Source organism: Lichenostomus cassidix, chromosome 26 (genome assembly GCF_008360975.1).
Source record: "Lichenostomus cassidix isolate B80296 chromosome 26, HeHo_3.0, whole genome shotgun sequence".
NCBI lineage: Eukaryota > Metazoa > Chordata > Aves > Passeriformes > Meliphagidae > Lichenostomus > Lichenostomus cassidix.
In genome coordinates, this window is record NC_139506.1 from 2282163 (window position 1) to 2561133 (window position 278971).

The window sequence follows — 278971 nt, forward strand, 5'->3', positions numbered from 1 at the left end:
ATTCCAGAAAAAAACCTGTAGTTGTTATCTCTTCAAACAACTCAGGCCATATCTGTGCTGAGTCTGGAGCAGAATGTGAAGTTTGTCTCAGAGCTCTGTCTATATGTCACTGCCACTACAATTATATTCTGTCTGTAACAGCACTTAAACCATCACCAGACCTTTTGCTTTTAGTCAGCTCAGGCTTTTGAGATGTTTTCATTCAGAGTCAAAGGGTTTCTTTCTCCTGTGCACTAGAGAACCAAGCAGAAGAGAAAGAAAGGATTAGTGCAAATCACTTCAGCAATGCAGCCCAAATGAGAGGTTGTCTCCCTGCTCGGTTTGGATTGCAGGCTATTGGGATTGCATTGTGTCCTGATCGATTTTCCGTCGCGCCCAAGCCGCATTCCCCATGTGCTATCGACTCAGCTGTGAAACCATGAGGCAGAGACAGTTAAGAAAATATTTACAGGAGACTGAGCCCTACAGTAAATCACTAATGAACTTGTTTGTCTGACCCATTTATTCATGACCCATAAGTGAGCTGCTGCTTTTTTCTGGAAATGTCTGCTCCCCCCAGAACACCAACAGTGATGCTGCACAAACTGACAAAGGCAAAACAGACTCTGAAATCCTCTGTCAACTTTTTCGCTTTCTGTTATGAACACAAGAAGAGAATTTGCATTGTGATCATTCCTTCCAACCTCTTGATTAACTTCTACTTAGCCAAACGTGGGTGAGCTTCCTCCAGCTCAGTTGTAGAAGTTTAATATCCCCTCTGGAGCCAGGCTGGGAGAGCTGGGGGTGTTCACCTGGAGAAGAGAAGCTCCAGGGAGAACTTAGAGCCCTTCCAGTGCCTGAAGGGGCTCCAGAAGAGCTGGAGAGGGACTTGGGACAAGGGATGGAGGGACAGGACACAGCGAATGGCTTCTCATTGCCAGAGGGCAGGGAGAGATGGGATATTGGGAAGGCATTGTTCCCTGTGAGGGTGGGGAGGGGCTGGGATGGAATTCCCAGGGAAGCTTTGGCTGTCCCTGGATCCCTGGAAGTGTCCAAGGCCAGGCTGGACAGGGCTTGGAGCAACCTGGGACAGGGAAGGTGTCCCTGCTTGTGGGGAGGGTGGGACTGGATGAGCTTTAAGGTCCTTCCCACTCAAAGCAGTCTGGGATTCTGTGATCTCTTTCCATTCACTTCAGCCCTGGGAACAGCTCTCAGGCAAGTTTACACAAGTTAACGACGTTCTGCTTCCTGCAAATTTAAAACTGTAAAAGATAAATATTCTTTTAGGTAAAACAGACACCGTCTTCCACTTGGAGTGTTTAATTTGAGGTACTTGAAACTCTTCCTCACACTCACATCAAAGCACCCCCAGGACAGGCAGGAGAAGAGGGTTATTTGTGATACATCTTTTTTTCGTGTAAAGACTTAGCATTACAAGGAAGTATTGAATGTAATGCACACACACATGTAAATAAGTGCCTCTGAAGAAAATAAAACTTGTTAAGCTCATCCCATCCCTTTGTACTTTTACAGGATCTCTGAAAATTGTTTGATGCTCTGTGGGTCCCTTTCTCAGTGACCTGACACCTCTCTGAAGTGCCAAGATTTTATGAACAGCAGCTGTACTCTCCCATGTTGCTTCCAAACCCACAAAGATTTCAGAAATAAATGAGGATTCATCAAAAGCAACATTTTTCCTCGAAGGCTGTTGCTTCTAAACAAAAAAAAAGCCCACACACTTCTTCCTGAATGCCTTCTCGACACTTTTAGTAGCACAAACACACACTGACTGCAGGAGTAATCCATAGAATCCTGGAACATTTTGGGTTGGAAGGGACCTTAAAGTTCATCCAGTCCTGGGCAGGGACACCTTCCACTATCCCAGGTTGCTCCAAGCTCTGTCCAGCCTGGCCTTGGACACTTCCAGGGATCCAGGGGCAGCCACAGCTTCTCGTAGAAGGAGCTCATCCAGGGATTGTGGGAGACTTCAAATTGTAGTAGAAGCAGAGAAATAATTGGATGCAGCTCAGCAGAGATCCAGGATTCATTCATTCTGTGCTCCCAGACTGTTGATCCAGCTGCCTTTCTGATTCCAGAGCACATCTTTTCCTTACTCAGCCAAACATTCCAATCCCTCACCTTGCACCACTGACCTGCCAAAGCACCCTTAGCTCAGGGAGGGGAAAAGTTAAGTGAGGCTTTTCTCTTTAAATCTGTGGCTCCAACCACTGCTGAAGGAGAAGGATTCACCTCTGAGCACAGAGCACCTGGGATCAGACATTCCTCCCTGCACTCCTGCCACACCTTCTGCAAAAGCTGAATTGGTGTTTGTTTGGGTGACATGGGAACGTCAGAAAAGGCAGACAAGCTCCTGCTTCTTCCCAGGGATCCCAGCTGTGCTGTTTGCTACCCTCAGCCTGCTGGGGTGAGCTCAGGAGGGAGGAGAATATGGGCCAGGAGGAGGATTTCTTCAAGAGAGAAATTAGTGCTGGTGATCCAGATTAAGTACCAACACAATATATTGTTGATTACTGTGTCCAAATGAGATTTCGTGACACAGTTTTAAGAAAAAACAGGCAGCTCTTGCCAAGAAATCAACTTAGAGATGCTCAACACAAGCATGGACTAACTTTTAAGTAAACAAAAGAAGAATCCTGTCATTTTAGAGCTCTCATCTGATGCTGTTTGCTGCAGTCACAATAGGCTCTAAGGCTCTTTCCAATTTTCCAGCACAAAGTCCTAATCTGAGGATATTCTAATGAAGTGAGACAAATGCTCAGCACAAGCACAGCCTGGCAGTTCTGCCATGGAACTGGAGGCTCCAGCCAAATCCTGAGGTCAAGGTTTGCAGGCAACATTGGAAGAAACTCTCTCTGTGTAAATGAAGACACACTTTGGCCTGTGACTGCCATCATGAGCAGATGCATTTTTCTTGGAGGAAAACAAAGCAATCTGCATAATCCTGGCAAATTGGGAAGGCAATTTCAGCACTCACATCCAGCGCTTTGTGCTGCAATTTCCTAAAGGATATTCCAGGCAATTTTAAACACATGTCACCTCCAAGAATCAATCTAGCTCTGAAGCCCCTTTGGCACTGTGGGGAAGAAATTTAAGGTTTGTCTACTGGTGCTAATAAAACATGAAGTGCCTAATAAAACATGGGTGCTCCAGGTTCAGAAAGGGGCAAAGACCACGATTATCTCAAAGCTTCTTTGCCTCCTTGCTCTTCGCCTTTCCTAGTGCCTTCCACACACCCTTCCCTTTCCCAAAGGATTTAAGGACCAGTCTCTCCAGCTGGCTGCCCTCTCCTGGATGGAATCAAAAAGTGTTTGATTAGTTCCACTTAGATAAAATGCAGTGATCTGCTTTTAATTTTTTTGCCTTGGGTCTGTATAATCACAAAGGTTCCACTATGCCAGAATGAGAACTAGGAAATTCTAAGGGGCTGCTTCATAATCCTCGACAGAGCTGCCAACTTTTTTGAGAGCAGAATTTTTAGCCAAATTGCCCTTTTTTATATGCATATTACAAAGTTTTTTCATTTTTATACTTCTTTCCTATATTTATCAGTGCCTAAATCCCACTGTTGTTCCCTTGTAAATGACTTAATCCTTCTGCTCAGAACACACTGGCAAACATTTCCATATCTCTTTGTTGCTTAAGGTAAGCGTGTTAAACACAGACTATTTCGGCTGGAAAGGTTCTTATATAATCTTTTCCTCTGCCTCAAGTCAGGGTCAAATATTTCTTTGCTACTCTCGAGCAGTGCTTGGCTGACCCCAGTTAAAGCCAGCTGATAATGGGGATTGCAGCTTTTGCAGGGAACTCACTTCACTCCTTCCCCAGTTAACCATTGGTGTTCCTACAGGTTTGTTTACAGCCTCCCGGGATGAGCAAAGGGCTCTGGAGATGATTTTCTAAAGGGCCCATTCAGCAGGGAGCCGGCAGTTCCATTCTGGGAGCCCTCATCTTTAAATTGAGGGCAAGGATTAGGATGCAGAGTGGAAAGGCTGAGGACAAAACATCCCTCACAGAGGGTTTCAGTCGCTGCCAGCGGCACCGGGGAGCCGGAGGCTGCTCTGCGCCTTCTGTGAGCGCACTCAGACGACCAACCACGCTTTGAAACTTTCACTGCACATCTGTGCATCCCTGCCTGGGCTCGGCAGCGAGCCAAGGGCTGAATTCCTGCGAGTCCGTGCAGCTCCCACACGTCCCCAGCGCTAGGACCCAGAGGGAGCTGGATCGCAGTGAGTCAGAGCGGCGCGGAGCGCTGCGAGCGCTGAATGAGGCTGCACCGGCAGAGGGGATGTGAATGGCTCTCGGCGCTGGGCACAGGGGACACGATCGGGGTGCCACGGAGTGCACAGCAGCCTGGACACCCCTCGGCAAGCGCGGAGCCCCCGGCGAGCAGCGCTGCGGCTCTGAGGTGAGTGAGCCGCCCGGCAACTCCGGCATCTCCCCGGGGCCAAGGTGAGGGTGCTGCGGCTGCTTTGGGCTCTCCGGACGAGGCACAGGTTGGATGTCTGCCGAAAACAGCCTTTGCGAGCACAGAGTGCTCTGGGGGAGCCGAAAATCGCATCTGCTGAGGCAGGTTTGGCTGCACGCACATCTGGAAGGTGTTCGTAGGGCAGCTGTGGATAAGCTTAAGGCTTGGAAAACATCTTTAGTAAGAGCGGCTTAATCTTAGGGAAATGCAAGTGGTCTTATTCTTTTTATCCAGGTATATGGGAACTTAGTTTTATTTGCATTCTGCAGCAGTTACACCTATATGAAAATTCTTTAGTGGCTTTGTTCTGAATATTGAGGCTTTCTTATTTCCCTTTTTTTTCCCCCAGTGATAATTCTGCTCCAGATAAAAACTCCTTTCTTTCTTTACTAATATAAATAAATAGGAATTCTGCTAAATCCAAGCGTGACTGACCCAAGGCAGAATCCTTTCAGCTGCAGACAGAGCAGGACTTCACCAGAGACCGTGTATCCTCTGGGATGTCCACTTGAAAAAGCTCACGACCTCCCTGCAGCCTGTGTGTAGTGACAGGATGGAGCTGACAATGTTTATTGATTTATAGCTGGTGATAACACGGTTTGAGCTGAGACATTGCTCACAGATAAAAACGGGGACCCCAGGCAGGGAGACAGAAGGAATTTGTGTGCTGAGAACAAAAAGTGTTTGTGCTTCGGTTCTTTCTTCACTTTAAATTCTCCTTATATGCTCAAGAAGTTTTAGAAAAACACCAAAAGTGAGCGTGCTTGTCAGGCTGGTTTTCCAAGTTGTCACAACTTGGAAGTTGCATTGTAACTGTTAGACAGATAATTTATGGATGTTTTCATGCATTAGAGTATCACAATAAAGTTTTTGGGGCACTTTTTTTGCTAAGCCAAACGAAAATGTGACAATTAGCTGCAATAAGACTGAGAGGGAGGTGACTTGTCTGTATGTTTCTGCTCTTGGCACTTCGAGCTGGTTCAGATATTGTGGAAAACAAGCTTTTAAAATCCCTCTGCCAACTGCCATTTCAGGCAGTTTTGTCTGAAATTCAGAGGGTTACAATATTTTCTGCATTTCCCCAAGAGATTACAGGGATGGAATGAAGAATCAAACATACTGGAGAGTTCTCAAGTATGATAAGAAAGACTTGGCCTTTAAATTTGTTAATAATCATAGATATGAATCATTTTTAAACAAATCTCAGCAGGGTCTGGAGAGGAGCCCCCCGACACATCTGTGCAGTAACAGTGATTTCACAGCTTGATCAGTCCCAGCCACTCACCCTGGAGGGATCTCTCCCTCACAAGGTGGCAAAGAAAGTAACTGTGGCTGTGTTTTTCTCATCCTCGTGGCTGAGCAGTGCTCCTTTTCCCCATCAAAATCTGAAATTATTTTTTTAGACATCCTCATTTAAGTTCAGTGGAGAGTTACGATGGCCACAAACAGCACTTCAACCTATATGCTAAATATACAATTATTTCATAGGATAACTGAGCAGTCTATGAAATAACTACATGATATTAGTTTTAAAAATCAGGTTAGAAAAATACCTCAAATATTTTATTCAGATTGGCATTTTCAAGTGTAAAATGTTTTTTCTTTAATGGGATGTCCAGAACAAGGGTCAAATAGAACACATTAAAAACTAGAGTGTTTCAATCAGTAGAATGAATCCCAAAACTCCCCTACTGCTCCATGGCTTTGGCCATATGAATGTTCCTTTAAGCACAAATTCTAATAATTGCTTTTCTGTTTTCTTAAAAAATGCTTTCAGGACTCACAGAATATTGAATACGTACTAATTAGCATTATTGAATTAAATTAAATGCACGTGGAAAAAATACTGCTAATTTCAAGAAGTTAACAGAAATCTGTGATTTTTTTTATCAGCATTTTACGAACAAACTGCTGATTAAAAAAAAAAAAAAAAAGATAAAGGGTTACTAAAATCCATGGTTTCATTCCAAAGGATTCAATGCTCTAACAGCAACAGTCAGCGCTGGATTGGTGGGGTTAGAAATATTTGTCAATCCCAAAAGTGAGGCCAATAAAAGCCAGGGAAACTCAACCCCTTCCAGCCCAGCTACAGCAACGGTGACCTCTGCCGGCAGCGCCCGGGGAGCCTTGGGCAAAGGATTTATTTATTAAACCAAAGTATTTATTCAATCTCACTGTATTCCCAGAGAAAGGGGCAACACCTCTTCCCACCGAATTTATCTCGTGGAAAGAGAGAAACTTCTCTCAGGGCAAGGGAGCTGGGAAGGGGCTGGAGCACCAGGAGGGAGCTGGGAAAGGAGCTCAGCCTGGAGCAAAGGGGATCAGGGGGACCTTGTGGCTCTGCACAGCTCCTGACAGGAGGGGACAGGCAGGGGGGTCAGACTGTGCTCCAGGGAACAGGGACAGGAGGAGAGGGAACAGCCTCAGGCTGGCCAGGGGAGGCTCAGGTTGGATATTGTGGAAAATTTCTTCACTGAAAGGGTTGCCAGTTTTGGGACAGGCTGGCCAGGGCAGTGGTGGAGTCACCATCCCAAAATGCTCAGAAATGCCCAGTGTGGCTCTTGGGGCTGTGGGTTTGGGGTGAACACAGGGGTGCTGTGCTAACCTGTGTCTTTTTCAACCTTAATGATTCCATGATCTTATGGAAGCAAAAAGCACATGTGCCAAAGCTCCTACAACTGCATTCCTTCCCTGGCCAGAAGGAATTCTCCCTGTGCTGCCTCTGCCCTGAGCAGGGTCACAGAGGCCAAAGCATTTAAGAACATTTCTCCAGCCAAAGCTCGGGCACAGATGTCCTGTGGGATGTGTTGTGGCTTTTTCTTCCCCCACAATGCCCTTTGTGCAGCCCCACAGAATTCATTAAATATTTCTGTGCGTGTGTATGTGAATTTATACCAAAAATTACGTGGTCAAGCAAAACAAGATCATTTTTGCTCTTGCCAAGAGATCACAGTATCAATTACTGTGAGTTATGTGCACTCTTGTCTGCCCAGTGCCACTAATACTAAAGCCATGGAGTTTGGGGGAAAGAAAATCTCAGACCCTCAGTATAAACCTCCCCTGTCCCCAAATCCTGGGTGCTGCTTGTAGTTCTGGTCACCAGTCACATGGATAAAAGGAAAAAGTAATACTAGAAAAGGTGCAGGATGGTGAAAGCCTGGAACATTTTCTGTATTTAGAGAAACTCCAGAGATTATGATTTCTAAGTCTGGAAAAGAGATGGCAGAGCAGGGGTGTGAGGGAGATATTTATAGGCACAGTTGTCCTTAAGATGTTGAAAGGAAATGGCTGTTGTCAAAAATCAAGGGGCAAGAAATCAAACTGGCAGGTGGTGATGTCAAGGCAAACAAACCAAGGTGGTATAATGGAGCTGTGGAATTCCTTCCCACAGGACACTGCAGGTCTCAGGGTCAGGAAGCAATCAGACACTGAAAGCAAAGATGCTGCCTGTTGTTCCATGAATCTGGGGTTCCAGAGTGACCTCTGAGTGGGAGAGCAGCCCAAGGAGATGATCCCCACATGGTTGCTCTGTCTCTACCCCACTCCCCAGCCACCCCCAGCTGCTGCAGGAAGCAGAATTACTGACCTGGATGCCCTTCTGCTCTAGTTCCTTCTCCTTGCTGCTCCAGCTGTCAAATACTTGACCGACCCCACCCAAAAAAAGGTGACTGTGTAATATTTACTGTGGGCTGTCAGTGAGAGAATGGCAATTCAGGCAAAATGAAGAGGTAAAATATCATCCCTCGTTTTGATTTTTTCCCAAAAATTAGGTGTAGATCAGTGTTCATGGGAGTTCCCACTACAGAAAGACATTAGTGATGAGATTTACAGCTCCTCAGGCAAATCAGTGCCTGAACAGATTATGACTGAGATAGTGGAGAAAGGCCTGTGGATCCTGGGGCATCTTGTGCAATTCACTGAAATGGGGAAATACCATAAATACCATTTTATCTTATCTCTTTGTGGTCTTTCTATGGTGCTGACATCTTATTTGAAACTCATTACTGAACTCAGGTCTTTTCTAACAGCTTCCACTAAAAATATTATACACAAATAAATCTCGAGTAAAAGGTAGCAGGGAAATGCCCAACTAATTCCACTGACAATAACCTTTCACTCTGAGAACTGCATCACCCTGCAAAATGCAGCAGAGAATGGCAATGCCAGCAGGGAAACCTGGATGCCAAGAACCTGGGGGTGTTGACAGAGAGCTGGGGAGTCACCAAGGCCATGCAGAGCTGGCTGCAGCACCCAGAGGCAGCACAGCTCCTGGGAGAGCCACTTGGATCACACCAGGACTGGAGCAGGAGAAAAGGAGCAAAGTGCTGCTCAGGTTTTGAGCTTGCACACAGCTGGAAGTGCTCAGAGCATGCAGAAATCAGGCCCTAAATGCACACAAGGGCTTTGGTATATTATCTAAATTCAGATGACTGCAGGAGGTAGTTTGAGATAATATTTGATGAATTTTCTACCACATTTCTGTCCATCCTTTGAGTTGCCCCAGGCCACTGTTCACTGAATGAAACACCTCTGACTTTCCCTTATCTTGGAGGCAGAGGTTATTTCCTTTCCTCTTTTTTCCCTGAGGCTCCTGCATTTACAATGCTTTGAGGTTTTATGGCACAGTAGTTGACACCATCGGGTGACCCAAATCGAGATGTATCAATCACACATTGGCTGTGGCTGGGATTGGTTTTATCACATAAAATCTCAGGATTGTTTGGGTGAGAAGGGAACTCATCCTTGCCATGGCAGGGACACCTTCCACTGTCCCAGGTTGCTCCAAACCCTGTCCAACCTGGCCTTGGACACTGCCAGGGATCCAGGAGTAGCCACAGCTTCTCTGGGAAATCCATTCCAGCCCCTCACCACTCTCACAGGGAGAAATTCCTCCCCAATATCCATCTAGCTCCCTCTCAGCTTAAAGCCATTCCTCCTGTCCTATCCCATGGACATGACTTCCACATTTCATAGTGATATTTCCTGGAAGAAACTGAGAGATGGTGACAATGCACAGGATAAATCCTGAGGAGTTGCCTGGCCTGGACTTTCCAGCCAAACTCTAACAGAGTATCCCCTCAGTGTGACAGAAATCAAACCTGACCAGACCACTTGAGGTAGTTCAAGACTTCTTTTCTTCAGGGGTTTTCTAAAACTGAACATCAACACACACCATAAACTGGTTCCAAAAATTCTTTCCCTCATTTATGTTCCTGGCTCCAAAATCCGATTTCCCTTCCCCATAGGGTCCATAACAATGTGCTAATAAAAGATCAGATTCTGCTCACATTGATTTGTTAGGAATCAAAATCCCCACTGATTTCAGTGGGAAAAGATTCAAGCACAAAGATGGAAAAAATCAACCAGAAGGTAAAACAAGTTCTTTGACTGTATTGGGCCTCAGTTTACGGATTATTGACAAAATCATAGAATCATGGAATCATTAGGGTTGGAAAAGACCTCCAAGGTCATCAAGTCCAATTTTGACTGCACACCACGATGACCACTAAACCATAATGCCCATTTATGTTATGGAAATTCTCCTTCCAAGAATAAAATCAATGAACTGAATGACTAATTGATCACATGAATCTGGTTCTTAACCCAAGGCTGGTAATTTCTTTTGAACTGCCATATTTCTGGAAAATGTTGCTACCTTAAAGAGGATGCAGCAAAAATTGCCTTAGCTCCATTACTTGTTAACTGCCCAGGAAATTTATAAAGATTACCCTGATTCTGACAGTTCTGACCTACAATCAGTAAATTAGCCCAGTGTAAATACAGCTGGGAAGCAGATTATGTGTTTGATAGCTTTCTATTTGCCAAGTATGGCTTTGCTAGGTGAAAAATCACTATTTTGATTTTTTTTTCTGTTCTTAATCACTTTGTACTTCCCCCTGTTGTATAGGTAGAAAGGTGACACAGATTTTTTTAGTGGTCTGGTTCACTGCTTTACTTTGACTGTTTTATTTCATTCCTGACACAACCATATATGATCCAGGCTGTTAAAAAAACCAAAACAAAACAGAGTTCTTCAGAAATTTTTGTGATGGGGATTTGCCAGGCACCTCATTGCTACGTAATACTTTGATTATGATCCATTTAAGAGCTCTGGCTCACAGAATCTGTGTTTTTCTATTTTGAAACATAGCTTTTCTTCGTCTTCTTTGACGACTTTATGTGCTGGATGAGTCAGGTATGAGAAAAGACCTGTGCTTGTTCATAAAGAGCTTTGCCCTGTGGTGGATGACACAGCCTGCATTTTCCAAATGCATCATTTCCTGCCCATTATTCCATGATCCTTTTGGGATACTCTAGGTCTCAGCACCAGACCAGCAAGGTGTTTGGGGTGGGTGAATTCCCACAGCCATGCAAACTGTTCATTTGAATTATTTGCACCATGATATGTTTACCTTGCTCTTAGAATCTTCTCTTTGCCCCTGTCAGACACAAGGAGTCCTTCACCTGCTCATTCTCATGTATTGAGAGGGTGTTAAAGGGGTTTTCTTTAAAGGGCAGTAAGTTGATTATTCTTTTATCTGCCCAGTGCAGCAATTTTATCTATTTCCTTCAGCAAAACTGATCGCAGTAACTGCACTTCTTACCTGGGAGGAGAAAGTACATGAATTTTGTCAAGAGAAGTAGATAAGCACAGAATGAGCCACAGAAGTGAGGTTTGGGTTCATTTTCCACGTCAAGAACCTTTTCCATCCCTCCCCTGGTCTCTGGAAGGTGTCCCTGCCATGGCAGGGCTGGAATGAAATGGGATTTAAGGTCTCTTCCAGCCCAAACCAGCCTGGGATTCTGTGATTGGTGTTATCAGTGCTCTGAATACTCAACATCCATGTTTTTGTTCTGCCTAGATCCAAACCCTCCCTGCCCCAGTCCCTCCTGCCAAACCTTCCTCTCATCATTTTCTCAGGCACAAGCTGTAAAGAGTGGAGTGCAAAGGGTCACTGCTCAGCCTCGCATTCCAGGACACTTTATCTATGCCAAAAGTGTGAGTTTCTGGTTTTGGCAAAGCATCCAGAATCCAAAGCATCAGAGGGAGTTTGATCCCTGAGCTCTCCCTGGCTGCACGTTCCTGCTGCTGGGAAGGGCTGTTCTAGAGACCTTTTCTTTTTTCTGTGCGTTCTGAGAGAGAAAAGCATGTGGTCCTTTCCTTCCCATTGCTTCCCTCCTATTGAAAGCAAGAAAATCAGAAAACTATTTAAGGAACTGCAGAATTTCTCCCCTTGGTTCAATATTTCAAATTTTAAAAAGAATTCAAGCTATTTGAATTCAGTCTTCAGCTCTTGCTTGTGCCATCACTTGAAAGCAAAAGGAAATACTTTCTATGAAAATAACACATTTCCAATGCCACAGGAAAACTGATGCAAAGTTTAAAGTTCAGATTTAAAGTTCATCCCTCTCCCTTTGAATTTGCAAAAGCTCATTTTCAAGTGACATGTATTTAAACTCTGGCCTCGTGCACAGAGTGAAGTACACACCTAATCATCAAAACTCCCCTCTGGTTTTCATTTTAAGCAGGCAAAAAAAATGATCTTGTAAGGCTTAGACCTTGATTATCTGCTTTGAACCTAATACTAATGCAAAGAAACCCCAGAGAAAAGTTGAAAGATGCAAAATTGAATAACAATAGGCCTCTTTAAAAAGATGGTTCAGCTAGAAATCTGCTAGACATATGTTTTTTTAAAAAATAGAATAAAAAGCCAATTTTTTTTGTGTTAGACAATGTAAAATTGTCATGTATTCATCATCTGATGAAAATTGCTGCAAAAACAGGCAAATTGCAAAGAAAAATCTATTCCTATTGCCACAATTATGTCAGTAATCTGTGGAGTCACACTTTTCAACAGCATTTAATATTTTCATACTCCAAACCACATCTGGCTACAAATGTCATCTTCTGTCTCCTTCCACTGCATCCTCATCCATATTCTCTTCCTTGCAGTTCACAAAAAAACTGCTTTCTTGTAACCACGAGGATTCTTCCTGACAACTGATTCACCACACAAAAGCACTAACAAATAACCCTGTAATAAATACAAGGTGCACATCAAATATCCTGACAAGGCAAATACATGGTTACATATGGGGTTAAGAGTTATAATGACAACTAATTTCAGATATATCAGGTTATTAGACTAATTAATGTTGGCACACTGGAAAATTGTGGACACAGTGGAAATTCAGATTTGAAATGGGAGTTTTCTGAAGAGTTTTTGTGGAGCTACAGAAGGTGTGAAGCCCAGCCATGTGTTCATGCCCTGCTGCAGAAGAGGGATGGACTTAAGTGAAATACAAAGGAGAGTCACAATTACATGGGGAAAAGATGATGGAATTTATTATAGAATCATTAAAGTTGGAAAAGACCTCCAAGATGATCAAATCCCACCTTGGATTGAACACCACCACACCCATTAAATCATTTTGCACCCCTGCTGTGATTAATGCTCAACAAGAAAGGCCAAACCCACAACCAAGAGCTCCTGGATCCCAGCAGGGGTTTCCCAGAGGATCACAAGTTGTAGGTGCAATTGAGAAGCTTTGGACCAAGAGTTCCCATATTCTTTAGGAAACCCAACCACTTCCCTTCGCAGGCTGAACAGAAAGGTGAAAAGTTGAGATGGGATATTGGGAAGGAATTGCTCCCTGGGAGGGTGGGGAGGGGCTGGGATGGATTTCCCAGAGAAGCTGTGGCTGTCCCTGGATCCCTGGCAGTGTCCAAGGCCAGGCTGGACAGGGCTTGGAGCAACCTGGGACAGTGGAAGGTGTTGGGGTTGGAGCTGGATAAGCTTTAAGGTCCATTCCAACCCAAACCATTCCAGGATTCCACATTGATTCTTTCTCACACTGGGCCTTACCTGATGCCCTCCCACCTGCTCTGCACATTCAGCCAGAGGAGAAAATGTTCACTCCAGATGCAGGAGCTGAGCCAGATGTCCATGCTGTAACTTTAATCTTGCCATCAGTGGTGACTACAGAAGATTGTCCCAGCCTGTGTCCTGCTGCCCTGGGTCACAGGAGGACTGTGGGCTCATTAGCTGTGACATCCCATTCCGTTGTCAAGTGTGCTTGGAATTTCCGATATTACAAACGGGATGGGATAGCTTCACATGACAAATATCAAATATTCATCAAAGCAAGCAGTCAATAAAATTGTGCAACCATGTGCGTGCAGGGAAAAAGATGATTCATTTACAGATGTGCTGCTGATAAATTTTTCATCGCTGCACACAACCTGGGGCACATCAGGAACCAGACAAATGTTTAAACACCACCGTTATTTTCCACTAGACAAACTCTTGCAAGAAGTCTGACATTTCAGCTCCTCTTTCCAATGATTTCTGCTGGATGTAAGAAATAAAACCCATAGAAATATCCTTTTGGGATTAATTCTCTAAACATAATGGCTAAAAAGCCTACTGGCTTTACTCTAAAACACTGCAATTTTTACTGCTAGTACTAATATCTGCAAGAGGCTGGTATTATTTATCTTTCTGAAAGCTTCTACAAAGTTGTTTTAACTCCTGGAGGCTGCAAATTTTCTGTCCCAGGGACAAGGCAGCACTGCAGCATCATTCAGAAGGAAGAATGTGAGAGAGAGCAGGTGCCTTGTTCCAGTCTGTTAAATCTGTACATTACAGTGTAACCTGCTGTAACCCCAGAAAATGGAAATAAAAGGGAGCACTGGTGAAAGTCTTCAAATTATGGCAAAGAACAAGTTTTCAGGAAGCAATTAACTGCCTGACTGGGAATATCCCTGCTTTTCATTTGATCTCAAACTCATGGGTGGTATTTTGAAACATTTGATTGAGCTCAGTCAATTAGCCTTGATTATGGTTTGGCTTTTCCCTCGCAATAGGCTGATCCATAGGGAATGCCACTCATACCAACACTGAGGCAGAGCAGGATGACTCAGCTGATTAATCAGCTTTCTTTTTCTTATTAAGAAGCAAGTCTTTGGCTTCCCCAGCTGCTGCAGTGATCACTATCGAGCTGGTGTTGTAACTCACACAGCTTTGGTCACCCCTGACTCACATTCTGGGAGAATGAAAGTCATCTGCAACAAAGATCTGTGATAGAATCATGGAATTATAGAATCCCAGACTGGTTTGAGCTGGAAGAGACCTTAAAGCTCATCTCATTGCACCCCTGCCATGGGCAGGGACACTTCTCACTGGACCAGGTTGCTCCAAGGCTTCCCTCTGTGACTGAGGGACACATAGAGCAAGGCTACACCCAGTGGTTTCTGCTCACCATAAAGTCCTTGGCATTTGCAGCAGAAATGTTCCCATCCCTGTTGCTTCCTGATCAAGATTTGCCCCTAATTTGGAATCAACCATAATCCCCATGTTTATGGGGTCTGACAAATCCTTCCAGAAAAGTAGGTACTGAACCCTCGCCTGTATTTTGCTAAATAAACCTGATCACTTCCTTAGAACACAGAATCTGCAGATGAGCCATTTTTTCCAATCCAAAAATGTGATGAATTTATTAACTAAATTAGTGGAAGGAAAAAAAAACCAGCTACTTGTAAAAATCTTAAGTAAACACAGAGCTTTTCCCCCTTTCTTTAATAGGTAAATCTCACAAAACACAGCCAGAGTACAGGCACAGTGTGTCATCATGATCATGCAATGCCTACAATGTAAATGGACTTAATGGCAAAATTAAACAAATCTCAATTAACAGCACAATGATTCCAGACAGGCAAAACCCATCGCTCTCCCAACTTCCCACTAAGTAGATCTCCAAGCGTGGAAAGGTTGCCAGCTATGGGGAACAGTTTAAAGTTAATGACAGTAAAAATGGGATTCACTGGAGACTGTAATCCTGACTCGGTAAGCATTGCCAGAGGCCTGACATGAAGGAACAAGTACTATTTCAAGCAAACTGCAAAGCCAAGGCAAAGATTAACATCTGTCAGAATCAGCTACAGATGAGATTCTTATTGATCCTTGAATGTCACGAGAATTTAGAAGGGCTAAAAGGAACTTTAAAGAGAATAATCAAGTATCTGCGGATTCTGTTTGTAAATCTGAAGTACTTTTCCCACATTTCAGCTATTTTTTTCAAACAGCTGTGTGTGATGCAGCTCAGTGCTACAAGGCAGGAGAGCTATTTCTTCCAACTTAGTCACTGTCAAGCTTAGTCTTGTAGGAAAAGCAGTGACAGGGAGCAGTTCTGGTGCTTTTTCCAACCTCCAAGACACTGACTTTCGTGTTTGGACTATGTTGCTGTGGATTTTGTTTCTGCCTTATCCGTATCTATCCCTACTAACAAGATTAAGGCTTTGCTCACATTCTTCTAATTAAAATGCTGTAATTCTGGGAAGAGATTCCACGTCTCCTTTTAGCAGGGTAATCAGTGCATCTGTGAGTTCAAGTTACTATTTTTTAACATCAAAGCTTGCACAAAGATAGCTCTCTTCCATGCAGGCCATAACTTTATCCATGCTGGTTTGAATCATAGGCTCCATTTTGTAGCAGTGGGATCAATATCATCTCCTGCAAGGAAAGGCTGGGAGAGCTGGGAATGCTTAGCCTGGAGAAGGCTCCAGGATGGGCCAGAGGAAGATTGGCTATTAGTGAAAATTTCTTCATTGAAAGGCATTGCCACAGGCTGCCCAGGGCAGTGGTGGAGTGGAACACTTGGAGGTGTTCAAAAACCATGTAGATGTGGTGTTTGGAGACATGGTTTAGTGATGGACATGGCTGTGCTGTGTTAATGATCTTAAAGGGTTTTTCCAGCCTTAATGACCCTGTGAACCTCAAGCTGTACTTCACCTACCAGCTGCAGCCTTAACATTTTATTTACAAGTTTTTAGTTGGGTAGCTTCTCCTTGCTTTATAAAGTACCACTGCACAGCCTTCAAAGGTACCTTCTGCCCTCACTCCTTCCCCCTTTTTTATATATATTGTTGTGGCACAGCACTAAGAGGAGGTTTTGTTTAATCAGCTTCTGCAAGGTTGTTTAGGTGAATGTAGGTTGAGGAAACTCATTACAGCAGTTTAGTCTTCCCAGTCCAAGAGTTCCCACATTCAATCTATTGACTGTTCTTACTATGGAAATGGAAAAAAAAAGGTTCATATCTAATGTAATTAAAGATAGCAAGGAAAATAATATGCTGGTAAACACAGTTACAGTAATCTTCTAATCCTGGCCCACTTGTAGAAGAATTCCCACATTTCCAAGTCCACATACCAGGGAAGTCAGTGAACCCCACAGAAAGCTGAAGTGTGAACAGTGCAAAGATGTCCAATGCCATCACTGATAGCATTCATGGTTTCAGAGCTAATCAGACCCAGAACAGAGCCAAAGAGAGTTCTAGAAAATGTTGTAGAAACACTCAAGGGCACAGTTTAAAGGAAAAAGAGGCATCTTTCCCATTGTAATTTGTGCTGTAGCTGAAAATGCTTTCAACAACTAGATGATGCCAGAAAATGTTAAGACCCTTCAAATGCTCCTCACACAAGCGAGTTGCCAAACACAGATTTATCAGAGCTGCTGAGACTGCCAGGCCAGTCCAACTCCCTGTTTCCTGTTCTTAAGCAAAGGTTGCTGAACTTCATTTAAACTGCTTTGCGCTCTGCTCTCTGCTTGAAGGATTCCCACAGCACGAGAAAGACTCCAATCTCTCCTTTACAGACACTCTTCTGTTGAGCTGTACTTTTGCACAGAGTAACTGTGTGGCCAGGAGAATTGTTTAAAAGCATTTATTCCAGAGACAGCTGCAGGCTCCCAGCAAGGGAGGACATCCTGCACTCTGCAGCATCATCACTTCTCTGCATATTACACCAACCATCCTTCAAGCTGTGTGTGAGGTGAGGATATTCCAGAGCTGTCAGGCTCCAGAGGTTGAGGATTCAGGCAAACAAACCCCTTCACACATTGAAATGTCACCTTAAATTTCATTTCACCTTAAATGGCTGAGTGGGGAATAAAAACCTCCTATCTTAAAACATCCACAGCAGCTGCCTCCCCTCAAACTCTGACATAATACAAAGATGGAAAACTCCTACTCCCCACTGCTCGCTGGGTCTGAGCCCAGCAGCCCACAATGTACAGCTGAAATATGGCCTCAGTTCAAACTGTCTCTGCTCTTGGGAGCACCAGCAGATTTGTTGTGCAGCAGCTGCCTGACACACTCGGCGTGCTGAGAGTGCTGAAGTTTGGGTTGTGTCCCCCTGGCCTAGCAGGTTTGGTGTCAGGGTGGCAACTGAAGCAGAGCTGAGATTCTCAGAGCATAGGAATGAAGTAACTCCTAAATCAATCTCTGCACTGATTCAGTGCAAGGAAACGCAGCTTGGATTAGTTTTGCTGAATATATATTTTGTTGCTAATGTGAAGAATCCATTACATTTTGTTACCACCCCTCTTTAGGGAGTCCAGCAGTTGGCTGGCATTCTGAGTTAATACAGGAACGAGTTAAAACTATCATCCTGCAAGGAGTAAATATCTTCCACAGCAGATGAAAGCCAAGATGCTGAAGAGGTCCCACGTGTGCTGCAGAGAAGATTGTGTGGGGCAGCAGCTCTGAGGCAGCTGGACTCAGTGTGTGAAAGGAGAAGGCAGGAGCTGTGCAGATAAAGCAGTCAGAAAGCACGTGGAGCAGCACTTGGAGCTGGAGAGGAAACAAAACAGAAGATGTCAAGACATAGGCATGAGCAGGGGCAGGAGTGAGAGCCAGAGAATAGATTTTTAGGGATGGCTGTCTCACTCTCCTGCTGCTTTTTAATCTGTTCACTCCATAAAGAAAGGTGCAGAAAATGGTTTTGGTAGAGGGAGAAGGAGCTGCAACTCACATGGATTACAAACACTGGCAAAACCACTCTTGTTTTTCTACCACTGGAGGCACGCACACACTAAAATACAATGAACAAATAAGGACAATAAGGCAAATAAAAGCATGTGAAGAAACAGGATTGGTTTCCCAAACATCCTGAACACTTGTGCTTTGCAATGGTTTACTCTGCTGCCAAGTAATCAAGACGATCTCCCAGGCTGAACTCAGGAAAACATACAGGGGGGGAAATGTAGGTATGGAGCATTTTGCACAGTGTCAACACACACAGAAAGCAGGCTTTAATCCTTGTAAGTGCTGAGTACAAACACATGAAAGCCTAAGGGGTAAAAATTCCAGCAGCACCACAGTTTACAAACCAGCTCTGTGTCTTCACAGAAAACGATGCAGCACTGGTGCTTCTGTAGTGCTGCAACTCCAAGGTGAAACCCCATTTGCTTGTTTCCTTTTTCTGATCATGTTAAAAGGACCCACAGCATTAGAAGGAATATCTTAAATGTCTAAGCAATAATAAGAACCTGGTGTTTTTCTTGGTAAACTACCCTAGATGTCAGGAGATTCCTATTTCTCCTGCAAGAACTACTTGTGCTTGCAGAGAACATTATGAGATGACACTGCAATCTGATAACTCAGTGTTTCTGTGGTTTACTTTGCTTTATTTGGTGGTGTTTCCAGATTTTTTGTGGACAGCTCTACTACAGACCCTGTTTCTTAGGAGGTTTTACCCTCTCATTTCAAAACTACACCACATCTAAGAGGTTCCTGCTGTGCAGGGAAACAAAACCCTTTATTCCACCCCTTTGGTAACTAAATTTTTAAGCCACCAGCAAGTGGTAAAAAAACTTCAAAGCTGAAAGCTTTTCTTGCACCCAACTAAGGTATTTGCTTAGTTTAGATTTAACACTAAGATTATTACTTAATATATTACTACATTACTATTTATTTAGATCTGCTTTGTTTAAAACCCACCATATTTCACATCTCTGTAGTGGAGTGCTTAGGAATTCTAAAGGAATTGTTTTGAACTCCATTTAAATGGGAAATGCAGGTGGAGTACAAGGGTTTGAGAATTGCTGCATCTTCACAACCTGCAGAACAAACTCAGGCTTTGCAACGAGGAGATGTACAAATATCTGCCCAAACCTTGAATGTCACCTCATGCACAGCAGGACACAAAATGTATGTCCAGTTGTCTAGAAATTATGGAAATAAACTTCTCAAATGTACAGGATATGTCAAAGAATATAGAATACAAACAGCCAATGAGTAACAGCCAAATTACTTAGCTTTTTGTACAAACAATTCACCTTGGGGTATGATGGTTTAAGGAAAAATATTAACATTTTTATATAATTAAAAGTACTATCCCCGTGCCTTGTGAGTTAAAATAAGGAGAGCACAGAATGACTGTAGCTGCTGTGGGGTCAATATAATTTCCAACTGCAATGAAAATAAGGAATTACACTTCTAAATGTGTCATTTGAGGTTTTTTCATCATTAATTCCCTATAATAGTGCAAAGTAAATCATGAGGGAAGGAATTCAATCCCTAAGAAGGTAACTGAATTCTGTAGTTCTGTAGGACTCATGAAGGTAAAATAGATTTAGAAATAGGAAAGAATATATTAGAAATTAAAAAAAATAATAAAAGGAGGTGGGTAATGGAGAAGAGGAACATTGCTACTGCTTGGCAAGAATCCTGTGTTATTCTTTGGGTTCTTCACATGCTACAGAAGTAAATTCTACAGACCATAAGCGAGTGGGGAGGATCATTTTATTAAGTGTTTGTAAAACCACTCGACATTTCTGGATGGAAAAATCCTACATAGGCAAAGCAATATTCCATTCCAGTATCGACTGTTTCTTCCCTATCTCAGCACTCTCTGAAGGAACACAAGAGCACCTCCATGTCATAAGGTTTTGTTTTGTAGATTTTTGTCTATATCCTTAAGGGGGTTTTTTAATGGAAAAAAAAATCCAACACTTCAGTTTGAACTGCTCCAGCTACAGAACTTTTTATCAGGTGCAGCCAGACCCTCAGATCTATAGAAGAGAGGTTTTAAGGTTCTCTCAGCTCTCTCCTTTGCTGCATCCTTCTGTACTCTGACTCGCCAAGCACAGACACCCTTCAGCTTCTCTCTGGAATTTCTCGGAATTCCTGCCCCATTAAAATATCATTGCGTCATTTAAAATAGTTATAAACGCACTGGAAGATTTGTAGGAGATAAAATTCCTTTTGGATGTAAATAATTAATACAATGGGAAAGTCTGAAAAGTCATGGCCGTAATTTATGGCTGCTCCTTGTCCTTACATAATGTTCTTTTCCAATTTTATGATCCAGAGGAACACTGAGGATGATGGATTCTACCTTTGGGAATCTGATCATGACATCCCAGCTCATTTTTGTTTTCTACCTCATTTTTGGAGTCCCTACATTGATGCCTTACTACAACATGTGCAAATGCTAAAAATCGCCTTTGTTTCAAATTCATTTGTGCAGTTGTAGAAAAGTGAAAAAGGAGAATATAAATGAAAATTATGAGCTTGAATAAAAACTAGCACTGCTGCTGGGATTCAGATGTTTCTTATTAATCAGGGTTTGGAAAAGAATCAGGATTTATATTCCCTTCTGAATAGCTGGAATAAGATCACTAGTTGGAAAAGTTTACTGGCCCTGAAGATATTGTATTTTTCTGCCTTAACTACTCTTGGCTGTAAGAAGGGATGTAACATCACAGTCTGACTGCCCTCATACTTTCTGTTCCCAGCTGAATTCCAGTTTGATTTTGGTAGTTTTGTGAAGTCTGAAATTCCAGTTCTTTCATTCCTGGTAATTTTGTATTGGAAACCTCAGGGCCAAGTCTAGCAAGCCAGCTCTTCCCAAGTTTAAATCCATTTGGGAAAGGTGCAGAGGGGAGAAGGACAGGCCGTGCTGCAGCCTCAGGAAGGTCTTTGGGCTCACTGTTTTAAGCAGCAATAGGGAAAGAGTTCTCCTGTGTTTGGACAGGAATTGGGGGGAGCAGCAATCTTGGGCTGGCTGACAGCTGGGTAGGATGGAGGAATCCAACTTTATATGGATGGATTTATCCCATTTATCCTGCAGTAGTTTCTCTGTCAGTTAGTGCCTGAGATCTTTAGTCACTCCTTGGTGCCTGTGAATTAAGATATATGAAACCCTGGGGTCCTATAAAATATATCTCCAGCTCCAGGGCTGTTTGGAAAGTTCCAAAGTAATCATCACATGCCAATCATTGATTTTAGGATTGGCTTTCTGGACAATAATCTAGGGATGATATACAGCTGTGGTATGCTCTGATAACTTACTCCTAGCCAGGGTTTTTCTTTCTAGCTCATTTAATTTACCAGCTTTGTGCCATTGAGGTCATTGATTTCAGGAGAATCAGATTCACATTCTCCTCCAAACGCTGTTTTCTGTCATTTATTTTCGAAGATTTGTGACCAGTTTTGTAAGTGATGGGTTTTCCTTCACTGTATTTAAAGAGATTTTCATCTTGACAGGGACAATTTCTTTATCTTTTCTTTAATAACTGTCAGATTGGTTTTGTTATCTGAGGCAGGATAAACCTTTCTGCTGTGTCAGGGTGGCTCTGTGAATGTTCAACACTCACTAACAGCCAATCTGTCACTGCAAGAGCTGCATCCTGTCCCAAGCCTTTACTGGCATGGCCATCCTGACCTGGAGATCAGGATCCAAGACCTTTGGGCTTTTCCCAAAGGAAGCACATTTCAGATGGCTGTTGATGCCTCTAAACTCCCACGAGCATGTTGTACAAGTGAGAGGATCATGATGCCAAACACTGTAAAACAAATCTGAGAGGCAAAACAAATGGTCACATTCTTAGAAGTTTCAGTTTTGTTTTACCACTCAGGAGTTTTAAATGGAGTCTTCTAAAGGTGAGCTCTGCCTGGTCCCATGTCACCAGACCTGTCACCTGCTGTAGGAAGCCCCCAGCTGTGGCTCCAGGCTGGACCTTGTCCCAGCAGGTAGTTTCACTCAGAGCCAAGAGCTCTGAGGGAATGGGGTGTCAGTGAAGGTGATGTGAAATACACTTCTTTTCCTCTCCTTGAACTTCTCCACAGAGACACCAGCAAGTGAATATTGATGTACTGGTTCAGGAGGATAGCAGGGATAAAATTAGCCCCTTGCAAATAGGCCATTTCTATTACTTACGCCCCAATAAATACAAAATAAACCTTAAGAAGTGTTTTCCAAAGTGTCACAGACTTTGAAATTGGTGAATCCCCACCCTGCAGAATCCTAGAATGGTTTGGGTTGGAAAGGACCTCAAGGACCATCTGATTGCCCCCCCTGCCATGGGCAGGAAATATTCCACTATTGCTCCAAACCTGTCCAGCCTGGCCTTGAGCACTTGTAGGGATGGGTCGAGACTCATTAAGTACCCCAAATTAACAGAAGCTTAATGGCTGATGAAGCACCCCTGTTATTATCTTTACCTGGGCCAAAGGTGACTCAGAGCTCTGCAGGCAGCCCTGGGTGCACATCCTGTGATGACGAGGAGCAGCACAGTGCCATGATGATGCTCATGCTGCAGGGCAGCATTTTTCTCAGTCTACTGCTCTCCCTAGAAATCCTCAAAGGAACGTTTCAGTGCTGGAGGCATTTGGGGAAAATAAAAAAAAAAAAAAGGAAGTGTATGAGACACAGGTAGCTTCCAGCTGGCTCTCCAGCACCCATAAACCTCTTATTTACGGGCTGAGTCACGGCAGATATAATGGAGGAATGAATTGTTGAGTCCATTAGAAATTCCCATTTCCTTGCTCATCAGCTAAGATCAAGGGAAAGCTGTGCCTCTGACACTGCTCTTAGTCATAGTGGCTTCAGGATTCCCTTCAAGGCCTCCCAGGGCTCAGAAATCTTTTCCGTGAATTGCTCCTGCTAAGTTTTAATTCATATAACTCCTATACCTGTTAAACTGTTTCCGTGAGAGATGTGCCAGGGACACCTTCTCTTCAGCAGCAACTTCAGCAACAACTGCCTCCCTCATTTCTGTCTCACTACCAGAAGCAGTGAAACAAAATTAATTCACTGCTTGTTACTTATTTTGGTGACCTCCATGATCCCACTTGCTGCACTGACAGCCAAGCAGTTCTGTTTATTTTTTGCACATCCCTAAAACACGCCAACAACTTCAAGAATGACAGAAAACAACATTCCAACTTGTATCGTGCCTTAGATTACAACATTCTATGCTTATGTTTATTGCCTATGTTTATTTTTATTTAGAAAATAATTTACTTGCCCTTTTTGACAGAGCCAAATGAGCATTAATTTATCTTTTCTCTGTGTAGGAGCTACTTTAATTGGATGAGGTCAATGTGCAGTGAGAAGGCTGCACTGACTGCTGTTCTCATTGGAAGCGATTAATTTAGTAAATTTATTAAATTTTCATTCCTAATAATTTTCCAGGCAACATTCCCTGTTTGTCCGTTTTTCCTCAGATTCTGTGGGTAACTTTAATAAAAAGGGAATTCCCTCAACTTGTTTTGTTTGGCACTTGCTGCACTTACAGGTCCTGCAAGCAAAGAGCTTTACAAGACACAGAACCACTCACTTTCTGATGTGATCCATTCCTCCACTCTCCAGAATCATGGAATCCCAGAATGGTTTGGGTTGCAAAGAGACTTTAAAGCTCATCCAGTGCCACCCCTGCCATGGGCAGGGACACCTTTCACTGCCTCAGGTTGCTCCAACCTGGCTTTGGACACTTCCAGGGACCCAGGGGCAGCCACAGCTTCTCTGGGTCTCCTATGCCCAAACCAGTCTGGGATTTTATAATTTTACTCTACATGTGTTGAGATCAAGAAATAAGATTGAAGTGAGATTTTCTTACCCACGCGTCTATCATACTGTATGCGTGTAAATCCTGAAGAAAGACTCATTTCAGTAGGACATTTTATGAATGTCTGGGAGTGGTAGAACAGAGGAATAGTCTATGGATGCTGAATAACACGGCATCATTTACTGGATTCCACCACAGCCAGGAATCCGGGAAAAAGACAGTAAAAGAACTTTAAAAAAAAAAAAAAGAAAAAAGTCCTGCTGAAAATAAACGCTTTTGTGGTTAAAAACCAGCCAGTTGGAACTGCAACAGTGTTTTCTTAGGGTGGCAGAACAGTTGGAAAAGTTGTTGGATTATTTTTGGCAGTGGCCAGCACATTATAGCTCTATCATTACTGGTACTCAACTCTCCAGAGTTCACTGAAAGGGTTATTACTTCACTAGCACATTCCTGCAAAAATACAGCATACTCCATCTGTAGCATGAAGCTTTGGATTCTGGCACTCTGAGTGACCTTTCTGACACACTGAGTGGAACCAGCTCAGCCCCTAAACACTGCAACACCCAGGGGGAACCTGAGCCACAGCCCCAGACACAGCCGGGGTGGCCAAACCGCTGCGCAAGTGTTGCACAACGAGCACGTAACAGGGTGACTCCTGTGCCCTGCTCCGATGGAAACAGGCTGGGAAGGTTTCAGTTGGAGGTTTAGACATCAAGTAACTTGTGCTGGGGTGTTGCTGAGAGCCAAACCCAGTGGCTGCTGTTGCTGGCAGGCAGTGCTGCTGAGGACAGACACTCTGCAGGTGGAAAGTGAGTCCAGTGCATGCTTTGGCATTAGCAGCATGTTCTCCTCAGAGAGGGAGAACATCTCCCCAGTGCTCTTCAGCCTGAATGCAGCAGGATTTTTGCAGTACAGGAGTACCTTATACAACCCCCATTCACCTTATACAGCCCCCATTTACCTTATGAAATGGAACAGATAAGCTATTGAATAGTAAGATTAATAAAATACTATTTCTATCCCTTTCAGTGCTGTGAGTTTACAATCAGAAATGCATTTTGCTGAAAGTTACACATCCATCAGTGTGCTGGATTTAATTGGTGAAAAAAATAGTGGGGTCTACAGGACCCTTCACAGTGTAGTAATTAAGACTGGAGTAACTGCTGACCTGACAGTAGCAGCACAACTAACATCTAAAGATGTGCTTTTATGTGCCTGCAAGTTTGGTTCTTCAATTCTTCTCAAATATCAGCCACAGTCCAATCAGCCATTTATTGGTCTGCCAATAAATGGTAATCTGTGCTTCACCTCCTGAATTTAATGGTAACCAGAATTGCTTCCCAGAACAGATGTTGGGGCTGTGAGCCCTGCTTTGTCCCTGGCTGCTGTGCAGTGCCATCAGGTATTGCTGCCCCACAGAGCATCAGCCCTGGGTTTGGTGAGCCTGGAAGGTGCCTGAGAGGGGTGGGAAGCAGTGGATTGATAACCAAAGTCTGGTAGAGGTGCTGAGTAAAGGCAGCCCTGTCTTACAAAAGTGCTGCTGGGCAAAGTCTGGAACTGCTTTAGACAAGACAGGGGAAAGGCCCAGCTCAGAGAGCTGAGGGGGGAATGGTGCTGAAAACCCTGCTGTGCTGGCTAACGATTGACCCCAACCCTTCTGCTCCTAGTGACCCACGGCACACGCAGCTGGCAGGCTCAGCAGGGCCCCATGGCAAGGTGCAGCCCAGCCCGGCTCAGCTCTGGATGAAATAAGGAATTGCTGGGGGAGCAGTTCTTTGTGCAGTCTGCTCAGAGGTAAGCACAGCTCTCACTGCCCCTGGGGCTCACACCACAGGAAAGGCTTAAACAACATTTGACCAGCACAGAATTGGGGTTTAGTCCAGGTGGTGTGATTTTGGCATTAACTTTTGTGGCCAGTGTTCCCATCAGAACCACCAGCACTGGAGCAGGCAGTTGCAAGGTCAGGTGGCTGCATGTGGCATCCCCTGTGAACACCTCTAGAAAGCACCGGAAAGGTCTGATTACTAATTATGTGACAAAGCTCAGATAATCACAGAATCCCAAAATGGTTTGGGTTGGAAGGGATCTTAAAGCTCATCTTCTTCCAAAGCCCTGTCATGGGCAGGGCCACCCCAAACTCCCCAAAATAGCCTGTAAAATACCTCTATGTGCCAGCAAAAGAGTTCACAACCCTCACAGCGCAAGGCATATCTATTCTTTAAATGTTAACTTCTCTTGCTTGTGTTGCCCTCATTCACTTTTTTAATGTGCCAGTTTCTATTCTCCACTAACTCAATAATTGATAAACAGATTCAATTTTGAATCTTCAGAAAAGTTACCACATGTCCCAAATACATTCTGTCTGTGTTTGGGCCACACTCCACAGACTGATTTACCTCAAGGAGAGGAACCACAAGGCAATCAAAGAGAAAAGGCAAGCAGGGAAGGTCTTTCTGCTTTTGTGTTAATGGCCTTAAAGCAAAAATCTCAGCACGTGCAACACAAGAAACCCAGAAAAGGGTTTACTTTTACCTAAATGTAGCAGCATTTTACAGCAGCAAATCTTGCACAGCACAAAACCAGAACCAATTCTTTGCTGACATTGCAGCATCTTTTTCCTATAGAAGGAAATAATAAAAAAAGGGGTTTATGCATAAACACAATAGGTTGAGGCTGCATTGGCATGGCTAAATTGTGCCTGGATTTTGCTCTGCAAACCTTTTCCATTAACATTTCTGTCGGGAAAGCTAACTCTTGAGAGATGTAATGAACCATCTGACTTTAATTTGGTTGTAGAACAAGGGGTTACTCTCTGGATGCTGCACAGCCAAGCTCTGAGCTACACCCAGCTCTGTTTCCTTATACAGAGCATGACGAGTGCTCCAGCACAAGCAGCACGTGGGAAAGCAGCAACCCTCAGCCTTGCTCTAAGCAAATTAAAGTGGCTTTGGAACAGTAAGGATTTGCTCTGTGACAAAGATTTGACTCTCCTCATCATTTTGTCCCCAGCTCCTCCAGCCCAACTGTTGCACAGACAAGTGCTCACATGGCCTTTCTCTTTGTTCCTCCCCTCCATGCAGATTCTGCTGCTCCACCCTCCCCAGTCACTACCTTCATTTGGCATCTCCAGCTGTTCCTAAATGTTTGCTCAGCCCTGCACAAACCCTGCTGTTTATGTCATTTCAGCTCCTGTCTGAGATAACACACACGAGATCCTATGGGACATCTTAGGCTTGTTCTGCATTTTCCACAGGATTATGCTCTGGCAGAGCACCCTGGTTGAGTCCTTTAGTGCTGCTCAGGATTCTAGTCTGAGAAAACTCCACAGAGAGGGGGAACTGCAACCATAATTGACCCACACCCAGAAAAAATATTAAGACATGCTGGGAAATCACAGTGGAACTGCAGAGGCTGATTCCTGTGCTACAAAACCCTGTTTGTCCAGTGGCTTTGGGGCTCCCTGCCTGCTGGCCAGCCACAGCAGAGCTCAGGGCCAGCTGAGACATGTCAGGAAAACAAGGCAAAGAGACGGGGAGGAGCCTCAACTGGGCTTTTCTGTTTATACCCTGTCTCTGCTTATTAAGTCTTTACAGAGGAAATACAATGTCTGCCCTTCACTGCAGTTCCTGAGCGTTTTTGAATGTCTCTCATTCCCAACATGTGGCTGAATTAGTCAGCACATGGTAGTTGCCCAACGAGGTATTATTGCTGCTCCTCTTCCAGCATGCAATGGGTCTTAACAAAGGTTTAGACATTTGGCTTGTACTTTTTCATGCCCAAACAGACATCCTCTGCATCAAAGGAGGACCAGCACTGGCACTGCATCTGCTCTGCAGGGACTTTTGGGGAGCTCTTGCTTGTGGCATTCTGGAAAAACCCAGGTGTTTCCCTGTCCAGAATTCCCAGTACTTTGGCCACGATGGCTTTAGCTTTGCTGTATGTAAAGATGCCAATACAGAGGTACCTCAGCACCCACAGTGCTCCGACATTTGCCCTTGAATGTGAAAAAATCCCACCTGCCCTTGTGACACAGACACCTCTTTGAGGAAGGAGCCTGGGCTTCATCTGCCCTGGGTCAGTGATGTGGTGTGTCCTGAAAGGGCAGCTGGGATAACTGCTGGAGGTTGCTGAGCCAGCCAGGTGGGGCCTGGCCATGTGGCAGGTGAGTGACAATGGCATGAGGTGCTGGCTTGGTGGCCCTGCCATGGCCACAAGGACACCTCTGCAGACCCATTCAGGGAACGGACAACTGTTTTAGCCAAGGGATTGCTCCTACTTTCGCTCCTCTGCAGCCAAGAGACCAGGCCTGGCCAAAAAGGTTGCTGCAAAACTCACTAGAGATCTGACTCCTGGGAACATGCTGTCGCCATATGGTCTCCACATTAATAACACCAAACAAGTGCTTCATAAACAGTGCTCTAACAACAAATACCAGAGGAATTAATAATAATCTTGCTATTATTTTCTAATGTTCTCGCTTTATTAAGAACATTTATGCTGTCTGAATGAGCTCTTCCGGAAGAACAACATCTGGCAGCCACATGAGTACCTGATGAAATCCCTATGATCCTGGTATCTGATAAATTTATGGCCAGAACGGCAGCGGTTCGTGCCCGCCTGGCTCGCAGTAACAGTGCCTTTCTCTCTCGTTCTAGGTCATAACGTAATGCCCATGCTGTTCTACACTCTGACTGTAGCTTTTTTGATCGGCACACAGGCAGCTCCCAAGGCAGAGGACGATGCTCCACTGGAGTATCCTGCAGAACACTCCCTGCTCAATACCCAGAGCCACCGACCCCAGCTTGCCCAGGCAGCTCCGCAGACATCCCACGGCCACGCCGCGTGGAGCCTCGGCAGGAGAGAAGCCGTAAACATCACCCTGGACCCCAAAATTTTTAGGAAGCGGCGATTCCGGTCGCCCCGGGTGCTGTTCAGCACGCAGCCCCCGCCGGTGGCCGGGCAGGGGCGGAATTTGGGATTTCTCAGCGGCACGGGGGCTCTCAACAGGACTGCCAGGAGCAGGAGGAGCACTCACCCCGTGCTGCACCGCGGGGAGTTCTCGGTGTGCGACAGCGTCAGCATGTGGGTCGGGGACAAAACCACGGCCACCGACATCAAGGGCAAGGAGGTGACGGTGCTGGGCGAGGTCAACATCAACAACAACGTCTTCAAGCAGTACTTTTTCGAGACCAAGTGCAGGGACCCCAAGCCGGTGTCGGGTGGGTGCCGCGGCATCGACGCCAAGCACTGGAACTCGTACTGCACCACCACCCACACCTTCGTCAAGGCCCTGACCATGGAGGGCAAGCAGGCGGCCTGGAGGTTCATCCGCATCGACACCGCCTGTGTCTGCGTGCTCAGCAGGAAGGCGGCGCGGCCCTGAGCCTGCCTGGCACCCTCCGACCCCCCTACCTCAGCCTGTAAATTATTTTAAGTTATAAAGGACTGCATGGTATATTTATAGTTTATACAGTACAGAAAGAACCTCATTATTTATTAAACTCTTTTGGAAACCTTTGGTGTTTTGTAAGTTATTTAATGGCAGGGCTCTTGAAAATATGTGTTTGGTTTAGTCTCATTCACCTCTGCAGCTCTGAAGTGTTCACAGGGCCATTGAACAAGCTTTGTGCAAAGAGAAAATATTTTCCACACAGTTTTCACACATATTCCTCTCTTCCACAACAAAATTTACCTCAGAAAACCTGCCAGTTTATTGTAGGTTTATTTTAAACTGAAATTTTTTGGCCCAAATTTCTTTGTCCAACCAAGAGACCAAAAAAAATTTTCTAAACTTGCTCCCAGTGTTACTAATTATCCATTCAGATATTAATAATATATAATTAATCATCTTAGTCCTGAAGTCCTGGTAGAAACACTAGTTCCTCATTGCTGCCAGATCAATTTCTAAGCAAGACCTTTAGTCCGTATTTTGAAATTGCCAAACTATTTTCATTGCAATAACAATCCATTCTGAATTATTTTGGAACGTTTGTCTGCACAAGAGTAGAATCCCAAAGTGTGTATTTTTGTGTTAAAATGGTATTTTACAGCTCATTACTTCAGAGCTGTATTAAAGTGATGGTATTACAAATGTCAATATAGTAATATAAAATAAAAAAGTTCACATGCCTTAGAACCCAAATTTGATCATTTTCTCAAGCCAGTATTCTGGTAATGGGGACCTGCCATAAGAGCAAGTCTTTTCGTGCACGACAGAATAAAATCAAAAAATAAATATTAAAAAAAAAATTAAAAGAAACCACTGAGGCTATATTTTAGCAAGGACCCAAAATAACCCTGTGCTCAAAATTTCTGCGTGTTGGGGACATCGACCTCCCAAAATCGAAATACCCAGCGGAGCCCCAGGCCTGTGCTGGGCGTTTCACTGCACACTCCAAAAGCTGCAGATCCTCTCGTTGTTTCCCTTGGAAGAGCAGCTGTTCTCCATTGCAGAAACTGTTTCAAAACAAATACCATCAAGGTTTTGCAGCGTGGTCCCTTCCAAATCCTCGAGGGCACAGCCACCCTCGCCTTCCCTCCTGCACGGCTCTCGCTTTAATGCAAAAAGCAGAGCTGACGTTTGCTTTCTCCACGTAAGCAGCACAGCAGGACAGCAAATCTCCAGAGAAAACGTGCTGGGGTAGAGCAGTGCTAGTGGGATTGACCCAGCCCAGGCAGGAGGTGCTTCCTGGTGGGGCAGTGCCAGTCTGGGTGACATGGAAGGCACAGACACCAGTCCTGACCATCACTGCTGTGCTGCTTTTAACCCCTCTCTGGTAAGTTTTTATGGTATGGGGCAGCAATGGCCCAGTGGGAATGTTTGGCTCTCTCCAGAACAATGTACTTGCAATATTTTTGTGAATAATCACTTATCTGAAAGGTTGAGGAGAAGGCAGACTCCTGACTGTCCTGATCCTCCAAATAACGACTTGTTCTGGAGCAGGGGCAGACAAGGAAGGCTCAGGGTGCTTTGAGTGCAATCACAGAGGGTCCAGATGCCCTGACAGCAGCAGAACCCAGGAGCAGGGACAGCCACCTCCCTATCATCCTCACAGGAGGGATGGAGGGACATCAGGGACACACCATGTTCGGAGGCAAAGGGAAAAATATGGAATTGGAGCAGGGTGTGCTCCAATTCCATATTTAAAGCCATGGAGCACAGTAACAAATTGCTGTAGAACTGTTTTCCAGACCTGACACAATGGGACTGCAGAAAAATGGAGCTGCTGCTCATTCAGGACTCCCAGGTTTATGGACACTGACGTTATTTTACCACTGACATAAGAGAATTGCAATTGAAAGTGTCTTCTGAAGGCCTTTGGTAATTCCAAACATGTGTAAGACTTGGCATTTCTTCAAAAGCCCTGAGAGTGATGCCTTTCTTCCTCAGGAAAGCTGGAGAAGGACTTTTGATAAGGACACTTGGTGATAGGACAAGGAGGAATGGCTTTAAACTGAAGGGAGGTAGATTCAAATGGAATATTGGGAAGGAATTCCTCCCTGTGAGGATGGTAAAGCTCTGGCACAGGGTGCCCAGAGAAGCTGTGGCTGCCCCTGGATCCCTGGAAGTGTCCCAGGCCAGGTTGGACAGAGCTTGGAGCAACCTGGGACAGTGGGAGGTGTCCCTGTCATGGCAGGGGGTGGAACAAAATGATCCTAAAGGTTCCTTCCATCCCAAACCAGTCTGGGATTCCATGATAATTAAGGAATCTTGGGAGCTGCCATTCCTTCCACAGACTGATGCCAATTACAGATCACACCAAGAGGTCACACAGCAGAGCAGAGGGGGAAATCTGTTTGTTGGTGTGACTTTAAAAGAAGAAGAAAACCATTTCAGGATTCAGCTGCTCTGCAAGAACTTGCTGGGTTCTGAGCAAGATCTCAGGTGCTCAAACCTCACCCACTACTGCCAGAGAAAGGGTGAGGGACTGAAGGGCCAGGCGATCACAGCTCAACTCATGCTGCCAAAATGCTGCCAGCACCAAAATCAGCTTCTTCTGCTTTGGTTCTCCTGTAGCCAAGGAGTGACAGGACCATCCATCCTGGGATAAGTTACTTCATTTGTGATAGCTGCGTTAGAATCTGTATGATGAGGTAAGACTGGAGTTTAGCATGGAGAATGGACCTGTTGCCCTGTTCAGCTTTTTGTGGAAGGTGACAAGAAGTGACAAACCTGTGAAGAAGGATCTCTACAGACCAACTTTGTTCAACATTAACTGCTCACTCACAGCACTCTGCATTTCCCAAGAGTGCCTCTGGTACCCACAGCTTTTCCACTGCTTTGGAAACAAATGCTACTCACTATGTGCTGAATTCTCTTCTAACTATTTAAGAAGTCTACCAGTTTTAATTATATATATAAGCATGATAACCAACTGCTTCCCTAAAGATGAAGTGCCTGCATTTCTTCTTAAAGCCCTACTTCTAAATATAAGGACTGAACACAATCATGGGTAAGAAAAAGGAAAGCTACTTCATCTAAAATAAGATCAACTCAAGTAACTGCTATGAAGCAGTTTTACTGGAAGAATTGCACAGTCACTATTACAAGAATTTGAAATTCTCTTTAGACTCCAAGGAAAGAAAAGCAAGGGCCTTATATTTCAAAAGTAAATCAGATCAATTTGGTTTCACCTTTGGCCTAATGCCACACGCCTGACACCCACAATTTCACTCCTGCTCAGCGGGTCTGACTCAGGAGTGAAGGTTAACTTTCGCCTGGAGGAAAACAGATCAATCTCTAGAGAGATGGATCATAATCAGCTTCCATCCCCCAGCATGGAACTCATCCTCTCATCACTGCTGTTATTAGTTTGGTGGGGCTTTTTGTTGAGGGGGGTGCGGGAGGTGGCAACAACACGTCTGAAAGCTCCCAGGTTGCTCAGTCATTGCTGCTGCCGAGTGGATGCCAAGAGCCTGGAATGCCACAAAGCCATTCCAACGCCTACACCTGCAACCAGGCTGCACCGCGTCGGGCCTGGGTGATTATTTGCACTTCAGCTGCAATACAGACAGGAGATGTTGACATTGACAGAGAAGAGATGGTTTACATAACAGTCGTGCTTTCTCCCAGTTCCTTTCATCCCTAACATGACACTGCTGCTCCACTCTAATCCCTTGTTCAAACACGATTAAAGAGCAGCCACACCCTTGCCAGCTCTTCCTTAGTAAGCAACACCTTTCATGAGAGCAATTACAACCACTCGGAGAATTTACTTGCAGGGTTTGGAATCACTGTGTGTTGCGTTTTCACTTTTCTCAGTCGGTTTTCCTGAGGAATTCTCTGCTCTGGAGAAGTTGTGTCTCTGTGCCTACAATGTTCTGAAATGGCATCTCCAGCCTGATACAAATCATTGGACCTGACAGGCAACCCTGAATCCCTTGGTCAGTAAAACCATCAAGGATTGCACATTGACACTTCAGTATCATCCTTCAACCAAGCTGCTTTAGGACGTGAAAAGGAATTAGCAAAATCTGAGGAACACTGAATGTAGCCCAAAGCAGAACAAAATATGGAATAACCACTATACAGCAGTTTAATACATAAACGGTCCAGCAGAACTTCTGGGCACAGGGCTGAAATTAAGAAAACACAAGACAGAACTATCCAGCTTCTAATCTGACCAGGAGACAGCATCTATTGGTTTTAGACAGCAGAAGGGAATCGTGACAGAACCAATATCTCATTAAAAAAATGGATGTTCTTTGGTTTGGTTGGTGTTAAAGAGGAACAGAGAATCTCCTCTTTGCTATGTGCCCAATTTTACAGCAGATTCCAGGCACTGGCCTCAAATTACCAGACAAAATATTTAGTCCTTATCCTCCCAGTGATAACTGAGCCTGCAATGACTGGTTTTACTTCAACAGTCTGACAAATAAAGTGGCTGGGATGGAGTAAGAGGTTCTTCTGTTGTGTTTCTGACCAACTGTTCTGGAGGCCAAATTTTTCTCGCTTTACACCAAAAGAAAAAAAAGCAACAACTCGAAATTGCTCCTGTTTAAATCAGTAAAACGGATTTCTGCTTTAAATGCAAATGGCTTTTTCTTTTGAAGCATTGCTTAGGCACACATGGCTTTTAAATAGAATATTGCCAGCCAGTTCCAGCACAAACCGCAGCAGTGGTGCTCAGCTTGGGTGCCTGCGTGGAGCTCCTTCTGCCTGGAAAAGGCAAGCCTGTACTGAGTGCACTGACTCATGGACTGCCTCTTTTTTTTATCGTTGCCTCTATTTCCATAATCCAGCGCACACAGTGGTCCCTGTCAGGCATTTAGCAAGATCTTGCCCTCGGGGTTGTGATCTGACCGTGATCGGTGCGGGGTGACTCACCCAGCTGGGAGCTCTGCAATAACCTCAGCCCAGGTAACACCTTTAGCCTCAGATGAACACAGATTGCTCGTGGCACCTCTGTGCAAAACACATCTGCTGTTGTTACTGATCAGATGTATCCTCTGGGGATTTTGTTCCGTTTCCCTTTTTCCTCTTGAATCATTGGATTTGGTTACATTCCAATTCTACTGCAAGGAGTTCCAACTCTGAGAACAAGTTTAGCTGTGGCAGGAAGGAAGGAGTGTGCACAACCCCAGCTCCCCGGTGACAGCTCTATTAAGCAATAAATAACAAGCCTTTTATTACAGGTTCTAATTAGAACAGGGCTTGTCTGATTTAGGAGCTAAACTGAGCATTCATTCCAGAATTCAGTTTGATCTGTTGCAGTAACATTCAAGCTCTGTTTGTTTTCTTTTTGGATTGATGATGCACAGTAAGGAAAGGGAAGGGAAAAGTGTTCATGTCACCAGCTGCAAAGGACTGCTTTGGTTCTAGGCTGTTCACAGAGACTGGAACCCAAATTTCTGAAAACATGAGCATTCCAAGCCTTTAGACACCCTGAGATGACATTTTTATTGGGGTGGAATATGCTGGACATAGGAAGGAGCTGCTCAACAGTGAAATAACAGAAGAGTGTGTTCAGTTTGCCAGACAATGTCCACTATATCAAACCTATAAATGCAAACAATGAGTTTTTATTCTGTTTTCACACACAAGGTTCAGAATACTTTTCAGAAAGCCATGAAGAACATTCTCCTGTTAAGGTAGTAAAAAACAAAGTAGACAGATTTTGCACCAATTTTTCAAGAGCTTTTACATCACTGACAACAATTGTAAGAAATTTTTAGCCACAAATATTGTTTAGCAAACAGCAAAACTGGAGGCTTTGTTAAAAATATTCTGAATTGGAACAGCTGTAATGAGCTAAAATGAAGAAGTGAAGGTGACCAGCATGCAAATTGTGTGAAAAGTTCCTTGTCCTCCATTAACTTCCTAAGACTATAAATCAGAATAGACAAGGAGACAGATTTTGGAATCATATCTATAAATTTGGATAATTAGTAGCACAGGAAAAGTAGTATCTAATGGGAAAGTGCTGTTCTAAACTGGGACTGTTTACTGGGCAATGATGGAAGCCCAGTTCTCTCGTTCTAGAAAGTCAAGAGTTCTTGAAGTTCCCTTTCAAAGTGCACTCCCAAAGCAGATCCCTGAAGCCAAAGACAACAAACTCGGCCAGGGTTATTGTTAGGCTGAAGCAAACAACTTGTGAGCTGTGTGACTGCAGTGAGCTGTGAGCCCAGAGCAGCCAGAGCAGCCAGGCAGCAGCAGCAGCCACCAGCAGGCAGATCCTGCAGTCCTCTGCCAGCTACAGGGTTAGCATTGCCACACAACTGTGTCACTGAGCTGCAGGAAAACCTTTTGCCACAGGGCCATGAGCTGATGCAGAACAGCCACGTATGACAGACAACATCTTCTTGCTCCACCCTGGCCACGTCAGTGCAGTGACCTCCACAGAATGCAGCTCATTATGCATTGATGGGATTGATACAATTAGTGACTAATTGCTGACATAGGAAAGAGAAAAAATAATAAACATTTGGTTTACTTGCTCTCGACAACCTTCTGTTGGAGTTTTCATGCAGCTGCAGTAAGAGAACACTCAGAGCCAGGAGAACTGTGGCAATAAAGCTCTGGGGAAAGTTAAAGGCTTTTTGCTGGTCCTGAGTGGAATCAGTTAGTCTGATTGTAATTTCCACAGCCAGCACAGGCAGGAGAGTGGAACTGGGAAAATTAAGGCCACATATTCCAGGAGGTGCAGATTCTGTATCAGCTCAGCACTGCTGACAAATGCTCCATTTTCATACAGTCACAGAACCATGGAATGGTTTGGGTTGGAAGGACCTTAAGGCTCATCCTATTCCACCCCCTGCCATGGCAGGAACACCTTCCACTATCCCAGGTTGCTCCTAGCCTGTCCAGCCTGGCCTTGGACACTTCCAGGGATCCAGGGGCAGCCACAGCTTCTCTGGAAAATCCATTCCAGCCCCTCACCACCCTCACAGGGAAGAATTTCTCCCTAGCATCTGATCTAAACCTACTCTTTGTCAGATTAAAACCATCCAATTAAGTTACATCATGAGATTTTTCTTTCTGAAATTGGAAGATGTGGTCCCCAGCAGCTCAAATATAACCAACTTAAAAACTCCCTTCAAATTTGAACTTGAAATACTGAATTGCTTCTATTTCACCAATGTATTGAAGATACTACAGGTCCTAATTTTCTGATTTGTTTAAAAATAACCAGACATTTATTTGGAGAAGTTAAGATACAGATTATCTTATCTACAATGGATTTGGGGCAAATTGAAAAAATAAAATTATTTATCTCATCTTCCCCAAACTCAGATCACCTTCAGTTTTATCAAACTGCTTAGACATTGTCTAATGTGAGTGAACAGATGATTCATTTGGTGATTAATAACTCCCAATACAGCTGTCATCTGCAGCAAGGCTTAAACACCAACCTCGGAACATCAAAGCCATGCGAGGGCAAACAGGGAGAATCAAATTAATGATGAGATTTTTGCAAACTGGATCTGCTCTGGCTCCTTCAGCACTGGGCTGAATAATGATGTTGATGGTAATAGTTTATTCCTAATGTTCATAACAACCCATCATTCTTCAGACAGAGTATACAGCACTTATCTTCCCATCCATCAGCCAGCCCTGGGTTTGTGTTAACCAGTTGTAACAGGATCTCGTGTTTGAGCATCAGGGGTGATTCAACAAACATTTCACACTGTCACTTTCTCAGCATTGCCCAGTTTCTGTTTTGATTTAGCCAATTATCTCCATCCCATTCTTATTTCTCTTTTACTTTCACAGACTATTTTTTTTGTGCTCAGGATCTCGCTTATTAATATTATTTTTAAAATGCTCCTCCACAGCAGCATCTCTAATTCTATTTTTCCTGCTTTTCACAATACTTGCCTGCTTTGCATCTCATGCCATACTCATTCATTTCCCATTTTGCTGCCTGTTTGTTTCTCAAATTGTCACCCAGAAGACGCTGTGACTTCCCCCCCAAGCAGATGACCATGCACAGGGTGGGTGTTCCATCAGTCTGAACCTTCAAACCTATTTTTATTCCTTCCCCAGAGGATCTTCTCTGTCAATAGCCTGAAGTGAAATGGCAGCTGGAGGCAGGAGCACCCTGGCCAGTTTTAGTTGATTCTGATGGGGGAACAAACACATTTTACCCTGCAGAGCTCCTGCACAACAGGCTGCAACAGCCCCAGTGCTCCTGCCAGGATGCTTCTCTCTTCCCTGCCATCCAGCTGCCTCAGCTCTTTCCCTCAGGTGTGTATTAAATGCTCTGTTTTTCAACTCAAGCATCAGTTAGAGCTGGAGATAAACCTGACCTGCAGAGGGTTCAGAGCAACCCATGGAAATATTCAATTTCTTGGCCATTGGCCCCGGATGTGTGAGAGCTCTGCAATCCCTCCACTGCAAAATGGCTAAAGAGACCTCTCTGCAAGGCTGGGCCTTTCCAGACACCTTGGAGATGTGAGGAAGTTCCTATAGAGGAACTGAACAATGTTTTATTTATTCAGTTATTTATTTATCTGAGGCAGGACTGAAAATGAGCAAACTCACATGCACTTATGGCATTTATTTTATGTTTCACATTTCCCTGGCAGTCTCCAGGTAGGTATCACGTCTCAAACATCACTATAAAGCGCTGAAATTCTCTTTCAAAGTAAAAGTACATTTTTGAAAAGGTTTTTTCCTTGGTTTATTGAGGGGTTTTGTTTGTTTGTTTGATTAAATAAAGCAGCTACAAGGATAAAAAATGTTTCTGGGCTGACTCCAGTTGCTTTCCTGGCTTTTTTCCAGTGATGTTCAAATCAGAGGTTGTTCAAACTAGGAAACAGTAGTTTTGCCATTTACTCATACAAAAACTTGGGAGCTCTGGTATTTTTTTAGTACTCATTACTAACAGGGTTCAAGAGTACCCTCTCCTCCGTCATGTGGCTCTGGCTGTGCATAAACATTGCTTTGACCAATAGGGGCAAAATTAGATACTTCCCAGAATGATTTGCTGCATTCTCACGACAGTTGAGATCCCAGACTGGATTAGATCCAGTGGGAAAATGTTTAGACAAAGTCCTGCACCAGAGAACACTTCTGAGAGATGTGTCTGTGGTTTGCCTAGGACAGAAGGCAAGGTTACAGCCAGGCCTGGAGAAATGGCCTGCTGTGGGTGAGCCTTGGAGGGTTTTGTCTGTTCACAGGGAGGAAAAAAAATGGAGCATCCAGCAGATGTGCAGCCACGTTCATCTTCCTCTCTGTGAGGATTGTGAGGCCCTGGATTGGATTTCCCAGAGAAGCTGTGACTGCCCCTGGATCCCTGGAAGTGTCCAAGGCCGGGTTGGAGCAACCTGGGATAGTGGAAGGTGTTGGGGTTGGAGCTGGATGAGCTTTAAGGTCCCTCTCAACCCGAACCACTGTGATTTCTAACACCAACCATTTGGTTCAGCTCTGTACTTCTCAACTGTCACGAAATGGAAACCAGAAAAAGGAAGGAGGTCCACAGGGAGATCAGAAAAGGAAGGTATTACTCAACCCTCTCTTCAAACACTCTCTCCTGACCCATTAGATTTCAGGAAGTCTTTAGGAAATATTTAGCTAAAGACTACTCCCCATTCAGTGATCTAGCAGGAGAGATAAGCACATCAGGACTGAGAGCTGCAAAGTGCAAATGCAGCATGAAATTGGAAGCAGGAAAATGGTCTTAGCACCTCCACTGTGCTGCAGCAGGCAGAGCTTAACCAGCCTCTGAGGCCTTAAAAACTTAAGCCCCTACTCATTTCTTCTCATTAAGTCATTTGGAGCAACATTTCCTAACAGGTGCTTGGGGTTTTTTTTTCCTCCTTCCTACTGGTTTCTCCTTTCTTCTTCTATGAGAGTTGTTTGGACTCGTTCAGCTTGCAGATTCCACTCCAGGCAGTGGAGTTGTAATGATTCTCATTCAAAACATTTCTCCTCTCAAAGGCATTTCTGCCTTTGCCTTCCCTTTGAATGAAGATTGTGCAACCTGCATAGCTTTGCCTTTTTAGCCCCTTTGAGTGAGTTTTATCAATTTTTGTTCCTCACTGCTCCAGCAGATTGCTCTGAGTTAGCAGTTATCATGTGCACACATCCACACAACACAGAAATGGTGAATTATGTCTGTAAATCTGACACACACATTGTTAGAAGTTCATTTAACCTGCATTCCTGCAGTCATATTGTGACAGCATGCTTAGGAATAGATTTCCTGACTCAGGTGACACCGTTATTCAGCTTTTCTTACCCTCTTTGATTGCTGGAATATTACCTAAAGCTGTTTAGAAGACAGAAGATGTGTGAAATTGAAATCATCTGGAGACAGCTTCTTGTCTGCCACTGATGACAGGTAACATTACAATAACTAATTTGTTGTTATTCTTAATTTCCTGTTACTTTCATTCACATCTTTGCTGTGAAGGCACAGAAGATCCTTTGTCAAGCAGAGTCCAATCAACAGCAAAAGATAAACAGAATATGCAGGAATGACTGAGTAGTACTTCAACTGTATGTCCTTCACTTTGTGTTTATTCTTAGTGCTTAAATTGCCTTCCTTTCTAAGCCAGAGGTCATAGTGAAATTTCTTTTATTTATTTTCCCAGTGTGATGAAGCAGCAGAAGACGATGGTGCTTCTCTGTTAATTGGCACTGCAGAGAGGCTCAGGCTCCAGCTGAGGGGTGGTTTGGAGCAGTAAGAGAGCAAAGCTGAGCTCACTGCTCTCAACCTGGGACTCTGGGAATTGGGGTGCCTTTGGGACAGTCTGGTCCACGAAAGAGGGGGAAAACTTCAAGGTTCTTGGTTCATTTTATCAGAGTGGGAAAAGAAAATAGGAAAAAAGCAGAGATAAGAAATAGAGGACCTCTGAGCCAACAGCAGCAAACCCTCAAACTTTCTGAACCTTGTCAAAAGCAGCTCCTTTTAGGACCTCAACAGAATTTTGATATTACTGTAAAAGTATCTGTACCTCTATTTAGCTTCTTCCTTTACAAATGTAAGACACTGAGGGAGCTGGGAATGAGCAAGGATTCAAACAAACATTTCAGCCTCCTGTAACCTCACCACCCAAACTGTCAGCCCTGCAAGGAACTTGAGGACACACCAGAGTTACCAGGAGTCTGGGAAACCCTAGCTGGGAAAGACAAATGCACTGCAGTGGTGGAAAGAGGTCAGCACTTCAGTCCCATCTGAATTTTGCAGGACACAGCAATGTACATTCAAACAAAGCTGCTGTGGCAGGAGGCAAAGCGCTACAGAAGGTAAAGGACAGACTACTCATCTCCATCCTCCCTGCCATGGCAGGAATATACAGAATTTATCGTTGTACTCATCCCTCATCATGGGCTGCATGTACCATTATCAGCATATTCCATAGGCCTTGCATCCCTCTTTCCCCTCCCTTAACTTTTCACCATCTTTTCATCTATAAATAACATTTAAGTTCATATTTCAAAAGCACACAGGCTCTTGGCCTCTCTAAAATCTCTAAGAAATCACCTTTACTTCCCACAATGTAGATCCAGAGCATCCAAAGTCTGTTTGCTTGTTATATTAATAGAATTCAGAAAATTGCTCTACAACATTCCTAAAAAAGAGAATCAGCCAAAGTTAGACTTGGCATCTGCACAAGTCTCAGTTATTTTTTGGAATACTTTGACAACACCCTTATGTTATTGTCTCTGGGTTCATTTTTCTGCTCATGTATTCCCCAAAGAAGGAAAGAATGGTATTCCTGTTCTCTGAATAAGGACACATCTTGCTTGTCAGAGTGATTTCATTATTTTCCCTTCTTCTTGAACTGTTGGATCTTCAGATCAGGAGGTTTCAGGTCTTTCTAACTCTTGCTCTTCACAGAGTCATCCTACTGCCTCCAATTAAGAAATGAGAACAGAATTTTACCTGCAGAGCAGACACCTTCAATTATTGTCCTTTCAGCTCGATCCTGCAGGGAGAACTTTTGGAGATCACAGAAAACCCATTAGGTTCCTAAATCTGATTTAGTAACACAGAAAACCTGAGCTATTCAGTGCTGGCACTGTGGCAAAGCCCCAGCTCCACAGGCTCCACTTGGCTTCCCCTGGGTGCACCTAGGGACAAAAAAAAGGTGTAGCATGAATGAGGTGACTCCTCCAAAGCTGCTTCTGAAGGAACCCTGCAGTCAATTGAGAACATTTTCATTTTCTTTCTTCCATTTGATCTTCTCTGCAACATATTTTTCATATTATTCCTCACATTTTACTTCCATCTGGTTTCAGCTTTTGATTAGAAACTTGGAAGCTCAGCTTTAACAGCTCAGTGCAGAGACCTGAGCTGCTTCCAGCCATATTCCTCCTTGGAGGAGCTTAATTCAGCCGTATGGTTCTTTTTACTGGGGCTGTATCCTCAGTAAATAGTTTGCAACTCTTGGAAAGAGCAAAAACTCTTGCAAACAGAGGAGGGGTTTGTTATCCTGGAAGAAACAAAAGCTGCAAGACAGATGATAGTGATTGAACAATATTTGCTATGCAAAGTGGCATTTATAGGGAAGCTGCAAAGTGCCAGGTTTAGCAGACAGGACTCAATACACATTTGATGCTGGTGAACATCTCACCAGTAACACAGGAACAAGAGCACCATGATGTCTGAACTCAGCCCAGAATTCACTGCAGCCACCAAAAACTGACGCTGAAGTTACTGCTCAGAAAAAAAAAATTCAAATGTTGTTATTGTTTTGATGGGGTTGTAAATTGTAGAACCACTGAATAGTTTTGGTTGGAAGAGACCTTAAAGCTTATCCAGTTCCACCCCCTGCTCTGGCAGGGACACCTTCCACTATCCCAGGCTGCTCCAAGCCCTGTCCAGTCTGTCCTTGGACACTTCCAGGGATCCAGGGGCAGCCACAGCTTCTCTGGGCACTCTGTGCCAGGGCATCCCTACCCTCACAGGGAAGGATCTTTCTAACATCTGATCTATCCATGTCCCTGGGCATGATCAAGAGAAACTGGCAGTCCTCAGGTTGGTGGATGGTTCCATTTTCACCGTTAAAAGAATCATCTTTACCTTAGAAGCTTTAAAACATCCTGAGGCAGAATAAATCTGTGTTCTCTCCAAGTGTTTGCAACAGGGCATGACTGGGACACACAACAGGCACAGACACCCAGCAGAGATGTGGGTGGGAAGACAAACTGGGGATTTGGGAATGGTGATCCTCCCACAGCACCTCAATTCCAGAAGTGCTTCATTCTCAAGGACCTGTGAAAGTCACCAAACAAAGCCACATATAGGCCAACATCAGAGGCACCCAAAATGCTGTGATTTCCACCATCTTTGGAACAGCAGCAGGAATTTGCCAAGGCATCCTGAATCACCACCTTCCACAAGCATCCATGAGAAGTTACCTACCTGGCCCGCAGGCATTCAACTACTAAGAATCAGGGAAATGGCTTTGGATTTCCCACATTTCTGAGCAATCAATCAGGACAGCTAAAGAAAGGCAGAAAGCAGGATTCTAATCACAAAGCTGTGAAGGAGCAAGTTTCCAGATTCATCCAGCTTTTGTCACTTGGATTTTTTTCCTGCATTCTAAGCTTTTTTTCCTCCATTCTGATACCACCTCATCTGGGCTGTGCTTTTATAATATTCTTTGCTGTATCTGCAGAGTTCACAGTAAAGACTTGAGCCATATGTAGGACATATGCAGGAGATATCCTGGAATGATCTCATGTTTACAGCTCAGAGGAGGATCAGAGAGCTGAAAGTTGGTCTGGGTTGTCCCCTAGTGGTCCCCACCTTTCCTGGGGAGAGCCCAGAGGGGCTGTGAGTGCTGACTGTGGTTGTCATCCACAAACTGTGAATTGTCCCCACTAACCAGGGGTTGCCTCCTTCCCTGCAGCATTTTCTGCTCAGCTCGCAGCATTTCCCAGCTTCCTCACTGCAGACCTTACCTGCCGTTTGCTCCCAAAGCTGCCCCTGTGATGATGATTATTTCTACACAAATCCATGATATGATTATCAGCTACTCTTTTAGAGGTTCTTCCCAATCTGTCATTTATAATTCCAGTTCTGTCCTCCCCCATTCTGGCAGTATTTTACAGTTTTGTTGTCATTTATAAATTCCTGACAGAGTTCCCATTACATTATCCAGGTTATGTAAAAGAAAATATTTGCCATCACATTAGTTGTCATTTATCCCACAGCTTCACCTCATGAGTTTTAGGAACTGGTGCAGATTATTTTACCAAAAACACCCAAGGAAAAATACAGATTTCCCAGAAACTTCTCACAGATCTTTGCTCACATTTCTCTTGTTTTCTTCAGCAATGCAGTTTAGAGAAACAACTCCACATCTAAAATCTGAAATGCTGCTTTTTCACTAACAGGTCAAAATTTTGAGTCCAGATCTTCTGCCAACTCTGCCCATGCACAATTTTTTTAATTTACCTCTTGTCCAGTCAAGTCATATGACATCACATAGGCTTTCCTCCTGCATGTTTTTCCACATTCAGAGCACTGTTTTGTAATTTAATTGGAAAGTTGATAGTTCCAGACATCCTAAATCTCTACACAGTCATCTCCTCCATGTTTGACCTCAGCAACTGGAGGTTTTACCAAGAGCTTTAAACCCAGGGGAGAAGCTTTTGCTCTAATTCCTTCCTTTCTGCCCAAATCAACCCCCAGCTCCATGTGCATCCCAGCAGTTTGGGTCAGACTCACAGTCATTGTCCATTGTTCTGTTCTTCTTCCTCACTTCTCTTTCCCTTTCCATATTCTGAGCCTCTCTGATGCAATCTCAGCTGTTTTGCTAAGAAAGCTCCTGTCAGGCCACACATGCAGCACAGGAAGCCCAGAAGAAACTGTGGTATTAAGTGGTTTAAGTGCAATTAACTGAAGGATTGTCATGGGAACAATCTAATTTAAGATAAAGAACAAAATCATTAGCCCCAGAAGTTCACTGAACTTTCACTTGTGTTCTCTCTTCCACCCAAAAACACTAAGGAAGGAGGGAGTTCACCAAAAACTTCAAGTCATGGTATTTGCTTAAAAAACCTCAACATAAAATTAATTAAAAGACCCACAACAAAATATATTTGCAAAAAACCTCCATTCAGCAGAAGGAAAGGAATTTCTTCTTATTCCAGGCACAGAAAACTCTCCCTAGAGAGGTAAAATCTACTCAGTTTTAAAGGATTTTCTCCTTTTAGAGAGACATTTATTCTCCTTTTGGTGTTCCCCTGTACACAGCACTGGAATCATCCAGGAGGGTACTACAGTAGAACTCCTTTTATTATCCATGTGCTCTAAATTCTGATTATAACTCAACTGCAAAAAATCCCCTTCAAGATACTTCAAAGAGGAGCTTTACAAAAGTGATAAAAATGGAAGGATTTGGGTGCTCAGTGTTTCTAGTGGTGCTCTTATGCCATGGATATCCAGGATATCCATGGAAAGTATGGCAAGATTAGATCAACATGTCAGTAGTAAAAAACAGATCTGTGTTTCCATCCACTCTAACCCACTCAGGTTTTGCACTGATCTCATTAACAGGTTCCGAGCATAACCCAATAATACTCCAAAAAGCAAACCCAGCATCTGCCACGGGACATTGAGACATTGTCCCCTTCTCCTCACCCATGGGAACATGGATGGAATTGCTCCTGCTTCACTCCTTGCTTCCCTGCTGCTGGAGCCAGATCAAAAGAGCACACCTGGCATGTGAATGGAATGCAGGGAGGTCTGAGGTGGCTCCTGGATCCTGTGAGGGCTTGTCCAGCAGCCCTCAGCCAGCTCTCACAAGGGTTTTTCCTCTCCACACAGCTTGTCCTTGCTGCAAGGACGTGCTGCACGTGTCAGCCTGTCAACAAACGTGTCCCACCTCACTGCTGGCAGCAGGAAAACCCCCAGATGCCTGGGTGTTCATGAGGAAACTCATTCTGAAAGCCACAAGTGGTAGGTCAGCAATTCAACTTAGTTTCTGAAGAGTTGCTGCAGGTGAGGTCTCAGGAAAGGAAAAGATGAGAGGCTGAGGAACAGCAAACTCAGACAGAAAGGTCACAAAACTAACCAGCAATTCCCTGTGACTGGGGGAGTGCAATCCACAAAAAATGGGTCTTCCACAGGACACACAAAGAATCCAGTTCTTCACCTGACTTAACAGAAAGTGTGTAAATTGCCCAGAAATTTAATTGCAGCTCATAGCTTCGTTTCAGTGATGACTGAGTGAAGCTGCTGTGAGTTGGAGTTTGGTTGTGGCTGTCAGGGCAAAAGGAGAATTGATTCAAACTCAGCCACTCAAGTGTGTCCTTCTTCAGAGACAACCAGTTCTTGAGCAGAGTTTGTTTTACAAACACATTATGGTCACCTGCAGGAAATGAATGGTCAGTGGTGCTGTGCAGCAGCACCTGAGCCTGCCAGGCTCTGCACAGGCAGAGAAGGTGCCCAGGAGCTCCTCTGCCAGGGCTGGGCTCCAGGACCTTGAAACGTGGGGCCAGCAGCAAAGGTAGGGAGGCCTTGATCCCTGAGAGATCAGAGAATCATTTATTCAGTTGGAAAAGCCTTTTAAGATTATCAAGTCCAACCATTCTCCCAGCACTGCCATGTTCACCACAAGCCCACATCCCCAAGTGCCACATCCACATGACTTCTGAACACTTCCAGGGATGGTGATTCCACCACTGCCCTGGGCAGCTGTCTAGTGTCTGATCACTATTTCAGTGAAGAAATTTTCCCCAATATCCAATGTAAACTTCCCCTGGCACAGCTTGAGGCCTCTTCCCCTGCTGAGCCTCCTTTTCTCCAGCTAAACACACTCAAACTTCTGTGTGTATTTTCCACACTGGGAACCAGATCTGCATTTTAATTTTTTTAACCAAACCTCTAAAAGCAGTGAGGCCTGCACTATCCTTCTAATGTTCAGTATTTATTAAGGACACTTTACAGAAAGGCTGTCAAGTGCTGTTGGTTCCATTCCCACAAAATCAATCATTTTAGGGCACCACATCCCAAATGGGGAGAGAACAGAACTGGAGCAACATCAGTAGAGTGGGAGCAAACTCCAAAGAGCAGCTCAGCTCTCCAGACATTTGTTCTGCTTCAGACTGGATTTTCTTTGGAACTCCCAAAATATCCCACATTTCTGTGGCTGATCCATGTACAAAGGCAAAACACTATTGCAATCAATCAACAATTTTTTGTTCAATCAATCAACACCATTTCCTCCTAATCACTCACAGTACCTACAAAGCAAAATTTAGACTGGAAATTCACACCTACTGCCCTACATTAGGCTGTTAGGGGAAATCACTGATTGTTCTGCCAACCTGATCCTGATAAATCCTGATAATTCCCATTTTCAGTTCAGCACTTGCTGCTCCTGGATAACCATCCTCCTACCCTGACCTTTACCTACTGGGGAGAAGCAGCTCAAGTGCCCTCTAGTGTGGTTTCAGGACATCCAGCCCATGCTTTTCCCAAGTTTTTGGTGTGAAATGAGAGGGTTTGTCTTTGGTTTGAAGCATTTCTATAGGTCCATAGAACTTCGTATATATTTCTTTCATGGCTTAAGCCACTGTGAAAAACAGGTTGACTGCAAAATTGATGGTGATTGTGATTTTTTTATGAAATTGCTGAATGATAGTTATGGCTACTTTCACTTTACCCCCAAAACAGCAAAATATACTCAACATATCTGGAATTTTCATGACCATTATATCTGCTTGTGGAATGTTGCTGTTGTTGGATTGTTTCTCTTGATATAAAAGGGTTTAGAGCATCACCATTCTAGAAAAAAAAATGGTACTTCTATTTACATTCCCAGTTTCTTATAAGCCCAAACTTTTAATATATATTTATCAAAGTTGATTTTATTTTTCTTCCTCCAACAAACATATTTAGTGGCTCCAACAAACATTTCCTGAACCGCTCAAGCCATTCTGCCTTCTCCATTTGATTTACTTTCCTAGCTGATTCAACCCGAAGAAATTTGGCCCTTTTAAAGCTATTCACAGCCTGAATAATGAACGTGCTGAGATCATCTCAGAGCACATGTTTCTGGAAGCTTTCCTGGCTGGGCTGCACAGGCTTTGAAATAAGCTTCCTGTTTTAGCTAATTCTGATTTAGCTCCAGTCGTGTGCACACCATGTGAGTGAACAGACTCAGGCACCAAATGGGTTTGTTTTTTCCAGACTGGAGGTGGAAATGGGAAGAGCACAGCCTGGGGACTGATATTGTTTCAGTTCCCAGAGGAGTGAAATTCTCTGAGCTGACTTGAAAGAAATGCCAGAGAAATAAATAAGTGTTCTGGTAGTACCAATGTGGTACTTGGTAGTACCAATTTAGCATTTATTGGCAGCTGCCAGAAATGCTAAAGGAAACAGCTTGGGAATGGAAGGGTAGCGATAGGAGGAGCACATTCCTAGTATTGGCCTGCTGGAATCCAGTGATGTTTGTTTTAAGAAGAACAGAAGAAAGAAAATTTAGAGTAATAATAATGGAAATAAGGACAGGCTGAGCTGTGGGATGATTTCAAAGGAAGAGTCCTGTCCTTTGGCTCATGTTCCACAGACTGGAGCACTGGAAATGAGTCTCTCCAATTCCCCTCTGCACTTCACAGCTAGGCATGAAAACTCCAATACCTTTCCCCCAATTTTCCCTAAACACTTAATCCAACTCCACTCTTAACAGCCTTTTCTATTACTCCTTAGACCTGGGAAAATGTAGGAGGCTATTTAAAACACTGGCAACTTCCCAAGCAGCAGCAGCAGCTGTGCTCAGATCAGCTCTCCCCGATGGAAATTTTCTCTTCTTGTACCCAAACACTATCACACCACCATCACATCAATATATTTCCTTCAAATGTTCCAGCCAGAAGCAGAAAAGCAGCACTTGTGAATGGGAGAGAAAATGAGATTCTATCATGATTAGAATAGGGATCCCTGTGAAACAGGAATTGTGTCCTGGTACTGTCATGATTTTCCTTTCCACACTTGCAAATATTCTTCCACACTGCAGATATTTTAACAGTCCTGATGAGTGTTTCTTACAGGGGTTAATAGGAATTGGGGAAGGGGAGGAGGGTTATAAAACTCAGAGGAGTTTTATGTAGTTAAGATACAATAAATCATGATTTTAGACACGGGCTGATTTGACTTAGCATGAAAATAGACATTTTGGTCTTAGTGGCAGGTTCTTGAGATAAACATCAGTCACTATTAGTATCTGATTTCAGTCTTAAAATCAAAAGTACTTGACTCTTCTACCCTGATCCATGAACAGTTAAACACCTTTATGAGCTGCCAAATATGTCTGAATTAGTCTGAGTACATTTGCTCTGGAAGGACATTTTGTACCTCTCTAACATGCAGTTACAGATGAAAAGGCTTTGTATAAATAGCACAAGAATAGCTTTGGATACATAATTTTTAAAAGTTCCTCTTCTCCTGAGTTCCTCTGCTTTCTAGCAAATTTCCATGGAAGATGAAAAACTCAGCAGAGTTTCTATTTATTTGAGAAGGAACCATTCACACAGCAAAGTTCATTTTGAATCTTCCCCTTCTATTTTGTCCTTGCAAAGGAGTAACTCAGGGTAAAATTCAGAAAAACTCTTTGGACTCCTCAGTGATTGACTGAGATTCTGTCCTGAGCAACAGCTCATCCTGCAGGGATATTTTTACATTTAAACAATGCCAAGACTCTGGACCCCAAAATTCCCCCAGCACTAAGGAAGCTGAGTTAAAACTATTAAATGCAGTGTGCAGCCCAGCAAAGTAATTTACTCCTGGAGTGAGGAGGAGGTGGAGGAGGAAAGCTCTGCTGCTGCCAGTCTAACTTGAGTGGAGCTCTTGCAATCCTGTAGCCTGCAGGACAGATTAAATAGCAGAGAAATCTTCCCAAAAAATTAACAAAATCATTTATTGTAAACATGTTGGACTGATGATTTCTTTGAACAGAACCCAAAACTTCTCTCAGATAACTAAATGCTGTGTCCAAATATTCTTCTGATACAACACAGGCAGAGTTTTCCTGTGCCAAGAGAAAACCACATTTCATAGTAAGGGTAGAGCAGGCAGAGTGGTGGTGCCCCAAATATAACAATAACCAAATGTTAATAATGCTGAAGCTTTTTAACTCCAAAATATTATTTGTCTCTTTGTTTTAAAAGCTGCCTTTCTTGATGGAAAGGAGAAAAAATAGGCTTACTAGGCTTCTTCAGTTCCCTTGTTTTCTTCTGTTTAACCAAACAAACAAATTTATATCCTTAAAGGCCATAAACATATCCAGATTTCCCTTTGCCTTAGGTTTCAGGGAGTATTTCTCTGTGATACTGAGCACCTGCTACAGCTCATACATCATCTGCTGCTGCTGTCCTTGTACTGAAACTTGAAAAAATGCCTAAACCTCCATCAACTCCCAGCTCAAAGCAGTTTTGTGAAAGCAGCCACTCCTCTTTAAGGATTTCTGCTGTCTGCTGGCTACCCCTCCACCATCACAACAAGATGCAAACCCTTCGAGTGCCACTCAGCCCCTGCTGTCAGTGAAATCTCCATCTCCTGCCAGCTGGAGGCAGCTCTGAACTGCAGCCAGGCTCTGCCGGAGGGAGCACACCCAGCACTGCATCCTCCCTCCCCAGCAGCTGACCTGACTGCCAGACCTCACTGGCGGAACTGGTATTTCTCCTGGTGTTACAAATCACCCCTGTCCCCTTGTCAGTCAAGGGAGAGGCACAGGGGACGTGGCACGTTTCAGCACTCACTTCTCTGATTTCACATTCCAGCCGGGATGCATTTTTGAAGGACCACAGAAATGCGCAGTTTAAAACCTGTCTAGTAAACTTCCTTGATCCTGAGGCATAAGCTTTGAATTTGAGCAACTTTCTTTTTTTCCACTGCCCTTTGGAGCAGTTTCCTTTTCCCATTTGGCTCAAACAAATTTCAAGTCAAGGCAGCAGCAGCAGCAGCAGCAACAACAGCATGTTCCCTCCTGTGCTGCAGATTGTGAGTCAGGGCCTTTGGGACCTCCGTGCTGACTGCACGAAATTCCATGTGCCCAGGGGGTTGCCCCAGGGGTACTCCTGGGATGGCTGGAGAGGTTTGGAGTCTGTATATCACCCTGGGTTTCTGCTGTTGCTACTTTCCGGGCTAAGGGCAGAGCTGCACAGCCTCCCCTAGCTCATAGAATGGTTAAGGTTGGAAAAGATGATGGAATACAGCTCAGAGATTAGCAGAGCTTTTTAATAGGCTTTCTGCAATAAACAGTCCCAGAGCACTATGAAATAAGTCACTCTTAGACCCTTTTATATGTATTAGATTTTAATTCCCTAAAGAGAACAAAGATTATATGGGAGTAAACCACAGGGCTGAGCTAGGACAAGACTCAAGAACTTACAGTTCTGGGATCTCTCCAGTGGCCCAATCTCTAGAGAAAATCTCCACTCCACACTGGTTGTGTGATGCACCCTGGATCTGAGGAAGCCTCCTGAGCCCAGAGGCAATGAACACACAAAGCTTCTGGGAAAACAGCCTTTTCCTCTCTCACTGGGCATTGAGAGCAGGGAGCACTGGCAGTACCTTGAGGTGTTCAGTCTGTGAGAATGAGGGTTAGAATGTCAGCCCTTCTCACTGGGAAGGCTATAAACACAGGAGAAAAGTCCACGTGCAAGAGGGACCTCGTTCTCCTGGGAGCTGCTCCCGCTGTAATCCACAGCGGAGACTCTTTGGCCTGGGCCAAATGAATAAATCCCTGTCCAGCTGTCCCAGACCCCCTGTGACTCATCATGGAATCAGTTCCATTCCTCATTTTCCATGCTGACCCAAACAGCCAGATTAGCTCAAAAAGACCTCAGCCATCACACATAGCAGAAGAATTCCTTCTAATTAAACTTGAGCAAGAGTTTTGATAACCTGTTTTTCCTTAGTGTTTTTTGCAGTTTGACAGATCATGTTATTATCTTCTAGGCCAGGTTTCCTGGGAAACAAAGCATCTCCTTACTTTTCTAATCCTTCCAGGGAAATGAAGCCAAATTAAAACATTTCATGAGCATTCATTACATTTTATCAGAGATGGTTCATGGATATATCAACGTCAACTGCCCAGAATGTGCTACTGCTTAACAGGGAGCAGAAACAACTAAAGTTGCTTTTTCAAAGTCTACTTCATGTCCAGGGGCAACATGAACCAGGGATAAAGGTTCCTCTCTGGCAGTTCTGAGTTTTGGTCAAGGAAACTCCACTGCTGAGAACTGGATATTGCTATGGGTAAAAGAGGCTCTTCCCATGGACACCAACTCCAGCTCCTGCTACACAGCACAGAATCCCAGAATGGTTTGGGTGGGAAAGGACCTTAAAGATCATCCTGTTCCACCCCTGCCATGGACAGGGACACCTTCCACTATCCCAGGTTGCTCCAAGCCCTGTCCAGCCTGGTCTTGGACACTTCCAGGGATCCAGGGGCAGCCACAGCTTCTCTGAGCACCCTGTGCCAGGGCCTGCCCACCCTCACAGGGTTTCTTCCCAATATCCTATCTATCCCTGCCCTCTGGCAGTAGAAAGCCATTCCCCCTTGTCTGTCCCTCCAGGACCTTGTCTTTCTCCATCTTCCTTGTCCAGCTCTTCAGTCCTGGAAAGCCACAATTAGATCACCCTGAAGCTTCTCTTTCCCAGTCTGAACAACCCCAATTCTCTCAGCCTTTTCTCCCAGCAGAGCTGCTCCATCCCTCTGATCATCCTGGTGGCCTCTGGACTTGCTCCAGCAGCTCCATGTCCTTCCTGTGCTGGAGGCAGCTCTGCAGGTGGGGCAGAAGTATGATATGGAAGCTTCTTTCCCTTGACAAGGGAAGATTTTGAGGGAATTTTCCCCTGGAACACTCACATCTGAGAGGCTGTGCATGCTGTGGCTATTAGAAGAGCCTGCAAAGCAGATCATCCTCTGTTCCTGCCCACCAAAATAACACACAGGATGAGCATCTGGAGAACTACCAAGGACCTCTCACCTGCACCTTGCAGAGGAACTCAGCAGGAAGAGCTGCTGAATCCAAGTGAGATTGTGCAGCTCACATCTACCTGAGTAGAGAGAAACAAGGACCAAGAGAAGAAGGAATCTGCAGAGAGGATATAACTGGGAATTGGATGAATCCCCCTTATTTGTTTGGTGGAGAGCTGGGAGGGGACTCCAAATGCCAAACTGGGACTGGGAATGGCTTGTTGGGACACAACAGCAGAGAAAACTCAATGTTCTTCTCTCTTCCTTTCCATTTAGGCCTTCAAGGGGTAATCCTAGAAATAATATCTGGATGGTGCTTGCTGTAGAAATCAAGTAGTTTACAGAATTCTGGGATTTTACACCCTTGCAATGCATTCTCTGAGAAGCAGCTTTCAGAGACTGGCTGGGATTTGAAGCACAGTAAATTCTGAACACTCTTGAAAAAAGAAAACCAGGCCAGTGCAGTTGTCAGGGCATCCAACCAGTTCTCAACAGCTCCATATGAGCTTTACAGACTGAGCCAGCATGCAAGTGCCTGATGCAAAGCAAGTAAATATACTGAAAAAAAATCTAAAAGCATAGAAGGAAACAAAGGAGCAGACGATTTGCCCAGACAGTTGGAGAAGCACAGTCCCTTCTGACCTCCTTTGTATTCCAGGGAGCAATTCCTGAGCTGAATTCAGAGACAGAGACAGTGTTGCCAGGCCCAGAATTCCAGCAATTACTCATTGGAAATGGAAACAGCAACACAGATGCCAAAGGTATGATGCAAGTTTCATTGTCCCTGGAAGAATGGGAGTCCAGTTTGGGTTTTGGGCTGTTTGCTTGGAATTTAAAATCAGTTGTAGTTCCACGTAAATTAAATATTTAAAGTCAGTGAATAAGATTATTTTTGTCAAGAAAGTTCCTCCTCATTCTCTGGCTGATGTTTCTCTAAAGTCCTATTTTGGACCTTGAACAGGGAATCTGAGCTTATCATGCAGAGAAACAGCTGAGAAACAGGAAGCAGATAGGACAGGGGAGAATGGCTTTAAACTGCCAGAGGGCAGGGTTAGATGGGATATTGGGAAGGAATTCCTCCCTGTCAGGGTGGGGAAGCCCTGGCACAGGTTGTTCAGAGAAGCTGTGACTGCCCCTGGATCCCTGGCAGTGTCCAAGGCCAGGCTGGACAGGGCTTGGAGCAACCTGGGACAGTGGAAGGTGTCCCTGCCCATGGCAGGGGGTGGAACTGGATGATCTTTAAGGTCCCACCCAACAAAAACTATTCTATAATTTTATTCTATAATTCTATGAAATCTGAACAATCCTCTGCAGTGCTAAGAAACACTCATAGGAGTGTTGCTGTTCAAAAAGCATAAAACTGGAATTATAAACCACTTAAGAAACAGCCAAACACTGGAAAGAAAAAACAATATTGTGTTCTCCTGATATCTCAAAGGTCAATGGGTTACCAGAGAACCATTTGGAAGATTGAAAAACAGAGGAAGGGTAGGTCAGACCTGGAAGGAGAATGGCAAAATTCACGCCTGTACAAACACATTTTTAAATATTTTAATTCTCACGTCAGTTTAAGGATTATATTTATAGCAATAATAACTGAGGCTTTCTTCTAGCAATTGAAATTAAACAGCACTTGCTCAAGCAAGGACAGTTTCTTATCCATCTGTCACTACAAGCAAAAATAATTCCATGTGTTTAGCAGTATCTGAACACCTAGAGCTACAGCTGGATAACACCTCCCTGAAAAGTTTCCTAGTATGATCTGCAATCAGAAAATAGCCAAAACCAAATAGTTTTTGCCCCAGGATCTGCATAATTGTAAATCTAACTGAAAATGAATTGCCAGACTTGAAGTCTGTTACAAATATCCACATGCTTGTGTCATCTAAGCACCTCAGGCGGAGAGGACACTTAGATTACAGAAGGGTCTTTAATATAAAAAGCAATAAAATCCTTGGATTTTGAAACTGGACATGTTCAAGATGGAAATCTCACTTTTCCCAGCAAACAGGACTAACTAGAGCAGCTCAAGGAATAATGCTTTGAATTGTCTACCAAGAAAATGCCTCCTTCACAACCTAATAATCCTACTGACAAAAATATTATTCCTCTCTTCTTTCCTCAACGATATTGATATTTGTTCCACTTACAGTCTATGAAATAAAAACATTGATCACCTTTGTGCTTTTCCCCATAAACCCCTTGATCAATCGCAAACCGGGAAATCACAAATATTACTCTGGGGAGCCGCAGGGCTGTAGCGCCGTTGATTCTGAGGGAGGAGCAGAGCAAAGAGAACGAGAGCGCTCGGTGCTTGCGAGCGATGAAACCAACCCGCGCCGGGCGCAGTGCGCTGCCGCCGCCAGCAGAGGGCGCTGCAGCCCGCGGAACGGAGCAGAACTGCGGAATCCTCCTGGAATTTGGGAATCCCCGGAGCGGGAGGAGAACCGCAGAGATCAACAGACACCCAATGATCCCACCCTGCGCATCCCTGGGAGTGCTGTCCAAGCTCTTCTGGAGCTCTGGCAGCCTCGGGGCTGTGCCCATTCCCTGGGGAGCCTGGGCAGTGCCCAGCAACCTCTGCGGGAAGAACCTTTCCCTGATACCACCCTAAACCCCCTGGGACAGCTCCAGCCCTTCCCTCAGCTCCTGTCCCTGTCACAGACAGCACAGACCGGAGCTGTCCCCCTGCTGCCCCTCGAGAGGAGCTGCAGCCCACGACGAGCTCTGACCTCAGGCTCGTTCAGGCTGAACAAACAAAGTGCACTCAGCTGCTCCTCGCATAGCCCCTCAAGACCCTTCACCATCCTTGTGTCCCTCCTTTGGACACTCTCCAACAACCTGATATCCTTTCATACTGTGGCACACAAAACTGTCCCCAGGACTGGAGGTGAGGCTGCCCCAATGCAGAGCAGAGCAGGACAATCCTCTCCCTGGCTAGCAGTGTTAGGCCTGGTGTCCCCAGGATGTCCCTCCTGGCTCCAGGGCACTGCTGACTCACATTCAACTTGCCATGGACAGGAGCTCCAGGTGCCTTTCCACAGCACTGCTCTCCAGTGTCTCATTCCCCAGTCTGTCTGTACATCCAGATGTTCTGCAGCTCATCAGGTGCAGAATTCAGCACTGGCCTTTGTTAAACTCCACATGGTTGGTGGTTGCCCAGCTCTCGTATTTATCAAGATCTCTCTGCTTCTGAGGGAGTCAACAGCTCCTCTCAGTTTAGTGTTGTCAACAAAATCACTCAGTATCCCTTTGAGTCCTGATCCAAGCTGTTTTTGAAGACACTGAAGTGCACTGGCCTGAAAACTGAGCCCTGCAGAGCCCAACTAGTGCCTTTTTGCCAGCCTGGTGTATCCCGTGTGCCCCCAGGCACCCAAACCTGCCTGAACCCCCCCAGGGCACCCAAACCTGCCTGAACCCCCCCAGGGCACCCAAATGTGTGTGACCTCCCCAGGCAGAGCAGGAGGAAGCTGAGATGCCTCCTGGAGATGCCAAGAACCAAGTGCTGAAAAGCAGCACCTTGGGATTCATTCGCTGCCAGAATTATGTGGGAAGGAGACCTACTACTTATGAAGGCTGAATGCTCCATCCCTACATGTTTAGAGAAAATCAGCATGCAAATTACTAGAGAAATAGAGAAGCCTAATAAAAGACTTTTAAAAAAAACTATTTATGTTGCCATCATAATCTAAGGAAAAATTGCTCCCTCTTTTTTTGTTGGATAATGAAGTCTTTTGCTACTGTTTGATGCATCTCATTGTCATGAAGTTATTTTGCCTGTTTGAATGCATTTATGTTTTTGTTATTTCAGAAGGAGTACATTGGACCTGGTAGGTTGACACCATCTAGCACAGCATCACAGGCAAAAAATGGAAATTGTGGGGTTTTACTCTGAGTCATAAGGTAGATTCAAAGTTTCTTTAACAAAAAACCAACCCAACTAACTAATAACGTGTATTTCATTGCAAATGGAATAAGACATTCTTAATTAAACTGTGTCATTGTAATTCAAATAACCTGTTTGGGATGTTTTTTCCAAAATGTGGCCAGGTTTTAGCACAACTGAAAGTAAAGAGCAAAGTGAGTGAAAAGGGAAATCACCGCCAACATCCTTTGGTATTACTGCGTCATTAGCTGAGTGTAATTCAAAATAACGACACCAAACATATTTTCCTATGCATTTTTGCATGGTTTCCATACACACCTGAGGGAAAATTGATTCAAAGCATGAAGATAATCACGTCAAAATAAATCCTATTCATACAGTTATGAATAGAGTGCAAACCAGGAAATGAGTGCTTTATTAGAAAACCTTTTCCAGAGACACAACCTTACCTCGTGCTCCCCTGTCAAAGCCCCACAGGCAACTTTAGACTCAGAGTTCCAGGACACCTCGAAGGAGCAGCTGAAAAAAATCACAAGAGGAGAAAGCTGTAAGATTTTGACAGCAGAGTGAGCATTTTGAGTCAAATCTAGAGAACAAAGTAAAAATATTAGTGATTGGACAATTAATTTTAGGGGCTCTTAATTATGGATATGAACGAAGACAATATTAACAACATCACATTTTTGATCCAGTCTCTCATTTTCTGGACAGCATATGCGAGATCTGAGCGTCGTTTCGAGACACACGGGACGCCGAGAAGGATTTCACGGAGTGCCCGGGGACAAGGGGGTGCCGAGCCCCGCGGAGTGCCCCACCGTGTGCCCCACCGTGTGTCCCGCCGAGTGCCCCACCGTGTGTCCCGCCGAGTGCCCCGCCGAGTGCCCCACCAGGGCAGCTGCCACCGCAGGAAGCCCCGGGCACGGCGCCGGGCACAAAGTCCGCCCCGGGGCGGGCCCAGGTCGGCGGATCCGCCCGGGCAGCGCCGGCCCCGCCCGGCCCCGCACCTGCCCCCGGTGCCGCCCCGCCGGAGTCGGGCCGAGCCGCCTCGGGAGCTGCTGCCGGAGCCGGCGCCCGCCATGGGCGCGGGGCGCGGGGGGATGCGCTGCATCAAAATCCTGCTCTTCATCTTCAACCTGACCTTCTGGGTGAGCGGGGCCGGGCGGGGCAGGGGCACCTGCTGCGGGCGCTCCGGGGCTGGGGGGTGCTGGGGCTGCCGGGGGTCGGGCGGGGGACACGGGCGCGGCTCCCTCCGGGCAGCCTGCGGGACCGGCTGTCCGAGCTGAGGCTGCGGCAGCGCCCGGCCAGCGCTCCCGGCTTCTGCTCGCTGCTCTGGAGATGCAGCTCTGCCTGGGAAAGCCGCGGCTTGGTGTAAGATGACATTGCTGGGCAGAGACAGCATCTGTCTGAAGTGATCATTTGAAGTAGCGAGCATTTCCCCGGCAACCACGCGGCTGCAGGAGGAGGCTGTGAGAGGTTCCCCCAGTGCAGTGCGTTGAGCAGAACATTTCAGAGCATCACGGTGCTTTTTACTAATGCAATTTCAAATAAGGAGCCAACAGCTGCTCAGAGTTCATCCTAAGACAAAGTCCTCGCATCACCCTCAAGAGATTTAGGGAATGCTGTGTCCATTCTCCCCTCATTGCACCTTTTCAATAGTCTCACAGTTCCACAGCACAGCTGAATTCATGCTTTCTTTCTCTTTCTCACTTTCCCTCAAGCTCTGTTCTCCCTTCAGCTTTCCAGAAAACAATCAGCAACGTTATCTTCTTAAATGTCTTTTTCTTTCCTTCTGATTCACTGGGGTCTTTTTAAAAGAAGTCACAAAGTCATCCTGTTCAGCCTCTCTGGACCAAGCAGTTTTGGGCTTTTGTCTCCTTTATGCTTGCAGAACAGTTAAACCAAAGGCTGTTCCCTCGTGGTGACAGCGCTGCGCGCTCCGGGGACACAGTGCTGCTGTGAGGAGCTGGAGGGGCAGAGTGATGCTGCCCAGCTGCAGCTGCAAGGCAGCAGAAGGACAAAGCTTTGTGTTATTTGTTTCTCAAAAGTGACAAGTACTGTGTTTTGTTATCTGCCTTTTCTCTGGGATGGAAGGAACCATCTCCTCAGCTGGCTGGGACATTCATCCCCAACTGCCAGGGGCATTCCACAGCCTGGAGAGGCCCTGGCAGCCCAAGGCTGCCAGCAGGGAGGTCCCCATGCTGTGACAGGGTGGTAGAGGACCCTCACCCCCTGCTGGGACACTTCTGTGAGGAGAGCCACGATCCCGAGCTCTCCAGCTGTACAATCGCCTGCTCTCTTGGCTTGTGGAGCTGTGCCAGTGGATCAAGTGCCAGGAATGCAGGACAGGTTAGAGGAGCACCGTGCCAGGCTGCCATGGACATGGGAAGCAGCAGGTGTTTGTGAGCCTTGTCCAGCTTGTGCAGGTGCCACAGACTGAGGCTCTGGGCCTGGCTAGAGCAGGACATACAGCTCTGGTCCTGTGGGATGCTGGAGCTCTCTGCCAGGACACACAGCTCTGGTCCTGTGCGATGCTGGAGCTGCCTGCAGGACACACAGCACTGCCTGGCAGGCTGATAATCTGTCTAGCATGTGGTGAGGCTGAGACCTCTGACTGTAGATCTTGCCCCTCAAACAAAGTGCTGTGACACTCCTTTGTGACCTAGTCTTGTTTGCATTAAAGGGATTTTTTTCCTTGTATTTGACAGCATCTATCACTGGTTTGATATTTCTGTGATCCAAGATATCTACCCTGTAACAATTCTTCTATCTCCTAGTTTTGGTGGGGGTCCTCTGCCCTTCTCCATTTCCCATGGCAATTCAGGCCAAGTTTTGATGATTAAATGAGTTACAAGGTTTGAGAGTCAATAGTAAGTTCAGAAGCACCACTACACTGAAGAGCTGAAAGAAAAAAGTGAATTGCTCTGTAATGGGAATTTATTATTATCAGACCCTGGCAAGTGCTGCATGAATTTTCTAACAGTGCAATTCTGAGCTGTGGGGTTTCAAGAAAGCACTAAGTGCCAAGACACCTTTGTGATGTTCTCCAGCCGTTTGTCACTGCAGCCCTGACTGCTCTGTTTGTGTTGCAGCTGGCGGGACTGGTTGTCATTGCCTTCGGGCTGTGGCTGCGGTTTGGTGGACCTATGGCAGAGTTTGCTACAGACAAAAAGTCCCCGGAGTATTTCTTCATGGGTAAGTTACAGTGCTGGGAGCACAGCAGCATCCAGCCTTGCTTTCACCCTGGGGCAGGTGACACACCTTAGGCTTTGAATTGTAGGAAGGTCAACAATTCCTGGGCTGACCTGCACAAAACTGGACATTCTGGTGCTGTGTGCCATGTGTGTGATGGCTTTTGACCTTTCTCTGCTTGCCATCCACTTCCTTAGGCCCAACTAATCTCTTCTCCTGGACTTGATCCAGACCCCACAATATGCTAAGTGAATTGTGCTAATACTCTCAGAATAGAAGGTGAGACAGGTCAGAGGCTGGTGGGGCTCACCAATATATCCCTCCAGAGTTTGCTGTGCAGCTGCCAGCCAAGAAAACAAGTGTCCCTTCGGAATGTTCCAAATACCAGGACAGCAGCAAAATTCTGCTCACCAGAATTCTGTGGAGGCCTCAGTGGGACTGAAGTGTCAGAGCAAATCCTTCCACAGCTGGAAAGTGAAATTACCTGGTGTTCAGTCATCTCAGGAACTGTTTGTCCAACCTGGGCAGGAATCAGCTAGTTCCCGTGCCCACAGAATTGGGATTAGTCACGTCTAATTTTAGCATTTAAGATAACTTTTTTCCCCTAGGATTTCCAGGCGGGTTTTCTGGAAATGCCACCTGTGTTTCATATCTATAGACACTCTTAAATAGCAGCTGTCTGGGACTGCCAGCAACTGCAGTTCTCTGCCACTGGCAGCTGTAACATACCTGTACACCAGAAAAGTCAGATGTTTTTCTGTTTAATACATCACCCCTGAAAGATGGACTCAATAAATTCCCATTGGTGCAAATATTTTTGCCATCTACAAATGCCAAGTGTGAGTGAATACCCAGTCCTGCCCTGTCCATCAAGCCATTCTGACAGGGTAGAAGGACTGGGAGTTGACCCAAGGTGTCCTACAGCAGTTACCCATCACTCCAAGACCATACAGCTACTTTAAATACCCTAATTCTCTCAGTGGAGACTTTGACTCAGATCCACCACAGCCCCAGGCCCAGGTTTCTTTAACATCTGCAGCCAGGCTAGAAGCACAGAACTGGCTGTGCAGCCATGGGAATAGATGGGGAGAATGTTATGTCCAGCAGTGTTACTGTGGAATTTTGTGAGGCTGAATATTTCAGATTAAAACATTGTTTGGGACCTGAGGGTTATTGTCAAATACCCTGTAGCACCTCCACTGACACAGAGAGCCAGGAAGTGTGATTTACTTTTTCTCTTACATCTGAGCTGCTATGACAGCAGCATATTAGATCACCAACTTCATTTCCAGATCCAGTTTATACCTTCTGAATTCCCTGTGCTGTAGATTGGAATGCTTCCCTGCCTCATCCACTTATGTTTGTCCCAGGAGAGCAAACAAGACAGAAGGATGTTCTGGCCTTCAAAATCAAGTGCTGCTGGTTTGTTGGAAGCCAGAAAGTGCTACATCCTGTACTGGGAATAAGCACCACAGCTTCACAGCACAGACTGGAAACAAGATATTCTTTGTGCAAGATACATCTTGTGTAAACAAGATATTCTTTGGTGCATGTGTATTTAAATCTCCAAGAGATTTCATCTGCTTCTGCTCTGAATAGAAATTACAAAAGTTGTGAATTTTGGGAAGTCCTGGGGGACGTTCTTGTAAAAGTTTCATCAGAGACCATTCTGCTCCTGGACTGCCACATATATTTATAGAGCTGCCTGCTGAAATATGTAACTGTGAGAGGAAGTGCTCAGGAACAGGGCACAGAGATACTCAGAATTCTTTTAAACTTGCAATTTGGACTGAATTTTAAAGCAAAGTTTTTGCCCTTTTTTGTAATAGGCACTGAACAGAGCATTCCTGTGAAAGAAAACCAAAGAGTTCTGTGCTGCCCTCCCTCCCTCATTACAAATCCTGCTCGTTGTGAAGCAAATGCTGTTGTGACTCCTGAGCATCTGATGGCACAGCCGTGCTGAGGCTGTCAGCAGTCTGGGCCCAAGGCAGTGGTAAAAGGACAGTGAGAAGTTCAGTTACAGTGGAGTTTGCAGCAGACAAAGCTGCATTTGAAGGTCATGCTGAAGAGCTTTCCCTCTCTAGGAGATTTCAGCTCGGAGTCCCCCTTGGCAGTTGTGTATTGAGCCTTTCTCAAAGTCTCTGGGACTGTTGTTTATTTGGCTCTGCGTGTTTGCTCTCTAACATGCTTGCTGGGTGACAGCCAGGGTTTTGCATAGGAATTCTTAATATGGAACACTGTGCAGCACACCAGGAGCAGCTGCCCTGAGGGCTGAAAGAGAAAGCAGATCAGCAGTGACTTAAAATATAAGCATATAGCTATACATCCCAAAATAATTTTTTATCTCTGTTCTACTGATGGCTATTGTGGCTCCCTGTGATAAGCCAAGGCCCTGTGATCACATCAGCTTTGTGTGTGCTTGGAACAACAGTACAGGTGGGTTTGGAATTTGCTTTAAAGGCTGAAACACTCCAGAATCACCATCTTCTGAAAAACAGTAAATTTTCTTTCTTCTTTGAGCAGCAAATTCTGCTCTTTCTGTACCTGGATTGAGCTGCCAGCCGAATCTAACCAGCTTCTCTCTTCTGCTTCCTTGTGATGGTTTTTTTCCTGGATCTGAAATGTTGGGTTAGTGTAAAATAATTGATAATTCTATCCTTGCATTTTCCATTAGGCCAGAGTGAGTCCCCTTAAATAGCCCTGTTCTTTACCAGCAGTCCAGCTGTCTTTTCTGCCCCTGGAATAGTTCGGGCCATGACTTGGCAACCAGGCCTGTTCATCTTTTCCAGCCACTGAGATGTTTTTGTTGGTTGGAGAACAGCTTACAGGCAGCAGTGCTGTGGGCAAGCACATACGTGTTCTTCGCTTTCTGTTGCTTGTGGTTTTGTGTTTGGTGATCCATATTCCCCACTGCAATGAAAATCCTACAACAGAAGAGGTTGTAATTGGAACTTTTTGACCCACGCAGTCTCTGACCATTTTACCAGACATATCTTACACTGGAGCAGACTCCTTAAAGTGGACATCCTCTCCCTGTAGCTCCCCAGCTTTTGGAGTTCCCACTATAGTGGGACAATATTTTTATGTTACTCCATCTCACAGTACAGTTTTTGTGCCTGTGCTTCAAGTGGTGAAACAAAAGTGCAGCTTCCACATTCAGCTGCAGTTCAGCCCTGGTAGAGTTCACAGATTCCTCTCTTAGCTGTACTTGAGAGAGAAAAAAAGATAATTTCAGCAAAGGCCAGTAGCTGGCAGGTACCTTTTTATCTGAATTGTCTGTGACATTGCACTGATCAAATGGAGAAAAGATCTGTAGAATTAAGGGAATTCCCTCACATTGCTCATCCTTCTGGAGACTCCTGTACCAAGACTGGCAAATTTTTTACCAGGCAGGAAAGTCTGCAACGGTCAGAGGGAAATAAGATGCTTGTGGGAAGCCAAGGTGTCAACATCGCTGTCTCACAATTAATTGGTCCTTGATTAATTCCTTGCAGTAGTGCTGTTCCTAATTTTAACAATACCTAAAGCACAGTAGTACAGACCAAGTGCTGCTGAGTGCAAGTGGAGCATTTGTGAAGTAAAAACTGACATGGGGACTTTTTAAGGATCAGTTCCAGACCCCCATTCTTCCATCTCTGCTTTTGGTGGACCAAGGAGGACAAACTCTCTGTATTCCTAAGAAATTAAGTGCAGAGGGTCCCATCCCTGCCTGTAACAATAAAAGTGAAGTGTATGTACTCCACAAGGCCCCTCAGGAATGGTAACAAAACCTGATGAATGCAAACAAATCTATCTGGGTGGCTCTTTCTCAGCCCTGAAACATTGCTTCTCCTGCAAAGCCAGAGCTCACAGCAGTTCTGCTCTCTTCTGTTCTCTTTGTTTCAGTCCCATGATCCAATCTGTGGTCCAGGCATTCATCAGGGCCAAACCAGCTATGGACAAAAGTTTTAGGGTGATTGTGGCTTTTTCTTGGGGTCTGTGAGAGCAGGAGTGATGCTGCTGGCTTTGAAAGGTACAGTTAGATGGAGCGTGCCTTAGGATATGAAGTCATGTCTGGAGCTGAAGGATATTAGTAGTTTTTCTCCATAGTAGTGGATGCCCATACAAACAGGAGTTGGCCAGAGTTAAATCCATGTGAACAGCAGTTGCTCCTGTGCCTCACTTTGTTCTAGTTCTATTCATGCATTTTGGAGACAAGCGCTATATCCTTAGTCAACAGGATTTTCTCTCCTAAATCCACAACCTCTCAAACCTCTACCAGTCTTTAAAATGAGAGCTGTTGGCAAAGCAGCTCCTGTGTAGAGATGTGATACCACAAGAAGAGCATTAAATGGCCCTGCCCTCATGTACTGGAGAGGCTTTTAGTCTGTACTTAAGACTTAAGCAATGAATTTGTCTTTCTTCCTATCATCTTGTGTGCAGCTCTATTTTTCTGCCACTCAGGAAGAGTGGTTTACAAAAGGCTGATACTGGCCCTGAGTGGAAAACGGAAGCTGCTGCACTGGAAATTGGCTTTAAAAATATGACACCACCACTACCACCCCCTGAAAAAACCATATTCAAAATGAAAGTTGTTCTAAAGTCCTCAGTCTCTGTTCTGGATCATAAAACCTTGCAGCAGTTCCTAAGAGTCAGTATTCCCCCTGACAGAACAAAGGCAAGAATAAAGGCAATTCTGACCAAACAAGCTAATTTAGCCTAATGGAACAATCTGCCCATCTGCCTCAGGTTGATTGTTTCATATTTGCAAGATGCTGAGGTTCAGGAGGCTTTTTTTTCTTGAATCATTTAAGCATGATAATGCACTTTATGCTTTTTACCCATTAACTTGTCCTCCTGGGTAACTTCTCCCACCCTCCTCTCCCTGCTGTCGCTGTGTAAAAGCCAGCCAGTCCCACCCCACAGCAGCAGCTGAACCCACAGTTACACCATTTCCTTCTCCACCCTGGTTCCTGCTCACTGCTGCACTGCTGTGACTGCTGAGCCCTGACAGCACCGAGTGCCTGGGGTCCCCTGGGGTCCCCTCGGGGAGCACCCAGGTTCCAGGTGTCCCTGGTTCTGCTCAGCTGCCCATGGCCAGGCCAGAGCTCACCACATCAACACCTGGAGCTCTCTGCAAAGAGCCACCTGCAGGAGGTGATGGGATAAACCTGCCACTGGTCCTATGGGAAGTAAAAAACATCAAGGTGTTTCCCATCCCTGGATGCCCCAGGATGTGGCTGCACCATCCATGGGAGTGTCCAAGGCCAGGCTGGATGGGGCTTGGAGCAACCTGGGATAGTGGAAGGTGTCCCATGACAGGGGGCTGGAAATAAATCATCTTTAAGGTCCCTTCCAACCAAAACCAGTCCATGATTCGTCTTGCTGGAGCAGCACAGCACACTCCAGGGTTGCTCAGGCTCCTTTTTCATACATAGTCTCTTTACAAGATCTTCATGCTCTGAAGGAGCTTCTACATAACAACCAAACTAGCATAACCCATTGTATCTCCCATAAGGGAAATGTCCTGTGCTGTGTTTCACTCTGACAGAGCTGTAAGTACATTTGGACTGTCCACTCTGAAGCCATTAAGAAGAGAATCTTTTGACTGCTGGAAAAAACAAACCAGCAACCAAAAAGCCCTCAGGCTCCTTTTTGGGATGTGTTAGTTTAAAAACATCTGCAGGAGGGTTTGCATTGAGCTGGCTCATGCACACACAGGATTATCCAGAGTGTCCTAAACAAGAGAGGATTGCAGAGAATCACAAGAGGATTTCAGGATACCAAATGACTGAGTATTACAAAGGCAGAAGAAATACAGTATCAACAAAGTGATGCAAGTGGTAACAGATAATGTAGGCTGTATAAACACTGACAGACTTTACATTAGCTAAAACTACACATGAACATGACCTTAGACTCACTATCAGTTGCTCTTGACAATAAAGTGCTTTGCTTACTGCAGTCAAACAGGCATATAAATGTCAGGAATTATGAAGAAAGGAAATGAGAATCCAATTGAAAAATGTTAATGTCATTGTGTACATTTCCAGTGCACTCAGTGTCCTGAATGCTCTGTGGCTCTGGTCAAAAAGGATGCAACAGAACTAGAAAAAGTACCAAGACATTTGACATGGCTGTGATCATAACTCTGAACAGGTCCTATATGAGGAAGTTTTTCACACTCTTCACATCATTAAATTGTAGAATTCATTGCCGCAGGGTTCTGTGAAGTTCAGCCAGGACAGAACAGCTCCAGCTGGTACAGGTGTGTTGGTGACACCCAAGTTCTGAGCAGTTTGTGGGGGGTTACAGACACTGACAGAGCCTTTGGGAACAGCTTTGGGAACACGCTTTGGCTTGAGTGAATTTGGGTTGTAATTATTTAGGGTTCTGGGATGCATGTGAGGAGGATATGTAACATGGGCTGGAACTGGACTGGGATGTTGCATTACAGTGAGGCTGCTTTTAAATTGAACTTCAGGATTTGTGCATCAGCAGAGCCTCCAAACTGGCTGGTGCCTGTAATGCTTTTGTGGTTCCAGGAAGATTAACCACAAAATCCCCACTGAATTCACACAAGACATTTAATCAGATAGGTCCATTATGCTCAAATTAAGGGTATGTTCCACTTCTCCAGAAATTCATGTTACTTTAGAGGCCTCTGCAGCTTTTCTCCAGTTCTGTACGTGTATTTTATAAATAAATATACAATGGAAATTTCTAGTAACAAGCCTGTTTCAGGAACTGAGTTTGGTGCCACACACACAACTGTCCTGTCTGGCCGTTTTTTTCCAACTCCTACGTGTGTTTCTCATATTTTCCAAGAGTGTGGCAGTGCTAGGGGTTCCTTGGTGCTGTCCTGAGGGCTGGAGAGCCTCAGTCCTTCTGTGGAGGAGGACATCTGCCTCCTGGGCTGCAAGGAACACACGACTCCAGGAAAATCCCTTCAAGCCCTGTCTGATTCCCAGGCTCTGCTGTCACTGCCGCTGGGTCCCTCACCCCAAGAACAGAGCTGCTTGTTCTCTCTGTGGAGTTGGAACAGTTGGGGGTTTGTTCAGCGTTATTTACTCAGCCCAAAAGAGAGAGAAAAAAAAGAGGAGAATTATTTCAAATGGAAAGTGCCCATAGCAGCCAGGTAAACAAGAAAGCCATGTGAAATAAAGCCAGCCAGAGACAGGGTGTGTTTGTCTGCTGCTGCTCTTTGCAGGACGCTCCTGGCAGGGATTTGTGCCTCAAACCTTCAGTAAGACTTGGGGAAAAACAAACAAACAAACAAACAAACAAACAAACAGCAGCTCTGGGAGTGGGTTCTCTTCCAGACTCTGAAATTAGACCTCTTGGAGCCCAGGCTGATCCTTCCCTCACTCTTGATACACATAAAGATCTATTGCAGCCAGCAGCTATAAAATTCCATTCTTCTTTTCTGTCTCGTCTAAAGTGATGGAATTCTGTATCACTGCTAATCGCAGAGGTTTTGTTCCCTCAGAAATAACACACAGAATCCCTTGATCCTTTTTAAGGTGGTTTTTCACACTTACAAATCCAAGAAGGGAAATATGCTTATATCCAGACGAAACAGTATCTTCGGGAAGAATTCTGTGCCATGAGCACTGAGGCTTATCCAGAGATTGCTGAGTTATGGATTTGCCATTCTTCACTACTGGGAGCCACAGGATGCTCTGAGATTGCCAGATAACGTTTTAATTCCCCTTGTAATTGCAAAGCAGAGTCTGCTAGAAAATGGGAATCCCTCCTGTTGGAATTTTCACAGGGAATACCCCCATTTGACAATTTCCTTTCAGGAAATGATGGTTTTCCCCATGGGATGAATCAAAAAATCAAATATACAGAAAAGCTGCTGCTTTATGGCTTTCCAAAATAAAACAATGATAGAAGAAGGGGCTTCCCCTCTTTCACTCACTACGTTACAACCAGAAGGGAAATCAATTTGTTATCAGGTGTTCTCTCACTTGACTCATTGCAGAAAGGAGAAGTCTTCATTTCTCTCACACCTATAAAAAACTCTGTGTATGGGGGGGTGTGTCAGCACACCAAAACAAACAAACCAAAACCACCCCAAAACCTCAATATTTCCTCACAAAAAAAAAGAAGAGAATAGGCTCTGTCCAAAAATCCCCAGTCCTGTGACACGTTGTTTTTCATCCTCTTGTGGTTACAAAGAAGCCCCTATTTCCTCCAGAACCCCCTCAGTAATCAGTGCACTGGTTGTGTCTGCCTAAATCAACCACGTTTCTGTCAGATTTGCACATGGATTTTAATATTTGGAATGTGCCTCTTCATCCCTTTGCATTCTGGGGCTGAGAGTCTGTGGGTCCTGCATGCAGGTGCAATAAATATTCCAAGTGTGGGCAGTCACAGATGGAAAACCTCTGTCACTAGGGCCAGTTTTGCCCTCCTCAGTGCCACAGCAGTGTTCCTGCTCTCTGCATTCCCTGCTCTCAACTTAGGTGTCAAACTTTCTCTTCATTAGCACACACAGATCAAAGTGCCAAAATTACAGGAAATGATCAGAGGCACCAAGAGGTGAGAGGAAAAATTTTACAAAGGCCACAAACCTTTGCTTCCTTTCTACCTTGTACTTTTTTTTCCCTTCTGCTACACAAAAAGCTGCAGCTGGACAGTCTTTTCATCATTTTCCATTCACCAAAACAAGCTCTCTACCCTGACCTGACTCACCCACTTCTTTTTGCCATGTTGAGCTTTGTGGTGAATTTTTTGTGTCAGTCTGTAGCTCTCAAACCTGTTCCATTTTATGGCTATAAACTGTCTTTATTTTGTTTCCCTGCTGTGCTGTAAATGCCAAGTTGGAGGCCACGCCAAGGCTTTGTATTTTACAATGGAAGTGCTGATGAATAGAAGCTGGTTAAAGCTTTCCATCCTGCTTTTGGGGAAGGAATGGGTTTTAGTGAAGCTGAGGTACTTCTGACACTATTGCAAGGCAAGGTGTGACATTAATACCGCAAATGTCTGGATTTGCACTGAAAGCTCTCAGTGCCTGATGGCTTTAGGGAAGGCTGGTATTCCAAGGGCTGTGTGCCAGGCATTGCCACCCTTTGCTTTTTGGTTTTTTTGTCTAGAGAGTCTCACTTAAGAGTTTAGGTCTATTCTTATTAAGAATTTAGGTGATCATGCCTCCTGTGTACAGCCCAGTAGGAAAAGAAATACCAGATCCATGTCTTACATACTTACACCATCCAGGATGTTTCTGCATTTACTGCTTTGATATCCTTCCTGGGAGTCATTTTACACTGAGCATCCCTGGATATGGGTGCTGGGAAACCTCTCAGTGCAAGCTGAGAAGTAACTTGGTCCCTTTGAATTTTTTTCAAGCTACTCTTCATGTGTCTCATGGAATATTCTGAGTTGGAAGGGATCCACAAGGATCATCAAGGCCAAGTCCTGGCCTCAGGACAACCCCAAAATCACAAGTTTCAATCCTGTGTGAAAGATTACATGTGTGTATATATAGTAGAAAAGTAAATATATCTTTATTTTGGTGGAAATTTTAAGTGACAACATTATTTTCCATCTAGAAATAGCTGGGTATCAGCAAGTGGTAGTCCCAGGCTGAGAAAGGACAAAGTGGGATGAACTTTACTAAGCAGAAGATGGAAGAAGGAGGATTTAAACTCCTGGCTGGCTCAGCTGTGGGGCTCAGCTTTGTTTAGTGAGTAGTGTGAGCTCTTCCTGTAACACGCCTTAAAAGGGAAGTTCTGATTGAGGTAGTGGTTTAGCTCTGAGTCATGCGAGTGAAATGCTCAGGCTGTTTCTCTGACAAATGCAAATCCAAATTCCTGAAAGTGGTCTCACCCCCGAGGCTCACCGAGCTTTGTCTTTCCTAGCTGCAAATAACAAAAGAAATGGGAAAACTCCTTTCCTGTCTTCTTACTCAAATTTATCTTTGCTAAGTGGCCTGATAAGTAATTACAGGGACGGGAGCAGGGAGTGACACACAGAAAACGTCCAGGAAACATCTTTGTAATTACACTGCATTTGTTACCATGGAGATCCCAGGAAATGGCAGTGTTGGTGTTTGGTTGTGGAGCACCAGGTTCTGCACCTGAGAGAGGGGTTTTTGTCTTTTGCAATTCATCTTCCGCGAGGGCTGGCTGACCTTTCTCTCCTGAGCCATAAATATCTTTGTACATCAGTAAAAACCAGTGCTGTATGTGTACAAGGATCAGCCTGCAGAATGCTCAGTCCTAGTAAGTCACAGGTGGCTGAGTATTAAAAATCCAGAAAACATGGAATAAGAACTGCCAACGCAGTCAGCAAGCAGCACCCCAGCAGCACCACAGATAGTACAATTAGTAGGGCAAAGCCATATTACTCATAATTGTCTTATTGCTATTTAGTAGAATGTATTTCTCAGCAGGAACTGGGGCAGAAGGAAGGAGAGGAGGAGAAGGGGCACAATAACTGGGATAGATACAGAGACCGGAGAGTGATGTGGCAGTGAATGGGCAGCAGGCAGGAGTTTGCCTTCCCCGAGGAGGCTGCACCAGTGAGGCAGAGTAGCTGGATGGATGCTCTGCACTCAAACATTGACTGGTTTTACATTTTCCTAGCAATTGCAAACTGCCATCTGTGGGGTTTCCTAGTCTAGGTTACACAAGGTCTGCTAAAGGCAAATTCCAGCAGCTCTGCTAACCTTGGGTCGGATTTTATAATAATGTTTACACTGGTAACTGAGCACACTAAAGGTTCTCATTGGAAGCTTGGGCAGTTCAGGCTGGGAGCAAAGCTCACTGTGCCCTCTAGTGCACTCTGCCTGCAGCTCCACTGTCTCCTCACCACGGAGGACACGAGCAGAAGGGAAATGAAGCTCTGTTCCCCAGCAGTGGCTTGGCACGGCAGATTTCTGCATGTCCTGCACAGGACAAGGACTAGAATTACACCAACATGGTACCAGAGCCAAGGCACAGCCCCAGTGGTTGTGGTCTGGTGCTGTTCGTGACCCCCAGAGGAACCTGGGTGTTGCCTAAGCACAGGTCAAAAATGTACATTCACAAGTGAGGAAAGAAAAACTTTGTGCTCTGATTTTCTTTTGTCCTAGATAAAGCCCATACAAAAAAAAATAAAAACAAAACCAAAAAAACTGTTGAATATGAGTATTTCTAGCAGTTTTATAGGTGTCAGGTTATAGCTGGGGTCCCAGATCTGTGTGGGGCTATGCTGCCATCTCCCATGATCCTTTAAGTTCCACCCCTGCAGAACAGTACAGCACATTTCCAGCCCCAGGTTCCCAGAAATAAGCCCTCTGGCAATGTTGGGGTATTTTTGCCTTACATTGCTAATTGCAGAGGTGTAAGGGTGTTCTGGATGGTGTGGGGTTTGTTCTTCCTGCACTGAGCTGTCCCTGGGACAGGAAAGTTGGAAGGTTCTTATCACAGAACATTCTGAGTTGGAAGGGACCCACAAGGATTGTCAGGTCCAACTCTTAAGAGAATGGCTCACCCAGGAATCAAACCTGCAAAGCTGGTGTTTTCAGCACCATGCTCTAACCAACTGAGCTAATCTCAAATTGTCTTACTTAACTCTCCCAGAAGTCTGAAGAAAGCATTGCTCTCCTCCTGTGGTCAGAGAACCCGTTCTGTGCAAAACCTCTTCAGCTTTGTGAGAGCCAGAGACCTTGTTGCCTGCAAATGGGTGGGATTGATGAAATAGGCTTTGGGGAGAGAAGCCTTCTCAGATTGTTGCCTGGCTCTGATTCTCCACAGGACTCTATGTACTGGTGGGAGCAGGGGCCATCATGTCAGCAGTTGGATTTTTCGGGTGCTGTGGAGCAGCGCGGGAGTCCCAGTGCTTAATCGGAGCAGTGAGTAAAACAGGTTTCCAGGGCCTGGGCTGTGCAGGAAAATCATCTAAAGCATTCAATGCTTGGTGTCATTAATGGAAAGATCTTTACAGTCCAACACCTGACAGCTGTTATGTCCCTTTATTGGTTAATGCAGTTTCTCTGGATTCAGTAGCCACCATGCTACTGCAGAGCTGCCATACATGCAGAGGTGCCCTTGCTTGTCCCTTGTGATGTATTCCCTGGAATTACCCTCTGATTTCCCTGAAGCTCCCTGAGCCACATTTTGTCATTTCCCCTTTGTTTGAGCATGACAAGAAATCTGCCGTGGCAGCCCTGTGCAGAGCCTCCTCAGCAGCTTTGGTTCAGGGTGGGGTGTTGAGGCCTGGGCTGGCAGCCCCTGTGAACAAGATATACTCATGTGAGATTCTCTCCTTCCTCCACAGTTCTTTGCCTGCCTGTTGGTGATATTTGCAGCTGAGATCACTGCTGGAGTATTTGCCTTCATAGGCAAGGATGTGGTAAGTAGGAAACAGCCTTTTATGTAATAATGGAGTAGTTATGGATTCCAGTGCCCACTAACCTGGCTCCTCCAAAGGAAGGCTTTCCAGGAGACTTTTCCCAGGAAGACTCTGATATTCTTCTCTGGCGTCAATGAGAGCGTGTGTTATCACATGTCTAGAATGGGATGCAGTTTTTGCCCCCTCTGTTAAAGAAAATCTGTAGGTGTGGTTCAACCTTCCATCCCCAAGGAATATCAAAGGGGAACTGTATGAAGGGCATATTGCCTGGGAGAAAGGCAAACAAATTCAGGCACTGAACTTCCCCAACTTAGAGTATTTAACCAAAGCACAGAACACAGCCTTTGTGACCCTCTGAATGTCACCAGGCCACAAACCCTCCTGTCTTTCTAGTCACAATGCCTGTTTACCAGGCACAGTTTTGTGCTCTGGAGGAGATGACACAAGGTGGAAGTCTTGGACTGGGGGTAAGACTGATTTGCAACTCACTTGGAAAGTCTGATTTCTGCAGGCAATACAGGAAGCCCAGAAAATCTATCAAGATGCTTATGAGGACTACATGAAAAACCCAGTGGGGAAGGTCAACAGTACCATCTATCGCTTCCATGTGGCTGTGAGTACTCCTCAACCTTAACACCTCACTCCACTGCTCAACTGTCACATTACCCATTAGAATCCAGAATTGCTCCCTCTGAGGTATGGAAAAATAGAACTGAAGGTACTTAAAATCGAGTCAGAGGCTCACAACCCAGAGAGTTTCCTGAGGGCTCTGTTGGAACTCTGGTTTTTGGAACTTTACATTTGAAAGCACAATTAGCCAGGCTTTGAAATTTCTGATGCTTCTGGTCTTTGTGTGCAAAAGAAATGACTATTCAGGCCCTTTTGGATATTGAAATCCACAGATAAAAACTCACAAATGCAGAGAGAGGGAGAAATGTCTGCATCCCTCTGCATCTGTCAGAGAAAACGTGACCTGTGTCTCAGGACCTACAGTGTGGCAGATACTGTCAGTGGCTGAACCAAGTCGGTGAAAGACCAAAAGCACATGTGTGACACAGTTCAGGCCACCCAAAAAGTGAGTGTCTGAATCAGAGTTACAACCTGTGACTTCTTGAATCCTATCTGTGTCCATCCTGTATCTACGCTGCCTCCCACAGAGATCAAGCCCAAGCTTTGTTGCTCCTTACAGCAATTCCCACGTTCTTTAGAACAAACATTTCACAACCTCAGACCCTTTTGTCCTTCTCCCATAGCTGTTATTTCTGACCCAAAGAAGAATTCCAAGCATTTTGTGGGAGATAGGCAAACAGGAAAAACAAACCCTCTGAAACTGTGATTTATTGCTGTCTCCAAACCCAGCACGATGTTGTGTCAGAAATAAAATTCCAGCATTCTCTGCTGTAGCTTTTGTACATTGCCCATAATTCTGTATGCGATATTTGAACTTTTTGCATTCTCCCTTTAACAACTCCTGTTTCCCTGTAAGCCAGGGATCTGCTTTTCCCAAATCCACTTGTTTGCTTTGTTATGAAATACTGTAATAAAAAGTCCTTCTGGACATTGTTGTTAATACAAATGTGCCTGTTTGCTGTGGCCTCAGACAACTGAAACTCATTTTTGAGAATTTTGTCCCACGCAGTTGGAACTCTACCAGAAGCAACAGTTTAAATATAGAGAATAAGGTTATTACTTGATCTGTACAGATTCTTTCTTTTTTAGTTATTTATTGTCTCACTTTCAGTATGAAAGTAATAACTGACTTTCAGTATTAAAGTCTGTGGTTTCCCCCTCTTTGATCCTTCATGTCTCTCTCTCATTCAGCTCCAGTGCTGTGGTAGAAGTGATGTGGAACAACCAACGGGATTACCCTGTCCAGAGAACATCCAGTTGCCAAAGGCAAGTATCCTCTGTCCTGCTTGTTCTAATCACTTTTTCATGTCAATTCTTTAGTAAAATTGGAGACATTCTGTAGGTAAAAGAAAGGAAGAAATTCCTTTTTACCTTGCAAATACCAGCATGAAATTCCTTATGGAGTGGAGCAGAGTGGAAGCAGAATTAAGCTGGAGGTCACATTGCCCTCGGTTGTGTGGCATCCCACGGTAGCTGAGACAGCATCACATCATCTGAAAGGAAAAGGGAGAAGGAGGTAACAGAACAGGACCCCAAATTCCCCATGGAGGCCAAATTCTGGCAAGTGCCCACCTTAGTCATGCATGGAGGCTCCTGACAAGAAATTTTGTTGGTGTTAAGAAAGATATTTCTGTAATTGAAAGTAATTTCTGTCTTTTCTGGAATCTGCTTGTGAGTACAATGTCAAAATGAAGCACCAAACCTCCTGATTTAGCAGGGCCTGTTATATAAAGGAGTTTAACTTTAGGGAAAACTGAGTGCAAGAAAATTACTTGTATGTGTCAGCCTCTCCAGGCAAGAGGACAGATGCCTCACTAGAAAAGGGAAGATGCTGTGAAAATTATCCAACAAAACCCAAGGTTTAGATGCAGAATTAGGACAGTGACAGCACTAATATTTTTGTTTTTTTCTGTTGTTCAGTAGGAACAGATGATAGAGTTGATTGATATACAGATTTTGAGGGTAAAAAAAATATTTTCATTTTGTTTTTAACAGAACTGCCTGGTTGAAATCCGGAATGTAATTGATACTAATCTACACTTAGTTGGAATTGTTGGAATTGCAATTGCTGGCATCACAGTGAGTAAATCCATGTTCTCAAATCTCTACTTGAGCCCAGTACCCTGTCTCTTATTCAAAGCTTTGTGGAAGGTGTTTTGCAGCAACTGGTGTGATTCCTCAACTCTTACCACTTCCAGTGTGTCCTCTGTCTGGAAAGTGCCCCAATGAATATAAGCAGAGCTGTGTGACAAGTTTTATTTTGTGTTCTTAGACAGGGTCCAAAGCAATGATAACTGTATTTTGTTGTAATAGTAGAAAAGCAAGTGCACATGAACCTGAAAAGCAAAAGGCTGTAGCAGCATTTAATGTATTCCAATACAACTGCAGACTGAAGCTTTAAACTCTGTAGGATACATTCCTTAGTTTTCACAAGGAATAGAGTACCCACTGGAGCTGTGGCCAATAGATGTCACCCTGTCCCAAGGACACGGCAGGATGGGCAGACTGCAGTTCTCCAGGCTTTAGCACCAAGTGTTTTCCAGCACCTCTGTGCCATGACTTCCTTCAGACTCAGACACCAGCAGCTCGAGGAGCCACAATACTAGTAAAGAAACACTCTAGCTGCTGGGAAGAGCAGGATGTTCACAGATTTACATGGACACTGAAAAACAGCTGAAGGTTTCTGCAGGTAACAGAAACCATGGTGTGGGGATCAAACAATCCTGGGGTTTGTATGGAACACGAAGGGACTCAAAAAGACAGCAAAGCAACGGGGGAGGGACAGAGTTCAATAACAGCAAGGACACACCAGAACCAGGATCCTCTCCCCTTGGATCCCCACCTCAGACACAGAGGTCCTGAAGTGGCCACAACCTCTTCAGTAGCAGCAAAGTTGTGCTTGCCTGGACATTTAGAACAAAGAACAGTGAAACCAGCATGAGCAGATAAAATCTTGGCTTTGAGGATCAGTGAAATCTCTTTCATGTTTACTGTGTGATGTTTTGGGGTTTGTAGATGGAAGCAGTCATTGCTCTACCATATGGACCTTCAGATTGTTCTGATATGCAGATTGTTTTATAACTGTTTTGTAAGTGGATCCCTAAATCACATCCCTTCTCTTCTAGATCTTTGGCATGATATTCAGCATGGTTCTGTGCTGTGCGATCCGTAACACGAGGGACATGATCTAAAACTGTCACTGCACAACTATGTCCCAGGAGTTCCAGACTAAGCTTACAAGAAGTGCTCTTCTACCCAATTTAATAATTGTAATGCATTTTAATCAGTGTTTTAACATACTGAGAGGAAAATATCCCATTAGGTGATCAGGTGAATTGTATTAGTTACAGTAAAACTGAAGTGAACAAAAAAAGGGGTTTAAAATGTCCTTTTTAATGGAAAAAAAGCAAAGGTGCATATAAGACTAATTTGATTTTTAATGTTTGTATATGTGCAATTAAGAGTTTACACATGTCTAGACTTTGTGTAAGCACATGCATCTCTCCTTACAAATACAAATGGGTGTGAGCATGTCCCTGGATGTGCAGTACCTTGTCTGGGTAAGTATGTGCAAATGGAACATGTTGTGTGTGCATCCAGACTGTCCCTGTGCAGGATGTGCTCATCCCACAGGGACACAGGGCTTGGAACCCTCTCACACTGAGCCCCTGTTTGCCAAGAACTAGCAGAGGAACAAATGCCATTGTAAAAAGTAAGACCTATGAACCATTTTGTAACTTTTCTTTCCAAAGCCCAAACAGAATAGAATTAATAAAATTGGACTTCATAAAAAAAACAAACAAACAAATAAAACAACAAACTTGCCTAAGGGCCTGCTCCAGCAAACTTTAATTCATGTGAGTAGACCCACTGACTTCACTGTCATGCAGAGACTGGATATTTATTTTTTGTAGGACTGGACCCTTCATGCAAATGCAGAAAGTTCTGGGGGAGAAAACATGTCCAAGGAGATCCAGGCTAGAGGAAGAGAGGGAAAGAGGTGGGAAGCTGGCAAGACCAGGCAGTCATTTGGGACCAACTGCACTGCAAAGTGTGCTTAAGCTTCCCAAGCTAGGCTGAGATACATCAAAAAACCCAACTATGAGTTCAAGGGGCCACTAAAATCCAAATTCAGCAGCCCCTTTGTCCCAAAAGCCTTGCTGTGGCTATAAACTAGTGCAGGAGTGGAGCCCAGATCCAGAAATGCAACCCCTTTGTCAGATCTCTGGAGAATCTAACTGGCCTGTGGAAGCCAAACATAGAGTGAAAGTGGTCAGAAAAAGACACCCAGCACTTTAATATCCTCAGTTTCTGCTTCTGTGACTATCACAGCTTCCACAGGGCTCTTACCTCAACCTCTCACCCTTTCCTGGGGGCAGAAGGCAGGAAAGAAAGATGGGACATTTTTACAGAGCTATGAAGTAAGTTTTCTTACTGGCACCTTTAGATTGCATGTCAGGTATAAAACTTACACTGTGTGCTTGAAATACCTCAGGGCTTGCGTTTACATAGTTTGTTTCTATATTTTTATTTTTCTATTTGTCATATTTATTCATAAGAGAATGTTCCTTTTGAACCAGCCTAGAAGGGAGAAAGGTTGTCCCCAGAAGGGAAAAACAAATTACATCAAAGGCTTAGGATCTCTTAATTTTTGGCTTACTTGAGAAAATTCACCATTTCAGAGAACAGCTTTTTGCTAACTGTACCCCCATAGCAGTTCAGATTCCTGATGCAATTGTTCCATACACAGAGAAGTTCAGTTAAACTATCCAGTGAAATAGTCAAATGTCTATGAGGCCTTGGCATTTACAAGTCTTTGTTCCAGCTAAACACAGTGGAACAAAATGGGATTTCAGTAAATACGTGTATTCTAGTACACGTTTGTGTGGGATATACCACCCTTTATCTATTATTATTTATCTCTTATTCCCAAAAGAAACTCAAACTCCCATCAGTTTTCTGTCACTTCAGGATCTGGGGTGGTGCTGCTGCTCCAAATATCTGCTTTAACTGGCACACCTTGCTGTCTTTTAGGAGGATTTCTCCTTTCCAATTGCCCAACCACAAGCTGTGGCACTGCACTGAGAGCTGGGCGTGGCAGGCACTGCTAACTGAGCTGTGTCCAGGCTGAGCTTTAGGCTGGCAGGACATCAGACCACACACCAGAAAAGAGTCAGGCTCGTGTCACTCTGTCACAGCTGATTAGCAAAGGATGTCAATTAAAAACGGCCTGGGACCTCATTGTGCAAGAAACAGACCAGGAAACAGGGCCCTGATCTGCTGCTTGCTCCTAAGAAAGGCTCAGCTGGCAGAGTGGCACTGGCAGCAAATCCATGAGGGTCTCAAGCTGAAACTTAGAAATTAGTTTAACACAGCAGCCAGCAAAGCAATTTCCTGGCTCCCAGGTGTACCTGAGACTGTCCCTACAAAGGTTCTGCTCTGAAGAGATGATGGGGTAGTGCCCAGCTTGGACATGTTCTCCCAAGATAGTACTGGCAGAAAGAAGAAACTCTTGTAGAGTGTAATTTTTGCCACTCAGGGCAAGACAGTTTTCCAGGAAAATCAGTAAAAATAGCACCACAGCCAGTGGTTCAGGTTCCAAGATTGTTGCCCTACAGGGATAGAAACTGACTGCAAATAAAGTGATTTCCTTCTGTTACACTCCCCCTCATTATGACAGTATTCTATTAATTTTAAAGTCATCTACATGCAATTGGGTTTTGTTCTTCAAATCTGTAGCACCAGAATGTAATGACAGGACCAGAGTTTATCTCTTTATTTGTTATTTCTTAAGTTGGAAGACGCCCACTCCTGCTCTGAGATGCACTGAATGCCAAGGCAGCTTGCAGAACCTGCTGTTGCTTCCCCAGCCCTCCTCTCCCCCAGAAGTACAAAACCACCCCAGTGCCTTAGGAAAACAGGGAAAAGTGGTACAAAAATCACTGCTATAAATTCAGAGTTGAACCACCAAACTTTCTGCTGAAGTGTTTTGGGTTTGTGATTTGGGTTTTTTTTCTTCCTCTAAACAGGGCATTTTTTTTCTGAGCATTCCTGCATAAGCTCAAGGGTTACTGTTATTTAGGTCTAGGGGATACTTGCACTGCATACCAGGAACAGAATAATACCTGTTACTGGTTTAGTTCTCTAAGTTATTGGTATAAATTAAGCTGGAAATCAACATGTTATTCATATACTAGTGCCTTTAACAGAATCCAGGGATAAAGGTCTTTTGTAGTTTCCTGCTGCTGTGAGATGCTTACTGTAATTGCAGTTATCTCTCCATCTTAGTAACTGCAGGTATTTTTTAAGTCATTGAGAGAATTACTGCCACATAAGGCAGCAAAAATACCCATTTATCCTGTCCCTTGCACCTGTGTCAGAGGAAAGTGACAAAAGATCAGATCCCTCCAGGTGATAATTCTGAAAGCACATCACACATGTTTTCTTGTTCTCCTGTCAAACACTTTGTTCTAAAGCATAAACATGTAAGTTGTTGATACCCTTATTGTGTCTCTAAACATCCTTATTCACATTTCTCTCATCTAATTTTTCTAAGTAACTGATTTCAGTGGGAGCTTCCTCTGTCACAGGGAAACCTCAGCCAGTTTTGGTATCTCCCAGAGATCACATAGGAGCTGATGAAGCTCAGCCCTGTGACATCCCTGCAGTGAAGAGTTGTATTTCACTTGTCTTCATACTGATAGTTTTATAACAAAATGCATTTCATGTGTCTTGAAAAAGAAATTGAGTTGTCTTAAGCCCTCAAATGCTGTATTGTACAGCCTTTGCAGGCTACAGATTAACAGCATTGGATGCTGTTCGTAGAGTATGTACATAAATAATGCTTTTCAATCTTTTTCCTCTTTATTGGTGCTCCAGCCACGAGGTTCTCCAAAACACCACTTCCAGAATAAGGTGTATGGTACAGCATAAATTCTGATTTTGGACAGAACTGGCGTTTCAGTTCATGCTGCCAAGTCTGTGGCAGGATTACCTCTTGCTTTGAGAGAAAACAAACTTAACTCTGTGGCTGAAACTAGCTTTCACTTCCCTATGGTATGTTCCGAAGTGGCGTTTTATCGGCTTTGTGTCTTGAATTTGAAACAACTTCCTAATAAAAATAACCTGGAATAAACGACTCCCGGAGAGAACTCGATCCGCGCGGCCAGAGCCCCTCAGGCCCTGAGGGCAACCGGGGCTGCTCCGCCTCACCTGCTGCATCCAGGACACCGGCTGGGCTCCGGAGCAGCCCTCGGCCAGCGAGGCAGGCAGGGCCCGGGGCTGGGGACCGGGACAGGGATGGGAATGCGGATGGGGATGGGGATCCGTCAGGGTCTCAACCCGGCATTTTCCCTCATGGAAACCTCCCTCAGGCAGCCGCGTGCCGGGAGGCCCCGCCCACTGGGGGGGTGGGACAGTGAGCGGTGCTCGCTCCCCATTGGCTGCTGGCGCTGCGGGCGGGGCGGGGCCACAATGCCAGGGTGGTTTGGGCGGGAAGGATCCTGAAGCTCATCCAGTGCCAACCCTGCCGTGGCAGGGACACTTTTCGCTATGGCAGGCTGCTCCAAACACTGTCCAGCCTGGCCTTGGACACTTCCAGGGATGGGGCAGCCACAGCTTCTCTGGGCACTCTGTGCCAGGGCCTCACAACCCTCAAAGTGGAACAATTTCTTCCTAATATCCAATCTAAACCTACTGTCTCTGTGATGCCATTCCTCCTTGTCCTCTCTTTCTTGTAGTCTCCCTTCAGGTACTGGAAGGCCACAGTTAGGTCATCGCTAAAGTTCTCTTCACCAGGCTGGAAAATCCCAATTTCCCAGCCTTTCCTCCCAACAGAGCTGTTCCATCCCTCTGATCATCCTGGTGCCTCCTCTGGACTTCCACAACACTTCCACATCCTTCCTGTACTGTAACCCTAGGGCTGGAGGCAGCTCTGCCGGTGGGGTCTCACCTGAGCGGGGCAGAGGTGCAGAATCCCCTACTCAAATGCTGCCCACAGTGCTTGAGGTAACAAACACGTCTGTAACCTTAACAGGGATTTATCACTGGACCTGGGGGTCTTAAGGTTGAACATGAAAACTGCATAAAGGTCAGAGAGACACATTGGGCATGGAAATGTACAGTTAAACAGATGTGTTAGCAAACGCACACATCTCAATTTGGGTTTTTCTGAAGTGGAAAAGAAGGCACATTAGTTATTTTTCTCTCAGTGATTTTGCATAGGCATTAGCCATAAAAGCAGACTTGGGTTTTGTTTGTACTGGAGACAAATCTGTCAGGCCATAAAGGACATTACAATAACTTTGCAGTACCGCTGATACTGTAGATAGGCCAAGTAGCCGGGTTTTGTTTTGCCAAGTACCAGTGCTGCATAACAGTAAACAGAATTAAGTTTTCCTGTGCTAAATAACATTTTTAACAGCCCAACACCTTGAGAAAGCTCTGCCTGATCTTAAAGCTGAACACTTTCTTTCTTTGGCATTTACCAGATACCATAAGAGCTGCTTGGTTCAATAATACTTATTTCCCTTTTTTTTTCTACCATTCCTGTGATCTTCACCAACTAGAGAGCAACAGTTCATGTTGCAGCTCTTTCCTGAGAGCTTGAGAAGACCACAGCTCCTCTGTGTGATACACAGAAGGGGCTGGGAATACGAGACTTACCACCACCAGAAAGTATTTGTAACTTAGTTGTAACTAACCTCTCCAGCTCCAACAGTTTTAGAAATAGTCTTGTACAAATTAACCATAGCTGGATTGTTTAAACTATAGGTGTAAAGCATCAGTTTTACAGAAGTAGGTCTCCCACTGCTCCTGCGAAGCATCTGGATTTTCTGTAAATTTCAAACGTAGTTTTGGAGAATTTAAATTTTCAAATCTTGCCTGTGAAGGCATTTCTTTATCCCCACATTATGCAAATGACAATTGCAGTTCATACCTTGTGTAGAATCTGTGACACATATTCAAATTATTGTGGATCTGTTGAGGCTGGACGGACCCTCTAGAGCTCATCTGGTCCAAACTCCTGCTCCAAGGGGCACCAGCAGGTTCCCTTGAGCTTTATCACAGCTGTTGCTGCAGGTGAAATGTAATTAAATGAAGGTGTTTGGAATAGAGAATCAGATTCCAGGAACATTCATGACAATTGCAATCCTGAAAGCAAGATTTCTCTAAGAACATTAAATTTCATATTTGTATCCTGTGAATTCCTTTATTTACTATTTCGAGCAAAGTGTGAATGGAATATCTAATTTCTTGGGAGCTACAGTTTCACTGGAAAGGAAACAGTTGTCAGTTTACATTCATTACATACATTATATTTCTGCATTCCTGGCTCTGCACTGCTCACCTGTGCATGTTCAGTACACAGGCTGGGCTCAGCTCTCCTTCCACTCCCAGGGGACCAGCTGACCTGTGGGGAAAAAGGGGATTTTCTGAGTTTTGCTTTCAGTTTGATGACACCAAACTCCCCTTGGGGCAAACAGAGCAGCAAGGTTTGAAGCTTCAGTGATTTCCTCGGTGCTCCCAGAGACAGGTGTATTTCAAACTGTATTTCAGCAGGGAAGGGGAAGTTATGCCACTCACATAGAGAAGCATTCCCAAAAAACATAGGCCTGGAGAACAGCGGGAAGGACATAGATCTAAATTAATATTATATAGATGGAAAATACTGTTTCTAATTTGAAGGCTGTTAGGTATGTGTCCAAATGTATTAAAAAAGTTCAATACTGAGAGTATGTGTTGCCTCTTTTTTAACTCTGAAATATATCAAGTGAAATATGTGAACTCTGAAATAAATCATTATCAAATTCTGAAATATGTCAATATACTGAATTTTTTGAGCATCTCTTCACAAAATATCTGAGATTTATAAGCAAAGGATGATACATCCACACAGTCATGTCTCCTTCTTCCCCCAAAATAAATTCATGTGGTTTTTATATACAAACATGCACCCTTTATGATTCTTTTCTGCCTGTCTCAGAAAACCCAATTAATGATACACCTTCAGAATAACTCTTTGTGCACACCAGTTTGCAAACTGAATATGAAAGACACTTTTATTTCTGTTCAGGTGTGAGCAGAGCAGTACATTTCACCCGCTTTCCACTGAAAGCTTCACACGTTACAGAGCTTCTGTGGCTTAGTGCAATAGTTTGTCCTGACCCTGTCACGGACACAGTCACTGTAGTCAGTGTTACACTTGCCACACTTGCAGCTCACAGCCACGGGGTAGGAGTAGTAGGGGATGGTGTGGTGGGGGCAGCCTGGGATCAGTGCTGTCCGGTACAGCATCTCTTTGTATGTGCACACATTCTGGGACAGGGCACTCTTGAGGAGCAGCTTCTTGCCGTTGCTGTCCTACAAAGAGAAGAGAAATCTGTTGTTTCACTGAAGCTCGATTCGTCAGGATCTTCCTGTGAAGTGCAGAGACCAAAACTCGCATACTGAGCCCGGCTCTGGCACTACCCAGTTTAGAGCTGTAAGTGTGCCAGGGCACCCTCCCCACACAGATGCATTCACCTTGTTTTTGTGGTTTAACTAATCCACTTGGCTCAGAGTGTTTCCAGTGCCTTGTGATCTCTGCCTAAGCTGGAGCTCAAAGGGCTGTGCTGAACAGCGAAGTTGTGTGCAGTGGTGTGGCTGCTGCAGAGCTGTCCCCACAGCCAGCTGGGATAGCAGCAGAAGTTACCTAAGTTATTTACATAATTTAAGAGTGACCCAATATAATCTGCTCCTCACATGTTCCATCCTGCCCTCACAAACTGCCCACAGAGGCCCTGCAGTGGCAGCAGCAGTCAGGTCTCTGCTGTGCCACTGGTGTTATCAACTTCATAGTTCCAGAGGCTTGGTATTTTTCATCCATACCTTTGCAAAAAGCTACCTTGAAAACATGATGATGGTGGTTTTTCTGTCTGTGACAAACTCCATTAGAGTTAAATAATTTTCACACTATTTTCTGGGAGAACAGGCCCTTGGTTTGCAGTGGTTACACAAACATCTGCCGAGAGCAGAGCAGCCCCTCCTACCCGAGTCATGCAGAATCCAGCGCAGATGGTGGTGTTGATGGCCAGGCAATAGGCACATTCCCGTTTCTCCACGTGGATTGTGTACTCGGAAGGAGCACAAAGTGAAGCTGCTTGTCCGAAAGTCAGGCCAAAGAGGAGAGACATCACAAAGAAGGGACTCATGCTGGGTGGGGAAGAACAAAGAAACAGAGCAAACCACAAGTAAAATGGGATGTGCCTTCCAGCCTTGTCCTCTGCATTCAACAGGAGCAGCCAGGACAGTCACAGGCTAGGAGTAATCTTAATGTTTCTAGCTACAGTCTAACAACTTTCCAATCTTAGACCTTTAATTGAAATAATACTGACCATTTAACAGAGAACAAGGGTAAAGAGACTATTAATAACATAGCACAAATTCACTTTCCCTCCATTAAAGCAAATTACATGGAACTTCTCACCAATGAATGATAAAATGCTGACACAGAACAAATAACAGAAGCTGAAAGATTTGAAAGTGTGACAAGAGAACATGAGCTCTAGAATTAACCAGAGATATTAAAATAATCTCACTGTTAAAAAATAATTTTCTAAAGGAAGCACCTTATAAAATGTTAAAGAGAGAAAAAGACAAGGCTGTGCACATCAGGCATAAAACTGGATTTTTCAATTTCAAGTGGCTTAGAGGCATGATGAAATGGGAACACTGCCAAGAATTAAATAATAGATTCAAGCAAATTACAATAAAGAACATCAGCAAAGGGTTCAACTCAATGAATCCTGCTTTATCTGTCTGTTGTGCTGACCTCGTTTCTCAGACCTGCAGGGGAATCCCAAGAACAAAGCCTTGATTAGCTCCAAGACAATTTCAGTAACTATTCTAGAGCCTCTAAACTACAAACTTGAAATGACTATGTCTACCAACGTCTGGACATCACTCTCTAGTCTCTTCCAGCTGCCAGTTTCCCATAGAAAAGCCATCCACTACACAGGCTGGTTTACCCTGTAGCTGCAACAACACCAGTCTGGAAAAACCAACCTCTTGTCAGCTGAATTCTTCCCTAATACAGGAACCTGATTCTGCCTTGAGCTGGGAGAGACAGTGACCCAGCACAAGATCTGTGTGTGCTTTATACTCTCCAGCCTAATTCCTGGCTGATCTTACTGTTTATATAATTGCATCTGAATTGCTGCTTTCTTATCACAAAGTCATCTATTGAAAATTCATACTGAACCACAAAGCAAATGTGATAGGAACAAACGTGTCCATAATATCCTAACCTGGAAACTGGAGCTGGAAATCTAATTATTTTAACAGTCATTCTCTCCTCAGGCTTTTAAACTAACCAGTGTTTTTAAAAAGTTGTTATTATTGATTAATTTAATCGCTCCATAGGACAGCAAGACCATGGCAGGAAGGCTGGCATGGATATGGAGTCCTACAGAATCACAGATGATAAATTTTACACCTGTGTTTTGCTAAGGTTTAATGAGCTCTGGTTCACTCTGTTTGCTCCTTACCAGGCAGGAACAGCTGGAAGATGTTGGCACAGGTTGCCCAAAGGAGCTGTGGCTGCCCTGTCCCTGGAAGTGTTCCAGGCTGGAGCAACATGGTCTAGTGAAAGGTGTCTCCATGGCAGGAGGTGGGATGGGATGACCTTGAAGGTTCCTTCCAACCCAAACCATTCTGGGACTCTCCAAGTCTGTGCAGTGCCCATGAAGCAGCAAATCTGAAATCAAACCAACTGTTCTGCAGCATCCTCAGGCACAGCCTGACTTACCTGCTCAAGCAAAACACACTCAGAAATTGTCTGGCTGGAACTCAGACGATGTTGAAGTAACAAGCAGTTCACTCAATACAAATTGATAGGGAAAAAAACTTCTACTAAACCACTCCTCACAGCACAATGAGAAGCAAAATTTTGAATCAACAGCAATGAAACAGATGTCCCCAGCTGGTGGAAAATACTCACTTTTGGGGGAGCAAGAGTGAGAAGGGGTCAACAAAGCCACTATTCCGTCAGCCTCTCCTTGAGCTCCCTGCCTGCAGCTCTAGGAACATGTGCCCTTCCAGGCAATCACCTAACTCCCATTCCGAATTTGATCTATGTCTTATGCAGGTCAGCCACACACCCATAAGATGAAAAAGTAAGTTTGAGGTGGTAAATGTGGTCCCTTTGAGCTTTTGGAGGAGTGATCCAGTCAGTCTCAATTGGTGTTTAGCTAATTCCTGAATAAGTGTTCTGTTCCTGTGGGTTTGGGCTGTTGTGCACAGGTCTGTCTCCTGGGCTAATTTTTCAGGGTTTTTTGGATAACATAATAGAGGTTTTGTTCTATTAAGACTAGCCAAATGTTTTCTGTTTTCATGGAATCATTAAATCAGGGTTAGTTTCTACCATATATTTTCTCAGGAATTAAATATAAGTTAATTAGATTTAAACCTCTTTCTGGCTTAGGGGCATGAGCAGAGTATTAATTGTACTCTCTGTAACATCTGTCCATCTCACTTAGCAACAGGAGTGTAACACTCACTTTGCTACTACTCCAGTATCTTATTCAGCTCTATATTTTTCTGACACATTTGAAATACAAAGACTCAGGTTCTCTCAGTATACACTACACAACCCATACACAGATAATGCATATGTGTATATATACACACTGTACATACACAAACACACTACATATATGTGTATGGGCTTGGTTGTTTAAAGCTTTAATCACAGAAAGGAGTGTTTGTTCTTGGGAAATATGAAAAGCATTTCAAAGGACACAAAGAACCTGAAAGGAAAAGAATGTAATTCATAAATCTAAAACCTGGAGAGGACAAAAAGCACTCCAAGTAAGAATTAAAACCCAGCATTCTTAAAGTAAAATTATCACATGTGACCCTTGCATGCACAGCTGATTGTTTCCTCTAAAGAATTCACAGCTTTAGGCAGCTGGAGCTGGATTTTTGTACCCTGGAGACCTCACAGTTGGATTTAAAGTGTCTCAACACACCCTACAAGAATAAAATCAGAGTGTGACATGTACTCTTTGCTGCCTCAAAGTGCCAATTTCTCTGAGTTGAAAAAAATGGGTGTAAGGAGAGGGTATTGAGATTAGGGTAAAAAAAAGGTTTAAGAATTTGCTTTAACAAGATTTAGGGAAATGTCTGCAAACACCAGTAGCAAATTATAACAAGGCTTGAAAGTCATAATGAAGATGAAAAAGAGAGTGCAACAATAAAAACTATACCAATAAAAAAAGGAAAACACATGTAAATAACTGTTAGAAGTGAGAAAATGCAGAAAACTTTTACAGGAAGCTGAAGAGTAGGAAATAAACTTTTGCCAGGCCAGAGGCCAATAATAAAGTCAGGGAACATTACAAGATGAAGACAAGCTGTTGATGCAGAGTAAGTGCAAAGGCTTCAGCAAGTACATGTGCATTTGAAAACATAGTGACTAAACAACCACTCACAGATTTGCAAAAAAAAATAAATCATATAAGGAATAAATATTTTAAACTCAACATGATTAGCAAGCTAATGCTCATTTCAACAAGTCTGGAATACTGAGGAGATTTCAAATAATTTTTAAAAAGTGCTAATACTATGACAATATTTAAGGAGAGAGTGTTGACCCAGGTAATTCTCCACCAGCCAGGTAAAATAACAGAAAATTGATACAGGATTTAAGCAATAAAGAATTAATGGAAGAAAACATAATTACTGATGTTACATAAATAGGTCATGCCACACAAACCCAATTTCATTGTTTGCAGTGATTACAAATTTGGTTGTTAAGGCAATTGCCCAGATGCAATGTCTTTGGTTCCATCTGTCCAGAGCCCCCTGTCAGGAAGGTTTAGAGCTGCCGGGCAAACCCAGTGTGGTGGATGCTGAATGCTGGGAATTATCAACCCCAGGAGCAGGCAGTATAATCTTAGCCGTGCCTTTATTCACCACAATGTTTTTACCCAGCCTCTGAACACCCTGCAGTGCACTACAGAAATACCTGACCAGCTATTGAGAATGAAAATTCATTTATCTGGAAGGGCAATAAATTAGCCTGAGTGGAGCTTGGGACTAATGTGACTGCTGCTTATCAGCTCAGCCCCATGCTGATATGGTCACAGAACCTCTTGGCTGCTGCCTTTCCCTTGCTGGCACCATTATCCTGCCCATCTAAAGAGCACCAGGGTGATATTCACATATCTTCAGTAATTTACACAAACCATCAAGCTGGTTAAAAACCTCCTGGATTGTCCTTCTGGCTATGACCACGGAGCTCATTCTCTACCGACCTCCCTGAGCACTTGATGGGAGTGAGATCCCACTCACTCTTGGATCCCATTCACTCCTGGAGTGAGAGCTCCAGGGAGCGGAAAGACAAAAGACTGGCAGGACAGCCAAGTCCAGCATCACAATCTGTAAGTGCCTGAGGCTTCTTCCCTAAAATCCTGATGCTTCTGGATCCATTTCTTTGTTTGCCCTCTTGCTGACCTGCAGAGACTCAGTGATAGAAATTTTAATGTTCTTTTATAGCCCAGCTTTGCAGCCCTGTTGTGGAAAAACCAGTTACACTGTTAATTATTTATCTTTAACCTTTCTGTTAACTACACCAATCCATTCCCTGACATCAGTGATTTTACACTTTCATTAAATGAAAGATGATGTGCTGATGTTCTACAGGAAGTGTTTCAAGTGATATCCGTAAACAGAATTTAGTAATTATAGAAATCTTGGGTTCATTCCCCAGGAGTCTCTGTCATGGGCCACAGAAAGGCAGTGCATACCAGAAGCTTATATGTAACAGTAATTTAATAGGATTCTCTGTCACTGACCAATGTCTAAAACAAAAGTAGGAACAATGAGAAGTTATCAGACATTATTCCCACTCACTGTGTCCCTGGTAGTGATACAACATGATGAAAACTGCGATCTCATGAGCAGGTTACTTACAGAGCAGGGCCACTCTTATTTCCATGAAATACAGAACTGTAGATAGCAAAGTAAAAACATGTCCACACTTGCAAACAACTGAGAATTGGAAGCTCTGCTGATGAAAAACAGACAAAACCAATCAGATTCTGAAAGATGAGTATTCTGGTGGAGGAATTATTTCCAACCCCATCCTGTTGCAGCCCTCCACTGATAAAAGGAAATAAGATCCTGATATGCTGCCATAGAAACAAGTGTTTTTGCCAGGTTTTGCATTTAAACAGCCTGTGGCTGCTGAATTTTCAAAGCTAATCTGCCTATTGCCAGTCTCTGTAACAGCCAGAAACACAGCTCTCATGTCTGAAATTTATAGATTCACAGTCTGCTCTTCTCTTTCTTTCCTAGGATTAGCTGGAGCATTTCCTATCAACCACAGATTAAAACAGCAAATCTCTTTGTTGCATATCATATGCCAGCAATCTCCATTTATGGTCTGAAAATACTTCATAATCCTATTTGCTGTTTGGCTCAGACGATAGAGCCCTTTGGATTTGGTTTCATTTCTTTGGAAAGTGCTAGATATTTCTGTTAGTCTGAGATACACAATCACTGTGCTGAGGGCAAAGTTAAAAAAATAAAACAACAACCAAACAACAAACCATCACCACCAGCAGCAAAGACAATCCAGGAGTCTTCTGCAATATTATCAAGGATGAATGAAGATATCAATGCAGGATCATAATGTGGCCTCCCAACAGGGAAGCCACTCTCAGATACCAACTGAAAATTAAAATGGCTGTAGGGAAGAAAAAGGGAAAGCTGGTTTTCCTCAGGAACTCTTCCTCTGCAAGATACTCCTGGTAGAAGCAAGGCACACTGCATTGAACTTGTCACTCCTGGGTGAGTCCTCACAGTGAGATTTCTTCAGATTTGTTCTTATTTTCCACATTTTATTTTGCACACTCTGCTCTTGCAGCTTTATACAACACAAATCTGTAAACACCACTGGAAAATGACTCTCAGTAGTGTCAAGTGACAATTACATGTCCCTGGAAGTGCCTGTACGTGCTTTCCCCATGCTGGAGTTTTAAATTCTGGCAGTGGTTCCATTCTTCTTGTTCAACTAAGATACAAAATGTGAGTTTTCTCAAGCTGTCAAAATAAGCCTGAGGTCTGGGTGGAAATACTTGTAATATTTGCATCAAGTTTTGTCACTGTTCTAGAACTGCATTCATGACAGAGTAGGTCCCAACCCACACTGTCACTACAAGGTGTTGTGCATTTAACACCAAACAAAACAGACCAAAGAGAGATTTTGGGATCCCTTGCTGGGGAAAGGCCTCTCTTTACACAGGACCACCACAAAGTATGAGACTCTTGCTGAATGTCTCAGTATTATGCATTATAGTTGTAAGTTAACTATAAGTTCTGGGTAACAACAGGAATTGAAACATTCATTTAAAAAGTTCACCTTCTGAGTAAACCCCTAACACCGTGTAGTAATGAAATAAAAGGCTGATAATTTTTAAACTTCTTGTGCTTAATAAAACCACAATGGACAAATTATACCAATTTGTCGTTTGAATATTTTATGAGAGCACCAAGACAAGCATTAGAATATTAAAACTTGACCATATTAAAAAATTTTAAAGAATGTGCAAGTTAAATTTTTATTTTAATTTTACCTGTATCAGTGATTTTGCCTCTGTACAGGGACAGAATGGCAAATTAAAATCATCATCTGGGCATTTGTTAAACCCCTGCACAAACTTAAAAGATAGTTTCTTATGGGTAGATTTGTAAAGAAGGATTGTAAAATCCAGAAGAAAAAGAAAAAGTACAGCTAATGTGAAAATAGGATTTTTCATTAATAAATTGACTGCCTGCAATTTTCAAAATTACCAAAGTTGGTAATGGCTTTGGAACTCTCTTGCTTGCTTTGTACTTCACAGTGGCTTTTCAAACCACTGGTGTTTTGTAGTTTGGTTTATAGACTGTGGCCAGAGTGGGAGGTTTTGATGGTGAGAACTCATCAGCTGCTGCCTGTCTGTGCACAGGTGCATGGTAAAGGATTCAGGAAGCAAAAGGTTTCTGTAAAGTCCAGTAGTTGATATTTATTTTTTGCTTTACTCCCATGGGTAGTTCTAAACCACATCTGATTACGTTTTAACATCAAAATGCCATTTTACAAGGTTTCCAAGTCACAGAAAATAGCATAAATAGCGTAACTCATCTCCTGTCAGTATTTCACATTTGAATCTAAACAAATTCAATAAGGAACCTCAACATGAAAAAATAACTTGTTGAATTCATATAACTCAGTGCGGTGACAGAACATTTTCACTGCACATTTGGTCTGGTGTAAGCAGGACTTCAAAGCTACTGCAAGCATCCAACTGGGGCACTGCTCACTGCTGAGCTACCCACATCAAATGTGGATTTATCACCAGTGATGTTCAATTACAACACAGAGCAGATGATCGAGAAGATTATTCCCTTCAGTCTTGACAGAGAATAAGAGCGGAAGTCTTTGAAATTAAAGTGGAAGGCGTTCCCTCCAGCACCAATCTTGGCAGCCTGCAGAGAATGAGTTCAGCGAATTGCACACAGACACAGAGCCATGGGGTGGGGTGGGTTGGAAGGGACCTTGAAGCTGATCCAGTTGCACCTCCTGCCGTGGTCAGGGTTACCTTCCACTATCCCAGTTTGCTCCGAGTAGGGTCCAACCTGGCCTTGGACACTCCCCGGGACGGGGCAGGATGTGTGTGCTCGGGTCGGGACTCTGCCCGGGGGCTCCCAGCAGTGTCCCCTGTCCCTGCACGGGCTGTCCCATGGCTCGCAGCCCAGCCCGGGGGCGGCGGTGGCACCATTGACCTGACAGAGCCCCGCGGCCCGAGCTCTCGCCGGGCTTTGGCCGCGGGCCCTGCCGGAGCTCAGGCGCGGCGGCACAAGCGGTTTAAACGGGTTTTCTTTCTCCGTGAGCCCGCAAAGCGGTGGCAGCGACACCGACACCTGGCACCGGTACTGGTACCGACACCGACACCAGCAGCGACAATCGGCACCGGCACCGATATCGACACCAGCACTGACACCGGCACCGAGAGTGGCACCCAAACCGATATCAGCAGCGGCACTGACCCTGGTACCGACACCAACACATGTACCGACACCGCCATCGCCTCCAGCACCGTCACCGACACCGGCACCTCACGGCGGCCTCTGAGGGAGAGCGAAAAGGGCGGGAAACGACGGCGCGCGCCCGAGGCGGGAAGGGGCGCGCGGGCCGGCGGCGTTGGCGCCGCCTAGTGGAGGTCCCAGAGGTCTCGCAGCGGCGCGGCCAGGCGAGGGTCCCGCGCGCGCAGCGCCCCCGCGTGGGCATGGCGCAGCGAGCGCAGCTCCGTGAGGCGCCCCAGCAGCCGCGCGAAGCGCTGCGGGTCCCGCGGGTGCTGCAGCTTCGAGTGCTTGTACAGGATCCCCAGCAGCGGCTCCTGCAGCTCCTCCACGTGGCGCTTGTCCCTCAGCAGCGGGCGGTCTGCGGGAGAGCGGCGGCGCGGACAGCGCGGTCACCGGGAGGCTCAGGCGCCGCCGCCCCTCAGGGTTCGGTCGGCGCCGCCGGCCCTGAGGGGACAAGTAGGAGCTCCCCCGGGGCAAGTGACAGCTCGTTGTCACCTTGCCAGCTTACCTGAAAAGAACACGGTTGTAGCTACGAGCAGAGCGTATTCGGTCTCAGTCACCTTGAGTTCCCCCATGGTTCTGTAGAAGTAGAACAGGGCGGTGATGAACTCCTCGGTTATGCCTTGAAATGGAAAAAACCAACATTTTTTGTTTAAAAAAAAACCGAAAAACAAAAACGTGCAGAGTAATGGGGATGTTATTTCAGTACAGAAACAGTCGCAAATCATCTTTGCCTGAAGGGTGGTAGGAGACCCTCCCTGGAGCAGCTGCAAGGAGGCTGAGGAGGTCATGAGGGCACTGGGGCATCTTCTCTCATGAGGAAATGGTGAATGGTTGGACTCCGTGATCTCAGAGGTCTTTTCCAGGCTAAGTGATTCCATGGTTCTGTGAAAGATTGAGGGAGCTGGGGCTGTTCAGCCTCTAAAGAGATGCTGAGAGGGGCCCTCATCCCTGTCTGTGTCTGTCTGTGCCTGTCTGTCCCTGTCTGTCCCTGTCTGTCCCTGTCTGTCCCTGTCTCCAGGGAGGGCTCCGAGGAGGGCCCAGCACAAGAGGAATGAGCATTGCATGAAATAGTTAACAAACTTAGTGAAAACAATGCTAATTTCTAAAATAATAACAAAAGTTGTATTACAGTTATACTGTGGAATTTTGCAGATGGATTGATAGAACTCAAGGCTTTATTTTGGGATATATGCAAACATGAACGCCACCTTTTCCTGCCATGAGGATGTAATGTCAGCATATACCAGAGCAGCTCAAGGGAGAGGAGAGGAGAGGGAAAGAGAAGAGAGGGGAAGAGAAGAGAGGGGAAGAGAAGAGAAGAGAAGAGAAGAGAAGAGAAGAGAGGAGAGAGAGGAGGAAATTAGCTGGAGTGGTGGCCATAGGGACAGTGTAGTTCGGGGTAATTAAAATTAGGGCCAGTAAAGCAAAAGATTCACAGTATTTTGATTCTGAGGCCTTCGTTACCTGTGGTAGTAGTAGAAGTTGGACTCTCTTCACTATGACACATTTCCATGGAATAAATGTTGGTTTTATCAAGGTTTTGAACGTGACAACACATCCCATGATTAGAAAGTCTTACATGACCTGGAACAAGACAGATGACAGTTCCCAGTCAAGCTTATAGTGATCTTAAATATTTGTCTATATCCCTGCTGAAAATGTGTGAATTTTTCCCAGACCCACGCAGGTATAAAATCCTTTTTGGCATCTGGCACCAAATTCTTTGGTTGCATTATTGTTGATCTCTTGTGTTAAACTTGACACAAAATGTAATTCATAATTAATATAGTTGATATTATCCACCCACCCCACAATGGTGTAAGTCAAGTATTTCAAACCTACTTTCTCTGGTTGATGGCTGGCACTCGCTCATTCTTTGGTTGTAAATTTGGGCTGATCTCAAGAACATCGCCTCCACTGTGGACCCTTTCAGCAGAGCAATCTGGTCCTCACTGGCTAAACTCTCAAATCCTGCAGAGAAAGATGCATGTTCAGAATCAAGGAAGGCTGGGGCTGCCTTTGAGCCCCCAACATGAGGTGAAAAAATGATATTTTTTTCAATAAATGCCTTTACTGGAAAAGAGGAGTCATAGTTAAGTGAGGTATGTGCCAAAGACTTGGGATCTTTCTTGCTAGTTCACAGGTTAGACAATAAAATAGGAAAAAAAGAAAAGAGAGGGGGCAGTTTTCAGTGTTTAAAGATTCACAGAAGATAAAAGTAAAAATTTTGGGACTAAGCAAGATTTTATCAAAACCTTCCTAATATCTGATAAATATCACATGGCCAAACACCTGATAAATTTTCTATATTGCTTAGTGACTGTGGATATTCCCCTTATCCATCATTACATTACTTTCTTTTTAGAAATTGTGTTCATCTTTTGACAGCTACTTGTCTGCACTTGTAATTCAAGAGCAAAGGAACTTGAGTGATTTTTTCTTAACCCTGATCAAAGCAGGATGTGTAACACAAGAAAACAAACAGCTCAGCCCTTCCTTCAGCCCTGTCACACAGTGGTGCTAAATCACATCAAATACCTGGTGATTGACCTTTGTCAGTGAGTTTTACAATGAAAAAATTATCACCCTTCCCTGTCAAATGTTACTTTGTCGACTTTACACTGAAATGCAGTGAGTTTAATTGCATGTTCCCTTGTTCTTTATGACAGCAAAATATGAATAAGAGCAGCTGGTTAGTCCCTTCTGTGTTGCCTTTTCCTTTGAAGGAACATCTGTTTTTTCCTTTGATGATTATGATAAATTGCAAACTGCACTGGACTTCAGAGAATGTGATGAAATAGTAATTCCTTCAAGGTGGTATTTTGATGTCCACCTGCTTCCAGAAACTGTGGCTACTCCACGTAAGAAATGGAGAAGAAATCTAATCATAACAAGGTTTTGAAGTGAAAAGTTTTGAAGGGAAAGCTTCAAAAGGTTGTCCTTTTGACAAGTAAATGGCAAGTTAGAAGTAAAAATAATCAGTTGAAAGGCTTTTCTGAAAGCTTGTATTTTCCTCAGGTTCATGCCACCAGTATGGTTTGGTCCCTCTAATATTCACCAGAGGAAGAAACTTACCTGGCAGTCTTTTTGTGAAATCCACCAACACTTGGACATGGACAACAGCTGTCTCAGAGAGACGGAGAAAACTTTCCTCAGGACTTGCAGTTTCCTGTAGCTGCAGGACAGAGCATTTGGACATTGGATATAGCCAAGATACAGGAGAATAATAATTTAGCAATGGATGCTGGGTGTGCTGGATACCTACAAACTTCTTGGCTTCCTCAAGGGGAATTGTGTATTTTTGGTGTGCTGCTACAATGTGGTCAAGGAGCTGATGTTCCCCTGGAGTAAGTTCCATCTTCTCTGGGATCTGTTAAAAAAATAAACCGATCAAGTGACAGTGACTTGGGGTAAGAATAAACGATAAAAAGAGATATTTTAAATAGAAAAATATCCCACTTTTCCAGATCTTGTTGTAGATGATACTTGCTTACTATTCAGTCCCTCATCTTCCAGCTTTATGTTGCAAAGGAAACTGCTCTTCTGCTTGAAATTCTTCCTGAGTCGCTTTGACTTGCACTGGACTTCAGTCAGCAAACCTGTGAGGTGTGGAAGTGGCCATCAATGTGTGTATCCTCAGCTAACTGCAGTTTGAAATCATCACTTTTATTACAGATAACTCCAGCCTTGCATCACAGAAGTCATCACCTATAAGGAACTATGTTTCCTAGAGAATGTGGCCATGTGTCACTGATCAGCTGAGCTGATGTTCAGTAGCCACCAAAGGCCTGATGGTCTCCAGTCATCTTTGTACTTGTGGCTCTGTGACACACAGGCATCAGAATTTTTTATTTAATTTTTCCCCCCAAACTCCAAAGCCCATCTGATCTGCTCAGTGCTGTCCTGACAAGGTTTGGGATATTTAGCTTCTCTTGTTAGTGCTTTATTCTTGTAATGTCTTTCAACAACAATTGTGTTAAGGTGAGGAGATATTTCCCAAGCATTGCTGCCTTCTGCATGTGAAGATGCTACAGATGCTACAGTCTCCAAAGTTAGTTTTCCTACAGCCAGATGAAGTTTAGACCAGGATCACTGGGAAGGAATTGACTTTAGAAAAGGTTTTATCAGAGTGGATTAATAAAGGAGCACTTACATTCTGCCAGCATTCCCACAGCTTTGCACTTCTTGAGGCGACACTCCTGGCACTTCCTCCTCATGTACATGTCCATCTCACAGTGCCCCCCACTCTTGCAGCGATACACAGCGTTCTTGGTGATGCTGCGCCGGAAAAACCCTGGGAACAGCACCAGGTTATGGTTGGAGAGATCTAAGGAGCTTCATCTCAGAGTGACTTAAAAGTGTCTTTCAGGTTTGTTTGGTTGGGGTTTTGGAAATGGAAGCATTACTTTGATTTTAAATTTGCTTTTAAAAAACATCATTATATCCGGTTCTTTCTGACTAATATTAATTGCTGTTTTCCTTATATAGAATGATAAAATCAGAGAACATCCTGAGCTGGAGGGGCCCCACAGAGATCATCAAGTCCAACCTTTGGCCCTGCACAGACAATGTCACCCTGTGCATCCCTGGCAGTGCTGTCCAAACACTCCTGGAGCTCTGGCAGCCTCAGGCTGTGCCCATTCCCTGGGCAGTGCCCAGCACCCTCTGGGGGAAGAACATTTTCCTGATATCCAACCTAACCCTCCCCTGACAGCTCCAGCCCTTCCCTCTGGTCCTGTCACTGCTCACAGTGCAGAGATTGGTGCCTGTCCATCATGAAACAGCTCCCATATAAACAAGTTAATATATAATTAGCAATTGTTTTTATTCAATTTTTATAACAAGTAAAATTTATAGCACTAAAATAAATCTCTAATAAATGTTCATGAGAAAACCAGCACCTGCTTCCACTGACACTATTCCAGTGTGTCATCAATGCAAAACTGAGGTGCTTGAAGTGCTCATATTAAATACAGACTGTGAAGGCTTTTCTTCAAAAAATGTTATACAAATCTGGAGTAAGGATGTTAGATAAGGAATAAATTAAAAGCTTCTGTAGAAACACCAGCTGAAAACCCAACCAAATCTGTTTGGCTCAATCAGAGCAGTGGAAGGTTGCTCTGAGGCCCTCTCCATGCTCACCTTTGCATCCCTCGCAGGTCAGTGCGTTGTAGTGATACCCTGAAGCTTTGTCCCCACACACCACACACAGCTCCTCCTGCCCCTTCAGCCTCACCGAGTGGTTCAGCCTGGGCCTCTTGAAGCCCTGGTAGCCTCCATCCTCCACGTGGGGAGCCAGGAAGGGACCTTTGCTGAGCTCACAGCTGCTGCCAACACAGGGCCCTTCGCTGTATGGGGGATCCAGGCTGTAGGAGCCGTACGGGGATGGAGCAGGCTGGGACTGCAGAGCTGGAACTGGGACTGCTGAGTACTGGCAGTAAGGGGCAGCCTGGAAATCTGGGTCCTGCAGCTGGTAGTTGATGTGCTCTGGTAAAACATCTGAGACGGGGAAAATCGAAAGGGGAATAAAAGCCTGGACAATAGCCCGACATCAGCTGCTCCAAACTTTGAAAATATTTTAGAGGAACACATTTTCAAAGGGGCAGCCTGACACATTCTATTTAAATGTGTTACCTGTAATGTTCTTAAGTAAAATCTTAAATGTAGCAAAAATGGCTCAGTAATTTTTTGAGCAATATCATGTGGGTGCCACTGGATTAGTGTTAGTAGATAACTGAACATCACTTGCCAGCTGATGGCACAGCAGCCTTTAGATCTTTCACTTAAAGGTTGTTTTTACCTGTCAAATATATTCCCTAAATTATTTTTTAATGAATGAAGTGTTTGTTACTGATACCTCTCTCAGACATCATTTTGAAAATCTTGCACAAGGGTCTGAGGAAAATGGTGTAGAAATTAGAGAGTACTAAAAATTACTGTGACAGGAGTCTTGAACTGCAGAGGAGTGAAAAGCAGACTTGTTTTATTTAGTATTTTCTCACACACGTGTCTTTATTGTTATGAAATTTTGGTTTAGTAAAATGTAGGTACAGAATTACAAAGAGAGTCTCTTCCTGCCTTTCTGTCTGTTGAGTTTTAATTTTATCCAGCCTCCCTTAAATACACACAGCTATACCAAAGAAAGCCTGTGCAACGTGCATCATGTTTCATTCTTCCTTTGGGATTATTAAGACCTCTATAAAAACAAATTGGAAATAATTTTTAAAACAGTTTGGTGGTTTTTTCCTTTTAGCAGGCTTTGGGTCCTGCCATTAGTCTTCCAGAATCAAATTAGTTATTGGAATTATAGCTACATAAGATACAGAATAGGCATTTTCTATTTATAATGTATCTGGAATATTGTAACAAAACCTGTGTCTTCTCCATACAAGTCAAAGGGAGAGAGCACTGGGAATGTTGCTATGGAATGCTCAGTCAGAATAATCACATCATGCACGAAAGTCTGTATGAGCTAAAAGATTTTAATACGCTTTCAGTACGAGCTTGGTAAGAGCTTTCAAGTGCTTTAAAGATAAACTAAATGGAAGAAAAAAAATAGAAATTCCCACTGGTGTTCATCTCCCCGTATTTCCAGAGGATAAAACTTGCTTTACTCACCGTAGTACTGGATGGGCTCGGGAAGGCCATACCCATCGGGGACAGTGACAAACGTGTTGGCCATGTTCTGCTCCCAGCTGCACTGCTTCATTCACCCTGCTGGGGATCAGCCTTTAAATGGCAACCTGGAGAAAGGGGACATGTAGAGGAAAATCCCATGGGAAAGAACTGCTTGGAAGGTTTAGACACAGAGCTAAAAACCAGAAAACTCCAGAATATGGGAGAGTTTTTGGATCATAAGAAAATCAGATGTCTCTGCAAAGTCACATAGTGCCCTCAGCAAGGTTACAAAATGTTTGAGTGTCTTAATATTACAGATTCAGGGTAAAATCCTTTCCTAAATTTCCGAGTTATAGTTAGAAATTTTATTGCTCTGAGTTTTACGCAAAACTGTGGGTTGGAATTGGACTAATCACTGGTAAATTCTCGAGTTCAGGAAAATTAAAAGGAGCTTCACTGCACAGAAGAAACTTGCTTTGGGCATGAGTTAGAGCATTTGCTCTGGTGTGGGTGTGGGGCTGTCCTGTTTGTGAGGAAAAAAAAAAAGGGCTTTTAATGAGTTCATTCACTTTTTATGCAGATTTGAAGCAAGGAAAATAACATCAAACGGCCAGCATGGAATATATGTTCTTCCCCATGTAAGTACACATTTATGCAGTAAAATCAACTTTGATTTGTTTAAACACTGCCTGAATTAAATTTAAGACCCTGTGTTCCTTTAACAGTGTAAAGTATGCAGTGAAGACCAAAATATTGATTTCCTACAGGATGCGTTGCTTCTAAAGAGCTTTCCACTGTCCCCTGGTCGTTGAGGGGGCCTGGCTGGATTCATTGACATTCCCAATAAAACAGCGACACAGTGAGAAGATCTGCTGTGCTTGGAGTTCAAAACTAACCTAATTTTTCAGTAATTTGAATTATAAATTCAAATCTAGAGGGAAGTTCTGAAAAACTGTGCTCTAAAAACTTTTTTAAAAGTTTTAGGGGAAAAAAAAGTCCATATGGACAGTGGCATGAGCTCAGCTTGTGTTTATATACATAGAGAAAACCTCTGGTATTGCTTAGAATTGAGAGGCAACAGAGTAGCCAGAGTTAGAGGAGTGAGTAGGAATATTTTCCTTGCCTCCTTGTCCCTCTGCATGTCTGGGATATGGCACAGGTTAAATCTTTACTGAGCCTGATGCCCACTGAGCAAGGGCTGTATGAGACAATTTGCCCATGAACCACTCACAGGCTTTCCCTGAGCAGACAAAGGATAGAAAAGATGAAAAAGGCATGGAAGTATTTGGAAAATACAGCAAATCAAACTCCTACTCTGCAATGGGATTCTCTGCAGAATTTACAGCAAGTTGGGTTTAAAGACCTTTCCTGAAGGACTCCCATGGTGGGGTTTGTGCTATACCTGCACCTTGCTGAGACAATGAATGGACTATTCCAGGGAATCTGAAGTCCTGACTGGAAAACACACACATCCCTTCTCCCAGACTGGACAGAGCTTTGGGGCTGACCACTTTCGCTTCGTGTTGTCAGCAGAAGGTGAAAGGATGCAGTGAGGCTGGAATGCTGGGGGTTTGTTATCTCTGCTAGTAAATATTTGTTGGAGAGCAAAATGAGTCACTGAATCATGAGCTCTTATCAGTTAGATCAATTTGGCCTGGGCAAAGTCTACATTTTTTCCCAAAAATGTGTGTTTGCTAAAGAAATGCGTTTCTGAATTCCACTGGTTTATTTAAATAAAAGGCATAATTGAATAGTAGATTAAAAAAATTACACTGATCCAGCTTAATAAAGTCAGGGAGCATGAAGCACCAGATGTAAGGTGGTCACTTGCTTAAATGTTCAAAATCTTGGAAGCAGATTTTCCTTAGGCAAAGTTTCCTCAGCTTAGGTGTTGTATGAGAACGGATTTATCTCTTCTTACTGACTTTTGTGGCTTATAACAGTGACCAGTTGCAACCAAAAAATTTCCAGTTTAGACTGAGACTTTGTAAACAGAAGATCTTAATTTAAGAGGATGTTAGAACAGCAGTAAATCCAGTTTCCATTGAGGAATGCTCTACTGTCTTAGAATAAGACTTATGCACGAACATTAAGAGTTTCATTTTCTGACGTTTGAGAATTTAGTGTTGACAAGCTTGTTCTTTTGATAAAACAAAGCATTGGGCTTTTTAAAGCAAAAAAAGAGGAAAAAAGAAAAAAGAAGAAAGAACAGAATAAGAGAATAAGATATGCAAGGAAGGAACTTCATTTCCTAGGTCAGGCAAGTTTTGATTATTTACGAGTGACTGTGAGAGTCGCATGTTCCAACCTTTGCTTCACCCCGGTGAGTGAGGCAGCAGCAGGGAGTCCTCCTCCAAACTGCAGCAATCCCTGGGACTCTGTGATCCATGTACTGCTCTCCCCGAGGTTCTGTAGCCATCCCAAAGCCCTCACACCTCATGGGAGTGAGCCATGACCTGCAGGACATTCCCCAGCCCACACAGACACAAACTAACCCTCTGCCAGGCAGGGCAATTCTGCACGTGAAGCTGCTGACAGAACGTACCACACATGCCCAGGTGGAATGTCCAAAACAACAACTGGGACAAAGTTGAAATAAGTTTGGAGCAACAGGTTCAGATGTTTGGGGCAGTTGCAGTCATGCCATTCCCAAAACAAAATGTTTTGTGCTCGTTTTTCTCTTTTCTGTGTATTCCACAGGATATAACCAAGCGTTTGTGCCTGAGTGCTTTAAAAGGAAGCAAAAATCCAAATACATTCCCAGAGATGATACATAAAGGTCTTTAGCCTAAAAAGTGGCAATAACTGAAAACAAAAGATGAACTTTTTGATGACTTATTTTGAGAATCTCAAGCAGTACACACATAGGGTGGAAGTCTTCATTCCTCAGTCACACACGCTGAGCTGACACAAAATGTCATCTGCGTAAAGCGCACAATGTTCCTGGTTTTCCTTCTTTTCCTGGACATTTGCACGTGTGAAATCCTGACCAGGTGGGGGTAATGGTGTTTTTTGGAAGAGGTGACCTACACTCAAGGTGACTTAAGCACATTTGAAAATGTGCTTTTACAGGCTTGGTTTTGCCAGTGCTCATCTTCTCAACTACAAACGTTCACTACAAACCTGAACTTGTTGATTCAAGGGGTTGATTATCACCTAATGCAGAAATTTAGTTCTTAGTCCCAACTGAAAGATTTGACAATTTATCAGAAATGGAATTCTCTAAGGAAAAAAAAGCCATTGATTGATAAAAGTAGAGTAGAACCATAAATAGAATGTACACATTCAGACTAGAATCTGAACGGTACATCTATTTATTGCTATTTATGGTGAAAAATGTGGGGTTTATCATTTTTATTACTATAAAACTCCGTATCGCAAAGCAACATATCATCAACTTATCAAATTTATTGAGATACAAAACATCCTTCATGGAGCAGAGGCACAGGGAGCCCTTTCAGAGGTCAATACTGACAGTGCTTTAGCTGCTATCGTAAATATTTTGACAGTTGAGTCATGGGGAAATTTCTTGTTTACAGGGAATTTTAGGAACTCGAGCTGAAGGTCTTCACCATGTATGTAGCACACCTTGGGGCACGTTAGTGGTCACGTAGTGGAACTCAGAGCACATTTCAGGCTCGGGTTTAATCACTGTACTTTGCGTGCTGCTGGAAGGCAAAGCTTATTTTTTTTTTACTTTGGGAAAATTTAAACCAAAAATGGAAAATAAAATGTAACTGAGCATAATCAGTGCCAAGTAGGTGTGATGCCAGCTGATCTATTCAATTTCATTCAAGCAATTCAGTAATCCCTGCTTAATTAAAGAATGATTTTGCAGGGGAAATTGTAGGATCACTTGATTGATCCTGTATGCAGCTTAAATGCATTATTAAGGGTTTTTCTGTTTCTCATGGTTTTAATGTGCCAAATAGTTTCCCAAAGCTACTCTTTGAAGAAACTCCACTTTTCTTCTCATTAAATGCGTTCCTTTCTGGTCATATAATAACCATAATAGCAACTGGCTTATTTCATCAATTGGTTCAATTATCTTGACATTTTCCTTTGGAATTGTTACTCCATGAATAATTATTTCAAAGGCATAATTTTTATACATTGTAAAATGAGAGGTTAGAGGTTGTTTGAAACTCACAGTTTTCCAGGGACTTTTGGGAAGGGAAACAAATAATTGAATTTAAAAGTTGTTTTTCTTCACTCTGTGTGTCAATGAAGTACTGTTGGAACAAATCCTTGGCAGCAGAATACGAAATTTAAAAGTGCATGTTTTCTGTTCTCATTTAGTCAGATATTTAAAAATAAAGAAAAAATAAAAGGAGGTAAAGAAGCAAAAAGCCCAGTGCCTGGAATATTTTCACATGGCAAATTGATGTATGTCTTGAGCACCAATTTCTAACAGCAGAGTATGCAGAGAAGGAAATGAAATACTCACGGTGGCTGCAGGGAGCTGCTCTGTCCCAGCGCAGAGTCCGTGGGGCTGCAGCGCCGACCCAGCTCTGCTGCAGCTGGAGCAAGCAGGCCTTTCCCTATTTATCAGTTTGTGTGCACAGCCAGGCTCCAGACACTCGGCAGAGCAACGCTTCGGCTCCGAGACACGAACTTCCCACACAGCTCCTCTGGGGTCGGAGCAAGGGCAGCTGCGAGCCCACATAAATCAAATCACAACTGGGTCATCAGGGACAGAGGCCATGGGGACCCTCACGTCACTGCTTCCCAGAGTCCTCCCTGGCCCAGGACAAATATTCTGCTTTCTCGCTAGAATTAAAGTTCTCCCGTTTTGATTGCTTCACGTTGACACGTCAGGGTGGTGATGGACAATGTTCAATTCCCAAGCGGGGAAAATATTGCAGTAGTATTATTTGGAGATATTTACATGATGTAATAATTTAATTTGGAAAGGCTGGATTGGGCCAGGATCTCTGAACACCAAACTCACCTTTGTGTGTTTGTCCTGATGTTCTGATCCAGACATCCCCGTGGTGATGCAGCACATTAAGTTCATTGGTAACTTCAGTGAACTTAAGTTCATGTTACAGTTAATTCAGCAAAATTTCATTCTTAAAAGCCCAAGTATTTCCATTATTAATAACTTCTTCTAATTTCACGTTTTCATTGTTTCCTAGGTAGATGTGACCTGTTGGAGAGGGAATTTTCTTGTTAGGTATCTTGCTGCTCCAGTGCTCCCAGCAGGCTGCAAGTCTCCTCACTCCAAGAGGAGCTCACCTGCCTTCTGTGTAAGGGCAGCTCTCCATTCACCTCAGGAAAAACTGGTTCTGTTTAATACTGTGTGGAATTAAATGGCAAAAGGAAAAAAATCCTGTTGGATATCTCAGAGCAAATCCCCTTAAAACAGTCTTTGGGACAGAAGGTTTTCATGGATACACAGCAAACTGACATTGCCCTTCAAAGGAGGGACATATTGATACTCCATGGGCTCCAGAGAAGAGCAGTCCTAAGGCTGCTTATTTCCATGTGCCATGGCACCATTTAGGAATCTGTCCTTGGACTGGAATGGTTGAGTCTTTCAAGAACAAACAGCATTGACTGACAGATGTTACTTGAGCGTATTATGGGGTTTTCTATGTTTTTAGATATCCTGAATTGATCATGTGTGGTGATGGGAGGCTGAAATGCAGAGATAATGCAGTAGAGACAAAGACAATGATCTTGTAAGCTTAATTATGGTCAGCACTTGTCTTTCTGGTAAAAGCAGCCTCATACAGAAACTTGTGAAGTTGTCAAAAAACTTCAATAATAAAGCTGAAGGTTTTACAATTGATAAAACAAATATTTTTTTCATAGCAGTCTCTCTTTCACAATATCCCATTGGCTTCTTCATCCAGCCTTTCTCATGAAAGTTGGAAAAACAAGCAGAAGTTTGTGAAATATTGTGGTTAGCTTTTAAATGCTACTGACTTTTATTTTTAGCATTTTTCCTGATAGAAGCCACCTTACTGATAAACTGTTCAAATTAGCTGTGGGATGTGGCTATTTAGAGCCTGTTTATTCCAGGGAACTTAAGCCTGAAGCCCAGGTTTTTAAAAGCTATCAAAAGTCCATTCTGCTCAGTTTATAAAGCCTCATGGATTCAGGGTAAATTCAGTTTCTAAAATCAGTTTATAAATAAGTATATAAAACTTAGTTGTAGTAGAAATGAACTGCAGTAATTATTAGCCCATGGTTAATAACTCTAACTGCCATGCTGTAGTAATGAAACTATTTTGCATAGTCATGCAGTGATTCAGACCAGGTGACTGGCTAAATACATATATTTATGTAAATACAGATATTTACATTATTTTAACAAATCACTCTTCCTTTTCAAATTACGAATTTTGTTCCTATTCAAAGCTTAGCATGACAAAAATGGGAGACTTGAGGGCACACTTGAGTCACCTAAAATATTGCTGCAAAGAAGAGGAAAATAAACTTTTTTCCATGCTTGTAAATAATCAAAACCCAGAAAGGTTTTTTAGGAGTAATGGAGATTTAAATTACAAACTAGAGAAAGCAATTACTGTGGTAAAAATAGCCTTGCAGTGAGTCCCTTGTACAATCTTCCCCACTGAATGTTTTGATGATCAGTTTGGGCAACCAGATAGAACTTAAGAATTGTTTTTTCTGAGTTATTTTGGTTTGTAAACGAGGACTTTTTGTAAAGGACTTTTAAGCTCTCTTCCAGCTCTGTTTTCTGTTATTTTTCTATACATACATCAATTTTGTTAAACACTGATGAAATCTCTGATCAGTAACATGCCCAGAGCCACTTCAGTGACAAAGGAAATAATTCCAGACTCCAAGCTTGCTTTACTAGTGGTAAGTAAACAAAGTGTCACTCACAGATACAGCCTGAAAATAGGAGCTGAACAAGTTCATGCCATGAGCCAACATCCAGAAGTGGCACTGAAGTGGGGAATAAGGGACACATGTGTTTTCCATAGCAAACCAGCAGATTTGGGGACAGCAGCCTGACCTGGACACTGCTGCAGCACTTGTAGCCTCATTGCCACCAGTGCAAACTGGGAGCTCTGGGCAGTCAGATCTCCAAGGAATGTCTCCCTTTGGGCAGCTGGCTCCAAGGGTTTGGTGGGTGAGGAAGCTGGAGATGAAGGAAGGGCTTCCCTGGATCAGTACCTGCAGAGAGAATCCATTTTCAAGCTTAGCACAATTCTTTGTCCATCTGGACTGGAGATTCCAGATCTCTGTGACTGGTTTGGTATCTGAACAGTTAAAGGAAATCGTATCTACTCCAGCTGGATCTTCTCTACATAAATGACTCTTTTGGCTTGATCTGGTATTGGATTGTTTACGTAACTTCAGTAATTAACCACTATCAGCCTCATTAATGAAACATAAACCACCTCTTCTGCTCATTTATAAAGCATTTGTCAAACAAAACTCAAACAAAGGGCAGAATCTCAGCAAAGTAACAGCCCTCCAAGAGCTACTGAGCCCTGACTGCAAGGCACAGCAATCACTTTGTTGTTGTTTTTCAGCAGAACTGAAACAGAAGTGATGGCATTGTCTATTGCTCTTGGCTAACTTCTCCCCAAGCCATCTGAGATCTGTCACATGAGGGCAAGGATGCCTGGACAACTATTTTGGCCATTTCAGTAAAAAATACTGATGTTCCAGCTCATTACTGTAAATCATTAAATGATGAAAGCAAGAGTCAAATACTAAACGATTGGAAGCCCTTGGAAAAATAATTGCTAATTACAGTAATTGTTGTTCTATGTGAGTTAAAGGTTATATTGAAATATAGATTATTTCATTACAGAATTAAATCTCTCCCATTGGTAAACTGTTCTGAGCAATATTAAAGAAAGCTGAGTATTAACAATACAGGTCATGTATCAAAATAGTCTAACTTAATCTTTACATATTTTTGTGTAAGAGAAATAAAATGGTTTAGAGGCATAAAAGGCACTGGCAGACACATCCATGACAAATGTTTTGTGTTCCAAGAGCTTGGATTTCCTTTCCAATTTGTTGTGGAACTCATGAAAAAACTGCAAGTTTTCTGTTCCCTCTCTCTTCTGGATTATTTGTGGATCTTCCAAAGGTTCAGCAATGCTGTCACAGTTTGGGTGTTCTGTGTGGGTGTGGGTGAACCTCAGTCCTGGGTGAGAAATAACACAGTCTTGTGGTACCAATTTTGCCTGTCAGTGTTACCTTGCAGAGTGAACAGCTTAGCACTGCAGAGAGCTGTTCATAAGTGTGAGATAATAGAAATACTCTTTGTTTTGCATCAAATGTTTCAGACAAATCCTCATGGTCAAATTGGACAAGAAAAAGCTTGGAAGATGGAAGCTCTTGTTAAGTTCTTAAATGCTTTCATGGGATTAAATGATGAAGTATCAGACCAGAGAGGAAAAACAATTTTGGTCTTTGTAAGGCTGCCTTTTTTCTTAATCATGAAGTTGTTGGATATTTTCACCATGCATTTTCTTAGAGGCTTGTAAGGCAAACCTTGAAGAACACTTGATTTATGATGAATTTCAATGCAAGAGCCAAACTGCTTAAAACTCACCTGAAAATCTCAGGACAGTCCACAAAGTGTTGCTGTTTCTTCTGTTCCTTCTCTTAAGCTTCATCTGCAGTGCCTGAAGGCAGAGTAGGCACAATAAGCCCATCCATTCAACACTCACAAAGTTCCTGGGTACCCTGACACCTCCTCCTTTCAGTACCCTCTGCCAAATCTGCTTCCCCTTGGCTGGAACACTAAGACTTGTTAATGAAATGCTCCAGCAAGGCACAAGGTGGAAGAAAGCAAAGCTATCAATTAAGCTTGATTACAATCTCTAGAGTTGGTAGTTCGTAGAGAATGCTTGTCACTTTAGGCACTGGAGTGACTGTAATTTTTAGGTACAGCAAAGGGAAGTCAACTCTTGGACCTGATTTCCATAAAGCAGAAGATCTTGAAACTCTGTATTAAGCATTACAAAATAATTATTGTGGAATCCCTTGCTCAGCATTTTATCAGCAGAGGTTTTGCTGCTGAGAGACCTAACTAACTGGATGTATCCATTTATCAATGATAATGCTTTTCCTTTTTTCCAGCCTGGATTCCATCTTGAGGACATTTGTTTTAATTGCAGAAAGAATATTAGACTCATAAATGTGAGTGCAGTGGGTGACTCCTCGAGATTTATCAAAGCAGGGTAATTGGGATGAACAATAAGACTGAGTTTCTTGGTAATAACTTTTGTCACAGGACAGCTCTGCTTTATGCCATGTTAATCTACCTTGAAGTATGGGCTGGGAAGTGCAAGAGGAGGACTCAGCTGGGCTCCTGGTCTGTGAGTCTCTATGCTACACTTTTGTTGAGGGCGATACCAGGGAAATTGTGACAGTAGCTGGTGGTGCTGTTAACACCATTACTTGATTCTAAAAGCAAGCAGTCAGGAAGTGTTGGGGTGTGTGGTGTGAGAGGAGGCTGGTTTGCTTTTTAAACAGCTGTAGCTGCTGAAATAGTTGGGTCTTGAAGGAAGGACTTGTAATGGAAATGAGAAATGTCACACTGCACTTTTTAAAAACTGGTGCCTGCTGCACCACTGGGGGATATGGTGCTTTCAGAGACTTAGCCACAGTGTTTCTAACTGTGCTGAACACACTTACAATTGATATGATTTTTCTCAAACCGCAACAAGTATCCTAGAAATTTGCCCTTCATTCTTTTCTCTACTTCCAATATCGAAATGTCACTCAATCTATCACAGAGGTTGCCATTTGAGATGGGTCCATTTATAGAATCCCAGAATGGTTTGGATCTGAAGGGAACATGAAATCCCATCTCATTCCAACCCTGCCATGGGCAGGGACACCTTCCACTGTCCCAGGTTGCTCCCAGCCCTGTCCGACCCGGCCTTGGACTCTTCCAAGGATGGGGCAGCCACAGCTTCTCTGGGCAGCCTGTGCCAGGGCCTCCCCACCCTCACAGGGAACAATTTCTTCCATATATATAACCTAAATTTCCACTCCTTCAGCTTGAAGCCACCCTCCTCGTCCTGTCACTCCAGTTCCTAACGAAGGTTCCCTCTCTGGCTTCCTTGTCATTCCCTTCAGATCCTTGAGGGTGCTGTGAGGTCTCCACACAACCTCCTCTTCTCCAGGCTGAGCAGCTCGAACTCCCTCATCCCGTCCCCATAGGGAAGGTGCACCAGTCTCCTAAGCAACTGTGTTCACTTTTGGTCCATCTAGATTTCTTTAAGATTTTCCTACTTTGAGCAAGAAGCTCCTCAGCTGTACCCAGAACTGTTATGTATTTATCCCACCACAGAAATATTATTTCTGATTTTCCAAAGATGGCCTGGAAGCACTTTGGGCTCTGCAGCAGCGCTGCTGTCCTGAGTATCCCAGTACTCTGCTATCCAGCCTTCACCTCTGCTGCTACAACAAGCCCATGTTCTGTTTGACAAAATACAGCCATGTGGTTAAGAGTTATTAAAAGCATTAAAGCATTAACCTCTGGTAACCTCATTTTTTACTTTGTACACACACATAAGTGTTTAATCGAATTGAAGTTAAACACTAAAAAGTTTGAGAGGCCAAATTTATACATTCTCTTTAGTTTACACAGAATTGATGTGATAAGCCAAAGGAATTAGAAGGCACCACTACTCAGAAATGCTCATCTGTTGATTTGTTTAAGCTCTATTGCTACCCACTTGAAGTTTTGGTGACAAGCATTCCCAGCATTTAAACCAAGGAGCTTTGTCCTGCTGGGATCAGCTCCATGTCCTGGCGCCACAGGAACTCACTCTGCTGTCCCTTGGAGCTGAACAAATGATTCCGTGTCAGATCTGCTGGAGAGGGCTGAGCCTCAGCCCCAAGGGGGAGCACAGACTGAGTGGTGTTGTAGATTCCCATCTCCCTCATTCTGGAATTTTATTCCAAGAAGCCAGAATGCCACAGAGAGAATAAACTGATCCAGAAATGACACTCTGGCACAGCAGTGCTGGCCCTCGCCTACCCCTGCTTGTCACCGCTGGCATGGAAGGCCAGGGTGGCACCTCTGTCACCAGGGAGAAGTGAGTGTTAAATCAGAATTATAAACACAACAACAGAGCAGGTCAGAGGTTCAGACTCACATCCTGGTGCAGCTGCTGCAGAGGTCAAATGATCCTTCACACTGCCCAGCCTGGGGGTCCCTTCAGCTGACTTCCCATGGATGTGAACTGGAATTCCCAGTGCTGTGTCTCTCAATGGCTCCTGAGTGCTTGAATTAAGTGGAATTAAGGCATTGCAAGTTTGATTTTACAGAAATCCCTGTGTTGAATGAAGTGAAAAAGGGGAAGATGGCACTGGCACACAGATCATTCCATGGAGCTGTGTTGGGCCTGCTCTGTGAGCCTGCCCAGAGGTTCTGTGTAAATGGATGTTCTGGGAGAGGCTTTGGAGGGAGGCAGGGAGCTGGGAATGGGAGCAGAGGGAAGCAGCAGTGGGTGCTGAATCCTCATGTGAGGATGTAGGGGTGACATGGGGGAAACGAGCACTGGCTACAGCTTAGGGATGATGTGTCCATTTTGGGCCAGGGCAATCTTTACCCAACTTGTTCCATAACCAGGATGGTCCACTTTTCCAAGTGGCTCCATGACTCTCCCATTAGGAAAAAGGAATTTTGGTAAGTTGTCTTAACTTTCCAGTATTCTCTAATAAAGTGAAAAATAGGGAAGGATCAGAAGGTGAAACATGCTATAGGCATGGTCTGGATGTTTAGTTCCACACAAGTGGAAAGATTACATTTCTCAAATACGCAGAATAGCTCTCATTCTTTACTAATTAATCTGATTCTGATGAAATATTCCAACTGCAGCTGCTTACTCTGTTCTTCTGCATTGTGCACACGTTTTGAGATTGTTGCTTATACAAAATTATCTCGTTCAGCACTTCTGCACCAGGCTTGATTATCTTTGGGATCATAAAGAACCTTCATCTGATAAAGCATCCTGGAGTTTTCTCATATGTCGGTATGAATGGAGATTTAAACTCGAAAGACGATTCAAGTCAAAGGGAGTCCTGCTAAAATATGATTGTTGAAAACATTGTCAATGAAGTCGGTGCTATTGAACAAAGCGTTGTGGCACGAAGCCTCAAGGACACCCCGGATCACCAACAGTAGCTTCAGTTAGCAAATAAGAATCAAAGCAGCGAGTCAGCATTGCACAGCTTGTTATTTTGAGTGGCGGATGTTTACTGTTGGAAGGGACAAACAGCAGCATCAGATAAGACGGGAGCCCCGCGGATGGCAGCCGGGATTGATCACGCTGTGAGGGAGCAGCCGCAGAGATAAGCGGGACCCGGGGTCAGGGCCGCCGGCCCTCCGCAAACAGGCAGTGCCGAGCAGCGCCCGCTCGGAGCCGGCCTTGTCCCGGGCTCCCCCGGGCTTCTGGGGCCGAGCCGCTGCGGCCGAGCCCGAGCTCTCGGTGCAGGGCGCTCGGACACGCGGGACCGCGCCGTGGGAGACGCGGACACCCACCGGGAGCAGCCGGCAGCGGAACGCCGTGTGCCGGGGGAGGGCGGTGTCCCCCCGCCCCAAACCACCCCAAAATACCCCAAAACAGCGCAAAGCCAACGGGACCCCAGAGCTTCGCGCTTCCCATGGGAACGGCCGGGCACCGCCGCGCCCCTTGGCCCCGCCCACCAGGGTTGGCTCCGCCCACAGACCACCCATATCTGCCTTAGCCCCGTCCCGCTCTGGCCCCGCCCCCCGCGCTGGCTGTGGCGCTCTGGCGCCGCCAGGCGGTCACTTGTCAGAGCGGCGCTCACCCTCCGGCCCGCGCCTGCGCACTGGCGGCGCTGTGGCCGCGGGCGGAAACGGCGTCCCGGCCCCGCGGGTTCGGTCCGCCCGCGCCCGGCGGCGGGGCCGGAGCGGGGCCAGAGCGGCCGGGAGCGGCTGAGAGGGGACGGCGGCGGCGGGGCCGCCGGGGACATGGGCCCGCCGCGGGGCTGAGCAGCGCCGCCCGCCATGAGCTGCACCATCGATAAGATCCTGACGGACGCGCGGACGCTGCTGGAGCGGCTGAAGGAGCACGACACGGCGGCCGAGTCGCTCATCGACCAGTCGGCCGTGCTGCACCGGCGCGTGGCCGCCATGCGCGAGGCGGGCGCGGGCTGCGCCGACCAGGTGAGCTCGGCGGGGCGGGCCGGGCGACCCCCGGGGCTCGGTAGGCCCGAGGCGGCCGGACCGACCCCCTGTGTCCTCGGCAGGGCCCGGCCGCCGCGGCGGAGCGACCCGACCCGTCCCGGCTGCGGCCGCACGTGGTGCTAGCGCAGGAGAACACGCAGATCCGCGACCTGCAGCAGGAGAACCGGGGTGAGCGGGCCGGGGCGGTGCTGGGGCAGCGGGGGCGGATCCTGGCGGGGATGTGCAGAGGGACCCCCGGGCGTGTTGGGCGATGCGCTCGGCTGTGCTCCCGGTGGTCCTGGCGAGGGCTCTTGTCGCGGGGAGCGGAGGTGCGGCGGTGTTGCCTGTGGCAGAGCGGCTGATGCCCCGGGAGATCCCGGGTCAGGGGGGCTCCTCGGCCGAGGGGCTCTGGGCAGCCCCACCGCCGGGCCAGCGGCAGGGAGCGATGGGCCAGCGCCAGTCCCGCCCGCAGCTGGTACCCAGCGCCTCGGGGCTCCTGCTGTCGCTGCCGGTCGTGACAGTGACATGCCGTGTTCTGCAGAGCTGTGGGTCTCGCTGGAGGAGCACCAGGATGCGCTAGAGCTCATCATGAGCAAGTACAGGAAGCAGATGTTACAGCTTCTGGAGGGGAGGAAAGCTGAAGATGCAGAACCAGTCTTGAAAGTCCATCAGGCGAATTCTGGGGTAAGGTGGGATGGGGACAGGAGAGTGCTCACGACCCCTGTGCCCTGTCACCTGCATGCTGTCATGCAACCTTTGTTTCCATTCCTGCAATGTCTCTGCTCCAAAATCCGTTTTATCGAACTCTTGTTTCTCTTTGCTGGTGTTTTTCCCCCTGTTCCATTCAGAGCACACGGGTTGTAACAGCTGTCACAGAGGACAGTGAAAGACACAGCCCCTTCATAGCTCAGGTGGAAACTTTTTCTTTTAACCAGATGGTGACTTCCCTGGGTTAAGCTTAATGTGCCTGATCCTCTACAGTAAAATCAGAGATATTCAAGTTGTTATAATTCCTGTTCAGTAACTGTAATAAAGGGGGGAAAAGCCTCCTAAATCTCCATCAGCTACAAATGTTTGGTTTGTAAGAGACTTCACTCCCAAGTGTTTTTAAATCGAGGTACTTTGTGCAGTGGCCTAAAAGTGTCCCTTTGACCACACTGGGCTCAGTGACTTCAGAACTCTGAGATATGAGTGCTGATAACTGCTGCCTGTTTCATATTTATGTATCTAATAACAATGGAATAACATTAAATTTCCATTTAAAACTTAGGAATTGTGTTAGGCATTTTTTGAAGTGCATTTTTATGTGATTAGAGAACAGCAGGTTGGTTCAACCCAGTGACATGTCATACCCTGTGGGCTTTGAATGGAACTGGAGCCAGCCTAACTCTTCTCATCAGTATCTTTGCGCTGCTGTGTGGCAACTCACTGGGGTTTTTTTGTGAGTTGCTTAACTCCTCTGAAGGCAAGTGGTATAGCAATGTATGGTTTCCAGTGCCTGCCTGAGTGCACAAATTGCTGTTTATCAAGGCTTTACATTTGAACAAAACTTGCAAATGCAAAGTTAAAAAGGCTCTGAATGAACCTTTGAAGGGATATCCCTTGACTCTCAATACCTTGGCAAAGGTTTCTGTACTTCAGATTCAGTCCATGAGTTTTTTCCTCCCCACCATTTGGAGGACAGTAATAAACATCTAATGTCTTTAAAAGAACTATATTCTTGTTATAACCGTCTTCCTGTTTAGAAAAATAATAATCTTTTTTCCTAGAAGTCTTTCTTGTTCTCCAGCTCTCTTCTGGGTGTTCCAATTTGTTTACATACTTTCTGACTAATGGAGTTCAAAACTGAATTCTCTGCTGTCTGACACATTTATCTTCCAGAGACAGTAGAAGAATTATGGGCACTCAAAGAAACTCCACCCTGTCACATTGCCTGATGTATTGCTCTTCAAACGGGAGCTGTTTCTGCATTCCCTATTGGAATTCGTCAGTGGTTGTTCCATGTGCATTTCTGAGCTTCAGCAAAATGCATCTTCTAAAGGATTATTGCTGTATCTGGACAGATTCTGTAAAATCTGCCTCAGGAGGCTCTGGTCTTGCTTGCTTTAGTTTTATTGCTTGATGTCCTGAGATAAGGCTATTTACTCCACACTTGAAATCTTCTTTGCTTTTATTTTTGGTGTCTATAAATTCAGTCAGGCTTTTTCTAATAAAGCAATATAAAATTTGCTGCCTACTAATCATATTCACATGAACCTGAACCTGCTGTCTCAGGCCTTGTCACACTTGAAATTATTTCCATTTAAGTCAAGGTGCCTTATCTGGCACCTTATCTGGCTGGCTGCTGTGTCTCTATTCACTGTTTTCACTGATGACTCCTGATAAAGCATAATAAAGTACAAGTTCTTATCCTTAAGTATACAAAGTAGAGAAGTTTGCAAGTGCTTGGGAGGAAAGCATTAAAATTCAAAACAGAAAGAGAATCCAAAATCAGGAAAATGGAAGTGATTTAGGAGGGATAAATTATGACTGTTGCTTTTGCCTGGACTTAGTGAATGTATTACTGTTATGTCCTTCAGGAAATTGAAAGTCAAATAGACCGGATATGTGAGATGGGAGAGGTGATGAGAAAAGCTGTTCAAGTGGACGATGAGCAGTTCTTTAAAATTCAGGAGAAACTGGCTCAGTTGGAGGTAAGAGCAGAGACAGTTGCTGAAGATAGATCAAACTCAATCTGTAGACTTTCTCTGGATTTTCTATGATTGTGATAAAGACTTACAGCACTCAGAATTTGGGGATGGCGTCAGGAAATGCAGAACATGATTGTTTATTTTCAAGTTCTTAATGTTTGTATTATATACAGATATATATATAAAAGTAAAGCCAGAAGCAAAAGATAAGCTTTAAATTATGTGGTTGCTCTTGTGGCAGCACTGTGTTAATGCTTGCATTACAGACTGTGTGTTCTATGCATCTGTGAAGGAGCGGGACTGTTCAAAGACTAGCATCTTTTAATTATGAAGTAGCACCTTTCTGTGATAGTCCTTTAGTTGGGAATTAGCTCATTTCTATTTCAGCAAAAATGTTGATTTTGCAGCTTGAAAACAAAGAGCTGCGTGAGCTGCTGTCGATCAGCAAAGAGTCCTTCGAGGTGGGGAGAGGAGATCTGCCGGACTGTGAAGCTTAGGCCACAAAAACCTCATCTCCAAGCCTTCAGAGACTATTATGAAAATACCTGACAAGGATTTATTGTTTCAGGTGTTTCCTTGTATATTTGTTTTATCTTTAAAGTGTGTGGGCTGTTTTCTCTGCATTTTTCGGAAGTGTTGATGGCAGAAGCTTGCACCCTGCTCTGTCTTAGTACCTGCAGCACTCGGATGCTTAACACTGAAGTGTTTGATGTGTCCTCCCTTGTGATGGTTCATTTCTTCTCCCTTTCTTATTTTTTATGAGCTTTAGTTAATAATCTCAGCTGTGCAGATGGCTCTTAAATCCACCTTGTCTGTAGCTAGAGAGCATAGTGCAGGTTGTGATTATTGTGCTTGGTAGAAGGAATAAGAGATGACTGGGAACGCACAGAGTGAATGGCAGGGATGTGGTTAGCTCTGGCTGTGCAGGGCAGTTCAGCTCTACAGACTGAGCAGCAGATACCAGCAGAGCACTTGGAGGGGTCACTCCTATTCAGAGCAAACTTTACCTTGTTTGAGGGATGAAGATTTGAGTTAACAATCCTTCCCCACATACACATTTTTGAAGGATTAATCTTTTTTATTAGATAGACCTGTCCCAGCCTTACCAGTGCTTCCAGTTACCAGGCAGCCCTGCTGTGTTGTGTGCTCAGACCCTGCCAGAGCGCACGGCACCTGCAGATCTAAGCTCTTTGACCTCTCACCACTTTGGGTTCACACAGAGTGAGCTCAGGTCTGCCTCAAAACTAAACCAAACCACTCCCATACACAGATTTCTAATGTCACATCACAGGTGAGTGTGGTGACAGGTGTTCCATAGTTACTGCAGGTCCTGTAGTGAGTGAAATTAGAGGCGCAGTGTCATAGAGTTTCTCAATAGGGTGGTATTTTTAATGACACTTTTATATAAAGATTTCTGTCCTACCTGTGATCAAATAATCTTCCAAGAACAGTAAACATCTCGTTTCCACTATTAGCTTAAATTTTTAATGCCACTTTTTCCCAAGTGAGACTTTTGATAGATGCAGAAGGTGACTCATTCCTGTGCTTACTGAGAGACAGTGAACTTTGGAGACACTGTAAACATTTGGAGTATCCAGCATGACTGGTAGATATATGGGATTTCTGTACAGGAGTGCTCTTGTATACAGTCCTTTTCTATTCGAAATTGTTCAGGAGGGAATAAAAAACCCAATGGAAAATATTTTCTCAAGTGTTTTTGTTTTGTGAGTGCTGAAGGAATTCCATGTATTCTGCATGTCCCAAGCCTTTTGCACCCTGAGTGAAACATGCCAGTGACCAAAATGTTGAATTTTATTCATTTTACATTAACATAATCCAGAATGCCTGTGATGCATTTTTATCTTCACTATCCCAGTGCAGGGTCCTTGCTGTGCAGCCAGAATAAAACAGAAACTAAATGGCAGTAGCTTTAATTGAGTTTATTGTTGATTAGTAGCAGGTGAGAATTGGCAGTAAGTCCAAATATGTTCACAGAATCACAGGATATCTCTGGTTGGAAGGGATCCACAAGGATCATTGAGTCCAACTCCTGGCCCTGCACAGACACCCCAAAATCCCACTCTGGACCTGGGAGTGGTGTTCAAACTCTCCTGCAGCTCTGGCAGCCTCAGGCTGTGCCCATTCCCTGGGCAGTGCCAGCACCCTCTGGGGGAAGAACCTTTCCCTGGTATCAATCCTAACCCTCTGTTATACAGCTCCATGTTCCATTAGCTCCTGTCCCATTCTGGACCCGTGACTGTAAATGGCCAGTTGTACACTGCCTGAGGGCTGCTGGGCATTTTCAGGACTTGCTCCACTCATGTCGGAAACTGGGCTGGAGCTGCATGACTGGAAATGCTCTGCCTTGTCCTCAGAGCCCAGACACAAAGTGTCACTCCCTGATCTTTCAGCTCAGTGGGAGCTTCAGCAAGCGCAAGGCTCATGTCCCTCCCTCGAGCTCTGCCTGCCCAGCCCCAAGGTGTCCCCACAGGGCGCACATTCCTGAGGGGCTGGAGCTCTCACTCCCCTCAGCCGGGGTTCTGTCTCCTCTCAGCCGGGGTTTTCTCTCCCTCTCAGTCGGGGGTTTGTTCTCTTCCCTCAGCCGGGGCTCTCCCTCTCTCCCCGGGGTTTTCTCCCTCTCCCCTCAGCCGGGGTTTTCCCTCCCGCGGTTTTCTCTCCCCTCAGCCGTTTCTCCCTCCCCCGGCCGCAAGGGGGCGCTGCCCCTCGGGCGCGCGCCGCTCCCTCACAGCCCCCCCGCCACGGCCTGTGGCGCGTGCCCGCGAGCACCACCCGCCGGGCTCCGTGCGCGCACGCGCGGCCCCGCCCCTTCCCCCCCCGTCCGCGGGCGGCTCTCGCGAGAGCGCCGTGATTTCTCTCCTACGTGCCGTGCCGTGCTGCTCATGGCGGCGCTGGAGCGGGGGCGCTGAGCTGTTGGGGTGAGTGCGGGCCGGGCGCCGCCGCCACCCCCGCCCGCCCCGGCGGGCTCCGGGCGCCGCGGGACCCGCGCCCGCGCATCTCTGCCCGCACCGGGGCAGCGCGCCGGGAGCCCCGCCGGGGTTGCGGGCGGGGTTGGGGGGGTGGTTGGGGGGTGCGGCCTACTAGGCCGGCGGTGCGGGGATGGAGCGGCGGCCGCGGGGCGCGGGGTGCGCGCTCTGCTCCGCGGGGCTCCGGGGGCCGCGGCGCCGAGGCCGCGCCGGGACCGGCAGTCCCGGGGGCTGCCGGGGCTCGGGGGCCGCGCCGGGAGGGGGCGGCGCCGCGGGGGCTCCGGGCCCGGCGGGCGGCGGGGCCGTGCGGGCGGAGGGGCGGCGGCGGCTCCCGGCGTGCCGCGCGCGGCCCCGCCCGGCGCAGCGCGGCCGCGGCCCTTTGTGTGCGGGGAGCGGCCGCCATCGCCCCGCTTTGTGTGCGGGGCGGGCGCTCCCCCCGGCCCGGCCTGCCCGCACGGCCCTGGCTCTGTCACCGGCCGGAGCCGCCCGCCCCCGCGCACGGCGGCCCCGCTGGCGGCGGCCCCAGCGCCGCCCCTCGGCGCGGCCGCCCCTCGCTCCGCCGCCTCCATCTTGGTGCAGCGCAGCGAGCGGGGCCGCGGGAGGGACCGGGCCTGGGCGGCTCCGCCGGTCCGGGGCCGCTGCTTCGCTGTCCGCGCCGATACCCAGCGCGGGGCTCGTCCCCGAGCCACACACCCCTTCAAAAACCCGGATTTTTTGTTTTAAGGACTTTCTTGGGCTTTTTCTCCACACAGTCTTTACAGATGTCCTTGGCAGTTCTTTAATTCATTTTTGCCCCATATATACATTTTTTTCTGGCATGAAAAGGACTTCACTACTCTGATGCTGGCTTGTCTTGTGGCTGTCACGTACTGGCTGGGGTGCTCAGTGTTCAGTGCTGCTTTCCAACATCCATCTGAAAAGAGATGGAGGAGCCTGATCTCCACGGATCTGTGTTGTGTGTGCACACCGAAAAGACAAAGTTCTGTCTTTATTAAATTGTATCTTGGTCACGTAAGAGAGGGCCCTTTCTGGAAGCACGTGCTCTGATCCCCGGAATGCAGATCCTTGCAGTTGCCTGTTTTTGTGAAGAAAATGGGAAGCAGAACAATGCTGTCATCGGGCAGCTTCCATGTGGGGCTCCATAGGTGCTTTCTGGCTGTGAACAGCTTCATGTGACCTGCTGTCATTTAGCAGGATCTGCACATGAAAGACCTCAAGACCAGGGCCCAGCTCCTCCCTTTCTTTGCATTAAACCTTTCAGCTGTAAATACACAAATGCAGAAGGCAGTGAGACTTGGGGGCTGGGCAGCTGCTCAGGGTGTTTACCATTTGGAGGAGTATTTATAGTAGCTGAATTAAAAAGTAAAGAATTTGAGGCAGATGAGCACAGTGAGATTTCTTTTTATTTTTGCTTGAGTTATGCTTGCTTGATAAGCTTTTTTTTTTTTAATAACTTAAGTGTAGTAAGCCTATCTTCTTATCTAATCAGACTGAGTTTTAATGGAAAGGTTTATGCCTTTACTCCATGACTGATAAATTATCTTTAGTAATATTTACTATTTTTTGATTATTAAATGAAAATGTGATATATTTTATGGCCAGAAAAATGGTAAATGTAATATGATACAGTTACATCTCTAGGAGAGCACTAATAATATCATTCTCATTAATTGAGAGAAAAGTAGATGAGTAAGAAGATTCTAAATGTGTCTGTGCAGTTCCTGGGATGCAGCATGCTCATTTGAGAGCTGAAATGCTGCCCGAAAATGACAGTGTCCTGAAAAAAATTGTGGTAACAGTTGCCCCAATGTAATGCTGAGGTGAGGGAAACGTAGTGATACTGTTATCTTTGCAATAGCTTTGTGTCTTCTGATTTATAATGTTTCCTAACTGAATCTTTCACTGCAAACCTTTCACGCCTGCACCCTGCACCCAGTTTATTTAATCTATTTCATGTGTGTCTAATGGTCTGACAGGAAAACTCATTTCAGCTGGAAGTTCCCAGAGTGGTGGCTTAAGGAAATGCTTCAGCTAGGGGAGATCACTGAAATACAAACTTCTGTAAAAGTGGTGATGAGGTTGCACATTTGGGGTTTGGGGTTCAATAGCTGCCTTCACTCAGCATTTTCACTGGGGCTGAGGGTGAGAGTTTGAAGTGTCTTTGCATTCAGGTTTCAGTCACTTTAGCTGACTCTTTCAACTCACCAGAGGGAATGCAAAGCTCAGTATAAGGTGGGAAATTCACTTTCCTGCTGCACTGGAGAAATAGGCTTTATCCATACTTTTTCTCTTCTGGTGTGGGACTTGTGGAATGATTTGGGGAAGAGTTGTGCTCTGAGGCTTCATACTTTGGGATTACTGCAGAGCCTGCCAGTGTATCTGTGGGGTCAGAGCTGTGTTGCTTCTCAGCAGCTTTTGTCCACCAAAATATCCTCCCTTTTTTTTATCTATCTACTGAGTAAGCAACAAATTCAAAACTTGTTTTTTTCTCAAGAAAGGCTTCTATTTCTGTAAGGTTTTGTTTAGTGTGGTAGGTGGCAGTTTGCTGAAACTGCGTTTCTCAAGAAAATACAAAGTGGCCCTGGAAAACTTTAGGAGTGAATTAATTGGTAACTAGTTACTGATTCATAAAGGCTTCTTCTCCCTGGTGTTCGCAGCAAAATATCATCAACATTTTACAACTGGTTTAGAAGGCTAGAGAATGGCTCTGCATTATTTTACATGCAGTGTCTGTACATGTAATTGAGAAACTTGTTAATTTTGATACAATTTTAAATGTACTTCAGGTATTACTCATCCTTAACTTACCCTTGGTATAGAAATAATCAGGAAATTCTAATTCCCATATATATGTACATCTTACTGCTACTCTGAGGATCTGTGCAAGCATTTATTAAATGATAGTTGAATTAATAAGCAGCCATATGAAGTTATTGATAGGAGGACTAAGGCATGCTAATGGGTCAAATACTAATTATAAAAATGAAGTTGTCATTTTGATTGTACAAACTGGGACCTTTCATGAGGTGTCTGAAAAGTTTGAAATTGGAAATCCCATCTCACTGGTTTGGAGGTAGTCTTTTGGAAGACAGAATTGGAGATGGGAATGCCACATATGTCTGTAAAGCAGCTTTTCCTAACATTGATTAAACCTACTGTATTAAGGTAGAGGAAGAGCACCTGTTGGTAGTAACAACTAGGGCTGATGTATAAGGGGGTTTGGAACTAGGTGGTCTTTAAGGTCTGTTGCAAACCAACCCATTCTGTGATTTGATGAGAATCTACTTTAAAGTGATCCTTACTGTGTGTCTTCTTTCTTTCTCCAGTATGAAGTGGAACAGAACAGAACTTACCACCTGAAACTGCTGCTTCAAGTTCAGATCAGGAAAAGAGTATAAATTACCACATTGTAACAACAACTCAAGACCAAAGAAGAGGCAACTTACACTGAAGAAGATACAAGGCTTGATCTGAAACAAGAAGTTTGTGCCTACTCAACAGCTTCAAAAGAGCACGTCCCAACGCTGCTATAGTAGTCTTTGTTTTCTCCAGTGCTGTAGTGAATCTGCCCAGGGCAGCAGCACTTGTATTCTCTAGAGCTTGATAGATCACCTTCTTTTGCTATCTTTTTCTTTCTCTTTTTGTCTCTCTTCCTTTTGTTCCCTTTTTTAAAGAATAGCAGTCTTCATCCTTAGAAACTTGTGCTGAAACAGAAGAATCGGCAAATACTACTGAAAGTGCAATATTTGAATATCACTGCGAGGTTGGTGCACATGGTGTGGAAAGAGTTATAGATGGATTTTTTAAACTTGGTTCTTATTAAGCTTTTAGCAGAAGGTGGTGGGTTTGGTTAGTTTTGTAATGGTTTTCAATAATTAATTTAATTGAGAGGCCCTGGCACAGGTTGCCCAGAGCAGCTGTGGTTGCTCCTGGATCCCTGGAAATGTCCAAGGCCAGGTTGGATGGGACAGTGGGAGGTTTCCCTGCCATGGCACTGGGCTGGGACTGGATGATCTTTAAGGCCCCTTCCAGCCCAAACCATTCTGTGGTTCCATGGTTCTTTGCTGTTATGTTGATTTAGTAGTAGTGTGATGAATTCATAGCACCTGCAGTATGGTTCTATTTAACAATACTTACAACCCTCGAGAGCTGGTTATTGGTGTTTCTCTCTTCTAGTAACAATAGGCTTGTGGTTCCAATCCCTTTTTTCAAATAACCTCTGTTCAGTCTTTTAATCTTGCTGCACAGGTTTGGGTTTTTTTTTTTTTTCCTCTGAGTATTTCTCTTGGTGGGGTTCATAGTTCATATTCCTGTTACAAGATGTAGGAATTTGACAATTATCAGGAAAAGCTGCTGATACTATAAAGTATTTTTCTTTGTACAGCAAATTTTAGTGCCACCTGAGGAATCTTATCTTTGTTTGAACTCAAGTTGTCAGGCTTTAGAGGATTGATTTTTTTGTGCTGTGCTGCTAATGCTCCTTTAAACTCAAACTGTTCACATGGTGTTGTGCAGTGGTAGTCTGAGCAGGAGGTGAAGCACTGTGGCTTTCTAGGAGAGGCTATTCTGAGCTAAATTTTAAGTTAGATTTTTGGCATTTCTCTCTCTGATGTACTTTTAGCTCATGTTTGAGGCAGGGTGTCTTCCCTTGTATCGGAGGTGAAGTGGCCATTTGGTGACTCACAGAAGCCTTTGGCAGGCTCATTGCAGCTTCCAGAATGGGTTCATGCTCTGGCCTGTAATTCTCCTGGGAGAAGGTATAATAACATATCATTTTCCCTTCCCCCAGCCACTCTACTTGCAGGACCAGTTTATTTTTGAAAAGTATTTCAAACTCTAGGATGCCTTAAAACACTTCAGCTGTTGTGTTTCCCCAAGGGCATTTTCTTGTGTGGAATGTCCTGGGGTTGCCTTCCTCAAAAGATGAGGGTTCTTATCTTGGAATGATGCTGACAGGAACTAGTCAGTAAATCTTAGCAGCTTTATCAAGTGCTTTTTGTTACATACTCAGAGAAAATGTGTCCTTTAAACATAATCCAGTGCATAAAAAAGATGTCACTGCTGTGGCTTTTGTCCCTTGAGCAGTTTAGGCTGAACAGGAGGGGAGAGAGGTCTTTGCTGGGGCAAGAGTTACCCCAGAAAGGTGGTGGAAACTCTCTCCTTCGAGGTCTGCAAGACTCAGCCAGAGCTTTTGTTGGCAAGAGGCCTTTGTAGGGGAGGAAGAGGAGGAGAAGGATGGGCTGGAATTCGCCCTGGGTCTACTGGGAGTCATGTTCCTGATTCATTATTTTCTGGCATGTCAGTATCTCATGACTTGAACATGTTAAGGGTATTGATTTGTGCCACTTTCTGCAGGTTGGTAGGGTAAGAATAAGAGGGCAGCATTGATTAAGAGATTGTTACTGATTTTTAATGGAAAGAAAAGTGTTATGTAGAGCAAGGAATAAGCAGTGCATATTATAGAAATGATATCACAGCAGATTTAGCAGTTCACTGAATTCTCAAAGAGCCTTGGGTGGTAACACTGCACTGAGTAAGTGCTGACCAGTGCTGTGGGATGGAGACCATTACAGTGTCCTGGGATCCTCATATCACTCCCCCACCTTCTATTATTTGTGTTTTTCTTCATCTACATCTACCATACAAGGGTCTGAGCCAGAAGGAGGGAGAAGACCTCCTCCTCTTGGAGGCCAAAACTCTGTCAATCTTTACTTTGTGTGGTTGTTTCAAATTTATTTTTTTTAATGTCAGTCTCAAAGACCAAAGATTTCTGCCCAAAAACTTCACTGCAGGTGTTTTTTGGTGCTCTTTGATCACTTTAAAACTGATTTCTAAATGGCAGAATAAGAATGCTGTGCCTTCTAATACATTGAGTAACTCACTGGCTGTGTTAGAGTGAGAAATATGACCCTTTTACAAGTTGCTCAGGTGTTTTTTATCTCCACTAAACACACTGCTAAGTAATTTTTAATCTCTCTGCTTGTTGCAGCAATAAAGCAGAGAATAGATATGGTCTCAGTCTGGTACCAAATTAAACACTCTGGCAAATAACAAATAATTCTGTATATTTTGAGATGCATATTGAGTGTTTGGAGGGAGGAGGGTTGCTCCAGTTGTCTCTCTTGACTTGCACTGTTTAGGGAGGTGTAACACACTTCATCTGATTTAATTGCTAACCTGTAAGTCTAAGTGCCCTGCTTTAAAAATGAGACTTGTACATCAAAAAGCTAATGAATTGGTAAAGAGGTTGAGAATGTTTCAAGGGTGAATCTGTGCCTTGAAAAGAAAATACACCCCATAAGAGAAAATGTTTTCATAGATTTATGTTAATTTAGCAGTTCATTGCACATTTAACTTTAGTTTGTTGCTATTTTCAAAATGTCTGTGTCTTTCACTTGAGCTCCTATGCCATAGGAATGTTAGTTTAATTCTGGCTATTAATTCCATAACTGTGCAAAACTGTCTAATTACTTAATACCATTTTTTAGTATGAAAGACTGAACACACAAGCTAGGGAGAAACTATGCAGGGATTTGAACCTAATTGTGTTGATTCAGAACTGTTGCATTTTCCTAATCACCTATTTAATTTGGAAGAGCAGATACTTCAGATATTTTCAGGCTCTGGTGTGAAACAGAGAATGTGGGAGTACTTTGAGGTGTAATACTTGAAAAATGCCAGGAGTCTGTTTTCTTCTAAGCAAGCTTTGTTTTGGTGTTAAAGTTCTGGCTCGTTTTATAAATATGTTGCCTGTGTAAATTCTAAGGATTACTGCATTAAAAAAGCTTGATTGTTTCGGTGGCTTTGCTCTGTTTTAAGAACAGAATAAAACTTCACACACATTTTAAGAATAACTTGGACAAACTCTTTGTGTTACTGTGCAATAAGGATGTGGAGGAAAGAAACTGCTGTTAAGTATTATTTTTTTCCCTGGGTTTTTTTTTTTTCCTGTGACCCAGATGAGCTTTGATCCAAACCTGCTCCACAACAATGGACACAACGGGTACCCCAACGGTACTTCGGCAGCACTGCGCGAGACCGGGGTTATCGAGAAGCTGCTGACCTCCTACGGCTTCATCCAGTGCTCCGAGCGGCAGGCCAGGCTCTTCTTCCACTGCTCCCAGTACAACGGCAACCTGCAGGAGCTCAAAGTGGGAGGTAACTGATGCTCTGCCTCAGCACCAGGCTCTGCCACTTGTCATGATATAGCCTTTTATCGTGGGTTAAACCGTTTATTGCTAAACCGGCAGTGAATAATCCACCAGTCCTTCCCAGCACTTCAGCTTTGTGCAGCTTGTGGTACAAACAGTTGTGGAAAAGGAAAAGTTACAGTGCTAAATCAAACTTGTCTAGCTGAGATTGGATGCAAGTGCTCAGACTGTGGGAGAATTTACTTCTTGTACTTCCTATTTCTTTGTTTAGGGTTAGTTTGAGGATGGCCAAGTGTTTTTCAGCATGAGGAGGCTGCAACTTCATGCTGATAATTACCGTGAGAGTGAAGTTTCTAAACTGGTTAATGGTCTATGTTGTGTTGTCTGAACTTCAGTGTGGAGTCTGCTGTACAGTGAGCAGTACAGGGGGAGGGAATTACTGTGGAATTACAGCAGAAAAGTTTGTTAACAACAGGAGATAATAAGCAGAATAACCAGAAAATATTTGCGAATCATGTGTCCTTCCTTGGTAACAAAAACACTCGAGTTCTAGTTTTTGTTTGGCTATAAGCAGTGGATTGTTAAACACAGCTGTTAAGTGATTTTTGTAAAAAACCCCAATCCCAAACAGAACTCTGACACCATTGCAATGTTGGGTTGCCTTGCAGACGATGTTGAGTTTGAAGTGTCTTCTGATCGCCGAACTGGAAAACCCATTGCTATTAAATTGGTGAAGATAAAGCCAGAAATATTACCTGAAGAACGAATAAATGGACAAGTTAGTGCCTATTTTCTATACCTACATCATTTCCATCCCTTACTCCTGTACAGAAAGCTGGGTTCATTTAGCATGGATATTAACTACCTACAGTATAGATACACTGAAGTATGTTTCAGTGTGCTCTGGTAAAAATTCAGAGGTTCAGTTTGAGCTCTTTCTTGGCTCCAAACACGTCTTAGAACCAAGAGGTGTTCTGTGAATTAAGAAGCTGCAGTGTGGCATTCCCTGCTAAATGTATAGTAGAGGATACTGAGATTCATTTTGTGTTCAGCAATGCCAGTCCTGACATGACTAGCAATGGATTTTTTTTTTTTTTTTGACTGGTAGGTTGTGTGTGCTGTTCCTCACAATTTAGAGAGTAAATCTCCAGCTGCCCCGGGTCAAAGTCCAACAGGGAGTGTTTGCTACGAACGTAATGGGGTAAAAATTGCGTATTTTACTTGAACTCTTCACTGATCCATCACTCTGGTCTATGAGAAAAAAAACAACAAAAAAAAGCAATTTATTATAGACAATTGAGATTGCACTGAACCGTGCAGTTTTTGGCCAAAAAAAAAAAAGCATGCTTTGGTAATTACTACAAAAAATAATGTTATTTAGACAGTTTGCTTGCTTACATCTGTGGAGAACTTCCTAGAGCCAAATAGTTGTTCTCTTTTAAACTTGATGAAGTTCATGTATCATTATCTTGAACTTCTAAAATTTAGGAATTGGCCTTTAAATATGGCCACATACAAATCTCAACTTAAGTTGCTTGTTACAGACTCAACAAAACAGCACGATGGAAAAAGAATGTTTTGCATGCCGTGTTTGATAATTGCTGATTTTCTCACTAAATTAAGCAGATACTGTTATTAAAATTGAGTTGATCTTTTTTTGAAACAACTATTCTGCAAACAGAGTAACTTTTATGTTAATTTACAGGAAGTATTTTACCTGACTTACACCCCAGAGGATGTTGAAGGAAATGTACAGCTGGAAACAGGAGATAAAATAAACTTTATAATTGATACAAATAAACAGTAAGTTGGTCTTGCATTTCTGGCTTCCTATTTCGTTTTATAAGTCAGGCAGAATTCGTACCTGTTCAAGAATTGCAATGACATGAAATATAATCTTAATTTTTGTTTCAGTTTTGAGTTACTTACAGTTTGCTCTCTGGTTTTCTTTTCCTCTCTAGTACTGGTGCTGTAAGTGCTCGAAACATAATGCTATTAAAAAAGAAACAAGCCCGCTGTCAAGGAGTAGTCTGTGCCATGAAAGTAAGTGATTTGAAGTTTCATTTGAAAATGAAATGCTACTTTGAAAAGTGCTGTTCAAAGTAATATGTTTAAGTTGTTAAGTTGAGCTGTGGGTGTAAATTGCATGAAAAGGTTTAAATAGCTCATCTTTGGTACTGATGCTCTTCTTAACAAAGGACAGTGTTTATTTATGGTTATTTATTTCTTGTGGCAGCCTTAGCTATGTGCAGTTCTAAGTGCTCTACTGGGATTCAGAGTCTATTTTATGTTTGATAGAACCTGTTAAAATGATTTCTTGGTATGTTACAATAATGGACAATTAAACACTCTTTTCTATGTTCACAGGAAGCCTTTGGATTTATTGAGAGAGGTGATGTTGTGAAGGAGATATTCTTTCACTATAGTGAATTTAAAGGTGACCTAGAAACCTTACAGCCTGGTGATGATGTGGAGTTTACAATCAAAGACAGAAATGTAAGACGAAATCCAGTAAAACGGAAGCCAAGGTCCTGGGGAATAACTGCACAGCTCTGCTTTCTCCAGCTTTTAGCAGAAGGGGGGAGGAGGTTCAGTGGGAAATATCTGTTACTTTCTCTCTTCTCTTTGGGTTTTTGACTGATTTTGTGCTCTTAGGGTAAAGAAGTTGCAACAGATGTTAGACTGCTTCCTCAAGGAACTGTCATTTTTGAAGATATCAGCATTGAACATTTTGAAGGAACTGTAACCAAAGTAATTCCAAAAGTACCCAGCAAAAACCAGGTGAATTTCTGTAATAACTTATATTTGTGAAATGCTGGTTTGATTGTATTGAATTCCAGTCAAACAGTTGTTCCCATTTCCTGATACCTGCTTTCTGCATAAGCATCATGTCAGAGTAAAGGATTTTTTTTTTTTTTAATTTTAAATCCAAAGAGCAAGAGTTATGGTAGTGGTGGGAGAGGAAAGAAAACACATGTGGGCGAGTGTGTTTTCTTTAACGTTTCAAATACTTTCTGTAAAATTTTGTGGGTTTAGGACACAGCCTTCAAACAAAAGAGTAGGAAAAAGGGGAAAAACATTTGCTGGGATAAGCCAGATCTATGGATTCCTGTGAGCATTAACAGTTAATGAGGCTTTTGGGCTGTAAGGTTTGTTCATGAGCACTTCCACCGAGGTTTTAGGTGAGTCTGTGTTGGTGTAGGAAGATTTGGGGTGTTTTGAACACTTAATAAGAAAGAACCTGCCTTTTAGCAGTGTTGTGAGTCTAGTTATAAACTTAATTCTCAAAACAGTGTCTGAATTCCTTCAGCAGGAAGGAATTAAGTTGGTGCTTTAAGGAAAGTTGGTGCTTTAAAAACCTTCAAACCAACCAACAGCAACAAAACCCACCTTGCATTTGGCAAGTTACAAATGAGGAATGGTAGAAATGGAGCAGAGCTTGAGTCCAGCAGGCATTTTGCAGAAATCCTTGTTCAGTTTTGCACTGAGCCTTGCAGGTAACTCACCTTTCCTGCTGTCCCCTCTGTGTCCCCAGAGCGACCCGTTACCCGGCCGCATCAAAGTGGACTTTGTGATTCCTAAGGAGCTTCCCTTTGGGGACAAGGACACGAAATCCAAGGTGACCCTGCTGGAGAGTGACCACGTGCGGTTCAACATTTCCACGGACAGGCGCGACAAACTGGAACGAGCCACCAACATTGAGGTTCTCCCCAACACCTTCCAGTTTACTAATGAAACCAGAGAAATGGTGAGTATCTTGTCTTTGAAAATTTCTAATTCTTGAAGGGAATTAAAAGTAAAATATGGTGGGGTTGCTTTCTACAAGAAATGTAAAAAATCATGCCTGTCTTCCATTGCCTTCTCTGAAATTCAACCCTCAGATCTGCAGTGCAAACAAAGTGGAAAATACAGAATTAATGCTCTGCATCTTTGCCTTAATAGAATAAAAGCATATCATTTAAATGTTATAAAATAGTTATTATATTATGAAATTAGATCTTAACAGGCCCTTTTGGAGGGGATTGCTGGCTGGTTAAAGCAGACAGAAATAATGCAATCTTTTAACTGATGTGAAGTTTAAAATTCACTTACTTGAGCCTAAATAGGTAAATGCTGATGTTCGTTAGGAAAACTGGAAGGCCCTGGGTCTACCCTGGTTCAGGTAGTGAAAAGTGTAAATAATTGGAGGAGGGATTGTGAGCATCTTTCGGGTTTCAAGTATTTGGCCAATCTCTGTCTGAGGGTCAAGCAGAAGGATGGCAGAGAGCAGAGTTCCCTCAATACAAGAAACTGTCTGTGGATTACAGGGACTGAGATGGATGTGCTAATGAATGTTACAGAATATCTTTCATTCCTGTAACTTGGAATGTTGGCTCTGTTCCAACCAGACTGTAACTTTGTTTTCCTTTGCAATTTGGAGTTCACTTACAGTGTTGTCACATCAGTGTGCTGTGAATTAGGGACCCTTGGCTTTAAAGAGCCCTGAGTTTTGACTTCAACCTTTGAGTTTTTGGGTTTCTCTCCTGAAATAGATAGGAATAGACTTCTTGTATTTCTACTCTATGTACATCTGCCTGCCTGAGTTGAGCTGTCATTGGGGAGGCAGCTATTGGCAGCTTTTAGGAAGGTTGGCTGGTTTGCTGGAGTTTGTAAAAGCTAAGAGAAAAATGTTCCTAAAGGTGGGAAGTACCTTTGCACTGTCATTAGATCCTCTAAGCTTGCCCTGCTAAACTCTGTAGTAACTGAGTTGAAGGGAATGTGTTAATTAATTGTATCTCTCTCAATTCTGGCAGGATTAAGTACTAAGGCTTGGAGTTTTTTGTCAGTTTATTCTGTTTACAGTTGAGCATTCAATTTCTAGTGGTTATCAGGAAGGCCACTTAACTCCTGTGTCACATATTTACCATAACACACACCCATGGGTATGGGAGTCTTGTTTAAAACTTCTTTATAACTCCTTCATTTGGGTCTGGAAATCTGATGGGCTTTCTCTTAAGCTTCCCTCTGAGCACTGATTTTATTTCCTGTTTTTATAGGTAGTTGTATGTTCAGTGGGTTGTTTGTATGTTTTATATACTCCTATAGAAGATACAGTGTTTGAAGAGCTGCCCTACTGTGTTCTCTATGTGGTGAGAAGGTTCTTGAAGTCAGTCCTTGTTAGTGGCTTAAATTAATATTCTCCACCTAACTCTGCATCGCAAATTAACTTGAGGAATGAGGTGGGAAGAACTTGACTGCTTTTCAGGTTGACCACAGCCGTGAGCTCCAGGGTTTGCAAGGAAGGACATTCCTTAAAGCAAGTGTTTTCCCAGGATTCAGGCCTTCCTGCCAGCTGCAGACAGATGCCACATTCCAGGGATAAAACTGTAATTGTTGGTTTGGCTGTTCCAGGGCGTGATTGCAGCAATGAGGGATGGCTTTGGCTTCATTAAGTGTGTGGACAGGGATGCTAGGATGTTCTTCCACTTCAGTGAGATCATGGATGGAAATCAACTCCATATTTCTGATGAAGTAGAGTTCACCGTCGTTCCTGTAAGTGGGATTATACTCCTATACAATCCCAGCATTTAAAGAAATTATGCACAGTTTATCTATAACCTGATGGATTTATTTTCCAGGACATGCTGTCTGCCCAAAGGAACCATGCCATAAGGATTAAAAAGCTTCCCAAGGGCACGGTTTCTTTCCACACCCAGTCAGAACATCGTTTTGTGGGCACTATAGACAAAGAAGCCACTCCAGCCAAAGCCACTAGCCCAAATAAAGGCAAAGAGAAGGTAATGCTGCTCTTTTACTTGTAAATATCTGTTCTTCATTCCTGCTGTTAGAGACTGAGGCTGCTTCCTTGAAATCTCTAAATCAACTGGTTTTGAAGCACCATTTATTCTCTGTAAATGTGAACTATGGCTGATGACAGCAGTCAGTAAAAACCAACTTCTCTGAACAAGATAATAAAAGTATTGTTAATGATTGTTAACGATTATATTGTTGAGGATAATTTCTAGGAAATTGATGGGGACTTTCTACCTCCAACTACATAAGACTCTAGATAGAATTATTTAAAATTAAGTTTCTAGGGGAGAACCCCTTACTGTTTTGTCATGCTATTGTAAACAATACTGCCAGAATACTGCCAGAATACTGCCAATAAATACTTCCTGGAACTGGTGGTAATACTTAATTTCCTTTTAAAATACTGTCTGGCATCATTTAAAACTTCTTACTCAGAGTTTGGTTGTGGTTTTGAGCAGTTATTGTGAAACCACTGAGACTCCAATGAGCAGTGCTTGAGCTGTGTGGAGGAAACTGTTTGTAAAGAAACCCTGATTGCTGAATTCTGACCTCTTGTTTTCAGGAAGCTGAGGATGGAATAATTGTGTATGATGACTGTGGAGTAAAACTGACCATTCCTTACCAGGCCAAGGATGTGGAAGGATCTACTAATCCCCAAATAGGAGATAAGGCAAGATAATTAAGTGTACTGTTGGGAAATACTGTTCTGGACATTGTGGGGTGTGAGCTTCTCTTTGCCTTTACCTCTGGATTTGTTCTCCCTCTTGGAACAAATGGAGGACAAGTCATCTGTGTAATAATACCTGGAATATTGTGTTTAAAGGGCTTAGTGTTCTGTATAAGTAAAAAGTACCCTCCAGTCTGGTGATATATAGGTGAAAACAGTGTATTGCTGTGAAATTGATGCTTTTTAAACAAGGAGTTTTTATCACTGTGTGGACTCTGTTTGTCAAGAGGAAATTAATTAACATAGAGACTGAGATGGATATTGAAGAGGGAGAATATTCCCTCATGAGCGTATTTGCCTGAGATACAATGGAAAGGAAAAAGCTTGGAAATCTGGAAGAGCAACAAAACTGTCAGGAACCATTCTAGTTACTGGTTACTGTTTCTGAAAACTGAAACAAGGAGGGAAGTGAGGCACATCCCAGTCTGGGCCACTGCTGAGCAGATCCCTGTGGATAGAAAGATTGTCCTGTTTAAGGGGTGGAAGGCTGAGTGCTGGAGGTTGGATTACCTTGCAGGTATCCCAGGTGTGATGCTGCTATCTGGAAAGTAAGAAATGTCAATGTCTGAGAGACCTGGAGAGCCCAGGTACTGCTGCAGAGCTACACAGCTTCAGAATTAGTCAGTTTGGGTTTTTTTTTCTGCTCATGGTCATGGTTAGGATTTTTCTGTGTGGTATTGATTCCCATCACCTCCCCAGGTTGAGTTCTGTGTGTGTGAAGTGAAGAGAACTGGGCTGCAAACAGCTGTTTCTGTCAGGATGCTGGGACGCAACTACAGCTCCAAGAGGCTCTTGGGATATGTGGCAGCCCTGAAAGATAATTTTGGGTTCATTGAAACAGCCAATCATGATAAGGAGATCTTCTTCCACTACAGGTGAATGACAGTTTTTTAGTTATTATTACTGTTATTTATATTGTTATTATTATTGTTATTCTTATTTGATTATGTGTCTGTTTAAGGGGAGTGGGAGGGTGTGGAGTTTTGTTGGGTTGAGTTTTAAACCTGTTTGCACTTCACACACACACATAATAGATATATTTTATATATATAAAATACATTTTATATATATAATATATATTATATATTTTTATATATTTAATACACACACATATATATATGCTTAGATACTTACAGTTTCATGTATAATCTCTGCTGGACTGCTGCAGGCTTTTCTGTTAGTCAGCAGTCCTGGTGTTCTGTTCCTCTGAATCCCAGACCAGGAAATCCAGTTGTGTTATATATTTGAAACGCTTCGCTTTCCTGAAAGAGGATTCCTTGTGAAGTGCTGAGGGATTTAAATAATTTCTAATAACTGATGTGGATATTGGGTGAGCAGCACTGTTGTCATGTAACTAAAGGAAAACTGTTTATCATCCTTTTCCTGTAGTGAATATTGTGGTGATATTGATAGCCTGGAACTTGGAGACACTGTGGAATACAGTTTGTCAAAAGGCAAAGGAAACAAAGTTAGTGCAGAGAAGGTGAACAAAACACATGCAGGTAAGGCTGTTCCTGGTGTTTTCTGCCTGCAGGGCTCTTGGCCTGTGCTGGTGGGTTGTTTGTTAATGATCCATTTACAGCTGGAGCTCAGAGCAGGATGTTCACTGTGGGGTGGTCACTGGTTTCCTGCAAGCTGCTGCCTGTGTTCCCACAGAGCAGACAAGCACATGCCAACAGTTCTGTGCACAGGAGCCATTCTTAGCACCTTTAATGTCCTCTGCCCTCTTGACTTGGGGGTTATAAGAAGAGCCTGAGTGGCAGAACTGGCCAGATCAGTACCTGCACTGCCTTGTGCTGTGCTTCACAGAGGAAGGGTTGCAGGAGGAGGGCAGGTGGGAAGACTTGGTGGTGAGGGGAGTGCATACTTACAGATTATTGGATGATTAAAGGGAGTAAGGAATGCAGTGGAAGAGAAGTGAAACACTTCGATTTGCTTTTCAAGCTTCATGGCCTTAAGTGTCTTGAGAAACTTCTCCTTCCATGTATGAAATGTGATTTTGATTTGGTGTCATGCAGTGCAAACTGCTGACTTCTGGCCAGTTTGAATCACTTATTTAAATTAGTTTCTAAATAAACTATGATTAAAACATTCTGTTCTTCTACTCTCTGTTTCTTTCCAGTGAATGGTATCACTGAAGAAGCTGATCCAACTGTTTACTCTGGTAAAGTAATTCGTCCCTTGAGGAGTGTAGATCCCACACAGACAGAGTACCAGGGCATGATTGAAGTCATGGAGGATGGTAAGATTGGCTTCTTTCAGTTAAATATTCCTTTCACAAGTGCACAAGGTGAATGCACTGTAAATATTGAGGATTTTATTCACACTTCAAACTATATCCACACTGCTAAGCTGACTGTAAAAGCAGCACTTGTAATATTGGAAAGCTGAAATGAGGTGGGAAAGGCCTCACAGTTCCATCTCATACTTTCCCCCCTAGGTGAGATGAAAGGAGAGGTGTATCCCTTTGGAATTGTTGGCATGGCAAACAAAGGTGACTGTCTGCAGAAGGGGGAGACAGTAAAGTTCCAGCTGTGTGTCCTGGGCCAGAATGGGCAGACGATGGCTGTGAACATCACCCCGTTCCGCAGGGCCACCGTGGAGTGTGTCAAGGACCAGGTGAGTGACTCTGAGCACCAGGGCCATGGGGGAGGAAATTACTGCTCCAGCTGGCACAGAGCAGCTGGGAAGTATTCAGCACTGGAATTTAGGGAGTTGTGCTCAAATGGATCCAGCTCTGGGGAAGCAGGTGGGTGTAACTTTGGTGCTGCCTGAAGATTTTAGGTTTGAGATGTCCTAGAAATTGTTCTATCTGGTTTCTGCTGAACGGGGTTTTAAAAAAGTATTCAGAAAAACTAACAAAACTGCACATGCTCTGGAAGGAGCTTCTTCCCAGCATTAAGCAGTCAGTGATTACAGCCCACCTGAAATGCAAAGATTGATCTTTGCCCTCGTTGCATCTGAGAATGATCAAAAAGTTAAATACTGTGAATGATTTCTGTTTTTATAGTTACTGTGCAGCATTAATATCCAGTTGTTTATGGAGAGGTCGGATGAGTATTCCTTCATACATATATATACTTCATACATGAGTAGAATGGAAAATAGAAATAAATGGCTTCTTAGCCCAATGACAGACCAAAAAATGGAGTGGTTGTTGCTGTGTAATTTCAGGGTGGAGTCTCAGAGCTTGAGGCACTGCTCTTTTCTGTTAAATACAGCTGCTAGGACTTGGGGCAGTTTTCAGAACTTGTTCTATAGACTTGGGATTTAAATGTGACTTTACAAAGCCAGGAAGAATGTCTGGATTTCGAGAAGTGTTATTTCCAGACAGAATGTTCTGATCACTGTAGAAATTTCATTTCCACTGCCGTTAGGCACCACAGTTTTGGAGTTTTATTTAAAAGCAGTTTAACTGCAGTGATGAGTAAGTTACTGCATCTATCTGGATGCAGAGCAAATCAATAACCTTGTGATGTCTTGCTTTTCAGTTTGGTTTCATTAACTACGAAGTTGGTGACAGCAAAAAGCTCTTCTTCCATGTCAAAGAAGTCCAGGATGGTGTGGAGCTCCAGGCTGGGGATGAAGTGGAATTCTCCGTAATCCTGAACCAGCGCACAGGAAAATGCAGTGCCTGTAACGTGTGGCGTGTCTGGTGAGGCTTTGGGATTGAAGGGCTTGGAGCTGGCACAGGTTCTGCATCCCAGCAGAGCCCTGCAGGCTGTGTCTGCCTGAGCTGCCTGGCCCTGAACAGCAGCTCTGCATTCCAGCTGGCTCCAGGGAGAGCTGAACCTGGGAGCTCCCAGCTTGTCGAGGGGATCCAGTGCAGGCAGCAGCAGCAGTCCCAGCTCTTCCTGATTACAAATGCCTTGTTCTCTCTTTATTCTTACACTCCCCCTGTAGCAGGAATTTGGATACAGCCTTGCCAGTAGAAGTTAATGATAAGGAAACTGATGGTTTGCCTGTGTGGATGCTGGCCTCTGGCCAAGACATTGCGCAGTGCTGCCACCTGTTTCTTGAAGAGCAACTTTCATTTTTAAATAGAAAAACCATGGTTTTAGGGACTCTTTTCTCTTTGGCATGGCATTTTTTAGAGTGATGGGATTGGTTTTTTTATTTTTAAATTGGTTTTAAAATTTTAATTATTTTAAAAAAAAATATTTTTAACTTTTATACTGCACAGCTTGGATTGGCTTAAGCTTGAGATAGCATTTCTGCAATGACAGAAAGTGAATGTTTAATTTTTGTCTCCAAATTCTCTGTTCCTATCATCTTCAGAGATGTTACAGTTCTGCCATGATATACTGGCAACTTGCAAGTCTTTATTGTTGCAGTTAAATCACAGAATCACAGAATGGGTTGGGTTGGAAGGGAACTTAAAAAACCCTCTCATTCCATTATCCCAGGCTGCTCCAAGCCCCATCCACCCTGGCCTTGGACACTTCAGGGATCCAGGGGCAGCCACAGCTTCTCTGGGCCAGAGAAACGTAGGAAACACTGGTTAGGTGTGCATGAGAGTAAATTCAACACCTCTGCTCCCTAAAGAACACCCTCTGGAGAGCACTGAGCTGCTGTTGCAGTTCTGCATGGAAAGTAAGGCTTGGGGCAGTCAGCCAGGCCTGCTGTGACACAGGAACAGCTCTGCAGTCTGTAACTGCTATAGATGACTGTAGTCCAGGACTGTGCAAGCCTGGAGTCCCTCACAGCAGCTCAGGAGGTGACAGTGCCCTGTGTTGTGCTCTCTTGCAGCGAAGGCGCCAAGGCCGTGGCTGCTCCGCGTCCCGATAGACTCGTGAACCGTTTAAAGAGCATCAACCTGGACGACGCCAACGCCCCGCGGCTCACGGTGCTCCGCCAGCCCCGGGGCCCTGACAACTCAAAGGTACACAGCATCACTGCAGGGGCTGCTGGGCTGGGCTGACACTGCACTGCTGCCTCTTGGGCCCTGAGCTGTCGCTGGAGCCTTTGTGGCTTGGTTTGCTTTTCGTTTATAACCTCAGAGGTAGCAAGTGAAATCCATTTACCCAGGCATGGCTATCACACAACACTCTGCCACCACTGGATAAGCAGAAATGTCTAGAATCTGTGAAGTGTTTTGGACTATAAGGGGCACCCCACAGAACCTGTTTTGTTACTTTCTCTGGTCCTGAAGTCAAACATGACTAATTAGAAAGGTGCTACTTGGGTGGAACAGACCAGGCTTTTCCTCAAAGCTCAGTGGAGGTGCTGGGTTCACAGTTGAACTTGATCTTAAAGCCCTTTTCCAGTCTAAGTGATTTCGTGTGATACTGGAGCTAAAAGTCTGTTCTGTTTTCCTTGCAGGGATTTGGTGCAGAGAGAAAGATCCGCCAGGCTGGTGTTATAGACTGATCCCAACCCCACGGCGACGTTGGGCCGCGCGGTGGGGCTGGCGAAGGGTACTGAATATCTCCCTGTTCATCCCTTCCTCCAAATTCTCAGAAGCTATTCCACCAGTTTTAACACCTTCTCATGTTATGTTTAAAATTAAATTTACGAAACCATTTTAAATTTCTGCACAGTTGCATTCTGGAGAACTTTAAGGTGGCGCCTTATAGTATCACATTTTAGAAGCTTGTTTTGAATGGTGCATTTAACGCAACTGGTAACTGCAATCTCCATTGCCTCTGTGAGTAAACATAGACAGCTCTGCTCGGGCAGACCTTGTGGAATTCTGCACTACAGTTATTATGCTTTATCCTTGTTTTTGGCCAAGGTTTATTATGCCTTAGTGCTCAGTTGCATTATCTTCCCTCCCGAGTGGAGGGCAAGACTCACTTCAGCTCACTCTGCTCAAATTCTGAGGACCATGTGAGGGTGGAATAAGTTCAGTTTATAACAGATCTCCACAGACATTCAGATACCTTGAGTTGATGGCCAAATGTTACAGTGTTTTCCTAGTTCATTTAACTTGACTCCTTTAGCCAGTCAGAGCTCAGTGCAAGTCTCTCCCAGGGTCGGTGGATTTTGTAGTGTTCTGGAACAGACAGTGCAGAATTTCATAAGGCTGAGGTGTGCCATCAGTGTGGTAATTTAAATATATTTAAAACAATGCACAAATCTGCTGCTGCTTAGAACACTGCAGCTTCTAAACCCAGTTTCTTTTACTGATTTAAATTTAAAAAAGAAAGAAGTTGTGCCTGAAGTGAATACATTTTTTTTGTTCTTTTTGCAGCCGGCACCCAGTGTACTGTAAGAGAATAAATACTTAGGCTTTCCATAGCTGTATTGAGACTTTCATCAAGGTGAATAGTTGATGTCTGTGTGCTTTTTTTTGTTTTGTTTTATTTTTTTGTTTTGGTTTTTTTTTATTTTTTTGTTGTTTTTTTTTTCTCCCCTGCCCCCTTCCCTCCATTTCCCCAGTCACACTTTATCAAGCAAGAAAACAGAATGATTGGTCTAAGTATTACTTTAACCAAAAAGATCAGGAGTTACTTTTTGGAATAGAGGGCAGTACTGTGGTTTGGTTTTTGTTTTGTTTTATTTTTTTTTTTTGTTGGTTTTCTTTTTTTTTTCCTCTTTTTTTTTTCTTTTTTCTTTTTTTTTTTTTTTTTTTTTTGGTCATGTTACCTCTATTCTCAATTTAGGGTTTTCTTCTCTGGGAGATGCATTATCTTTGTAAAACAAAACATTGCTTTCTCCAATTTTTTTTCTGTTAATGGCAAAGAATGGAAATAGAATAAAGTTTTACTGATTTTGAAAAAAGCCTTGTTGTGCTCAGCCTTTTCTTTCCACACTGGGGGCTGCAATTCTCACACCACCCTGAGGGATTTCTGTGTTTTATTCCAGTTGGCACAAAGCAGGGAGCTGGGTGGCTTCCCAAAATGCTCCCATCATCAAAACTTTGTACTATTTATATACATTATATACATTTTTTATATACATTATATACATTTATATACATTATAACAAGCAAATCATCATTCACTGGTTACAAATTACATAAATTAGTGTCCAACCCCCTAATTAGGCTTTCCCTCTCTCCCTTCCTGTGCTAATTAGTCCTGAGCAGCAGTTCTGTCTGTCTGAGGCTGGGCTGTGTTAGGAGAAGGTGCTCAGGGCTTGCTGGTTGTGATTCCCAGTGCTGGAATTGCCTTTCCCGCAGTTCCTGCTGCTCCAGGGGCTCAGACAGCTCCTTCCTCCCGGGATTGTCCTCTATCCGTAAAACAAAGTATCAGCCAAGTGCACAATCGTTACCTACCCAGACCTGCCCAGCTGCAGCTACTGAGTAACAACTTGAAAGTATAAAGTGTTACTTAAAGCCCTTTTCAGATCCGGCCGAGCTCCTTGTGATTCCCACTTTAAAAAGGAAAGGGTCAGTGCCGTTCCCCAGCTCAAGCCCCGGGGTTGGGGTCAGAGCTGTTCCCCTTGAGAGCCCCGTGACTCTGAATCGCTGTCGCTCCCCCTTTGAAGCTCCGGGATGCGGGCTCGGTGCCGTTCCCCGTTTAAAGCCCCGTGGTTCGGGCTCGGCGCCGTTCCCGGTGCCGCCGTGTCCTGTCCGTGTTCCCGCCGTGTCTCCCCGTGTCTCCCGTGTCGCGCCCGTGTCGTGTGCGGAAGCGGCGCGGTCGGTGACGCGCGGGCGGCAGGCGGAAGCGGCGCGGGGCGATCGCGGGGCGGCGGCGGGCCGTGCCGGGCCCGGCGAGGCCGCGGGGCCATGACCGAGTACAAGCTGGTGGTGGTGGGCGCGGGCGGCGTGGGCAAGAGCGCGCTGACCATCCAGCTCATCCAGAACCACTTCGTGGACGAGTACGACCCCACGATCGAGGTGCGCGGGGCGCGGCCGGCTGCGGGGTGGGGAACGCGGGGAGAGCGGGGAGAGCTCTCTGTGCCGAAATCCTGCCCGGGGCGGGCTGGGAAGGGATGTGGATGTGGATATGGATACGGATACGGATATGGATATGGATATGGATATGGATATGGATATGGATATCCTGCGAGGCCCCTGCAGCCCAGCCTGCCCGCGGCTCTGCGAGCTCTTCCTCCCCCGTTGTGCCTTAGGTTTCCTAAAGCAGCAACCAAAGAGGCCACCGCGGGTCTGTGCAGGGCGGAGGTTCTGCTCACAGTGATGGTATTTAGGATATTCTTTTTTTTTTTTTCTCCTATTGAGGGATTTCTTTAAAGCAACAGGACTGATGTGTTTTGTAACAAAGGTTGAGAGGGCTTAGAGTATCATTTAAAACGTGCTAGTTTGAGTAATACTTAAAATATGGTAGGTTGAGTAATATTTAAAATATGGTCGTTTGAGATACTGGTAGTTTGTCATCAGAGATGGACAAGAATCACAAAATCCAGCCTGGTTTGGGTTAAAGCTCATCCAGTTCCACCCCAGCCATGGCAGGGACACCTCCCACTGTCCCAGGTTGCTCCAAGCCCTGTCCAGCCTGGCCTTGGACACTTGCAGGGATCCAGGGGCAGCCACAGCTTCTCTGGAGCAGCTGGAAAAGCTCTTCTCTCACTCCCACCCGTGCTTTTATTGTTTTTCTTTTTCCCCCATGTTCCCTGGGGTGGCCAGCAGCAGCTCAGTGCCCAACCCCAGGTCCCCGTGTGTATTTGCAGGACTCCTACCGGAAGCAGGTGGTGATCGATGGCGAGACGTGCCTGCTGGACATCCTGGACACAGCTGGGCAGGAGGAGTACAGTGCCATGAGGGACCAGTACATGAGGACAGGGGAAGGCTTCCTCTGCGTGTTTGCCATCAACAACAGCAAATCCTTCGCTGACATCAACCTCTACAGGTACAGCTGGGCTGCCCATGGGCAGGGAGCACAGGGACAGCAGCAGGGACATTGGCAGAAGGGAAGCAATGAAGTGACTCAGTGAAGGCTCAATAACAGCCAAATGTTAAATCTCCCACTTCTTTCAGAAAGTTTTGTCACTGTTCTGTGCCAATACATAAGGGAAGGGACCTTAAAACCCACCCAGTGCCACCCCTGCCATGGCAGGGACACCTTCCACTGTCCCAGGGTGCTCCAAGTCCTGCCCAGCCTGGCCTTGGACACTCCCAGGGATCCAGGGGCAGCCACAGCTTCTCTGGGCACCCTGTGCCAGGGCCTCAGCATCATCTTTAGTCAGTTAAAACTAGGACAGTTTTTAAGGTTGTTGTGTTAATCATTAATCAGATTAATCATCAATCAATACTGATATCTCCAGGGTGGGTCAGAGGATGGTGTCAGGCTCTTTTCAGTAGGACAAGGAGCAATGGCCATAAACTCAAACACAAGTTCCACCTCAACATGAGGAAGAGTTTCTTTCTCTGGAGGGTGGGAGAGCACTGGAACAGCTGCCCAGGGAGTTGTGGACACATTCCCTCTCTGGACACATCCCAAAGCCACCAGGATGTGTTCCTGAGTCACCTGCTCCAGGTGACCCCACCTTGGCAGGGAGTTGGCCTGGATGTTCCCTTTCATCCCCAGTTTTTCTGTGAATCAGATGCCATTTACAGCTACAGAATGTCAACTCTGAAAAAATGGGTGAGAAATCCAGACTGGAGTTATCCATGGACAGAAAATGAAGTGAAGAGTTATCCATGGACACAAAGTGATTGTCCATTCTGCTGTTGAACCCCTGAGGTCCTGCTCAGCTTTCATATATTTTTGAAGCACAAGATTGTTTGAATACTGAACAAAACCACTTTTTATATGTAGAAAATAGTTCCTAACTTTTTTTTTTTTTTAATTTGTCTTCCTAAAGAGAGCAGATCAAGAGAGTGAAGGACTCAGATGATGTGCCCATGGTGCTGGTGGGGAACAAGTGTGATTTGCCCACAAGAACAGTGGACACAAAACAGGCCCAAGAATTGGCAAAAAGCTACGGAATCCCCTTCATAGAGACCTCTGCAAAAACGAGACAGGTGAGGTGCTCCACCCTGCTCTGACTCCTTCCTGGGAAATGCAGGAATGACATTTTCCCACCTGCTTTTGTCTGATTTACAGGAGAAGCATTTTTCAGTCTCTTTACAGATTTTAGCTTTTATTTCCCCACTCGCTCTTAGCTTGAAAGAGGTCTGGGCTGGGCAGGAATAATTTCAGACTCATCCTGACTTCCTTTCATGTGGGTCATTTTGATAAATAATGTAGAGAATAAAAGAATTTCAACTCCCCTGAAGTTGCTAAATTAAACTTAAAAGCTAACAACAGCACATGCCCAAAAAGGAATTCAAAAACCACCACCTTTAATATTGAAACATTTAATAAATACAACTCCAAAACCCCCTCTTAATAAACCTCTAAAACCATAAAAAACACCCAAAAAGAAACAAATGCATGCAAAATAATTTTAAAAAATTATATTGATGTATTAGATGAAAGCCACATTTTAATTGTAATAAATACCTTATTATGAAGTCTCACAAAACACACAGGATAAAAAAGAAACCCACCTACCTTCTAATGCTTCAAATTATGTTAAGAAATTGATTCCAACCAATTCCAGCATCATTCAGTGTTGGCAAGAGGAGCAGCAGTTTCAGCTGCTCTCCTTGGGAAGTGTCAGGGGCTGAACTCCCTCACCCCAGACCTGCTTGGTTCTCTTGGCTCCTTAATGAAGCCAATTAGGAGATTAATTTTACAGACAGAATTCCCCAGACTGGACTAATGGGTTTCTGCAAAGCCTCCTTGGCCACGTGGCTGTGCCCAGCCAGCTGTGCTCTGCCTGCCCAGGGGAATGGAGCAGGGAAGGTGCAATGCCTGAGCAGCAGCCAGAAAATTCTAAAGAGTTGAATTCCAAGAATCCTAAAATGGAGCTAATTAGGCAAGGAGTTGCTTGTTTCCTTCATAAAACCTCCCTGGAGTTATGATATTCCATGTTTATTTCAATGGCTGTTGCTCCAGAAGGAGTCAGGAGTGTAAGGAGAGGGTTTGGGGCATCAGAGTGAGTTTCTTCCTCTTATGAGCCACAGGAGCAGTTGGGTGCTGCCCTTCCTGTGGAATTGTGGCCTTCAAATGCATTAAGGGGTTCTGGGATGGACAGATCAGTGATTTCAAAAGCTTCAGGAGAGAACACACCTGAGCTTGTGTTTGCATTCAGGGTGTGGAAGATGCTTTTTACACCCTGGTGAGAGAGATCCGGCAGTACCGGATGAAGAAGCTCAACAGCAGTGAGGATGGAAACCAGGGCTGCATGGGATTGTCCTGCCTTGTCATGTGAAAAGGTGAGCTGCAATCCCAGTTTTCTCCTTCCTTCCTGCCTTCCTTCCTGCCTGCCTGCCTGCCTGCCTTCCTGTCTCCCTCCCTCCCTTCCAGTGGTTGGGAAGCAGTTGATGGTTTAGTGATGCTGGTTGCTCTAGGTGAGGTTTTTCCCTATTATACAACCCAGGGATTTGGATCCTCCAATTTATTAATTCTCAAAAAAAGAAAAAAAATTCCCCTCTAAGTTGATGACATAGCTTAAGAAAAGGGACTTTCACTCACATCACACTTTTGGCTGATGGGTGGATGGAACAAGATCCTTAAGGTCACTTCCAACCCAAAACATTCCACGATTTCCACTGATTTCAATGGTGTGGTTTTCTGTATCATTCCTTTCTGCCTCATTCCTTTGCCTCCTTCCTTGTGATTGCTTGGAGAATGTGTAATTTCTGAAGAAACACCTTGCAGGAGGGATGTGCACAGCTGTGCTGTCACCATGTGCTGCTGAGGGATTGACTTCCCTCGAGCTGTGTTCCTCTGGGATGAGCTCATTCCAGGATTAACCCAATCAAATGGTGCAAAGAACGAAATCTGAGTTCCCAGCCGAGTGAAACTGCTTTCAGCAGTTCCCCAAAATCTGTTGCTTATCGCTGTGAGGACAGACAGACCAGCTCAGGACTTGCACTGCTGCACTGCACATCCACCCCAGAGCGGGACAGAGCTAATTAGTGCTAATTGGAGGTGCCTCTCTGTTCCAGATGCCAAGAAAATGTGGTTCAGGTGCAGCTGCTGGACGAGCCTCGATCTCCTGGGCTGCCTCTCCTGCTGATGCCCTGCAGTGTTTCGGTGCCAGTGAGAGACTCTGGGCACCAGAGTTAATTAGCACAAGGTCCTTTTCCGTGCTCCATCTGAAGAGAAGAACATCCATGGCATCTACCTCCCTGCTCAGCTCACGGAGCAGCAGCATCTCTGGATGTGCTGGGATTCTTTTCTCACTGTGTTACCCGGGTTTGTTCAAGAGGAAAACCAGTCACAAAAGTGAACTATAGAGACTAAATGCTGTGAAAAAGATGACACTTTACCTCTAGAGTAAAAGCTAGAAGTGCTGTGTGTCCCCTGTCTGTTGGATTCCGTGCAGTGCTGTCAGAGGAGTGGCACAGAGGGATGTCACACGGGGTGGTGCCACCAGGAGTGCCCCTGTCCCCTCTCAGATGGGTGTCTGCTCTCTGGGCACCTGTACAGCAAAGTGCAACATCTCCAGTGCCAGGAGTGCCACCTACCTGATCCTCCATTTCTGTAATAAAAAGGAAAAGCTTTCCTAATTAAGTGCCTGTTTGCTAAGAAGATTTGAAGTTGTCCCTTGGGTTGAGGAAAACCCCAAGGACTGGAATTTCTTGGGAGCTCATTGTCTTAAGCAGGCAAGTGTGGTGTGGGTGATCTGTGCCTGCCAGGATCCTCCAGCAAGAATTGGTGGGCTGGAAGGTCCAGCAGGCACTTGTGAGACTCTTGGACGAGGGAGGGGACACACTGCATCTGTGTTTTACTCTCTTTGTGGGTGGAGCAGTTTATATTCTGTATTGTTTCCCTGCAGCATTCAGATCTCTTCCAAGTTGGACCAAACCTGTCAGCTGTTCATTTTTAACATGAACTGCCAACATTTCTGGGCAGCTTCTCACTAATTAATCTGGTAACTGGAGATTGCTTTGGACAGCTGCTGTTCAGCTCTCTCTCTCTGTAACTTGCAAATTGTTTTATTCTGAATTATTTTCTTACCACAGACTGTAAAGGGTCTCTTCAAAATGTCTCTAGACTGTAAAATGTAGTTGGAGTTTCCTTGCCAGGGGAGGAGTGGGGGGGTTGGGGTTGACTCTGTCAGGGGTGCAGAAAGTTGCTGCTCCATCCCTGGAAGTGTCCAAGGCCAGGCTGGACAGGGCTTGGAGCAACCTGGGCTAGTGGAAGGTGTCCCTGCCATGGCAGGGGTGGAACAGGATGAGTTTTAAGGTCCTTTCCAACCCAAACCATTCTGTGATTCTGTGATGGAGGGGAGAAGGTGAAGAGCAGCCCCAGAGAGCTGAGCCAGCTTCTGATTGCAGCATCCTTGCAAAATGAGGAAGGGAGTGAGTTCAGTGGTGGCTTCACAGAAGGTGTGGGACAGACTGATGGGAATTCTGAGCTCTCTAACAGCCCCAGCTGAGGGAATTGTGAGCTGAGGAGTTCTTCCCAGAACAAAACCTGCTCCCCTCATTCCCAAATGGTCACTGCTGCCAGCCCTGCCAGTGCTCCTTGGGGTGTCCTGGCCTTCCCTGCTCCTTGTGCTGCTGGAATTGGGTGCTGCTCTGTGTGCTCAGGCAGGAAAGCTGCATTCCCAGCCCTCGGGAGGAGGAGGAAGGAGCCTTCAGCCAACAGAGGGAGCGTTCGGGCAGTGCCAGAGCAGGGGAATTGCTGGTGGCTCAGTTGCAGTTTGTTGGTGGCAGTCACACATCTTAATTTGGAGTTCTCAGTTTCAAACGGACATTAGAAACCAGTAAACAGAGAGAGAGGAATTTTTCTCCTGTTGATATTGCTTCCTTCACTACTTACATTCTCAGTTCTCTTCTGGGAATGAAGAGGATCGATCTGCATCACATTTTCTTTATCTGTGATAATCCTTATAAATACTTTTTCCAATTTATTTTAACTTTGACTGACATGACACTGATAAGAATTAAACCCATTTAAAATTTTAACATAAAATGCTGTTTTCCAGCAACATACAGTGGGCAGTGGTGGGCAGAACTGTGGGTACCATTGGGTTCAGTTTGTTTGATGTTGCCCAGGAAAGCTGTGGCTGCCCCTGGATCCCTGGAAGTGTCCAAGGCCAGGTTGGAGCAACCTGGGACAGTGCAAGGTGTCCCTGCCCATGGCTGGGTGGCACTGGATGAGCTTTAAGGTCCCTTCCAGCCCAAACCATCCCATGGCTGATCTCATGCTGCAGGTTAAACATGACAGAACTGCCACACTGCACTGCCAGGGCTGGGAAAGCTTTGTCAGGAAGAGTTTTCCCTGACATCATTCCCTGTGGCAGGAGATGAGTGTCTGCTCCTGAAGAGACCTGTGACACATTGGTGTCCAGCTAATGAAATTACCCCAAAAAGGTTTTGGGATGCACAGCTGGTGCCCAGAGCCAGCAGGAAGGAGCAGTGTGGAGTTTGCAGGAAGGCTGAACGGTGACATTCTGTCATCCAGGTCTGTGGATGGGCTTTGGTCACTGGGAAATGCAGGAGTTTGTTTCCTGGCAGGCAGGATTGCCCACAGCACAGCTGCCTGTGGCCCTGGGAAGCCTCTGGTGTTTGATATTTGAAGGCTGTGTGGTCAGTCTGGGGAATTATTTGTTTGGAGGCTCATTGGAGCAATGCTCCACAATGCACAGCATGCTCTGGTTGTCATTAAAGTATACCAGCTGCAGCTCCAAAAGCTGGGAGTTCTCACAAATGTGTGGGAACTGACTGGAAAATGCATCTGCTTTCTCTGCTGTTCCCTTTTACTTGGGCTTTGTAAAACCTGCAAAGGGAAAAAGCCCTGCTGAAGGTAGGGCTGTATTTATGTCACCTTTGGAACCTTTAGAAGGGTTTTTAGTGTTTTTTATGTTTTTAGGATGCTGCAGAGCTGACCTGCATGGGTGATACTCCCATCTCCACTGGTGTAGTTCCAAATCCAGCAAACAATACAAAACCAGGGTGTTGCACTGGTCAGGAGTGGGAAGTGAATGGCTGTGATTTGTTTCCAGCTGTCTATAAGGAACCCTGGGTTTGGTGGCAGCCAAGAACTGGAAGGACAAAACCCTGTGGACTTTTGGGAAAATTATTTTGCAGATAAGCACAGAAGGTTTTGCACAAGACAGGTCCCTGGAAAAGGTGGTTTGGTAGATTTGGTCCAAATGTTGTTATTTAGAACAACAGAACTGTGCACTGGTGCCAAGCTGATCTCACTGTCCTGACTGGGCAGAACAGGCACAAACAACTTTGAGGTAAAAGATTCAAAAAGGGTAAAGTATTCAAAAAGGGTGAAGCTCTTGTTCAACACTTCCAAGTGCCAATAACTGTAATAAATGTTCCTGTTGCTGGAGCTGAGAATAGCTCTCCAAAGAGCCAATGTACCTCTGTGGTTGTTCCTCTCTGTGCCCTCACTCCCTGCTCTTGTTCAAACTGCTCACACTCTGTCCTTGTCCTTGGAAGAACTTTGGATTTTAACCACGATGTTTAAGCTGTCATAATTTCTGGTGCAGCTCACACTTAGAATTGGATTTCAAGCAGCCTCAGGCCTGGGGGGGAAGGAGAGTAGTGGAAGTTTGAATCACATTCTGAGCTGTCTGTGCTCCTCAAAAACCCCAAACCTTGAGTGTCTGCCTGTGTATAACCCCCAGGGTGGTTGGGAAATGTTGGGATCTGGATTTTTAACCCAAGGGCTAATTTGTTGTTACTTTGTTTAATTATTTGCTTTCAATAATGCATCTCTTTTGGTTTGAATTGAAGTAAATTATTTTGCTTCTTAAATAACTTTTTTAAAGAATAAACTTGGAATTCTTTGGTTGTTTTCTTTGTGATCTGGGCATGGGATCCTCAAGTGGGTTACAGAAAATTGATCACAGTGCTCTCTGCTTTGTCTGTGGGTGAGATTGACTGCAGTTGTCACTTCTGTCACAGGGCATGGTCACCTCTGTCCCAGATGTGCCCTAGAGCATCCATGAGAAGTGAGAGTGGCCTTGAGAGCTGCCACAGACTTGGTCCAGAGTCCAGTTTTAATGACTTCCCCAGTCTGTGCATTTTGCTGCTGCTCAAGCTCTGTTTGCAGTGGGATCCCTCTTAATATTTTTCCTGACTGTACCAGAAAATGAAGAGAGAAACTTCTTTACTTGATATTCCAATGGCAAAACCAGTTATTAAGTTATTGCTGTGCCCAAATCATGCTCTGTGAGGCTTTTTAATTGCTTAATTCAGTCTTCTAAAATACCTCCCTGCTGGCTTTCCTCCTGCAATAAAGCAGATTGTGTCACACCACACAGTAAGTAAATGTGCTTCAGGTGTATCTCTCCTCAGATGTTGTGTCAGGCACCTGAACCTGGAGCCCAAGCTGGGTTTTGTGCCAGGAATTTCAAACCAGACCCCCTGGAGCAGAGGCACACAGCTCCTGGCACTGTAACTGCAGCAGTCACCACTAAATCCCAAAGGATTCACAGCCTGAGCTCAGGTGGGTGCTGAAAACCCCAAGGCTTTCTTGGCCAATTGGGAAAGTTTCCCTCCAGTTTTAGCTCCCTGTTCCTACAAAGATCTCCCTCTGAGGAGCTGATTTTGGTGTGCTGAGCTCAGAGCCCTGGAGGATCCATGCAGGGCATGACTGAGAGCAAGGTGGGGAGAAAACCTGCTGAGTTTCCCCAATGCTGGGTGAGTTGATCAGCCCAGCCAGGCCTGCCCTGGTGAGATCCACATTATCCTCTCTGTTCATCCTCTTCAGGAATTTAAACCATTTCCTAGCAAAGCTGGCCCCATGGCCTCTGTGCTGTGGATGCAAAGCCAGGCAAGCTGGAGGCTCATCCTGCTCAGTTCCCCAAGCTGCCATATTTTCTGGCACATCCAACCATTTGCCTGTGGCTGGACCTGGGCAGAACGAGGGCAGCTCAGAGGTGAAAGTGTTGGGGTTTTGAGCCCCTCTGAGGCCTCTGGCCATGGAACCACTCATTTTCCAGCTGAAAAAGAGTGGGAAGAGGGGTTGTTTGTGTCAATCCTCGAGTTTGCAGAGGCCCTGGATCTAACTTTAGCACTGCACACTCTGGCTTTTCTCAGATTTCCACCCTGAGCCCACCCAAGCTGACCCTGTGATTAAAAAAGCTGAGGCATCAAGAGACGATCAAGATTCTTCTCTTGAGGAAGATGACCTCTGCATCCTAAAGGTTATTTTTGGTTTCAGATGTGAATCTGAAGAACTTGATGTGTCCAGGGAGGTTAAGGGCAGATACAGACCTTGTGGGAGAGCAAACAAGCACGAGCCAGTTTTTATGGCCCTTGAGTGAAGTGGTTAAACAATAAAGTGGGGTGGGGGCTCTCAAACAGGAACAAGAAGAATTCAGAACCTGAAGACTTTGTCAGCATGAGAGGGAGACCAAGGCTGTAACAGCATCCCAGCTTTGCCCTGGGGCTGCACCTCTGCAGGTTGGAGGAAAGGAAATTTATATTCTTGGGGAATAACTGGGAAGTGAGGACAAAATTCCCTGAATTCTGGAGAATTTCTCAGTTGTTACGCAGCACATTTTGAAGTTATGCCCATCAAATCGTAGGCACATGTCTTCCAGAGAGTTTCTGGATGCTCTGGAAATTCCCTCAGCTGGAGATGCCGCACCAGGTCTCAGCTCACCTCACTTCACTGGCTGTGCCACAAGATTCCTATGGACAAAATCCATGGCTTGTTATTCCAGCTCTGTATTTCATGCAGGTGATTCTGTCACCTATCCCAGCCTTCTTCTTGGACAAGGCCTTTCCATAGCTGTTCCTGCAAAATCCAGCACAGGAATCCCTTGGATGTGCATGTAATTCCAAATAATGTTGTCTTTTCCAGGTGGTTTTTGTGTGTGACCAAAGCCACCCTGTAAACCAAAGCCCAACTGTGTCCAAATGCTTTGTCCTATTCCAGGACAGTTCTTCAATGCCATCAAGAATTGAAATATAAAAAAACAGGGAAAGACTCTGTTTCACATCAAATCTATTTTATCCTCCTGACCTGTTGAGCTTCACCACTTCCCACCACGAACCTGAGCCAGAAGCTCAGAGTCACCCTGGCAACACATAGAGCACAAAAATTTCTGGCCTTTCTCTTCCCACAGGAGCTATTTTCCAGCTGCAGGTGAGACCTGGAGAAGGTTTGAGCATACAGCCCTCAATGCCAAAATGCTGAAACAATCTGCTGAAATGGAGCCAGGAGGTGCTTCCCAACCTGAGAGCTGCTCTGCCAGGTCTAGGCTATGAGTGCAGCTTAAAGCAGGAATTCCTTGAGCCACCTTGGGCTGGACTGAGAGTTTGTCTCTGTCAGACACACCTTGGTTGTGGCTCACCACACACAGAACTGATTATCACATCTGCAGCAGGACACAAAGCTTGATAAAGGCAGTTTCTGAAAAGCTCAGGGACAAAACGTGACTCCTGGCACCTTCCTTTGATTTGTTGGATTCAGCTGGGAAGAAGTGAGGACATCTGGGCAACCCTGTTGGTGAAATCCAGGCTTTCAAACAGACCCCTCCCTCAGGAATAATCTTGGGACAGCTCAGGTGAGAGCACATGGTTTGTACCTATCCACAGCCTCTGTTCTGATTGAAAACTCCCTTTAAACCTTTGCTTTAGCACAGAAAGCATCAGGTTTAGTCTCTCTGAAAAGACTGGCTTCTACAGACCTCAGTAGAAAGGTGCAGCTACTCTGGAAAGCAGAAATCTGGCCAGACACCAGGTGATCGTAAAATACAAGCCTGATCTAAAGAAAAAAATTAATTAAATTTGAGCCCTGCTTTCACCTGTTTCAGTGCAAGTGTTTTTGGCTGCACTTTAAATAGTCCCACAGTTGATCTCCACTCTCCTTTTAGAGTGGGAGAGTCTGATTACAGGGAAGGGAAAGCAGTAAAATTAGTGTTGGGCTGCCAGGCAGTCACTCGGCCCCTTGTGGACAGTGGGGTGTTATTGAGGCTCTGCAAACGCTGCTGCAATGTCCCGGGTGAGAATTCCAGGTAGGTCTGAACGCCAAGTGTGAGCCAAGGAGCTACAGGGCAGGTTCCTTAGCCCACAGCCTCGGAGATTTGGATGTGTTCTGTCCAGAGGACCTTGCTGGGGCCTTCGGGCATTTTTCTTCCTGCTTGGAGATGTTTTTGGGATAGTGCAGCAAAGAAATTGTGTTAGTGTTTAAATCTTGCTCTGCTCGTACTGAAGGAAAATATCTCTCCAGCAGTGTAATGTGTCCTGTAGTGACACCATTAAATCCCTGGGGAAGGGGTCAGAGGGATTTCAGGCGTCTCTGGCCAACCTGGTGAAGCTCAGAAGATGTGGGGAGCTGCAGCCCCGAGGGGATTGGAGCTGGGCAGCAGGAGCAGGGCCAGCCAGGCTCTCAGAGCAGTGCAGAGGGACATGTGATGTGTGACTGTGAGCCCTGAGTGATAACAGCAGTAAACAGCCCCGATAGGAGCGTGTTTGGGATTGCAGGGCTGTGGTGTGACAGACACTGTCCCACTCCATAAAGCTGGTGTTAAAGCCTGGCCCTGCACCACCAGTGGGAGGCTGGGAACGTCCCTGAGTGTAATTTTCATCCACTAAAGAGGTGAAAGGTCAAACGAAGCATTTCTGGGATTTGCAAATGAATCCGTGCAGTTCCGGAGGCTGGGCTTTGGGAAGCCAGCAGCTTGGGAGCTGTGATGCCAGAGCTGAACTGCTGGGTCAGATGGAAAGGGCAGAGCTGCACCTCCAGAGTGCTGCTGCCACCCTGGAGTGAGGATCTGTGGCAGGGCAGTGTCTCAGCTGTCTGATCTGTTAGGGAGTAAGTGGAGATGTGAGCACAGGGGGGTGGAACTCGGCATCCCTGCAATGACCATCCATCCTGAGGGCCACAATGAGGGCGAGTCATGGGCAGAAAATAGCAAAGCCTGGTGCTCTGAGCCACTGAAATATCTGCTGCCTTGGTCAGCAGGACAAGGCTGTCCTGCCCTCGCTGTGCTCACAGGGTAGGGAGAGACCTTCCAGGCCAGCCCAGTCTGAGCACAGGACTAGTACCTGTCAGGCTCTGGTGGTGTTGAGTGAGGTGATCTGGCTTCTTGGAAATGCTGCACCTTGGGCACTGCAGGGACAGCAGACTGTGTCAGGCAGAAGCTGTGCCAGAGCCAAGGTGGGATGGGATGTCCCTGCAGTGGGGTTTGGCTCCATGCTGAGGCACCACTGAGGCTCTGTCATGGCACAGGCAACACAGAACTTCCACCTTTGCGTTCCTCAAAGTGACAACTTCTGCTCTGCCTTTCTTCTTCTCTTCCAGTACCTAAAGGGGCTACAAGAAGGCTGGAGGGACTTCTCACAAGGGCATGGGGTGACAGGACAAGGGGGGAGGGTTTTAAGCCAAAGGAGGGTGGGTTTAGAGGAGATTTGGGAAGGAATTCCCCCCTGTGAGGGTGGGGAGGCCCTGGCACAGGGTGCCCAGAGAGGCTGTGGCCGTCCCTGGATCCCTGGAAGTGTCCAAGGCCAGGCTGGATGGGGCTTGCAGCAGCCTGGGATAGTGGAAGGTGATCTGCCTATCAGATGAGCTTTCAGGTCCCTTCCAATCCAAACCATTCTGGGATTCTTTTACAAGTGGAAGGTGTGGAAGGCTTTGGCTAAGCTTGTACTTTGCTCATCCCCTTTTAATGACTGATGAGATGATAAGGTAAAAAGGCTCAGATTTTGAGGGGCTGATAACCACAGCTTTTATTTTGTCTCTGTTTTATCTCAAACAGCAGAACACAAACGTGAGTATTGCTGGGTTTCTCTATGCTCTGTTATGTGTTACTGCCCAGACATGATCACTGGAACCAAGCAGCAGTTACATGATCATGGTGATCCTTCAGCAGCTGGAGAAATGCTTTTTCCTGGCAGTGCCAGCTCTGCCCCTCGGTGTTACACAGAATGGTCCCACCTTTTGGTCCTTTGACACAGCACCAAAATATGAATGTTAAATATTGTCCTGGCACCCTGAGTGCTGGTGAGAACCCTCTGTCTGTTCTGCTTTGGTCCTCACTTGTGACCATGTCCTGTGTGACACTCGACGGTGAGGTCCATCCTTGGGCACTGAACCTCTCCCTGCTTCGTGCTGAGATGCCAAAACCTGCTGTCAGTGCCCCTGGGCTGCCATGCAAACATCTGCTTCTGGGAGATGCTGCCAGCAGAGCCCTTGGGCTCTTGTTTGATGGTGTTTGGTTGGCAGTAGAAGGACTTTTAACCTTCCTTGTCCTCCATAAAGCTCCAGCTAGTCAGTGGTGACTCTGGAACCTTTGCAGCACAGTGCACGTGGTGGGCTGAGGGTGCCAAGCTGGGGCTCCCCAGCTGCACTGAGATGGTGGGAGTTGAGTGTTTGGGCTGCCAGCTCTGCCCCATCCATCCCTCCATCCATCCCTCTGTCTTCCTCCTGACTGCTGCAGCAAGTGGGTTTCAGACTCCCTGGAGCTGTAAGGGCTTTGCCAGTTTTCCCTTTTCCACCCCGTGCATGCTCTTCCCAAGGACCTGCTTCTCCTGGGCCTTTTGGCAGCACTCTTGGACTGTATTTACTTTCCCTGCTGTGCTGGGGGTATCAAGGCATGCCTCCAGCCCACCAGGTGTGGCCCAGCCTCGGTGCAAACTTGGGAGGAGGCTCAGAGTCTTCTCTGGGGCGTGGGGGCCATGAGGAAATGGCAGCTGAGCACGGAGCTGCCTGCAAGGGACACTGCCAGTTCCAGTGGCTGGGAATCACCTGTGGGACACTGATCTCCTGCTCCTTGCAGACATGGACGAATCCATGCGCTCCTTTGCCGAGAAGGTCTTTGCCTCCGAGGTGAAGGATGAGGAGGTCAGGGAAGAAATCTCTCCTTTTGATGTGGAAGAGATCTGCCCCATCTCCCGCACGGAAATGACACTGCACATGATGCGTCGGGAGAGCATTGCCATGGTGGAAAAGCGGTGAGTTCCTGGGAGCCTGGGCTAGGAGAGGAGCACAGCCTCCACCTCCTGGGCAGAGCAAGCAGCAGGGATGTAAATCAAGGCCCTTGGGAACAGCTCCCCACACCTGTGGAATAAATCCTTGATAATCCCCAGGCATCTGTCAGGTACTCCAGGATTTCATCTCCAACTCTTCCCACTGTTGGACAGAAAGACACCCTTGGCCTGTTCCCTGGCTGTCAGCACAGCAGTGGCCACAGAGCTGTTGGGGAGGGAGACTTGGAGACTCTGGGAAGATGCAACTTCCAAAGTCTGTGGCTACTTTGTGTTCTGGGGCTTGTGCTTTTGGCAGTGCCTGTGTAAGGTGCTCAGAAATCACCAGTGAGCTGATCCTTGTCGTGCTCAGCTGGAATATGGCTGTGGGAAGAGCCCCTGGCTCTGCACCTGTGTGTGACCATGGCATGGGGCTGTTTGCCTGAGCCTTTCCTCCCTAACAGGAAGAAGATGATCCGCCTGAAGACGATTGCAATGGCACTGCCCGTGGCTCCGAGGTCTGTACCCAGCCAGGCTGTCACTGATAAGGACAACTCCACCTACCCCCAGCACCAGAATGTGCCCGACTTCCAGCGGGTGCAGATCACTGGGGATTATGCCTCTGGGGTAGGTACTTCCATGGCTGTTCCCTTCCAATGCTGGTCACTCCCTTTGGTCCCTGCCTGTCCCTCAGCAGTGCCCAGTGACACAGGAGTCTGCACCAGCTGCAGTGGGGATGGTGTCTCCCAGCTCAGTCTGTGCCTCACAAGTATCTGGAGGTGCCCTGCTGCATCCCTGGAGGGTCCAGAGCTGAATTCTTTAGCAGGAGCCTGTGGGGTGTTGTGTGCTTCCCATGGGACTCTCCAGGGAGAGCATGGCAGGGCAGGCTGTGCTCACCCTGTCACATCCTCTCTGCCTGCACACAGCTATATCTGTGCCAGCTCTGAGCATATCCAAGAATCCCAGAAGGGCTGAGGGAGGTCACCAAGCTCCTGGAAAAGGCAGGGTCACCTAGAGCCAGTTGACCAGGGCTGTTATCACATCCTGTGCTAATCCTGCCTACCTCTCCTCCTCAGCCTGCTATCACATTTGTGCTGCTTCTAAGAACATGCTGGAGAGTAGCTCAGCCTGGAGCTGCATAGCAGAGGGGATCTGGAAATGCCTCCCTGCTCAGGCATGGAGCACATTCCCCCTGCCATGACTATCCTAGCAGGGAGTGCTGGTTTCCCAGCACTACTCCACTCCAGCCTCTTCTGCTTGCCCAAAACACATGTGTGTGCAGTAAATCAAAAATCGTCGACACACTGGCTCAGTGTATGTTGTTGTTCCTGCTTCAGTTTCAGCCCAGGCTCCAAAAATAGCTTTAATGTTTTGCCCAGGCCTAGCTTCCATTTCAGGGGAAAATTACTGATTGCAGTGAGGAGTCTAAGAGGGACTGACATCAGAATTCACTGGTCCTGGCACCAAGAGCTCCCCTTTGCCATGCCTGGGTCTCTGCATATCATCCCTTCCTTGCCCTGCTCAGGTAGAGCAGTGGGAGATTGATATGATATGATACATGGTAAGAAATTTATATGATATAGGATATGACAAGAAATTTGGAGAAGGACTGTTTACAAGAATATGTAGTGACAGAACAAGGGGTTATGGCTTTCTACTGCCAGAGGGCAGAGTTAGATGGGATACTGGGAAGAAATCCTTCCCTGTGTGGGTGGGGAGGTCCGGGCACAGGTTGACCAGAAAAGCTGAGGCTGCCCCATCCCTGGAAGTGTCCAAGGCCAAGCTGGATGGGGCTTGGAGCACCTGAGATAGCGGAAGCTTATGGCAGGGGCTGGACCAAGATGAGAATTAAGATCCCTTCCAGCCCAAACCATTCTATGATTTTTTGATATTTATCCTGCCGTGACCAAATTCTCCCTCCCCGTGGGTGCACCAGGGCATCTCTTGGATACCTGTGCTCCAGCTCTGTGGTTGCCTTCAGCAACAACCCTCTTGCAGGTGACAGTGGAAGATTTTGAAGTGGTGTGCAAAGGGCTGTACCGGGCGCTGTGCATCCGGGAGAAGTACATGCAGCAGTCTCTGCAGAGGTTCCCCAACACACCCTCACAGTACCTGCGCACCATCGAGGGAGAGCCCTGGAAACCAAGTGACGTTGGCCCAGGTACACCCAGGCAACCCAGGGCCTTCCTGTGGCTTCAGCACTGGGCAGGGCTCAGGAAAGGGTTGGGGAACACACTTGCCCAGGCCTCCTCCTTGGTATGACAGTGGTGGGGTGCCTGCTGTGTGGGGTGGGGGGGCACAGCAGGCTTGGGAGGTTTGGGCTGGCAGCCTGTGCTTTACAGAATTCTCCTTTTGGTGCAGTGTTCACCCCACCAGTGAAGGATGGACAGGACCCCTTTGACACTGGGAGTCTCCCTGAGGACCTGGGATACCATGTGCAGATGAAGGATGGGATAGTTTATGTCTATGCAGACAAGGCAGCAGCTGAGAGAAATGAGCCAAAGGATCTGCCCTACCCCTGCCTCGAGCACTTCGTGGATGACATGAGCTTCCTCTTGGTCCTGATTGCAAAGGGGCCTGTGTAAGTGCACAACCCACCAGGTCCTGCCTCAGTGGGCAGAGGGAGGTTAGGGCAGCACCCTCCCCTTCCTGGAAGGAGGGAGGGACCTGTCCTTGGTCCTTGTCAGCCCTCATAACTTGGGTCTTAATCAAAGCAGCACTCAAGGACTGGAGACATGACCTGCAGGTAGGCTCCCAGCTGGCCAGCCTTCCTTCAGAGCTCGTAATAGAGACAGGAGAGGCACCTTAGGGAAGCAGGGCTGGCCAGCACGAGATCCTCCACCCCAGGTGGAATGTGTGTCCCCATGCCCCGGGGTAAGGAGCCCAGTAACTGTTCTGCCCTTTGCTCTCACCAGTAAGACCTACGCTCACCGGCGCCTCAGGTTCCTCTCATCCAAGTTCCAAGTGCATGAAATGCTCAATGAGATGGAGGAGATGAAGGAGCTGAAGAACAACCCCCACCGTGACTTCTACAACTGCAGGAAGGTAAAGGGCAAGGCTTAGAGCCCCAGTGAGCCTGGAGAGAGCTGTCCTGGTGCTTTCCCTCCTTGGGAGCTGGATGGCAGAGTCCATGTCTATAGCAGCAGCATTGTTTCTGTGAATGGGAATATGCTGCCTGCAATGCTCTTGGCAAAGCTGTGCCAGCTGGTTGTGTTCACCTGCTGAGCTGAGCCCTGCTCCCCACACCACGTGCTCACCTGAGGGGTTTGTTTACCTCCTTGGGATGGTACCTGAGCACCCCAGCTTGAAGCTGTCCCTGTTTCCCCAGGTGGACACACACATCCATGCTGCAGCCTGCATGAACCAGAAGCACCTTCTGCGTTTCATCAAGAAATCCTACCGGGTGGATGCTGACCGCATGGTCTATGACACCAATGGCAAACAGCTCAGCCTGAAACAGCTTTTCCAGCAGCTCAATCTGCACCCCTACGACCTGACAGTGGATTCCCTGGATGTCCATGCTGTAAGTGGTAGGACATTTACTGTAAGATCACTCTTGGGCCACACTTGCCCCAATGGCTTTTCCCTTCCCTCTGCACTCACACATTGCGTGCATTAATATTTGTGTCAGGGTGCAGCAGCTCCTGGTTTTCCCATCTTGAGTGGTTTGGCTCAGTCCCTGCTCCCTGCCAAGCTCTAAGGGTAATATTTGACCTCCCTGCTCTCCCTGCCCCAGGGCCGGCAGACATTCCAGCGCTTTGACAAGTTCAATGACAAGTACAACCCCGTGGGGGCCAGTGAGCTGCGCGACCTCTACCTCAAGACGGAGAATGCCATCAACGGCGAGTATTTTGCTACCATCATCAAGGTATGGAGAGAGGGGAGGAGAGCAGGGTGAAGCTGTGGAGCTGCTGTGGGTCCCAATGCCAGTCTGCTCTGGTTTGCAGGAAGTTGGCTCTGACCTGGAGGATGCCAAGTACCAGCACACAGAGCCCCGGCTCTCCATCTATGGGCGGTCGCCTGACGAGTGGGCCAAGCTGGCCAAGTGGTTCAACACCCACCGGGTCTATTCCCCCAACATGAAGTGGATGATCCAAGTCCCCAGGATTTAGTACGTGCTGTGGGGCTGAGGGGGCACCGTGCCTTGCAGATCCCTTATCATCCCTGAAAGGGTTATGGGGACAGCGGGCTGTGTGGCAGCTAATCCCTTGTCTCTGTCCACAGTGATGTGTTCAGGTCTAAGAATTTCCTCCCCCACTTTGGGAAAATGCTGGAAAACATCTTTGTTCCTGTGTTTGAGGCAACTGTCAACCCCAAAGCCCACAAAGAGCTGAGTGTCTTTCTACGCCATGTGAGTGACAAGAGCACAAGAAATGGGTGCTGGCCCTGACATGGAAAAGGCCATCAGTGGGCTCATGGTCCTTCTGCCACATTCTGGGAATGGCCAGAATTCTGTGTGTGGCCAGAATTGTGGGGAAGGGTCAGAGTCCCTGAGCTAGCTGTGCTGGGGCTGTGAATCACTGCCCACTCAGCTCCTGGGGAAGATGTGAGCTTTATTCCTAGTCCTGGACAGTGCTTGGTGGAGTTGTGAGGAGAGAGGTCTGCAGCCTTGCCTGACCCTGCTCTTGGGGGGCACAGGGGTACAGCCAGGCTCTGGTGATCTGTGGTGGGGCAGGGTGAGCTCACCTGGGCACAATGAGGTGGGGAGTGTGAGATACATCTTTTTTGTTCCCTTGCCAAGCAGATCACGGGCTTTGACAGCGTGGATGATGAATCCAAGCACAGCGGACACATGTTCAGCACTAAAAGCCCTAAGCCAGAGGAGTGGACTTCTCAGAAGAACCCATCCTACACCTACTACATCTACTACATGTATGCCAACATCCTGGTGCTGAACAACCTGCGCAGGTGAGGCCTGGGATCTGCCAAGGGGCTGCCTTGTGACTTACCTCAACTCTTTGATTGTCAGTGTGGAAGCAGCGGGGCTCTCCCTGCTCTGCATTTGGAGCATTACGTCCCAGAGCAATCCAGACACCCCTCGGTAGAAGTGTGATGGACTGGGGTGAAAGCCTAGGGATTTTGGAGATGCATCTATTGCGTGCCCAGAGGAGAAAAGAGAATGAGCAATGTGCTCCTAGGTCAAGCTGGATTCTTGGGGACTCATGGCAGGAGCAGAGCTGGGCCTGAAGTCAGGTCATTGCCTGCTCTGAGTGCTCTTTCCCTGTGCCCAGGCAGCGTGGGATGAACACGTTCCTGTTCCGCCCGCACTGCGGCGAGGCTGGGGCTGTCACACACCTGCTGGCAGCCTTCATGACAGCAGATAACATCTCCCACGGGCTCAACCTCAAGAAGGTACGTGGAGAACTCTGCCAGGAGCAGCCCAGGCACAGCAGAGCAGAAATGTTCATGGCTGCCTCCATGCAGCTGGCAGTTACCTTCGCCTCTGCTTTACACTGGCACAATCTGGCTTTGGGCAGATGCTAAATTGTTCTCTGGGTTTCTCCAGGCATATTTGGGGATGTGGCTGAGAAATGCATTAGATTTTGGGGGCTTAGCCTTACAGACCTATTGTAAAATACGTTTGGTATCATTGGAGCCAGCTGACTCCTGATATCAGACAGGTTTGAGCTCCTTGGCCTCTCATGCTCCCTGAAGGATTGATTGCTGGCTTGCCTGTCTTTCCTTGCACACAATTCTCTGGCCTGATCTGAGGAATAACCCCAGAGAGGTGGAAAGTCCAGCAACTTTATACCTAACCTGCTACCTCTGCTCATCTTTGCAGAGTCCAGTGTTGCAGTATCTGTACTTCCTTGCCCAAATTCCCATTGCCATGTCCCCACTGAGCAACAACAGCCTCTTCCTGGAGTACGCCAAGAATCCCTTGCTTGACTTCCACCAGAAAGGGCTCATGGTGTCCCTTTCAACAGATGACCCCATGCAGTTTCACTACACCAAGGTACAGTGTGAGCTGAGTACTGGGGCTGGGACTGTGGGGCTGGGACCATGAGGGCCTCAGATTTTTGGAAGCCAGTGGCTCCTGCAGTGAGTCCAGCATGTGCTGGTCCATCTCCCCCTCCACCAACAGATGTTCAGGTAGGATATTAGGAAAAATTCTTCAGTGAAACAGTGCTCAAGCATCAAAACAGACTGCCCAGGGCAGTGGTGGAGTCAGCATCCCTGGAAGTTTTCAAAAAATGAGAACACGTAGCACTTTGTGATATGGTTTAAAGCGCCTGGGGGTGTTGGTTGAAAGTTGTACTCCAGTGGTTGAGCGAGCTCTGGGACAGAGCTCTGTGCAGTGCAGACTGTGCTGGCAGAGGCTGCTGACCCCTCACCCTGTGCTGCAGGAGCCCCTCATGGAGGAGTACGCCATCGCCGCCCAGGTGTTCAAGCTCAGCACCTGTGACATGTGTGAGATCGCCAGGAACAGCGTCCTGCAGTGCGGCCTGTCCCACGAGGTGGGTGTCCTGTCCCATGAGGGATGTCCTGTCCCACGAGGGGTGTGTTGTCCCACGAGGGGTGTGTTGTCCCACGAGGTGGGTGTCCTGTCCCACGAGGGTCTACTGTCCCATGAGGTGTGTGTCCTGCAGTGTTTCCTGCCCCACGAGCTGCCTGTCCTGCAGTGTGTCCTGTCTGTCCCACGATGTGTGTGTGCCCCGAGCTGGTCCTGCCCACGGCCTGAGAATGGCGACCAGCTCCGCCCATGGGCTCAGGGTTTCTCCACCAGCGCGTCCCTCGGGCGCTGCCAGCGGGGGTTCTGAAGTCCGTACTGCTGTCTTTGCCTCTGGCAGGAGAAAGTGAAGTTCCTGGGTGAAAAGTACCGGGAAGATGGGCCCGAAGGCAATGACATCCGGAAGACGAACGTGGCCCAGATCCGCGTGGCCTATCGCTACGAGACCTGGTGCTACGAGCTCAACCTCATCGCCGAGGGGCTGAAGAACGAATAGGCGGGGGGCCGGAGCGCGGGGCCGGGCAGCGCCGGGGCCGTGCCGGACTCTGAGGGCGCCGGGCAGCGCAGTAAAACCCGTCAGTGAAGCGGCTCCGAGAGCCCTGAGGGGAAAGGGGCGGGGGCATCACCTGAGTGACAGCCGTGCCAGCCAATGGGCCGTGGCTGTGCGCGCTCTGGGGCGGGGTAAGGGTGGGATCTCGACTTGAGTGACGGCCACAGCAGCCAATGGGCGACGGCTCCGTGAGCGCCGGGAGCGTCCTGCGGGAGCGGGCCGAGGCGGCGGGGAGACGGGACGGGGAGAGGGGGCGGGGCCTCCTCATGAGTGACGGCCACATCAACCAACGAGAAACAGCTACAGGCGCTCTGGGGCGGGGAGGAGGCGGTACCACCGCTTGAGTGATGGCTGCAGCAGCCAATGGGAGGCGGTTCCGTGCGCGCCGGGAGCGTCCTGCGGGAGCGGGGCCGGGAGCGGGCCGGGGCCGCGGTGAGACGGGGCGGGGGGCGGTGGACCCGGGCAGGGGCTACACCGGGAGGACGGGCGGGTGGCCCGGGGGCTTTGGGGCTTCCCGCAGTCGCGGTCGGGCTCGGGGCTGCCGGCCCCGAGGGGTTCCCTAGTCCCGGCTCCGGGCAGGCGGGCAGCGGCGCATCTTCCCCGTGTGGGAAGGGCCGGGGGAAGCAGGTGCCCGCTGGAGGAGACCCAGCGGGGAAGGGGAGCCGGGGCTGTGGTGGGCTCATCCCCACTCGTCCAGGGGGCTGCAGGGAGGGGGCCGGACGGAGCCGGCCGGGGGTCCCTTGGCGTCGGGGAGCGCTTGTCCCGCTGAGGGCGATGGAGCGCGGGCTGCCCGGGGCGCTGCGAGCCTCTCCCCTCAGCGATCTGCACAAGCCGGCGTGCTGTCGGTGCCCATGGCTGAGCAGAGAGAGTTACACCACCAGAGGGTCTCTCCCACCTCCACCCCTCAGTGATTCTGTACAGTGTCTTCGGGGCGAATTGCGCACTGCTGAGTGGCTGAGGTGTCACTGGGTGTCTGTGCTTTGTCGCACTGAGGTGTGTGGGTCTGAGTGGTTACAGAGCTCCTCGGGCGCACTGCACCCCAGGTCACTGCATGAACACCCTCTGTGCCTGTGACTGGCTGAACAGCCCTGGCTGAGAGGGCGCCTGGCTGGGATAGAGCCCAGGCAGTGGTGGAGCAATTCCTCCTGTCAGCTGGATTGGCATCAGCGAGTGATGGAAGGGAAGTAGAACAGCAGTTGCAGGAAAACCAACCCCTGGAAAAGTGTGCTTGGGCAGTGGTGGCTGGAGGATCTGACCTGGATGTGCCCTGGATCTGACCTTGAGTCCTAGTGCTGTCCATTGCTGCTTGGCAAAGTTTTTATCTCAGTCTTCCAGTTGTAATAATGTAATGCAATATGGATGTGACTCAGTGTGCAGCTCTGGAACACGTTATCTGTATGATGTCTGAGAGGTTTTCTGGTGCTGCCTTGGTCTGCACCCTTTGAACCTCCTGGGGCAGCTGCCTTGTTTCTGCTGAGACTTTCCCAAAGGAATGAGTGGTTGATTGTGGCCCCACACAGCCTGTCTGGGGTGGCCCATGTAAAGCCACAGAGGCTTGGTGACTTTACTTTGGAATCTCACCTCTGATGGTGGCACCAAGGACTTGCTCCACGATAGGATGTGTTTGATTTTTAACTTTGTGCTTAGCTTGGGTCTCAGTCCTTGTGTGCAGCTGCAGTGTTCCTGGGGCTGGCAGCCAGCCTGGGGTGTAGGGGCTGAGTCAACTGCTTTGTCAGTATTGCTACCCTGGGCATTCAGATACTGTGAGTCAGGTTAAAACCCCACAACTTTAAAAATAGTACATTGTGGGTTCTGTCCATGTGCACTCTGCTGTAGAAGGCTTCAGGGCTTACATGTTGGAAGTGTTCTGGTTTGGGGATTTTTATATCTTGAGTAAAAACTTACTTTCAAGAAGTTGAATTTCATCACTTTAGAAAAAGGCAGTCTGTACAAAAGGCTTAGGACCCATGGCAGAGGCTAGACTTAACCTCCTTTTGCTGTGTAATTTGGATTAGCAGCACATTTTCTGTGTCCAGGGGCTGTGGCCATGGATCTAATGAGGCAGAACTGTTCCTCAGCAGGAGATGCAGCAGCGCAGAAGGAGTTAATACCTGGTGGTTAGAGTAGCTTTGTATCGAGATGGAAATGACTAAGCACCCTGCATTCCTGAAGAGTTACTTATTTTGATATAAAATCTGCTTGTTTGGTACTGCCCATGTCTTTGAGGCATCAGCATGGCAGAGTTGTTCAGAGGAGCTTCAGGGTTGTTCCAGAGAGGCACAGAATGGGAGTAGCTCAGAGCTCTGGGAAAGGTCCTTTCCCTCCAGGAGTGAGCTGCCAGCTTCCCTAGGCTGCAGAAGACCAGAAGCTGCTTTTTATTTGGCTACTGACACAGGAGGCTTGGCGACAAGGGCTCTGGGCTGGTTTAGGACTGCACAGCTCTCATCAAAGCAGTGAGATTGCCTCAGAGCTGCACAGGCTGGTCCAGTCGGTGTTTGTGTTCCCAGGAGCAGGACAAGGTAAGGTGCTGTGGCAGTGCCTTTGTTCTCACTGTGCCTCTGCTGCAGGGTGGGCAGGGGGCTCAGGGGTGCCAGTAGCACGTGTGGTGTGTGGCTTGACCTCAGTACTAGACAGGATTTTATTCTGGAGCAGTACTGGCAGCTTTCTCTCCCTGGGAATGTGGTTTCAGGAAGCGGAATCGTCTTGAGGCTTTGCATGGAAAATGTGTAGTGTGCTCTCTGGCTTTCAGGGCTGGAAAAAGAGTCAGGGCTACCTGTCATGTGCTGTGAACGTGCCTCATTCTTCCCAAAGCTTTGGGAGCTTTCAAACGGTGTGGATTGGAGAGGCAGCCTTTTGGCAGAAATGTGTGATGTTTTGTCTAGAAATTATGTAATTTTTCCCCCAAACTGCTGCTTCCAGTGAAATAATTCAATATTCTTGACTACACCGATCTCCTCTAAGTCCTAATGTGGTAAGGATGATAAATTTGGCTTCTCTGGAAATACTGGGAAGCACACTGGGGCCACTGAAGGAGTTTGGCAGGGGAGGTCAGGATGGAAGCAATCACAAGTCTGGTTATTCTGTGACAGGAATGATGTGTGTAGTGCCTGATATGAGTGCTGGCTGCCTGACCCAGGTGGTCTCTGCCAGCTCTGTGTCCCTGAACTGTGTTTTAGCCTGTCTTGGACTGCATATAAGGGTTACTTAACTTGGATCACACCACCCCAGTGTTCTCTTTCTTCACCAGACATAAGTCTCTGCCCTTGCCTGGGCTCACGTGATGAGCTGAGATTAAACACCTGGTTCTTGATAGCAAGCCTGGGCAGGTGAAAAGCTGCATTCCTCTCCTCCTTGGATGGATATTTTGGAAGAGACAGTCCAGGGAGCAGCACTGGGCAGGGGAGAAGCTTTAAGCTTGTGCTTGACTGTCTGTGGATCCCATTCCTGCATGGCCAAGGCCAGGCTGGACAGAGCTTGGAAATCTGGGATGGTGGAAGGTGTCCCTGCCCATGGCAGGGGGTGGAACTGGATGAGCTTTAAGGTCCCTTCCAACCCAAACCACTCTGGGATTCTGGGATTCCATGTGCTGGCCAGGGCTGAGCTTCTCCTTCACATTTCTCAGCTCCTGATTGTGCCTTACTGTGGGAGCATGGATGTGGGCAGTGGGAGAGGGCAGGAGGATTAGGACTTGGCTGGGGCCATGGCTTGGTGAGAAGAAGCAGAAATGTGTCTGTGTGGCTGAGGAAGCTGCAGCACAGGCAGTTTTTGTTGCAGCCTTCCCAGCGTGAGTGGTGACAGGAAGGACATGGGCTGGGCTGGCAGCCAGCAGAGCTGCCCAGCAGGGCACAGCAAGGAAGGACCCACCTGGAAAGCTGTGCAGGGCTACTCAGCCTCCTCTGGGCAGTGACTTGGCCTCATGGTTGTTGGATATCAGGAAAATGCTTCTTCCCCCAGAGGGTGCTGGGCACTGCCCAGGCTCTCCAGGGAATGGGCACAGCCTGAGGCTGCCAGAGCTCCAGGAGAGTTTGGACAATGCTCCCAGGGATGCACAGGGTGGGATTGTTGGGGTGTCTGTGCAGGGCCAGGAGTTGGTCTGGATGATCCTTGTGGGTTCCTTCCAAGCCTATTCTGTTATCCTCTGCTCCCACAGGAGCTCCCAGCTGCAGTATTTGGAGGAGAAAGCAGCCAGTGCTGCTGGGAATCCAAGGAGATGCACATTCTCCATGAGTGCTTGTGCTGCACTTGGTTAGTGCTGTGGATAAAACCTTGCTCCACACTGCAGTGTGGGTCTTTTGGCTTCCTCTCCCTGTGCCAGTCCTGCATCCAGCAATGCCATGTTTGAAGACATGGCAGGCACTGGAGGAGCCTGGTGTGAAGCTGGAGTGGTTGGGAGTGACCTCTCTCCTCCCCTGGCTGTCCCCAGCAGAGCCTGTCCTTTGCCAGCCTCTTCCTCGGGAGCACCCTGGAGCGCTGGTGCTGCAGAGCAGCTCAGTGGCACAGCAGAGGGGGGAGAGAGCTGCTTTCCTGTCTGCTGCTAATCAGGGCTGTGCAGACACGGGCTGAGGAAGGATGGCTCTGCTCTGGCTCAGGATGTTTTGGCAATAATGCCTATTTATAGGAGAGGGCAGGGGCCCTCGCTGGTGTGGGAAGAGGGTCTCCAGCAGCCACGGAAGCATTGAGGACAAGCTGGAATGCTGATGAGGGGCAGAGGGCTGATGATGGAGCAAATATCCCCAGCTCGGTGCTTACCCAGATTGTCCAAGTTTATCCTGTTCGCTGCTGAGTGGGAGAGTGACCAGCAGCTGTCTGGGACAATGGGCTGAGCAATTCCAGCCTGCAGGAACCCTGTGGAGAGAGGGAGCTGCTTCCCACAGCGCCAGTGCTGCTCTAGCAGAGGGGGAGAGCACAGCACGGAGCCAGGGCTTGGTGCCACGAGTGCCCAAACCATCCCTGAACTGCCTGGGGAGCCCTGGGCTGTCCTTGACCAGTGAGCTTTCTCACTAGTGCTATCAAGTAGATCTGCCAAGGCCAGCACTTTGCTTTTAATTGCACCACAGATGCCTCTGCCAAGCAGATCAGTAGCTCCAGGGATAGCCTCAAGCCCTGGAATTTGAGGTGTGCTACCAGCAGTGGGAAGGATGCAGGTCTGCTCTGGTGGGAGCTCTCCACACCCAGCCTGGAGAGTGGAGCATGACCCTTTGCCAGGCAGGTTTAAGCTCCTCTGTCTCCCAGCTGGGTTTGCCCATCCCTGGCTCTGCCCACTCTGCCAGGCTCAGGTGACTCAGTGCTGGCCGGGTGTGGTGGCAGTGGCAGTGGAGGACACGTGCCCAGGGTGGCAGTGGGAGCTGCCTGGCTCTGTCAGCTGGAGCCTGAGCACAGGCTTGGTGTGGCTCTGGCCCCTGAGCCCAGCTGGAGCAAGACTGGCTCCTTCTGCAGGGATGCTCTGCTTTTGTGCATGTGTGGAATGCCTTGTTTCCCTGCCTTTGGCAGGAGGACCTCTTGGTGCCAAGGGGATGTCACCAAAGCCAGCATGGCCCCTGGCCTGAGCTGAGCACTTGTCTCCTGATACAAATGGAGGTTGTTAAATACAGCTGGAGGGTTGGAACTTCTGAAATAGGATAATTGCCCAGAGAAAGGGAGGAACAGAGCTTGTTAGAGCCTATGGGTTGCTGTCTTCTGTCCAGGATGAGTTTTCACCTGTGCTGCATATATGGGAATATTGGGGATGCCTTGTGGGCTGCAGGTAGAGCCAAAGGCCTCCAAGGCTGAGGGTTCCACAGATACAAAGTCTGTACCGAGGCCATGCTGACCTGCAGGTCCCTACAGCCACCCCAGTTCTCCCTGCTGGTTTCACCTGCTTTCCTTGCTGGACTGTCTGCAGGATGTGTGCTCTCTCCTCTGGCCTACACGTGTGGGAAGTCTCAAAGAGCACAGCTCCTGTTTGTGCAGGCTCTGCTTGGCTTGGAGAAGCCAGAATGTTTCTTTAGCATTCCTTCTCTGCTGATCTAAACACAGGGTGATTTTTCTCTTGAGGATGAGAACTCACCTGTTCCTTCTGCCTTTTGAAACTGCCCTGGCTGCAAGCCACAGGCTGGGCACCACTGTCCTCCAGTCTCTTGGATGGCAAATTTAGGTCAGCTGTTGACAAACAGAACACCAGACAGGTTTCCACTTGTGTTGTGGAGCAAGAGAGCACTTCTGGGAGGAGGATGAGCTCCCAGAGTTGGGCTCTTCCCCAGCCACCACAGCTCTTGTCATCCTGTGTGAAGCAGCAGCTTCTCTCTGGAGAAGGAGATGTGGTTCCTTTTTCACAGAGCTGCCCTGGTGCCCCATGTCCTGCTGTGTCTTTGCTGAGTGGGAGCTCAGGTGTCACAGGGATTTGTCTCTGTGCTCCCTGAGCATCAGGAGGAGCTGCACTCCTGCAGAAGGGCTGGCTGAGATCCACGCTGCTGTGTTCCTCTGCCATTAAATAATTTCCTTGAGTTTGGACGCTTGGGATCCGTCAGGGTGTTCTGTTCCCGTTGTGTTTGTTTTTTAAGCCGGTGAAGCCTCATCTCCCCTCCATTCTCCCTCCCAGATGTGTGCACAAACAGCTTTTGTGGGGAGCGAGCTCTGGAAGCCCATCCTGAGCACGTGATGGATGAGATTTGGGGAGGAATGTTCTCCAGCAGTTGCCAGGGAGCAGCTGGAGTCGCGGGTGGGGAGCATGGCCGGGGTGCAGCTGATGGCTCTTGTTTTTACCCGCAGGTCAGAGCAGCCAGCCCGGACTCTCCCACACCACAGCGCATTTTGGAGTCTCGTGCCAGCTTGGATGTGTGCAGGACACGGGAGGACGTGGCCAGGGCTGGACATGGGCTGTGTGTGAGCCCTCTGGCCCCTGCCATGCACCCCACGGGGTCAGGGGACAGCAGCTTCTCGTGCTCGGCCGTGCAGACCTTGTCCCGCAGCCACTGCCGCAACATCAAGCAGAAGATCTCCCAGTGGGAGGGCAGGACACGGAGCTGCCCCAGCAGGGAGAAGCAGCAGCCAAAGGACTTTGGAGTAAAGTATGATCCCAGCTGCAATGCACTACCCAAAGTGAAGCCAGAATGCACAGAGAATGGCAGAAAGGCTGGGTCCAAAGACCCAAAAAGCCTGGGGTTGGATTTTAGGGAAGATGCATGGAGCTGCTGCCAGCCTGGGGACTGTGGTGGCTCAGCTTCCCAAGACAAGGACAAAGGAGAGAGGCAAACAGGCTTCCTGGCCCCAGGGGTGGCTCTGCCCCCAGGGAACTTCTATACCTCACAAGCTCTGTGGAGGAGAGCAGATCCCCTCCTGCCTGGCAGAGCCCCTCGTGTTCCCTTGGACCTCCCAAGGAAGCAAGGCAGCTCTGGCTGCACGGAAAGAGAACTGCAAATCAAAGGAGTGGATGCTCTCTGCAGGGCAGAGAGGAGCTTGAGAAACATTTACTCTGAGGTTGAGGGGCAAGAGGAGGAGCCAGCTCCTGATCCACCACCCAAACCCCGCAGGACTTTCCGCTACCTGGCAGAAAAGGGTGCTGGGGATTGTAGAGATGCCAGTGCCACCAGGGAAGCTCCCCTGCAAAAGCAGCATGGAAGGGACCTGGTGTCATCCTCCAACAGCCCCGAGAAGAAAATAGCCAGCAGGAGGATCAGAGGGAGAGCCCAGAGGTACATAATTCATCTCTCATGTCTGAAATGTTTCCTTAAAGCAGTTCCTGGATGGGTTTAAGCAGCTGCTTGCTGAGATATCCTTGTGGAGGTGCTGCTGGTGATGGTGCCTCTGTTCATGGGGAAAGGATATTCCTGAGTAAAAATATCTCCTCTTCAGCAGTGCTTTTGCTGCTGACAATCTTGCAGAGAAGGCTACAGGCAGATGTCAGCCCACACCTTAGAACAGAGTGGAGTGACAATGTGTTGGTCCCAGGGAGAGACCTGCCTGCTCCCTGCCTGCTGCTTGCCCTCAGCTGCAATTTGTGGATGGCAGAGTCACTTTCTCTTGGGGCACTGTGGCTGCTGAGTATTTGGCTGTTCTGGGAGTAAAGGATTCTCTTGCTGCTTAAGGCTGGAGGCTGTGGCTGCTGCTGTTGCAGTAGGTTTGGCTGTTTTCCTTCTTTCCCATACCTTCTGAGGTGCCTTGATGCAAATCCTGCTCACAGATGAGCTGTCTATGCTAGACTGGTGTGCAAAGTACCAGCAAAGTGTGGCTTGAGGTCCTGAAACTTTCCAGCCCAAATTTTGTGATGATCATGCGCTAAACCCCCGCAGCTCCTGTGTGACCTCAGTGCCCTAATTTCGAAATAGTGGCCAAGTGTAGGGAAATGCCAACTCACAAATGCATGAACACCCTGAGCATGAGTGGGAGAGGCCCAGCAGGAAGCAGTGCCCTGGCTCTGAGCTGCTGCAAGTCTGCAAAACATGGTTTTGGTTTGGGTTCTTCCCTCTGACAGGATGGGTCTGGCTGTGCCTGCTTGGAGTGTGCTTGGCCATGGAGCCTCCAGCTTCCTTTTTAACCTGCAAATCTCCCAGAGTAAGTGAGCAAGGCTCGCTTGGTGTGCTGCCTTTGACTGGGATCATTTTCTCCTTAGCATCCTGTGTGGTGCTGTGTTTTGGGGTTGTGATGAAAATGTTGATAACACAGCAGTGTTTGAGCTGGGAGAGGACACAGCAGGGACAGCTGACCCAAGGGATACTCCAGACCATGTGGTGTTGTGCTCAGCAGTTAAAACTGGGGAAGAAGCAGGAAGGGGGGGGAACATTTGGAGTTTTGTTTGTGTTCCCAAGTCACCACTGCGCACAATAGAGGCCCTGGAGGTGGCTGAACACCTCCCTGTGGAGGGAAATAGGGAATGAATGCCTTGTTTTGCTTTTCTTGCTCACGCAGCTTTTGCTTTACCTCTCAAACTGTCTTTATCTCAACCCATGCACGTGTTTGCTTTCTTTTACCCTCTGATTCCTTCGCCATCCCATGGGGTGGGAGCAAGGGGCTGAGCTGCTGCCTTGTTAGACCTCAGCCCTTGGAAAAATGAGTCCAGAGTGGAGCATCTGTGTGCTGGATGAGCCCAGGAAGGGACACAGGGTGTGGACTGGAGACAGCAACTCAAGCAGGTGCCTTTAGGAGAAGTTACACTGGTTTTCCTCTAGGAAATCTTTTGAGTTTGAGGACATCCAGGGCTTCCGCAAGCGGCCGGCAGCCAGCAGCTCCCACAGACCTCGGGAAGAGACAAATGGCACTGCAGGATCCAGGCTTGTCTACACTCAGTCAGAGGACAACATCTACGAGGACATCATCTGTATGTGCCTGTGCTTCTGGGGTGCCCTCACTGTTTAAGGGGGGCAGTTTTGCTGGGGAGGGAGGAGTGAAGGTGAGGATGCTCTTTCCAGCTCTGGGACTTTTAAGGTCTTCCCCATCTGGGGTTCTTTGTTGGTGTCAGTAGGATCTGCACGGGAACAGCCTGATTTCAGATGTCATGGGAGGTCACTGGAGTTGGCCTGTGCTAAACTGATTTCTTTATTAGCTCTTGGAATGCTTTGCTTGAGTGCTGCACAGAGATCAGTGTGAGCACTGCCAAATGAGCTGCTTTGCAATAGAGCTGCTTGCTCTGCAGGGGAAAAAGTGTTTTGTTCTGCTGAGTCTGTGCACAGTTTGCCAAGCTGATGGCAGTGGGTTAGAAGGATGTGGTGGGAACCTCATCCAACATTAAACAGGTCTCTCAGACCCTGTTAAAGCTTGGCAGGAAACTGCATGCTCTCCCCACTTATATCCCTGGAAAAAATACAGGGCTTTATCTCCTTTCATAAATCGCCCATCCAATGATTTTTCCAGGTCCTACAAAAGAGAATCCTTATGAAGATATCAGAGCACTGCCCTTGCCCCTGTGGAAGGTCCCATCTGTCTGGAAGCTGCCTCCTCCCCGGATCATTAGCAGGGCTCCCAAGGTATGCTGGGGGCATTAAAGGGTCAGGTGTTCACAGGATCATTCTCACAAGGGCCCTTGTTTGTGCTCTCCCCCAGCCTCACTTTTCTCACCACAACTTGTTGGTTTTCCTTATGTTTTTATTGTTTGTCATTAATGTAAATAATACATAATGTAAATAGTGAACAGCCATGGCAGTTGATCAGGCAGCTAAGGAGTAAAAGAGTAAGACCAGTAAAAGAGTGAGATGCTTGAGTGGGATGGAGAGCTTGGCAGAGCAGAATTCCCAGCTGTAATCTAACTCCTGTCCCTGTGACCTTGGACCAAAGCTTGATCTCATGCTTAACTCTCTCTCCTACTTCTGTTTTCCAGCCTCCCCCCAAACCTCCCTTCCTCAGCCGCAAGACTCTGGAGCTGAAGCCCTCCCAGCCAAGTTTCCAAGGGAAGGTGGGCAAGGACACCTCCCTGCCTGTCACTCTGTCTGAGTGGAAGCTGTTCCGAGCAGTGGAGGCTGCGAGCAGGAAAAAGAACCTGCCCTGGGTGAGACTGAAGTGTGAAAATTTACTGCTTGCCTGGCATTTCAAGCTCTTGCTGCTTTGTAAGTGCTTTGTGAGTGGCCATGGAGCTGTGAGCCTGGCAGGTGAATGCTGCTTGGCACTGCTGCTCCAATCATTCCCTCTCCAAGTGGCTGTTGGGGGATCTGAGTGGCAGTTCTAGCTGGGACAGTGGTGTCTTTGTTGGCCAAAAATGGGCAGACAAAGTGCTCAGTGTTGGCCTGGAGGTCAGGGCTGGGTGTGAATACAAGCCCTTCCTCGTGCTTTGTCATCCCAGCCTTGTTCCCAGTGTTTCCATGGAGGGTAGTGCTGCTGGCTCTGTGCTCTTGGTGCGCTGAAGGGCAGCTCTGTAAGGCTGTGTGGATGTGTCCCCTGCTCCCAGGGACTTCCCAGACTGCTCCTGGTGTTCCACTGCAGGCCCTGAGCTATTGAATGGTTGTGGGGCTCTTGGTTGCTTGGAATGTTGGCTTGGAGTTCTGGGCTGGCATCAGGAGCAGCTGTTTCATGGTTGAAGGTGAAGAGGAGCTCTGAGGGATAAAAGCATTTCACAAAGCCTTCCTAAAATTGTCCCCTCTGGCCTCTCCCTCCTGCCTGGCTGCAAAGACAGTTATGCTGCTGAGGCCAGGGGGTGAGGAAGGTTTTTAATCCACCTTCACATCCAGGACTGTTTTAATTTTCATCTGGTGCCTTGGGAACCTTTCTAGATCCTTGTGTTGGTTACCAGCTCACATCCCTCGGTGATAAAAGGCTGTAGAAGGGCAGCTGCAGCTGCCACTGTGGTGGCACTTTGTGCATGGGACTCAAATTCCAGTTGTGGTGGTGGCAAGGACTTCTTTTTGCTGTGGTAAAAGCATTTCACTTCAGCAGATCTTTATTTCATGTGAAAATCACATGTATTTGCTCAGATTGCACAAGACTGTGAGGTAGAGTTGGACAGCTGCAAAGAACTTTTCAAACCTTTAAAAGTGCTTTAGAGTATCCAGTAACTTCTGTCTGTGTTTTTAAACAAACCCTGGGTCTGGAAAATCAGGAAGGAGGTGGCAAGATTATAAAAATGCTGTGATGGAGAGTATCTTTCATTTGGAGAGGGAAAATATAACGTTCTCCAAAAAGCAAACCTGTTCCAAAAATCTGGTAACAATTTACATGCAGGAAGAGCACTTTACTCTCTTTGCTCAGGAGGAATTGAGCCAAGATTGCTTGAGAAAGTGAGAAAAGAACTATGGTCTAAAAAGACAAAACTCACTTTTTGCTTAAGAAACACACAGTTGCCTTAAACACACCCAGGGTGGTGACTCAGCTGCACAAAAATCAGGGCAGAAATGAAGGTCCTCTAGGTAAGGCTGGATAAAAAGGGAAAAAAGGCAGATTTGGCAGGAGAAGCACTGCTTTCTGCTGTGGGCTGCTTGTTCCCTGCAGCCTCCTCGTGCTGGGAGGACTGGCTGAGGCAGAAAATGGGGAGAAATCGATTGGAAAAGGAGAGCCTAAGCCTGGTTTGCTGATGTGGGGATTAAAGGCTTGAGCTGAACAAACAGGTTCTCTTTAATAGATTTCTTTTTATGCAGTATTTGTGATGACAAATGGCTGGGCCCCACCCTCCTACTTTCAGTTTAATGAATTCTTGAGCAGGAATGAACTTGACCTGCTCCCTGCATTTAGGGTAAATCCCTCTTCACATGAAGCCAAAGCCGCCTTTGATGTGGGGAGTGAGGAGTCCCTGGGGCACTGGCAGGTGAGGGAAAGGCTCAGGCTGTGACAGGGACACAGAAAGTGTCAGGACTTTGGGTTTAAGGCTGTTGTGACCAGTGCAAGGCAGATTATCAGCATCAACTCAGGTTGTCAAAATGCTGACCCTTCTTTCCTCTCTGGCTTAGTCTGCACTGGGCTGTGCTTTTTTCCAGCTTTTTTCTTCCAGTGGACCAGGTGTGTGGTCCTGCAGCACAGACCCATTTTCCAGTCCCACTGCCTGTCTTCATCTGTGCAGAGCCAGATGAAGGGTAGAAGGGACCTTAAATTTAATCTACCCCATGTTGGGGTAGAAGGGACCTCAAATTCCACTTCATTCCAGTCCCACACCTTCCACTGGACCAGGTTGCTCCAAGTAGATCATCCTTTCATTCCAGCAAACACCTGGGACAGGAACTGTGTTTGGAGCAGCCTTGTTCTCTGCCTCACTTGTGCTTTAGGAGACTTCAGCACACATCAGCTACAGCAACAAACTTAAAAACCAACCCAAAACCCAACCCCCAAGCTACAGTGAGAGAGCTCTGCTTTTTCTGGGCTTGGGGGGAATTTGGAATTTGGGATGCTGGAGAGCACGTTCTGAGTCCTCTATGGTGGAGGGTTTGTAAGATGTTCTTGCAAGTGCCTTTGCATAGAAAATGGAGATCTGATGCCAGACAGTTTCTCACTTGTGCTATTTGGGAAGGCAAGTGTGACAATTTCCAGAATGCTTGTGCAGTCTGGTGTCAGCTCTGAGCTGTGCTGACAGTGATTCCTCTCCGCAGGAGAAATCTGTGCTTGTTTTTTCTCCAGTGAGCTGGGCTAGAAGGACTCCAGCCTCTGAGCCAGGCTTCCTGCAGGATTTGGGCAGCTTTTCCCAAGTGCTGCATGGTGGCTCTTGGGCTGCCCTCCTCTTGGCACCTGGACCTTTCTCTGGACCCCAACATTAACCTCTGCTTCTACTTTGGATTGCAGCTGGTACTAAAAATCCAGGAGATCTTTGATTCCAAACGTGGGAAGAAGAAGGTGAAGCTGCTCAGTCCTGCTGGGAAAGAAGCAGCTCCAGTGAAAGGTATTGACTGGGGTCTCCAGCACCACTATCTGTGCTCTAAACACCTTGAGTGACACAATTCCTCTCCCCCCTGGCCTGGCATCACCACTTCATGCTGACACAGCAGTGCAAAAACCAGACTTGTGGCTGGAGTTGAGCTTTCTTTATCACCAGCATTAGAAAAACACATGCCTAACACTGTCACAAGTGGGAGATTCTAAGCCTGGAGAGCTGGGCTACTGGTTAAAAATGCTTTTTCAAAAAAGCAGATTAAAGCTAAAAATTCCTCAGAAAACCACTTGGCACGAGAACTACCTGTGCCTCCTGCACTCATCGCCTGTTCTGATTGTGTAGCTGTAGTATGGTCTATTATTTATATACTTATTTACAGTATATTCTGCTCAGCAACTCTTAAGTTTTACAGCAGCATCAAACAAGCACCTGGTTTGTGTTCTTTGCCTGTGTTCAGCTGACCTGCAGGTCATTCACTGACAACACTGCCTTGATAGCAGCTCTACTTTTTGAAATTTGCTGTTGTGACACATTTTCCAGCTGATTTTCTATCTTTGCTGATGCTTTGGGCAGGATTGGTGGGCAGCCCTGAGGCATGTTGATCTGATGAGTCTCAGGTTCTGTCTCTTTCCCAACTTTGGGTGTTGCCCATCTTCCTTCTGCATGGCTAATAAGTGAAAACTATGTGTGTTTCAGGTGAAACCAGTGGGAATGAAAGCGATACGGAAAATCAGCCCAAAAGTGAGTGAATCACAGGGGCTGGTGCTGTGCCCACAGCACTGCACCCTTGGGATGAGCACACTGACGTGGGGATCTGCTGAGACAGGGACAGGGAGCCTCAAAGAGGCCACATGGCCAAGCCTGGGAGCTGTTGCTGTGACAAACCAACCTCTATTTCTGCCACTTCCCTGAGCCCTTGAGGTTTAATGCCATTAATCTGCCAGTCACCAGAAGCTGATTAATTTTTGGGTTGGTGGAGTCACACTTAACTAAAATATGTCTGGTGGGAGGTTGTCCCTGATCACCTTTGCTGCTGCTGCTTGAGGTTATTTCCCCCCTAATTCCCTCCCTTGGTTCTGTTTTATGTAGTGCTGTGAAATATCCTTTCTTCTGGGGAGAATTCACCTGGGTATTTGTCTGGTCCCAATGTTCTGAGCTTGGTCACAGACCCAAACTACAGCCTTGAAACACCTGCTTGGTTTTAGGTGATTTTAGCTTCCATGTGAAGACATTAAACAGAAGGATCTGGCACAGGTTGCCCAGAGAAGCTGTGGTTGCCCCTGGATCCCTGCAAGTGTCCAAGGCCAGGCTGGACAGAGCTTGGAGCAAGCTGGAGTACTGGAAGCTGTCCCTGCCCATGGCAGGAGGTGGCTCTGGATGAGCTTTAAGGTCCCTTTGAACCCAAACCATTTTGGGATTCTGTGAATTATTTCAGGTTTTTCATTTACTTGGAGGGAAACATTCAAAAGGCTTGAACTTGGAATGAAAAGCGAAGTTGCATTTTTTAAATGTTAAGTAGTGGAGAGTGAAGAATCTCAGCAGAAATGCAGTGATTGAGTCACTGCCTGATTGAAGAGTTGTTTAAAAGTGTCTAGAATGTGTCAGGATGTTGGGCCACAGGAATTCCTGACGTCAGAGTGCTCTGCCTGTGCTTGTGGGTCTGTACTGCCTGTCAGGACAGCCCAGCCTGGGGACTCTTGGCCAGGGAGTTGCCTCTGTCTCTCCTGAGTGCCCGTGGTGTTTGGCTCCATGAGTCCTGGCACTCCTGGCCTGGTGGGGCTGGGCTTCCCTCCCTGGCACCACATTGTGTCACTGAGATGTGGGGAAGAACATCAGGGCAGCAGGAGGAATTCCAATTTCCATGAGGAGGGGTTTGCAGAGCTGCTGCAAGGCCTGTGCTCTGTCTGAATCATAGAATCCTGGAATTGGTGAGGTTGGGAAAGCCTCTAAGGTCACCAAGTCCAATCATCACTGCCATGTTCACCACTAAACCACGTCCTCAAGTGCCACATCCACAGCTTTTTAAACACCTCCAGGGATGGTGACTCCACCACTGCCCTGGGCAGCCTGTTCCAGTGTTTACCATAGAAATCATCCCTAATATCCAATATAAAGTTCCCCTGGTGGAACCTGAGATCATTTCCTCTCCTGTTCCTTGGGAGAGGAGCAGCTCTCTGTGTGAGGAGCTAACCCAGCTGTCCTGTGTCCCAGGAGAGCAGCAGGATGTTGGGCAAATCCACCCATCCCTTTTCCCCCTCTGATGGCACTGCTGAGTCCTCTCCTGTGCCCTGTAGGTGTGTGGCAGTGCCAGTCATGGGCTGGTTTGGGATTTATTGCTCTCCCCAGGTCGCCACAGATGCCTGAGGCACTCAGCCTCCAAGAGGAACCCACACTACCAAACCCTGGAGAGAGATCTCATCGAGCTGCAGGAGCAGCGGCTGTTTGAGCTCTTCGTGGTGGTGTCCCTGCACAAGAAGGCATCTGAGGTCACCTACACACCACACATCATCCAGCAGTTCCCCAGCAAGGTAGGAGCTGCATGGAAATCTGCCCAGGGAGCTGCTCAGCTGTGTTTCCCTTCCTAAACTCCACTGGTCAGATACAGGATTGGAATGAGAAGCACCTTGCTCTGCTACAGACCTAATGGGAGGTGTTGGGAGGTTGTTGAATGTGTTTCTTGGTAATGAGTTTATTGTCTTTTTTGAACCAGGAAGGCTCCTACTTAGTTCAGATTTCATGAAGCCATAGGGTATTGTGATACCTGCTGAGGGAGAGGAGGGAGTGCAGAGCTCTGTCCCAAAGCTGACAGGAACCTCATCCTGGCAGTCTGTCATTCATAAACAAGGAGTGAAGCATTCGTGGTGCACAGGAACTGGAATCCCAGGGCTTTTATGCTTATTTATACTGTCTTGAAAAAGAATAATAATAAAATGGCAAAACTGTGTGTACAAGCCCCCAAACCAGGAGAGCTGTGGAAGTTCAGATGCTGTAGCTAAACCAAGCCCTTTGAAATAAGGTGTTCAGCCCAAAGGGGTGGCAAAATCAGTGTGTGACTCTGAATTATGCCTCAGTGCCCACAGTTGGGAAGTTGAGATGGAGCCTCAGTGCTTCTGTGTTAGCAGATTGAAATGAATATTCAGTTGTCACTGTCTAGGCTTCTACCTGCTGCCTTCCACTGAAAACAGAACCAAGCTAGGAATTCTGGCTGTGCCAGCAGGAGAAAGCCAGGGATTGTTGAGGAATCTGCATGTCATCCACACAGAGGGGATGTCAGATCCATCCAGGGAGGTTATGTGGGACCCAGCAGGTCCCACAATGTCCCAAGTCTTGCTGCCTAAAGGATTCGTGTGCAAACAACTCCAGTGCCTTACATGTGTAAATGCTTTGGATTGACAAGATTAATAAGGAGCTACAGCCAAAAAGAGTGCACAGTGTTAATTCAAAACTGAACACACCCAAATAATATCTGCTATAAGTGCAAACTTTAGGGTGTTGGGAGGGAGAAAGGAATGCAGCAGATTCAGCTTTTCCCTGGTGCAGCCTCTCAGTCTGTCCATTGCCTTTGGGAAGGGCACTGCAGACTTCCCCTCCTGCTCTTTACTGCCTTTTGTAAAGGCACTGACACAACAAATTATTTTCTCAGTATTTATTTATCCTCTGTTTAAGTGGAAGTGTTTTGGTGAGTGACTTTAGGTGGGACAGTGTGTCAGATTGGGTGTCTCCCTTCTAATATTAGCCTTGCTTCCAAGTAACTTGCTGTCACCCTCTTCTTTGGGCTGGGTGCCCAAGGACATCTAAGCTGTTGTACAACTGTTACTCTGTGAAAATGCTGTTCTGTTTTCCTAACACTTCGTTCTGTCACACTGGAATGGCCTGGATGTGCTGAGTGCCTAAAATCATTATGCAAGAAACCTTCCACTTCTCATGGACATTGCCTACTTAAATGTGTAAAATTTCCTTCAATTTCGTACTGAAACTCTTATTTGAACACCTTCCTTTTGCCTTTTCCAGGCAGCTTTGAGCATGGGAAGTGTCCTGTAGTCCTTGAAGGATTGGATTTGACCCCACAGGTGGCATGGTTTGAATGTGTGATTCAGAGACACCACATTTGCACTCGAGTTATGAGTGATCAAAACTCGAGTTATGAGTGATCAAAACTCGAGTTATGAGCATCAAAAGCTGAACACATTCCTGTTCTATTAGTGTTTCCAAATCTTCTAGGGGTAGAATCAAGGCAGGCTGACCCAGCCATTATCTGGGGGTTCAGTTCTAGCTTTGTTCCCCAATAAATTTGGGCATGTTTTTGTAGATCCTTACTCCATCCTTACCAAGACCAGCTTGGTCATTTTACAAAGGTCCAGTCAGCAGGAAAAATGCAAAAGGGATCTGGGAATCTGCTAATAGTCAGAACATGTTCTCATTTACCTGTGCATTAGCTACCTGATGGATCAGCCTTGGGAAGTATCAGGAAGGTGTTTTCTGTATTTTAAATGCTGCAGCTGTGCACTAACCTCAGTGACTTCAAATGCATGTGTTACCCCTGCAGCCTGAACATCCCTTCAGACCATCAAAGGACACTGAAGAGAGGCTAAAGGTCATTCCCAAATTCTGCTTTCCAGATCCCAAAGACTGGTTCCCTTCATCAGACCTTAAAAGGTAAAGACTTGGTTTTGAATACTTGTGACTGAAACAGGCAGTGTGGAAGGCTTTGGGGTGTGCCACAGAAGAGGGAAAAGGGAAAAGGATGAATCCCCTGGGGCTGGGGAAGATGAGGAATGAAGGTAGCTCAGAGGGCTGTTTTGGCCTTTCCTAAGGAGGAAGAATTTGTCCAAGGCCAGCTCCTGGGGCTGGAAGTGCTTCTGCTGCTCCTTGGCTGAATGGAGAAGCAGCTGGGAAGGGGGAGAGATGGAAAAGCTCATGGGGTGCAGGTTTTTACCCTGAACACAGCCTAAAGTCCTTGTAATCATGCCTTAGGCCTTGTCAGCCTGACCAGACGGAATCTGTGTGTTTGTCAGTCTCTCCCCTGAGCTGTGTGGTGAATTAACCCTGCCTTTGCTTTGGTCCCCAGTGAAACCTTTTCCTTCGTGCTGACGGGTGAGGATGGCAGCCGCTGGTTTGGGTACTGCAGGAAGCTCCTGGTGAGCAGCTGGGTGAGGGCTGGGGGTACAGAGTGGGCACTGCCAGGGGCAGGACATGACTCAGGGCTGCTGTCCCACGTGGATCACCCAGCCTGTGCTGCTGTGGTGGTGCCAACCCTTGGGATGCAGAGGGAAAGGTCACAATGGTGCCCAGGAATAGTGAAATGGGCTCTGGGAATGAACCAGCTCCTGGAACTGTGTGTTCCTGAGAACCTCTGTAGCCATAAGTGTGGGGGGGACTACAGCAGGAGGAATTCTGCAGTGCAGCTGCTGGGTTGTTGCTCACCCCCCTGTTCTCAGCAGAGCTGTTGCTGTTGCCTTTCAGCCAGAAGGGAAAGGGAAGCGCCTGCCCGAGGTGTACTGCATCGTGAGCCGCCTGGGCTGCTTCAACCTCTTCTCCAAGGTGAGCTGAGCCTGTGCTGTGAGCCCTGACAGCCTGCAGGCTCCACAGAGTCACTGGGGGCTTCTGTCAGGCTTGGTGATTGCAGCTCATCCCAGGAGAGTGGTGCTTCCTCACTGCCTTTGCTTTGAGAGGGGAAATAAAATACCAGTGCTGAAACTTGTCAGCCAATACCCAAATCCTTCAGCAATTACTGCCAGGAAGGGGCTTCTGATACCTGCTGTTACTGAGGGTGCTCTTTCAGCCTCTTCTTCCATGACCTGGAAATGGAAAGTTGGTTTGGGAGGGGGGTGGATCTCCCCTGGTTTCTCGAAGCACCATGAGGAGTGGAGATAAAGAGGTGAAGACTGGGCAAAGCTGCTGCAGGTAAAGGACAGCTGTTGCAGAATACAGGGACAAGCTTTGAAGAAAGATGGTTCTGGTTGTTAGAGCACAGATTTCTAGAACTGTGTTTCAGGGAGGTTTCCTGGTGAGGGGGATGGAGTGTTGCTCCTCTTACCCCTCTAAATAAAGAGAATTTAATTACAACTTACGAGACATTTCCTTCCAGTAGCAGGAGGCTGGAGAGTGGAGAGCTGTGCTTACAGGAAGCTGTTCCTGCTTGATTGTTCAGACATTTGAGATGAATTTCACAGGGTCCCAAGCAAGGGGGCAGAGGGCTGTGTGTCTCTGCTGGAACTTTCAGACTTTTGAGGTGAATTTCAGTGTCCCAAGCAAGGGGGCAGGGGGCTGTGGGTCTGTCCTGAAACCTTCTCCATGGCCCAGGATGCTCTGACAGCTCCTCCCCCTGGCTCAGCAGTGTCCCAAAGCCCTGTGTGTTTCCCTGCAGATCCTGGATGAGGTGGAGAAGAGGCGGGAGATGTCCCCAGCCCTCGTGCACCCCTTCATGCGCAGTGTGATGGAGGCTCCATTCCCTGCCCCAGGACGCACCATCACCGTCAGGAGCTTCCTGCCAGGAGCAGGGGATGAGGTAATGGGGTCAGGGGGGCTTCCTGCTGTCTCTGGGGCACAGAGGCTCTTTGCAAACTGCATGGTGCTGCCTGGGAATAATTAGTCTGAAGAAAACATCCTGAAGTTGGGAGGGAGGCTGTCCCAGAACCTTGTTTGCTGAGGAATCATCTGCTGTGAAAGTGATTCCCTGCTTTTTAAGGAAGAGCTTTTTGGGAACTCTTCTGTGCTCCCCTGTGCCAACTGCCTGGGTCATGGGGTTCCTTGTGGAGTCGTGGAATCAGAGAATATCCTGAGCTGGAGGGACCCACAAGGATCATCCAGTCCAACTCCTGCCCTGCACAGACACCCCAACAATCCCACCCTGTGCATTCCTGGGAGCATTGTCCAAACACTTCTGGAGCTCTGGCAGCCTCAGGCTGTGCCCATTCCCTGGGGAGCCTGGGCAGTGCCCAGCACCCTCTGGGGGAAGAACCTTTCCCTGATATCCAACCTAACCCTCCCCTGACACAGCTCCAGCCCTTCCCTGGCTCCTGTCCCTGTCCTGCCCCTCAGGAAGGGCTGCAGCCCCTGGTGAGCTCTGACCTCAGGCCCCTCTGCTCCAGGCTGAGGATCCCTGCCCTGGGCTGCTCCCCCAGCTCTCCACGTGTCTCTCCCCTCAGGTGATGGAGCTCTGTCGCCCCTTGGACTCCCGGCTGGAACACGTGGATTTTGAGTGCCTCTTGCAGTGTCTGAGTGTCTCCCACACCATTCGGGTCTTTGCCTCTCTCCTGCTGGAAAGGAGGGTCATCTTTGTGGCTGACAACTTAAGGTAAGAGCTGAGTCTGAGCAGTTCTTTCTGAGGGATGCTATCACTGGATATCATTATTATTTCTTCTGTGTTTGGGCCTGTGCCATGTGCAAGCTTTTGTCTAGGTTTTTAATTAGTTCCACTTGCAAACCTTTTGCACTCTCCACACAGCATGTGCATGCCTAGAATTTGGAGTCTGCTGATTACACAAGAGGAGATAAGGGAATGTTTCCTTTATACCTTTTTTAGTCTGGGTTGATGCTGGTTTTAGCTCCCCATCACTGAGTTCAAAAGTGGGTGCATGGGGCCTCTGCTGCTGCACAGGCTGCACACGAGTGACACTTTCCCTGAGTGTTTCTAACCTGTCCTGACCATCCACCCTGTGCTTTTCCCACCTTTCCAGCACCCTGTCTAAATGTGGGCACGCTGCAGTGGCAACACTTTACCCCTTCACCTGGCAGCACACCTACATCCCCGTCCTGCCAGCTTCCATGATTGATATCGTGTGCTCTCCGACCCCATTCCTCATTGGCATCCTCTCCTGCTCCTTGCCACAGCTCCAGGACCTGCCCATAGAAGAGGTGAGAGTGTGTGAGGCACAGACAGTGTCAGTGGGATGAGGTTAACCTCTCTGGAATAATCTCTGGATTCTGGGTGAATATAAACTCTCAAACTTTTCTGAGCCATTTGGGTAACTTGGCAGATAAATATCAAGGTGTTCCAGTGTTACCAAAATAAATAATATTCACTGTTCTCAGAGAGAGGCTGCAGTTATGCAAAACTTGTGTTTTGTATGTGACATCCCCATTTAAAAAACTATCCCACTTTTAAAAAGCAAATTAGAAAACCTGTTTTTTTCTATACCTGGTCATGAGTCAGTGTGTTTTCTACATCTTTCCCCAGGTTCTGATTGTTGATCTTTGTGCTGACAAGTTCTTGCAAGAGGTGAGTGAAATAACAGTACCAATCACTCATGCTTCTATGCCAGGAAAAGGCATTGATGAAAGAAAATAAAACCAAGAAATCAGGAAAAGCTGGTGTTCATATGGAGACTCAGGGGCTGAAGAAATACCTTGTAATCCTTTCTAACAATAGACAAAGGAACAAGTTTATAAATCCTCATTGCAAGGTTGGGGTTCAGTGCAATGGAGAGCTCTTCAAAGCCAAAGATGCTGCTGAGTTTAAAAACTATTCCTTGGGTTTTTATGTGAAGGGGAACCCTAAGACTCTCTGCTGCTTTCTGTCTGTCTGTCCCTGTTCTGTACAGCACTTTCTCCTCTCTCTCCAGCTGGGGTGTGTTTGTTGGTTTGGGCTGTTGTTTTTCCCAGGAAGTGACAGTCTAGGGAACAAATTATCAGAGTTCACTTGTGGTTCTCTGCTGAACTTCCCCTAAAGTGCTTCTGCATCCCCAGACAAGTAGCTATAAAAATACTGGGGGGTTCATTACTAGCTCAGGATATTTGCTTCTCCTTTTCCTTGCCTCACTGTTCTGTTTTGCATTGCAGCCTGCAACTGGAGAAAGGTATTAAAGGATTGGGGGATTTCTTTGTAACCATATTGCTGAGATTTGTCATATTTTCTCAACAGACTTCTATTGTTTTTGTGTGTTTTACTGGTGAAATAAGCCTGAGTCTGTGTGGTGGTCAGTTATGTGTGTGACTCTAATAAAATGTTCTTGGGGGTGCTGAGCAAATGCTTTTGATTTCTGTGGCTGTGAGACAAATACATTGTCTCCATCAAGGTACAACGTATCTCAGAATAACTCCCCTCTAACTGCTTTAGGCATGCTATGAATATTTCTAATCTATCCCCTGGTTCTCCTGCTGATGGGAATAACACCAAAGCCCTTCCTTGGGCATTTCTGTCTGCAGGTATCAGATGAAGACGAGATCCTGCCCCATAAACTCCAGGCTGCACTTGTACAGATCCTGGAAGAACGAAGTGAAATCCTGTCACACGGGCAGAGTGACACACAAGGTACTTTCTGTGGAAAAGTTGCCATGGAAAAGTGTTTTCCCATTAGCAGATCTCTACCACGGAGTTGATAAAAATGAGCAAATGGAAGTAAACACCAAGAAGTGACATTTGAGCTGTTTTCCTGTGATCTTCCTTGTGAATGTGTGAGAAGTTTGGTGTGCTGAGTTCCTCTTTTCACAATCAGAGCTGTAGTTCCCTTTGGACCAACAGCATCAGTTCCTGTGCTTTGAGTTTTATTATATTTTTCTAAGTGGCAGAGATGATGTTTTTCCCAAACAGAGAATGTAGCAAATTTCTGTATTTTAGAAGGTAATCTGACAGATCATTTTCAAAGTTGAACTGCTTTATACATGATCCATCAAATAAGGAAGTGTGAAAAACTTAAAAAGCTCTGAGTGGCTTGAGAGAATGGCAAATTACACAATTCCAGCAAATTATGTAATTCCATACAAACAAAGTTAGTTTTCCAGACAGTTTGTCTTCTGTAGTTTGCCTGATGCTTTAAGGGAATTAAACTTAGCCTGTTATGAACTGACAGCTTATTAAACACCAGATGTTTGACGGGGAAAATGAAATTATGAAAGTTTTAACTACTAGAAAAGCTTTAGAATTCAACTTGTCACAGCTGCAGGAGAAAGTTGACAGTGGAAAATTGAATATTTGAGCTGTGACTTCTTTGATATCAATCAGCTGGAATTTCCTAGTCTGAGACAACCAGCCCAAAAAGTAACTGAGATCACCAAGAATGCTGCTCCTCCTTTAGAAAAGGAATGACCACAGTGCTGGATGTCCTCCCCACAGGTGACATGACCCTGAACTCCCTGGTCTCCGAGGCTTTCGTGCAGTTCTTCGTGGAGATTGTTGGGCACTACTCGCTGCACATGAGTGTCACAGAGAAGGGGGAGAGGGTTTTCCAGAGGGAGCTTTTCCGCAAATCCCACGGCTCCCGCAACGTGCGCCACTTCCTGCACTGCTTCATGGAAACACAGATGTTTGCAGGCTTCATCCAGGACCGGGAGCTGAGCAAGAACGTGGTCAAAGGTGGGTCTGATGTCACCCTCAGATGCCACCTGCCTCTGCTGTTGGAATTTTGTCATGTGGAATAGCCCCATGCCCTTCTAATTGCTCAGAAGAATTCAGTTTATAAAGCAAAGAATTTCTGCATCTCTCTTCTTTCCCTTTCATCTTGTAATATACACCCTACATGCAGGAGGATTTCCTTCCACAGCCTTGTTAATCATGATGCCACATGCTGAAAGATGGAGTAACTAATTTGGTGAGTGATTTTTAATTTTTTTAATTTTTTTTTTTTCTTTTTAGGCCTTTTTGAGGTCCGTGCCTTGGAGTATTTGGAGAGCATTCCAGAGACAGAACGAATGGGAATGAACAAAATCCTTCGTAGTCTGGGTAAAGGAACACCCTTGCTTTTTGTTGTTTTTTTTTAAATTAATTTTACTATTGAATAATTAATTTGATACAAAGGAGAGCAGAGCCCCTTCTTGCCTTGTGCACCTGTGTTCCCCTGTTTCCATTTACCACTTCAGGGGACACTGAACACTGTGTAATTTTGTTTTATTTTTAAGCTTTTTTGTCTTTATCTAAAGTTTGTGGGAGTTGCTGCAGTGAGAGCTACCCAGGCTTGTTCCTTAGCTTTGGTCCTGGCTGAGGACATGCCCAGGGGACAGAGGTTGTGTCTGCTGGCAGAGGTGGCCACGTGTGGCTTTCCACCTTAAGCCTGATGAGTCCTGGAATGTCTCAAGCCCACAGAATCACAGAAGGGGTTGGGTTGGAAGGGACCTTAAACGTGATCCCAGCCCTGCACTGTCAGGGACACCTTCCACCATCCCAGATTGCTCCAAGCCCTGTCCAGCCTGGCCTTGGACACTTGCAGGGATCCAGGGGCAGCCACAGCTTCTCTGGGCACCCTGTGCCAGAGCCTGCCCACCCTCACCTAAAGCACCTAATGCTGTTTTCTCTTCGCAGGCAGTAAAATGAAATTCCTCCAGAAGAAGTGACCGGGCGCTGCTGCGGGACAGCGGCGGGACTGGCCGGGGGAGCTGCCGGAGCCCGACCGGGGCCGAACCCGCTGAGCGCCGGGAGGGCCGGGCTGGGGCGGGGCGGGGCGGAGCTCCGTGTGTGCTGCGTTAACATAGACCGATAGCAGCTCATGGATCGATAACCAGTGCCATGATCAATAACAGCTCATCTAGACAACCATTCACGTGTCTCCGTTCCTAAAGGGGCGTGGGAGGGACGGGGCAGGGCTGGAGTCGGTCCGGGACCGGGCGGGGAGGGGCAGGACCGGGGTGGGGATCGCACCGGGAGCGGCGGGACAGGGCTGCAATAGCACCGGGAGCGGCGGGACAGGGCTGGAATAGCGCCGGGAGCGGCGGGACAGGGCTGGAATAGCACCCGGAGCAGCGGGACGGGGCTGGGACAAACCGGGCTGGGCGGGGGTGGAGCCGGAGCGGGAGGGGCGGGGCCTGGGCTGAAGGGGCGTGGTCTGCGCCAGAGCCGTGCGCGCTCCCGCCGGGCGTGACGTGAGCGCGCGCGCGCGGAGGGGACCGTGCGCACGCGCAGAGCGCGCGGCCGCGGGCAAGATGTCGGGCCCGGGGCTGGTGGCCGGGGACGTGGTGGTGGATGCGCTGCCCTACTTCGACCAGGGCTACGAGGCGCCGGGCGTGCGGGAGGCGGTGCGTGCGGGCTCGGGGCGGTGGCGGTGGTTGGGCCGGGGCGGCGGGCGGGCTGTCCGCCTGACGCCCCGTGTGCGTTAGGCCGCGGCGCTGGTGGAGGAGGAGACGCGGCGGTACCGGCCGACCAAGAACTACCTCAGCTACCTGCCCGCGCACGACTACAGCGCCTTCGAGGTGAGCTGAGGGGCCTGGCAGCCCCCTTGCCCGGCTGGGCCCCACCTGGCTCCCCGTACGCCCCCCGGGCCCCCGCACCGTACCCCGCCGGTGTGTCCCCTCCCTGTGCCCCTCTTGTCACCCCGCGCCCGTCATCCGTGCTCTCCCCGTACCTCTCTGTCCCCGTGCTTCCCCCACATCCCTCGTGTCTTCCCCACCCTATCTCTCTTGTTACCCCATCGTACCCCGTTTGTGTTCCCTCCCGCACCTCACCGCTGCCATCCCCGCAGACCGAGATCATGCGGAACGAGTTCGAGCGCCTGGCGGCCCGGCAGCCCCTGGAGCTGCTCAGCATGAAGAGGTGAGTGGGGCAGTGCCCGGAGCCCCGGGTGAAGGGTTCCCCCGGTGCCCGGAGCCCCGGGTGAACGGTGAACGGTTCCCCTGGTAACCGGTGCCCATTGCAGGTACGAGCTGCCCGCCCCCTCCTCCGGCCAGAAGAACGACATCACGGCGTGGCAGGAGTGTGTGAACAATTCCATGGCACAGCTGGAGCACCAGGCTGTGCGCATCGAGAACCTGGAGCTCATGTCCCAGCACGGCTGCAACGCCTGGAAGGTGTACAACGAGTAAGGCATCAGCTTTTTGCTGAACACGAAGTTCTGAGTTGAATTTCTGTGCATTTCTTGTGTGTGTAAGTCCAGTGGGGATCTTTAGAGCACAGCCTGGAATAAATGAACCCCTGTGGGAGAGCTGTCAGTGAAAGAGGAGGAGGGTGACCTCAAAGAGAAGCAGTGGTCTCTGTGGCCAAGAAACAGCACGTGTGTTAATGCATCCCAGTCTTGAATTTTGTGGGTTTTTGTTGATGATAATGGGTGTTAATTGAAGCTAGTGACAGCCTCTGAAGGAGTAACTTAGTAGTGTAAATGAAGATGACTTAATACAAATCCTAGGCTTGGCCTGGAGTCATAATAAAGCATAACAAAGCTGCTGCAAAAGCCAAGGAAAGGTTCTAGAGTATGGCTGCAGGAAGCACTGGAGCTGTTTCAGACAGAGAATGTTAATGTCCCCTTTTGAGAAGGGCTGGCTGAGCCTTAGATAGAGGAGTAGGCCAAAGGAAAGGGAGAAGGCAAAGAGTTCCTTAGCTCAGGAGAAGGGAAGCAGGTGAAGGATCTGCTGGCTGGTTGTGTTTGGGTTGCAGGGGATTGTTGAATCCTTAATTCTGGGAAGTTAAATGTCAGATTAAATGGGGCACTTGTGTGTTTTTAATGCTTTGCTTGCATTCTGTCATCAGACACCTGGTTCATATGATAGAACAAGCCCAGAAAGAGCTTCAGAAATTGAGGTGGGTCATTCTTACTTATATTTTCGTACAGAAATTGAACTTTTCTCTCCCAACAAGCTGTACAAAGGGTGCTGTAAATGCTGCTGCCACGGCCACAGGGAAAAAGACCCAGTAATAACAATGGTTGATAAATGTGACTCTGCCCTCCCCAAGCATTTACATTCATAATACCTGGTCTACTCCATTTTTTTTGTGTTTGATATGTTTGGTTTTATTTTGTTTTGTCTGAATTTCTGCTCTGAATGGAATGGATTGTGCAGTCCTCTCTGAAATGTAGCAATGCTTTCTTTTCACTTCTGGCAATGTGCAGTTGTCTCTGCAAAGAGATGTTCCCTGATGGTGGGCTTGGCCTTTTATTCATCTCAGGGTTCTGTGTGAGCCCCGGACAAATCCAAATGGGATTTGCCTATCTGGATGTTGTCATTATAGTCCTGGCTACACAAATGTGTTCTGGCAGCATTTCTAGGGATTGAGTGTACTTGTAAATTAGCAACAGGTACTGCAGATGTTAGAGAAATGAGAAAAAAAGTACATGTTTTTGTCCCCAGGAAAAACATTCAAGACCTGAACTGGCAGCGGAAGAACATGCAGCTCACAGCTGGGGCTAAGCTACGAGAGATGGAATCCACGTGAGTGTTGGCATTTCTCTGTTGATCCTTCCACAGCTTTATCCTTGGCTTGAAATTTACTTTAAATTCTTCTTCCACTTGAAATTCGCTGCTGCTGTAGGGTGTGAACACTTGGATGCTGTTGCTTTGCACAAAGGGTTTTAAAGTATTTGTAGTTTGATTCTGTATTATAGATACTGAGGTTGAGTGAATCAACAGATGGGAACAGGGTGTATTAAGTAGCTGCTTCAAATTGCTTTCTTTGGAGCAATAGTTGTCTTTAATTTTAAACCAGAGGACTGTTACATAACACCTAAAGGTTTTTTTATTTCCTTTCCCTTCCAGGTGGGTCTCTCTTGTCAGTAAAAATTATGAGATTGAACGAACCATTGTGCAGCTGGAGAATGAAATTTCACAAATCAAGCAGCAGCATGGGGAAGCAAACAAGGAGAATATCCAGCAAGACTTCCAGTGACTTAATCCTGACTTAGTGCAGTATGTGTTAAAAACCACAAACCAGAGACTTTGGAGATGCTGTGTCTGCAGACACCTCTAGTTGCAGCTGTGTGAGGTGATAAAAGGGTGTTTCCATTGTTTCTTTTCCTTGCTTTAAATTCTAGGAGGAGGTAGGGTGGACTCAAAACACCCTGTTTAAATGTATTATAGGCACAATTAAATGTACTGTGAATTCTTTCGCTTTTTATATACCTAAATAGGAGCTCTTAAAAAAAGTTTCATGTTTTTGTGTTTTCCTCTGCGCCTTTAATAAATCTTGTTTTGCTATTTGTCTGGTTTCTGCTTCATGTTCAAAGCCTGGGAGCTGTGGAGGAGGTGGCTGTGCCAGGTGGATGCCCTGAATCCCCTCGGGGTGGTGGGGGGAAACTGGAATTTGGGGTGGGGGAGTCTCTGCACAGCACTGGGGCTGTACCGTGTCCCCAGGCAGGGCTCCAGTGTCACCTGCTGTGCTGTTCCTCATCTGAGTGCATTATTCCCTGCCTTCCCCCTCCCACTGCCCTCTTCCCTGTCCCCATGCACTGACTCCATCCCGATGCATTTCTCCCTGTCCCTGTGCCTTTTTCCCCATTCCAGTGTGCCACTCCCCATCCCACTGCTCTGTTCACCATCCGGTGTTTGTTCCTAACCCGTGTCCACTGTTCCCTGTCCTGGTTCCCTATTCCCCATCTCGATGGGTTACTCCCCTTCCTGGTGGGTTATTTCCCCAGCCTGAAGGGTATTTCCCAGCCCGATGGGTTATTTCCCTCCCCCATGAATTATTCCCCGTGCGTTGTTCCCCTTCCCCATGGGGCATTCCCCCGACTGATGGGTTATTCCCCTTCCCCGTGGGTTATTTCCCCACCCGTGGCTGTTATTTCCCGCACCGATGTGTTATTCCCCATCCTCGCGCGTTATTTCCCGTCCTGGCGTGTTACTTCATTCTCCGTGGGTTATTCCCTAGCCGGATGGGTATTCCCCGTCCCAGTGCGTTATTCCCCAGCCCGATGGGTTATTTCCCGTTTCGTTATTCCCCAGCCCCATGGGTTATTCCCCAGCCCTGGGCGTTATTCCCAGTTTCGTTATTCCTCCGCCCGATGGGTTATTCCCCGTCCCGATGGGTCATTCCCCGCCCCGGTACGTTATTCCCCAGCCCGATGGGTTATTCCCCGCCCCGGTACGTTATTCCCCAGCCCGATGGGTTATTCCCGGCCCCGGTACGTTATTCCCCAGCCCGATGGGTTATTTCCCGCCCCGGTACGTTATTCCCCAGCCCCGGTACGCCGTTCCCGCTCCTCGTTCCCCTTCCCGGCGCGCGTTCCCGGGAAAGTCCCGGGGGGCGTGGCCACCCCTCTGTCGCCACCGCTCATTGGCTGGGGGACCGCCAGCACCGCCCAATAAAATGTCACCCCTGGGCGCGGTCACCGCCCCCTCTACCGCCCCGTGACGTCACAGCCAGCCCCGCCGGCCGCGCCGTTGCCACGGGAGCGCGCGCGCGTGCGCGGCGCCGGGCCCGCCCGGTCCCGCCCGGTGACGCGGTGACGCGGAGCGTGCGCGGAGCGGGGTCGGGTTCAAAGGAGGAAACATGGCGGAAAACAAAGGAGGCGGCGGCGGCGGGGACGCGGCCGCCGAGGCCGCGCCGGGCGGCGGCGGCGGCCTGGAGCCTCCCGCCGCCTCGCCGTCCGCCGCCGCGCCGCCCGAAGAGCGCGAGAGCCCCGGGGCGGCGGCGGCGGAGCGCGGCGGCGGCGAGGCCGAGGCCGAGGCGGCGGCGGGGCCCGGTGCGGCGGCGGGGCCCGGCCCCAGCCCGGTGCCGCCGCTGACGCCCGCGGCTCCGGGGCCGTTCTCGCTGCTGGACACGTGCGCCGTGTGCGCGCAGAGCCTGCAGAGCCGGCGGGAGGCCGAGCCCAAGCTGCTGCCGTGCCTGCACTCCTTCTGCCGCCGCTGCCTGCCCGAGCCCGAGCGCCAGCTCAGCGTGCCCGTGCCCGGCGGCGCCAACGGCGACGTGCAGCAAGGTGAGCGCGGGGCGCGGGGCTCCTCCGGGCCAGCCCGCCGCAGCGATCGCTCAGCGCGGGGCTTTCCGGCCGCCCGGCCCGGCGGGGCGCGGGGTGCTGTGCCTCCATCCCATCCCAGCCCATCCCATCCCGGGCTGCGGCACGGCTGCCGGCTGGGCAGTTGTCGGGGTTGGGAGCGGGAGCGGCGTGCTGCGGGTTTTCCCGGCAGGCAGGAAGGATGTGGAGCTGTTGGAGCAGCGAGGTGGGCACGGGGATGGATGGAGCAGCTCTGCGGTGAGCGAGGCTGAGGGAATGGGGATTGTTCAGCCTGGAGAAGAGAAGGCTGCAGGGAGACATTGAAGCTTTTCAGTGGCTAAAGAGGGTCTGTGGGGAAGATGGGGACTTTCGGACTGTTTAGCTGCACCTGTTGCGGTAGGACAGCGGGTGATGGATGGTTTTGAGCTGTAGGAGGATGGGTTCAGATTTAGTGCCAGAAGTGTTTCACCGTGCGGGTGTTCAAACACTGGAACAAGTTACTCAGGGAGGTGGTGGAAACATTCAGTGCTACGGTGGTCGAGGCTCTGAGCAGGTCAAGTTAAAAATGTTCTCCTCATGGCAGGGTGGTTGGACTAATGACCTTTCAAGGCCCTTTCTAACCCCAAATATTCTGTCATTCTCTCCTTCCTTCTGCTCTGTTTTGGCTCAGGGGTGACCCAGCGGAGGCGAGTCAGGAAGGAGGTGGGCAGCTGCTCTGTGCTGCAGCGCTGGGGTGAAATAGATCTAACTAAATTGCAGTTCGCTGTTGTTGCAGCATTACCTGCCCAGGTGGGAACGCTGTGTGCACTGCAGCTGTGCTGCCCTGTGCTCTGAGATAAAACCTGGCAGTGCTGTTGGTCAGCTGTGCCCAAGGGCTCTGCTGTGCACAACTTGTGCCAGGGAACAGCAGGGCACTGCTCCTTCCACGGGTTCTTATCAGAATCGCAGCCTGTGTTTTATTTTTCTTTTGTAACATGTGTTCAGGGATGGAATGGAAAAGCTTCTGGAGATTTAGAGGGGGTGACTCACCAGCTGTGGTGTACAGACCAAAGTAGGGCCCTGGTAAGTGGTTGTGCAGGTCCTAAATGGGCTCTGTGGTCACTGAGACCTTGTTTGGTGACATCTTTGCACTCAAGCCTTTCCTGTGTTGCACAGAGAAGGAATTAAACTGGCACAGTAGGAATTTTTTCATCCATACTGTTCAGAAGTTCATCTAGGATGTGCTTTTAGAAAGTTCATTGGTTTTAAAAAGATGATGTATTAAATATAGTTTATGAATGCACTCACTAAAGCACTCAGATGGTCTTGTGATCCATGTTTTTAAATTCCAGATTCTACATTTTGTGTTGTATCATAGAGTGACAGAGTGCTTTGGTTTGGAAGGGACGTTAAAACTCATCCAATTCCACCTCCTGCCTTGGCAGGGACACTTTTCACTATCCCAGGTTGCTCCAAGCCCTGTCCAGCCTGGCCTTGGACACTTGCAGGGATCCAGGAGCAGCCACAGCTTCTCTGGGCACCCTGTGCCAGGGCCTGCCCACCCTGACAGGACACTGATGTGCCAGTGACATACACAGGTTGGGAAGCAGCAGAAGTTTTATTAGCAATTGGCAGGATTATCTGAGTCCTGCTGTGTCTGTAGGATACAGGTGTGGGAGCCACTGTGTATAAACTGGAATATCACCTCTTGTACACATCTGGAGAATGCTTGTTGGTGTGCTTTGTTGTAGAAAGAGTTCATCTTCATATTGCTGCAGCAAAAAGTTGTAGATGATGTGAGCAAGGTGTAGGGAACTGGAGCATCTTGTGAGGAGAGGCTGTGGGAGCTGGGCCTGGCTAGTCTGGAGAAGGGAATACTGAGAGGAGATCCCATCAATCCATATAAATTTCCCCAGGGTGGGTCAGAGGATGGTGTCAGACTCTCTTCAGTGCTGCCCAGAACAGGACAAGGAGCAATGGCCATAAACTCAAACAAAAAAAGTTCCACCTCAGCAAGAGGAGAAAACTTTTTTTCCGTGGAGGGGTGGCAGAGCACTGGAACAGCTGCCCAGGGAGTTGTGGATCTCCCTCTCTGGACACATTCCTGTGTCACCTGCCCGAGGTGACCCTGCCTTGGCAGGGGGTTGGGCTGGCTGATCTCCAGAGGTTCCAGCTGTTCTGGGCTGGTGGGAGTGTCCTGGGCAGGGTGTGTGACCCAGCTGTGGTGATGGGACACAGACCTGGCAGCAGCTCAGCTCAGAATGGCCATGGGCCAGCAAATCCATTTTTGGGGGCAGCTCTCTCTGCACCCCGAGAGTGGAATCAGTTGAGTGGAGCAGGAGATAGAAAATGGACATTCTGAGCCTCCAGAGAAGCAGCACAGTGCTTAGTCACGCAGGTTCCTTCCCTCTTTTGGTCGTCACAAAGTGTTACTTCCACTTCTGCTGCTTCTCAAGTCTCCTTCACCCTGAGCAGGTGCTTTTTCACGAAGGAAGGATTAAAGAGAAGTGGTGCTTGTAGCTGTACCTGCAGCAGGTTACACTTTGCTGCAGGCTTTCCCTGCTGCACTGTGTGCCTGCTATCTTTCAGCATCTCTTCATGCAGATAAGAGAATTACAAGTGATGTTTTCCTGTTTGCTTTCTCAGGTAGTTGGTGAGTTTGCTCGGTGAGAGTTGTCAGGACTTTAAAACAGCAAATATGTGTATTTATTGGGTGGGAACTGAGTGCAAAGCTGGTGCCTCCAGAGCAGTTCTGAGTGACAGCACCTCTCCTGATGGAGCTCCCTCTGCCCTCCTGGAGAGAGCAGTGAGGATTTTGGAGAGAGGATCTTTGGGCTCTGTCAGCATCTCTCCTCCTGCCAGCCTCCCACTCCCTTCAGAGCCACTGCTGAAGAAGACAGAAAAATCATCTCAGTTCCTGAAAGTTTGAGAAACCCTGACTGAAGCTTGAAATAATTATCTGATGTTTTGCTGTGTTAGAAACAAGTACTTGGTGGGTTCTTACCTGTTTTGCTGCTGAAAGAGGTTTGTTTTGCTGTTGATTACATTTATGTAGGGGAAGAAATAGAAGATTCTTGTTTTACAGATTTAAAATGTATGCATTTCTTCAACATGAAAAGTAGCATCTCATATTCAGTTTAATGTCTTAGTTGGTTATTGGAATGTGCATTTTATTTGGTGGAGAGATGATTTCTTAGGTGTTTCAGGTGTCAGACTGTGCTCCTCCTTTCAGATTGAGTAGGAAACCAGAAAATGTATTTTTATCAAGTATTCTAAAAAAAAAAAACCCCAACCTGATTTGTAAGAGATTTCAGCCTGTTACAGATACTGTGAAACAACTTTTCCTGCACCCTCTGCTGCTCCTGCTCCTGGAGGAGAGGTTGTTTTGGAGTTTCACTGCCTGGATGAGATATTTACAATCTCTCCTAAGAAGATTATCTCAGTGGAGAGAGCGTGTGGCTCCCGCAGCTCCTTGGGAATGTCACAGTTACCACTGGGCTGAACAACCAAACCAGCTGAAAAACCTCCTCCCAGTGCTGTGGTGTGTGATACCATAAACTGGTGTGATATTGTGAATTCAGCTCCCATAGCACTGTTGCTGGGTTGTATTAATCATACCTTCAGTTCTGCAGTGACTGTTTTTAGTTTGCTGGGAAAGGAGGACATGAAAGGTCTGATGTGTCTGGGAATGTGACATGTCCCCCTTACACTCAATTTAGTGGTAGTTACTGTAGTTTCAGTCTGGAAGAATGAAAATTCCTGCACCAAGTAGGCTGTTTAAGCTGTGTAAATGCAGCATTTTCATTTCTGTGGATGTGAGTAGATACCACCTGAACCCTCTTGATTCTTTACTTTTCTCCTGTGTTAAAAAGTGAGGGTCATGAATATATGCTTTTTTTCTTCTTGATTCTTTGCTTTTCTCACTTATTAAAGTGAGGGTCATGAATATATGCTGGAGCTTGGCAAGAGTCCTGGAAAATGGTTGGTTCATATTCTGAACTTCCTAAAAATCTTGTTGTGAAACTTAAATTTCAGTGTGAATTAATAATGCATTGTAAAATGTCTCTATCTGAGAACATTAAGGCATGTTATTTTTCTAAGAATTAATATCTGTGACAGCTGTAAATTCTTTTTCCTTATTAAATATAATATATTATCATTTCAGTGTGTGATAATTGTGGTATAATCAAGGATTGTTAAAAAAAAGCTGAGTTAGGGTTGGGCCTTGAAAGCAGTTAGGTTTTTCTAATGTATTTTTCTTCTGACATATTTCAATCTGATTGTGTCTCCCCTTGACCTGGGAGGTTTTGTTTCAAGGTCTAATCCCTGAAATTAGAGCAGGGGTTTGATGTATGGCTGTGCAGAAACATACTGAGAAGTAAATATTGTCCACATGGAGTAGCTGCTCTCGGTGTTCTCACCCAATAAAGGGAGCTGGCAGAGATTCATTCCTGGGAAGCTGATTCCCTGCCAAGTGTGAGCCCAGAGAGGAAACTGGAGTTACTGAATTGCACAAGTGCTTGCAAATGTTTCCTGAGCTGGGAAGTTCCATTGTCACAATGTAAACACCTGACAGGAGTTTGATTATCTTACAGTCAGTGCTTCGGTGGGGAATCAGCCTGATAGTGCAGCCCAAAGCTGTGTGTGGAACCTGATGTCTCAAGGTCTGTTTGCTCCACAGAAATTGCCTTTTGGGAGGCTGGGTGGCAGGGGATGATGTGCTCAGGTTTTAGGTTTGTGCTGGTTGGTGTCTCAGGTGTCTCAGCAGGATTTGGAGCCATTTTGTCACACAGATGTTGGAGTGGAGCATCAGGGGGGTCTGTCTGTGGGGTCTGTCCCAGTCTGTGGGGTCTGTCCCAGTCTGTGGGGTCTGTCCCAGTCTGTGGGGTCTGTCCCAGTCTGTGGGGTCTGTCCCAGTCTGTGGGGTCTGTCCCAGTCTGTGGGGTCTGTCCCAGTCTGTAGGTCTGTCCCAGTCTGTGGTCTGTCCCATACTGGGAGCACTGTCCTTACCCAGAGTGGTGTGGCTGAGTGCTGAGCAGGGGGATGGCTGGCTGTCCTTGTCCTGCTGCTGCAGCCTGGGACACTTTGGTCTCTCCTGTGAAGGACACACTGTTGGCTCCTGTTCAACTTGCTGTCCATCACACACTTTAAACATTTCATTTTAGGCTCTTAACTGAGGTCAAATTTCTTATATTTTGCAGTTTCAGTACTCTTGAATGTTATGTAGCAGCTAAAGAATTGCTGAAGATTTTTGTTACAGATCAGAGCTGATGTTAAAGGAGTTGGATCTTACAAAAACAGGAATTTTAGTATGTAAACAGAGATATTTAGGAACACAAGTGTTTGGGGTCAATGTTTGAATAAACTTTGAATTTATAAATTTGAACTGCTGGAAAGACTCCCTGTGATGTCCCAGTGATGGAGAGGATCCATGGGGTGTCACTGAGGTGCAAAGTGATTTTTGGGTCACAAACATCATGTGCATGTTGTGCCTTCCTGTGTTCAGATCCATGTGATCCTCATTCAGATCAATAACTCTCTTCATTATTCCATTAATGCTTTTTACTCTCTGTAAGGTTTCAGTGGTGCTGGGTTGGGCTGTGATATGTTTAAGTTGACTGAAGTCAGCTTGGACTTGAAATCAACAAGTGAATGTGGAGCTCTCAGTGTGGAGCTTCTTATAAAAAGAAGTTCCTTCTTTTGCTTGAGCTCCTGAAGTGTTTTTAGCCAGTGGCTAAGTTTCCATGGCTCTTTGTGTGTTCCCCTTTCCTTCCAGCCCACCTCCCCCTTCTCTAACCCCAGGGCTGGAGGCTCCCAGGAGGCTCCTCTAGTGTTTCTAAACCTAAAAAAACAGATCCAGAGGATAGCTGTAGGTGGGTTTGGTGGGGGAACCCACCAAATTTAGATTAATTCTTGCTGACTCAGGAGGCCTTGTTATTCTGGAGCTGCTCTCTGAAACACCTGAGGGAAATCCAGAAAGAAATGTCCAGAAGGGTGGGTAGGGAGCAGAGAGGATTCAGAAAATTCCATTTTTTTTTCTCGTGCAGAAGCAATGGGTATGAGTTGAACACACATTGATTCCTGACTATGGAGTGGGGATGTAGCCAAAGACTTGACATGAGCTTTTACTGGAGAGTGTCTCAGTCTGATCCTACAAGACTGGAAGTACACAGAATCAGCATTTCCCCTTCCATCTCTGTAGCTCTCAAGCATCCTTGAAATTTGGGAGTGTTTTGGTATTGTTGGATTTGATATGCCAGCCTGGAGAAAGCAATTCTGAGCAGGTTTTTAATATTTTTCTCGTTGCAACTAGTTCAAGATGAAACCTGTTGAAAAAATTGCCTGTTTTGAGATGCATTCAGAGGATCATAGTTACCCTTGGGAAATTTGAAATATATAAAAGGTACTCTCAGAGTTCTGAGTTACAATTAAGAAAAAATACTTGTGTTGCAGCTTTAGGGACGAGTTGGGAGTGGTAGATTAAAAGATTGAAATCTCAAGTTTTTTGCAGTGTTCCATAGTGATTTGCTGCTGTGGATTATGATGCAGGGTTTTTAGCAGCCTGTCTGTTTTTACGAAAACAAAATGAACTTTCATCCTCAGTTCACTTCAGTTTCATGCTTTCTGCCCTGCTTTGATGGCTGTGGTCTAGCTCAGGGTGCTTTACCTAAACCACAAGCACTTAAAAGGATTACAGAAATGCTGCTCTCATTAAAGTCTTTGCCAAACGAGCAGCTCTGGTGTGCAGTGGGAGGTGTGCTGCAGTTGATGGTTCCACAGTGGGGTGAGAGATCTGTGTGCTGGGAAAGAACCTTCTCCCTCCTCCTGGGCTGCTTTGGGCAGCAAAGCTCCTGGCCTTGGCTGAAGGTGCCAGGAGAGCTGGAGGCTCAAGCTGCAGCTTGTTCTTGGTGTCACTGTCATGGTTTGGCTTTTGGGGCTTTCCTGGGATGTGGCCAACATGCCCATTATCACTCCCAGATCCCATGGATGTGCTGGGGAGAATGCAGGGGCATTGCTGTGCTTCCTGTGGATCCATCCCTGAGCCCATCCCTGCATTGCTGTAGTTTTGGGTTGCTCCTCAGCTCCTTGAATAGTTCTGATCATGGGGATATATCCCAAGGATCTGGGAGTCTCCTTCCTCCCTGAACCACAGGCTCAGGTGAGATGATGAAACCCATTTTCCTTTCAGTGGGGTTGGCAGTGCCAGGCAGGCTTTTCTCAGTGCTGCATTGGAGATTATCCATCCAAATTTCCAGGTAGGAAACTATTCCTGCTTCTCACCTCAGTCAGCCTGAGGCTAAAAGGGAAACCAAAACTCCATTGATGCTGAGCTGGGGGGCAGGAAATGTGTGTCATTGAAAAGATTTCTGCTGTTCTGCAGAAGTGTGGGACAAAGAGCAGGATCTGATCTGAACTGCACCAGCAATTGGGAATAGGGTGTAAGGGGAGGGAGAATTTGGGAATAGAGCTGTGTCTGTTGAGTGGAAGAAGAGGAATGAATATTTGTGCTCATGGGTGTTTCAGCTCTTACACACTTGAGGTGTTTGATAGAAACAAATGGACAAATGGGCAATGTGAGTCCTCTGAAGTACAACAAAAGCTTGACAGCCCATTCCTGTTCCCTGCAGCTCTTGTGCAATAGTTATCATTTCCTGGGGCCTTTTAGGCTGAAAGGATGATTCTGCTTGGATTTCTATATGGAAATACTGATACCCCAGGAGCCCCTGTGGGGTGCTCAGTTGTTCCTTTTCCAGGACCTGAAGCCCAGCTGTGTTGCTGTAGTTAACACTGAGGGCAGATTTGGGTACAGAAAGGCAGAAAGGAACTGCTGTGCAGAGTGCTTTGGAGGCTCAGTGCAGTTCCACGTGATGGAGTCAGAACTTCCTGAGAGAAACTTCCCTTTTCTCAGCTCTCTGCTTCAGTGCTGCTCTTGACCCTCTGGAGCATCGATTTGCAGCTTCAGAATAAGGTGAAGCCATCTCTGAGGACATGGGAAATCTTGGTGGTAATTATTAGGATGGAGGGAGATCCTAAACCTCCATCATTTCTATGAATGTGTCTTTTAATTCAGCTGTGATTTGGGAAGTAAGGTTGGTCTTTCAGCAGTAGTTTCTACTGTGTGCCAATGCTTTTTGGAAAGCAGAGTTACAGTGGGCATGGTTGTACCAGGACTAATGGGTTTGATTTTTTTTTTTTATGTAGAAAAACAAAGTAGTAACTTCTGCTGGAGTGTAAATAGGATGATACTTTTATATTTACTTTAATTTTCTTATATAAGACTTTTTTACTGAAACTGTCAGTGAAACTTTGTTTTTCTCGGAGGTTATATAAACATTTGAGCTTTGGTTTGTCCTAAAATACATTCTCATTACTTTTAACAAAGCAATAAACTTTGTTAGCTTACAAATTATCTCAAGTTTTGACAGGTAAGGACTTATTTTTTTCTATGTAAATGCTATTTCAGTGTGATTAGCTCTGCTTTTCCCTCCTGCCTCACAAAATTAGCCACATCTGTATCTTTTCGCTGCATTCAGTTTCTAGTACAACTGGTGCTGCAGTAATTTGTTTTATATTAGATTAAAAGACCAGGATATGAGATATTTAGTGGCTCTTGTATTATTGGCAAGCTACTCTTGGAAATAAAGGGTGCTGAGATGTGAAAAAGGAGTGTAATGTGCTAAATGAGATTTGCAAGGCTTTGGGTTGGGATCTCTTGAGGTGTGAGCAGATCAGTGGGGAAAACTTTTTTTTGAGTGTGGAGGTGCAAAAATTGGGTGAAAGCCAGACTGGGACTGCCCTGCTCAGAATCTAACCCTTGAGCTGTCCCTTGTATCCAAAGGCTTGATTTTATTCAAGTTTTTATTGCTTTGCCTATTTTAAAACTAACCCAAAAGGTGCCTTACAGGAAGGGGTTTGCATCTGTAGAATTTGATTTGTTGCTGTTGAAGATTACAGATCTTCTTGTATTCTGTTGTTTTCCTGAAATATTCTGTGTGTTTGATCCAAGAGAGCACTGAAAATCAGGTTTGGTTGTGGTCTGGCTTGTATGGAGCAGTTTTAGTGGTAAATATCTGAAATTTTTGTTCTGGAAGTATGAAATTCCATGAAGAATTTTGTCTCTCAGTTGTAAGAAAACCTCTGAGTGTTTCACTGTGTGTGTGAAAGCTCTTGTATGTGGAGCTGCTGCAATATTGGTTATTTTTCACATCCTGCTCTTGAGATGTGTTTGGTTTGATGAGAAAGAGAATTTTCAGTTGAATTATTGTTACTCTGCAGTCAATCTCCTGTGTTCTGAAGCCATCATTAATTTTAGCACTTGAAAAAGTGAATGCTACTCCACTACTAATGTAATTAATCTCCCTGAAATAAGTCCTGCTGTCCTAATTGAATATCCACAAAGGAGCTGAGCATCATTTAATTACACTTCTCAAAGTTGTTTCAGTGTATAAAAATACCCAATGGCCTGGAAAGCTTCTTGAAGATGATATTCTCAATAAATTGTATAGGAATTGGATTTAAGATCAAATGACACTTCTGTGAAGTGTGAGCCACTAGCTAAGTTATAAATAGATTTTCAAACCTTTACAGGGGTTGTTCATAGGCATCTTGAAATGTCACTTTGGTTCATGTTGTAACTTCTTTGCAGCTCTGCTGAGGACTTAAAACTAATTTAGTGATTACAAAGGATAACAAAGCAGGATGCTGCTGTTCTATTGCTTCATCTGCCTCCCTGGCCTCTCATGGAAATGGGAAAGTATTAGATATTACGGGAAGATATCAGATATAAATGGCAAGATATTAGAAATTTTCCTGTGTTGTGGCTGGGACAGCACTGGGACACACTACTGACATAGAATTTTCAGGAACATCTAATAAATGCTTGAGTTTTGTTAGTAATCTTGACTTTTGTCATTAGTCTATTGAGGTAGACTAATGAGACAAATTAGGTAGACAGAAAGACAAAAAGGTAGACAAATATTGAGTCTATTTGTGGAAAATCTCAGAACAGGTCCAAGGTATTGGGATTTCATCATCTGTAGCCTGCAGAGGTAATGTGGGAAATGTCCTCCAACTTTTGTGGTGTAAAATGAGCAGGGCAAAGCATGTAAATATTTGTTTAGGGAGAACAAATAATTTTCTAAAGATATGGATTGTTTGGGGAAGAAATAAGTAGGAAAAACTGAGTATAATGTAGAAATTATCACAACTAGGGGAGGGATCCTTTCTGTAGAGGTTTGGGTGTGGTTGAGGAGTGGATTTGGGGTGAAACCTGCTAGTGGCTGGTTTTTAATGGTAATGTCAGCTGTGGAATCCTTCATTCCAGTGAAAGGAGGGGTGTGCTTTGTGTTTGTGCTTTGGGGTGTGTTGGGGTGTGAGTTCTTTACCCTGAAAGTGGGGGATGCTGTGCTTTGCAGTGGGGCTGAGCTGATTTGGGGTTCTTTGCCCTAACCTGTGCTGTTTTGCAGTGGGCTGAGTTGATTTAGGGGATCTTAGCTCTCAAGCTGTGCTGTTTTGCAGTGGGGCTGAGCTGATTTGGGGTTCTTTAACCTAAGCTGTGCTGTTTTGCAGTGAGCTGAGCTGATTTTGGGGTTCTTTACCCTAAGCTGTGCTCTGTTTTGCAGTGGGAATGAGCTGATTTTGGGGTTATTTACCCTAAGCTGTGCTGTTTTACAGTGGGCTGAGCTGATTTTGGGGCTCTTTACCCTAAGCTGTTCTGTGTTTTGCGGTGGGGCTGAGCTGATTTGGGGCTTTTACCCTAAGCTGTTCTGTATTTTTCAGTGGGTATGAGGTGATTTGGGGTTCTCACCCTAACCTGTGCTGGTTTGCAGTGGGTACGAGCTGATTTGGGTTTTTTACCCTAACCTATGCTATATTTTTCAGTGGGGCTGAGCTGATCTGGGGCTCTGTACCCTAACCTGTTCTGTATTTTGCAGTGGGTATGAGCTGATTTGGGGTTATTCACCCTAAGCTGTTCTGTATTTTTCAGTGGGGGTGATTCGCTGCCCCATCTGCCGCCAGGAGTGCCGGCAGATCGACCTGGTGGACAACTACTTTGTGAAGGACACCTCCGAGACCCCCAGCAGCTCTGACGAGAAGTCAGAGCAGGTAAGGCCCATCCTGCCAGCCCCAGACCTTCCCTCCCTGGCCTGGCAGTGTCCCCAAACCAACCCTGGTGTGTTTTGTCCCCAGGTCTGTACCAGCTGTGAGGACAATGCCAGTGCTGTGGGGTTCTGTGTGGAGTGTGGGGAGTGGCTGTGCAAGACCTGCATAGAAGCTCACCAGAGAGTCAAGTTTACTAAAGATCATATGATCAGGAAAAAAGAGGATGTGTCTTCAGGTGAGTGTTGGGTTTCACTTGTCCTGCTTGCTCTAAGAACCTTTTTTCTCTATTAAGAGAAATTGTTCTGTTAAAAGGCAGAGGGAGGGTGGTGGAGGTAACAACCAGATGGGTGTTTTTCCCCCAGGATTTGGGAAAAGTTCAGTAAAAAGTTAGCAGTGCAAAATTAGTAGCTCTAAAAATGAGGGGAAAACTAAATTTAAAATACTGATATTTTGTGCTGTTTGATGTCCAATGCATTTGGAAGGGATGTAGATCCATTCCTAATGATCCTTCCATTTAACAGAACAAGTAATTAAATGGAGGAGTTGGAATCTGGAGAGCATATTGAGAATCTTACTGATTAGCATATTGACATGTTGATAATCTTATCCATTGTCCAAGGAAATTAAATTACACATTTTACTGTATTTTGTTATAAGGATCAATTATAGTTCTCTCTGTGTATGTAAGTTTATAGTTACATTCAATATATGATTTTACTATTAACAGTATTAACAACTGAGTAAATGTAGAATTTGAGTCTATTTTAAGTTTAATCTCTCAGTTGGCAAAATTTAACATGTGAAATGTGTTTAGGGTTTGGTTAGATGTGCAGCCTTATGAGAAGTAATTTCTTAAACTATTGTTTGATCATTTTTAGTCTGGTGAGGTAATGTGGAAAATCTCAGCACAGGTCCAAGGTATTGGGATTTTATCCTTTGCAGCCTATAGAGGTAATGTGGAAAATGTTCTCCAAACAGGTCCAGGGTATCTGGATTTGAGCTTAGAAAATTTTATTTGGAAATGGGTTAAAAGTTCTAATTTAAACACCTGTGGCTTCTCCACAATCTGAATGTAGAATGATGATATGGAGGAGGAGAGATCTCGACACTTTGCTCTCATTTCAATTCATTTAAAATTAATTAAGATCTTCATAATTGCTTTGTTGTATCCTTTCAAAGGAGCAAACACTACTTTTCTTTCTGAAAACTTTTACAGTTAAGTTTTCTGTTGAGCTTAATTCTTTTAGACAGGGATCTAATTTCATTTGCTCTGTCAAATAAACCTCATTTTGGAGAGATTTCTCTTTGTCTTAATGAATATTTTTAATAAGGAATATTACCCATTTAAGAGTAAATGTATTAAGCCTCATAGATGAGAAACCCTTAATTTCAATCAAATTATAGGGCCCAAGAAAGAATTACTGATGTTTTTACAAGGAGTGCTAAATTGTGACTCAGTGTGATATTCCAGCTCAGCTTCCCCTTTGATAACCTGCTGGGAAGGGGCTGAAAAATGACTCTTCCAACAAAATAAACTTTCTGTCAGAAATTTTCTCTATTGGGATTGTGGGGAAGGGCTGGTCAATGTTATTTTTTTCTTCTTAGACTCAAAGATGTGCCCTGGAGACTCTAAATTTCTCTCACTGAGTGGCAGCTGTAGGTTCATCAGCTCTTTCTTCACAATAACTTGCATGACATAACCAACTTCAGAAACATGGCAGAGTGAGGAAAACATTCATGTTTCAAACCCTACCTGCTGTATCTTCCAAAGGCTGCTTTCCTCTTTGCTAAGCTCAAAGTATCTTCAGAACACCGTGCAGCACTTTTTTTTAGTAAACCCAGAACTGGTTTTTGACATTATTTGTTATTTGTTATAAACCCAGAACTGGTTTTTGACATTATTTGTTATTTGCTCAAGTGGAGAATTTAAGTAGGAGGTATTAGGTATATTAGGAGGAGTTTAAGTAATGCTTAATAAAGGCAACATTTGCTTTGCAGTTCCTACTTGAGTTGGGTTTGACTAAATGAGGTGTGGAAGGGTTTGAAGGGATAACCTAGAAAACCCATGGGGCAAAAAGTAAAAAGGTTTGACCCATCCTTCAGTGTCAGAGGTGGAATTGTATGGAATTAAATCTTTATAAACACATACACACTGTGCTGGTGTTTCTGTGAAGTCTTAGGGTGTTTGTGAGAGAAGAGGAATTCCTCCTTCTCCTTGAATGAGCAAACTGAAAACAACTATTAACCACTGGCACTGTAAATCACAGAATCATTAAGGTTGGGAAAGACCTCTGAGATCATCAAGTGCAACCACTGACCTGATGTGTTCACAGCAACTTTAGCCTGAGAACAGAGCTGAAGGTGCCTTGGTTGTTACTTAGCCTGGAAGTTCGTTGTTTTGCTCTTCAGATTGTCTAAATTTTATTTTAAAATGCACAAATGGTTTATTTTTGAAAACAGAGGCCGTGGGAGCATCTGGTCAACGTCCTGTTTTCTGCCCTGTCCACAAACAAGAGCAGTTAAAACTTTTCTGTGAAACCTGTGACAGGCTGACATGCAGAGACTGTCAGTTACTGGAACACAAAGAACACAGGTACAGATATTCCCATCTCTTAACTCCTTAACTCTGCTGTCTCAGAGGATGAAATGGCATTGATGTCAACCAGCTGTGTTGTAAATCCTGCTGCATTTACTCTTGTTATACTGAAACCATCAAACCAAGCAAAGGAGAAGCTGTGTGGAGTGATGGAAACTTCAGCAGTTGGTTGAGCTAAGTCTCTTAAGATCAGATTCAAACCACCACGGGCTGAGGAGGTTTGGTGTGATTCAGGTGTTAATTTGCCTGGCAGTTCCCAGTGCTGTCACTCTGTTCAGGACTTGGATGGGATTTCCTGCAGCCCTGAGCACCTGGTGCTGTAAAAGAAGCAAAAGTGATACAGTGAGTCATGGGTGAGGTCATTTTTTGAAAGGGCATATTTGATTGTGCAACAGTCTTAAGGGGAATTTTGTAAAGGAAAATCTAAATTTTGCTTTTTATATTAATATATTCTTCTGGTGCAGAGGGGAAAAAGGGTTTGGTTTTAGTTGGTTGGAAGTTGCCTCATTCCTTGTAGAAAGAAATGCTGGGTTTGTCTCTTCTAGAAAAAAAGTTAGACCCTCTTTAAGATACACTCAAACTTTCTGCTCTCTAGCAGCTCTGTCATATAGTTATTTGAATGTCTGAACAAATATTTTTCAGTGTTACAGTAGAGGATCTGGGGATAATACATATTTATCAACCACTGCACCAACTGCTTTTCCTAGTCAGGCTGCAAATAACTCTTCTCTGTAAAGGTGCAATATTGAATTTAGTGTTGTTTTTCTCCAAGTAGTGATTATTCTCAGACTGCTACAGCAGCCTATGGAGAACTTTTACTTTTGAAATCAGTAGTATTAAAATATTAACAACCTCAGCTATTCCTGCTCTATTCTTTCATAGGCTTGATCATAAATATCCTGGATGACACCCTTGTCACCAAGAGTGCTCTCCTGGGGTATTTCACTAACTTGTTCTAGTTGTTTCTTTGCATCTGTTTTGTGCATGTTGCTAATGGATTAACAGATGGATCTTGTCCTGCTTACCTGTGCTCTTCCAGAAGGAGAATTCATTGCTATTAAAGTGCTTTTTTTTTTTTGCAGAATAGTCTTTCCATGTGGTTCTGTGTGCAGGTGTGAGTTACAGGTGGTTAAGACTCTACTTTGTCTGCCTGAAATACAGCTGAGATTTTATGGAGGAGAATCATGCCAAGTGGAAAAAGAATTGATTTTAATCCCCTGGTTTCTTCTTACCTGAAATCCTAATAGTTTGCACCAAAGGAGGGTGAACCACCATTTCTGCAGCACCATGGTTCAGTGTTCAGAGTTTCAGTCACAGAATTTCAGACTGGTTTGGGTTGGAAGAGAACTTAAAGATCATCCAGTTCCACCCCCTGCCATGGGCAGGAATTGCTGGGGATTCTGTAGAAAGCTGACAATTCTTTTAACAGCCTAATGCTGTGCAATCCCTCTAATTTGGGATTCCCCTAATTTTCAGCTCACACACTTGGGAAGCTGGAAGTGCAATATTAAATAAATAAAGTATTTTGGCTGTAGCAGGAGCTACAACAACATTTTAGCTGTACAAGCTGGATGTAGGTTTTTAATTTCTCCTTCAAATGGAAATACAATTTTGAACTTAAGGAAAATAATTTCAGAAAATCAACAGCTCCCAGACATTTCAAATTTTGTATTTGGGCTTTAGGAATGCTACTTTTTTTGTGTTATAGTATCTAAAATCTTGTCCTGCTGTCTGTCTGTCTGCAAGAGCTCCAGACTGTTCTTAGAAACAGCAAAATTCCAGCACTTGGGGAATCCAAACTCTCGGAGTTCAGACTTACCTGTTGCTGCTCCAAACTGAATTAACAGGAGTTGTTTTTGTTGTGAATGATGCACTTTGTCTGAGCCCCTGTTAACATGATTGTGAGACATTTAAATAAAAAAACAGTGTTGCTGTAAGTTTGCTGACAATCCAGACAGTCTTTTCCTGTTGGACTGTAATGTTCTGGATTGTGACAGAAGACAACATTACTTTCTTTTTCATTTTCTTTGGGAGACGGTGGAAGTTGCTCCTAATGTAAGATGCTTCATTAATTGTAGGAATTTTCTGCCCATTTGAATGTTGGGAAAACTTTGCCAAGGTGTTCTGAGACTCTAAGTTTTCCCTGTTGTTAACAAATTATATTTCAGAAGCATGAAGTTTATTTATTGCAAAGACAAGACTTAGCAAGTGACTGGTAGGAATCCTGAATTGTGAGCAGAAAACATGGAAATTCATGGAGCTGCTTTAATTCCCCTTTGCCATTTTCAGAGAGTCATTTTGCTTCTGTTGCATTGTTAATTCCAGTAGGTTAGGAAAATGCACCTAATGCTGTTATTTTCTCCTGTTATTTATGATGGAAGTGCCTTTGATAGCAGCTGTGTAGTTGAAGAGCTTGGAAGGGAATGTTCTCCACTTGGAAGTACCAGAGGTGGAAAAAACTTAGGTTTTCTAATAGGAAAATTTTCTTCAGATTGAACTAATGCAGTCAAAATGAGCAGTATAATCTCAGCTGAAAAATGGAGAATTTGGGATAATTTAGAGTGGGTTTTTTTGGTGTTCTTTAATGTGTGTTTGAGCTGTTGGTGCATTTTTCTCATCAAACTTTGGGGTTCCTGGTTTCTCCTGGAGTTGTTCAGAGCCTGCTAATCTGGGAAACAAGGCAGTGTGGTTGGAATTGATAAATATCCCACAGAGGGTCGGAATTGATAAATTTCCCACAGAGGTTCAGTCTCCTGGACAGCAGCAAAAGGACTTTATCAGCACTTAAACACTTTGCACACTGATCAGAATATGCAGTCTGATTTTCCTCTGTGTTTTTTGTCATATTTCTTCAAAATTTCATGGCTTTACACCTGAACTGGGAACTCTGAGTTCCAGCCCACTGCTCCTGGTAATCTGTGTTTTCTCTTGAAAAGGTACCAATTCCTGGAAGAAGCTTTTCAGAACCAGAAGGGGGCAATTGAGAACCTGCTGGCCAAACTTCTCGAGAAGAAGAATTATGTAAATTTTGCAGCTGCCCAAGTTCAAAATAGGTGAGTTCCCTGAAATGTTCAGCTGTGACACTGCCTTGTTAATTAATCACAGTAAGATGAATGATTGGGCTAAAATAACACTTTGGAGTTCATTCTGTATCTTAATTACTTTTCATAATTTTTTTTTTTTTTTTCCCTTACAAGATTGTGCATCTTGGAAATTGTTCCAAGGTTATGTCTTTTGGGGCAACTTTGAGTAGAACCAAAAATGTGGCATTTATTACACTTTGGGGATGGGGAAGAAAAAGGAATAAAAATAAGGAATAAAAAAGGCAAGGAAATCTATCCTGTAGTTTCTGCTAAGTTAACTCTAGGTGACAGAAGGTTTGAAATACTAAAATATTTTTGTCTTTTGTACAAAGGTCTCTGATAACTGCGTAACAAGAATTTGGTGTGAATTTGTATAGGAAATTGTGGTTGCTTGTGGGGTTTTGATTGGGGTTTTTATTAGGTGGCTTCACTTAAGATTTCCAGATTACCTGAAATTCAACATCACGTTAAATACTGAATTTGGAGGCAGAGGGAGCACGTGATCTCTGCTGGCTTTTCACCCCCTTGGGTGATGTGGTTGTGCTGCAGCTCAGGGAATTCCACCCTGATTCTCAGTGGTTTTGTGAGCTTTCTGCAGCTTTCAGGTCATTTGCAAAATGACACATCAGCCGGGGGTGGAAAGTACGAGGGCAGGAGGATGTGCTGCACAGAGAGAAAGAGAAGTTCTGATGCAGATTTTTAACTCCTTGGGGTGCCATCTACATTGAAAAATAAAAAAATAAAAGCAGTGTAAGGGGAGAAAAACATACGACAGAGGCAAATGTGTGAAGAGGGAAGTAAGGAAAATTGGTATTTTCATGTGCTGATTTGGCATGGAAGTGTTTGAAAGGTCCCAAAGCATGACACCATTGTGAAGCATAGAATTTCTATGTATTGAAGAGACAGGAGAACAGTCACAATAATCACAGAAATAATTAAACTGAAAGCTCAAGAGATGTCACAAAATATTCTCTGATAAGAATTCCAGGCCAGGAATGGGTGATGCATATGTGAGTAACACATTGTAATAGTGGGGATTTTTTGCCCAAGAGTTTGTGAATTCCACAGAACTCAGTGAATTTCTGCAGCTTGGGATTGAGTTGTGTAAAGATCTTGATTTCCTACTCAGCCAAATGGCAGGTTTAGGTGAGACACCAGTTTACTCTGACTGTTCATTCCATGACTTTATTGATGTGTAGGACATTAAATCTGTTATCCTAAAAATCTCAGGGAATGGGGAAAAAAAAGATATGACAATCTCACTGTCAGTGTTGGCAGTTGGTACAAAATTGCCATCATATGTGATCGTGGAGCGTGAAAGTGTTGAAGGAACAGCTCTGCTGGAATAATTGTTGGGTGCCAAAGCCAAAGGTGGATTCCATGGACTTAATGAAGGGTTGGTTGGGTGTTTTTGGAGCAGGAGACCAGGTTGTGCTGTCCTGAAAAGCCACGTGTCCAAAGTGCCTTGAAGGGCACCCAGAAATGGAGTTCATCATCACAGGCAGTGATGCTCCTGTGGCTCAGGGACAGCACAAGTGCAGGAACTTGATCTGGCAGCAAAAAAGCTCTTTAAAAAAGGACAATTTAAGTCTTTGCATTGGCTGATGGCAAAGAATTGTGCTGCAGTGTGATGTTGTTAGATTAAGGCAGTGTAAGATCACAGAAACCCACAATCTGCGTGAGTTTAGGAAATGCTGCATTTCAGATTCTGTGGACTGAGTTTGGGATAATTGGTTTGAGCCTGAAGGAGCTGAAAATACACTAAAAAGGAGGAAAACTGGCGGTGATGAAGAGGGTATAAAAATCTGACAGGCACAAGAGAATAATCTAGGCTAATATCAGGCAAATCATTAGTGAAGTGTTGATCTCTTTATTGTGTATTCATTACAGGTATGTAGTAACGTTGATGTTACAAGGGAGGAGTTAATCTGAAATTCAGGGTTGATTTCTTTTCTAGATAGTAAGTTTAAAGCATCAGATATAAATTTTTCATAGTGAGAGACACACGATATGGAGATAAATATTTAAGTGTATATATAGACACCTGTGTGGGTGTAGCTGGGTATTTCTATATAAAGTGTATAAACCACAAGGACTGTTTTATATTATTTGAAGTAAAAGAAGTTGTGAATTTGCATTTGGCAGTGAAGTGTAAAGTGACTGACAATCCATTGGTTTTTGTTTTTGTTATATTTTTAGGATAAAAGAAGTAAATGAAACCAACAAGCGAGTAGAACAGGAAATCAAAGTGGCTATATTCACCCTCATCAATGAAATCAATAAAAAGGGAAAATCTCTCCTACAGCACCTTGAGGTAGACATAAAGAAGTGTCTGAAAATCTTCTTTTCATGTTCTGTTTGCCATGTTTCTGTGTTATAACAGAATTCTAAGGTGTTTATAATTTCATAATTTCCTCAAATAGCTGTTTCAGGTTCTTGTAGGAACAGACAGAGCAGCCTCGTGTATTTGTACATGAAGGTGTCATGCTGGTATTTAAGGTTGTATAATACAGCATAATAAAGGAGACAATGAGTACAAGCATCCTTTCCAGATGAAAGGATGTTATTATTCCATTATGAATAATAACTGCGTTCAGGCTTTTATTAAAATCCATGAAAATTTAACTTAATATTACCTGTTTTATCTGAAGAGATGAAATCCATTGTAAGAAGTTAGTTCAGTGCATATGACCAGTCTGCCATGACATGAAAAATTTAAGATCAAGTGAATAATAATAGATTTTTTTCTGGTAAGGAACAATTATGTGGCAAGGAAATTGAATGTTCCTGGAAGAAAAGAGCAACTTGATCATGAGTAGAAGAAATAATTCAAAACAACATGAGTTTCATCTTTTCTTGTTTACCTAGCATTTGTTAAAATTTTCCTGGGACATTTTCCTTTTGATCCAAAACCTGAAAATTGCATTTTCCTCCTAAATCTGAAAGCCCCACGGTAATAAAGTTTCTGTTTCTTCGCAGAATGTAACCAAGGAGAGGCAGATGAAGTTGATCCAGCAGCAGAATGACATCACTGGGCTGTCCCGGCAAGTGAAGCACGTGATGAACTTCACTAATTGGGCAATCGCCAGTGGCAGCAGCACTGCCCTGCTCTACAGCAAACGGCTGGTGAGGGATCCTGGGCTGGGAACTGTGGAGTGTCCTGAGATAGAAGGGATTATCCATAGAGTCATCCAGTCATCCAGTCATGCATCCCTGCACAGACACCCCAAATCCCACCCTGGGCATCCCTGGCAGTGCTGTCCAAACTCTCCTGCAGCTCTGGCAGCCTCAGTGCTGCTCCCCCATTCCCTGGGCAGTGCCCAGCACCCTCTGGGGGAAGAACCTTTCCCTGATATCCATCCTGACCCTTCCCTGGCTCCTGTCCCTATCCCAGAGAGCAGAGATCAGAGCTGCAGCCCCCAGTGAGCTCTGACCTCAGGCTGCTCCAGCTGAACAAAGTGCCCTCAGTGCCACTCCTGGTGTGGTTGCACAGACTTGGCTGGGCAGCTCTGTCCCAATCCCTGTGTCTGGAGAGTGGAAAATTCCCAATATCTCCCAGAGTGAGATAAGACACAAAGTCAAGTGCTGGTAACCAAAATGCTAATTCACTTTTATTGGCATAAATACACCCAGTTCTGTACTTGCAGCTCGTTCACCTGCAGGGCCAGAGGTGTGCTCACCACTGTTACTGTACACCATCATTCTGACACCAAATTTGTGCCTCAGTCTGGTGTGTGGGAAATCCATGCTTTGAAAAGCAAGTGTCCATCAAGGAGAGAGAGAGCAGTCAAAAACATTAACCCCCATTTCTCCTGAAGACCTTCTCCCATTGAGTTGTTTCTAAAGGCATTAGCACCCATCTTTCCTGTCACTGGAGTGTGTCCTAAGCCAACACAGAGGGGCAGGGGGATTCAGCTATACCCAGAGTGAGATTAGGACACAAATGAGGTCAAATGTTGGTAACCAAAAGGATCCACCCAGTTCTGCCATGTGGGTCCTTCATCACCACCATCGTGGCCCATTATGGCCAATTATGGCACCATGTCTTTGATTTCAGATCTTACAACAGAGCCAAACAGTTGTGAAACAATTCACTCCTTACCATGAGGGTTTAGGAGCATTAGTCCCAAAGGAATGGGGTCAAACTCTGTAAAGGCACCTCAGTGTTTCAGCTGAGGTGAAACAGTGCAGCAGTGTTGTGGTGTAACAGTAACAGTGCTGCTCTAATCCTCAGAGGAAAGAAGTTGATTCTCCTGGTGGATTTTCCAGGCTGTGAACCAAACTTGCTGCTGCCAGTGCTTGTTGGTATTCCATGGCCTAACTCTGGGCAAACACACCCCTCTCGTTTCTCCCAGTTGATGTCTGTGTCAGCAGCAGTGTGTTTGTGTTTTGCCCCAGATCACATTCCAGCTGCGGCACATCCTGAAGGCTCGCTGTGATCCTGTCCCTGCTGCCAACGGAGCCATCCGCTTCCATTGTGACCCCACCTTCTGGGCTAAGAACGTCGTCAATCTGGGTGAGAAAACTGCTTTGGTTCATTCTGGGTTCCTGGAAAAACTCTGTTGAATTGGGGGTGTTCATCCAACAGGAGTGAGTGCAATGAAATACATCTCTTAATGCAGGAGACCAAAACCCCCTTGACATAACCCATCCAGTCCTGATCATCATCCTTCTCTGCTCTGTGCTTTCTATTAGCAAAGCTGTCTCTAAATGGATGTTGTTTTCCTGTGGGAATGGTTCATGAAATGGCCCTAATCAGAGAATGGTTTGGGTTGGAAAGAACCTTAAAACTCATCTCATTCCTGACCCCCTGTCAGGGCCACCCTCCATTATCCCAGGTTGCTCCAAGCCCTGTCCAGCCTGGCCTTGGACACTTCAGGGATCCAGGGGCAGCCACAGCTTCTCTGGACACCCTGTGCCATTTCCAGTATATTAAATATAATCATTTAGAGTTTGCAATGTAGAGGTTTTGAATGACAGAAGAGGGGAGAGCACAGTGAGACAGAGATTCCTGTTAAGATTGCTTGTGAACTTCTCTGTTGCATGAAAATCTAAAAGAAAAATCTGATAAAAGTACCAGCTTTTGTGTGTAGTCACTTGTTGCTCTGAGTCCACCATCCAGGTTGGGGTGTTCCTATATTCAGTCAAGGAGGTTCATTCCCTGGGGCAGACAGGAAACAGAAAGGAAACTGCAAACCTTAATAAAAAGAGTTGTGCAGAGTCACAGTTAAAAATCAATATTTTGCTTTTTCCACATAAAAACAGGACAGGAGTTATTTAGAGAGGCAGTGTGGTCCATGACATTGAAGCAAGGCAGGATCTGCTTCTGGCAGTGTTTTGTGTCCTGTTTGTCTAACCTGTTCTGAGCCATTCAGTGGTGGGACTCTCCCCACTGTCCCCCAAATATCTTTTCGCAGGTTTTGCTTCTTTAGGTACAGAAACTTCATGCTCAATGTGTTTATTTTCTGTTTTATTTCTCCCCATCTCCATTTGTTGAGAATGCAGAGAAGTAATTTCTGTCTGTTGTGGCTTTTAGGCTGTGCAATTCCAGTTCTTCCACTCTTCCCTCACAGATCAGGTTTATTATTTTGCCATTTCTTGTAGTCTAAGTTCTCTTTTTCCTGTTCTCAGGTGTAGTTCTTGAAAACTTAAAAACGAAATTTCAAGCTTAAATTGCTTTGTTATTGTGCTTGAGGAAAGTGCATTAGAAACACCTAAATATTCTTTATTTGGATGAGGATTAAATCTAACTGTTGATTGGTTCTTTTGGGGTTTTTTTAGGTAACCTGGTCATTGAAAATAAACCAACCCCTAGTTACACTCCCAATGTAGTGGTTGGGCAAACTCCTCCAGGGACAAACCACATCAACAAAGCTCCAGGACAAATCAACCTGGCCCAGCTTCGACTGCAGCACATGCAGCAGCAAGTTTATGCCCAAAAGCACCAGCAGCTGCAGCAGATGAGGATGGCCCAGCCATCTGCATCAGTGCCCAGGCAGAGCAGCCCTCAAGTCCTGCAGCAGCAGGTGAGTCCCTTCTGTATTCTTACTTCACCTCATTTCACCCAGATTTAAAAATGCCCTATCAAATCTAAACTTACAAAGCAATTTATAAACTAAAATCATTTGAGATTTGAGATGCTTTAATGGGACAGCTGTTGGCTTTGCTTGATGTTGTGTTAGTACTGCTGTGGAAAGAGATGGGCTTCTTTTCTCCATGTTCAAAGCAAAAATTTTAAAAAACACAAACCCTTGCAGCCTCCCAGGTTGATCAGCATGCAGACCATGCAGAGGGGTAACATGAACTGTGGGGCTTTCCAAGCACATCAGATGAGAATGGCTCAGAATGCTGCTCGTATTCCAGGAATCCCACGCCACAATGGACCTCAATACTCCATGATGCAACCTCACCTTCAAAGACAAGTATATCCTGTGTACACGCTTCATTTGTGCCATTGTGCCAGATTTCATTCCAGTAGATGGTACCTCCAGCTGTAAATGTGTTTATCTGTCCCCCTGTAGCTCACAGCTACACACATTTACATGCTTCTATTCCATGTTGCATTGCTGTGACAGTTTTGCTGAACGTCAGGAAATTCAAACCTTAAGGGTGAAAATGAAACCTCCTGTTTGTGTTGCGGTTTAGTTCTGGGAAGGAAAATGTGCCTTTTGCACTTTTCAGTGGCATTCAGCTGAAAAGAACATTCAGAGGTTTATTAGAGAATAGTGAAGTTCAAAGTGATGTAGTCGAGGGGTTTTGATTAAATCAACTTCTGAAGTGTTTTTAAATTCACACCTGAAGCATTGGTGCAGAGCTCTGCATGCCATTAAGAATAAAAATCTTTGGCAATGAATGTTAACGTGACTGAAATAGCAAAAGTGACTTTATATTGCTTGAAACAGTTACTTTTATCCTAAAAAAAAAAGAAAACTGATAGAAATGTAAACTCTAAAGTTGTCTTTGGAGGAAATAAAGAAATTAAGAAAAATTAAGAAAGTAGAACTATATATGAAAACAATTTGGTGGCAGAAGTGCTGTCTATTTAAAACCTAGCCACATCCAGTCTTTTTCCCTTTGCAAGTGGAGAAGGCTCAGAGCTCTGTGCACTCAGTGCTGCCAGAAGCTGTGATTTTGTTTGCCCCGGTTGGGTTGAGGTGTCAGCGGTGTCCTTGCGGTGACCTGGTGACACAGCCCTCTGTCCCCTGTCTCCCCAGCACTCCAACCCTGGCCACGCAGGGCCCTTCCCAGTGGTCTCCGTGCACAACACCACCATCAACCCCACCAGCCCCACCACGGCCAGCATGGCCAGCGCCAACCGCGGCCCCACCAGCCCCTCCGTGTCGGCCATCGAGCTCATCCCGTCCGTCACCAACCCGGAGAACCTGCCCTCGCTGCCGGACATCCCCCCCATCCAGGTCAGTGGGGCTGGGCTGCACTCAGCTGGTGCTTCCCCTGCTCTGGGGTTTTGTATTTTATATTATTTTATATTTTATATATTCTATATACTGCTGCTTCTCTGTGGCGCGGTGTAATTTATTTTATTTTATCCGGGTCAGTGGGGTTGGGGCTGCAGTGAGCTAGTGCTCCCCCTGCTCTGGGGTTTTATATTTTATGTTATTTTATATTTTATATTTTATATTATTTTATATTTTATATTTTATATACCACTGCCTCTCTGTGGCATGGTGTAGTTTATTTTATTTTATTTTATTTTATCCAGGTCAGTGGGGTTGGGGCTGCAGCGATCTAATGCTTCCCCTGCTCTGGGGTTTTATATTTATTTTATATTTATTTTATATTTTATATTTTATATTTTATATTTTATATTCCGCTCATTCTCTGTGGCGCAGTGTAATTTATTTTATTTTGTCCAGGTCAGTGGGGTTGGGGCTGCACTGAGCTAGTGCTTCCCCTGCTCTGGGGTGTGGCTAGCACAGACCTTGCCCGTGAGAATTCTTTTGCTCTTCTTCCTGTGTTTTTGTAAACAAAGATAAAGTTTGGATGTTATTAAAACAGTTTCTTGAGATGTGGACGGTTCAGGCCTGGCCAATCTGCCTAGGGAGAGGTTTCAAACTGACAAATCTGGGTGACCTCTGAAAGTCTATATAAGTTGGGATTAATTAATAAAATATCATCTTTATGCCACACTGAGCACATGGACTTCTTCTCTCTGCTAGCGGTTCAACAGCGACACTGGGGTTTTATATTTTATATTATTTTATATTTTATATACCACTGCTTCTCTGTGGAATGGTGTAATTATCATTGAAATTGTAGGATTTAAATCTTCAGCCCTTCTCTTAGGCATGCAGCTGTTTTCTCCATATAGGGCTGACCTGCTCCACCTGTTAACCTTCACATTTATCAGTATTTAACACGTCCTGTAGTAAAATTGAGACTTCATTTAAACCCAAGTGCTTTCTTCACTTCCTTTGTTCCACCATTTTATGGGTTGTGGAATAAACATTAAAATACAAATTCAATATAAACACAATAAACATAAAACATAAATTCAGTATAAACTCTCAGTAGAATAGCTTATAGTGATGTATTTTGAGTGCTCTGAATGGGGCACTCAAAATAATAATTTCAGGGTTAAAGTTGCTGGAAGCTTCTCTTTGATGTTCCTAGAAGGAGCAGGAAGCACAGAGGGAAGATGTCCCACTGTCCCACAGAGAGGGGACACAAGCTGAGGTGGATTTTTGAAGTTGAGCTCATCTGGGGATGTGAAAAGCACAATTGATTGGTGGGATAGTCCAAAGCATTAACATAAAACTTCCAGGTGCACTGAAAACGCTGAATTCTATTCAGATACTCTTTTATTTTTTCATACCTGTTCATGTAATAGCTGCCATGGATTTTAATTGGATTTGGTGGATGGGAAGTGTTAGTCCTTCAGGCTGCTGGCACAGTCATTAAAACCCACTTGGAAGTCAGTATCTTTCAAACACATTACTGCAGTTACAGCAACAGGGTTCTGATTGCCTTGGGCTTAACAGGTGCTAAAATCTGTGTGCAAAGGGAGTGGGAGATTTCCCACCACTTTAAGGAAAGACAGGATATTAAGGGATTATGTTTTCCCTTAGTATCTTAATTGTGGAATAACTTTTGCAACCTCAGTGATGTGGTAGTTCATGACTGACACCATGTGTGTGACCAACACTCTGAGCAGCTCAGAACCAGACAGTTTGCAGTGACCTTGAGGAAGTGCAGCCCAGGACCATGCTGGAAGAACTCACATTTAGGAGCTTTTAAAAAAACCTTACTTTAAATTTCTGATTTGAAAGCCTGATCTCTTGCATGAAACTGATAAAAATACTTGCTGATGTCCTGAACAATTCCAGTAAACATACTGATCACAGTTTAAAGGTGTAGAGCTGTTAAAAAAGTTGGATTTGACCTCTCTGATTCACATTTTTTGTTTTTCCTTCTCAGCTGGAAGATGCTGGTTCCAGTAGTTTAGATAATCTGCTAAGTAGATACATCACAGGCAGCCACCTCCCTCCCCAGCCTACAAGCACCATGAATCCTTCCCCAGGACCTTCAGCTCTGTCTCCAGGGTCATCAGGTAAATCTGAGGGGTTTTTTTAGGGATTCCAGGAAGTTATAGGTATTTCTGGTATTTAAGTAGAATTGCCTGCTGTTTCCTGCCAGAAGGGAAGTGATGTTTTATTTGAAATTTGTTTTGCTCAGAAATAGGTTCTTCTGTAAGTTGAGATTTTACCCTCCTTCAGAAATGTCTTTATAGCAACAAACTGCCAGCAAGGAGTGCAGTGTTCCAGATAATGTAGAGACAATATCAGGGTCATTCTGTTATTTTATTTTATTTTACTTTATTTTATTTTATTTCTGAGTGTCACTATTTAATGATAGAGCTTTTCTTATGCACGTGAAGAAATTAAGTCACCAGTATCTAATAGTATCTAATACTGTGTTATTTAAATGTTGAAAATATCTGTAAGTAAGAAGATTATTTCAGTCAATAGGAGGAAATTCTCCCTGTGAGGGTGGGCAGGCCCTGGCACAAGGTGCCCAGAGAAGCTGTGGCTGCCCCTGGATCCCTGAAGTGTCCAAGGCCAGGCTGGACAGGGCTTGGAGCAGCCTGGGATAGTGGAAGATGTCCCTGCCATGGCAGGGGTGGCACTGGATGAGCTTTAAGCTCCTTCCAACCCAAACCATTCTGGGATTTCATGTATTTCTCTTGGTATTCCCTACAAGACTTGCAGCATTCTGTGAATCAATGGGTGCAGCAGTGGGGTTTTCTGTGTGTCTCAAAACCTGCATGCAAACCATGCAGAGGCTGTTTTTTTTACTTTCTTAGTGGCTGTCAGTGCATAAAATTTGAGGACATAATGGGCTGAATTAGCACTGTTTGGATTAGGTGAAATAATTACTGAGACTCTAAGAACTGCATGTTGTCACTTTTTTATTTAATGTGATGTTGTGATCAAATGGCTGAGAGAAAGCTGAGTTAGGTGACTTATTAAATTAGGATATTCCAGCAGCACTTCAGGTGTTACTCAACACTAATCATTGTAGTTCAGAATGGAAATTTGTACCAAGTCAACTTCTGTGCTGCTGCTTTGCAGGTTTATCCAACTCCCACACTCCTGTGAGGCCCCCCAGCACCTCCAGCACAGGCAGCAGAGGAAGGTGAGTGTCACATTAACACTGTCAGGCTAAAAATAATCAGACAGGAAGGATTCCAAACCAGAATTGGCAAAAATCGTGCTTTGACATAAGTGTGACCCACTATGGAAGAATGCTTACATGAAGATTTATATATTTTTTTTTTCTTCACTATCATTCTCCTCTGTCTTGTAAATATTCTGACACCCTTTGCCTTTCATTTGGTAAAGAGTTCCCTAAATTTCTTTGCCCTGATGATTTATCTACTTATTTATGTCTTTCCAGCTGTGGCTCCTCAGGCAGAACTGCTGACAAAACTGGCATGAGCTTCAAGGCTGACCAGGTGAAAGTAAAGCAGGAGCCAGGCACAGAGGAAGAGATCTGCAGCTTCTCAGGAACAGTAAAGCAGGAGAAAACAGAGGATGGCAGAAGGAGTGCTTGCATGGTAAAGTTAGTTTGTGCACTGGGTGTTGTGGTTTTCCTGGCAGCATGTTTAAGAGTTTGGAAAGGAAAAAAAAGGTAGTTTTACTCCAAAGTTTCATTCTAAAGAGGTATTTTCTCCCTGGCAGTGCTCTGCCAGGCACAGGGTGGTCTGTCATGTAAATTTTATCTTTTAACTGTTAAAATGAAGTGTAATATAGTGTATTTGCTGCTTTTAATCCCTAACTAATAAAAGCTGTAAAATGGTAGTTCCTAGACATTCCCACATAGGTAGTTGCAGAAATCAGAATTTGGAAATCCTCCAGTCAGTCACAAGTTCTTAGACCTAAGCATAAGTAAAATAATCATGCAAGTGAATATTTTTCAGTGTTTCCCAGCTATTCTTGATTGAACAGGATTGTGTACAGGGAGCAGGGTGGTGGATTTGAGGACTTTTCCTAATGACAGTGAAGTTGTCATTAACAAGTTTTTAACAACTTGTCAGTGTGTTTAGCTTGTTATATCATTTATCATGTTATAAATCAGAAGAAATTAATGTGTTCTTGAAAGGTAAGACTTGTGAAAAAGCAGTTTTCAATGCTGTGTGCAACTCAGCTCTTCCTAATGATTTCCCCTGGATTTTGGGATATGAGTGTGGTACACCTGAATGGTGGAAGGCTTTGGAATTCCCAACACAGGCAGAAAGATGCTGTCATAAAACCACCTCTGATTTTCCTTGTGCTCCTCCCACTGCAGCTCAGCAGCCCCGAGAGCAGCCTGACACCACCACTGTCCACCAACTTACACCTGGAGAGCGAGCTGGAAGCCTTGGGGAGCCTGGAAAACCATGTGAAGACAGAGCCAGCAGATCTGAGTGAGAGCTGCAAGCAGTCTGGGCACAGCCTGGTGAACGGGAAATCTCCCGTCAGGAGCCTCATGCATCGCTCAGCCCGAGTGGGAGGAGAGGGCAACAACAAGGATGATGATCCCAACGAGGACTGGTGTGCTGTGTGCCAGAATGGGGGGGACCTGCTGTGCTGTGAGAAGTGTCCCAAGGTGTTCCACCTCACCTGCCACGTCCCCACCCTGCTCAGCTTCCCCAGGTACGGCAGTGCTGTCACGATCCCCACAGGCTGAGGTTTATGGAACCCAAACTGGGGTTTCCTCCTAAAACAGCCTTGTTTTCTGAGTGGTTTCTTGTGGTACAAAAATGGGACATTTCCTAGGTCTTGTCTGAGTGGTTTGTGTGTAGCTTGTCAGTGTTTAGCTGATAAGAAATCACATTCTGTTCATTTATTTATATAAAGTCTCTCAGAGTGTGGTTATGTTGTGTAAAGTTCAGTTTAAGGCAAGGTAAGAAAGGTGTTATAAAGCATTAAACATCACAGAGGGCAGAAAAAAAGGCCTTGGCTGGCAGAATTACTGTGACCAGTAGTGGTTTGTGTGTAGCTGGTCAGTGTTTATCTGCTAAAAAAATCACATTATGTTCATTTATTTATATAAAGTCTCTCAGAGTGTGGTTATGTGGTGTAAAGTTCAGTTTAAGGCAAGGTAAGAAAGGTGTTATAAAGCATGAAAATATCACATGAGGGCAAAAAAAAAAGCCTTGGCTGGCAGAATTACTGTGACCAGTAGTGGTTTGTGTGTAGCTGGTCAGTGTTTATCTGATAAAAGAATCTCATTCTGTTCATCTATTTATGTAAAGTCTCTCAGAATGTGGTTATGTTGTGTAAAGTTCAGTTTAAGGTGAGGTGAGAAAGGTGTTATAAAGTATTAAAACCTCACACAAGGGCAGAAAAAATGGCCTTGGCTGGGAGAATTATTGTGAGCATTAAGGTGTGCAAGTCTTTGCCTCACTAGAAATGAATTGTAAGTAAAAAATCTTTGTAGTCATCACTGATGAGAGTTTATCCCTGGATGTCTGGAATAACTGTGTTTTTGTCTTTAGTGGAGAGTGGATATGTACATTCTGCAGAGACCTGAGCAAACCTGAAGTGGAATATGATTGTGACAATTCCCAGCACAGCAAGAAGGGGAAAACAGCACAAGGCTTGAGTCCTGTGGACCAAAGGGTGGGTGTGAAACCTGCAGGAATTTGCTTCCCAGGGAAAAGTGCTTTCTCACATTAGCTCCCCTGCACTGTTTGGAGGTGGTTTTGCTTTGGCTGAAGCAAAGTAAATGTAGTTATGGCTCTTGGAAAACAACCCAAAAGGATTGATGAGGTTTTTCCTGCTGTGGCCACATCTGCAGGTGTTGGTGACCATGGCAGTGCCACAGTGCATTGGGATTGTCATCACTTAGTAGCAACAATTCAGTGTTAACACATATTCTGTTAAATACATCACTTGACACATTCTTAATTAGCAGTCCATTAGCATTGGTGTCATCCCCATAAAATCGTTCTGTAGGTTTGGTGTGTTTGAGTGCATTCTGTGAGAGCTGCTGGCAGCTTTTAGGTGCATTCTTGAATGACCTTGACAATCCCAATTATTTCTAGCTTTATCCATCAGCCTCTGTGTAGTGTTCAGAGTATTATCAAATCAAATTCCCCCAAAGGAGCTACAGGCAAAGCAAAGAAAAATACTTAAACAGGGAATTTATAGAAACATTCTGGCTTTGCTTTGAGATTGTTCAATTTTGTCTTGTGGGGAAGAGTCTGCAGCTCAGCCCTCTCCTGTTACCTGGGGTTGGACAGAAGCAGTAAAAGTGATTGTAGCTGGTATTTTATTTTTTAATTTTCTGTATGTCTCTCCATGCTTGATTTGAGCCCTGGGCTTTTGGTTAGGAGGGAGAAAACAAAGAGGAAATTTGTGAGCAGTAAATGGGGCTCTGCCTCTCAGCTCTGCCCTCCTAAGAGCCTCACCTTTTCCAATCAAGTTATGGGGATTGCATTGAAATTTTCTAGTACTAAGCTGTAAAAGTACAAGCCTATTTCAAGTAGGGAGGTATGAATTCCTGGGCTAGGGTTAAATGAAGAATATTAATCTGAAGCTGTTTCTTTCTTTATAAGAAATGTGAACGTCTCCTGCTCTACCTGTACTGCCACGAGCTGAGCATTGAGTTCCAGGAGCCTGTCCCAGCCTCGGTGAGTGTCCTGGAGAACAGCTGGGATTTATATTTGGTAGAACAGCCCTGAGAGGCTGAATTTGGGAAGGAATTGACTGCTTTTAGTGGAAGCCTTGTCTCCTTTGATCAGTCAAAGAGTTCTGGCAGCCACCCAGCATTTGGTGGGGCTGAGAGGGAAAGCTGCTGATTGTGGAGCTTCTCCAGGCAGATGTTTCCCTCCCAGTCTCAAAAACAGATATTTAAAAATACTTCCAATTAGCAGTTATTGAATTGGAACAAGATGTCTCAGGACACCCATGAAACTCAAAATGGTTTAGGAGGGCTTTTTTTTTTTCCTTTTTGGATAAACTTGAACGAAAAGAGGAAAAAACTGCTTTGACTCTTCTGTTTTCAGCCGTAAGAGAAGTAGCTATAATGAAAAGTTTTGCTGTGTTGTGATAGATGCTGAAGGTTAGAAAGAATCCCAGAGGGGTTTGGGTTGGAAAGGACCTTAGGAAGGTTGGAAAGGGGCTCATCCAGTGTCACCCTTGCCCTGGCAGGGACACCTTCCACTGTCCCAGGTTGCTCCAAGCCCTGTCCAGCCTGGCCTTGGACACTTCCAGGGATCCAGGGGCAGCCACAGCTTCTCTGGGCACTCTGTGCCAGGGCCTCCCCACCCTCACAGGGAGGAATTCTTTCCCAATATCCCATCTAAATCTACCCTCCTTCCATTTAAAGCCAATCCCCCTTGTCCTGTCACTCCATATGAAGAACTTTTTAAACAGTTTGAGGAAAGGAAATGGGTCTCCTTTGCTGAACATGCCTGCAGTGTGTGATGAGATCAAAGCATTGATACCCACAGTGCAGAAACTCACCTGTGAGCTCTCCAGCCATGCCAGTGATAAATCACTGCTGCTTTTTTTACAGATACCAAACTACTATAAAATCATCAAGAAACCAATGGATTTATCCACAGTGAAGAAGAAACTGCAGAAGAAGCATTCCCAACACTACCAGACCCCCGAGGACTTCGTGGCTGACGTCCGGTTGATCTTCAAGAACTGTGAAAGGTTTAATGAAGTATGTTAACTTCCAATCTGAGCACCATTTTCTTGTTTTAGATGAAGGTTTATTTCACCCTGGTTGTGCAGCTTCTCCAGTGAAAAGGCTCTGCTTCCAGCTGTAACTTTGATTTTGGAGCAGGTGCTGAATCAGAGACTTAAAAACCAAACAAAACTCAGGGCAGTTGCAGAATTACTTCTTGTTTTTAGCTAAACTGGGAGAACAGAGGGAACTTGTGAAATGCATTCAGTGGTGTCTGTGAGTGAGGAGCAGGGTGACCTGGTTACTGTGCCTCCAATTGATTGCAGAAGTGCTCAGGAAGTGCTATAAAGACAAACAAAAATTCCTTAAAAGTGCCTCAAGCTGCCCAGGTAATTGTTTTACACTCTTGGAATATGGTAGAATCCATTGAGAAATGTCCTCTACTGAGGGGAAATGCCTTTGTGAAGATATTCTGGTTTTAGTGCCTCACACAGGCTGAATCCAGCAAAGCTTTGTGCCCATTAGGGCTTTAATTAACCTTCCTGCTTTAATTCCTGGGTAGCTGAGCTCTCACAGAAATCAGTTTTCAGTGGATGAGTTGGGTATGGGGTCATATTTTTTACTAATTTTGCAGTGATCCCATCACAGAATGAAATATTTTTACCTTACATGTGAAATGTGATTTGGGGAGATAAATGACCTGAGTGTTACTGCTAGTGGAGAAATGGAAAAAATAATCTGAATTTAAAAAAAAAAGGTGATATTGTGCTGAAACAGAGTGAGAGCTGAGAGGGTTCCTGATTTCTGAGGTGCTTTAAATCAAGGATGACAAAAGGCACCACAGGGAGTGGCTTTTTTCTGACCTAGAAATGCCAAAAGCAGCCAATATTTCTCTGTAAAGTGTAACCTGATCTTAACAGTGTTTTGGCTGCATTTCTGGCCCTGTGCAGGATTAAACTGAAGGAACTGCACAGAGCTGCAATTAAATCCTCACCAGGAAAAATCAGGGTTAATGAAGTGGTGCTGGAAGTGCTCACAGCTATTTGGGACTTTGACAGCCCTGACTCCTTCCTGTCCCTGCATTAAGGGAGGAGCTGTAATTATATGAACTTCTCAATCAGGGGAATTAATGGAGCATCCACTGTAGAGGAAAACATGCTGCAGCTCTTGGAGAGCAGAGTAAAACAAGGGAGGAAGGACTGAGGGATGTGGTGATTTTAAATTTTTTTTTTTAAAACGTAAAGATGAGTTCCAGCTTGCCTGGCTCATGGCAAAGGTTGAGTCACTCTGACCTCTCACAGCAGCATCATGTCGAGTGCCTCTAGGCCAGATGCTTTCCAAAAGAGAAAAAGAAAAAATCCAAGTGGGGTAATCCCCAGGAGAGAAATCTCCTGGAGCACTTCCCTCCAAAGGAATTCCCCACAATCATGTCCAGGCAACTCAGATTTATCAGTCATGAGTAGAGAAACGACTGGGAGCCACTTGTACAAAAGTTGTGTGTTCTGTTGAAGGTTTATTTACCACCTAAGTCTGTTTTAAACCTGCTGAGTTTGGGAACTAAAGACAACAAACCATAACAAACTGTGCTGTTGTTATGGCTGGCTTTAGTCATCCAATCCTGTGCGATCTCATAACTTTAGGAAGGATTATAATTTCATTTTTTTTGACTCTGGTATCCTTTTTAGATGATGAAAGTTGTTCAAGTTTATGCAGAAACACAAGAGATTAATTTGAAGGTAAGCGTTTCAGACCATGCACACTTGGTGAAGGGATGTGCATTTCCAACAGGTGAATATTCCTGTCTTCTCTCATCCACAGGCTGATTCAGAAGTAGCACAGGCAGGGAAGGCAGTTGCATTGTACTTTGAAGATAAACTTACAGAGATCTACTCAGACAGGACCTTCCAGCCTTTGCCTGAATTTGAGCAGGAAGAGGATGATGGTGAAATAACTGAGGACTCCGATGAAGATTTTATACAACCCCGTAGAAAACGCCTAAAATCAGATGAGAGACCAGTGCATATAAAGTAATCTAATGATATGGACCTAAAATTTATTGTAAAAACTGTTATTTAAGTGTTCCTGGAATATTATCATGCCTACAGTGGCCATCTTGAAGAAGCTGATAGCTTTTTAAACAGTATTAGATAACAAAAAAACACTTGTACAGAAAAACATTCGCATCAAAAGGGGAAAAAAACTGTATTGTAAATTTTTGGTGGTTTGTATGTTTTTTTTTTTTTCCTTGATTACTTGCTATATTCTTTCTTTTCCTGATGGAGGGGACACACTCATCCTGGTCTCACAGCCAGAGGTGCAGGAATGTTGAAGAGAAGCAGATTTGAGATGTTCCATGGACAGATAAGACTGTAGTGTCACATTCTGCAGGACTGGAGCAATTCAGTGACTACCTTGCATTGCACCTCGGTGTAAAGTGTGAGCAGAGCTCCTGAAATCCCCTCCCTGTGTCCACTCAAGTGTGTGCTGGTCATTGCTCTGATCATCTCATCCAAGCAGCATTGTGAATAACTGATCTCTGTGTCAATCCGATTGTTGGCATTTTGCTTTCTTTACTCCATTTTTATGTAGAGCAAAAAAGGAAAAAGAAAGAAAAAAAAAAAATCGTTAAACTGTTCTGAATTGGCAAGTGCAGGAATGTGAGTTTTGGGCAGATGAAAGGCTAAGCTGGTGGCTACAACCTCTTGCAGGAGGAGGAGGAGGAAGTGTTTTTATTCAAGTCCTGTACCCAGAACGTTTGAATGGCATCCATGGCAGAAGTCTCAGCGTTGTCATCTGTCCCTGACCCCCTGACGAGGCAGAATGTTCTCTCCAGTATTCATTCTCTAGTTTTCTGTACTTAAAACATAGACTGAAGAGGTAATAACTGGTTGGGGTGTTTTTCCAGTCTTCCTAAATATCAGTTTCTAATAGACCACTCGGCAAACAATAACCTATTAACTACCAAATGTGTAAAATTTCCTGTATTCACTTTGTCTTATTTGTAAATAGTGAATTGAGATTTCTCGCAGATCAGCAACATTTGCTGAACTGTTTTTAAGCTAATATGTATTCTTATTGATTGTTCCTATCGAGAAAAGATTTGTAATATATGCTATTTCTAACATTGCATTCATTTTGAGGTTCTGTCTTATTTTTCTTAGAGTATTTCTCAGAACTTTTCTTCAGAAGCAGCTTGTGAGGGAAATGTCTAGAAAGATTGGAATCAGTCTGAGTTTGGGTTGCCTGTCCATCCATTGAACAAAGCACTTGCACAGGGTTTGGCCTTGAGTGGTTTCTGGTCAAAAAGCGAAAATGGAACAATTTCCCAATTCCCTCACTGACCCCTGAGGCACCTCAGCAGTGCCTGTCCTCCATCCCAGCATTCCTGGTTAGAAATCATGCAATCACAAGGAGTCACAGCTTGAAAAGTCGTTTTCTTCACTGACACAAGTCAGTACTAGAAATAATAAATAGAATTTCTGGCCTTCATGCTGATCTTGTCCAAGCTGAAAAGTTGCTGTAAGCGATGACAGACTCTCAATTTGCCATCATTGGTGTGGATCCAGCAGTTGTGGGAGATCCCTGGGGCTTTGGTGTACTCAGCATGGCAATTCCTGTGACATTGTACACCCTTTACCATCGTGGTAAAGAGAAATACTTCAGCACAATATCAAATTGAGAAATGCTCTCAGCAGTTTTTATGCAAATCGCTGCGGATTTGGTTTCTTTTTGTGGGAACCAGGTCTGGGGACCTTGGGATTCTCCCTCTCTGGCAATAAATGAGGGGACTGAAGGTGTTTGTAACTTCCAGCTCACTTCTTTACTTCAATGTTACACTTCAAACTCAAACTGGTTGGGTTTTTTTTTTTAATTTCTCAGACATTAACAGTGCCGTTTTAAGTTTCTTTTTTACCAGTTTTTATGCGAAAGGAGAAGGAATTCCACTTTGTTTTAAATTGACAAAGAGCAGCAGCTTTGCCCATGGAAAGGCTGACGTGTGAATAGGACACTGGTAGTGACAAGGGATCATTTCATGGCTCTGTGTATTGCCTATTTATGCATTTCTAGTTTCTCAGCTTCATTTTGCAAAAGGAATATTATTAAAATTATCATGAAAATAACATTCTGTGACCTCTCTTCACTCGGGGCTCCTGGTTTTGTGGCACTTCTGGTACCTTCAGGCTGTTCTGGAACCTTTTGGGGTGTTCATGGGCACAGCCCTGGAGTGGATCCTGCAGAGACCTTGGGGCTGAGCCAGGGTGTGGGATGGGCATGGGGGATCGCAGATGGAGCAGAGTGGGATCCTAGATGGAGGAGAGTAAGATCCTAGATGGAGCACAATGGGATATCCTAGATGGATCAGAGTGAGATCCTAGATGGAGCAGAGTAGGATCTTGGAGCAGAGTGAGATCCTAGATGGATCAGAGTGAGATCCCAGATGGAGGAGAGTGAGATCCCAGATGGAGCAGAGTGAGATCCCAAGTAGAGCACAATGGGATCCCAGATTGTGCACAATGGGATCCCAAATGGAGCACAAATGATCCCAGCAGAGCACAAGGTGATCCCACAGTGGGAAGGACTCATCCCAGCCCCTGCAGGGTTCAGGTGCTCCCTGGCTGCTGCAGGACCCTCTGCTCCCCACCCTGAGCCCAGAGCAGGTCCCAGGGCTTTGGGACAGCCTCTCCTTTGAGGTGGCTTCTCCAAACCTTCACTCCAGGTGGACAACTTGCCCAGCTCTTGCTCAGCAGCTTCTGCACCCCAGGAGTGGAGCTGAGCTGAATAAAATAAAATAAAAGCTGAATAAAATAAACCCAAGCTGTTCCCTTGCCCAGACCCCACTGACCTCCAGCTCTGCTCCTCCCCTCCAGCTCCCAGTGCTCAGGAGGATTATGTGGAATTTTGAACATAAAATCAAGAAATCCCAAGTGTATTTTTTTTATAAGAGGAAACAAAATATTCTCTTCTTCTCCCCCCTCCCCCTTCATTTTGGAACTCCCAAAGCAGCACTTCAGTGATTGTTTTGAAGGCAGCAAAATTCTATTTGAAATTGTTTGAAAGGGCAGATAAGCTCCACTAATCCATTCCCTGATCCTGTAGTCTGGATGTTCATCACAGAACTGGGAAGGGTTTGCTCTGTGGAAACAATTTTGGGTGTTTATAACTCATTCAGGAGCAAATTACTGGGCTTAGATTAATGAGCCACTAATTCTCTGGGCATCTTCTCTGTGATTTTACCTGGGGAATTAGAGCAGAGCTCACATTGGGAAATCCTGTAAAATTGTGGGGTGGCAGGAGGAGTTTGGCACTTGGTGCAACTCTGCTCTCATTTAAAACACTCCCAAAAATTCATGGCTCAGTTTTGGTTGAGAATTTTTGTTGTCCCTGAAGTTTTAAGTTGATCCAAAGAAGGAAAAGGCAATTTGGTTTTGAAATGAGCACAAAGTGTGAGCTTCTCCAGGACCTCAGCAGATATCCTGCCTGGAATTCCTGGTGATCAGTGGGAATTTAACAGCTGAATGGGTTGAATTCCCACTGGTTTGGTGGGAATCAGAGCTTTTATTTAGCTTTGCCCTGGAATTAAATGGCCTAGTGCATAATAAGGCAGAGTTACTATCCAAAAAAAGGCTTTTCCCCCAAATTTTGCAGACAGAAATGCTCAGTTCAATGTAAGAGGTTGTTCCTTTGGGATGTCACCACTGTGACACTTCCCTGTCACACTTTGTGTTGGATCAAATATTTCTTCAAACCCCTGGAGAAGTCCTTAAAATGAGCCCAAATTTCTGTTTTCTCCCCTGGTTTGTTGGCTGACCAGGAAAAGTTTGGGTTGTGGCAACAGGATTTTGAAGCTCTGTGTGTGGAGTACTGGGAATTGGCTTTTCCCAGTTGGTTTTTCCTTGTTTTTCTCCCTCTCTTCCTCGGAAAAAGCAATAAAACTGCTTTGTCAGCTGCTTGTCAGCATGGCAGGAATCCTTTCCTTTGGACAAGGATTTTATAGGGAAGTTTGTATGCAAATCACCAAGCCTAGCTTTTAAAAACAAATCGTGCAGCAGCTCCTGACAATATAGAGTGTGGGGTTTTATTTTAAAAAATCGGGGGAAATTCCATATTTTTTTAAGGAGTAGGTGTTTGAGCTAATAACGGAGGTACTTTTTTAAAATAAAAATGTAAATGCCACCGTCTCCAGAGATGGCACATATGGATTGTATCTTTGGGGATGGTGATTTATTTTGTCTTCTCAAACTGTGTGTTCAGTAACTCTTCCATCTACTTCCACTTGGCTTGTGGGGATCCTGCTTTCTGTGCTTTCCAAGGCATCAGCATTGAACCAGCTCTCCAAAATCGCAGTTAATTCGGGAATTTTATTAGAAGTGAGCTATAAAATGTATGAAATGCAGTTTTTGGCCTTTTCTGTGGAGTGAAATCACAGCTCAAGGCTGCTGGCTTTAGAGTTGATGGAATTTCTACAGAGAGAGTGAAATATTCTGTCAGCTGGGCTTTGGCAGGACTCAGTGTGGAGTGAGCTCCCCTGGCTCCCCTGCAGTGGGGGATTTTTAGGCTCAGAAAAACCAGGACAGATGTATATAATCCTAGATTTGTGCAGTGCAAAGCTTGTTTTACATTGTTCTCCTGGAAGGGTTAAACCATGGCGTTGATTCTTCGATTATTTCCTTCTTCCAGTGCTGGAACTGGCTCATTTTGCACATAATAACCTTGGCTCATCTTTTAATATGATTCTTCAAAATAAACCCAAGTGCTGTTTCTGTGATATTGTATTATCTGAATCATCCTATTTAACTTTTTTTTTAAAAAAAAAAGTTATCGTTTCTAATTGTTCTGTTCCTGTGTTTTTTGCTGGTGTGTAATTAAAAAATCAGAATTTTTTCTTTCCCTGGTTATTTAATACTTTAGCTGCCTGTAAATATTTCTTGTTAAGTGCTCTGGAATGTGCTGTAGAACTTGTATTAGCTCAGTTTAAAGCATTGTTTGGAACCCATTTTGGTTGGTTATTTCTATTAAATTCGAAAAATCACTCTTTCAATTTGAGTTTCTTTCTTGCACATCAGGTATGGATGTGACATGGATTCACATCTGGCAAAAGACTTTCCTGACAACACCTGTGGTGTGGAAATAGGGTGAAATTTGGGCTGCAGGAGCTCAGGTGAGCCCAGCTGAGGCTGCAGGACCCAAGACAGAAAATTATTTGTCGTTTATCTCCACCTGGGTGTGGAACACAAGGGTTTGGGGCTCTCTGCACCTTTGGCATGCAGTGAGAAAGCTGCACACATGGAATTCTGCTCTGTCCCTTCTCCCTGGAGCTGCAGTTTGCTGGATGTGACACAATATGTGACACAATAAATCCCATTTTTTGTGTGGATTACACTACATCTGGAGCAGTGCCCTGACTAAAGTGTCAGAACTAAAGGCAGAATGGAGTTTGCAGCCCTTGGCTCAGCTCAGCACAGCTCCCCAGCTGGAATTGGGAGCTGCTCTGGCTGGTTCTGACAGCACTGCAGCTCCTGGGGTGTCCCAGCTGAGCTCAGCCCTGCCAGAAGGGAGTGCAGGGAGTTTGCACCTCAGTCAAATTCCCTTGGGATAATTTTCCTGCAGCTGAGGAGGGAGAGCTCTGGGAACCTGGAATGTCTTCCAGCCTGGGGAGTGACTGAGCTCCACAGCCCAGTGAGCTCTGCCATGTACCAGCAGATCCCTTCAGCCTCACAACAAACTCGGATTTTCTCCCTGTTTGTTTATTCTTGGAGTGCCTGTGGTGGTTCAGTGTCACAGAGGTTCCTTGTGTTCCAGGAAAAGGTTCAGTGACTTCTCTGAAGTTTCTGTTCCTGCTGCAACAGAGGACACCTGCACTCCCAAGCACACCTGCATGCATTCACTGCTGCTCCCTGCACAAAAGAGGGTTTTTTGCCCCTAAACCTCTGCATTTCCAGCCAAATCTCTGGCAGCTCGAGCAGTTCTGGCTCTGCCCCTGCTGGGCACGAGGGGAGGCTCAGTGCCCTGCTCAGCTCCCCCTGAGCTGCCAGGGGAGCAGCAAGGAGCTCTTGGAGGGGATTTTGTTTCTCTTTGCCAGGTGCTGTGTGCAGAGCCCTCCCAGCCCCACCAGCCCATCTGCTGCAGCTCTTCGGGTGCTTGGAGCTGGCCTTTGTGGCTGGGCTGGCATCTGGCATTTTCAGCTCCTCTCTTTGACTCTGCTCAGTGCCTGGATTTCCTCCAAGGCTTGCTTGGATTTTTTTCCCCCCCTCTTAACACCCTGGCTGTAATTCTCCTGGTTTCATTTCTCCTGGTTTCATTTCTCCTGGTTTTGACTCTCCTGGTTTTAATTCTCCTGGCTTTAATTCTCCTGGTTTCATTTCTCCTGGTTTCAGTTCTCCTGGTTTTGATTCTCCTGGTTTTTACTCTCCTGGTTTTAATTCTCCTGGCTTTAATTCTCCTGGTTTCATTTCTCCTGGTTTCAGTTCTCCTGGTTTTGATTCTCCTGGTTTTGATTCTCCTGGTTTCAGTTCTCCTGGCTTGCTCCAGTGACACCCAGCTGCTCACCCCATCACATGCTGCTGCAATTCAGTTGCCAGCTTTTATTTCAACCCAGGGTGAAAAATCCCATCCCAGAATTCTACCAAGGATTAGAAATGGCTTCCAAACTGCTCAACCCCTTGCTGCCATTATTGAATTCATATCTGTTGTAGAATCCCAGGCTGGTTTGGGTTGGAAGGGACTGTAAAGCTCATCCAGTCCCACCTCCTGCCATGGCAGGGACACCTTCCACTGTCCCAGGTTGCTCCAAGCCTGTCCAGCCTAGCCTTGGACACTCCCAGGAGTGTGGATATCTCAGTAGACACAGGTGATTTTGGAGTCATTGCTGTCTGAGGGCTGAGATGATGAGTTGGGATCTTTTCCCAAGCACTGGCCTTCCTTCCCCTTATCAATCTCCCTCCCCATGTGAGTTCTGTGGATCATCCCAGTGCCTGGATAGGATCTCAGGGGCTGAGCTGCATTCCCTGCTGTTCCCATGTCCTTTGCTCTGTGTTCATGGAGCAGATGGAGCAGAACAAAGCACTCAGGGCTGAGGAAATTGCTCCTTGCCAGGTGACCTCCCAGTGCTTTCCTTGGGCTGCAGGGCAACACTGGGTGATCTCCACTTGGGTTCATGCTCAGGAGCTGGGATAGTATTTGCTCAGTTGGCAGGGTTTGAACCCAGGAGTGTAAATCCCTGCTCCTTCCATTAACCAGCAGAGATGAGCAGGTTTAGCACAGAATTTCAGTGGGCAGATGGCACTAGGCTGGGTCACGATGGCTGAGGGTGTTGGGGATCCTCACCACGGAGCTGGCAGAGTGAGCAGGGCTGGATCTGCTGCTTCATCCTGGCACTGATGTTCATCCTCCATCCCTGGAAGTGTCCAAGGCCAGGCTGGAAAGAGCTTGGAGCAACCTGGGCTGGTGGAAACTGTCCCAATGGCAGGGGGTGGGACTGGAGCAGCTTTAAGGTCCCTTCCAAACCAAATGATTTAGGATTCTGGGATCTGCTGCCAGCCCTTTTTGCCTCATCTGTGGCTTCAGTGAAGTCCAGCACTGCCCAGGGGCAGAACTTGCTGCTCTTTGTGCAGCTCAGCCCCTTCCCTCCCAGGGGCACCAGACACACCTCTGGGGCTGGGCAGGATGCAGCCACCCCAACTGATCCTCCCCAGCACCTGTCCTGATGAGAATATCTTCATTTCTTTGTCTTGTGTATCAGAGGCAAGCACAAAAGCCTTTTGTGGTGGAAGAATTGCTCAGAAGTGTTTGGAAATCAAGTCTCTTGGAGATTTCCACCCTGTGGGGATGTGGGGCTGGGATACAGCTTTGGGCTGTGTGGGTAATGGGATCTGGGTGGCAATGTGTGTCTGCTTCAGATGGCTTTCCTGGCAGGGAAGAGAGACCTCTGAAAGTGTCTAGAACCCCAAATCACTTAGAATTTTCTTGTGGTGCAGTTCTGTCACCAAGCCCAGCAGCTCAGCTGTGCCCTGGATCTGACAGGGCTTTGCTGCTGGCTACAGAATAAGATGCAAAATTCCATACCGAAGTCTGTTTCCCCTTGGAGTTTGTGCCTCCAGGCAATCCCAAACCCAAGTTTTTCTCTCCTCTACCTGCACTGAACGTTTCCCTGGCAGCAGCCCCGAGCTCGGGGGGAATTCTGCTTTTTAATGCAGACAGATCTCTGCCCACCCAGGCTCCATCAGCTCCTGGAAGATGCAGGGGGTTCTGGATGGGATGGGAGGCATGGAGAGCTCCGGATAACCATTTAGGATAACCAACCCCAGCCCTGTGTGTGGGCAGAGACCGCGGCGTGTAGTTCATGCATCATCCTGCCAGGAAGCTGCAAATTAACTGCTCATTCCTTAAAACCTCCTGCAGGGATGGTGTCAGCAGATGGTGCTGTTAGCACAGCCCTCGGAGCGAGCGGGGAGCTTTTCTGGGGAGGAAACTCGGGTTTGGGCTTCGCAGGTGGGGAGGGAGCTGCTGAGAGCATTCCTGGTTTGCCAGCTCTGAACCGCCCAGATCCCCCAGCCCTTGGAGTGCCTGGAGGGGAGTTTGGCAAAGAGGGATTTTCTGAGCTTTGTTGTGCTCCATCTGCTTGGGCGGGATGTGGAGAGCTGGGGATTTTAATCCCATTCATTTCCCAGCCCCTGTCAGCCTCCAAGGGCTCCGTGCTGGCTGTGAGCAGAGCTGAGCTCTGCACGGGGAGAGCTGGAGGTGTTGGTGCTGGGCAGCAGCGATGATCCATCCCTCCCTGCCCCTGCCCTGGGAGGCTCCAGGAGCTCTGGGTGGGGCTGGGATGTGGGATCAGACCCCTCTGCCCCTCCCCATGGCTGGTACTGCAGGGCTGGGGGAGCTGCCGGTGAGCAGCAGCTCTCTGGAGGACATCAGCTCTGTCCCCTGCCTCTGGCACTGTCTGGTGACATTTCCATACAGGAGATTTTCCGGCGTGAATGGTTCATTGACACTCACCAAAGAGCAGAATCACAGAATCACAGAATATCCTCAGCTGGAAGGGACCCACAGGGATCATTGAATCCAACCCCCTGCCCTGCACAGACACCCCAAAACCCCATCCTGTGCATCCCTGGCAGTGCTGTCCAAACTCTCCTGCAGCTCTGTTTGGTACCCATTCCCTGGGTAGCCTGTTCAGTGCCCAGCACCCTCTGGGGGAAGAACCTTTCCCTGACATCCATCCTAACCCTTCCTGGCACAGCTCCAGCCCTCCCCTGGCCCCTGTCCCTCTCCCAAGGGCAGAGATCAGTGTTCCCCATTCTTCCCCTCACAAGGAAGCTGTGACTGCAGTGAGATCTCCCCTCAGTCTCCTCCAGGCTCAGCACCACCAAGGAATTTCCCATTTGAAAACTTCTCCTGGGCTTCTCGCTCGAGCCAGGGGTGCAGCGTAGCTCTGGCTGCTCTCTGCACTGCTGAGACCTGCCCGGGGATGAGATGCTCCTCAGCCACCTTCTGTCTCTAAAAGTTGTGTTTTAGAGTCTTTTCCATGAGCAGAGCAGCTGCCCAGGGCAGGAACTGCTGCTGGCACAGGTTTGCCCTGAGCTCTGAGCTTAGCTGCAGGCAGAGCCAAGATCTGCTGCCTGTGTGGTTTTGATGCTGAACAGAGCTGGGGAGGGTGAGATCTGAGCCTGCCAGGGACCCCAGCCCTGGAGTTTTGTGTCAAATCAGGCCCTGCATTGGGTTGGGTGTGTTGATCCTGTCTGGAGCTCAGGACACCAAGAGTTAATAACTACTGTGGGGTGGGCTGGACTTTCCCCGCGTCCATCTCTCATTCTGCTGCCCTGCACTGAGAGGAGAAGAAGAATTTAATACCCAGAATGAGTTAAAGAGCAGTGATTAATGCTGGACAGACAGGCAGAGCCAAAACTGGGAATACTGAGACATTTTGGCTCTTCCTTCATTCCTCTCTGGAAGGGCTGATGGGGCTGTGGGTACCTGAGTGGGGTCTGGCTCTCCTGGTTTTCCCAGCTTTGTGCAATGCTCTCCTGCCCCCTGGAAAACACCATCAATCACAGTGTGCTGCCAGCATCCAATTCTCTGCCATGCTGGCTGGGAATTCTCTCCAGGCTCAGTGTCCAGAGCTCAGCCTGGGCTTTGTTAACTCCCCAGTTTCCCATTTCCCTTCCCAGTAGCTGATCTGGTGCTGAGTATGCTGCTGGTTCAGGGGCTGACTGTGGATGTGGCAAACCAGTCTAATCTCCTGCCCAGCTGTAATCAGCCTAATTCTCCTCCAGATAACAGGCCCAGGTTCCTTCTGGTGGCTGAGCAGAACATCTCTGTGCCAGGCTGTCTTGTTTGCTGCTGGCTGGTGAAAACTGAATTCTGTGGGAGGTAATTCAGTTATGCTGGTGGGTCTGGAGGCTCTGTCCTGCCCTGTGCTCCCAAGGATCTCTCTCCTTGCCTCTCCTGGCTGATGGGCACAGCAAGTGGTGTCACTGCAGGGTTTTCAGGGTGCAGAATTGTGGCTGAAATGGGATTTTTGGGGGCCACCTCTGTAGGATGACAGAGCTTCATTCAAATCAAGACCTGCACCCTCAGCTTCTTGATGAGTTGCTTCTTTCTTTAAACTAAACCAAGTTCTGTTTGTTCTGAGTTCTCATAGTCCCAAAATCACAGAGTGGTTTGGGTTGAAGGGACCTTAAAGCTCGTCTCATTCCAGCCCTGGCTGTTGGACTCTGAGGGCAGTGCTGGGAGGATGTTTGTTATCTCAGCAGAAGAACTAAACAACTTTCTGCCAATGCTAATGGCAGGGTGTCCTTGCCTCCTGTCCTTTAGAGCCTTGGGAAGTAATGTTATAAGTAAGAAAAGAGATTTAAACAAGCTAAAAAAAAAATTAAAAAGTCCCAGTGAAATCTTTTGGCTCTGAGGTCTGATGCTGGCAGAAGCAGCCAGAGCCCTACAGTGAGGGTAACCCACACCAAACTACTTCTGCACCATTTTTGAACCCAGCCATTTCCCCAGAGTGAGAGGAAATCCTCATGCCTGTAAATTCTCTTCTAGAAGTGTCCAGGACCAGGTTGGACAGAGCTTGGAGCAGCCTGGGACGGTGGAAGGTGTCCCTGCCATGGCAGGGCTGGCACTGGATGACCTTTAAGGTCCTTCCAACCCAAACCATTCCATGTTTCTATGACTGTTGTGGCTTTTCCTGCTCTGTCCACAGGCAGCTGTCAAGGACACCTTTAGCCCAACCTGCAGGGTCTCCTGCTCCTCTTTTGGGGGCTCTGGAGCTGTGGGAAAGGAGCAGCAGCAGAACCCAAAACCTGAGAAAGGCCCACGTGCTGCGTGGCTCAGCTGGATTCAGTTCTGTTTCCCAATGAGCCTCCTTGGGGACACAACTGCCAGCACATCTGTCATTTAGGATTCTGTCTGCTGTCACCTGTGGAAGGAGATTATTGAGTGCTGAAGTGATTGACAGGGGTTTTCTCTTTCTTCTGTTTATTAATAGGAGTATTGCAAATGCTGCTCTGGGCTCCCAGGGGAGCTCCCTGCAGAGGATGCTCTGGGGGTGAGCTGGATGTGTAAACAGCTCCTCCACGCAGATCCACAAGTCTCTAACCAGAAAAAAACCACTTGGATTGTTGGCTGTGGGTCTTGTCAAAGAGATTTGGGATTGTTGTCTGGGAATGACTGCACTGCTGGACCCAAACCTCATTCCCAAGGGTAGGGAAATACCTGGGGGAATAGGAGGGACAGGGAGTCAGGAGATTTGGTGAAACTCTTTGCCCCTTTAGGGTGTAGGGTGGGAAGCACCAGCCCAGGGAAAGCAGCTCCTGCACATCCCTGCTGCTCTCTGGAGGCTGATGGAGCAGGTTAATCAAAGAGCTCTCAGGTTTCTTTTCACATGTTAATATTCTCCTGAAATGAAAACATTACAGCATTTTCTCTCCCAGGCGCAATTGTGCACCATAGGTTTTGTTTTCCCTGTTATAAAATACTGCTATTTTTATTACTTGTATTTCCACTGGGAGGGATAAAAATAACCAGAATACAGCAAATACTTTGTTAGCATACTGGGAAAAAAAAAAAAACCCCAACCTATAACTCCTTATTTCCCATTACAGGCAGCAACTTAGAGTGGTTCTTCCAGAGGGTCGAGATTAAGTATATTCTGCTCTGCTTGAAAAAAAGCAGAAATTTTGGTTTCCATGAAAACACTTGTGGTTCAAAGGCTGGGTTAATTCCAAGGAGTGTTGGGGTTTGGGACCTCCTGCCCCCTCTGCCAGGTGTAGCTGGGAGGTGGTTGCAGATGGATGTGCTCAATCTCCTACTGTGCAGACACATGGAATTTTTCCAGAGCCTTTTATCTGACTCTCTCTTCTTTCCCGCTGGAAGTGGTGCTGAGATAAAGCCATATGCTGTGTGAACTGGGGATGTTTTGAGACTAAAGACCTCTCATTTCATGGCTGCTGGAGGTGGGAATCACTGGCCAAAGCCTTGTCCTGCTCTGGAAACTCTTGATACCACCTGCAGCCTGCTGGGATTAAATGTCAAAGGGCTCTGAGCTGCAGAGGCTGAGGAGGATGGGAGAGCAAAGGCTTCCCAGGAATCTTTAGCACTTTATAACCAGAGACAAATTTTAATCTCTCTTCTGGGTTCTGACACCAGCACTTTATTGGCCTTCAAAGAAAGTGCAGACTTTTAAAAATAAATTATGCAGTGGTGCTGATAAAGGTGTCCACAGCACAGGAGGCTGAAATGAGACCCTAAAAGCAGCAGTTTTTCATCTGCTCTCAGAGGAAGGATGTGTTAATATTGATCATTAACATTTAGGCAAAGGCCAACTTGAGCCTTCTGACAGCTCTGTACCAACAACAGCCACTTTGACCTGGGGAGGGAGGATTCACTGTTTGAATCAGGCTGAGGGACAGAAATGGGGATTAATCCCAGCCTAATGCTCATCCCTGTGAGGTGGTACCATGTCCAGGTATTTGCTGCCATAATCTTCCTGAAATTTCAGTCCTAAATAAGCCCAACTTGCCAGCCTGACAGAGGGCTGACAGCTCTGAGTGGCACCAGGATGTCAAGTCATGGAATCATGGAATATCCTGAGCTGGAAGAGACCCACAGGGATCATTGAATCCAACCCCTGGCCTGCACAGACACCTCAACAATCCCACCCTGTGCATCTATGAGAGCTTTGTCCACACCCTCCTGGAGCTCTGGCTGGGGCTGTGCCCATTCCCTGGGGAGCCTGGGCAGTGCCCAGCACCCTCTGGGGAAAGAACCTTTCCCTGATATCCATCCTGACCCTCCCTGGCACAGCTCCAGCCCTTCCCTGGCTCCTTGGTCAGCTACCACAGCCTGGCCAAGGCTGTCACCTCATTCATTTTACTGAGGTTGTGCCTTGGTTAAAGGCAGCTGGGGGAGGCCAGAGCTCCCTGAGCTCTCTGGACAATGGTTTTGAGCACAGCTCATCCTTCACCCCCCAATTCCAGCTCATCCTTCACCCCCCAATCCCAGCTCATCCTTCACCCCCTGATTCCAACTCATCCTTCACCCCCCAATCCCAGCTCAGCTGATAGCATCAGCCCCCTAATGCTGCTGGAGCAGAAATGGCTTTTTAGAGCTCCCAGCCCTGCCAAATCAAGCTCTGACTCTTCACCTTGAGGAAATGCAAAGGTTCCAGGTCAATAAAATGCATTTCAGAAGTCTCATCACCAGGAAAGAGCTTTTGATGGCAGTCCTGCCTCTGGAGCTCTTCCTGGCTGGATGCACACAGCTCCAAACCGCCTGGCTCCAGGCTCTGGTTCTGTGTGCAATGTGCTGTGATGCCTCTTGGAACCAGAGCTTTTCAGGACACAGAGCCACATTTCCTTGCCCTGAATCCAAGGAAGCCAGCCCTGCACAGAATGCCTCGCTGGCACTGCGGGACAGGAGCTGGCAGCAGGGACTGCCACCCCCTGCCACCATGGCCTTTGGGCTGAGCAGGTTCCTCCCAGGCTGTGCTCAGGAGGGAAATGTGTTATTTATCTTTAAACGTCTCATCTTGGAGTGTGCTTGCAGTGCAGTCCAGGATTTTTATTTTAGGTTACAAAATCAGGATGATCCTTCCTTCCTTCCTTCCTTCCTTCCTTCCTTCCTTCCTTCCTTCCTTCCTTCCTTCCTTCCTTCCTTCCTTCCTTCCTTCCTTCCTTCCTTCCTTCCTTCCTTCCTTCCTTCCTTCCTTCCTTCCTTCCTCCTTCCTTCCTCCTTCCCTTCCTTCCTCCTCCCTCCCTCCTCCCTCCCTCCCTCCCTCCTCCCTCCCTTCCTCCCTCCCTCCCTCCCTCCCTCCCTCCCTCCCTTTTTTCCCTCTTCCTCCCTTCCTTCCAGGATATCCAAGGATTGAGTGTCTAGAATTGCTATCTGCTCCAAACCTCAAGTTTTCCCAGGGAATGAGCAGCCAGGAGAGACTCAGAACACACAAGGACAGAAACAGCATCTCCTTTGCATTTCTGCTCTTGCTCTGTGCAGCAGATTTTGTACTTATCACAAAGTAATTGTTTTTAAAACAAATTGTATTACACTTAAACTAATCCTTACCTCCCTGTCTGCATCGGATGAGGTGTTCTCCTCCCCACTGCAGACAGGGGTGAGGTGAGGATTTTGGATTTCTCGCTGTTCCCTCACCTGCAGCCACCCTGGAGAAGTGAGTGGAGGGCACAGCAATGCACTCTGTTTATCCACAGATGACTTGGTGCCGTTGCCAAAGGATCCAGATCCACGTCATTTTTCCTGGCAAGAAGCTCTGAATCCTTTGTGAGCTGCTTCCAATTATTATATTAACTGGGAAAGTAAACAATGCCATGCTATTAGATAGAGCTGGCAGCAATAAATGCTGCTGCTCCCTCTCCAGACTTGATTATTATTAAGAAATAAAAATATCAGCTTCAAATAGATCCTAATGCGAATTAAATGAACAGCATGTTCTGTCTCAGCTGGACAAATATATTTGTGATTCCAGCTTAGTAGCACATGTTCATAGAATCATGGGATGGTTTGGGTTGGAAGGGATCTTAGAGCTCATCCCATTCCATTCCATGGGCAGGAACACCTTCCCCTATCCCAGATTGCTCCAAGGGGATGTAAATCCCCTGCAATGGATCTGTCTGCAGCACACCACCCTCATCAATCCAACTGCAGCAGGCTAGGAAACTTCCCAGCTCCTCAAATGTTCATGCAGTGCTGTCTCTGGTGCTTGGCTTTTGCTTCACTGCAGGGAAAACGATCCTCTTTTGTCCATCGCCGATTTTAGGAATTTTCCCACTCCCTGCCTTGCTCACTGAGCAGCCTCGAGCTGCCACAAGCTGCAGTTTTCCTTCTTTCCTCGCCGTTTTCATTCATTTTGTGCTCCTGTCCGCAGGGATTATTCCAGAGGTAATTCAAGAGCTGCTGTGTTGCCTATAGCTCATTTCTCTGTTGAGTCTGCTGAGCCACTTTTCCACAAAGTTTACTCCTCTTCCAGCCCTTCTGAGGGAGCTGCTGCTGTGTTTAACTGTCGGAAGGGAAGGGAAGGGAAGGGAAGGGAAGGGAAGGGAAGGGAAGGGAAGGGAAGGGAAGGGAAAGGAAGGGAAGGGAAGGGAAGGGAAGGGAAGGAGAGAAGAAGAAAGGAGAGGAGAGGAGAGGAGAGGAGAGAGAGGAGAGGAGAGGAGAGGAGAGGAGAGGAGAGGAGAGGAGAGGAGAGGAGAGGAGAGGAGAGGAGAGGAGAGGAGAGGAGAGGAGAGGAGAGGAGAGGAGAGGAGAGGAGAGGAGAGGAGAGGAGAGGAGAGGAGAGGAGGAGAAGAGAAGAGAAGAGAAGAGAAGAGAAGAGAAGAGAAGAGAAGAGAAGAGAAGAGAAGAGAAGAGAAGAGAAGAGAAGAGAAGAGAAGAGAAGAGAAGAGAAGAGAAGAGAAGAGAAGAGAGAGAAGAGAAGAGGAGAAAATTCTGCCCTGTGAAGCAAAGGCTTCCACACTTCCCTGAATGCCAAGGGGATGCAGCTGCAGGGAAAAGCTCTGCCAGACGAGGGAAGTCCAAAATGCCAGGGTGGATGTGGATGAGACAACAGCACTGAGCCCCTGCAGAGCCCAGCAGCTCTGCCATGTCCCTGGGGTTTGGGGAATTGTCTCTTCTGCTCATCCTGGGAGGTGGAAATGCAGCTTTGGGATCAGTTTGGACTCCAAGTGCCAGCTCAGCCTGGGGCAGCTGGGAAAGGATGCTCTGCTGAGAGCTGTGGAGGGAGCTGCAGGGTCTGGGGATGAGCTCTGCCTTCTCCAGGGCTTTTCCATGGGGCAAAGTGGGAATTTCTCAGCAGGACATGAGAGGGAAAATGTGTGTCTCACCTGCTGTGTGTGTGGATGTGGGAGAGGAGGATTGGGAATGAGAGTCGCTGCTTGGGAAAAGCAGAATTTGGGTTTTCAGCTGCCACCTGGCTCCTTTCCAGCCTGCTGTGTTGGACATTAAAGTGTGTGTGTGACATAAATTCAAAGGTACAAGGTGTGAAAAAGGTCTGGGTTTGTGTTTTGAAGGAATATTTGTTGAGAGAATGTATGCTAATACCAGAATCTCCTGTTATTGGTATCCAGCGAGTCTGGAATCCTCTGATATGTAAATCAAGGTGAATATTTGACCCAAGGTGACTTTAAATTTAAAAGTAAAAGTTCTTGGTATTACCTTTGTAATAAAATTAGCCTTTTTTCCCCCAAATAATTGAATTTTATTATCGATTTCTGTGTTACAAGCTCTCAATTGGGCATTAACCTTTTTCAAAGGGTTTGGCTGGGGTGTTTTTTTATCTGTTGAAATCTCTTTAAGATAAATTCAAATTTCAAATGCAACGCTTGACTGATCTATTCCAGGAACTCCTCTCCTGGTAGCAGTTTTGGTGGCTCAGGCTGATGCTGTTGCTGTGCTGGAGACATGATGTGATGCCTGGGGTTCACTTTGCACTCCCTTGGGTACAAATCCTCTGCTTTTGGGAGTTTGGGACACAAACACCCCAGAGGAGCAGGGAAAGGAGGAGCAGAGAAGAGGAGCTGCTCCCTCCCCAGCTCCTGGTCTTCTTGCCAAGCAGATGTTGTATGGACCCAAATCTCAGGTTTGAGGCATGATCTGAGCCTCAAATTTCTTAAAAAAAAATAAATGGGTGGGTGGATTTAGGGAGTTTATCACCTAAATGTAATGCAAACCCTACTTGTGAGGGAAAAGCATCCACACCTCCCTGAATGCCAAGAGGATGCAGCTGCAGGGAAAAGTCCAAAATGCCAGGGTGGGTGTGGATGAGAGCTTGAGCTCTGGGAAATTCCTGGTTTAGCTGTCAAGGTCTGGATCTCTCCTCACTAAACACAGAATTTTGGGTCTGCTGGTGTTGGCTTGCAGGTGTGAACCCTGCAGGAATCATCCCCAGGCTGCAGTTTGCCTCAGCCGGTTGGATGGAGCTCTGGCTCTTTGAAAGTCACTCCTGGTGACCAGTGCTGGGTTAATAAAAGGGTTTCACTCACGTTGTCCTGACAACAGAAGTTTTTGGGAGGAGCAGAACTCGGTGGATAAATTGCTCTGCCAGGCACAGGTGCCAGGAGGGGACAGTGCTGTGGCAGGAGGGATGTGCTGGGGGAGTGTCCAAAACACACCAGCCTGGCCAAGGACAGCCCAGGGTGGCCAAAAGCACCCTGGTGATGCTTCCCAAACCCTCTGTGTCACCATGAGACACCAGCAAAGCAGCTGGGGGAGTTATCCAGCCTGGAATGGGGCATGGAGCTGATTCTGGAGGGTGCTCAGTGGGCTGCTGTCACCCTGGGACACCCTGGTGTCACCCTGGGACATGCTGGTGTCACCCTGGGACATGCTGGTGTCACCCTGGGACATGCTGGTGTCACCCTGGGACACACTGGTGGCTCTCAGTGCTCCAGCAGGTGATTACAGGGAACACAAACACCATCCCTGCTGGGATGTGGGGCTCAGGGACCTGTGCAGCCTCATTAGATTCGTACAAGCTGCAAGAAGTCATCCTGCTGTACATAATTTTAATTGCCTGCTCCACAATTGCTGCTTGGGCTGTGCCTGTCAAATATATGCTCTGTGGTGTGGCATGACCTGCCTGCTAAATTACAACAGGAATAAAAAACTACCGCAGAAAGTAAAAGAGAAAAAAAAAAATCTAATTATGAGCCAGAATGCTGCTCTCAATCTCTATTGCCATCTGCAGCCTGGTGTGTTAGGACCAGCACAAACAAATCAATAAAGCCTGCAGCTTTTCTTCTGTTGCCTTTGGCACTTGGAAGGAGTTTGTGGAGCACTCTGGTTCCTCCTCTCTGTCCTCAGCCGACAGCTCCAGAATTCATTTTATTTGCAAAATCACTTCGGGTTTGCCACCTGAAACTCCTCACCTGGAGGCAGGGCGGCGGAGAAAGGGTTAAAAGGAATTATCCGGGCTGCAGCTTTAATTCGTCTCGTGTGGAGGGCACGAAACTGAGTTTGGTAGGAGGTTCTTTGTCTGGAGCAGCCTTGGCAGTGAGCAGAGCTGTGATCTCAGAGGCGATGAGGCTCCGGGAGCTGCAGGCTCTGGCCAGGGGCTGGGGGGCAGCTCGGGGTGTCCCAGCAGGTGCTGCCATGCCAGAGGCTGCCACTGGGGCTGAGCTGCTCCTGTGATGATCCCAAAGCCACCCTGTGCTCCCAGCTGGAGTTTCCTGGAGAGCAGAGGCAGCGGAGGATGCGGAGGGGGCGATGAGCGCTCCCAGGGAGGACGGCCGCTGTCGCAGGGCCATCAGCATCCTCAGCGAGCTGTGCCAGAGGAAAAGCCTGCCCAGCCTGGACCTGGAAACCTGCAGGGAATTCCTGCTGCTGCCTTCTGACCAGAGCCTGATCATCTCCGAGCCAGGTACAGCCCTGCACAGTCCCGTCTGCCCCAGGGTGCTCGTGGGAGGATGAGGGACACTCATGCCCTGCAAGGGGAGGAAAATATTTGGGAACCCTGAGTTACACCCAGGGGTTGTTCCTGGCGCCTTCTGGGGGTTCCTGCCCTTGGCAGATGTTCCATGGTGAAGTTTTGGGTGCCTCACCTGTTGATGTGGGTCGGGGTGGCTGCAGGGGGCACAGCTGGGGCACAGCTGGGGCACAGCTGGGGCACAGCTGGGAGGTTCTGTGCTGCTTCACGAGATGAAGTTCCTGTGAAAGTTCCTTTTTTAAAAACACATTCTCCTGTCCTGGGCGAAACAAAACCAAAGCAGCAAAAAGCAGTGCAGAGCCCACTGAAGCAGCTGGGATGGCAGGAATTGATTGGTGCTGTCCCAGTTTGAGAAATGGAGGGAACCACATGGATTGCTGTTTGCCACTAAGGGCTCTTGGTGTGCTTTCATGTGTGTGTTTTACTTTCCCTAAGAACTGCCTGAGTTGCTCCTCGTCAGGTTGTAGAGCCAGGGAGGAGCTCTGGTGTGTCAGGGATGAGTCAGGAGCAGGAATTCTGCTCCAGGAGCAAAGGGACAGCTCCGTGTCGCTCAGTGGGGGATTTTCCCTACATTTGTGCTCACAGCTGCTTGCTCCAGGGAGATCTTCTGCTGTCACTTCAGAAGACATTGGCAGGGGCAGCTGGAACCCCAGGCTCATGTGCTGAGGAGCAAAACCCCAGACATCATAGTTTTTAGAATTACTGATAACCTGTTGTAGGTTGTTGGTGTATTCCAGCATTCTCAGAGGGCTCCTTCTGAGGTTTCTGTAGGCAATGATCTGCAAACCCAATGGATTTCACAGCATTTTTCACAGCATGAGTTTTCACAAACTTTTCTTCTCTCCTGAGCCTGCTGTGCTGAGCACAGCTGCCCATCAATCCCTGCCCAAGGCTCTCTGTGCCACCTTCCCCACGTTTCTGCTGCCCCTGTGTGCCAGGATCTCGTGCAGGGATGCAGTGGCACCCAGGGCACAAGGGTCCTGCCAGCTCTGGGTTTGCAGTGCTGCTCCCAGCACTGATCCATCCAGCCAAGCACCTTCCTTTCACATCCCACTTCATCTGTAACTTAATTCTCTTCTTAAAATTACTTGGTTTTATCCCTGCATGCTCTGAAGGCCTCTTACCCTGGCTGGTTGTCTCCTCACACATCACATCACATCTCATGCAGCAGTTTTCTCTGTTGCAAACAGAGCAAAGAGCTCACAAACTTATTGCACCGTTTAGGAATTCTTTACCTTGCACCAAAATTAACATTTTCCTGACTCTGCAGCACAAACACTCTGCACTGCTCTTGCTCTGATGTGACAGATCTGCATTTGTTTGTGCAGCCTGCCCAGGATTTGTGTTCAGGTCGGGATCACATCATCATCTGCCTTTAGCATCGTCAGCCCCAGGGCTCTGGGTGAGCTGTGCTGCACCAAAAGCAGGGCTGTTGTCTCTGCTCTGCATGACTGAGCCCATTTTTATGTCTAGACAGCACTGAGGACACAGTTTGGGCTCAACATGTACGAATATTTCTCAGTTCCTGGCTGTAAAACTGCTCCAGCAAGGGGGGAAAAATCTTCTTGCATGAAGTGTTAACTAACACAGCCACAGAGGTGTGATGATGCCTTTCCCATCCGTGTCTGGATGTTTATCCAATTATCTGCACTGATGCTCTGTCCATCCTCTCCTGAAGTCTCCCATTGAGCAGATTTGCTCTCAGCTGCCTGAGGTTCAGCCCCAGTGAGTCCTCAGCGAGGCAGGCAGGGAGAAGGTGGGGCTGTGTGGAGATGAGCAGATGGCAGCAGGCAGTGTCACAGCCAGGCAGTGTCACAGCCAGGGCAGAGCAGCCACACTCCTGCTGGAGTGTCCCCAGGTGGGCAGCACAGCCCAGCAGAGAACACCAAATTTGCTGGAGTCAAACTGGCCCTGTTTGTCATCATCATGTGGAGTCTTGGCTTCCCAGTCAGTTTGGATAAATCTATTCACCACTGGCTGGCTCAGCTGGCTGGTGGAGTGTCCTGCTGAAGTTCAGGGGGAAGGAGGCACTGCTGTGCTGCCAAAGCTGGGAGCCAGGCTGCTCCTGCACAGCTCAGCACAGGGCAGTTTGGTCTTTTCTGCTGTTTCATGTGTGGATTGAGGAGCAGTATCCTCAGGGAATGTGTGGAGTGGCAAGGAAAGGAGCCAGGTATCATCAGCCTGCTTGAACTGCATCCAAGGGCAGAAAAAAATCTGTGAATATCAAAATGTTACTCAATAGTTTATGTAAGAGTAAGTTTGTATGCAGTGATTTATTTATTATTTTTTTTAAACCATTCTGAATGGCTGCAGGGGATGCTGTGGAGGGAGTGGATGCACCTCTACTCTCTGGTTATGTAACAGCTGAATCTCCTGACAGCCTCCGAGAGCAGTGGAGCTGCAGCATTTCTCTGTGTACACCCAGCAAAGGAGGGCTGCAGTGGAATCTGTCAGGAAAAGGATCTGTTTGGCTGGGGAAGCTCTGGGTGTGAGGGGAGCTCTCCCTGCAGTCGGGCAGCGCCAGGAATAGAGCTCTTGGCTGGGGGCCCTGAGATCGAGCGAGCTGCAGCATCCTTTTGTTGTGCCTCTCTCAGTCCTCCCCCGGAGCTGCCTCCGTCTGATCGCTCCCTTCCCTGCCTGCCCTCAGCTGCCGGGCAGGGATGCTGGCAGTGCCACCCTGGGCGATGGGGACAGAGATTGCCACAGGTGATGTCCCTTGGGTGGATGAAATCATCCCTTCTGTGCCCTGAAAGGCAGTGAGAGCTCTGGGATGGAGCTGAGAGGGTTTGGACTGAAGGGCAAAGTCCCTGGCTGTGGAGCAGGGGAGCCAGGACCCCCCAGGGCCATGGGGACAGGGATCTGTCCCCCTTCCCAGTCCCTCAGCCGCTGGGAGCAGAGCTGCAGCAGGCTGCAGGCTCTTTGGAGTGGGGCTGTGCAGGGCCAGCAGCTGAGCTCTGGTGATCCTGGGGACTCCAGATCAGGATGTTCTGGGATTCTCTGGTTGCCCACAGCCTGCTCTGAGCTCCCCTGAGCCAGCTGGCCCTGCCTGCTCCTGCCCAGGGCTGCTCTGGGGGGACAAACCCATGGTTCTTGCTGTTCTCCATTATCCCTGCAGCCCTGGATTGCAGTCCTGTGCCCTGCACAGCCCTCAGCACACAAACTGAGCTGGGCACTGCCAGGCTGTTGCTCACTCCAGGCTGGATTGTGCTGCTGACTCACTGCAGGGCTCTCCTGAGCCTGTGCTGCTCCTGTGGGATCCCAGAATGGGACAGAGGCTGCCAGGCAGTCCTGGGGGACCATGGGGAAACAGGAGCTTGACTCATTCTGAAATGATCCTGCAGAGCTGCTGGGTGGTACCAAAGACAGCAGGGTTAGATGGGATATTGGGAAGGAATCCTTCCCTGTGAGAATGGTGAGGTTCTGGCACAGGGTGCCCAGAGAAGCTGTGGCTGCCCCTGGACCCCTGGAAGTGTCCAAGGCCAGGTTGGACAGGGCTTGGAGCAACCTGGCATAGTGGAAGCTGTTCCTGTCATGACAGGGGGTGACACTAGATGATTTTTAAGCTCCTTCCCACCCAAACCAGTCTGGGATTCCATGATTCTGTGACTGGAGCAGGTGTATTGTGACGTTGATTAAAGGACAGTGCCTGGGTACAGGATGGAATTTCTGCTGGGATCAGAGCACATCCAGGAGCAACCCCCTGGGTTTGATTTCTACCTCTAGCACTGCTGTGCTGCCCCTTTCTTTAAATACCCAGAGTTGGGGTGTTTTTGTCTCAGTGATCCACCTGTAAAAGCTTTGCTGGCTGTGGAGGCAGGGCAGGAGGCAGTGGGTGATGAGGGGCAGAGCAGAGGGGCTGCAGGATGTCCAGCAGCCCCTGTTGACCTCAGCATGGTGAGAACCCTCCTGAAACCCTCCACCCCAGCAAAATGCTTCTGTGCTTTCTAGCTGCAGGAGGAGAAAGCTGGAGTGAGAGGAAGGAACAGGACAGCTGGGGAAAACACAAAGCCACAGCAACCTCATGACAATCTGTGCTCCCCAGCACACAGTGTCAGCTGTCCTGCATTCCAAGCCCCAATAATTCAGAGCACATTCAGTGTTTTGCCCCTCGTGTGAACTGTTCTTTTGGAAGGTCCTGGTGCAGGCAGTACAGCTTGTACAGCGCTGAACACCCTCCTGGCACTTGGCACAGGCTATTAAAATGTTAAACCAAGCACAGAAGTGCTCTTGCTGCGGGCAGAAAGAGGGGGAATTTCTGGGCAATAGAGGATTTTTCATCTCAGGAACGTCGGCGCAGATAGATAATTTTTCTTATTGAGAAATCGCTTCTGGAGTATTTTCTTGGGAAGAAACCCAAACTGTCCCCTGATGGGATAGTTTGACTAATGGGAGAGCTGATGACACCCTCATTCATGGTTATGGGATGCCTTCAGCCACTACCTGTGAAATACAGGCACATCTTGAATTTACTCGCCAGGCGTAATAACACTTTCCTGAATCACCATTCAAGTGTATTTTAAGCTAATATAACACTAAACATGCTTCCAGCCACCCAGGCAAAGCTAATATTAATCACTGGAGCTTGAGTTTCCAGAGGCCAGGCATGTGAGGAGCAGCTCCTTGGGGCAAATATCTATTTTATCACAGAGTAATGCACTTGCAAAATGGATCTTGCCTTTCCTCCCAGGAAAGAGCCAGCCAGAGCTACGTGCAGCAGATTTGATCTTTAGCTCAGCTAAACCTGGCTTGTGCTGGGATCCTGGAGGTGTCAGCTTCAAACCTTGCTGCCAGAGGAAGGTTTGTAAAACTGTATCGAAATAAGGTCGAAACCGGCCGAGCGAATCGAGGAAAACCAGATTAAATCGCCTGTGTGCAGACATGTGTCTCTGCTCACGCATTGTGTGCGGCTCTGTGGCTCTCCAGCTGCCTGTGGCAGTGCTCTGCGATGGTCCTGCTAAATCAAACGCACCTCTGGAGCTGTGTGCAGTGTGCGTGCTCAGAGCCCCGCTCTGCACAGACGCAGCTTTGCAGCCTAATTGCTGCTGCTCGATTCCTCCCCGAGGCAGCGCGGGGAGGCTGCTCGTGTTGGTGGGTTTGCGCGGACCTGCGAGCTTTTTCCGAGGCAGCTGCAGTAGCCTCATGCATAGTCAGGGCTCAGCATCCCCAACTCCATAGAAACAGGAGCGGGATCGCTGCCGGTGCTAATTGATGCGCGAGCAGGCGGAGGGCAGCGAGCTGGGATCGCGCTGAGCAGCTTCAGCTCGGGTAAGTCCTCATTTCTGAAGTTACTTTCATAATTCTTTCCCCTTTTTTCCCCACAATATGGAGCTGCTTATCCTTATAAAACATTTTGCCTCAGCAAAACGCCTTTGCTGTAGAAACATTTCCCCTGCTCTCGGCGTTCTCCCGGCGTTTCACCCAAACCCAGCGTGTGCCTTGCTGGTTCACACCAGGGCACAGATCTTCCCCCTGTTTAATGGGATGTTTCTGGGTTTGGTGTTTCTGGGTTTGCAGGTGTTTGCTGCTTGTCTCGGCTGTGCTGGATCATCTCCCGTGTGTGTTCTTTGTGCAGGGATAAGCCAGACCCACAGCGGGGGCTCATCTCTGATCCAATTATTTTTTTATTTAACTATAGTCTCAACTATCCTCGTTTTTCATAACTGTTTCTTCTCGCTGTTCGCATTTCCAGGCGCAATCAAATATTCTTTCTCAGGACCCCAGGTTTCCATCTCATCTTGGTTGGGCAGCTTTTTCTACCTTTAATACTTGCTGTTCCTTTGTCAAAGAGGACAACATCTATTTTCCCTTCCTGCCTGCATGTTGGAAAAGCAGGGAGCTTGTCTGTGAGTGTTTCCAGCCAGCGCACTCCCTGGCAGAGCAATCGCGCTGGCAGTTGTTGGGGAGAGATGCAATTAAGTCCCTCTGCCATGTACTGTCTTTAATTACATTTGTACCTTGCAAAATGGCATCCTGGAGGGTCAGGGAGGGGATTTTTGTAGTGGTTGTCTATTAACTGTGCATTTTCCCTGCCTAGGGAAAGAAAGAAAGTTATCCTGCGGGGAGCCTGGCGCGCAGCTGCTGCTGGAGGGTGTCTCTGTGTTTAGTTCAGTTTGTTGTGCTGTAGCAGGTTCATGTTTGACAACATCACAGCAAACTGTGCAGCGAAGCCTGAAGGCAGCATGCCAGGAGCTCCCTTCACACCCAACCTCTCCAAACCATGCTTAAGGCACACAGCCCTGGACCCTTTGCTTCCATGGAATAATGATTGCCCAGGAATTCAAACCCCTGGTGCGGCAATACTCTGATTTTCTGTGCATTGTAGCTGCTGCAAAGAAATGAATACAGTTGTGTGGCACAGAGCGAGGTGACACCTCCTCAGTTTCTCTCTCCAGACGCAGCACTTCATCTCCTGGATGCTGGCAAGCTTTTCCTCGGAGTTGTTTGATCCCAGCTCTGGATCTGGGCTCTCCTCAGAATGCTCACACTGAAAGAATTGAGCTGCAGGGTATGGAGTGGTAGAATCCATTGGGAAAGGGCATCTCAGAATCCATTTAATCAATGTGCAGGATAGGTAGCCCAGGCTGCACACACCACTGCTGCACAGCAGCACTTCAGAGGGGTTAAAGATCCCTGTCTTTGTTCCAAGCTCCTGGAAGCAGCAGCAGCAGAGCTGATGGCAGGAGCAGAGCCATGGCGAGGAAGTTCCCTCATCGCTGAACAAAGAAATGCTCTTTTCCAAAGCTCTGCATTTCAGTGCAGGGTCCCTGTGCCAATCCTGAGCTCCAGGCAGGTGAGTCCTTCCTGGCTGCTCCATCTGAATCCAGCTCTGGATCTGCCAGGGCTGTGCAGAGCCTGCTGTGTGCAGTTGAGAGGGACAGAGAAAGAGGGACTGATGTGGGGTTTTGTGGCTGGTTTGTGTCTGGATAGCTCCAGCTGGCATGGGGCTGAGCATCACCCAGGCTTTGCAGCAGCTGGAGCCAGGGCAGTTCTGGAAGGATCCTGCATCTCTAGTTTTGGGGCTCCCATGGGGCAAGTCCAGGCAGTAAACTCATCCAGAATGCCTCATGAGCTGAAGGAGCCCCTTGTGCTGGAGGGGCTGCATGTTCTGGGCAGGGGGCACTCAGGAAAGCCTCTGGAAAGCTTTTTTGGGCTGCCTTGTCCCAGCTTTGGGGTCTTCTGCCCATTCTGGCTGAGGTTTTTGGGGTCCCAGACTGTGTCCTCTGGTGGACCCTGAATCCCTGGGTGGGAAGCTTCCAGCACTGGGATGGGGAGAGACCTCAGTTCTGCTCCCACTCCAGCTTATCCTGAGATCCTTTCAAGACAACCTGATTTTAGTGGTTTTTTGAGCCAAGATGGAGTCTGAGAGGGAGACACAGGGAAGCCTTCCCCAGAATTGAACCCCACTGCAGGAAGTGAGTGACAGCGAGGTGGCAGCTCCAGGCTGGAGAGTCTGGGCACAGAGGCACTGCTGAACCTCACAGCAGACACAGCTTTGATCAAGTTCTTGAAAGGAAATTTTAAGTTCCAGGGTTTTTTGGTTGCTCAAGGGAGATGGAGAGAGCGAAAATCTTTCAGTTGTTCCATTTGCTGAAATGCAATTGGATTTCTGCATCCCAGAAGTGTCTGGATTTCTGTGGTTTCCTCTCTGCTCATCTCCAGCTCTGAGAAGAGGTTTCCCCCCAAGCTGAGCAGCCTCATTCAGGCTCCCCTGGCACCCAGGGCTCAGCTCAGCTCCTGTCTGTGCAGGGTGACATCCCAGGGGGATGAGGATGAGGATGAGGATGAGGATGAGGATGAGGATGAGGATGCTCAGCAGGGATTTCACCCCAGCCCTGGTCGCTGTGTGTGTTCAGCACCGCCGAGTTGTTTACAGATGTTGCTACAGCATATTGTGATAAAATGTCATGGGATTAGCACACAGCCCTGTGCCATAATTGCATTCACTCTGGCTTATAATAGTTCATTAGCTTGTCATCAGTTAGGCAGAAAGCAATGACAACTCTTCCTATCACATTTATAATGCTCTAGAGAGCAGCTGATTAAGTCACAAAGTGACATAAATCACTGGGGAATATTTCCTTCGGCTTGAAAAAGTTTTTTTTTCTCTTTTTTTGTCACTTTTGATAACAGAAATGCTGCGTTTCTGACAGCCCAAAGTTCCCCTTTGGGTTGCACACGCCAGCAGAAGTTTCAGTGACAAATGTGCCTTGCATGCAGCCCGGAGGGGAAGCCCAAATCGGTCAATAATCCCTGAATAGCAACATTTTTGGTCTTCAGGAGGCTCTGATGGGTCTCCTCCAGCCCAGCCACTTTATTTGGCTCAGTTCTTGTCCCTGATGTCTCTCAGCACTGCGTGGAGCTCACAGTGACCAGTGGGATCTGTGGGTAGTGGGCAGAAAGGGTTTTTTCCTCCAGGTCCAGCTGGGGAGATGAGGCTGAGGATGAGTTCAGGGCTGTCCACAGGCAGAGTCCAGCTCTGACTGGGAATTTAGGATGTTGGATATTGGGATTTGGTGCTGCAGCTCAGCAGAGATGCAGCTCTGTGGTGTTTCACAGCTCTGGCTGCTCCAGCAGAGGCTCCTCCTGCCCAGAGAGCCCCGCAGTGCTCCTCAGCTCTTTAGGATCTTTTGCCTTCTTTTTGGGCAATTAACTCTTCCTCCATTCTATTCCAGTGAGCAAAGCATGAGCTCCAGGCCAGCAACTCTCATCTTACCTCACAGCCCTCTCTTTGGTGTATTGTGCACATCCATTGGGTTGGACTCAATGATCTTAGAGGCATTTTCCAGCCTTAATGATTCTGTGATTTGTGTTTATTTTGTTTGGGGGTTTTTGGTTATGTATACATATAGGGGTGTAAAGTGCCTCATGGCTGACTCTGCACTTGAAAATCACCTTTGATGTGTCCCTCTGGATTCCTCTGTTCAGATTTCCCTCTGGTTTTTCACACTCCCCTGGGGGCTGGAGCAGCATTTGCCATCCCTCCCCTGGGTGATGGAAGGACCAAACCCTGAACTGAACAACACCAGCTGGCAGAGGGTTTGGCAGTGTTTTTCTCTGTTTAATACACTCATTTCTTCAGCCCTGTCAGACCATGGGGTGTGACAGTCCCCAGGGATGTGGCATGGGGTGAGAGAGGACAGGGACAGCACAGGCATCGCCCACACCTCTGTGCAGCCTCCTCGGGGCCACGACACACCAGGAGCTCCAGCTGCAGCCTGGATATGTAGGAAGGAATCAAAACAACTCTGCTAGCTCCCTGCAGGCAGGGCACAGTGCAGGTGACAGCTCGGGGGTGTCCCAGCAGCTCATCCTCTCCCAGCCGGGAGGTGCCGCAGGCTCCAGCATGACATGGGAAAACCTCGAGGCTGTGGCTGGGGATGCAGGAATAGAACTTTATTCCATCTGCAGATTGATGGTTTAAGTATTTTCTCCTTAATTATAACTCGGAGTTCATAAAACTGGGGGAATTTGCAGGTGTTGGTGCTAACAAGCTGAGAGCTGCTTTTCAGGAGAGCAAAGTCTCGGTGAGATCTCTGTGAGCAGTGACAGCACCCAAGGGGCAGCTGGAGCTGTGTCAGGGAGGGTTAGGATGGAAAGCAGGGAAAGGTTCTTCTCCCAGGGGGTGCTGGGCACTGAACAGCTCCCTAGGGAATGGGCACAGCCCCAACCAGAGCTCCAGGAGGGTTTGGACAACTCTCCCAGACATGCACAGGGTGGGATTGTTGGTGTGTCTGTGCAGGGCAGGGATTAGACTCAATGATCCCTGTGGGTCTCTTCCAGCTCAGGATGTTCTGTGATTCTAAATCAGGCAACAGCTAAAGGAATAAAACTTTGGATGAAGTTGTCCATGTCTCACATTTCGGTTCCTCTCCCAGCTACAGAACCACATCCTCACGAGGAACACAAATGGTGAGGAAAGCCCTGGCAGTGCTCAGTGAAGGAAGTTTTGCCTGGATGGAAGGGATGAGGTTGCTGTTTGCTCCTGGGCCATGGAGCAGCCACTTGAGACTCAGGATCCCCGCGAGGTCTCCATATGAAGGGTTGTCTCCATCCTTAACGTGCAATAATGAGATGGTTTGAGTTTTATAGTCTTATATAATTACTCTCAAAATAGCTTCTGATTCATCCTCCCCTTTGAAGCTTATAGTTTGCATTCTGATAAGCTCTTGCATGGCAGGAACCCTGTGGTAGCAGCAAATTAATTTTTAAGAAGTTTTTTGCTGTCTAACCGAAACTTTGGCACAGCCAGTTGGAGCATCCTTGTCCTTGTCTCACCAGGATGTGTTTCATGGCTGGGTGTGTGCAGGGGATGAGGAGGCTCTCTTGGGGTTCCTGGGGAGCCCATGCTGGCAGGAGGAAGCTGGTGGGAGCTGATAGTGCAGGACTCAGTGTCCAAGGGCTGTGGAAGCACAGGAACAGGATAAATCTCATTTTTGCTTGCAGGGAGACTCTGTGGCTGGATTGGACTCTGAGCAAGCTGGGGTAGTGGAAGGTGTTCCTGCCCATGGCAGGGGTTTTGAATGAGATGATCCCTTAGGTTTCTTGCAACCCAAACCATTCCATGATTCCATGATGCTCTGAATGTCTCCTCCCAGAACATCCCCACCTGAGCATTCCCACCCTTCTGCTTGGAGAGTTTGCCATCGAGCCCCATGTGATGAGCTGAGTGTGGAAGTGCTCAGCAAACTGAGAACTTGTTTTCAACTCCCATTCTCCATGCTGCCTTCTGTGGAGTCACTTGTGGTTGATATGGAATAAGAAAACAAGGCTTGGGCTTGTCCAGAGCAGCTGAAGCTGGCTGCCTTCACCTGGAAAACCTGTCTGGTGGTGGTGGGGTGTGCAGGGAGTGGGGGAGTCTTTCAGGGTCTGCATGGACATTTCACACCATTGTGCAGCCCTGGCCAGCTGAGAGGAACAATCAGTGGCTTTTTATTTACATTATCAAGAGAAAAAACAACCTGGTTGGTGACAGTGACAGGACACAGAGAATGGCTGGAGCTGTGTCAGGGAGGGTTAGCATGGATATCAGGGAAAGGTTTTTCCCCCAGAGGGTGCTGGGCACTGCCCAGGCTCCCCAGGAATGGGCACAGCCTGAGGCTGCCAGAGCTGCAGGAGAGTTTGGACAAAGCTCCCAGGGATGCACAGGGTTAGATTTTGGGGTGTCTGTGCAGGGCCAGGAGTTCAACTGGATGATCCTTGTGGGTCCCTTCCAGTTCATGATAGTCCATAATTCTGTGATTCTGCTTCTTTCTGGTTGAGTCATGGTGCCAAATCTTCTGTGAGTTCATTTCCCTCTCCCACACTCTCAGGTTCAGCCCTGCCCTCGGCTGGACATTGCTCCCTGTCCCCAGGAGGGACCCTGACCATCAGCCGAGCTCTGGGTGGTCTGAGCAGGGTGACCATGTGTGACAGCTGACACCTGTTCCCGGGGTTGGGATCCCTCCAGGAGCAGCTAGGAGGGTCTAAAACCCCAGTTTGTGCCCCTCAGCCCTGCAGGTGATCAGTGGTGTCAGATGTGCTGGGTGGGGACTCTGCAGCCCTCATCACCTCCAGCAGCATCACACAACATCCGAGGGGCTCTGGACCTCTGTCCCATGGGGATTGTGTCCTGACCTGGCCTTTCCACATCTGCTGAGAGGCTGATGAAACATCTCCCCCTCGCCAGGAGCCACCTCTGTGGTGCTGTTTGAGCAGCAGCTCTGCCAGGCTGCCTGTGAAGAGCGAATTGACGGCAGCCAGACTTTGAAGTGACAGCTCCTAATGACTCGTCGAGCTCAGGAATATTTCAGGGCATGTTCCCGGAGCTCCTGCCTGCCTGGAGAACACCAGCAGCAAATCAAGAACCTGCTCAAGTTTCAAATGACAGCCAAATGGCAGCGAGGGGGCTTGAAATGTGACAATAAAGCCATCAGCGGGGGTTTGGCACAATGGACACAGCCCAGGCAGAAAGGGCAATGAGAGTGGGTGTGCAGTGCTCCCCTGGCACTGCCATGCCCTGTGCAGCCCCCAGTGCCCACACACTGTGGGCTCTGCAAACACAGAGCATGTGGATTCACTTGGGGTTGATGTGGAATAAGAAAACAAGGCTTGGGCTTGTCCAGAGCAGCTGGAGCTGGCTGTCTTCACCTGGAAAACCTGTCTGGTGGTGGTGGGGTGTGCAGGGAGTGGGGGACTCTTCGGGGTCTGCATGGATATTTCACACCATTGTGCAGCCCTGGCCAGCTGAGAGGAACAATCAGTGGCTTTTTATTTACGTTACCAAGAGAAAAAACAGGCAGGCTTGGAGAGGGGCTGAGGAGCTGGCTGAGGACTGCACACTGCTGCAGTGCAGCTCACCTCTCACCCAGAGCTGCATCCCAGGCTTTATCCCAGCCAGGTTCCTTTCCAGGATGCCTGTTTGCTGCTCCCTCCGTGCTGCCCCTCAGGGTCTGTGTGTCCCCAAAGGGAACATTCCCTCCTGTCACTGTGGTTCAGCTTTAGCTGTGGTGCTGCTGGGTGCTGCTGTGGGGTTCGAATATTTGATTTCTGTTCCATCCAGTCCCCGTTCCTTCCTCCAAAGCTGAGCAGCTTTGCTAAACAAACATCTCTGTGCCTGGGGTTCAGTGGAACCCTCCTCCTCCTGCTCTGCAGCTGCTGCCCTGTGCTCCCCCTGCCCACACCCCTGCATCCACCACAGCTCCCCATGCCCAATTTCCAGCCCTCAGCTCATCAGGCTCACATTGCTGGTGCCTCTCAATCGAGAGCAAATGAGATCAGCAGTTGGTGGGAGCCTCACGAGGTCTGTTGTAGCCCCAGAGCTGCTGCTCTCCTCCAGCAGCTCCTCGCGCAGTAATCCATCACTGGAGCGCCTGCTCTCCACAGAGCCCGACAGAAACAGAACAATATATCCTCACAAACACTCCTGCTAGAGAAAAATGGAGCAGAAAATGGACAGAGAAGCCTGGCAGTGTCTGCTGGGGTGGCGTGAGCGATGATGGGTGTGTGAGAGTGGAAAATCAGTCCTGCAGGCAGTGTGAGGGAGGTGATCACCATCACCCCCTGCCTCTGGCTCTGGTGACAAAGGTCTGCACGAAGGGGACAGCCAGGGGAGTGGCACAGGGCCTGAGCTCCTCCAGCATCACTTCCATTCACACCTGACCCCACAGTGCACCTCCACTGAGCATTCCCAGCCTCTTGAACTTCCATTCGTGCCATTTCAACTTTGTGTAAACGCAACAGGTAGCTGGAATGACTAATGGCTGCTGGAGCGCCGAGAGAGCCATCCAAAATGTTTTGTTTTCTCTGTGGGGAGTGGGTGGAAGGAAAGCTAAATTACATCTTTGAGATATTAAATATAACTCTTCGCATTAAACTCGGAGTTATCCATGAATCTCTTTAATGACAGTGCAAGCTCCCTCACAGCAGTAAAAGTCAATGTTGCCACAATTAGACCACTATTGTCTTGCAGTTAATAGACTGCTCTAATCATGACTTTGTCATATTATTAATCGCTTTCGGGTTGGACTTTGCTAATTATCCCCTTTGGTAACTCAGTTTGGGCATTAGGAAGTCAGCAGGGACATCAAGCTGAAAGGCAGCTGGACCACATCTCTTCATTAGTTCCCATCCAGGATGAAACAAAAGGGGGTTGTGCTGAGGAGCTGATTTATGAATCTGTGGATATCGTGGTGGGAAGGGCTGGGCTATCCACTGAATGTTTGCTCCTTCCTCAGTTTGCTTTTAACTTTACAGTTTAGAATTTCTCCACTGTTTCTCTGTCCTGCCCTGGGCCATTTGTCTTTGATTTAAAGGCAGTAGGAAGTAGTGAGCTTGTTGGAAATTGTGCAGTTTTGAGCCATTCTGTGAGCCTTTTGGTGAGATTCAATAGCAAGGGGTTTAGGTTTACAAAACCAGTGAAAACACAAACTTAGAAGGGAAGTCAAAGGAGAAATGGGATTGGTTTGGGTGACGTTGAGAGGATTCAGTCTCCTTTGTGCTCTCTGTGTTCCCATTTCTGATCAGCTTCAGGTCTTTTCTGTGGTGTTTTGATAACAAGTGAGTTATAAAATAAGTATATAATAACTACATAAGCTCGATGGCTTATCCTAAACCTATCAGCTCAAGCTGGTGGATCAAAGAATCTTGGAATGCTGAGGGGTTGGAATGGACCTTAAACAACATCTGGTCCCAAATCCCTGCCACAGGTAGGGACACCTCCAGCTAGACCAGGTAGCTCCAGGTCTTGGCCTGGCTTTGAGCACTGGCAGGCATGGATGGTGTTAGTGGTCATGTCCACATCTCCCTGTTCCCTGTTCTGCCTCCCTCCTTGTTACTCAGGCAGGAGCTCCAAATGCATTTTCCAGCCCAGAGTTCCTCTGGGAAGCAGATTTTGCTCCCATGGGGAGACAGACTGGAAAATAACCATGGTAATTTGTGTTTGCAACCTCCCCCTTTTAAGCTTTATCTTTTCAATTACAAGTTGTAATAAGACCAATTTTCCAGTTTCTCCCATGGGAACTGGGCGAGGATGAGGGAGCAGCACTGAGTTTGATGGGACCAGGCTGAGGAATGGCTGGAGCTGCTCTGCACATCTCCCACACCCCTTACCTGATAGCAAAGTGACAAATAACTGTTCATTTTTCAGTGGGGAACAGAATCAAAACAGTTCTTGTAGTGTTTTCCCCCTGGTGGGACATTTCTCAGTGATGATGTGACTCTGTCCCTTGTGACTCTTCCTGAATTAGACCAAGCCCTGCCTCATTGCTGGATGCAGGCACATCCCTCTTCTCCCTCTTTCCCCACACCTTGGATCCAATCCTTGCACAAGGTGGAATAATATAAACCCAGGATCTCATTCTCCCCCTGGGCTGAGGTGTCCTTTTGGCCTGTTCTGTTTTTGGGGGAACTGGCCTCACCTCCACCTGCACCAGGAATACCAAAGCAGCCTCTAGCCCAGGGGCATTTTCTGTTGGATGAGGAATTATCTTGTTTTTACAGTCTCTTGTAAGTTAAAGGACATTTAAGGCATAACATTTTCAATAGCAGGTACTTTTTAGGAAGTAACTGGTATTTTCAAATTCATAAGAGAAAGCTCATTAAATCAATGAAGGTCAGCTCTGTCCAATTGATATTTAAGTTTAATAAGTCACGGGAAAGTCTTGGAGAATTCAGTGTCATCTTCAAACAACCCAATATTCTAAGCAGGCAGATGCTTAAAAACTGTCTGTAAAATCCTGATCCCTTCCACTCGTGCTGTGTGTCAGCTGTCAGAGGAAGGAGTAGGAGGTCATGCATAAAAGTATCTGTGAATCCTGTCAGATCCATTATGAATGCCAGCCCTGGGAGGAGTGACAGGAACCAGGATCTTTCTCAAGCTGGCAACAGGTTTTCTGAAAGGATAATTGATTACTTCTGATGGTTTCCATTAATGAGCCTGGTGTGCTGGCAGAGCCACGCAGCCTATAAAACTCCTTGGAATGGGTGGAAATATCTTTAAAAAAACCCTCTCTGTCACGCAGCAATTCCCAGCAGTGAGAGATTCTGCATTGCAATGATTTCCTTTGTACCAACACAGACGTATTTGCAAAAAGTCCAGGTTCTTGAGCTTCCTTGTGAATGTTTGACGCTGAGTTTCCTGGGCACAAATCCAAGATTTAACTCAAAGGATGGGGAAGTGGAACCTCTGCGCTCTCAGCTTTGGTGAGAATACATTTAGGCAAATCTCAGAGGAAGCTCTGCTGCTGACTGGTACAACCTTATTTATTATTGAATAAGATGGGAGCTGTTTATTCCCCCCAGCAGTGATCTGTGTTTCCACCTCGGAGCTGCAACAGGAAATAAATGACCTGAGCAGGAGGCTGGAAAGGGAAAGAGAAGTTGCAAAAACCTCTGGGTGACGTTTATCCTTCCCACCTGCACCTTCCAGCCCTTCCCTCCGAGTCAAAGAACCCCCAGGCAGCCAGGGAGCTTTGCCTGGAGCTGCTGCTGAATGTGCTGGGCTCAGGAATTTTGTGGAAAAACAGTGAATTTCCTCCGGGATATCAGGAACAACAGATGGCTTCCCAGGCACCGTGCAGCGCTGACTTGTTGGGGTGGAGATGTCACATTTTGTGTCTGGTGCTGCCTGGAGATTTCACTTGCAGGAGCTGATGTGAGAATCCCATATTTGCAGTGGCTGCTGCATTCCCAGGGAGATCTGAGTGAGGTTTGATGATACAAATGTGCTCCTGAGCACTGTGCTGTTGTGGTTCAGCAGTGTTGGGTGGAGATTTTGTTATTTTGTTTGGTTATGTCTCTTTTTTTTTCAATAATTTTTAAATTTAGCTATTTATTCAAGAAAAAAACCCAGGTTTTGCTCATATTTCACACATTTTTCTCAGCTTTAAACATCAAGGCCAGCTTGGATGGAGCTCTGAGCAACCTGGTCTAGTGGAAGAAATCCCTGCCCATGGCAGGAGGTGGAATGAAATGATTTTCAATGTCCCTTCCAACCCAAATCATCCTGTGATTCTATAATTAAACGTCTCATTACAGCTTTACAAAACTAAACTATATGCTCAAAGGGAACAGAAGGTGTTTTATGGCTCCTGTTTAAGGTGAAGCACATCAGGAATCACATGTAGAGCAGCTGTGATGGAGCACAGAGGGGAAATCCCCAGTTCAGAAATGCACAGAGCAACTCCCCATCCCTTGGGGCTCAGTAGGGAATTCACTGCAGTCACACAAAACATTTGTGGCCCAAGAATAAACAGAAATAGGGTGGATAAGAGGTAATGGTTGTTCTATATAAACTTTTGGGCTATCTAGTGTGTTTTTGTTTGTCTTTCTGTCTGGTGTGTTTTTGTTTGTCTTTCTGTCTGGTGTGTTTTTGTTTGTCTTTCTGTCCTGACTTACACTTGGGTAGCTGAAGGAGAGTGGCTTTGCTGGGCACTACGAATAATTCAACAAGGAATCAAGGAATTGTCCATGAGCCCAAAGCAATCCGTGATGGAATTGTCCACAGTCCTGACCCTGCAGCCTGACTGACCTCCAGAGCAAAACCTGGCTCCACCCTCAGGGACTGGTGTTCCTGCGATCCTGAACTTTTGGAGTTTTGGTTTGGTTGGAAACCTGGGAATTAATACACTGTAGGAAAGGAAGCAAAAATAGCCAATGTTTCCTCTTTGTGCAGCACTGTGAATCATTTCACAGCCTGGATGAAGTATATACGTGTATATATATATATATATATATATATATATATATATATTTATACACACACACACATACATATATATATATATATCTTTCGTTTTTCCTGGTTCGTCAGCCACACATACGGAAGCTCTGTCCTCTCCAGAAAAAGACTGAAATACACAACACATGAGGTAAAAATGTCTCAGAGCATCAGAGCACACACACAGCAGAGTGCTGCTCAGAGTGAGGACTGTGTAGCACTTTCTGTACCAACTCCTGCTATGTTTGGTTTCTCTGCATCAGCAGCTTGTGATTATTTTTCCCTTGCTGTTGGTATTTACTTTTTATTCCCCGTGGGCACATCTGGACAAGATGTGGGAGCTGATAGTACAACAACAATCCCCTTCCAGGATGCTGGGAGATGGATTTTTCATTACTGTGCCTGAGCAGCTGTGACATGAAGCGAAAAGGCACTTGCTGTGGTACAGCACCCAAGCTTGTTCCTGTCATGGTATTGTACAGATCTTCTTGATCTCACACTCAGCAGTTTGCTGATGCCACAGAACAAACCAAGGATGATATTTTATGGCCAATTTAAGCATCAGGGTGTAAAACTTCATAGGTCTGCCCATATGGAGACACCCATTTCTCCCCAGGTCTGTCACGGGCTGCTCACTTGGGCTTGGCTCTGGCTCGAAGATCCTGCTAAGATCTCTCCATTAGCTGTGATTTAAATCACTTTGGACCACTTCTTCCTTTTACTTCTGATTTTCTCACCATCTGTCTTTTCTTTTCTTTTCTCTCCTCCTTCCCCACCCCTCCCTGTCACCGTCCTTCTCTCCCTCAGAGCTCTCCGTCAGCCTCCTTGCAGTGATAGTCATAGTGTGTGGCCTGGCGCTGGTGGCAGTGTTTGTGTTTCTCTTTTGGAAGCTCTGCTGGGTTCCCTGGAGGAGCAAAGCCCTCTCCTCTCACCTGGCCGTGCTGCGGGGCGAGGCAGGCGACAAGGACAGCATGGCAGACAAGCTCAAGGACTCGGGGGCCATCAGCTTCCTGGAGGCTGCTGTGAAGATCAGCCACACCTCCCCGGACATCCCTGCTGAGGTCCAGATGTCCATGAAGGATCACCTCATGCGGCGCACCAGGATCCAGAGGCAAACCACAGAGCCGGCATCTTCCACCAGGTGAGGGGTGGGGTGGGGTGGGATGGGATGGGATGGGATGGGATGGGATGGGATGGGATGGGATGCTCAGCCTGGAGCATGAGCTTGGAGCTCATTGGGGTCTGCAGCTTCTTCTGGAAGGACAGCTCTGATCTCTGCTCTCTGGGACAGGGACAGGACCCAGAGAAGGGCTGGAGCTGTCAGGGGAGGGTTAGGATGGATATCAGGGAAAGGTTCTTCCCCCAGAGGGTGTTGGGCACTGCCCAGGCTCCCCAGGGAATGGGCACAGCCTGAGGCTGCCAGAGCTCCAGGAGAGTTTGGACAGCATTGCCAGGGATACACAGGGTGGGATTGTTGGGGTGTCTGTGCAGGGCAAGAGTTGCACTGGATGATCCCTGTGGGTTCCTTCCATCTTAGGCTGTTCCATGATTCTATTCCATGATTCCATTCCATGATTCCATGGGTGGAGATGAGGTGCTCAGTAGGAATGGGGTGATCAGCAGGGACCCTGCTCTGCGAGCAGCTGGAGAGGTGGGAGGACTGTTGAATGGAGCCAGAGGCTCAGATACCATTAGGGAGACTAAAGAAAGCACCTCCACATCAGATTATTGTCCAAAGCTTGGCCATAAACCAATGAATGTGTTAAGTCTGGCTTTCCGTGGCCCTTTTAAGAAATCAGGGATTCAAGTCCTATTACTGCAACTTGACCTCATTGTGTCAAGTCACCCGCATGCTTTGGCCACTTTAATTTTGTTCCAACATGAGAGGCAGGCTGAAGTATCAATGATGTGCCCTGTCAGACAGAATTAGACCTTTTGGCTCTCTCTGGCTGTTGTGGCTCCTGGCAGAAACAATTAGATCAGCACAATTGATGGATTGTTTGCTGCACAAGCCCAGAACCAGCTGCGCTCAGTGCTTGTGCTCAGATGGGGACAGAGACATCAGCATCATCCTCAGGAAGTCAGGGAAAGGCTGCGTGAACCTTGGGACACCTTCTCAGCGTGGATACCGAGGAGAGATTGAGATTGGATGTTAGAAAGGAGTTCTTTACTCAGAGTGGGGTGAGGCCCTGGCTCAGGGTGCCCAGAGAAGCTGTGGCTGCCCCTGGATCCCTGGAAGTGTCCAAGGCCAGGCTGGAGCAACCTGGGATAGTGGAAGTTGTCTCTGCCCATGGCAGGGGGTGGAATGAGGTGAACTTTAAGGCTCCTTTCCAGCACAAGCCATTCTGTGAAATGCAGCATCTCTCCTTGACACAGAAGGCGGTGAATCGGGGACAGGAAAGAGGGATCACAGGGTCCTGGCTGTGCCCCAGCACTGCTGTTTGCCTCGCTGGCCGTGCCCGGGATGTGCACAGGAGTGTGACACTGAGATCAGACACGGCTCAGAAAATTGGCTGCACTTCTCCAGGATTAGTGAGGCACTGATGGCAGCCCCTGTTTGAAGGAGCTGAGCTAAATCAGCACGGTGCCACCTGCGTTTGTGAGCCACACTCTTTTATTTATCCACACTGCCTTTTGGGCAGCTGATTCCCTCTCTGCATGCACACGCTCCTTCTGCTTTTATTACACCTTTCCAACAGAGGAGAAAAAAACCCTCAGCCTGTCTGAATTAGGACAAACAAAGTGGGACTTGGCTGTACGTGGGCAGGTTTCAAACCCACTTTCTCCTTGGCAGGTTTCTCTGATTCACAGCCCAGCTAACTCAGTCCAAAATACCTCCGAGGAACCTGCCAAGGTCTGCAAGCTCCACGTATCACTGGAAGCTAATGCTCTGGCTGTAGAGTTCTTAGTTTGGTTAAATAACTCTATAAACTGCTCTTGTAAACAGCAGATAATCTGAAATAATGCCCTGAGTCCACAGAAAGCTTTTATGCTTTGTTCAGATAAAGCTTTGCTTACACACAGCTTGTGCTGGAGGAGAGCTCAAGGCAAGAGATGCTTCCCGACGAGGCTGTGCCTCCCTCCCTGTCAGCAATTATCTATCAGCTCCTGATGAGTCTGTTGGAAAAGTCTGGAAGCAGCAATAGCCAGCAAAGCCAGGCTGGACAGGGCCTGAAGCAAGCTGAGCTAGGGGAAGGTGTCCCTGCCTGTGGCAGGGGATGGAACAAGATGAGCTTTAAAACCCTCTGAACCCAAACCATTCTGTGGTTCTACAAGTAAAACCTTCTGAACCTCAGCTCTCCACCCACACCACTATGAGAAATGGTGGATTTTACTGGTCTGCAGACAAACTTTTTTCTAAAAGTCCATTTGAGGAGTGCCTGTGGCTCCTGGGAGCTCACAGCCCATCCTCTGATACAGCTCTTTCTATATTGCAAAGGTTGTGGTTCTCAAAAAAAGAAAAAGGAAAAAGAAATTTATTCTTTTTTGCCTTAGTGCCAGTATCTTGGAAATGTAAGGACTGAGGGTGGGAAAAGTTTCCACATGGTGCTGTCTGTGGTTTGGTTAAGGAGTTGTTGGGGCCCAACTGTTCACCTTGGTGCCACAGATGAGAAAACACAGCTGGCGGCAAATACTCTGGAATTGAAGAAATTTAGTTCCTTGCAGGTTTTTGGAGGTGTTACCCTCTGTTCATCCCCATAATGTCCATGGTTTCAGTGCAGAGCTCAGGAGCACCACTGAACTCCTTCTTGGGCTCTCCTGCTTTCCGAGCTCAATAACCCAGGGGAGAAAAGGAGAGCAGTGTCCTTGCAGACCCCAAAAGCTGTTTGTGTCTCCTCCTGCAGGCACATCTCCTTCAAGAGGCACCTCCCCAGGCAGATGCACGTGTCCAGCATGGACTACGGCCTGGAGCCGCCGGCCGTGGCCGAGCAGCCGACCAGCATTGGCCGCATCAAACCTGAGCTCTACAAGCAAAAAACTGTGGACACTGAGGACCCCAAGAAAGAGGCGGAGAAAACCTGCGGGAAAATCAACTTCACCCTCAAGTACGACTACGAGAACGAGACGCTGACCGTCCGAATTCTCAGGGCTTTTGACTTGCCAGCCAAAGACTTCTGCGGCAGCTCGGATCCCTACGTGAAGATCTACCTCCTGCCCGACCGCAAGCGCAAGTTCCAGACGCGAGTGCACAGGAAGACTCTGAACCCCACCTTTGACGAGTCCTTCCACTTCCCCGTGCCCCACGAGGAGCTGGCGAGCAGGAAGCTCCACCTGAGCGTCTTTGACTTTGACAGGTTCTCCAGGCATGATATGATAGGAGAAGTGATCCTGGACAACCTGTTTGAGGACTCAGACCTCTCCCGGGAGACTTCCATCTGGAGGGACATCCAGTATGCCACCACGGTGAGTGCCTGCTGGGCAGGGTTGGGGTTTTCCAACGGGATAAATACTTCCTGAATCCTAGCTAATGGGTTCCTTGGGTCCTGTTAGCCCCAGAGACCTTCAGCCATGGTACAGTTCTCTGCCAGGTGAATGTGACCAGAGTAAGAAAGAGCTCTGGTGAGCCATTACCAGCCTGTTGGTGCTGAGAGATGTTGGATGTGCTGCTGGCAACTCTTCCAGAGCTGGGTTTGGGTCTTTTAGTAGTTGTGTTGAATTCCCTCTGGAAGAGAAGCCAAGTCTCAGAGAGGAACAGTCCCAGTCCCTTCCGTGTCACACGGAGCTTCCAGGAGAAGCCAAGTGCTCACATTGATCACTGAGTGCAGAGCAATGACATTAACCTCTCCATAATAGCTGTCTGCTCCTGCACTGCCCTCCCAGCAGGATCTGGCTGGTCCTCAGGGCCAATGAATGATTGAACTGCTCTGCAGCTGGACACCAAATCAGCCATGGTCATTGTCATTTCACATTGTCATTTCTGAAACTGAAACATGAGACATCCCCACCCCTGTGGCTGAAAGCGTGGGCTCTGTCACATCTTCCCTGGTGACTGGCAGAATGCCACAACTTGCAAAAATCTGTCCTGCAGCTGCCCTCGTAGCTCATCTCCTTCCTGAGCTCTCCTGCTTTCTGTGCTGAGGAAGGAACTGTCAAACAGAAATATTTATTGTGGCCAAAAGACATTTGCTCTGTAACTGCACAGCTTTTTTCTCAGCATGGAGTTCCCCACAAATTGTACCCCTTGGTGATTTCCACCACTGCTCGTTCTGTCTTTGCAGAGTGTTCAGAACTTTCTGGAAGCTCTGTGGAGTCCAACAGGTGTGCACAGCCCCATGTCCTGTGCTGGTCCCAGGGAGCTCAGGGGACAGGAGACACACAGCACATCCCCCTGGAAGGTGGCTCTGGGGCTGGAGCTGGCCTGGCAGGGCACAGAGAGCTTTGGCCCTGCCGGTCTGAGGACACAGGGATGGATGTGGTGCCTGCCAGGCGCCCTGGGGCAGCACTGGGAGCATGCTGGGAGCTGCTGCTGTGCTGCCTTTTGAGCATCTTGCCTGGCAGTGCCATGGGAAGGAGGCTCAGGATCAGCCATGAGGAGAGCAGCAGTTTTAGTTAGCAGGGTGCTGCTCACAGCTCTTGGCTTCCAACCTGCCACAGCCACGCTGTTCTGATTGATGGATGGTAATGAAAGCCAAAATGCTGGCAGAGAGGCAAAGAGGCACCAGGCACATCCGTTCAGCCAGAGGGGAGCAAAGTGCACCAGGTGCGCTGATGCCTCCTGGAGAAATCCTCCTGTTGGTTCTGCAAGGAATAGAGGATGTTTTCCTGGCAAAATAAACTCATTTAATGGGGGAAAACCCCACAAAAGCAGGTGGCTGTTGAGAGGAAAGCCTCCAGAGAAGGTGTGAGCAGAGCCAACCCCATTGCTGTGCAGCAGCCTGGCAGAGCTGCCACAGGCACACCCAGCACCTCGTTGGGCTCTGTCCCTCACCCTCTCCATGTCATTCCTCAGGAATATGCTGCTCCTGGGACATCTCAGCCAGCTGCAGCACACCCAAGGACACTTGTGTTTAATCAAAATTGAGAAGGGTAAATAGAGTTTTCATAAAACCCCAAGAAGGCTCTGGGTACCTAATAATGCATGAGATCAATGGTGTGGGTAAGAGGGTAGGAAAGCACATAAGCACTGATCTGGTCAAATAGCCAGCACTCAGCTCCTTAATTAATGACTGTACAGCTTGTGAATCAGTGAAACATTTTTGGTTTCAAGTCTATTGATTCAGAGCTTCCATTATTTCCTAAAAGGTACTGATATGAATTTTGGAAATGTCCCAATGTCTACAATCTGCAAGAAAATAATGTACCCACAGGACACGCTTTGTATTTATGTTTGCAAAGAAAAATCTCTTGACCTGCTCCAATGAGGTCAAAGAACAATTTATGTTCATTTTATACCCTGAACAAGTCCTCTCAGTGCAAGGAGAGGAATGGAAGATGAGGTGGTGTCCAGAGGGTGCTGTCACCATCTCACCCAGGGCTGTCTCTCCTGACATCTTGTCCAAAACTTCTGCCCTCATCCCTCTCAAACCACCTAAGAACAAAGAATGCATGAGAGAATAGACCCAATCAAGATTTTATATAATATTCATTAGTATTCTGCACGCCTAAGTGGAATAAAGATTTAATCTTTGCCTTACCTGAGAAAGAGCAGGAAATAATTTGGCAAAAACCTCATCCATCAACAAGATCTATTCCCCTAACACTTAGCAAAGCTTTAAGTGCATTTACTTGTCTTTCAAGTTCCATCACTCTACTACTAACAGCTACAATTTCTTTTCAGCAGATCATTATATCACATTGAAAGGAATCAAACACACTGTTTCCGAAAATAAGTGGGTTGTTTGCTCTACAGATGTGGGATCTGTATGTAGAAAATAAGATCTTTTTTTAATCCATTTTTAGAAGGTGTTTAGAAATCTTTCTGCTGACTTCAGATAACGATGCTTTCTAGTTTAAATAAGACATTTGGTTTGTTTATTTTTCCCTGAATTCCCATGGGCAAGGCAATGATGGAAAGGGCTTTTAGGAGGTGTAGTCGATGAAGCTGCAGGTACAAGAAGTGCTAAGAGCCATGTATAAAAGTTATTTGATGGGGGACTAAAAGAGTGAATTGTGTTGGCCTCTGTGTAATCCAAAAGTACCAAACATTTCTGAGTGCCATCTGCTGGTTAATTCCCCACTTTTACTCAAACACACAGCCCCACACTGTGCCATCTCCTTGGAGGCATCTCAGAGGGCTTGGTGCTCCAAACGTGTCACAAATCATAATTAACTGCTATTAAATGGGGCCTTTCATTGTTGTCTTCTGGTTTAAAGCTGTGACCCCTCCAGAAACTTTGCTCCACTTCAGAGAAAACCACTGTGTTACTCAAAGATATTTTCATTTCCTGCAGAAATATTGGGCACCATCAAAGTCATAAACCTCTGTGACTGAATCCATCCCTGTCCAGGGCAGGGGGTTGGAACCAGATTATATTCTAGGTTGCTTCCAGCCCAAACCAGCCTGTGATGTTCTGGATTGATGGCACTAGAAAGTTTCTGAGGAGTTGCTGCAGTGCATAATCAGAGAATAAAACACCACTGCGTGTCAGGAGTTCCTCTTTCTGTCACCTCACCGTGTTTGTCACATTGCAGGGGGAACCAGACACCAGAGATATATGCTGTACATTCAAACACAGCTTGACACTGATGTGATTTCCTTCCTGCATTGATTTGGGGTGAGCTATCCCATCTCCTCTGTGTGAGCAGGAATGCATTCCTGAGCAGGAATGCATCAGCTGTGCATCAACTGTGAGGTTGCAATGGGAAGCACAAACTCCACTGAGGCAGAGGAAGGTTGTCCTTAACCAAATGTGAAGCTGCAACACATTTTTCCCCTTCCCTGTGTTCATTTTTAGCCAAATAACGTTGGGGTGCAATGGCAGCACCACCATAAAGTGTCCTTCACTCCAAATGGCAGAACAGAGGGAATGCTGTGGTTGAGGAGGAGGCACCTGGCTGGATCTGCACTTTTCCAATCAAATGTGTTCTCTGTTTTATTGAAGGAAAGCGTGGACCTGGGCGAGATCATGTTTTCCCTTTGTTATTTGCCAACTGCAGGTCGCCTCACCTTAACAGTCATTAAATGCAGGAATCTCAAAGCTATGGACATCACTGGTTACTCAGGTGGGTGTTTGGGGGCTGAGGAGGACCCTGTTGTGTCCATATTTTCTCCCCTTCCCTCATGGTACCCTCAGTGGATGGTGGGTGAACCACCACAGAAACACCTGAAACAGTTTTGGGTTTGTGTTTTAAGAACAAAAATTTTAAAACAAAATTTTAAAAGTAGAATTATCTGTGAGTTGTTTCCCATCCCACTGGAGGGTTTGCAGGGCCAGAGCTCTGATTCATCTCTTGGGTTGGACACTCAGATCTGTTGCATCCCTCTTAGCCAGAATCACTTGTTTCACCCTAATATCAGGAAAGGATCTTAAATAAATCCCACTGGATGTGTATTTCCCTTTACAGTGGCCAGTAATCAAACCCAAGGCTCACAGCCACCTGAAGATTGGTTGCATTCACAGTTTCAAAGAGCTGACTTGCGAATTCAGCGTGCACAAATTCTGATTTTCATCATAAAAAGCAGTTTCCTTTCCAGACACCAACTTCAGGGTGTTTGAATTTCATTGTACAAAAGGCAGTAACAACAGAGACCTTTGCAGAAAATGTTTCTGCTCAGCTGGAGCTTAATGCCATATGAAATGTCTGAGAATTGAGACCTCAGGTGAAGCCAGCTCAGCCTTTCTGCAATAATAACAATGCAGTGCTGGTTCTCTGGTGCCTGAACCTCAGCTCACCACCCACCCCACTATGAGAAATGGTGGATTTTACTGGTCTGCAGACAAACTTTTCTCTAAAAGTCCATTTGAGGAGTACCTGTGGCTCCTGGGAGCTCACAGCCCATCCTCTGATAAAGCTCTTTCTATACTGCAAAGGTAACAAAACACACCATCAACAGGAGCTCTTTCCCTCTCTCTTCCTCCCTAGATCCATATGTCAAAGTGTCTTTGCTCTGTGACGGGCGAAGACTGAAAAAGAAGAAAACCACCATAAAGAAAAACACACTTAATCCCACCTACAATGAAGCAATAATCTTTGACATTCCCCCCGAGAACATGGATCAAGTCAGCCTCCTTATCTCCGTCATGGATTATGATCGGTAGGTGGGAGGCTCTGGAGAGCTGGAGGGGAGAACATCCCGTTGGGTGCAGATTTTCCTGCTCAAATACCATTTTCCAGAGGGTTTGCCATAGCCTTGATGGCAGAGCTCTGTGGTTTCAACCTGCCTCTGTTGATTTATTGCCACAGTGACTTTGATATTTATAATGATGGAAAAATAGCCGGTTTGGTAAAGCTGGTTCTTGCTTTATGGCATTTCCTTGGGCAAGTGCCATGTCCCCCTTGGTTATTTACTTTTCCCATTTTAGAAAGCAAATAATGTCAGCCTGAGCAGGGCTGGGTGTATGAATTCTGCATTACTGAACTGGAGATTATTCTTGCTGTTCAGCACTACTCACACCTCCTTCCAGCTCCTGTGCCTGGAGTGACCTGCAGCTGAAATAATTTTTAAAATGCTATAATTATTGGCCAGCATGGGGCAGCCACCAGCAGCAGGGTCTGAGCTTTGCCTGGCCAGGTCTGGGCAAGTTTTGTCCAGGTTTGGGCAAGTTTTGGGCCAGGTTTGGGCAGATTTGGGCCAGGTTTGGGCAGGTTTGGGCATGTTTTGGGCCAGGTTTGGGCAGATTTGGGCCAGGTTTGGGCAGGTTTGGGCCAGGTTTGGGCAGATTTGGGCCAGGTTTGGGCAGGTTTGGGCATGTTTTGGGCCAGGTTTGGGCAGGTTTGGGCCAGGTTTGGGCAGGTTTGGGCAGATTTTGGGCAAGTTTTGGGCAGGATTTGGGCCAGGTTTGGGAGGTTTTGGGAAGGTCTTGGCAGGTTTTGGCCAGATTTGGTCAGACTTTGGGCAGATTTGGTCAGATTTTGGCCAGATTTTGGGCAGATTTGGTCAGATTTTGGCCAGGTTTTGGGCAGGTTTGGGCAGGTTTGGGCAGATTTTGGCCAGGTTTTGGGCAGTTTGAGCAATGGATAATGACGATTCTGCTCCTCTGCTGCTCGCCAGGGTTGGCCACAACGAGATCATCGGGGTTTGCCGCGTTGGGGTGAACGCTGAAGGGCTGGGCAGAGACCACTGGAACGAAATGCTCGCCTATCCCCGCAAGCCCATCGCCCACTGGCACCCGCTGGTGGAGGTGAAGAAGTCCTTCAAAGAGGTGTGTGGGGTTATCTCATCCTCTCCTTCCAGCCTGGGCTGGTTCCAGGCATTCAGAGAGCTGCTGCTCTCGCCTGGGATTTTCTGAGCAGAGCTGAGGGAATTTTCTCACCAGAAATGAACTCTAGAAAACAAGCACTTCTGTGTTGCCTCGAAATAGCTCCTCGAGCTCGCTAGCAAGGCTGGGAAGAACTGTATTTACAGATGTGACTGTTACATTTTGGGCTTTTACTTTTTTTTCCTTTTTAAATTAGAGATTGAGAGCAGTAAGGGAAGAGAATGCTGCTCTGATTGCAGAACAAATTGTCCAGGGATATTGCCTATTTCAAGTTTCAATTTTTCTTCCTAAAAGATTTTTCTGTTGACTCATCTCCGAGCCTTTGAGGGAGAATAAATAGAACAAATGTAATTGCTCCAAGCATCTCCAGAGAAAGAGATTGACTTGATGCAGCCCCAGATGATAAAATAGGGCTGAAATGCCTGGGTACCATTTTGACCATCTCTGGCATTTTCTCCCTCCTTGCACTCCGATTTCTCACGCTCCTGTAGAGCTCTTTGGCTTTGCCTGATTTAGGTCATAATTTCTGGAGGGGAGAGCTGTGGAAAAGGCCACACACGCCTCTGACACTTCAAGTATGAGGGAAAAAAAGGCAGCATTTGTGGCCAGTGATACGATGATAAAGGCAATAAAACCTCCCGTTGTGTCTGGGGCTGAGGAGGTATTTTCCCTCAAAGCCACAGAGTAAATCCTTAACAAAAAACATCTCATTTTCCCGTGGAAGTGCAGACACTGAGCTGCACTGGGAGGCAGATTGAGGGCTTTCTGAGCTTCCACAGCAGTGTGAATAAGTGCAAAAATTCCATGTTTCTTTGAATTCTGCTCTTGCCTCCAACAAGAAAGGGTGGGGAGGCACAGGGTGCCCAGAGAAGCTGTGGCTGCCCCTGGATCATTTTAAGTGTCCAGGTTGGACAGGGCTGGGAGCAGCCTGGGATAGTGGAAGGTGTCCCTGCCATGGCAGGGGTGGAACTGAATCATCTTTAAGTTCCCACCCAAAGCATTTTGTGATTAAGATGTTAATTTGTGCTCAGTGCCTTCTGTCCCAGCCCAGGGCCATGACACACATGGGCAAACCTGGCAATGGATATTTGAGCTTAATACCCAGTGGAGATGGAGACATCAGGCAATGGCCACCTGAAAATCCACCCTCCCTCACCTGAGATGTCCTGTGAGCTCACCTTAGACCACTGTGGATCAGCACAGCAATTTTTATGGCTTTACTACACTATTTTTCAGATGCAGGTGGGGGTTTTGAAAGAAAAACTCCTGTAAAGTTTTTGAAAATTGCTAGGAAAAAAAAGAAGAAAAAAAAAAAGAAAAGAAGGCATTATTGTTATGATGAAACTCAGAGAAACCAAGGCAGACATGGAAGATGACTCACCTTCAAAAATATACTTTGAAAACCATGGCTGAGCCCCCAAGACTCTGGAAAAAAACTGAGTGAATCATTTCACCCCCCAGTGCACAGGTCAGGAGCTCTGCATAAAAGGAAAGAAAAAACCCTCTGATCATCTGTTCTGGTATTTCTGCCACAAACTGGTGCACAGAGCCAGCAAGCAAATGGTCCCTGTGTTTATTTGCCCTTTTAGGTTTTAGCACTGCTGTCTGCAAATCCCCAGTGCAGCCTAAAAGAAAAACCAAACAGAAAAGGCACAGGCTCCTGGAGAGAAATTAATGGGAAATGGTATTTGTTGGTTACAAGTCGTTGCATCATCTTTTCCATGATGTGTTTGGGCATTTTTGAAAAGAAATTTGGTCCTTTGGTGCTGCTTTTTCTCAGCTTTTGGGCTTTTCCTCAGCTCTGGAAGGCTGCTCTGTCCTCCCAGGCTCCGTGGGCTGCTGGCTCCCTGTCCCTCTGCCCTGACTGAGGATGCTGGGGGAGAACTGCTGGTCATCCATCCCTTCCTCACCCTTTGTGGGGCTGAACTGGGGCTGTGCTGGCATTCTGAGCCATCATCTTGATCCTCCTCTTTTTCTTCATCTTCATCTTTGTCTTCTTCATCTTGATCTCCATTTGTGCAGCAAATGGAGCGTTTGCTCTGCAGTTGATCCTCGTGATGGTCTGAGTGTGCTCTGACCATCAGTAATGGTGTGTGTGCTCTGACCATCAGTAATGGTGTGTGTGCTCTGACCATCAGTAATGGTTTCTGAGTGTGCTCTGACCATCAGTAATTGTCTGAGTGTGCTCTGACCATCAGTAATGGTCTGAGTGTGCTCTGACCATCAGTAATGGTCTGAGTGTGCTCTGACCATCAGTAATGGTCTGAGTGTGCTCTGACCATCAGTAATGGTCTGAGTGTGCTCTGACCATCAGTAATGGTGTGTGTGCTCTGACCATCAGTAATGGTCTGAGTGTGCTCTGACCATCAGTAATGGTGTGTGTGCTCTGACCATCAGTAATGGTCTGAGTGTGCTCTGACCATCAGTAATGGTGTGTGTGCTCTGACCATCAGTAATGGTCTGAGTGTGCTCTGACCATCAGTAATGGTGTGTGTGCTCTGACCATCAGTAATGGTCTGAGTGTGCTCTGACCATCAGTAATGGTGTGTGTGCTCTGACCATCAGTAATGGTCTCTCTGTGCTCTGACCATCAGTAATGGTTTCTGAGTGTGCTCTGACCATCAGTAATGGTCTCTCTGTGCTCTGACCATCAGTAATGGTTTCTGAGTGTGCTCTGACCATCAGTAATGCCCTCTGGCTGCATCACAGCCTTTTCCCTGATTGAGTGCTTGACCTCAAACCCAAGGCGAGGGAGGCAGGATGGAATTGTCCCTTTGATGTTTAAATGGAGGCATGGATGACTGGAGCTGTTTGTCCCAAGCACCCCCAGATCTCCCCACGCTGTGGTTGGGGATCCAGTCCCTTCCCACCACTCAGCAGGAGGAAAAGTGTGAGAATGTGGGATTTCTTTGTGTACAGCCCTGCCTGGGGCACCTTGGAAAAACTTCAGCCAAGAGAAGGAGTTTCCACCGTATTTTGACTACAGCTCAGAATCACAATTTCAAGTGTATTTACCAGGAAAATGTCCCCAGAGATGTGCTGTTCCAGGAGGATGGTCTGGCCCTGACCCCCTTACCCTGCCACAGCAGGGATGGGTGAATGGATGGATGGATGATGGATGGATGATGGATGGATGGATGGATGGATGGATGGATGGATGGATGGGTGGATGGATGGACAGATGAACAGAGGGATGGATAGAGATGGATGGATGGATGATGGATGGAGAGATGGACACAGGGATGGATGGATGGATGGATGGATGGATGGATGGATGGATGGATGGATGATGGATGATGGATGGATGGAGAGATGCTCATGCCCATGGGGTTGAACCAGCAGCCTCCTCCTGTGCTGTGGCCATGGGTCTCTGTCCACCACGAGGACCTGGGCAGCTCCAGCCTGTCCCAGGAGCCACAGAGCTGTGCCAACATGGCCCAACCTCTCATTTCTGTGCCAACAGCAACCTGATCCCTTCCTCCATGAGCTGGTGCCACTCCCTCATCACTTGGTGTGCTGGAAAAGGCTCCAGCGAAAAGGGAAACACTTCGGATGCACATCATGTCTTTGGCTGCTCCATATTTATCAACAGTGAATAACAAACCATAATGACTGCACTTCTCTAATGACCACCATCACTAAAGAGAGAACATGGAGAACATGTGCAAATGAATCATTAATTACAGGCTTTTAAGCGCTATCCTCCTCACACAGATGTTCAGAAGGCGAGGCTCTGAGCAGAAAGGGAGAATCCCTCTTGCTGCTGCACTGTGGGGTTGTTCTGACCATAAATTCTTCCCCTCAGCACAAGCTGTTCCCAGTGCTCAGCCCCAAAGTCCTGCTGGCAGGTGGACACACCCTAGCCGTGTTCCTCCTGCATTCCTCCATATGCCCACCAGCCAGGTTAAGCGGTGTGCCTATGAAGAAAAATTAAAATTACAGCTTGTTTTTCCAGAGCTTCAGAAAAAAGGAATTTTCCCTGTTATCTGAGAGAGACAAACCCTGATATCACCACGTCGCATCATCAGCGCGATGCAGAATGGGCCTTTGATGTTGCCAAGTGCCTCTGACATCCAGCAGGGAAGCATTTATTTGCTTAAAACATTGCTCCAGATAAAAACTGATAACTCTGCTGAGGGCCAAGTCATGCCCATCGTGAAGAATAACCACTTATGTTTAAAGATAAGCCCTCCCAGACTTGTGGGCTTGTTTGACTCTGATTGAACTGGTCCCAGTTTCTGACTGGTAACTGCACAGTGCATGGCCCACCTTTTCTGCTTAAATGAAGGAATAGCATCTCTGGTTCCTCTCTGGTCCTGTGGACCTATTCTTGGAAGAGTTTTTATCACATTTTTGGAGCAGCAAAGTTGTCATTGTCATGCAGACAGCGCAAGGCAAAGAGCACGGGGAAAACTCTGCCAAAAGCCCATTTCTATTTTAATTTCTGCAATCTGTTGTTTTATTGGCAATTCTCATGGGGAGGTTGTATCCATATTAGCAATTCCTCAGGGATTTTAGCCAATATATTTGACATGAGAAACACAGAAGAGTTTTCTTACCTTGAGGCCGCTGTCTGGCAGGATGAGCTTCTCAGCTTCTCATTCATTAATTCCTGCTCAGCCCTGATGAAACACAGCCTGCTCAATGCCAACCTGTGCAGTGAGTTATTTACACTGACTGGTCCTCCTTGGGGAAGGCAATTGCTCAAATTGGGCAAATTTTTGACCATGCCAGACCCAAGGAGCATCTGTTTGCCCTGCTCAGCCCCTCTGTGAGCACCAGGCTGCCATTCTCTCATCTTCATTTGCAAAGGCAAGGGTGAAATCTGGTTCCCCAAGCGAGTTTCATCCCGAAAAATGAAATTCGTACATGCTTGAGCATTAATATCAGCCAGAAAAGAGTTTCTGCCTGTGCAGGAGGGGAGGGAATTGATCCAGGCAGTGGAAATTCTGCCTCCCTTTGTCTGTGGGAGTTGTCTATCATTTGTCATTGGAATTTAATAAAACAAGATGGTGAGATGGGCAAGTGCTCAAAAGCTTCAGGAGCAATGGGTTTGAATTATGATAATAGCCCCCCAAGGCAGATGACGAATAATTTATGATCCCCTAAGCATGGCAAAAAAAAATGTTTGCTCCGTCCATTGAGTCTCTGATCTGATTTTCCCTTTGAGAAATGTCTCCAGTGCTGTGGACAGAGCTGCTGTGGAGTAAAATTACCAGACTGGAAAGACTCAAGTAGTTTTGAGATTAGACAGTATTTTTAAACCGAAAAGACAACGGCAATAAAGCAGGGAAGAGCCGAAAGCTGAACTGAGAGCATTTTGTCTTCACAGCACACAGATACTGTTTATTTTCCCTTTTTATTTATTTTTTTTCATGAGGAATCCTCACAATTGGGAATTGATTTACAAAGCGATAAAGCAAATTGTTCTGTAATTCCTCCTGAGCGGTTGAACACAGGAGTTGCATAAACTGGAATTTGTTGAGCAGATGAGAGCAGGGCAGGGCAGGAGTGGGATGGGATGGGATGGGATGGGATGGGATGGGATGGGATGGGAAAGATGGGAAGGATGGGAAGAGAAGAGATGGGATGGATGGGAAAGATGGGAAGGGAAGAGATGGGATGGATGGATGGATGGATGGATGGATGGATGGAGGATGATGGATGGAGGGATGGATGGATGGGATGGAGGGATGGATGGATGGATGGATGGATGGATGGATGGATGGGATGGAGGGATGGGTGGATGGATGATGGATGGATGGATGGATGATGGATGGATGGGATAGAATAGGATGAGATGGGAAGGGATGGGATAGGAGAGATGGGAAAGGAGGACACAGCATGGGATGGAAGGGATGGATAGGATGATGGGATGGAATGGGAATGGAATACTGACAAAGAGGAGATGGATAACATGGGATTTGGGAATGATCCCAAAGAATCTCTCCTGTTTCCACAACTTCTTTTCTCTCTGTCCCCCAGTGGCACGGCCGGGCGGCGAGCTTCGACAGCCAGGGCTCCTGTCCCTCCCCCAAACCACCCCCCACGCCGTGATCCGGAGCAGGGCGAGGAAAATGGGACTAAACCAAGTAATTTTTGCACTTGGCCTTCAGTCTCAGTGGTTGCTGACGGGAGGTGGCAGCAGAGGGACTTTCCGGTCTAGTTGTTCCTGCGTAAGTAAAGGTAGAAACCCGTTTTGTGGTCAAATATGTTTTTGTCTAATATGTCTCCCAAGGTGATGTTATTTTTGTGGCTTTTGCTGTACGGATCTGTTTCCAGAGGGAGAAGGTAAACTGAGACACGTGCTGGGAGTTTGGTCTGTAAAATAAGGTGTAAAATAGTTTTTAGTGTGTGAAAGGCTGGAAAGGGGCGAGGATGTGACTGCAGAGAGCAGAGGTGGCCAGGACAGGGGACAGCAGCCACCGGGAAAGCCGTGGCAGAAGATGGGAGAGACTCTTCCAACCCATCCTCGTGGCCAGCCCAGCCCTGCAGAGTGTCCCTGGGTTTTCTGTCCATGTAGAGGTGTCCATGAGCTCTTAGAAGTTTGTGCAGTGTGTACCCCATCATTCCTTTTGCCATATAGAAAAATGCTGTTGATTCCTCAGGAGGGAAACCCTGGGTTTTCCCCCTCCCTGTATCTGAAGTCTCCCCAGAGCTATTTGCATGAACAGTTTCTTCAGCCCCTTTTGTAGCTGCTGCTCATCCCCCAGTGCATCCCCACCTCATCTGGAGAGGAGGGAAAGGCATTGCCACAGGTGGGATTTGGAAAAAAAGGGGGAAGATGTGACAGAAATGGGTGACAACCCTGCATGAGCACTGGATCTCTGGTTTTTCTATCATCCCTGTAATAAAAGGTGACCCAAGAGGGAAAGGGAAATATACAGACATGAGCAATACTAAAAAGAGTTTTCCAAACTTTTTTCTTAAGACTGTCAGCACTTCCTTAAAGAATAAAGTTTCTCAGCCCAAGCCTTGAAGGAAGGTCAAGTTCTGGGGAAAAAAAAAAAGAAGCTTTGCTGGTTCCTTGGCTGCCGAGGTCAAAGATGAAGTTAGAATGTCCCAAGTACTGGCTTTGCAGCTAAATCAGCTGATCTTTATCAGCCAGCTGTGGATTTTGGCCACTTTCTCATCCTGGCTTTTTCTCTGATTTAAGAAACGCATCAGTGATGTTTATTCCACCCTAATTAAATCAAGCAAAAGCAAATATTTTTGTTTTAGAGGGAGAATTTGCGAGCGAGGCAGCCGCTTCTCCTCCCCTCAGGTTGGCAGGACTGTGCTCAGCAGCCCCACTGCTCAGGTCAGCTTCAGTTCCCATTTTCCTAAATGTCACCACGTCACCCCTGGCTGCACATCACGACTGCCAGCCAGGGGTGTTTGCATTGCTCGGGGGTGAGATGAATCCTCTGCTCAGTGAAGGGTAAATACATCATTCCTCATCACACCTTGTGTCTTAATTCTCTTTGTGTGCCACATGCTAGAGGAGCAGAAACTCAATAAAATTATTTTATTTGTAAGCGCTGCCCTGCCTGGTGCAATATTTCCTCTGGTGGAACTGTGGATTGTGGGGTTTTGGATGTGCAGGGATCCCAGTGGGTAAATAAAAGGTGACAATGACAGAGCCTGGCACGGGATGGGGCTGGGCAAGGGCAGAGGGTGGCATTTGGAGCAAACAGCAGCTCTGCAGCTCCTGGCTGGGCTGGGACAGTCACATCCCCTGGGGAGAGCTGAGCACCAGCAGCAGCAGCAAAAAGTGGATTTCAAGCAACAAAAAAGTGGTAAAACCCCATTAGTTTCCCAGCACAGAGCGTCCTGTGGGCTTCTTCTGAGGAACAAGGGGAGGACAACCTTTCTGAGAACATTCCCTCCTCGTGTCCAATTATGAGAAAGTTTCTAGCCATTAAAACTAATGGGCTGGGTGGGTCAAACACTGACCAGGAGCCCCTGGACCTTTGCCTGAGCTGGAGGAGCCTCGGGGGAGCAGAGCTGTGAGCTGGCAGTGCCTCTGGCAGGCTGGCAAAGCAAAGGGCAAGCTGTCCCCAGAAGAAGCCACAGCAGTCCCAGCTGACTGCACTTGACAATCCCTAATTGCCCCAACCCACTCCAACCCTTTTCTTCTCTAATCCCGGCTTTTTGGGTTTTGGCGTGCTCTGTATAATCTCCATCTTTTATCCATTCTCCTTGTTATCGAGGATTTAGTCAAAACATACGTGGGGTTTGACACAAAGCTGCTATTTTTAATCCTCGCTTCACACAGATAATCAATTTCCACTCAATACTGGCTGTCACTTGCCTTGCTGGAAAGCTGGATCTCATATTAGTGAATAACACCCACGGCTGGGTGGCTCAGCCCCCCCTGCATTTATGTTTTAAATAAAATATCCCTCAGCCAGGGGATAATCAGCACATTGTGTGTTTGTCACAGCCACTCGGGGGGATTGGTCACACTCCTGCAGAGGAGCTCAGCATACCAGGGCAAGCATTTCCCTTTCATCCAGGGAGGGGTGGGAGCTCTGGGAAGGAGCTGAGCCTGGCACAAGTGCCATCCTGAAATTAACTGAGCTGTTTTCTTGCTCCTCGCTTGCTGCCCTCAACCCTTTAATAGCAACTCAAGGAGAAATTTCAATTATTTCCAAGCAGAATAAGGAGGGTCACCCCAGGGCCATGTCCCCCAGGAGGGGTGGCCTTTGTGGGGCTCCTCTGAGCCTCCCTGCAAAGGGGAGGATGCTGCAGCAGCAGCCACAAATAAATAGTGTGTTTTATTGAGCACTGCAAGCAAAATAAACACATGGAGCATTCCCAGACCTTCCTTTTATTTGTTTTCCTCGTTTCTCTTCTGTGTTAGTCTCCCAGTCTCCAGTTTCAGGCAGGACTGGCTGGCTGCAGGGAGGGGCAGGAGCACTGAAGGGCCATGGAGTGACTGCTGGTTCAATGTGGGGACTCAGGGAGAAGGGAAATCCCACGGGTTCTGCTCATTGCAGGGAGCAGAGGGCTGGGAATTGTCCCAGCCTTGTGCCCTCCCACCCTGAGAACAAAACAGTGTTTGAGAAAAAAGTGGGAAACATCCAGTAGGAAGAGGGTTTGAGACATTGAATCCCAGAATGGTTTGGGTTGGAAAGGACATTAAATCCCATCTCATCCCACCCCTGCCATGGCAGGGACAACTTCCAGGCTGCTCCAAACCCTGTCCAGCCTGGCCT

The 278971-nt window shown here is 46.5% G+C and overlaps 12 protein-coding genes and 3 long non-coding RNA genes across 30 annotated transcripts; 11 read left to right on the plus strand and 4 right to left on the minus strand.

The window, feature by feature from the left end:
* The first annotated feature begins 3819 nt into the window (after window positions 1-3819).
* NGF (nerve growth factor) lies at window positions 3820-29615 on the plus strand. Of its 3 annotated transcripts, XM_085082938.1 has the most exons (3): window positions 3835-4405; window positions 25765-25891; window positions 28753-29615. In XM_085082938.1, the coding sequence occupies exon 3, from the start codon at window positions 28764-28766 to the stop codon at window positions 29478-29480; it is 717 nt and encodes a 238-aa protein (XP_084939064.1). In that variant the 5' UTR covers window positions 3835-4405; window positions 25765-25891; window positions 28753-28763; the 3' UTR covers window positions 29481-29615. The 3 variants fall into 3 exon arrangements, with proteins under 3 accessions (XP_084939063.1, XP_084939065.1, XP_084939064.1); XM_085082937.1 differs by lacking the exon at window positions 25765-25891 and having other exon boundaries at window positions 3820-4405; window positions 28815-29615; XM_085082939.1 differs by lacking the exon at window positions 25765-25891 and having other exon boundaries at window positions 3828-4405.
* Window positions 17937-80054, minus strand: LOC146426924 (uncharacterized). 3 transcript variants are annotated; one of them, XR_014856592.1, is made up of 5 exons: window positions 79722-80054; window positions 73881-74002; window positions 56819-56888; window positions 22752-22908; window positions 17937-18095 (listed from the first exon to the last, which is right to left on the minus strand). It is a non-coding gene; the product is annotated as an uncharacterized LOC146426924 (long non-coding RNA). The 3 variants fall into 3 exon arrangements; XR_014856594.1 differs by lacking the exons at window positions 17937-18095; window positions 22752-22908 and adding exons at window positions 41035-41618; window positions 42913-42993; XR_014856593.1 differs by lacking the exon at window positions 22752-22908.
* Window positions 56872-79644, plus strand: TSPAN2 (tetraspanin 2). 2 transcript variants are annotated; one of them, XM_085082941.1, is made up of 8 exons: window positions 57342-57514; window positions 59459-59561; window positions 71282-71379; window positions 71805-71879; window positions 72391-72492; window positions 73701-73775; window positions 74505-74588; window positions 75635-79644. In XM_085082941.1, exons 1-8 carry the CDS (start codon window positions 57446-57448, stop codon window positions 75698-75700), a joined length of 672 nt encoding a protein of 223 aa, XP_084939067.1. In that variant the 5' UTR covers window positions 57342-57445; the 3' UTR covers window positions 75701-79644. The 2 variants fall into 2 exon arrangements, with proteins under 2 accessions (XP_084939066.1, XP_084939067.1); XM_085082940.1 differs by lacking the exons at window positions 71282-71379; window positions 71805-71879; window positions 72391-72492; ... (1 more) ...; window positions 74505-74588; window positions 75635-79644 and adding an exon at window positions 61388-62784 and having other exon boundaries at window positions 56872-57514.
* A 2135-nt stretch (window positions 80055-82189) lies between the features above and the next one.
* On the minus strand, window positions 82190-85639 carry TSHB (thyroid stimulating hormone subunit beta). 2 transcript variants are annotated; one of them, XM_085082942.1, is made up of 3 exons: window positions 85037-85639; window positions 83540-83702; window positions 82190-82871 (listed from the first exon to the last, which is right to left on the minus strand). In XM_085082942.1, the coding sequence occupies exons 1-3, from the start codon at window positions 85231-85233 to the stop codon at window positions 82629-82631; spliced, it is 603 nt and encodes a 200-aa protein (XP_084939068.1). In that variant the 5' UTR covers window positions 85234-85639; the 3' UTR covers window positions 82190-82628. The 2 variants fall into 2 exon arrangements, with proteins under 2 accessions (XP_084939068.1, XP_084939069.1); XM_085082943.1 differs by having other exon boundaries at window positions 83540-85639.
* A 4891-nt stretch (window positions 85640-90530) lies between these two features.
* On the minus strand, window positions 90531-102774 carry LOC146426927 (bile acid receptor-like). Of its 2 annotated transcripts, none has more exons than XM_085082934.1 (11): window positions 102685-102774; window positions 98238-98362; window positions 96762-97118; window positions 95773-95913; window positions 95079-95218; window positions 94885-94989; window positions 94695-94794; window positions 93462-93590; window positions 93084-93203; window positions 92125-92238; window positions 90531-91974 (listed from the first exon to the last, which is right to left on the minus strand). In XM_085082934.1, exons 2-11 carry the CDS (start codon window positions 98326-98328, stop codon window positions 91745-91747), a joined length of 1527 nt encoding a protein of 508 aa, XP_084939060.1. In that variant the 5' UTR covers window positions 98329-98362; window positions 102685-102774; the 3' UTR covers window positions 90531-91744. The 2 variants fall into 2 exon arrangements, with proteins under 2 accessions (XP_084939060.1, XP_084939061.1); XM_085082935.1 differs by lacking the exon at window positions 102685-102774 and adding an exon at window positions 100546-100675.
* Window positions 91867-100548, plus strand: LOC146426928 (uncharacterized). Its single transcript, XR_014856591.1, has 3 exons — window positions 91867-92004; window positions 98818-98875; window positions 98963-100548. It is a non-coding gene; the product is annotated as an uncharacterized LOC146426928 (long non-coding RNA).
* Window positions 102775-111045: 8271 nt separating the features above from the next.
* SIKE1 (suppressor of IKBKE 1) lies at window positions 111046-115995 on the plus strand. The gene is made up of 5 exons (XM_085082848.1): window positions 111046-111381; window positions 111465-111570; window positions 111923-112065; window positions 113961-114074; window positions 114479-115995. Exons 1-5 carry the CDS (start codon window positions 111223-111225, stop codon window positions 114566-114568), a joined length of 612 nt encoding a protein of 203 aa, XP_084938974.1. The 5' UTR covers window positions 111046-111222; the 3' UTR covers window positions 114569-115995.
* Window positions 115996-116891: 896 nt separating this feature from the next.
* CSDE1 (cold shock domain containing E1) lies at window positions 116892-137449 on the plus strand. Its single transcript, XM_085083257.1, has 20 exons — window positions 116892-117007; window positions 120382-120818; window positions 124015-124213; window positions 124875-124984; window positions 125315-125407; window positions 125912-126009; window positions 126168-126249; window positions 126574-126702; window positions 126862-126987; window positions 127742-127954; window positions 129598-129738; window positions 129825-129983; window positions 130562-130669; window positions 131426-131601; window positions 132116-132228; window positions 132849-132968; window positions 133167-133345; window positions 134218-134381; window positions 135476-135608; window positions 136049-137449. Exons 3-20 carry the CDS (start codon window positions 124015-124017, stop codon window positions 136094-136096), a joined length of 2391 nt encoding a protein of 796 aa, XP_084939383.1. The 5' UTR covers window positions 116892-117007; window positions 120382-120818; the 3' UTR covers window positions 136097-137449.
* An 876-nt stretch (window positions 137450-138325) lies between these two features.
* Window positions 138326-146434, plus strand: NRAS (NRAS proto-oncogene, GTPase). The gene is made up of 5 exons (XM_085083256.1): window positions 138326-138509; window positions 139301-139479; window positions 140435-140594; window positions 141770-141893; window positions 142629-146434. The coding sequence occupies exons 1-4, from the start codon at window positions 138399-138401 to the stop codon at window positions 141887-141889; spliced, it is 570 nt and encodes a 189-aa protein (XP_084939382.1). The 5' UTR covers window positions 138326-138398; the 3' UTR covers window positions 141890-141893; window positions 142629-146434.
* Window positions 146435-149459: 3025 nt separating this feature from the next.
* Window positions 149460-159604, plus strand: AMPD1 (adenosine monophosphate deaminase 1). The gene is made up of 15 exons (XM_085083255.1): window positions 149460-149614; window positions 152378-152552; window positions 153029-153191; window positions 154563-154725; window positions 154926-155145; window positions 155480-155609; window positions 155893-156087; window positions 156301-156432; window positions 156512-156675; window positions 156789-156915; window positions 157309-157472; window positions 157796-157916; window positions 158347-158520; window positions 158912-159022; window positions 159356-159604. Exons 1-15 carry the CDS (start codon window positions 149593-149595, stop codon window positions 159509-159511), a joined length of 2217 nt encoding a protein of 738 aa, XP_084939381.1. The 5' UTR covers window positions 149460-149592; the 3' UTR covers window positions 159512-159604.
* On the minus strand, window positions 151303-157797 carry LOC146426933 (uncharacterized). The gene is made up of 2 exons (XR_014856648.1): window positions 157514-157797; window positions 151303-152658 (listed from the first exon to the last, which is right to left on the minus strand). It is a non-coding gene; the product is annotated as an uncharacterized LOC146426933 (long non-coding RNA).
* A 306-nt stretch (window positions 159605-159910) lies between the features above and the next one.
* Window positions 159911-184287, plus strand: DENND2C (DENN domain containing 2C). 5 transcript variants are annotated; one of them, XM_085083251.1, is made up of 19 exons: window positions 159911-159997; window positions 166313-167235; window positions 168709-168857; window positions 169391-169503; window positions 169854-170021; window positions 172733-172829; window positions 173517-173561; window positions 175167-175348; window positions 177367-177476; window positions 177889-177958; window positions 178284-178361; window positions 179188-179328; window positions 179969-180117; window positions 180500-180677; window positions 181000-181041; window positions 181968-182073; window positions 182875-183114; window positions 183394-183480; window positions 184057-184287. In XM_085083251.1, exons 1-19 carry the CDS (start codon window positions 159929-159931, stop codon window positions 184086-184088), a joined length of 2979 nt encoding a protein of 992 aa, XP_084939377.1. In that variant the 5' UTR covers window positions 159911-159928; the 3' UTR covers window positions 184089-184287. The 5 variants fall into 5 exon arrangements, with proteins under 5 accessions (XP_084939377.1, XP_084939378.1, XP_084939380.1 ...); XM_085083252.1 differs by lacking the exon at window positions 159911-159997 and adding an exon at window positions 160036-162084; XM_085083250.1 differs by lacking the exon at window positions 159911-159997 and having other exon boundaries at window positions 162111-167235.
* Window positions 184288-184609: 322 nt separating this feature from the next.
* On the plus strand, window positions 184610-187652 carry BCAS2 (BCAS2 pre-mRNA processing factor). The gene is made up of 7 exons (XM_085082930.1): window positions 184610-184766; window positions 184848-184940; window positions 185210-185280; window positions 185384-185545; window positions 186211-186261; window positions 186810-186890; window positions 187215-187652. The coding sequence occupies exons 1-7, from the start codon at window positions 184674-184676 to the stop codon at window positions 187342-187344; spliced, it is 681 nt and encodes a 226-aa protein (XP_084939056.1). The 5' UTR covers window positions 184610-184673; the 3' UTR covers window positions 187345-187652.
* A 1260-nt stretch (window positions 187653-188912) lies between these two features.
* Window positions 188913-225408, plus strand: TRIM33 (tripartite motif containing 33). Of its 5 annotated transcripts, none has more exons than XM_085083063.1 (20): window positions 188914-189373; window positions 200355-200473; window positions 200558-200705; window positions 202931-203063; window positions 206003-206119; window positions 208349-208463; window positions 209129-209275; window positions 210548-210665; window positions 211931-212175; window positions 212407-212571; window positions 213364-213564; window positions 215585-215717; window positions 216739-216802; window positions 217064-217223; window positions 217955-218301; window positions 219147-219270; window positions 220209-220283; window positions 221171-221323; window positions 222973-223023; window positions 223106-225408. In XM_085083063.1, the coding sequence occupies exons 1-20, from the start codon at window positions 188947-188949 to the stop codon at window positions 223316-223318; spliced, it is 3255 nt and encodes a 1084-aa protein (XP_084939189.1). In that variant the 5' UTR covers window positions 188914-188946; the 3' UTR covers window positions 223319-225408. The 5 variants fall into 5 exon arrangements, with proteins under 5 accessions (XP_084939191.1, XP_084939189.1, XP_084939190.1 ...); XM_085083066.1 differs by lacking the exon at window positions 188914-189373 and adding an exon at window positions 189616-189646; XM_085083067.1 differs by lacking the exon at window positions 188914-189373 and adding an exon at window positions 197342-197372.
* A 16359-nt stretch (window positions 225409-241767) lies between these two features.
* On the plus strand, window positions 241768-277288 carry SYT6 (synaptotagmin 6). The gene is made up of 7 exons (XM_085082854.1): window positions 241768-242150; window positions 260218-260551; window positions 263256-263814; window positions 267453-267573; window positions 268435-268606; window positions 269564-269714; window positions 275757-277288. The coding sequence occupies exons 1-7, from the start codon at window positions 241997-241999 to the stop codon at window positions 275826-275828; spliced, it is 1563 nt and encodes a 520-aa protein (XP_084938980.1). The 5' UTR covers window positions 241768-241996; the 3' UTR covers window positions 275829-277288.
* Window positions 277289-278971: the final 1683 nt, after the last annotated feature.

Bases quoted from the DNA above. Each gene is read 5' to 3' on its own strand.
- NGF (XM_085082937.1), top strand. From the start codon at position 4,292: ATGGCTCTCGGCGCTGGGCACAGGGGACACGATCGGGGTGCCACGGAG. The intron at 4,406-28,814 runs GTGAGTGAGCCG...ATCGGCACACAG, and splicing joins AGCAGCGCTGCGGCTCTGAG to GCAGCTCCCAAGGCAGAGGA.
- TSPAN2 (XM_085082940.1), top strand. From the start codon at position 57,014: ATGGATATGAACGAAGACAATATTAACAACATCACATTTTTGATCCAG. The intron at 57,515-59,458 runs GTGAGCGGGGCC...TTTGTGTTGCAG, and splicing joins TCTTCAACCTGACCTTCTGG to CTGGCGGGACTGGTTGTCAT. The intron at 59,562-61,387 runs GTAAGTTACAGT...TTTTTGTAATAG, and splicing joins CCCGGAGTATTTCTTCATGG to GCACTGAACAGAGCATTCCT.
- TSHB (XM_085082942.1), bottom strand. From the start codon at position 85,233: ATGGGCACTGCACAGACTTGGAGAGTCCCAGAATGGTTTGGGTTGGAA. The intron at 83,703-85,036 runs GTAAGGAGCAAA...TTCCCCACCCAG, and splicing joins CTTCCAGCTGTTCCTGCCTG to CATGAGTCCCTTCTTTGTGA. The intron at 82,872-83,539 runs GTAGGAGGGGCT...TTCTCTTTGTAG, and splicing joins CTGGATTCTGCATGACTCGG to GACAGCAACGGCAAGAAGCT.
- LOC146426927 (XM_085082934.1), bottom strand. From the start codon at position 98,328: ATGAAGCAGTGCAGCTGGGAGCAGAACATGGCCAACACGTTTGTCACT. The intron at 94,990-95,078 runs GTGGGATATTTT...TTTTTTTAACAG, and splicing joins CTACAACAAGATCTGGAAAA to ATCCCAGAGAAGATGGAACT. The intron at 94,795-94,884 runs GTAGGTATCCAG...TCTGTCCTGCAG, and splicing joins TTGAGGAAGCCAAGAAGTTT to CTACAGGAAACTGCAAGTCC.
- SIKE1 (XM_085082848.1), top strand. From the start codon at position 111,223: ATGAGCTGCACCATCGATAAGATCCTGACGGACGCGCGGACGCTGCTG. The intron at 111,382-111,464 runs GTGAGCTCGGCG...TGTCCTCGGCAG, and splicing joins GCGCGGGCTGCGCCGACCAG to GGCCCGGCCGCCGCGGCGGA. The intron at 114,075-114,478 runs GTAAGAGCAGAG...TTGATTTTGCAG, and splicing joins AGAAACTGGCTCAGTTGGAG to CTTGAAAACAAAGAGCTGCG.
- CSDE1 (XM_085083257.1), top strand. From the start codon at position 124,015: ATGAGCTTTGATCCAAACCTGCTCCACAACAATGGACACAACGGGTAC. The intron at 132,229-132,848 runs GTAAGGCTGTTC...GTTTCTTTCCAG, and splicing joins GGTGAACAAAACACATGCAG to TGAATGGTATCACTGAAGAA. The intron at 135,609-136,048 runs GTACACAGCATC...TTTTCCTTGCAG, and splicing joins GGGGCCCTGACAACTCAAAG to GGATTTGGTGCAGAGAGAAA.
- NRAS (XM_085083256.1), top strand. From the start codon at position 138,399: ATGACCGAGTACAAGCTGGTGGTGGTGGGCGCGGGCGGCGTGGGCAAG. The intron at 139,480-140,434 runs GTACAGCTGGGC...GTCTTCCTAAAG, and splicing joins GCTGACATCAACCTCTACAG to AGAGCAGATCAAGAGAGTGA. The intron at 140,595-141,769 runs GTGAGGTGCTCC...GTTTGCATTCAG, and splicing joins CCTCTGCAAAAACGAGACAG to GGTGTGGAAGATGCTTTTTA.
- AMPD1 (XM_085083255.1), top strand. From the start codon at position 149,593: ATGTCCCGGGTGAGAATTCCAG. The intron at 152,553-153,028 runs GTGAGTTCCTGG...CCTCCCTAACAG, and splicing joins ATTGCCATGGTGGAAAAGCG to GAAGAAGATGATCCGCCTGA. The intron at 156,916-157,308 runs GTGAGTGACAAG...CTTGCCAAGCAG, and splicing joins TGAGTGTCTTTCTACGCCAT to ATCACGGGCTTTGACAGCGT.
- DENND2C (XM_085083250.1), top strand. From the start codon at position 166,202: ATGGATGAGATTTGGGGAGGAATGTTCTCCAGCAGTTGCCAGGGAGCA. The intron at 167,236-168,708 runs GTACATAATTCA...GTTTTCCTCTAG, and splicing joins ATCAGAGGGAGAGCCCAGAG to GAAATCTTTTGAGTTTGAGG. The intron at 172,830-173,516 runs GTATTGACTGGG...TGTGTGTTTCAG, and splicing joins AGAAGCAGCTCCAGTGAAAG to GTGAAACCAGTGGGAATGAA.
- BCAS2 (XM_085082930.1), top strand. From the start codon at position 184,674: ATGTCGGGCCCGGGGCTGGTGGCCGGGGACGTGGTGGTGGATGCGCTG. The intron at 185,281-185,383 runs GTGAGTGGGGCA...TGCCCATTGCAG, and splicing joins GAGCTGCTCAGCATGAAGAG to GTACGAGCTGCCCGCCCCCT. The intron at 185,546-186,210 runs GTAAGGCATCAG...TTCTGTCATCAG, and splicing joins GCCTGGAAGGTGTACAACGA to ACACCTGGTTCATATGATAG.
- TRIM33 (XM_085083063.1), top strand. From the start codon at position 188,947: ATGGCGGAAAACAAAGGAGGCGGCGGCGGCGGGGACGCGGCCGCCGAG. The intron at 208,464-209,128 runs GTAGACATAAAG...GTTTCTTCGCAG, and splicing joins CTCTCCTACAGCACCTTGAG to AATGTAACCAAGGAGAGGCA. The intron at 209,276-210,547 runs GTGAGGGATCCT...GTTTTGCCCCAG, and splicing joins TGCTCTACAGCAAACGGCTG to ATCACATTCCAGCTGCGGCA.
- SYT6 (XM_085082854.1), top strand. From the start codon at position 241,997: ATGAGCGCTCCCAGGGAGGACGGCCGCTGTCGCAGGGCCATCAGCATC. The intron at 242,151-260,217 runs GTACAGCCCTGC...TCTCTCCCTCAG, and splicing joins CCTGATCATCTCCGAGCCAG to AGCTCTCCGTCAGCCTCCTT. The intron at 268,607-269,563 runs GTAGGTGGGAGG...GCTGCTCGCCAG, and splicing joins TCCGTCATGGATTATGATCG to GGTTGGCCACAACGAGATCA.